Source organism: Bos indicus, chromosome 2 (genome assembly GCF_029378745.1).
Source record: "Bos indicus isolate NIAB-ARS_2022 breed Sahiwal x Tharparkar chromosome 2, NIAB-ARS_B.indTharparkar_mat_pri_1.0, whole genome shotgun sequence".
In the NCBI taxonomy this organism is placed as follows: Eukaryota; Metazoa; Chordata; class Mammalia; order Artiodactyla; family Bovidae; genus Bos; species Bos indicus.
The window spans coordinates 132,666,435-132,952,033 of NC_091761.1; the positions used below are offsets into that span (position 1 = coordinate 132,666,435).

Genomic DNA, 285,599 nt, shown 5'->3' on the forward strand with positions numbered 1-285,599 from the left:
GTCAGCGGAAGTAATCTTCCACAGTTTCCTACAGAGTTATTGTCTCCATTTTATCAAAATGAGAAACTGAGCTTCAGTGAAGTTGAGAAGACTTGTCAGAAGTCGTGCAGCTAGTAAAGTGATGGGAGCCAGATGCCTAACTATAAAACCGGTATAAATGGTTACTCCAAGGCGCCTTTATGAACTTTCACTTTCTACTTTATATATTTCTATAATACTTGAGTTATTATACTCAATATATGTTTTCTTCACAGTGGTTGCCCAACAACATCAGAGTTCTTCTTTAGACACTAACCCCAAATTACTTCCCTTGGTCTGAGTTGAACTTCACCCAGCTACCTTCCTGATTATTATTTGGCTTCCCAGTATTCTTGCTTGGAGAACTCCATGGACAGAGGAGCATGGCAGGCCACAGTCCATGGGGTCGCAAAGAGTCGGACAGAAGTGAGCTCCTATCTCTCACTCAGAGCTGGCTAGGGGCTTTCCAGGTGCTGCTAGTGGTAAAGAACCTCTCTGCCTGCCGATGCAAGAGCCGCAGGAGAAGCAGCTTCAATCCCTGGGTCGGGAAGATCCCCTGGAGGAGGGCATGGCAACCACTCCAGTATTTTTGCCTGGAGATCCCATGGACACGGGAGCCTGGTGGCTACAGTCCATGGGGCCACAAAGAGTTGGACATGACTGAAGCGACTTAGCCCATACACAGGGCTGGCTAGCAGAGAGGGGCATCACCGGCCAGGCTGGCTGAACTGTGCTGTCCACCTGATTTTCTATTTCTTATTACAAATGAAAGCAGCTCAACAGATTTCTTTCTTCTCCTATCTCAACCCTCCCTAGGGTCTAGCAAACAGAAAGGAGCTTTATATAATGCAGGTCAAAGCAGTGAAGAGACACAAAGTCTTTTCTGGCACAGTAACCCACAGGCCTTAGTTCTCTCTTGGCCGTGTACACTTTGTTGTCCGTGTCAGAAAGCAATTGAAGGCCTCTTTTCTTCATCTGTTGCTATGTTACTCAAATGACTTGCCCTTCCTTACAAGGGACAAAAAAAATCCAACTCAAGCTGACTTAAGAATAAACATCCAGGTGGATTTTATTGGTTATTATAACAAAACAAAACAAAAAACCCGAAGAGTTCTGGCTTCAGGTATGGCTAGGTCTAGGCATTCAATGTCATCAGACCTTTTTCTGATGCTTTTCTCATCTTTCTTTTGTGCCACATGGTGTGGTCCTGGAAACTAAGGGTTCTGTCCTCTAGCTTGGAAAGAGAAACTTGTCAGTCATTCCAACAGAAGTCCCAGAGTTGAGTCTCATTGCTTTGGCTTAGCTCACACTCTGAAGTCTGAACCACTTCTTTTAGCCAGTAGGGTGAATATGTTGATTGGCCTGCCCTGAATTACATCACCTCCCCACTCCTGCAGAGGGGCAAATCACACAGAATGAGAGTGGAGAGCAGCAGTTACCCCCAAAAAAAGGCCACTGTGGAAGGAGAAATGGATGTTGGGCCTGGGGAGGAGACATGCTAGATCTGAGCCACCCTTCAGCTTGATCTGGGGGACAGTAGAGTAGAAAGATGGAGAAGGCAATGGCACCCCACTCCAGCACTCTTGCCTGGAAAATCCCATGGACAGAGGAGCCTGGTAGGCTGCAGTCCATGGGGTCGTTAAGAGTAGGGCACGACTGAGCGACTTCACTTTCACTCTTCACTTTCACGCATTGGAGAAGGAAATGGCAACCCACTCCAGTGTTCTTGCCTGGAGAATCCCAGGGATGGGGGAGCCTGGTGGGCTGCTGTCTATGGGGTCACACAGAGTCGGACACAACTGAAGCGCCTTAGCAGCAGCAGCAGAGTAGAAAGAAATAACTGTCACGTCAAAGGTGAAAGAGAAGAGATGTGATGACAGGGGGTAGAGAGTGGAGAAGTGGATTTCAGAAACAGAGGGCCTGGGGGAGCCTGAGGCAGGAGAGCAGGGCCTGCCCCATGGGGTGGGGACAGCGCTGAGTCAGAGGAGCTGGACCCTGTGGACCTCGGCAGGCGGCAGGAACAGCGGGCCAGGTTCATGCTTCTGGATTCAGCACGGCCTCGGTGAGATTCCTTTGAGGAAGTGGATCATGTCACCCCACTCTCTGATATTCGGGGCAAAGCAACAGAATCACATTTTTCCCCTAGCTTTTAACTTGTTTGTTACAGTTGGTTTACAATGTCTTGTTAGCTTCTGTTGTATAGCAAAGTGATACGGTTATACATACATATAATTTTTTTCTTTTTCATATTCTTTCCCACTATGGGAATCATGGCAGGGGATGGGGGAGAAGTTGAGAGTTTTTGTTGTTTGCTTTTGAACTGTGGTGCTGGAGAAGACTTTTGAGAGTCCCTTGGACAGCAAGGAGATCAAACAAATCAATCCTAAAAGCCATCAACCCTGAATAGTCTTTAGAAGGACTGATGCTGAAGCTGAAGCTCCAATACTTTGGCCACCTGATGCAAAGAGATGACTCATTGGAAAAGACCCTGATGCTGGGAAAGGTTGAAGGCAAAAGGAGAAGAGGGAGGCAGAGAATGAGATGGTTAGATAGTATCACTGACTCAATGGACATGAATTTGAGCAAACTCTGGGAGACAGTGAAGAACAAGAGAGCCTGGCATGCTGCAGTCCATGGGGTCACAAAGAGTCAGATGCAACTTAGTGACTGAACAACAACAACAATTTGCTTGTTTTTACAGCACCGAGCAGCATGTGGGATCTTCATTCCCCAACCAGGGATCCAACCAGCACCCCCGGCATTGGGAGGATGGAGTCCTAACCACTGGACACCAGGGAAGTCCCAGGAATCAGGATTTCTTAACCTCCACACAGTGTGTATCTGTCAGTCCCACATGAGTCCTGTTAACTGGAGTCAGCTGCCTGAAGGCCAGTTGCCTCCACACCAACAGATGAGATTGAATTCCTGGACCCAAGAAGCTGGGAACCCGACCTGCATGCTGGTAGATCCCCAGGGTTCTGGCCCCACGGAAGGCCCCTTGGCGGGCGGCCAGCAGGCTTGCCCTGACCACACCCTGCCTTTGCTTCCAGGCCTCCGCAACGCCGTCCTTCCAGGGCTGTGCCAAGCTGCAGGGTGATCATAGGTGAGGACTCTGTCACGAGGCTCAGCTCCAAGGAGGCTCAAATAAACAGCAGCTGTTCGTGTTACTCCTGGGTCTGCAGTGTGTCTGGCACACAGCAAACACACCTATTGTTAGGTCTGTGACGTGCACAGCTCAGGAATCAGGAACGGTTAATACAACTGCTGTGACAGTAAAGGAACGGATGGCCTTGACAGGTGATAAATACCAATGAGCTGTTGGGGTTTTACTGGGTTTGGCTGGGCTTTCTCCCCCCGACACTCAGAATACTTTTCCCATCACTTCTCTCTTCTTCCCAAGGCGGCCTGCTTGCAAATAGGCTCAAAGTGCAAACTTTTTCCCATTGATCCTGACATCCAAAACCTTTCATGGAGATCCACCCATAGCAATGTTTCTCAAATTGGGGGTCCCCGCAATCCACCTGGGTTATAATCATGATGACGTTTATAAATGGGGCAAATTCTGAGATTTCCATCCAGACCTTGCTGAATCTCTGGGTCTGGGGACCTGGAAACCTGTATTTTGAAAGGTTCCTGGGAGGACCTCCCTGGTGGTCTAAGAATCTGCCTTCCACCGCAGCGGACTCAGCTTCAATACCCGGTTGGCAAACTAAGATCCTACATATTGTGGGACAACTAAACCCAAGCACTGCAACGAGAGAGAAAACCCACACACCACAGCTCAGACCTGACGCCGTTTCGTCACTGAGCTGTGTGTCTGACTCTTTGCGACCCCACGGACTGTAGCCCACCAGACTCCTCTGTCCATGGGATTCTCCAGGCGAGAGTACTGGAGTGGGTTGCCATTTCCTTCTCCAGGGGATCTTCCTGACCCAGGGATCAAACCCATGTCTCCTACACGGCAGGGGGATTCTTAACTGCTGAGCCACCAGGGAAGTCCAAGACCTGACTTAGCCCTAAATAAATTTTTTTCTAAAAAAAGAGATTCCTGGGATGGGGTGGTGGTGGTGGTGATTCTAATATATCCTGAAGCTCACAAGCGGTAGTCCCGAGGGCAATCATGACGCACGGGCCCCAACAGGAAAATCCTGATTCCCTCACTGGCCCTCCCTGCCCCCATGGCCCTTCTATCAGGCAATTCAAAGTCTCCGGGCGGAGAGTTACTGATTAACCCTAGGTTTCAAGGAAAGAAATAATAATAACTGAAGGGACAACGTGAGCCAAGAAACAAGCTGAGCAGCCCTGGGAGAGTGGTGGCAGACGGCTCAAGACTAGAAGGAGGAGAAGGAGACTCGAGCCAGCCAGCCTGCGGCCAGACAGCCTTCAGGTCCCAGCAACACCCACCGATTTCTGCCTGTCGATGCCCAGGCGGTGAGCTGCCACGTCCTGGGGGCTCCGGGTGCCCAGAATGGCCTGCCTCGAGATCCCGCAGCAGCCCCAGCTGGTCTGCCAAAAGGCCACCCCCTCCGACCCCGCGGGCTGCGATGGAGGTCCTGGCAGCCCCACAGACGGTGACCTGGAGTGCCTGGTGTGCCGGGAGCCCTACAGCGGTGTCCGGCCGCCCAAGTTGCTGGGCTGCCAGCACGCCTTCTGCGCCGTCTGCCTGAAGCTGCTGCTGTGCGTGCAGGACGACGCCTGGTCCATCCCCTGCCCTCTGTGCCGCAAGGTCACGGCCGTCCCCGGGGGCCTCGTCTGCACCCTGCGCGACCAGGAGAAAGTGCTGGAGTGGTTAGCCCGGCCGGGCCTGGAGGTGCCGCTCCGCCCTCAGGGGCTGGCGAACCCTGCCACCCTGACAGCAGGGCAGCCCAGGGAAGCCGGAGAGGAGGAGCAGGACGCGGTGACCACCAACCGCGCGGCGGCCCGGCGCCTGGCCGCGCACCTGCTCCTGCTGGTCCTGCTCATCGTCCTCATCCTGCCCTTCATCTACCCCGGCGTCATCCGGTGGGTTCTCAGCTTCCTCGTCACCCTGGCCCTGCTGCTGGCTCTGCTTTTCTGCTCTCACCCCGGCCAGCAGGACGGCTGCATGCCCACCCCCAGGACTCTCTTCTGCAGAGAGCGGAAACCCAGTGAGATCGCCTCCATCTCCTGAGTGAGCTCTGACCGGGCGGAGTCGGGGGTCCCTTCTGCCGCTGCGGCCCGCTTACCATCACGGTGAACAGAGGAAGCAATTATGCAGCGGACCGGCTCCCTTGGGAGAATAACTGCCCGCTGGACTTGCCAGCCAACGCCAGAACGGCTGTCTTGGGTCAAGAACTGTGCTTTTGGACAATAGACTCACCCCTGCCGTGGATATAGCATAGCTATTAATAAACTCTTTGGGGCTGGGGAACGAACTACTTGAATGGGACAAAGGAAGGGGGTCTCCTGTTCCTTTTAGTCCAATGCCCCTGACTTTTCTTTCTATACCTGGATGAGAGTATTGCAAATATTATTGGTATTGTAGAACAAATAGAACTGGAACTCCTTTTTTTTTTTTTTTTTGCAATTTCTCTGAGTTTTTTCTTTCTGTCTTTCTTTCGGTTTGATTTTGTGTGTTTGGGTAGTTTGTTTCTGTTTCAGGCTGTGCCATATCTTCCCTCCTGGGAAGTCAGAGCCCACAGGAAATCTTCCTGTGCTCTCCCTGATGCTGTCTGTCTGATGCCCATCTCACCTCTCCAAAGGTCCTGGTAGCTCAGGTCTCCCACTGACCTGCTCCCAGGGATGGAGAGGGAGAAACTGTGCAGAGCAGTGATAGTCCTGCTGCAGCCGGGGGATGCCCACATTTGGCTGGCTGAGTTGGGGAGGAGTGGGGAGGACCCTGGTGGGTCTGGGAATTGCTCCCAGCAGCTCCACCAGGATTTCTCAGCTGCATGTCATCAGGCCCTAACACAACAGAGAATCTCAGGGTTAAAAGGACTCCCCTCCATCGGTGGGTCCAGCTGCCCATCTGAGGCGCTCAATCCCACACTCTGGAACCAAATCTTTACAGTTGTTGTTTTCTTTCTTATTGCATCTCGACGCCCAGTTGAGATTTTGTCGTAAAGATAAGAGGCCCCATAAATACAATGGTCCTCTCCAATAACCCCGTCTTTCCCACCTCACCCAGGGAGCCACAGTCATCTGAAAGGCCCTCACGTCTTCTATTGGCCATTTCTGCTCCATAACAGAGAGGAGACTTCTGCGGGAGGGAATGACCTTCCGTGGCTTCTGGAATCAGGCACCAGCCAGGGGGACCCATCAGGGTGCAGGGGGGTGAAAGATTGGAGATGTCGCATGATATCCTTCCAAAGACCCCACAGTTGAGAGGCAGACTTGAAACCTCAGAAGGGCACGTTGAGTCCAATCCATCATCCCTCCCGGGCCCCCTTTCCTGACAGTTGCTGCATTTGTGTTCTTGAACTGGGCCTTCTGGCTCTCTGAGCTTCATTTCCCGCAAAACGAGCTAGTAGGACTGGACTATTCCTAAGTCTCCTGAAACCCAGAAGCTGAGGGCACTGCTGGGCTCCCGAACAATGAACAAGGGCCACAGCCTCTCTGGAGTCACATACAGAAAAGTCAGGGTATAAGTCTGTATGCAATTAGCTCTTGCAATCTGCAAACAAAATCTTCCTTTTTTGGTATAAGGTGCTTTCAGGGCAACTCTGTGACACCCACGCTATTGGCTTTGTTAACTCCAGGTACTGGGAGGGGGCATGAGTGAGGGTGTGTGGGTGTCCCCATCCTTTTAAGCCAAGGCCAAGTGGGCCTGGAGAACACCTTGTCTCCCCAGGATGAATAAATGACAAGAATTGTTCGGCATTTCCAGAACTGGCCTGGGGCATGTGCAGCTTGGGAGGGTAGTCAGTAGGTTAGGGAAAGAACGTTCTTTCCTCATTCACCTCTACTCCCATTCCACCTTGATCTTGGACCCTCCACCAAGGTTTCCATCACTAATAACAACACCATTTCTACCAAAGTAATGGTGAGCTCAAGTTTACCGAGCGCTTACCATGTGCCAAGCACTACATTAAGTGCTCTGTGTCCGTTATCTAGTTGAATCTTCACGACAACTTTACTAAGGAGAGACCACCATGCCGAAGAGAAGACTGAGGATCAGAGAAGTCAATTCATCTGCCTAAGGTTGCTCAGCCAGCCACTGCCAGAGCTCCCTAGGAAATGAACCCAGGGTTCCTTCTGCTCCAGTATACTGCCTCCTTTGCACGCAGTTCCAAAGCAGCCAGGAAGCTGGTCACTGCTAGCAGGCTTGCGGGGCGGACAGGAAACTACCCTCTGGAGTCTTCAGGGAGGCCAGGGAATTCTAGCATCTATTGTCTATGCTAAAGAGAAAGAACAGAAATGAAAAATGGGCTGGACTTCCTTACTCTTGCCACCCAGTGCCAGCCTCCCCTGAAGGAGCCATGCTGGCACAAAGACCCCACCAGTGTGTCCTCTGTCCTGACATTTCTGTGCCTTCGTCCTGAAGCCCACCTGGTCCTTGAGTACCTTTCGGCTCCTGGCAGTGTGAGGAGAGATAGCACAAGAAGCTGATGTCAGCCCAGGCTGCCCTGGAGAGAAACAGAGGAGACAGGCGGTGCTGCGAAAGGATGTGAGTGGAAGGAACCAGAGAGGCGGGCCGGGGCTCAAAGCCAGGCTCAGACCCAGGGTGTGGCCAGCCAGACTCACAGAACTTTTCTGAGCCGTGTTTTACTTCCCTTTCATTTTTCACTTTCATGCACTGGAGAAGGAAATGGCAACCCAATTCAGTATTCTTGCTTGGAGAATCCCAGGGACGGGGGGAGCCTGGTGGGCTGCCGTCTATGGGGTCGCATAGAGTCGGACACGACTGAAGTGACTTAGCAGCAGCAGTAGGGAAGGGTGCCACCCACCTGCCAGGGGCTCCTTGGGCATTTAAAGTGCTGCTGGATGGACTTCTGTGGTGGTCTGGTGGTCTGCATTCCCAATGCCAGGGGCCTGGGTTCACTCCCTGGTCAGGGAGCTAACACCCACATGCCACAGATAAGAGTTCACATGCCTCACCTGAGATCTGGTGCAGCTAAATAAATAAATGAACATTGAAAAACAGAAAACAAAAAGCTCGTGATGGCCTGGATGGGAGGGGCGCTTGGGGGAGAATGGATACACATATATGTATGGTGAATACCTTCTCTGTCCACTTGAAACTATCTCAACATTGTAGTTACTTGTTTTTTTTTTTTTTTTTAAGTGCTACTGAATGAGAATCCCATGTCCCAACAGCCTGGCTTTCTCATCAGTCATTGAACCCCTTGGGTTCCATGGGGCCTGTTCAGTGTGACAGAGAGCAGGGGCCCAGCTTTGGTAATGGGGTGGAGAAGCCCGTCCAGGGTAGGAGAGTCGTCCAGAACAGGCCAATCTGGTGGCTGACTGTATGCTTACGTCCTCAGGTTGGACAGGAATTGCAGGGAGAAGCCAAATTCCACCCCCTTTAGCCCCATCTCCCTATTCTGTGGCCTTAAAGTCAGACATAACCTAGCTTGAATTCTAGCTTTCTCACTCAGAAGTCACCGCACCTCGCAGCATCTCAGATTCCTTATCCATGAAACAGGTTTCATAGAGTTGTCTGGAAATTAGTTTTTTAAAAAAAAAATCCATGGTTGAGCATTTAGGATTGTAAGAAAGTAAAGAAGAAAGAGGGAAGACAAAGAGAAATGGATTGAGTTCTAGAAAGCCCTAACAGGAATGATGAGTACAGACTCTATTTTATTCAATCTTATTAATAAGGACATGGATTAAAACCTGGACATTAGAGACTTCCCTGATGGTGCAGTGACTGAGACTCCTCACTCCCAGTGCAAGGAACCTGCATTCAATCCCTGGTCAAGGAATTGGATCCCACGTGCTGCAACTGAGACCTGGCTGCTATGTAAAATAAATAAATGTTAAAAGAAAAAAGAACCTGGACACTAGAATTTACCTCCTCCACTAACCAGCCTCAACATCAGCAATGTCTTCAGTAATATAAGAAAACAATCACCCCTAACATGGTCTGTATGCACTGAGAGAAGTGTATTACATATGATATCACATCTGCTACAAGGTTCGCTTCAGTTCATTCACTCAGTCGTCTTCAGTTATTTGCGACCCCACGGACTGCAACATGCCAGGCTTCCCTGTCCATCACCAACTCCCAGAGCTTACTCAAACTCATGTCCATTGAGTCGGTGATGCCATCCAACCATCTCATCTTCTATTGTCCCCTTGTCCTCCTGCCCTCAATCTTTCCCAGCATCAGGGTCTCTTCCAATGAGTTGGCTCTTTTCCTCAGGTGGCCAAACTATTGAAGCCTTAGCTTCAGCATCAGTCCTTCCAATAAATATTCAGGACTGATTTCCTTTATGATTGATTGATTTGATCTCCTTGTATTCCAAGGGACTCTCAAGAGTCTTCTCCAGTACCATGGTTCAAAAGCATCAATTCTTCAGTACTCTGCAATAAGGTAGGTGCTATTATTAATTAACTCCAAATTACCAATAGGGATGCTGAGGCACAGAGAGAGGTTCAGTAACTTGCTCGAGATCACACAGTAAGGTGGTGGTGGAGCCAAGGCCAGACAGCAGAAGTCCAATTCCAGAGTTTAGACTTTGAGTCACTTTACTGTATCCAGATGAAACACTCCTGGTCACGTTGTAAGCACAACAACGTATGTGAGCCCATGGGCTGAAGGGTGAAAAATTAAGAAGAGGTGGCATTCCCCCTTTGGCTGGGGAACTCAGGGGTGCCAGGGCTAGACGCCTGTGGAAGGTCGCCTGTCCCATTTCCTACAGCCGGGTTCCCATCTCAGCCTACAGCACCCGTTCATCACTGGAAGCTCTCTCAAATGACCGGAAGGAGCGTTGCGGTCTTTGCTGGAACAATGAATTCTTTGCAGCAATGGAAAATATTTCCAGGAATAAAGGACCTTCCTGCCGTCTCTCAGGCTATGGGGAGAACATGGAGCACATTCAAAGAGAAATTAGATCTGTGCTCTTGAATCTGCCTGGAGCTGTTCACATGAACTTTATATTCTTGCCTTGGGACCTTGAAGTCACTTTCTTAAAGGAGACTATTTCTTGAGTCAGTAGGGAACTCTCTGAGAATTCAGGACACCATGAAATCTAAGATCCATCAGTGCATTTACACAACAAATATTTATCGAAGGTCTGCTCTGTGCCAGGTACTGAACAAGGTATTTAATCGTATTTGATAAGGAACTTTGATGAAAAAGGGAAACCAATGGGTACAAAGTTGAAATGTGTCTCCCTTCCCCCCAAAATATAGGCTGAAGCCCTAATCTCTACTACTTCAGAATGTAAACTTATTTGTTTTTTGCTTTATTAATAACTTAAGTTTTATTGGAGTATAGTTGCTTTACAATGCTGTGTTAGTTTCTACTATATAGCAAAACAAATCAGATATATATATATACATACCCTCTGTTTTGGACTTCCTTTCCATTCAGGAGAATGTGACCTTATTTGGAAATAGATTTTTACGAAAATAATCAAATTAAAATGAGTGTCATCCACATGGGTCCTAATCCAATACGACCGGTGTCCTTATAAAAATGGGGAAACTGGTCACGGAGACAGACACGCTTAGAAGAAAGACACCATGAAGATTCATCAGAAGATCAGCCATGCGAAGGTGAAGGCAGAAAGGGGTTATGTTTCTACAAGCCAAGGAATGCCAAAGATGGCCAGAAAGTGACCAGAAGCTCGGAGAGAGGCCTGGAATAGACTTTCTCTCAGGGCTTTCAGCGGGAACCAGCCTTGCTGAGATCTTGATCTTGGACTTGTAGCCTCCAGAACGGTATGAGACAAGAAGTTTCTAGTACTGTGACAGGGAAGAACAGAATCTGATTCCGTGTCGGATGTGTTTCTTTAACCTTTGCTTTCTGGTGCTTCTGTCACTGCAGCCACTGCAAGCGTGCAGTCTCTAGCCATGAGCATACATGGCAGCCTGCCTCCGGAACCCGGCCCCTCTGCCTCTGTTCAGCTCACAAGGAAACACCCTGACCTTGCCCATCTGGGACTGGCCACAGGAAAGGAGAAATTAGTACATCCCCTTCCTGAGGCTGGCCAAATCAGGAGATATTTTGCAAGACTTCTGGCCTTTGGGGACTTCCCTGGTGGTTCAGTGGGTCGAGAATCCAGCTGCAATGCAGGAAACTGCCTACCATGCAGGACACCAAGGTTCGCTCTCTGGGTCAGGAAGATCCCCTGGAGGAGGAAATGGCAACCCACTCCAGTATTCTTCCCTGGAGACTCCCATGGACAGAGGAGCCTGGCGGGCTACAGTCCATGGTAGCAACTAACACCACCACCGTGGCCTTTTTACTTTACTTCCTCACTCCATCTCCCTCTTGTTCTAGAAGAGAAACTAGCATCCAGACCCCAATAAGAGGGCACCTTAAGACTCTAGCAAGCCATCTTCTTGGACACTGGCTTTCCAAATAAAGCTGCTATTCTTGCCTCAACACTTCATTTCCTGATTTATTGGCCTGTCGTGGAGGGAGCAGACCAGACTTGGACTCCGCGTGCTGTGCTGTACTTAGTCGCTCAGTCGTGCCCAACTCTTTGTGACCCCATGGACTGTAGCCAGCCAGGCTCCTCTGTCCATGGGATTCTCCAGGCAAGAATACTCTAGTGGGTTGCCATGACCTCCTCCAGGGGATCTTCCCAAGCCTGGGATCGAACCCAGGTCTCACGCATTACAGGCGGATTCTTTACTGTCTGAGCCATGAGAGTTGTTTAAGGAACAAGGGATTGTGGCTCCTTGGTACAGCAGCCCTTGGAACCGACACAGCATCCATCCTGTGCCTGGGCTTGCACCAGACCCCTTAGCTCGGCTGCTTCAAGTTCAGCAAAATAACTTGCCCAGAGCCTTGTAGCAACACACGTAGAAATGTCAGGTTCAAAATCAAGTCTGATTGATAACCAAAGATTAAGTTCTCACTCCCATTTCGTGCATGGCAAATTGAGGCTCAGAAAATCCCTGTGATTTCCCCCTCAAACAGAGCCCAATATGTCAGAGATGAAGTGGTAATCAGAGCCCACAGTTCCTAAATTATCCTTAATCTTAGAAACAACCATATGGGAACTACTGAATAATTATCCCCGTTTCACAGGTTAAAGAGTTAAAACCCAAGTCCTTAAGACGCCTGACCAACCTTAAGGTCACAAGTGAGTGAGTGAGGTGCCAGAAGTTGAACCTACAGTTTGACTTTAAAGCTACGCTTCTCACTGTCTCACAGTTTCTTAGCAGCCTGTCTGCATGGACAAGCAGGAAAGCCTATCTTTCAAGGTGCTTGAGGAACTCACCATCAGAGCCTCTTTGCTCAGAGAGGACAGGACTGTCTGTCTTGTTTCCTCTGACTTTGTTACATTCAATGGCCCCTCCTGTGGATCCCTCATCTCTCTTGCTGGGGAAACTGCTCTGTGGTTAACCTCAGCCAAGGAAGGGTCCCACCAGCAACCACTACACCAGTTGGGGTGCTTGGTCCTTCTTCCACATACCTCCCGTTTCAGCTGAAGCAGTCACACGATACAGATCATACGATCTTTTCCAGAACTGCAATCTGGAGTTAGTGATGAAGGAGAGATGAGTGTTTAAAGTGGTAGCAACAAAGCAGATGGTCCCCGTAGCTCTGACCCTTGAGCTACTAGTTCTTCAGTGAGCTCTGTTTCCTTCCCTACAATTGTTTTTTTTTTTTTTTTTTTCTTTAGATAGCCAGAGTCAGTTTCTGTTGCTTGCAACCAAAGTTCATGACCTAATACAGGAGCCGTCCAGGCTCCTGGTTGCTGAAAAATCCCACCATCAACTTCAGCCCCTCCAAAACCTGGAAAATGAAGCAATGCCACAGGCCAAGGAGTGGAGGACCTCTTGCACTCCTGCCCCAGCCCTCCTGAGAGCCAGCCTGAATCTGTGGTGAGGCTGCCCAGATGTCAGGACCAGGGAAATGGTGGCCAGGTTGCCTCTGCTCAAATGTGGGATTGGACAGGAAAACATGGAATTGGATCTCAGGCCAGCCACTGTTGGAGGAGACTGGTTTCCAGTTCCTTGGCTTCAGAATCCCCAGAAGAAACAAAGTCTCATTCTTACATCAGTTCAGTGAAGTCACTCAGTCATGTCTGACTCTTTGCAACCCCATAGACTGTAGCCTACCAGGCTCCTCTGTCCGTGGGATTTTCCAGGCAATAGTACTGGAGTGGATTGCCATTTCCTTCTCCGGGGATCTTCCCAACCCAGGGCTCGAAGCCGGGTCTCCTGCATTGTAGACAGACGCTTTACTGTCTGAGCCACCTGTATGCATGTATGTATAATTTTTTTTTGAGGGGGCTGCACTAGGTTGTCGCTGATGAATGTAGATTCTCTCCAGCTGGAACGAGTAGGGGCTACTCTCTGGTGTGGGGCGTAGGCTCCTCGTCACAGTGGCTTCTCTTGTTGCAGAGCATGAGCTGTGGACACGTGGACTCACTAGCGGTGGCACACAGCCTTAGCTGTTCCGCCGCATGTGGGATCTTCCCAGACCAGAGATCAAACCCATGTCCCCTGCATTAGCATAACCACTGGACTGCCAGGGAAGTCCACAAACTCTAGGTCTGTGTAGACAACTAGCCCAAGGTCCTTCACTGGAGTCAGTTTGCAAAACAGAGCAGCCTGCAAAGTAGCAGTGGCTGCAGCAGTTCCAAAACCACAGCAGCCATCATCTTGGCTAATGTTTAGCAAGAGCCTCCTACATTCGGGCTACTGTTCTCAGAGCTTCCTTAGAGCTTTCTTCCTCAAAGCTAACTCTTTTGTTCTTCACAACAATCCTATTATTCTTTCTGTTGGACATTTGACACCGTCATCTCAACGAATCAACACAGAGCCCCTATTCAGGAAGGCAGCTGAGACATGGATAAGATAAGGAACTTGCCTGAGTGGTTGCACTGAGTTTGAAGCAGGGGGGTCTAACCCCGGTCCAGCCCTTCCCAGTCACCGCACTTAAAACCGCTTCCTACTCCCACCTCTCTCCCTTCCTTCCTCATCTTCCTTGCCTCCATCAAAATGAACCAGACCTGGCCATGCCTGAAAATCAACTTTCCTCTAGACTTTTCAATAGTTTCTTGAGTCAACAAATTCCCTTTCTTTGCTTAAACCATTTGGACTGTGTTGTTTCATTTGTAGGCAAAGGAGCCCTGAATCCAGTCTCATCCTACTGGTCCACAAGGCCACCTGTCATATCCTTTAATATCCCTCCTTTAAATAAGCCAGATACCCAGAGGATTCTGGTAACTCCTCAGCCCTTCCCCCAAGACCCAGTGCTCTGTGAGGCCTAGTTTATGGTGAACAGTGTTGGATTCGTGATAGCCAAAGAAGAGATTTTAGCTTCAGGACTAGAGATAAGGCTTTCAGGCACTTGGAGCTTTATGTGACACGTTTTATTACAGTGAAAAAGGGATGGAGAAAGCGTCTGTGATGACATGGACATCAGAAGGGGGCAGAGAGTGCCCCACTCACTAGTCTGGGTGGGGCTTGATACACTTTGTCAATTGGTTACTCACAATAAAAAGGTCTTACCAGACACACACCCACAGTTTAGTTCAGTTCAGTCACTCAGTCGTGTCCGACTCTTTGCGATCCCATGAATCGCAGCACGCCAGGCCTCCCTGTCCATCACCAACTCCTAGAGTTTACTCAAACTCATGTCCATCGAATCTGTGATGCCATCCAGCCATCTCATTCTCTGTCATCCCCTTCTCCTCCTGCCCTCAATCTTTCCCAGCATCAGGGTCTTTTCCAATAAGTCAGCTCTTCGCATCAGGTGGCCAAAGTATTGGAGTTTTAGCTTCAGCATCAGTCCTTCCAATGAACACCCAGGACTGATCTCCTTTAGGATGGACTGATTGGATCTCCTTGCTGTCCAAAGGACTCTCAAGAGTCTTCTCCAACACCACAGTTCAAAAGCATCAATTCTTCAGCGCTCAGCTTTCTTTACAGTCCAACTCTTACCTCCATACATGACCACTGGAAAACCATAGCTTTGACTAGACGGACCTTTGATGGCAAAGTAATGTCTCTGCTTTTTAATATGCTCTTTAGGTTGGTCATAGCTTTTCTTCCAAGGAGCAAGCATCTTTTAATTTCATGGCTGCAGTCACCATGTGCAGTGGTTTTGGAGCCCAGAAAAACAGTCTCTCACTACTTCCATTGTTTCCCCATCTATTTCCCATGAAGTGATGGGACCAGATGCCATGATCTTAGTTTTCTGAATGTTGAGTTTTAACCCAGCTTTTTTACTCTCTTCTTTCACTTTCATCAAGAAGCTCTTTAGTTCTTCTTCACTTTCTGCCATGACAGTGGTGTCATCTGCATATCTGAGATTATTGATATTCCTCCCGGAAATCTTGATTCCAGCTTGTGCATCCTCCAGCCCAGCGTTTCTCATGATGTACTCTGCATAGAAGTTAAATAAGCAGAGCAACAATATACAGCCTTGACGTACTCCTTTTCCTATTTGGAACCAGTCTGTTGTTCCATGTCCAGTTCTAACTGTTGCTTCCTGACCTGCATGCAGGTTTCTCAAGAGGCAGGTCAGGTGGTCTGGTATTCCCATCTCCTGAAGAGTTTTCCACACTTTGTTGTGATCCACACAGTCAAACAGTCAAGTAGATCAGTCAAAGTAGATACAGTCAAAGTAGATCCATTGTATCTACTACTGCGGGCAGGAATCCCTCAGAAGAAATGGAGTAGCCATCATGGTCAACAAAAGAGTCCGAAATGCAGTACTTGGATGCAATCTCAAAAATGACAGAATGATCTCTGTTCGTTTCCAAGGCAAACCAATCAATATCACGGTAATCCAAGTCTATGCCCCAACCAGTAATGCTGAAGAAGCTGAAGTTGAACGGTTCTATGAAGACTTACAAGACCTTCTAGAACTAACACCCAAAAAAGATGTCCTTTTCATTATAGGGGACTGGAATGCAAAAGTAGGAAGTCAAGAGACACCTGGAGTAACAGGCAAATTTGGCCTTGGAATATGGAATGAAGCAGGGCAAAGACTAATAGAGTTTTGCCAAGAAAATGCACTGGTCATAACAAACACCCTCTTCCAACAACACAAGAGAAGACTCTATACATGGACATCACCAGATGGTCAACACCGAAATCAGACTGATTATATTCTTTGCAGCCAAAGACGGAGAAGCTCTATACAGTCAGCAAAAACAAGACCAGGAGCCGACTGTGGCTCAGATCATGAACTCCTTGTTGCCAAATTAAGACTTAAATTGAAGAAAGTAGGGAAAACCACTAGACCATTCAGGTATGACCTAAATCAAATCCCTTATGATTATACAGTGGAAGTGAGTAATAGATTTAAGGGGCTAGATCTGATAGATGGAGTGCCTGATGAACTATGGACTGAGGTTCGTGACATTGTACAGGAGACAGTGATCAAGACCATCCCCATGGAAAAGAAATGCAAACAAGGAAAATGGCTGTCTGGGGAGGCCTTACAAATAACTGTGAAAAGAAGAGAAGCGAAAAGCAAAGGAGAAAAGGAAAGATATAAGCATCTGAATGCAGAGTTCCAAAGAATAGCAAGAAGAGATAAGAAAGCCTTCCTCAGCGATCAATGCAAAGAATTAGAGGAAAACAACAGAATGGGAAAGACTAGAGATCTCTTCAAGAAAATTAGAGATACCAAGGGAACATTTCATGCAAAGATGGGCTCGATAAAGGACAGAAATTGTATGGACCTAACAGAAGCAGAAGATATTAAGAAGAGGTGAAAAGAATACACAGAAGAACTGTACAAAAAAGATCTTCATGACCCAGATAATCACAATGGTGTGATCACTGACCTAGAGCCAGACATCCTGGAATGTGAAGTCAGGTGGGCCTTAGAAAGCATCACTACGAACAAAGCTAGTGGAGATGATGGAATTCCAGTTGAGCTATTTCAAATCCTGAAAGATGATGCTGTGAAAGTGCTGCACTCAATAAGCCAGCAAATTTGGAAAACTCAGAAGTGGCCACAGGACTGGAAAAGATCAGTTTTCATTCCAATCCCAAACAAAAGCAATGCCAAAGAATGCTCAAACTACCGCACAATTGCACTCATCTCACATGCTAGTGGCACCCCACTCCGGTACTCTTGCCTGGAAAATCCCATGGACAGAAGAGCGTGGTGGGCTGCAGTCCATGGGGTCACTAAGAGTTGGACACGACTGAGCGACTTCACTTTCACTTTCATGCATTGGAGAAGGAAATGGCAACCCACTCCAGTATTCTTGCCTGGAGAATCCCAGGGATGGAGGACCCCGGTGGGCTGCCATCTATGGGGTCGCACAGAGTCGGACACGACTGAAGCGACGTAGCAGCAGCAGTAGCACATGCTAGTAAAGTAATGCTCAAAATTCTCCAAGCCAGGCTTCAGCAATACGTGAACGATGAACTTCCTGATGTTCAAGCTTGTTTTAGAGAAGGCAGAGGAATCAGAGATCAAATTGCCAACATCCGCTGGATCATGGAAAAAACAAGAGAGTTCCAGAAAAACATCTATTTCTGCTTTATTGACTACACCAAAGCCTTTGACTGTGTGGATCACAATCAACTGTGGAAAATTCTGAAAGAGATGGAAATACCAGACCACCTGACCTGCCTCTTGAGAAATCTGTATGCAGGTCAGGAAGCAACAGTTAGAACTGGACATGGAACAACAGACTGGTTCCAAATAGGAAAAGGAGTACATCAAGGCTGTATATTGTCACCCTGCTTATTTAACTTATATGCAGAGTATATCATGAGAAACGCTGAACTGGAAGCAACACAAGCTGGAATCAAGATTTCCGGGAGAAATATCAATAATCTCAGATATGCAGATGACACCACCCTTATGGCAGAAAGTGAAGAGGAACTACAAAGCCTCTTGATGAAAGTGAAAGTGGAGAGAGAAAAAGTTCGCTTAAAGCTCAATATTCAGAAAACGAAGATCATGGCATCCGGTCCCATCACTTCATGGCAAATAGATGGGGAAACAGTGGAAACAGTGTCAGACTTTATTTTTCTGGGCTCCAAAATCACTGCAGATGGTGACTGCAGCCATGAAATTAAAAGACTCTTACTCCTTGGAAGGAAAGTTATGACCAACCTAGATAGCATATTGAAAAGCAGAGACATTACTTTGCCAACAAATGTCCGTCTAGTCAAGGCTATGGTTGTTCCTGTGGTCATGTATGGATGTGAGAGTTGGACTGTGAAGAAGGCTGAGCGCCGAAGAATTGATGCTTTTGAAGTGTGGTGTTTGAGAAGACTCTTGAGAGTCCCTTGGACTGCAAGGAGATCCAACCAGTCCATTCTGAAGGAGATCAGCCCTGGGATTTCTTTGGAAGGAATGATGCTAAAGCTGAAACTCCAGTACTTTGTCCACCTGATGCAAAGAGTTGACTCATTGGAAAAGACTCTGATGCTGGGAGGGATTGGGGGCAGGAGGAGAAGGGGACGACAGAGGATGAGATGGCTGGATGGCATCACTGACTCAATGGACGTGAGTCTGAGAGCTGGTGATAGACAGGGGAGCCTGGCGTGCTGCAATTCATGGGGTTGCAAAGAGTCAGACACGACTGAGCAACTGAACTGAACTGAACTGAACTGAACACAGTCAAACGCTTCAGCATAGTCAATAAAGCAGAAGTAGATGTTTTTCTGGAACTCTTTTGCTTTTTCATTGATCCAACATGTTGACAATTTGATCTCTGGTTCCTCTGTCTTTTCTAAATCCAGCTTGAACATCTGGAAGTTCACGGTTCATGTACTGTTGAAGCCTGGCTTGGAGAATTTTGAGCATTACTTTACTAGCATGTGAGATGAGTGCAATAGTGCGGTAGTTTGAGCATTCTTTGGCATTGCTTTTCTTTGGGATTGGAATGAAAACTGACCTTTTTCAGTCCTGTGGCCACTGCTGAGTTTTCCAAATTTGCTGGCATATTGAGTGCAGCACTTTCACAGCATCATCTTTCAGGATTTGAAATAGCTCAACTGGAATTCCATCACCTCCACTAGCTTTGTTCGTAGTGATGCTTCCTAAGGCCCACTTGACTTCACATTCCAAGATATCTGGCTCTAGGTGAGTGATTACACCATCATGATTATCTGGGTCATGAAGATCTTTTTTGTACAGTTCTTCTGTGTATTCTTGCCAGCTCTTCTTAATATCTTCTGCTTCTGTTAGGTCCATACCATTTCTGTCCTTTATTGAGCCATCTTTGCATGAAATGTTCCCTTGGTATCTCTCATTTTCTTGAAGAGATCTCTAATCTTTCCCATTCTATTGCTTTCCTCTGTTTCTTTGCATTGATCGCTGAGGAAGGCTTTCTTATCTCTCCTTGCTCTTTTTTGGAACTCTGCATTCAAAAGGGTATATATTTCCTTTTCTCCTTTGCCTTTAGCTTCTCTTCTTTTCTCAGCTATTTGTAAGGCCTCCTCAGACAACCATTTTGCCTTTTTGCATTTCTTTTTCTTGGGGATGGTTTTGATCACTGCCTCCTGTACAATGTCACGAACCTTCGTCTATAGTTCTTCAGGTACTCCATTTATCAAATGTAATCCCTTGAATCTATTTGTCACTTCCACTGTATAATCCTAAGAGAGTTGATTTAGGTCATACCTGAATGGTCTAGTGGTTTTCCCCACTTTCTTCAATTTCAGTCTGAATTTGGCAATAAGGAGTTCATGATGTGAGCCACAGTCAGCTCCCAGTCTTGTTTTTGCTGACTGTATCAAGCTTTTCCATCTTTAGCTTCAAAAAATATAATCAATCTGATTTTGGTATTGATCATCTGGTGATGTCCATTTGTAGAGTCTTCTCTTGTGTTGTTAGAAGAGGGCGTTTGCTATGACCAGTGTGTTCTTTTGGCAAAACTCTTTAGCCTTTGACCTGCTTCGTTTTGTACTCCAAGGCCAAATTTGCCTGTTACTCCAGGTATCTCTTGACTTCCTACTTTTGCATTCCAGTCCCCTATGATGAAAAGGACATCTTTTTTGGGTGTTAGTTCTAGAAGGTCTTGTAGGTCTTCATAGAACCGTTCAACTTCAGCTTCTTCAGCATTACTGGGCAGGGCATAGACTTGCATTACCGTGATATTGAATGGCTTGCCTTGGAAACAAACAAATGAAACACACCCACTTCCACAACATACATTTTAAGATAACAGAATTAGAACTAACAGTAGAAACATTTTACCAGATCCACTCCCACAACATACATTCTCTCCTACCATCTCTGTTGAACAGTAAATGGAAGAGCACCCCAGGACAGGACATGGCGTACATGAACTCTTAGGAGAGTCGTGAGGAAGGAGGTTTGGGTGGCCATGGCAAGCCTCAGGAAGGATGTGGGAACTGGCTGGATCTTGAAGCAAAGGTTTGATTTGAATAGCCAGAAAGAGTGGGGTGAAAGACAGCATTGCAAGGAACAGTGTGAGAAAATCATGCTGCTGCTGCTGCTGCTAAGTCACTTCAGTCGTGTCCAACTCTGTGTGACCCCAGAGACAGCAGCCCACCAGGCTCCCCCGTCCCTGGGATTCTCCAGGCAAGAACACTGGAGTGGGTTATCATTTCCTTCTCCAATGCATAAAAATGAAAAGTGAAAGGGAAGTCACTCGGTCGTGTCTGACTCTTTGCGACCCCATGGACTGCAGCCTACCAGGCTCCTCTGCCCATGGGATTTGCCAGGCAAGAGTACTGGAGTGGGGTGACATTGCCTTCTCCAGAGAAAAGCGTAGAAGCCGCCAAATGCACAGCATACTCAGGGGCAGAGAGTAGACCTGCCTAGGTCAGGAATCAGCCAGGAACAGGGAAGAGGGCTGCGCCTAGCGGCAGACGGTCCTGCGTGCCAGGCTCTGGGCCCACTTGTGCACGTGAGCGTGCGGGCACAGACATGCTCAGAGTCAGCCCCGCCCTGAGACTCTGAACTAGCAGCACAGACTCTTGTTGGCAGCCCGTGACAGGGGAGCCCGTGCCTGTGTGCATGAAACGATGTGTCCACTGGAGGTGAGCGTGGTGGGGAGGAGGGGGTACGAAAGGATGCAGTGAAGAGTTCTGGGCTTTGCTCCACTACTACAGAGCCTAAATAAACTTCTTTGGCCTTCAACAGCACCCAACCCTGTGTGAGGGGACATGGGGCAGTTTCAAGTGGTACTAACAGATATTCACTCGCTCACTCACTCATTCATCCAATAATATCACACAGTAAGCATTACCAGGCCTCCTGGTGGCACAGGTGGTGAGGAATCTGCCTGCAAGGCAGTTCAATCCCAGGGTCAGGAAGATCCCCTGGAGAAGGAAATGATGACCCACTCCAGTGTTCTTGCCTGGGAAATCCCATGGATAAAGGAGCCTGGCGAGCTTCAGTCCACAGGGTCACAATGAGTCGGACACGACTTAGTGATTAACACTAACACGAGGGTTAGCTTAGGTCCTAGGGACACAAGAGTCAGTGAGATACAAGACTGCTGGCCCCCCTGAACTTACCCTGGGGCACTGAGGGCCGCCTGCTCAACAGCCATCCCACCTTCTGCCTTCAGAGAAACCTGATTTTGTCCATGCAGCAATGTGCTCAATCAAGGCTGGCAAGAGTAGTCTCGGCTCAGTGCCCCATCCTTCACAAGGCCCCATCTGGCCTCTCCCAGCCATACCCCTCCTGACAGAGAGAGGAGTCTACAAGGCCAAGAGGATGTGCCCACCGAGCCCACACTGTGGGTACCTGGCACCTCAATATTCCCTGTCCAAACAGCCCAAGCCCACTTCCAGCCTGCTGGAGTGAGTCCCTCCCCGACCCACTCTCCTAAGAGTGCAGCCACTGCCCACATCTCTAGGCTTGATGAGTGGCGAAAGGGCAGCTGTTTGCAGGAGGGAGGCAGACAGGGCTTGGGTGTGTGGGAGTCCTCGTGTGGGACGGGAAGGAACCAGGGCTGGCAAAAGAAGGAAGAGGGGCAGTGAGCCAGGAGCCACATCCTGGCTTGAAACTCTGAGAAGCTGGAGGATTCTAAATTCACACCTGATCTTCCACATTGTTTGAAGGTGTGTCTGTTTGGAAGGTTAGGACATGTTTTTTTATCATTCTATGTTCTTGCCCTAAGCTCCACAAATGTTCAAACTGGCCTGTTCCTTGTGCGGGGATCTGAGTCACTAGCCCTTGCCAGATTCCTTGCTTTCCCAGACTCCTTTGCCGCCAGGAATGATCAAGTGATCCAGACATGTGATCCCAGCAAAGGGATTCTGGAAAATCATTTCTCCCTTGATCATGGAAGAGAAACCTATGAGGAAAGGCTCATGAGGAGAGCTTCCTTTTTCTCTTTTCTGTTTTTGAACACAACTGCTTAAGAACCATCTCTGGGGCACAGGATGACAGAGTGTGCAGCAGCCAGCATGCGAGGATGAAGAAAGACGTAGAGACCTCGGGTCTTGTCGTGCATGCTAAGCTGCTTGTGTCACGTCTGACTCTTTGCAACCCTGTGGACTGTAGCCTTCTAGCCTCCTCTGTCTGTGGGCTGCTCTAGGCAAGCATACTGGAGCAGGTTGCCAGGCCCTCCTCCGGGGGATCTTCCTGACTGCGCTCAAGTCTGTCTCCTGCCAGGCCCTCCTCCAGGGGATCTTCCTGACTGCGCTCAAGTCTTATGTCTCCTGCGTTGGCACTAGCACCACCGAGGTCATGGAGCTTAGGGCCAGCTCTGGAGCCATCTGCCTCTGGATTTTATGCTCCACAAGTCATCAGTGTCGTCATGGTCTTGGCCACACTTTGAGCAGTGAGTGATACAGCAGTGGCCAGCCATCCAAACAAAAACTTTGTGGTTTTTAATTTGTTTTTTGTATTTTTGTGTCTCCTGCGTTGGCACTAGCACCACCGAGGTCATGGAGCTTAGGGCCAGCTCTGGAGCCATCTGCCTCTGGATTTTATGCTCCACAAGTCATCAGTGTCGTCATGGTCTTGGCCACACTGTGAGCAGTGAGTGATACAGCAGTGGCCAGCCATCCAAACAAAAACTTTGTGGTTTTTAATTTGTTTTTTGTATTTTTGTCCATGCTGCATAGCTTGCAGGATATTAGTTTCCCAAACAGAGATCAAACTCGGCCCCTGGCAGTCAAAGTGCAGACTCCTAACCACTGGACCACCAGGGAATTCCCAGAAACATGCTTTCCAAAGACTAGTGACAGAAATCAGTCTGGCTAGAAGATCAGCAGTCTGGCTGGTGACATCTTGCCAGTCTGTGGGGAGGATTCCCCATCAATTCAGTTCAGTTGCTCAGTTGTGTCTGACTCTTTCCGACCCCATGAATTACAGCACGCCAGACCTCCCTGTCCATCACCAACTCCCGGAGTTCACTCAGACTCATGTCCATTGAGTCGGTGATGCCATCCAGCCATCCCATCCTCTGTCATCCCCTTCTCCTCCTGCCCCAATCCCTCCCAGCATCAGGGTCTTTTCCAGTGAGTCAACTCTTCGTATCAGCTGGACAAAGTATTGGAGTTTCAGCTTTAGCATCATTCCTTCCAATGAACACCCAGGACTGATTTTCTTTAGAATGGACTGGTTGGATCTTGCAGTCCAAGGGACTCTCAAGAGTCTTCTCCAACACCACAGTTCAAAAGCATCAATTCTTCAGCTCTCAGCTTTCTTCACAGTCCAACTCTCACATCCATACATGACCACTGGAAAAACCATAGCCTTGACTAGACGGACATTTGTTGGCAAAGTAATGTCTCTGATTTTTAATATGCTGTCTAGGTTGGTCATAACTTTCCTTCCAAGGAGTAAGCGTCTTTTAATTTCATGGCTGCAATCACCATCTGCAGTGATTTTGGAGCCCAAAAAAATAAAGTCTGACACTGTTTCCACTGTTTCCCCATCTATTTCCCATGAAGTGAGGGGATCAGATGCCATGATCTTCGTTTTCTGAATGTTGAGCTTTAAGCCAACTTTTTCACTCTCCTCTTTCACTTTCATCAAGAGGCTTTTTAGTTCCTCTTCACTTTCTGCCATAAGGGTGGTGTCATCTGCATATCTGAGGTTATTGATATTTCTCCCAGCAAAGACTAGTGACAGAAATCAGTCTGGCTGGAAGATCATCAGTCTGGCTGGTGACATCTTGCCAGTCTGTGGGGAGGATTCCCCATGGGTGAAGTTAAACCAGAGGAAATAGAGAATTCTTTGCTATACCTGCATGCTACTTTTACTATTATTGTCTTTAAAAAATAATCTCATTTTGCCTAATGGTTTAAAATGAACTACATCACTATTTAGGGCTTCCCTGGTGACTCAGTGGTAAAGAATCCACCTGCCAAGGCAGGAGAGCTGGGTTTGATCTCTGGGTCAGGAAGATCCCCTGGAGAAGGGAATGACATCCTACTCAAGTATTCTTGCCTGGAAAATTCCATGGACAGAGAAGACTGGTGGGCTACAGTCCATGGGGTCACAAAAGAGTCAGACATGACCTAGCTACTGAACAACAACATATTACTACTATAAATGAAAAGCCAAGATGATTTGCTATTATAGAAAGTAATAAAAAGATTTTTTAAGTGAAATCCATGCTGAAAATAAAAAACTCTAAGTGCCTGTGGGATCCCACATTGGATCCTGGGACTGTAAAAGGACATTAGTAGAATAACCAATGGGACTTCCCTGGTGGTCCGGTGGTTAAGAACCCTCCTTCCAATGCAGGGGACATGGATTCAATCTCTGGTCTGGGAGCAACTGAGCCCATGTGCCCCAACTACTGAAGCCCAAACACCCTAGAGGCTGTGCTCCAGAACAAGAGAAGTCACCGCAGTCAGAAGCCTGAGCATCAGAACAGGAGAGTAACCCCTAGTCATTGCAACTAGAGAAAGCCCATGCACAGCAATGGAGGCCCAGTACAACCAAACACAAATAAATAAGGAAATATTAAAAAAGAAAGTGGAAGTCGCTAGTCGTGTCCAATTCTTTGTGACCCCATGGACTATACAGTCCATGGAATTCTCCACGCCAGAATACTGGAGTGGGTAGCCTTTCCCTTCTCCAGAGTATCTTTCCAACCACAGGATCGAACCCAGGTCTCCCGCATTGCAGGCGGATTCTTTACCAGCTGAGCCACAAGGGAAGCCCAGGGGGAAGAAAAGAAAAACCAATAAAGTCTATACTTTAGTTAGTGGTAATATACCAACACTGTTGTCAAGTCCAAACTCGTACTGCTTACCACACAACACGTCAATAAACCGAGCAACAAGCTGTTGGGGCAAGGAATCGTGACTTTATTCAGAAAGCCAGCAGATCAAGAAGACGGTGAACCAGTGTCCCAAAGAACCATCCTCCCCGAGTTAGAACTCAGGCTTCCTTTACACTTAAAGGGGAGAGGGTGTGGTCGGGTGATGCCAGCTTCTTGGTGTCAAAATCCTTTACTCTTGAAGCTGTCCACACAGGTCAGGTCAGGATGTTCTTGTAAACCTCCAACAGGGCAAATGCTATTCTCTGCTCTGCAACTTTTTATCTCTATGTGAATGGAAAAGTGTTGTATCTTTAAAGATCAGAGCCTTGAGAATGGGCTAGCCTGCGCATTTCAGGCCATAGGCAACATTCTTAACTGGAAGAAAGAGCAAAAGAATACAAAGGTTAAAGTAAAAGAAACAGGTCCAATACAGTCAGATTTGTTCTTCCTATTACAATACTGGTTTCTCTGTCTTAAAAAAAAATGTGGCATGGTTATATAAGATGTTAACACTGAGGAAACAAGGTGAAGGATTATATGGTTCTCAGGTAAGAATTCTGTACTGTCTTTGGAACATTTCTGTCAATCTAAACTCCTTTCCTTCCAAAATAAAAAGGTTATTAAATAAATAATCCAGTGCTTAAATCCTAACTCAGTATTCTGGAGAGCCAATGGCTCTGAGCTGAGGCCTGTTCTCCCTTCATTAAACAAAGATTAGCAGATGTTATAGGAGTACAATGGTATACTATTCTGTCTTAAAAAAGGAGAAGATAATCCCACTTGTGACAACATGTATGTACCTGGAAGACACTGCTCAATGAAATAAGCTAGACGCAGAAAGACAAGTATTGTATGATCTCACGTGGGTGTACCATCGAAAACAGTCAAATTCACAGAAGCAGGGAGTTAGAATGGTAGTTTCCAGGGGCTGGGGGGAAGGGGGAGGGAGATACGAGGACACGTCGGTCAAAGGGTACAAAGTCTCAGTTATACAAGATGAATGACTGTAAGCTCTGAAGATCGAACACACAGCACGGTGACCACAGGCAACAACGTGAAAGGTGGTCGCTCGGTCGTGTCCGATTCTCTGCAGCCCCATAGACTGTGGCCGGCCAGGCTTCTCTGTCCCTGGAATTCTCCAGGCAAGACTACTGGAGTGGGTTGCCATTTCCTTCTCCAGGGGACCTTCCCGACCCAGGGACCGAACCCAGCTCTTCCACATTTCAGGCAGATTTTTTACCGGCTGAGCCACCAGGGGAGCCCATATAGGCAACAATATTGTATTGTATCCTTAAAATTTGCTAAGGGGATAGATATTAAACCAAATCTTCTCAGCACACACAGAAACTATGTAGGCATGATGGATTAAATTATTCAGCTTGATTGATCTTTTCACAAGGTATACATATATCAAAACACCAAATCGTATACCTTAAATATATATAATTGTATATGTCCAATAAAGTTTTTTTTTTAAAAGAAATATACAAACCTTTTGTTTATGAACCTGTAAGTCACAAAGAAAAATGGTTTAAATAACGGCCTTGATTATTAGTTTATGAGAAACAAATAAAAATTGTACCTCAACAACAACAAAAAGATTCAATAGTATCAAACTGTGTTCTCAGTAGAATAAGGATTGAAGGGAATAACTTTCTTATATAGGACTCAAGGTGATTTAACACAAGTTCACGTACCAGCTGAAGATACCTCGTGTATCACCAGTGATAAGAGTCTCATGCACTAGAAAATATTAGATCAGGGGCAAATACAAACATTCTTAGATGAGAAGCAAGTAGGGGTCAGCACTCATGCCTCCGTGTAAGAGATAAAGCAGAGAACTACAAACGTGTTACCTAACACACAAGAACAGTGGGGGAAAATATTAACCCAAGTGACTTTGACCCTAAATGACTGCCATTCAGCTTAGCCAATTCTAGTTGATGGACCCATCAACAGAAAGATGTTTAGTTCTTTGGGTCAAAGACACCTTAGAAACGCAAACAAGAGATAAGTCTGCAACACAGCAGTATCCATGGTAACGAGAAACCACCCACAGTACCCTCCACCCTGACTCTCCTCTGCAGGCGTGTCCAGTCCTTCCCCATGGTACCCCTGTTTATTTCTGAGTGTCATTAGGAAAGAAGTGACCATAAACGATCTTCTGTGTCATTCAGTCTCAAGTTCAACATGACAGCATCATACGGATATTCTACAGGAAGGGATACGGGGCTGCTTTCAGCGACGTCACCCCCAGAATTCAGTACCATCCAACAAACACTCATGCCAGGCCAGCCCCCACCCACATCCTGGAAGGACAGACATCAGTGGAACATAGTGAAGGAGTCTCGTTCTGCTGGGGAGCCATTCTCTAAAACTCATCTAAATATCTTTGAACCTGTATTGATGTTTGACCCTATGGGATGGCAAGACAGCAGAACAAATCAGATGTGGGATCAAATCCTGGCTCTGTGATCGTGGAGCTTGATGGCCCTGCCCAAGTTATTAAACACCCACCCCACCAAGCTTCAGTTCCTTCCCCTGTGAAGTGGGGCGAATAACAGTATAAACTGCATAGGATTAAATCACAGAAAGCGTACACGGGACATGAAGAGCTAGCCGCAAGAATAATGGTCTCTGAACAACATCCATGGCAATTTCTATAATTTCTTGGAGAAGCAAATCCAATGATCTGGTTGCTGCAAACCTAACTGATCACCCAGGGAACTTTTTAAAATATAAATTCCTCGGCTTCCACACACCTGAGAAATTCTAAATTGGGCCAGTCTGGGGCAGTACCCAGGAACCTAGGCTCCATGATATACATTTACAGTGTTTCACAGTGCCTAGTCTGCAGTGGGCCCTCAATAAATGCAGGCCTCATCCCTGGCCTGGACCATTGCACCAGTCTCCTAACCACTCACCTGTGTCCACTCTTATCCATGTGTCCACCTCCGGAAGCCAGCGGAATCCTTTGGAAACGTGAAATCATGGCACATCACTGCCCCCAAACCCTCTACAACTCCCCATTTCTTACCGAATAAAATTCATGAACAAGGCCATACATCAGCAGCTCCTGGGCACACATTAGAAATACCTAGTGAGCTTGTGAACAATACATAGGCCTGGCCTAACCCCAGACCAGCAGAATCAGAATCTCTAGGGGTAGGGCGCAAGCAGGGCCGTTACCCCACATAGAGGACACCCAGTTACAATGCGATTTCAGGTACCCAGTGAATAACTTTGTGGTATAAGTACGTCCTGGGGAATATGGGGACATATTTATACTGAAAAAGTATCTATTTCTTGTATATCTAAAATTCCAGTGTAACCGAGTATCCTGTATTTTCATTTGCTAAACCTGGAAACCCTAGGCCACACATTAGCCTTTCTAAAAAGCTCACAGTGGGGCTTCCCTGGTGGCTCAGTGGTAAAGAATCTGCCTGCCAATGCAGGAGACATGGGTCCGATCCCGGTCAGGAGGATCCCACATGCTGCAGGATCGCTCCGCCTGTGAGCCACAGCTACTGAGCCTGTGCTCTGGAGCCCGGGATCACGACTGCTGAGCCCACATGCTGCAGCTACTAAAGTCCGGGTGCCCTGGAGCCCGTGATCTGCAAGAGGAGAGGCCGCTGCAGCAGGAAGCCAACCCACCACGACTACAGAGTGGCCCCCACTCAGCACAGGGAGGAGCGCGTGCAGCAACCAAGACCCAGCACAGCCAAGGCTAAAGAAACAAATTAAATTATATTTAAAGAAAGCTCACAGTGAAACGGCCCCCATCACCTCTCATCTATTCCTCTCCCTCAAATCCCACCACTCCATCCTTCTCCTTTAAAGAGTCAGCCGCCTTGCCTGTCTCTACAGCTTGCGGTTGCTGTCTGCCTGGGATGCCCTGTCTGTGTCAGACACCAGCAAGCCTCCCTGACCTCTGCAAGAGCACCTTTTCCCAGGGTTCCCCTCGCCCTGCCTTACTGTGTCACTGTAGCAACCACACGACATGATGTATCATTTGTTTGGCTGTCCATCTCCCTTCCCCCACAAACTAGACTGTCAGCTCCATGACTTGTTGGAGACACTTTGGTTCTTTCCTCACTGTCTGTACAATGCCTAGAACCCTGCCAGCTACTCAGTAAATTCTGGCTGAATTAGTTAATGGGGGATGAAAAGACCCTTCCTTCCAGCACAACTCCCTAAGCATTCCCGTGGGAGGAGCTGATAGATATCTTGGCTGAACTGGGTCTTACTTGTGGCATGCGGGATCTTTAGTTGCAGCATGCGAACTCTCAGTTGTGGCCATGTGGGATCCAGTTCCCTGACCGGGGATCAAACCCGGGCTCCCCCTGCACTGGGAGTGTGGAGTTTCAGCCCCCGGAACACCAGGCACGTCCCAGCCCCAGCAGAGGTATCTTTTACTGAGATGAGAGCAGCTAACGTTTACTGAGCTTGTCCTGTGTGCCAGGCAGCATTCAAAGCACTTCACCTGCATATGCTCATTTCATTCTCATGACAACCCTTGTAGGAACCATAACGATCCTCATTTTAAGAGGAGGAAAGTAAATTTTTCAACAGCAGACCTCAAAAACCTCCAGTGCCTACACCAGAGGGACAAATGTACTTTCTCTACGTTTCCTTCCTGTACCCTGGATTCTGGGTCAGGTCCCATGTGCTGCTCATTGCTGGGGTGAGGAGGAAACTGGGGTCAGGGGTGAGCACCGCGCAAAGCTGTAACTGCTCCAATGTCTGCAGTCAAGAGCGTTTGACACAGGGTCTCTCTTGAACTACACACAGGGCAGGGCTGTTGGGCAGAGTGGTGCCTGGAACCATAAAGCCAGTCTGGCTAAAAGAGACACTGAGCCCAGGAGGGCTGGCTGGAGGTTTTCTGTCCATGTTCGCGTCCATGTAGTTATTAATTCTGCAACTGATAAGGCTCGCGTGCTCAGAGATAGACCTCCCATGTGCACACCCATTTGACCCTCACAGTGGCCTCACAGGAAAGGAGAGCTGCTACTCTTTGTCCTGAGTGGCCAGTGAGATGAGGAGACACAAGCCTAGAACATTCCACAAGATGCATGAGTCACAGACTTCTTGGAAGCTGGTCTCTGACCCTGATCGGTGCCTTTCCCGTTCACAGCACTGGGCTGTCTTCACCTGGAGTAACAGCGACAAGCTTGTGGCCGCAGTGACTCACCCTGGCTCACCACTACTGCTTTGGGGGCAGGAGAGAGATGGGCCCTAGGCAGCACAGCTTCTCCCTGTGGACAGAAGCTCCGTAACAGTGGGATGACGAAGGAGGCTGGGCCCTGCCCAGATAAAGAGATAAAAGACCATATATTCCTCATTCTCAAAGTCAAGAACTCCCTGACCACACATGCACAGAAAGGCTCCTTGGAGGTCAAAAAGGGAGGAGGGATCACCTCATAGTAAGTGATATCAAGTACTCATAAGCCTCTTCACCAGAATCCACCTTGGCTGAGAGACGAGCACTGACACATGGGGGGATCCTGAAAGTGAAAGCGATACTTGCTCAGTCAGGCCTAACCCCAGGGACGGTAGCCCGGTAGCCCGCCAGGTTCCTCGGTCCATGGGATTTCCCAGGCGAGAATTCTGGAAGGGGGTAGCCATTCCCTTCTCCAGGGGGTCTTCTCAATCCAAGGATGGAACCCACATCTCTCACACTGCAGGCAGATTCTTTACCATCCGAGCCACCAGCAAAGCCTCAGAGAGGATCCTGAAACACACCAAATACGGACTCAGAATCAGGCAAATCAAAATGATTGGCCAGAGAAAACCTGGAAAAAATGCCATAAAAGTAATTCAAACTACCACAAGGATGCAACTTAGCAACTCTGAGTACTGTACTCTTGTTTTCCTCCTAATGAACACCTCACTTGTTTAACTACTTTCTGTCTTTGTGGGAATTCTTTTCTGCACAGCCAAAGGGCCAGGGCCTGGTCACTGGCCACTGGCTGACCTAGTGGCCAGGATCTGGTGCTCTCACTACAGGAACCTGGCCTCAGTCTCTGCTCTGGGAACCCAAGCTCCACTCCAAGCCACTGCAGGCCGAGACCACCTGAGATCACTGTGGCTTCTGCACAACCTTGACCTGAGCCTCAGTTTCCTTTCCTATAGAATACATGTGATGAGAATTCACAGGATTGCTAGAGGAATGCGGTCCATTTACACGTTTATGGACTCCAAAATCACTGCAGATGGTGATTGCGGCCATGAAATTAAAAGACGCTTACTCCTTGGAAGGAAAGTTATGACCAACCTAGACAGCATATTAAAAAGCAGAGACATTACTTTGCCGACAAAGGTCCGTCTAGTCAAGGCTATGGTTTTTCCAGTGGCCATGTATGGATGTGAGAGTTGGACTGTGAAGAAGGCTGAGCACCAAAAAATTGATGCTTTTGAACTGTGGTGTTGGAGAAGACTCTTGAGATTCCCTTGGACTGCAAGGAGATCCAACCAGTCCATCCTAAAGGAGATCAGTCCTGGGTGTTCTTTGGAAGGACTGATGTTGAGGCTGAAACTCCAATACTTTGGCCACCTGATGCAAAAAACTGACTCACTGGAAAAGACTCTGATGCTGGGAAAGATTGAGGGCAGGAGGAGAAGGGGATGACAGAGGATGAGATGGTTGGATGGCACCATCGACTTGATGCACGTGGGTTTGGGTAGACTCCGGGAGTCGGTGATGGACAGGGAGGCCTGGTGTGCTGCGGTTCATGGGGTCGCAGAGTCGGACATGACTGAGTGACTGAACTGCACTGAACTGAACACATTCATTATATCATTCTGAACCAAGTACTGGGTTCAGAATCATTCTCAGTCCCTGGGGCTGGGCACACGGCAGAGGACTGACTCTCCTGGCTTTTAAACTCTAGTGGGGACCGCAGGCAATAAACAGAAACGGGAAGATAAACCAGAACAATTTCACAGAGTGAGAAGCACTACAATTGACATAGAACAGGACGCAAAGCCTGGAGTGGGATTCCCCAGGCACTTAAACAGTACCTGGCACACCGTAGGTGTTCAGAACTATTTTTTCTCTGACTGGACATGCTGGGTGGATGGGGAAGACTCACAGATGCCACCCTAGGGTGGTGGCGGGGAGGGTGGGGGGGAGGAGGGGTGGGCGAGGTGGGGCACCGGCAGGGAGAGCCAGGGTTGCAGCACCAGGCAGTTCAGTTCAGTCGCTCAGTCATGTCCAACTCTTTGCGACCCCATGGACTGCAGCATGCCAGGCCTCCCTGTCCATCACCAACTCCCGGAGCTTGCTCAAACTCATGTCCATCGAGTCGGTGATGCCATCCAACCATCTCATTCTCTGTCGTCCCCCTCTCCTCCCGCCTGCAGTCTTTGCAGCGCCAGGCAGGGGAAACCTCAAAGGCAAAGAAACGGAAGGGAAACTTGACGGCATGGATAGATCTCAACGCTCTGTGAACTTCACGGGGCTGTCTACCTAGGCGGGAAGGCTGTGTCTGTGGCCTGCTCTTTGATTTCACATCATTTGCTTTTGACGATTTCCCCCGGATGGTCGCGCGGCTCTCGGCGTTGGGGGACCGAGTCCGGCGAGCACTTTCCGCAGAGCCGAACCCGCTAGGGCGCCGCGCGGCGTCCCCGAGGGCGCACGGGCCCACGGAGCGAGTTTCGCGCGGGGCTGCCGGGCCCCTGTCTGAGCCGGGCACCCCGGGACACGCTCCGGGGCCCGGAGCCCGGAAGCACCGGGAGCGCGCGGGGCGGGGCGCTGGGCGGCGGGGCGGGGCCGGAGCAGCCCGGCGCCCTGGCCTCCGGCGCGCCGCCACCGTCAGGTAAGGGGCGCGCGCCCCGCCGCGGGAGCCCCCGCCCCGCGCCGCCCGGCCCGCGGGCCCCTTGCCCCCTCCCCCGACCCCGGGTGCCAAGTGCGCGGCGGCGGCCCGGCGCCGACCGGCCGGGAGTCGAGGCCGCCGGGCGGCATCTTGCTTTCCGTCCGAGCCGGAAGTGCGCTTAGAGCCACACGCCCTGGCCGCAGATGGGGAAACTGAGGCCGGGCCTCCCCTGGTAAATGAGGACTCTGGTCCGGGCCAGGGAGAGGACGGTGCTTGCCCAACCCAAGGTTACCCGGGGTCGCCGGGCTTCCCCGTGGCTCACGGGGCCCCTCGGGCGCTCCTCACCCCGCCTTCTTTGGCCCCTGTAGCCCTCTGAGCTCTCAGGAGACACTTAAACTGGGAGGGAGGAGAAGGTGTTGGGAATAACCTCTGGAGAAAAGGCCCCAGGGTCACAGGGAGCCCAGGTGGCCGCCTCCTGACTCCTATTGTTAGAGGAAGGATGAATTTCTGCTACCGATTTACTAACTTTGGGGGAGGGATTTTACACCTGGGTAAGCTGAGGCTCAGAGAGAGGAGGGAACTTCCCCAAGACCACTCGGCTGGGAAGGAGGTCAGAATAAGAACCTGGATTCTCCGACTCCAGAGCCTGACCCAGCACCTGGCACAGAGGAGGGCTACACACACACACACAGACACACACACACACACACACACACACACACACCCCTCCAGTCTCCTCTCTGCCCTGCTCAGGGTGGCGCAGGAAGGCAGGACCACAGCGGGGCTAGACTCCAGGCCTTGGTCTGGACACCACTGCCTAACGCGGCGTAGGAGTCAACAGTGAGTTCTCTGTTCATTAACAGCGTTCATTTCAGGGCAGAAACATGAAGCCCTTTAAGCTTTGGGGGCGTCTACCAAATACTTATTGAACGCCTACTGTGTGCGGTTTAGGCACTGAGAATACAGCAGTCATCGAGACAAGAGCTGCGGGGGGTGGGGGGGGGACGGGGGAGCGGGGGGAGGGGGTGGGGGAGCGGGGGGTGGGGCGGGGGGGCGGTGCGGGTGAGCAGTAGCTGGGTGGGGTACATTGCAATTGCAGAGAGTGGAGTAAACCCTGCCCTTCAGCCTGAGCGGGAGGAGGGATGAGGAGGAGCACTGGAATCTTCTCCCCCTGAAGTCGGAGAAGAGGGCAGGAAGGGATGAAAGCTCACAGCTCCAAGTCCTACCGGGCCTTGTTTGGGATGTTTTGCCAGCCTGAGCTCCCCCAACCCCACCCCCAGGGATTTGGGGAGGAGGGGCCGGGTGGGTAGAGGGCATCCCTGAACTGACCTCAGAGTCTGGAAAGCTAGCTGTGTGATCTCGGGTGCGTCATTCTACCTCTCTTGGCCTCTTTTCTCGTCATAAGGTGGGAGTCACGATACTTCACAGCGTTGGTGGTGCTGTGCTGAAAGGCTTCGGAAATCGGAAGCAGGGTCCAGGCTGTGGCTCACATCAGAGGCCTTGCCGACTCAGGCGTGAGCCAGGGTGTAGTGTTTATTTAGAGGCTCTAGTGACCCTGTCAGAGAAGGCAATGGCACCCTACTCCAGTACTCTTGCCTGGCAAATCCCATGGACGGAGGAGTCTGGTAGGCTGCAGTCCACGAGGTCGCGAAGAGTTGGACACGACTGAGCAGCTTCACTTTCACTTTTCACTTTCATGCATTGGAGAAGGAAATGGCAACCCACTCCAGTGTTCTTGCCTGGAGAATCCCAGGGACAGGGGAGCCTGGTGGGCTGCCGTCTATGGGGTCGCACAGAGTCAGACACGACTGAAGCGACTTAGCAGCAGCAGCAGCAGTGACCCTGTGGATAACCCGTGAGTGCTCTCCGTAAAGAAATATAAGAGGCAGAGGGAGGCTGAAGGCTGGGAGCCTGAGCTTCCCTGCTCTGCTGTCTCAGAAAATAGAGCGTGTGTCGCGGTCTGCGTTTCAGCTCTCAGAACCCTTGCGGTCACATGTACTGCATCACACAGAGGTGGCTCAGGCCGTCAGTCCACAGCTCCCGGAGTCATCCTGAACAAGCTAAGTGACCTGTCTGTGCCTCGGTTGCCTCACCTGTAAAATACCTGTCCCCAGGGTTGTCACTGGGACGAAAGAGGCCAAAGCCACAAAGGGCCCTGTGTAGAGCTGCCACCCTCAGAGCCTTTCCAAGACCTGGGAGTGGTTGGATGGCACAGTTGGCTGCCTTGGTTGCCGTGGCCGAGCATGTACCAGAATGGCACCGTTTAGACACTGGGGTACAGCGGTCAACAAGACGCATGCTGCCCTGGTTGGGGTGGTGGGGAGGGAAGTTCATCAACGTCACAGCCTGGAGAGTTTCTCATGAGCCTGAGATCATCTTTCCCTGCACTAGTACCACGAGGCTGCAAGTGGCTGGATCAGCCTCCCGGGCCCTCACGTGGGACCTGAGAAATGTCATTAGGTGGTTTATCCTCACTCTGTCCTTTATGACCTGATGGTTTTGTGACCATTGCTGTACATTTTAAACTGCGGTAGCAGATGAAATGGGGGAGGGGGGGCCCTCGCTGCCTTGAATATGTTACAACGAGCAGAAGGGGGCTAGAAAGGGTATCGAACCCACTTGCCACTTTGCCACCCTCCTCTTGACAACCAGACCCATCCGATTGTACCACCCTCTGCTCAAAACCCTTCTGTGGCTTCCTACTTTCTTAGGGTAAAGAACAAAAACCTCAGCATGGCCCTTAAAGTCCTGCCACCTGGGCCCCACCTACACCTGGCCTCCTCCTCCAGCTGTGTCTCAGACCACTTTATCAGTAGCCCTCTGTACTCAAGCAGGCTGCTGCCTCCTGCCTCAAGGCCTTTGCACGGGCTCTTATAGACTGCTTCTCCTCCCTCAGCTCCCTTTTTCCAGGGTAACAACTCATCTGTCAGATCTGATCCCAACCTCGACTGGCATTCCAAGTTCCCCAGGCCACAGGACTTCCCCAGGTATGTGGGAGGTTTTTGTCAAAGTGTAATTATACTTGTGTATAATTGTGTAAGATATCACTGGGATTAATCTCAGCTTCCACCCGGTCACACACCCCCACCTCCAACTGTAACCCTCATGATTTCTGGGACTGCTCGGAGTTTGCTCTGAGATGCTCAGTAATGAAATCTCTTTGGGAGCAGCTCTTGAGTGCACCTGTGGACTTGCTTTATCTAAAATTCTATTGTCCTTCATCAAAAAAGAAAAATTGCACACGTCACTTCTTAGCTGTGAGGGTAGGTGTTCATTCCTTCTTTCACCTGCTCTGCCAGGCACTGTTCTAGGAGACATCAGGGAACGTGACACAGTAGCCACTGCCCTCATGGAGCTTTCTCTAATGAGGGAGACAGACCACAGATAGACAAACCTATCCTCACTGCCAGGTGGTGGCACACTGGATTACGAAAAGCCACACCGGGCAGTGGTGGCACCTGATATCTTACACCTGCATAAGGAGGCGCTCTGCTGAGGAGGTGGGAAAGCACAGGTGTCCTGGGCATCACCCACTGCCCCCCGCCCATCCTGCTTGGGGAGACAGGCACGTAGGCAACCAGCCTTCATGCCCAAGAGGAGGTGAGGTCCCCCAGAGAAAGCATACGCAGCGCTTCAGAGGTGGCAGGCTGAACAAATCCAAGAAGTCTCACGGCAGCCCCTGAGGCCCCTTAGTAAAACGGAGCTGGATTGGGGTCTCAAGTCACGTGCACCTGGGGAGATGGGTATCCTGGTCCTGCCATTTGCCACCGGTGTGGCCCTCCCCTCTATGAGCCTCAGTTTTCTCGTCTGTAAGATGGGGACAGTGTTAGTCTCTTCCTCGCAAGGTAGTGGTGAGGCTGAGCTGGGATCAGGAGAGTAAGTCTGCCGGAGCTCTTCACTGACTTTTCATTTTAATTTATGCTTGCACCGGGTCTTCATCACCGCCGGCGGGCTCTCCCCGGTTGCAGCGCGCAGGGGCTGCTCCCCAGTTGTGTGTGGGCTTCTCGTTGCGGTGGCTTCTCTGGTTGCCTAGCATGGGCTCCAAGTGCACGGGCTTCAGTACTTGTGTGCGGGCTCAATAGCTGTGGCACGCAGGCTCAGTTGCTCCTCAGCGTGTGGGGTCTTCCTGGACAAGGGTCAAACCTGTGTCTCCTGCGTTGGCAGGTGGACTCCCAACCACCAGACCACCAGGGAAGTCCTGATTTTATTTGTAAGCTGTGGTTTTGAAGAAGGGGGCTCCTCTGGTAGCTCAGATGGTAAAGAATCTGCCTGCAATGCTGGAGACCCGGGTTTGACCCCTGGGTGGGGAATATCCCCTGGAAGAGGGCATGGCAACCCACTCCTGTATTCCTGCCTGAAGAATTCCGTGGACAGGGGAGCCTGGTAGGCTACAGTCCATGAGGTCACAAAGAGTCAGACACGAGTGAGCGACTAAGGTTTTCACTTTCACTTTGAAGAAGGGCATTATTTGGAGATGAGGATCCGCTCCAAGAAAAAAAACAGCTTGAGCTTCGTCCTGAGGTGGGAAACCCAGCATAGGCTGAAAGGAGCAGCGGCTCAGCTTGGGGGAAAGCTGCCTAGAAGGGGAGTGGGGAAAATAAAGTTGAAAAGTGGGGTCGTTACTGAACCAAACTTGCGTCTGTTCACTCGCACAGACCAATCTACTGTCCAGCTACTGAGACCTGTTGTGGTGAAGGAAAAAGTGCAGCATTTATTATACAGGGCAGATCAGGAGGTCAGGGCAGCCATTCCCAAAAAAACCCAAACTCCCTGATGGGTTTCAGGGAAGCGTTTGTTTTTGTTTCGATGCATAGTTGATCGACAGTGGTGTTAGTTGCTGGTGTATAGCAGAGTGATTCAGCCATGCGTATATATACATAATTCTTTTTCACATTCCTTTCCATTATGGCTTGCTGCAGGATATTGAATGTAGTTCCCTGTTTTATACAGTCGGACCTTGTTTATCTACATCTGGGAGTCTTTCTGTTTCATAGAGAATTTCACTTGTGTCATATTTCAGATTCTACATACAAGTGATGTCAGATAGTATTTGTCTTTCTCTGGCTGACTGGCTTCACCTCGTACGGCAGTCTCTAGGCTTTCCACGTTGCTGTGAATGGCATTATTTCATTCTTTTTTATGGCTCAGTAGCATTCCATTGTGTATATTTAACGCAGCTTCTTTATCGATTCATCTGTTGTGGGGCATTTAGGTTGCTTCCTTGTCTAGGCTATTGTAAACAGTGCTGATATAGCATTGGGATGCATGTATCTTTTGAAATCATAGCTTATTCTGGATACACACCTGTGAATGAGATTGCTGGATCATATGGCAACTCTATTTGTGGTTTTAAGGAACCTCCATACGGTTTTCCATAGTGGCCGCGTCAGTTTACAGGGAAGCGTTTTCTTTTTCAGGGAAGCAGTTTTAAAGACCAGCTGAAGGAGGGGAGTCACAGAGTGTGTGATCAGCTTGTGCACAAGTCTCTGACTGGTTGATGGTGAGGTAACAGGGTGGTATCACAGGAGTTAGCATTAGCAATCCTCAGGCTCCAGGAGGTCTGGGGGCTGTGTTCTCGTGGTCATGGAGTAATTGCATCCTTCCATTTGATAGTGGTTTTATCATCTGTAAAACAACTCAGGGACTGTGTATCAGACACTGTTATCTAAGGACTTCAGGGAAGAACTAAAGATTCTTTGACTGCCATATGACTGTTTAAATTGTTACCGGTTCTCCTGGCCAAACTGCTGCTTTTGTCATGACGCAGTCCTTTCAATCATTAATTCTTGGCTCCGGGGAGGCCTGGAAGACTATAGCTTTTCCATAAACAATTGGCAGGCAGAGGACATGGGGGAGAGGGTCTGTCACATAAAGGCCCCCTAGGTGCTGCTCGGTTCAAGATGGAGCTAGTGAGATTCTAATTTGGCAGTTTTCAGATTGTGTTTGAAGTCTTTTGGGCCACCTCGGTGTATAAAGTAGACCAAAGAGGAGCAGTGTAGGCCCTCCTTGAGCTAAGACCCAGGTGCTCATTGAAATCCCACATCACTTATGCAGTGGCCTTTCCATTTATTTGTCAGGGCCTCTTTCTCCATCCATGAAACAGAGATAATAGCACCGACCTTATAGAATCATTGGGAGGAAATGAGATGGAAAAGAGTGGCATATGGCTAATATTTACGAAGTACTAATATTTATAATTTTTTAATTTAAAAAATTAATTGTGATGGAATACACAGAACATAAAATTCACCATCCTAACCATTTTTAGCTGTGCAGTTCAGTACCATTACGTATAATCACGTTCTTCTGCAATCAATCTCCAGACCATTTCAATTTGCTAATCTGAAACTCTGTACCCACTAAACAACAACTTCCCCACCCCCTCCGCAACCCCTGGCGACCCCTACTTTACATTCTATCTCTACGATGTTGGTTACTCTAAATAGCTCATATAAATGGAGCTATACAGTGTTTGTCTTTCTGGGACTAGTCGATTTCATTCAGCATAATGTCCTTGCAAGGGTTATCCATGTTGCAGCGTGTTAGAACTTCCTTCTTTTAAGGCTGAAAAATGTTCCATTGTATGTATATAACACATTTTGTTTATCCTTTCATCCACCAATGGCCACTTGGCTTGCCTCCCCCTTTTTTTGTTGTTGTTCAGTCACTGAGTCATGTCCGACTCTTTGAGACCCCATGGACTGTATCATGCCAGGTACCTCTGTCCTTCAGTATCTCCAGGAGTTTGCTCAAATTCTTGTCCATTGAGTCGGTGATGCCATCCAACCATCTCACCCTCCGTTGCCCCCTTCTCCTGCCTTTAATCTTTCCCAGCATCAGGGTCTTCTCCAGTGAGTTAGCTCTTTGCATCAGGTGGCCAGAGTATTGGAATTTTAGCTTCAGCATCAGTCCTTCCAATGAATATTCAGGGTTGATTTCTTTAGGATTGGCTGGTCTGATCTCCTTGCAGTCCAAGAGACTCTCAAGAGTCTTCTCCAGCACCACAGTTTGAAAGCAGCAATTCTTTGGTGCTCAGCCTTCTTTATGGTCCAACTGTCACATCCATGAGTGGAAAAACCACGGCTCTGACTATACTGATTTTTGTCAGCAAAGTGATGTCTCTGCTTTCTAATACATTGTCTAGGTTTGTCAAAGCTTTCTTTCCAAGGAACAGGAGTCTTTTAATATCATGGCTGCAATCGCCGTCCATAGTGATTCTGGAGCTCAGGAAAATAAAATCTGTCACTGCTTCCACTTTTTCCCCTTCTATTTATGATGAAATAATGGGACCAGATGCTGTGATCTTAGGTTTTTTAATCTTGAGTTTCAAACCAGCTTTTTCACTCTCCTCTTTAGTTCCTCTAAAGCCTCTTTAGTTCTTCTTTGCTTTCTGCCATTAGAGTGGTATCATCTGCATATCTAAGGTTGCTCTTTCTCCTGGCAGTCTTGATTCCATCCAGCTTGTGCTTCATCCAGCCTGGCATTTTGCCGGATGTACTCTGCTCCACCTTTTAGCTGTTGTGAAAAATGCTGCTGTGAATATGGGTGTGCAAATACCTTTTTGAGACTGTGCTTTTGGTGCTTTTGGGTATGTAAGCAGAAGCAGCATTGTTAGATCATTGACTGTTACAATTTGAAGGTGGGCATGGATGGCTGCCTCCGTGTCTTCTCTTGCCCGTCAGAGTAGGAGAGGTCCCTGGGACCCTGTGGACCAATTTGAAAACCAGTCAGTCAAATGAACCATTGCAGACTTTGCCATTTCTCCCCCTTCCTTGCCAGGCAGATCTGCCTCTTAAATTATACTTTAGTTATCCCCAGTGGAAACCGCCCTTCGTTCAGCAAATGTTTATCGGTTCCTACTATGTTCCGTGTGGGCAGAAGGAGATAGACGGTAAGCAGTAAACATAAACAAGGAAAGGGTATGGTGTGTCAGAGTGAGGCCTGCTTTGGCCCAGGCGGAGGAGCCAGTTGACAGGGATTGGGAGGAGAGGCTGGGGGTGCCATGGTTTCCCTGAGCTGTGAGATTTAAGCAAAGACCAGAAGGAGAGAAGGGAGTTGACCATGTGGTTACCTAGGGGAAGAGCATTTCCGGCAAAGGGAACAGCCCATGCAAAGGCGGGAGCACGCCTGATGGGACCCTCTGGCAGCCAAAAGGAGGGCGTGTCTGGAGCCAAATGAGTGGAGGACCCGGCAGGAGAAGGGCAGGGTGCACGTGGCCCGGCGGCCACTGTGAGGAGGCTCTGGGTGAGAAGGCAGTGGCTGGAGGTTTGGAGCAGGGAAGGGACGTGATCTGACTCTCGTTTGAGTGGAGCTTTCTAGATGCTGTGGGGTGGATAGCTAGGGGTAAGGGCGGAAAGAGGTGGGAGAGGAGGCTCCTGCCAGAGAGATGATGGCAGCTTGTACTCTGCTGGGAGTCAGGGAAGAAGGGCGTGATGATAAATGAGGACAAAACACCCGAGAACCTGGGCGTCCACCCTGGAGCACACTGTTGCCTTCCCACCCTGCCCCAGCACCCCGCCCCTCCTCCAGGCTCCCGAAGCCAGGGTGGGCTGGGAGCTTGCCCTCCATGCCAACGCCCTCTTTTTTCTTTCCAGTCTGTGCTGGGATTGTCCAAAACCCTCTGGGTTCTTCTGTGTTGAAACTGCTGCCGGGACACCTCCTGAGATGGTGCAGTTACCGCCGACCTCCAGCTTAACTTCCCCATAGAGGTATAAAATGAATGGGTTTGTCTCCTAAAATGCTGAGAGTGGGGAGTAAGCTGGGCCTGCCTAGGAGCCCCGCTTCTAGGACCATGTCAGGATTGTCTTGGGGTGTGTGTGTGTGTGTGTGTGTGTGTGTGTCCGCGTTAAACTACAGTCTTCAGAATTTCTGGCTTAACAGCAGTGCTGTAGCTCTGTTTATTACAAAAAGATTTCTTTGGCCCAATGCTTTTCCTTCTCCTTGGGTCATCAGCCTTCCTCTGACACTGTAGTTATCTCTCTAGTAATGGTTGTTTTTAAAACAGATGTATATATTATTCATTTATTTTTTAATTTGGCTGCATGGGGTTTTAGTTGCAGCATGCAGGATCTTTTGTTGCAGCATGCAAATTCTTAGCTGTGGCATAGAACATTGGCTCTTAGTTCCCCAGTCCAGGATGGAACCTGGCCCCCCTGCATTGGAAGTATGGAGTTTCAGCCACTGGAACACCGGGGAAACCCTACTGATGGTTATTTCACTGAAGTACTGCAGACTCATTTAAAAATTCACCTGTGGCCACTTAACTCTGAAAAAGAGGAAGAGAGAGAGAAAAAGAACATCACACCCCAGATGCACCGGGCTCCCCTACCCCGCAATCCCCTCGCCAACACACAAACACACATACACACACACACCAAAATTTAAAAAAAAAAAAAAAAAGTTGGCTCGCTTTTAAGAAAAACAAAAGAAGTTCATTCTTGCATGACATCTTTTAAAGACTAGGTCCTGCAGAACTTCCCCAACCAGGGATTGAACTTGCGCCCCCAGCTGTGGAAGTGCAGTCTTAACCAGTGGACCACCAGGGAAGTCGAAAGGCCTTGGAGTTTTAATGATGATTTAAAGGACTTTCAGGGCTTCCCTGGTGGCTCAGTGGTAAGGAATCCACCCGCCAGTGCCCGAGATTCAGGTTTGATCCCTGGGTCAGAAAGATCTCCTGGAGAAGGAAATGGCAACCCACTCCAGTATTCTTCCCTGGAGAATCCCATGGACAGAGGAGCCTGGCGGGATACAGTCCGTGGGGTCGCAAAGAGTCAGACACGACTTAGCGACTAAATGACAACAACAGAGGACTTTCAGGGATGATGTTGACCACATCTGATTTTCTCCTCGGTGCTAACTTTGGGATTTTTGCCGCTACAAGAAGGAATCCCACTGCATTGTTTATGGCATCCATCAAGAAATGTGGGTCGAGCACCTCCGTGGGTGCCTGTAGAACCCAGGACAGATGTTTGGGAATGACCAACTCCCCCTACTACTGACAAAAATAACCCAGCCTGTGTTTTCTTTGGTGACTGAGAATATGACCTGTAAGACAAAAGTCATGTTCCCGTTTCAGACTGGCCGCCTGCATCCCGCCTCTGGGCCATGAGTCCAGCCGTGGACCGGTGTCCCCCCAGGCACCTCCCCGTGTGCGTGTCGTTTCCCTGAGCGGCGGGGCTCTCCTGGGGCAGAGGTGGACCTTTCTCAGCGTTCCTTGGGATCTTCGTGTCACCTGGGCAGGGACAAGATTCCCAGGGAGTCGGGACTACTCCCCGCATCAGTGATGTGCTGGACGGCCCTGTGCACGTGAGGTGGCCCCGGGCACAGAGGCACCTCCAGCCCTGACCAGCAGGGTCTTTTTCTCACCGCAGGAATCCAGCACCCTTTCGCCGTCTCTCTCAGAATCAGTCCAGCTTCTCAGACATACTTGAGACTCTCGGTTCAGCTTTGGACTGGATCCTGATCCCTATCCAGACCAAGGAGTGGAGGCCACTGAGGGCCAGTGTACACGGTCCAGGTGGCGCCCCCCGCCTCCAACCTCAGCCGCCACCACACTCCCGCGATTGAAAGAGTTTAGGGCCCACCCCATCCGACGGGCCAGTCTGTGGAGTTGGAACCCTGGGCTCCTCCATTCTACCATCACGGATGGCTGAGAGTTGCCCTTGTCCATCTTGTTGATTACAAGACCTGCTGGTCAAAGGAATGCGGCTTAATCGTGACTTCACCCACTTCACCACACTGGCTCAGCTGGGCCACATGAGGCCAGGGCTTTGTGAGATAAAGCACTCCCCTTCTAGTGATCAAAAACACAACAAATTTTAATTAAAAAGATTTTTTTTAATTATTAAAGCTCTAATAAAGACTTCCCTGATGGCCCAGTGGTAAAGAATCTACCTTGGATGCAAAGGACTTGGATTCAGTCCCCGGTCAGGACGACCTAGCATCCCACAAGCCACAGAGTGAGTAGGCCCACCTGCCACAGCCCATGTGCTCTGGCACCTCTGCCCCACAAGCAGAGAGTCCACACGCCACAGCGGAAGATCCTGTGTGCCGCGGCTAAGACCTGACTCAGCCAGATAAATGGGTAAATGTTCTTTTAAAAAAGCTCTAATAAGCTTGCGACAGAAAAATGTTAGAAATCCAGAAAAAAAAGAATAAAAACCGATTACTTCTAGGCCCACAGCCCTGCCACCGAATGAAAAGGATCATTAACTTTTTTTTAAAACTGGAGGATAGTTGCTTTACAATGTTACGTTGGCTTCTGCCATACAACAACTCGAATCAGCCGTAAGTATGTGTGTGTATATATATATCCCCTCCCTCTCAAGCCTCCCTCCCACCCCTCTAGGTCATCAGAGAGGGCCAGGCTGGGCTCCCTGTGTTACATAGCAGCTTCCCATTGGCTGTCTGTTTCACATATGGTAGTGTGTATGTTGGTAAAGAAGCAAGGTCTGATGCTGTAAAAAGCAATATTGCACAGGAACCTGGAATATCAGGTCCATGAATCAAGGCAAATTGGAAGTGGTCAAACAGGAGGTGGCAAGAGTGAACGTCGACATTCTAGGAATCAGCAAACTAAAATGGACTGGAATGGGTGAATTTAACTCAGATGACCATTATATCTTCTATTGTGGGCAGGAATCCCTTAGAAGAAATGGAGTAGCCATCATGGTCAACAAAAGCGTCCGAAATGCAGTACTTGGATGCAGTCTCAAAAATGACAGAATGATCTCTGTTCATTTCCAAGGCAAACCATTCAGCATTACGGTGATCCAGGCCTATGCCCCAACCAGTAATGCTGAAGAAGCTGAAGTTGAACGGTTCTATGAAGATCTACAAGACCTTTTAGAACTAACACCCAAAAAAGATGTCCTTTTCATTATAGGGGACTGGAATGCAAAAGTAGGAAGTCCAGAAACACCTGGAGTAACAGGCAAATTTGGCCTTGGAATATGGAATGAAGCAGGGCAAAGGCTAATAGAGTTTTGCCAAGAGAACACACTGGTCATAGCAAACACCCTCTTCCAACAACACAAGAGAAGACTCTACACATGGACATCACCAGATGGTCAACACCGAAATCAGATTGATTATATTCTTTGCAGCCAAAGATGGAGACGCTCTATACAGTCAGCAAAAACAAGACCAGGAGCTGACTGTGGCTCAGATCATGAACTCCTTATTGCCAAACTCAGACTTAAATTGAAGAAAGTAGGGAAAACCACTAGACCATTCAGATATGGCCTAAATCAAATCCCTTATGATTATACAATGGAAGTGAGAAATAGATTTAAGGGACTAGATCTGATAGACAGAGTGCCTGATGAACTATGGATGGAGGTTTGTGACATTGTACAGGAGACAGGGATCAAGACCATCCCCATGGAAAAGAAATGCAAAAAAACAAAATGGCTGTCTGAGGAGGCCTTACAAATAGCTGTGAAAAGAAGAGAAGCGAAAAACAAAGGAGAAAAGGAAAGATATTCTCATTTGAATGCAGGGTTCCAAAGAATAGCAAGAAGAGATAAGAAAGCCTCCCGCAGCAATCAATGCAAAGAAATAGAGGGAAACAGCAGAATGGGAAAGACTAGACATCTCTTCAAGAAAATTAGAGATACCAAGGGAACATTTCATGCAAAGATGGGCTCGATAAAGGACAGAAATGGTATGGACCTAAGAGAAGCAGAAGCTACTAAGAAGAGGTGGCAAGAATACGCAGAAGAACTGTACAAAAAAGATCTTCATGACCCAGATAATCACGATGGTGTGATCACTGACCTAGAGCCAGACATCCTGGACTGTGAAGTCAAGTGGGCCTTAGAAAGCATCACTACGAACAAAGCTAGTGGAGATGATGGAATTCCAGTGGAGCTATTTCAAACCTGAAAGATGATGCTGTGAGAGTGCTGCACTCAATATGCCAGAAAATTTGGAAAACTCAGCAGTGGCCACAGGACTGGAAAAGGTCAGTTTTCATTCCAATCCCAAAGAAAGGCAATGCCAAAGAATGCTCAAACTACCACACAATTGCACTCATCTCACACGCTAGTAAAGTAATGCTCAAAATTCTCCAAGCCAGGCTTCAGCAATATGTGAACCGTGAACTTCCAGATGTTCAAGCTGGATTTAGAAAAGACAGAGGAACCAGAGATCAAATTGCCAACATCTGCTGGATCATCAAAAAAGCAAGTGAGTTATAGAAAAACATCTATTTCTGCTTTATTGACTATGTCAAAGCCTTTGACTGTGTGGATCACAATAAACTGTGGAAAATTCTTAAAGAGATGGGAATATCAGACCATCTGACATGTCTCTTGAGAAACCTGTATGCAGGTCAGGAAGCAACAGTTAGAACTGGACATGGAACAACAGACTGGTTTCAAATAGGAAAAGGAGTACGTCAAGGCTGTATATCATCACCCTGCTTATTTAACTTATATGCAGAGTGCATCACGAGAAACACTGGGCTGGAAGAAGCACAAGCTGGAATCAAGATTGCTGGGAGAAATAGCAATAAACTCAGATATGCAGATGACACCACCCTTATGGCAGAAAGTGAAGAGGAACTAAGAAGCCTCTTGATGAAAGTGAAGGAGGAGAGTGAAAAAGTTGGCTTAAACCTCAACATTCAGAAAACGAAGATCATGGCATCTGGTCCCATCACTTCATGGGAAATAGATGGGGAAACAGTGGCTGACTTTATTTTGGGGGGCTCAAAAATCACTGCAGATGGTGATTGCAGCCATGAAATTAAAAGATGTTTTCTGCTTAGAAGGAAAGTTATGACCAACCTAGATAGCATATTTAAAAGCAGAGACATTACTTTGCCAACAAAGGTCCGTCTAGTCAAGGTGATGGTTTTTCCAGTGGTCATGTATGGATGTGAGAGTTGGACGGTGAAGAAAGCTGAGCGCCGAAGAATTGATGCTTTTGAACTGTGGTGTTGGAGAAGACTCTTGAGAGTCCCTTGGACTGCAAGAAGATCCAACCACTCCATCCTAAAGGAGATCAGTCCTGGGTGTTTATTGGGAGGACTGACGCTAAAGCTGAAACTCCAATCCTTTGGCCACCTCATGCAAAGAGTTGACTCATTGGAAAAGACTCTGCTGCTGGGAGGGATTGGGGGCAGGAGGAGAAGGGGACGGCAGAGGAAGAGATGGCTGGATGGCATCACTGACTTGATGGACATGGGTTTGGGTAGACTCTGGGAGTTGTTGATGGACAAAGAGGCCTGGTGTACTGCAATTTATGGGGTCGCAGAGTTGGACATGACTGAGCAACTGAACTGAACTGAACTGATGTTGGTAAAGAATCTGCCTGCAATGCAGGAGACCCCGGTTCGATTCCTGGGTCAGGAAGATCCACTGGAGAAGGGATAGGCCACCCACTCCTGCATTCTTGAGCTTCCCTTATGGCTCAGATGGTAAAGAATGTGCTTGCAAGGTGGGAGACCTGGGTTTGATCCCTGGGTTGGGAAGATCCCCTGGAGAAGAGATAGGCTGCCCACTCCAGGATTCTGGCCTGGAGAATGCCATGGACGGTTCAGAGCTGAACTCGACTCAGCGACTTTCACTTGCACACGGTAGTGTGTGCGTCAGGACCATTAGCGTTTGATGCATCGCCTTGTGTTCTGTGTGCTCTGTGATTGCCTTGTGGTCCGTACGCTCTGTGATTGCCTTGTGGTCCTTATGCTCTGTGATCGCCTTGTGGTCCTTATGCTCTGTGATCGCCTTGTGGTCCTTATGCTCTGTGATTGCCTTGTGGTCCGTATGCTCTGTGATCGCCTTGTGGTCCTTATGCTCTGTGATCGCCTTGTGGTCCTTATGCTCTGTGATCGCCTTGTGGTCCGTATGCTCTGTGATCGCCTTGTGGTCCTTATGCTCTGTGATCGCCTTGTGGTCTGTGTGCTCTGTGCTCTGTGAGGCGTTTTTTAGAAACACAGCTGCATCGTATTGTGTATCCCGCGATGTACTGTTAACCACCTCCCTGGAAAAGAGATTCCCTTCGTCCGTGGCACTTGCCAGTTTCTGTGATGGAAATAACCCCTCTGTGGCCCGTTTCAGGCTCCCAGCATCACTGAACGCAGATCTGGGAGAGGTGCCAGTCTGAGCTGACATCAGCACACCATATTATGATTTAAAATCATAATCCATCAGGGACTTCCCTGGCAGTCCAGTGGTTAAGACCTCTACTTCCCATGCAGGGGGTGTGGGTTCGATCCCTGGCTGGGGAGCTAAGATTCCACATGCCTCCAGGCCAAAAAACCATAACATAAAACAGAAGCAGTATTGTAACAAATTCATAGACTTTAAAATGGTCCCCATCAAAAAAAAAATTTTTTTTAAATCTCTTCATTCTGATCTTATAGTCAATACACAGTCATTATTGAAAATTCATAAAATTTAAACATAGAAAAGATTAAAATCGTACAGAATCTGTAGCCACCAACCCCCACCCGCCCCACTCCACCCCAGTGTACAGACAGTCAGTGTCAGCCACCCTGCTGTAAGTCCAACCATCCCCTCCATGCAGGTCGAGACATGAAATAACTGTCTTAAGAGTTTAAAAGCAATACAGCTCTGTGGCACTGGGGAAATCCAGAAGAGTCTCTGGTATCCCACCATCCAGAGATCCCCGTGATGACTGTTCTTCCAGGCATTTTACTTGTCTATCTTTTTAATATGGTTGGACTTGTGGCTTGAATCTCCTGGTTTACAGTCATACTACATGCTCGTGCCTCGTAGGAAGGTAACATCCAGGGGAAGGATGTTACCAATGGTAATTGATTAAAAACCCTTTGGAGGGTTAAGAGTCTGCACTTCCACTGCAGGGGCCTTGGGTTCGAGTCCTGGTCTGGGAACTAAGGTTCTACAGGCCACACGGCATGGCCAAAAAGAGACCTGAAGAGGCAGAAAGTATTCTGGCTCCTTGAACATAGAAAATGGCCTGTTAGGATGAAGCTCAGATTATTTGAAGTTTGGGTCGCTGAGCATCTTTGGGCATCCTTGGGCTGAGCGTTATTGGGTCGCTGAGCATCTTTTTGGTTCTTCAGAAACACCTTCTCTCCGCTCCCGCTGGGCTCTGGGGCGTCTCTGGGTAATTCAGGTGCTGGGCCCTTGTTCCATCTGCCTTCCTCATCTGATGCTCGAGGGGAGGGTGAGGAGTGCCTTTCCAGAGAGAATAACCAGGAAAATCTAGCTTTTGTTGACACCTCAAAACTCGTTCATTCACTTGCTCACGTCACAGGCGATTTCTGAGCACTCACTGCATGGCACGCAAATGGCTGGGCCCCGGAATACTGGTGTGGAGGAGATCCAGTGCCAGCCCTCTGCTGCCAGGCTAGCCAAGCAGCGGGTGCAGCACCCATGGCTCAGGGTATGAAGACTTGGAATGGACAATTCATGCCAAGAGCCAGGCTGCTCTCGATGAATGATCGATGCCTACAGACCTGGGGGACAAAGGTCAGAAGTAGGGTCAGGGCTCCCCTGGGCCCTGGGGCTAACCTCCCTCTTTCCCACAGGCCCCCTCCCAGTCCCACACCCTATGGACCTGCGGGCTGGTTTTTCTGGTTTGTTCCTCCAAGGCAATTTGCGTATTTCTCCAGGAACTTCCAAGAAGCTGAACAGCCTGTTTTCAGACTTAGAGAGAAGGGAGGCCCAAGGTTGTTTCTTGAAATCTGGATAAGCATTATATAAGGTTTCTTTCTCTTCAGAACTTTCGTCATTGTTTAAAATGATCTTTCTTTTTCAGTGTTCTCTTTCTATTTTCTTTCCAACTCCTTGTGTGGAATAGAATGATCTTAATTTAAATGTTTTGAGTTTACCTGTCGTCTGTCTCCCTGCTACAGTGTATCTGCATGGTGGAAGGTGCTTGTCCGTGTGTCTTAGTCACTGCTGGCTCCCCAGCATGTAAGACAGTACCTGTAATATTTATTGTACTCATCTGGTACGTGTTTGGTAAATTAACTGATTGATTTGAAGTGGAGGTGAACTTTTAATTTGGGTTTATTTTAAGTTGAGGTTCTCAAATTCTATAGCAATGCCGCACTGCTTGTTTCTTTTTAATTGATTATGGACTCACGGGCAGTTGCAGAAATAGCGCTGAGAGGCCCAGTGCACCCTCCCTCAGCTCTGCACGCGGCCCTGGCCTGCACAGTCGGGTTGGACTCCTCAGCTAGGCGCACTTGGTCCCCTCAGGGTGTAGCCCCTGGCAGCTTCCCCTGCAACCTCATTTCTTCCCTCCCCGCCTCTACACCCACCCATTGCCCAAGCCCTGGCTACGCTGAGCATCCTTTTGGTTCTTCAAAAGCATCTTCTGTCTTCTCCGTTTGGGACTGACACGTTGTCTCCTCTGCCGGAACACTCTCTTCCCACTGACCCCGCTCCATCTGAGGTCGCCTTCTCCGGGAAGCCAGTGCCGGGCTCTCCTCTGCGTGTCTGGCTGTCTGGGTTTCCTCTGCCGCAGCACTTGCCCCACTGCTTTGCCGTCGTCTGGTACCTGTCTGTGTCTGCCACCGTCCTGTTTCTCCTCCTAGATCGCCTTCTCCGGCCCGTCTTAGCTCCTGCAGGCGTCTGCTGGAACGGCCCCTTTCGCCTGATGCCACTGCCACCCCCTCCTTCCTCATCACTGCGTACTCCACTCTCCCTGGTTGCTCTTCCCTGGCCGTCACCGAGTACTTGACTGAATATTTACCTGTTTATCTGCTTACTTACTCATCACTTGCCTCCTGGTGACTCAGATGGTAAAGAATCCACCTGCCGTGCAGGAGACCCCAGGCTCTCAGTGCAGGTGCAGTCTTCAGGTGGGGAAGAGCCCCTGGAGGAGGGCATGGCCGCCCACTCCAGTATTCCTGCCTGGAGAATCCCATGGACAGAGGAGCCTGGCGGGCTACAGTCCATAGGGTTGCAAAGAGTCGGGCATGACTGAGCGACTAACACTTTCACTCATTACTTATTTATTTAGTGACTGTTCAGAGCATGGATCATGCATTCAGTTCCTCTGAGTGAAAAAAATCTCAGGTCCACCTCTTAGTAGATGTGTGATTATGGGCAAGTTACTTAAATTATTATGATTATGACGTATCAGTATAGTAATGCCTGTCTCCCTCCTGAATGTGAGCCCCTTGAGGGCAGGGAATTTGTCAGTTTTGTCCCGTGATCTGCCCCAAGGCTGCCCAGAACAGGGCATCCTGCATCATATATCCTTCATTCATCCAGCAAGTAGTGTTTGAACAGCAACCATATTCCACGGCTGGCTCAGAAAGCTCTGGGTACAGCAGTGAAAAAACACCCAGGGCCTGCCTCGGGGAGTTAGCATTCTCCTTATGCACACAAGTAAACAAATACTCTAAAAATATATTACTTAAGACGGAAGTAAGTATTACAAAAATAGAACAGGGTACTGGGTTAGAGAAGCAGAGTAGCTTGGCCTAGAGGAGGTGACATTCGGGCTGAAGCCAGAATGATGTGAAGGACGAATGCAAAGTGTCCCGGGCTGGGAGGACAGCAGGTGCAGAGGCCCAGGGGGAGGACCAGCTTGCGTATTGAAGAGCGAAAAGACAGTCAGTGTGGCTCTAGTGCAGCGAGCGCGGTGGGCAGGGGGTGTACAGGCTGGGATTTAGAGGCAGGCAGAGGCCAGACCAGGACTGTGTAGACCACCATGAAAGGACTGGTCTTCATCCTGGGGCGATGGGAGGCCTCTGGAGGACTTTAAGCAGCGGAGTGACATGACCGCTATGTGTGACAACAAGGCCGCTCGGGCTGCTGTGCAGAGAATGGATTTATAGGGGCGTCACGAGTGTGTTTTGTTGAATGGATGAATGAACGGATGAATGGATGAATTTGGCCTGAGCTGAGTTCTTCGGGCACTCAGCACACCCTCTTCCCCGCTGTGGTTAGAGGCAGGCCAGCTTAGGATTCTCTGATTAGAAGGCTGTGTCTTCTCGAGCTGAGACCTAACATAGGGTCAATAAACTACCACCGTGGGCTCCTCTGGATAGGAGCAGCAGTTACTCCAGTCTCCAAGTGGCACGTGGTGGTGCTGATTAAAGGTAGTAGGAATCGCCGAGTCTGCTGACATCAAGGCCACGCACTGCCCCCGGTCATCATCTTAGTTCATGGTTTGTTGCTGTGCCCTTTGTTCACAGCCATGGTCTGTGCTGATTATCTGAGCCAGGGAGTTCAGTTCAGTTGCTCAGTTATGTCTGACTCTTTGTGACCCCATGGACTACAGCACACCAGGCCTCCCTGTCCATCACCAGCTCCCGGATCTTGCTCAAACTCATGTCCAGCAAATCGGTGATGCCATCCAACCATCTCATCCTCTGTCATCCGCTTTTCCTCCCGCCTTCAATTTTTCCCAGCATCAGGGTCTTTGCCAGTGAGTCAGTTCTTCGCATCAGGTGGCCAAAGTATTGGAATTTAAGCTTCAGCATCAGTCCAGCCAGTGAATATTAAGAATTGATTTCCTTTAGGATGGACTGATTTGATCTCCTTGAAAAGCTATGACCAACCTAGAGAGCATATTGAAAAGCAGAGACATTACTTTGCTGACAAAGGTCCGTCTAGTCAAGGCTATAGTTTTTCCAGTGGTCATGTATGGATGTGCGAGTTGGACTGTGAAGAAAGCTGAGCGCCGAAGAATTGATGCTTTTGAACTGTGATATTGGAGAAGACTCTTGAGAATCCCTTGGACAGCAAGGAGCTAGGGAAATCCACTCCAAAAGATCTTGAACCTGGGTTCCTGGAGCAACCGTTGGAGGCCAGTCTTGCTGGGTGACATTGGGCAAGGTCTTAACCTGTCTGGCCCTCAGTTTCTCCATCTGAAATGAGGGGAGGAGAATCCCTGTGCCTGATGCAGAGGAGAGAACATGGGGTTTGGAACCAAAGTCTGGTTTGATTTTCATCACGTACTTACTGTGTGACCTTGGGGAAATCACTTGACCTCTCTGAGCTTGTAGTTACAGGAGAGAGTCATAATGCCTCACATGCTACTTAACCTTACCTGGCAATTGTAAGAATTAAATGGATTTACAGTGCTTTGTGAGCTGTTAGCCTGCTGTCCAGATGTTGGCTTGTGGCTTTAACTAGCTCAGAGTTATTTTGAAAAACAGATGCCATGTTAGCTGCCAACAAACTTTTAAATAATCCCTCCATAGATGAAATATTTTGAGAACAAAAGATTTTATTGCTCAGCTGGATGAGAATGAATTGTGAGCCAAAGTCAGTGTGGCATATGGGTATTAAACTAGAAATCTCTGGGCAATAAGACGAATGTTTAAAACGGAGATGGTGCAAAACAAACAAACAAAAAAAACAAGAGATGGTGGGTGAGATGCCTGGCTAAGAGGTCTAGCTTTGGGTTCTATTGTGCTGTTCTCTGGCATATGACCCGGGCCCAGATCCTCCTCCTCTGAGCCTGTTCCCCCAGGAACAGGGAGAAAGTGTTAGTGTGTTAGTACCTGGCTGGTAGAGCCAGCTGAGACAGTGTGTGTTAAAACTGCAGCCTGGGGGCCTGGCATCCAGCGACGGGTCCCTTTGGTTGCCTCTTACTCTTATTTATGCCCCTTTGCTGCATGCCAGGCACAGTGCTGAGCACTTGTTTGTTGATAATTTTATTAATTTATTTCTTTAACATTAATGTAGTGTGAGCCCAGTGCCAAGTTCTGTCTTTTCAGTGCTTTATAAATACTGACTTGCACGGCAGTGTTCCTCGTTGCTTGCACAGATCTTCCAGACACATACTATTATAGTTCATTTGTAGGTGAAGGAATCTCAGTGCAGCGAGGTTGAGCTTCCCAAAGTCCCACACCTTCTTCTCATCACACTGTCTGCCTGGTCCTGAGCCTGCATTTGTATCTGCAGTGCCTGTGGTCACGGCTGGCTACCCTTCCTGGTCCCCCCTCCCAGGGCCCTTGGAGGCCTGGCTTGGCGTGGTTTGTCCCTACGCCTGCCTTCCCTCCGTCCACTTCAGCCGCCGGCAAAGAAGGACAGAGTAGAGGGAGGGGCAGAGGGAGGGCAGGGAGGCCTTACTCGCTCCCTGCCCCTCTTCTGTGGCTGCGCTGGGCTTCTCTGCGGCATGCCATGCCGGCTTCTCTCGTGTGCCGCATGGACTCCAGAGAGCTCGGGCTCAGTTGTTGCGGTGGGGCTTAGTTGCCCCTCAGAATGTGGGATCTTGGTTTCCCAATCAGGGATCGAACTCACGTCTCCTGCATCGGAAAGCAGATTCTTAACCACTGGACCACCAGGGAAGTCCCCCAAATACACAAATCTTAAGTATACAGTTCAGTGGATTTTAAAATCACCACCTGGGTCAAGATATAGAACGTTTTCTTCACCTAGAAGCCTTTCTGTATCCCTTCTGGGCCAATATTCCTCCATGGCAACCCCTCTTCTGACCCTTCTCGCTATAGATTGGTTTGACCTATTCTTCAAGTTCATATAAACATAATTCTACAGTATATGCTCTAGCGAATGACTGTCTGCTTATCATTAAGATTCACTCGTGTTGAAGCCTGTGCGTCAGGCTTTGTTCTTTTTCATTGCTGTGTACATTCCATGGCATGACTAGACATAGGACGTCCGATCCACCCGTGGGTGAACGTGTGGGTGGTTTCATTTAGGACTGTTACGAATGAAGTTTCTCTGAGCATTCATGTACATGTCTTTTGGGGGACATAAGCCCTCATTTCTCAGGAGTGGAATTGCTGGGGTGTAGGGAAGACATTTGGAGAAGGCAATGGCACCCCACTCCAGTACTCTTGCCTGGAAAGTCCCATGGATGGAGGAGCCTGGTAGGCTGCAGTCCATGGGGTTGCTAAGAGTTGGACACAACTGAGCGACTTCACTTTCACTTTTCACTTTCATGCATTGGAGAAGGAAATGGCAACCCACTCCAGTGTTCTTGCCTGGAGGATCCCAGGGACGGGGGAGCCTGGTGGGCTGCCGTCTATGGGGTCACACAGAGTCGGACACGACTGAAGCGACTTAGCAGCAGCAGCAGCAGGGAAGACATTTGTTTAACTTTACTGGATAAAGTGAGACCATTTTGCCTATGGTTATACCAAGTTACATTTTCCCCAGCTGCATATGAAAGTTCTATTTGCTGCTTATTCTGTTAGTATTATAGGTCTTTTTTAGTTTTAACCATTCTGATAGGCGAATGGACTTGGGCTTTTTTCCTTTTAAAATTTGTTTGCTGGGTCAGGTGTTAGTTGCAAGATCTTTAGTCTTCGGCATTCGAGCCCTTGGTTGCAGCATGTGGGATCTAGTTCCCCAACCAGGGATTGAACCCAGGCCCCCTGCACTAGGGGAGTGGAGTCCGAGCTGCTGACCACCAGGGACATCCCTCACTGGAGGTTTTCATTTCCGTGTCCTTAGTGGGTGATTCACACTCCGCCAGTATGTTTGCAAGTTCTGTCTTTTTTCTTCGTCAGCACTTGGTGTTGTCAGGTTTTCAAGTTTAGCCATTCTGATGGGTGAGTAGCCGTGTCTTACTGGGTTTTTATTTTTGTTTCTCTGACTCATGATGATGTTGAACATCTCCGCACGTGCTTATAGACCACTTTTGTAAAGATACGTGATATCTTTTGTGAAGTACCTACTCAGGTCTTTTGCTGGCAAAACTAATACAATTATGTAAAGTTTAAAAATTAAATAAAATTTTTAAAAAAAAGAAAAAAAATTTGCTTTGTTTCTTTTTCTCAGTGACTTGTAAGAGTTGTTATCCTTCTGGGGATACTCAGCCTTTGTGATAAACACATTTGAAAATATCTCCCCCTCCCCCACCACCCAGCCTCTTAAAGATGATAACTAGAAGTTTTTCATTTGAATGAGGGCTGATTCATCCGTTTTTTCTTTTATGATGGGTAGTTTGTGTCCTGTTGAAGGAGGCTTTGCCAACCTGCTGAAAGCAGCCTTTCACTGGGATTTTTCCCTGCAGGACTGGAAATGGCCGCAAGGGACAGGTCGGGCCCGAGGCTGCCCCGGGTGGCTGAGCCAGGTGTGGAGGGGGAGCCGCGTCTGCCCACGGGCCGGGAGCTGACCGAGGCCAACCGCTTCACCTACGCCGCCCTCTGCGGCATCTCCTTGTCCCAGCTCTTTCCAGAGCCCGAGCAAAGGTGAGTGCTTCTATCTCACAGAGAGAGATATTTCAAGTCCTGCTATTTCAAGGAGATGATTTCTGGCAGCCAGGCAGCCTTCCAGGTGCTACCAGACGGTACAAAGAGGACAAAGCCGTTGTCCTCGCCTTTAGGGAACTCACCTCGTAGGGGGACAGCGATCCCTCATTCGGTACCCACTCCTTTATACCTTCACAAGGCATTTAAGGGGCACCTGCTGTTTGACCAGGCACCGCTTGAAGCACATGGAAAGTGTTCGTGAGTAAGATCAACAGGGCCACCTCTGCCCCTACACTCAAGGAGGACACCCCCTAATGCAGGACAAGATGTCTGTGCATTCAGTGAGCACCTACTGTATACTGAGGATTGTGAAAGGCCCTGTGGAGAACGCAAAGAAAAGCAAGGCCTGGCTCCTGTTCTCCTGGTGCTTACAATCAGGGGGCTAAACCAGGTGTCTGGGTTTGTGTGTTTTGTTTTGTTTTCATTTTTATTCACTTATTTATATATTTATGACCGTGCCGGGTCTCCATTACTGCGCTTGGGCTTGCTCTAGTTGCAGCGAGCAGGGCTTCTCCCTGACTGCAGTGCGCATTGCCTCACTTCTCCTATTGCTGGGCGCGGGCTCTAGGGTGTGCCGTTTTCAGCAGTTGCAGTGTGTGGGCTCCATTCTCCAAAGTGAAAGGGAAAGTCGCTCAGTCATGTCTGACTCTTTGTGACCCCGTGGACTATACAGTCCATGGAATCCGCCAGGCCAGAATACTAGAGTGGGTAGCCTATCCCTTCTCCAGGGGATCTTCCCAACCCAGGAATCGAACCAGGGTCTCCTGCATTGCAAGCGGATTCTTTACCAACTGAGCTATAAGGGAAGCCCTGGCATGTGGAATATTCCAGGACTAGGGGTCAAACTGTGTCCCCTGCATTGGAAGGCGGATTCTTAACCACTGAACCACCAGGGAGGTCCCCGGTTGACTGGTTTAAGAGTGGATGGATGGGCTAAGTGCTGCGATGGGGGTAGGTTCAGTGAGTGTTAGGATCGGAATAGTAGAGTGGCTAGGAGCGTGGGCTTGGCCTTCAGGGATGTGCAGGGGAAAGTTTGGAGGGCCGGAGAGGGTTGTTGGAAAGCTGGTGAAGCTGTTTGGAGAAACCAGGACAGTGATCCGGAGGTGGAGGAACAAAGATGAGGCAGCCTTTCTCTGGGGCTGGGGACAGCTTGGGTGCTGTGCAGGGGCAGGCGGAGCCCCCAGACTGGCACGGAGGGCCTCGGAGCACACAGATAGTGTTGCTGAGGCCGGAAGTGGTGGGTTTTGGGGACAGGAAGTAGAAGAAGGTTTTGCTTCTGCATTATTTCCAGGAGCCGCGCCCCCTCAGTCCCAGCATGGGCCCCTTGAGTAAACTCCTCTCTGCCTTGAGTCTTAGCTGGGCTTTTTTTTTTTTATATATATTTGTCATCCTCACCAGACCAAATACTGCGCGTATTCATCTCCTTGGGGGTCACCTCCAGGAAGCCTTCCCAGACCCTCCTCACCTCCCGGACAGGATGCGTCTCCACCTGTCTGTCCAGTGACCTGCCCCCATGACCCCCGGCACACTGCACTGCAGCTCTTCCCATACCTGCCGCCCCACTCCTGTCCCTGGAGGGCAGGAACTGCCCTGCTCATCGCTTGAGCGCCCAGTGCCTTGCACACAGCTTGGTGTAGTGAAGACAGTAAAGATTTGTGAAAGGAAGGAGTGGATACATACTGACTCTGTTAGCACAGGAGACAAACCATGGGATTTGGACTCAGATCTGGGTTCAAATCCTATCCCTGCCACTTTGCGATGACATGTGACCCCTGGCAGGTTATTTGGCTCCCCTAAGCATCAGTGTCTTCAGCTGTAAAGTGGGGCTAGCGATGCCCACCCTGCAGGGTAGTTCCCAGAGTCAGATGAGATAATGTAGGTAAAGCATGTAGCGCAGTGTCTGGCCCACAGTAGGCACTCGATAAATGTTAATGCTTACTAACTCTGTGACTTGCTTCATTTGTTCAGTTTCCTTATCTATAAAATGAACTGGAACTGACCCCTACCAGTCAGGGAGCTTTGGGCTGTAAGTAACAGGACACTGTACCAAAAGAGATTTAAATAATAAGAGGTTTTTCTCACTTGATAAGAAATCAAAAGGAAGAGAGTTCCAGGGTTGATAGAGCGCCTCAAAAAGCCTTTGGGTTGGCTTCTCTGTAGCTCTCCTGACCTTCCTCTCCTGATCACAGAATGGCTGCTGCAGTGCCGTACATCACACCCTCACAGAATAAGACTCGAGGCGAGAAGGGGAGGACGAGGATGCTCTGCAAGTCTCTCTCATTAGGGAGGAACTCTTTCCCAGGATACCCTGCAGAGGCTTCCCCTTTTATGTCATTGGTTAGAGCCAGTCAGATACACTAGCCTTGCCTGGAAGGGAGGCATGGAAAAACTAAAGACACTTGTCATTCTCTGTCTCCATCATGGGAGGGGGTTCTACTGGCCCAGAAGAAGGGGCTGGGGAATCACTGCTGCTGAAAAGCAGCCATCCATCAGAGAGGGTGGTCCTGGGGAAGGAATGTGTGGATGGCCGCTGCAGAGCCTGGCACAGAAAGTAAAGAAAGTGAAGTTGCTCAGTCGTGTCCAGCTCTTTGCAACCCCATGGACTGTGTAGCCTGCCAGGTTCCTCCATCCATGGGATTTTCTAGGCCAGAGTACTGGAGTGTGTTGCCATTTCCTTCTTCAGGAGATCTTCCAAACCCAGGGATTGAACTCTGGTCTCCCGCATTGTAAGCAGACCTTTACTGTCTGAGCCACCAGGGAAGTCCTGGTTTCTTTCTTTCTTTCCTTCTTTCTGGAGATTAGAATTTATCTCGTTGGGTGTTCTGTTCCTGAGCAAGCAAGGGTCCAACTCCTGCAAGGGTCCAACTCTCTCCCTGCTCCAACCCATACCTGTGCCATACTTCAGTTCAGTTCAGTTCAGTCGCTCAGTCATGTCCAACTCTTTGAGACCCCATGAATCGCAGCACGCCAGGCCTCCCTGTCCATCACCAACTCCCGGAGTCCACCCAAACCCACGTCCATCGAGTCAGTGATGCCATCCAGCCATCTCATCCTCTGTCGTCCCCTTCTCCTCCTGCCCCCAATCCCTCCCAGCATCAGAGTCTTTTCCAATGAGTCAACTCTTCGCATGAGGTGGACAAAGTACTGGAGTTTCAGCTTTAGCATCATTCCTTCCAAAGAAATCCCAGGGCTGATCTCCTTCAGAATGGACTGGTTGGATCTCCTTGCAGTCCAAGGGACTCTCAAGAGTCTTCTCCAACACCACAGTTCAAAAGCATCAATTCTTCGGCACTCAGCTTTCTTCACAGTCCAACTCTCACATCCATACATGACCACTGGACAAACCATAGCCTTGAGTAGACGGACCTTTGTTGGCAAAGTAATGTCTCTGCTTTTAAATATGCTATCTAGGTTGGTCATAACTTTCCTTCCAAGGAGTAAGCGTCTTTTAATTTCATGGCTGCAATCACCATCTGCAGTGATTTTGGAGCCCCCCGAAATAAAGTCTGACACTGTTTCCACTGTTTCCCCATCTATTTCCCATGAAGTGGTGGGACCGGATGCCATGATCTTCGTTTTCTGAATGTTGAGCTTTAAGCCAACTTCTTCACTCTCCTCTTTCACTTTCATCAAGAGGCTTTTTAGTTCCTCTTCACTTTCTGCCGTAAGGGTGGTGTCATCTGCATATCTGAGGTTATTGATATTTCTCCCAGCAATCTTGATTCCATACTTAGGAAGCTCTTATCTTTCCAGAAGCTGCCCCAATCTGGTAAATCCCTACCTGATAAGCCGGTAGATATGCGGGGGAAGAGCTTTGCTCACTTTGTCCACATAAAGAAATGTTTATGAACCTGAACTGTGTGCCAGGCCTGTGCTGGGCACCACCTCCACCTGGGGGGGCGCAGGGAGAAGCCATTGTTCTGTGTGCCCCCCCCCAAATCCACATCTGGTCGTGAGCACCCGTGGCTGTGGCTGAGCCCGAAGCATTTGCCTTGGGGGTGTTTCCTTCCTGAAAGTTGAGTGTGTGTGCGTGTTAAGTCACTTGGGTCCTGTCCAGCTCTTTATGATCCTGCGTAGCCCGCCAGGCTCCTCTGTCCCTGGGTTCTCCAGGCAGGAACACTGGAGTGGGCTTCTGTGCTGCAGCGCAGCATGAGCAGCCCTTTCCACGTGGTTGATCTCGGTCGTCTTAAGACCCAAAACATGCTTGGGAAGGGGGCGGTCTCTGCAGTGGTTCAGCATGGCCTCTGGAATCCGAGACTTGGGGGCTTGGACCCTGGAGCTGTCACATAACCTCTGTGGGTCTGAGTATCATCCTTGTTTCTCGAATGGAGGTAAAAATAGTGCTTCCCGCCCTTGTGGGGCTGTATCCAGAAGTCAGCGAGCCCATGGGTATGGAGCAGCTAGCACAGGGGCTGGTGGCTAGTTGCTCTGCGGTCGCCATGGATTCTCATTGCCATTGACTGTCATATGTTTTGACTGGGGCTTCCCTGGTGGCTCAGATGGTAAAGAGTCTGCCTGAAATGCAGGAGACCCGAGTTCAGTCCCTGGGTCAGAAAGATCCTCTGGAGAAGGGAATGACTACCCACCCCAGTATTCTTCACCAACCACATCAGAAGCATTACCAAGACCCCGCCATTCTGCAGTGCTGTTTCCTCGTTTAATAGATTGCCACACTGGCCCTTTATATATGTTCTCATTCATTTGTTTATCCAAAGAAACACCTGTATAGGGCTTTACACCTGCCAGTTTGGTTCTGAGCACGTGACACCTGTTAACTTGGCTAATCCTTTCGACAACCCTATGAAGTAGGTTTCATTCTTCTTGCTGGTGTTTCCAAGGCACAGAGAGGCTGAGTAACTTGCCCAAGATCACACAGCTCACAGCAAAGCTGGATTTGATCAGAGTTCATGCTCTTCACCCTTCCACGCGTGAGATGCAGCGCTTCTCTGCATCCGTGGACGTAGGGCCCGGCCACGCCGCTGCCCTCAGCCCCGAGCCCTTTCTGCATACATGTTGACACAGAAATGACACTGGATCCACTTAGTCATCCCTGCCCCCCACTCACACCCACACGTCACCCCAGGGTAATTCCAGTAATTCCAGCGGGGCAAATCATAGTAACTGTAACAGCGGTAGCTAACATTTATGGAGGGTTATCGTGTGCCGGGTGCTTTTATCTTGTGATTTAATCTTTCTGGCCAATCTCTGAAGCAGCCCTGTTATCATCTTCACTTTACAACAGAGGAAAATGAAGCTGAGAGAAGTGAGGGAGGCTGTGAAGCCAGGCACCGAGGGGCCAGCACTCTCCCAGGGGTCAGGTTTCAGAGCCCAGCTCAGCCCTCTTCACTACCTCCCTTGGTCACCTTGTAAATAAAATGGTGATGCTGGGACTTCCCTGGTGGTCCAGGGCTAAGACTCTGCGCTCCCAATGCAGGGGGCTCAGGTTCAACCCCTGGTCAGGGAGCTAGATCCCACACGCTGCAGCTAAGACCCAGTGCAGCCAAATGAACAAATATGTTTAAAAAAATGTAAATAGTGATGCTAACCAACATTAATTATCTACCGCGTGCCAAGCCTTGCTTGGGGTGCTTCATATGTAGCTTCTCATTTAATCCTCAAGCAGTTCTATGAAGTCGGTCTCTTACACCCGTTTTCAGGTAAGGAAACCGAGACACAGAGAGGTCAAGGTACTTTCACAGCCTCGCTCAGCAGTGAAGGACGTTTCCACCAACCGCGGAGGGGGCCACCCACGTGGGCTGGGCCTGCCTCAGCTGCAGAGAGCCACCCTCCCCAGGATTCTGCCCCCTTCCTGGGGCCTCTGTTGTCCGATGACTCTCTGATGTGAGGGTATGAAGGCCCAGCCCTCTCGCCCCACTAGGGGACATCTCTCAGGGGTCACCCCATCTTCAGATCTCCCCACAGGATCAGCTGAGACTTCTGTTGAGACTGGATCTCAGCTCCCTCCCGCCCACCAAGTTCTTCATCCTCCCTGCCCATCCACAGGTGTTGACCCCGAGGGACTCCCAGTAATCATTTCAGAGCTACTTCCTGGAGACCTGGACCAAATCGGTGGTGTTCCCAGGATTTGAACCCGAGTCCTGCACCCACTGCACGGGCCCAGCCTGCAGAGATCTCTCTGCTTGGGCTTTGGCAGCAGCGGCTCTGAGGAATGGGTTGGGTGCGCTGCCTGGGATCCGTGGAGACCGGAGCCAAGCGATGCCAGCGGAGAGCCTCCTAAGGTCACCCCCATGACCAGGAAGCTCACCTTGTTTCTGGGAAACCTTTTCTCGGAACTTGCCTAATCACCTCCCGGCTGACTCTCCTGCTTCACATCCCAGTGGTAGCTTTGAATCAAAGCCTGATGTGGGCTCTGCCAGGGTCCCCAAGATGCCACGAAAGTGCAAAAGTGTCAGTCACTCAGTTGTGTCCAACTCTTTGTGACCCCACGGACTGTAGCCTGCCAGGCTCCTCTGTCCGTGGAATTCTCCAGGCAAGAATACTGGAATGGATTGCCATTCCCTTCTCCAGGGAATCTTCCCCACCCAGGGATCAAACCTGGGTCTCCTGCATTGGAAGCAGATTCTTTACCATCTGAGTCACCAGAGAAGTCCCCCCAAGATGCCATGGGCTTCCTGCATCTCCTGGGGTCCCTTCTGCCCTGGAGTACCCCATCCATCCCCCACCCAGGGACCCCTGTGGGACTCAGCTCAGATACTCACTATGGACAGAGACCCCACGGTAATGGTTGCATAACTTCCTCCATATTTTGTCCACTTCTGCGGCGGCCAGCGTGTTTCTAGAAAGCATGTCCGTGGCTGTTTCCAATAGCAGGAGGTCACCACATCTGCAGGAAGCCTTTTCTGGTCGCCACCCCTCGCCTTCCAGGTGGATTCGGGGCCCCCTCTCTGGACTCATCAGGGCTGGATTCCTGCCTCTGTCCTAGTGTGTCCCACGGCGCTAGACTAGTTAGTTCCGTCTGGGTCTCTACCCCTCGATGAGCTTCTTATCCAAGATCCGTCTTGCTCATTTTTTATTTCACAGCCCTCAGGGCAGGCTGGGCTCAGGGTGTTTGTCAGTAACTAACTGCTCATTGCCCTCATTCCTATGGTTTATCAGCTCCTTGTGGTTAAAGTTTTGGTGGAGTAAGCTCAGATCCGCTCTCCTGAAATCAGGTTTGGCTCTCTCGCTATATTCCATGGGCCACAGTTGCCATGGTTTTTTGTAGATGCCAGCTCTTCACATCCCTTAACGTGTCTCGTCTTGTGAGTTGCATGGTCCAGGGTCTCAGCTGTGTTTGTCTTTCAGATCCTTCTGCACAGACTTTGTGGCTGGCCTGGTGAAGTGGCTGGACCTGTCTGAAGCCGTCTTGCCTACCATGACTGCTTTTGCCAGTGGTCTGGGAGGCGAAGGAGCAGACGTGTTTGCTGAGGTTTTGTTGAAGGACCCCATCTTGAAGGATGACCCACTGGTGATCATTCAGGTACACCCACTGCCCAGGTAGCAGCTGCTGGGGAAAGCAGACAGCTTCCTCTCAAAGTCAGCCTGAATATCACTTCTAGCTGTGTGGGGGGAGTTCAAAGGTTAAATATTGCATCATAATATCTGATGATATGATGATTGTAGCTAGTGTTGAATTATCATTATCGAATATTTACTATTGATTTATTACTTAAACATTGCTTCTTATATGCCAGCATCTTTACTCATATGAACTCATTTAATTCTCAGAGCATTTTTATGAGGTAGGTAAAGTGATCATCCCCATTTTATAGATGAGAACACTGAGGCACAGAGAGGTTTAGTAACTTGTTCGAGGTCACACAGCGGATTTGAAGCTTGCCATCTGACTCAGAAGCCCATGTTCCTAGCCGTTAAGCTGCGGTGCCTCTTTTTGGAAGCATCAGCTTTGCTGTGTGCCGTTGGGTGTGTCACTCACCTGCTCCGTGTGCATTTGAAGCAGGCAGACGCTTGACCCGGGCTCTCGGTGCCAGCAGAGCAGATTTAAAACAGCCCTTGCCCTCCTTCATCTGATTCCCTGAAGTTCTCACGCATTTGTTTGGTTATGTGCTGGCTTGTTGGTCTGCCTTGCCACTCAAATGCAGGGCAAAGGTATTTTGTCTGCCTTGTTTTCTCACTTATTGTTAAGAGTCAGTAAATGTATGTCCAGTGAGCAGGCTGGTTACATATCAACCTATCTCTAATTCCTGTTACTTTTCCCTCAGGATCTTCTGAGCTTCTCACTCAAGGATGGTGAGTTGATAGTTCCTAAGTTCTGTAAATTGTGGGCACGTGTCTCCCCCTCAGCCAGGGAAGCCAGGGTTAGGTGTTGCCTCTGTGGTCCCATGCTCGTGGCCTTTTCAGAGCAAGAAAGGGAAGGGAAGCCAGTAGCGCTGGGGGGCTGGGGAGCTCTCCATTCACACCAAGCGCCAGCGGCGTGATGCTCCTTGCGGTTTTACTGATTCCTTACCGCACCCCCCAGTCTAACCTTCTCAGTAGCTCTGGAGCCTGGCTCTTGCCCTCCAAGGTCTGTTCTGCTGACATCAGGGAGAAGGAACACAGAATTGAAAATGACATTCCAACAGCCTCTGTACCGTGTAATAAAGGGAAGTTTCAGGGACTTCCCTGGTGGTCCAGGGGTTAAGAATCGGCCTTGCAATGCAGGTGACACGTGTTCAATCCCCGGTCAGGGAACTAAGATCCCACAGCCCACTCGCCATAGCTAGCGAGCCTGCACACCACAAGGAAAGATCCCACGTACCACAGCTAAGACCAACTCAGCCAAATAAATAAACACTTTTTATAAACAGAAGTTTCCCCGAGTCTCCACCGAACCTCTGGCTCGTGGGGGATTGGAGGGGTAAGAAGAGGAGGAAGAAGAACAGGATTTCACGAGTAGGCATAGCACACGGAGGAGCGTTGGCAGGAGAGAGCGCTCAGAGGAGGGTCACGGGGGCCGGAGCCCAGTGAGCTCTGCACGTTCACAGGGTCCCAGGCGGTTCCCGTGGAGTTTACAGTCTGAGAAGCGCAGCTCTGAGGCTCAAACCCCAGCGTGGCCCTTTTCCAGCCACGCAAAAATTTTAATTCTGTATCTCAGAGCTGAATGCGGATCACGCAAGGGTGATCTGGCCCAGCCCCTGCTTTTAGGCGGGCACAGCCTGAAGTAACACTTCTTCCTTTAAAAAAAAAAGATTGTTTATTTATTTTGGCTGCACTGGGAGACGTGGGTTCAATTCTTGGGTCGCGAAGATCCCCTAGAGGAGGGTATGGCAACCCACTCCAGTATCCCTGCCTGGAGAATCCCCAGGAACAGAGGAGCCTGGCGGTCGCAAAGAGTCAGACACGACTGAGCACAGCACAGCACTGGGTCTTACTTGGGGCTCTCAGGATCTTCGCTGCACGAGGGCTTCTTAGTTGCAGCATACAGGATCTAGTTCCCCAACCAAGGATGGAACGCGGGCCCCCTGTGTTGGGAGTGCAGGTTTAGCCGATGAGGCCACGTGGCTGAGCTGTGGTCTGAGGATGTGGTGGAGCTGGTCTGAGAATCCTCGGCAGAATCCCTTTTATTTCTGCAAACTGAAATGAGGGAATATTCAATCGTCCTGGATGGTCTTAGAATGAGAGGTGGTTTGCCCGGAGGTCTGGGGCACGGGTTTCGGGAGAGCAGGGTAGCCGGTCAGCACACACACACTCTCACGTGATCGTCATGGTAATGACAAAGCGCTGGGTCCGGGCACTTGCTGGGAGGCCAGACGGCTGCCGGGGGCTGTGCAGACTTGGAGTCCTCCCTGCCCCCTGAGGGGTGCTGGCGGGCTTTGTTCCCATCTTGCAGGTCAGGGTCCTCTTGGGTGAGACTCATATTTCCAGGAGGAGCGACTGGGGCCCAGAGAGGGGAAGGGGCTCTCCCGGCAGCACACGGTGGCAGGTGGCCTTCTGGTAGGAACCAGGTCTCCGGCCTCCTGGGCCAGCCCTCTGTCCCATGGCCTTATCACGGGGGAAGCAGCTCCTGTGTGTGCCAGACTCTCCCTTCTGTCTCCCAGAGCCATGTGTATCCTAGCCCGCCACCTGCCCGCACCTGCCAATCACAACCCTTCTGAGCGCCCATGAGCACCCCAGGACACCTTAACTTACCACCCTTTGCTGTGGTGGGTGTGGGTGTGGGTGCCCTTGGCCTGGCTCTCACACAATAGTTAGAGTGGGTTTGAAATGACCTGTGTGTAATATCACCGTCTGGTACTTCATGTCCTCCCGGGGGCGTTCTCGTAGGCAGCCTCTAAACTGGCATTCAGTTCAGTTCAGTCGCTCAGTCGTGTCCAACTCTTTGTGACCTCATGGACTGCAGCATGCCAGGCCTCCCTGTCCATCACCAACTCCCAGAGTTTACTCAGACTCATGTCCATTGAGTCGGTGATGCCATCTAGCCATCTCATTCTCTGTTGTCCCCTTCTCCTCCTGCCTTCAATCTTTCCCAGCATCAAGGTCTTTTCAAATGAGTCATTTCTTTGCATCAGGTGGCCAAAGTATTGGGGTTTCAGACTGGCATTGCCTGTTAAATTTCTCTGGAGAATCCCCCCACTTGCTAAGCACCTGCTCATGCTGGTGACTGCCCCTGGCCCTTGTCAAACACAGCATCCTCATCTCCATCCTTTCATGTAGACAGTCCCACTTCACAGATCAGCAAACTGAGGCTCAGAGAGGTAAAGGAACAGGTCTAAGCTGTTAAGTGGCAGAGCCGACATTCTAAAATAAGTGCTGTTAACAAAAACCTTCTCAGATTTTACCCGTGGGAGTTGGAGGGATGCAGAGGCATCCCCACAGGAATATAATAATCCCTCATGTCTAAGCCGGCTTCCCAGGTGGCGCAGCAGTAGAGAATCTGCCTGCGAAGGCAGGAGACTCAGGAGATGCAGATTCAATCCCTGGGTCAGGAAGGTCCCCTGGAGGAGGAAATGGCAACCCACTCCAGTATTCTTACCTGGAAAATCCCATGGACAGAGAGGTCCGTGGGGTCACAAAGAGTCAGACACGATTCAGTGACTGAGCATGCATGTCTAAAGAATACCAGTCTCTGGCAGCATCTGAGGGGTCCCTTTGGTTTGTCTCAAAGCCCCTCCAGATGCTGGCATCTACAAATAGGAGCACGGTCAGTGACACACCAGGACCCCCAGTGGGAGCTGGTGGAAGGGCTCGAAAGTTCCCCAGAAGGCAGAGGTAGGTAGCCCCTCAAGCCATCCAGATGGCCCTCGTCGGACACAGGTGGGCCCCGGAGAGATGGCAGGTTCCGTTCCAGCCCCCACAGTAAAGCAAGTCACGTGACCATGTGTGGTTTTTCAGTGCATCTAAAGTTATATTTACACTACGCTGTAGTCCGTTATGTGTATAATAACACCATGTCTAAAAGGGGGTCACAAAGAACCAGACACGACTGAGCGACTGAACTGAACTGAAAAATCCAGGGGACAAACTTGAATTTTAAAATGCTGTTGGAAAAAAATGGCACTGATAGACGCGGGATGCAGGGTTGCCATAGACCTTCAATGTGTGAAGAACAAACAAACGAAACAACACATTGTCTGCAAAGTGCCATCAGGGTACAGCGGAAGCCTGTAGTTGAGAAGATGATGCCCAGAGTGGGAGCAGCTACTGTTGTCACGTCCAACTCTGTCCTTATTAATGAAGAACCAAGGACCAAGACGGCAGAGGATGAGATGGCTGGATGGCATCACGACTCAATGGACATGAGTTTGAGTAAGCTCCGGGAGGTGGTGATGGACAGGGAGGCCTGGCGTGCTGCAGTCCATGGGGTCGCAAAGGGTTGGACACGACTGAGCGACTGAACTGAACCGAAGGACCAAGAACTGGGAGCACTGGGGGATCTGCCTGCCTGGTGTTAAAATTCATCGGCAAGTTGCTGAACGTCTCTGCCTCCGTTTCCTTGGGCATCAAATGGGAGCCACAGTACTCTTTACCTCGAAGGGCGGCGGTGAGGACTGAGTGGAATAACCCAGGTCAAGTGCTGAGAACAGAGCTGGTGCTCAGGACGCAGCCCCTGAGTGCTGCAGGGCCGCGGTGGCCGTGGGGAAAAGGGAAACTCCTGGGAATCAGGAAACCTGGACTCTCATCCTGTCTCCGAGACACTTGTGATGTCCAGTCACTTCTCTGAACTTCAGTTTCAAGTACGAAGAGGCAAGAGCTCAATGCTACTTCAAAGCAAAACAAAGCTGTCTTTGGTCCTAAGAACACAGTCAAGGGTCTTGTAAGGAGAAGGTCGGTGTCATAGCTGGGCCAGTGGTTCGAGGCCTATCTCGTAAGCTCCGTGAGGGCAGGGCTCCTGTCTGGCTTCTTCACTGTTTTTTCCCAGGGTCTGCAACGCTGGAGGACAGATGGTGGGCATTTAGTGTTTGTTGGATGGATGGAGGGATGGTTGAATGGATGGACAGAAGGAAGAATGGATGGTCTTTCCCTAGAGTGCAAGCGTAGGCGCTAGCAAGGCGGTTTGTCTGGACTGTAGGGTTAAGCCATCTTTTTCTGCAGAGACTGAGCGGGTAGGTCGCACAGCACAGAAGAAAGCTGTCTGTCTGTGTGGCTGCGTTTCTCTGGGTGTGAGGCATGGTGGTTAGTCCTGGAATCAGCCCAGGAAATCAACATGAAGGGCTGCAGGTCTCAGAACTTCCTGGAAGGTTGACCTTTTACTGACGATGTTGGGATCTTAGTCACGGAACGATGGCCGTCTTGGCAGCAGTAGGGTGGAATTTCTTTGCACACCAACCATTTTCTTCTCCTCACCCATTAACAACCCACGAAGCCTCTGGCCTGCCTAGCTGGAAAAATAAGCCTTTCATATGTTGACGGTTAAACTGAACCTGAGCTCCCTAAACCGGGTGTACACAGTGGCGGCACTGCAGACATTGGGGACGGGATCATTCTTTGTGGGGGGGCCCCGCGGTGCCTTCTGGGAGATTTAGCCACCTCCCTGGCCTCTTCTCACCAGACGCCAGTAGCCCTCCCTGACTTGGGACAACCAGAAATGCTTCCATACTTTACCAGATGTTCTTGGGATGGGGCTGCAGAGCACAAAAACGTCCCCAGTGGAGAACCATTGGTCCAGGACCCACAGTGTGGCCAGGTGGGGCTGGGTTACTAGCAGTTGGTGGTCTTCATAAGTGACCTAGGAACTTCCCTGGTGGTCCAGTGGTGAAGAACCTGCCTTGCAATGGAGGACACGTGGGTCCAATCCCTAGTCTGGGAACTAAGATCCTGCATGCTGCAGGGCGACCGAGCCCACACACCGCAACTGGAGAGACCATGTGATGCCTCAGAGACCCTGATTGCCACAACTAAGGTGAGACGCAGCCTACACAAATAAATAGATAAAAGTTACCCAGTTGCTCTGGGTCATGTAGCACAGATGGTGAATGACTGTGTAATAATATATAATCCTTAGATCAACTGCTAGAATAGATAACTGTTATCTCCACTGGGAGGAAATTAGGCTCAGGAGGTTAGGTAACCAGAGGTGAAATTTCAAAATAAGTTTCAAATTCCATTTAAGGCAGTGAGTCTCATGGTGAATTATGAGCCAGAGACGTAGCTGAATCATGGTTCTCGCCCTCTGTACCCTGAATCCAAAGATAGCTTTGGCTCCGGGCGATGGGACCCAAGGAGGTGCAGCTGCAGGAGACAGAACCACCTTCACTGCAAGCCCGGCTCTGCTTTCTGACCCGGTCTTTATGACTAAATTGCAAAGCCTACCTCGCCGATGAATCAGAAAAGCCTGAGAGGTCGTCTTCGATCGTGGTGGAACGCACACATTGTCACCTGGTGGCCTGAGTCTCCATCAGGATCCTTAAGACTCGGCAAGCTTGTTATCGGTATTGAACTGATTGACGCATTCAGCCAGTAAGAACTGAGCCCCACTGCGTGTGCCAGGCCCTCTGCTGGGCGCCGGGAGGAATCCTCCCTGGGGCAGATGCTCATGGAGTGCCTACTGTGTGCCAGCCCTGAGCAGAGTGCTTTTATGATTTGTTTCAGCCCCTCAACAGCACTGGGAGGTTGATGCTGGCCCCTGTCCCCTCGTTGTGCTGACGAGGCCACGGTGGCCCAGCAAGGGAAATCAGCTGCCTGAGGTCACACCACTGGGGAGAAGGAGGGCAGGAGTTGAGCCCAGGCATCATGGTTCCAGAGTCTACTCTTATCTTCGACCATGCGGCATGTGGGATCTTAGTTCCCCAACCCAGGATCAAACCCATGCCCCCAGCAGTGGGACCTTGGAGTCTTAACCACTGGACCCGCCAGGGAAGTTCCCCACCATGCACTCTTGACTGGTGTTCTCCTTCCAACGAGGAGATGAAATGATAGAACCCTCATCGTTACAGCTGCCTTTAAGGGGATTTGATGAGGCCAGAACTAAGAGCGAGCACCCCGAGAGGCAGGGTCCTGAGGAGCGGCCAGACAGGGTGGCATCTAAGAAGGTAGAGCTGGAGGAGGGTTTCGGAAGAGGCCCCTTGGCTCCCATGACCACTGGCCTTGAACTACGCTTGTTACCACCTGAGTGTCCTTCATTGTCCCCCCAGAACAAGCCGCAAAAGGCAGGAGTCATACCCGGAGCCATCTGAGGTCAAGTCCTGCCCTGAGTCGGGGTGCATCTTAGAAGTCCCACCCCTCCAGCCATGCTCTCCCCACCAGTGTGAACACCCTGACTTGTAAGTCAGTCCAGCACCCAGTGTGGGGGCCCTGGGGGGCATGGGACTGGAGGTAGGTGTGCTTTCTTTGTATGAAAAAGAATTCACTGAGGGTGAAACTGGGTATTAATATTTCAAATGCTATATAACATGTACAATTAGAAAAGTTAGGGGGAGGCCTTCCCTGGTCGTCCAGTGGCTAGGACTCCACACTCCCAATGTAGGGGGACCGGGTTCGATCCCTGATCAAGGAAACTCCTATATGCCGGATGCCACAGCTAAGACTCAGCCCAGCCAAGTAAATAAATAAATAGAAAAGAAGAAGAGAAGAGTTGGGGGAATTCCCTGGCAGTTCAGTGGTTAGGACTCAGCACTTTCATTGCTGGGACCCAGGTTCAATCCCTGGTTGGAGAACTAAGATCCCTCGAGCCACATGGCACAACCCAAAAGAAAAAAGAAAAATTGGCCCATTGAGGGATGGCAGTGCAGTGGGCTGGGTAAGTGGTTGTATGAACGTGGCCTGAGAGTGCCCTCGGACCCTAAGGGAGTGGTGAGACAGGTCCCCAGGCTGACTCAGCAGCTCACAGCCTCACCCCAGCAGTCCTTGCTTCCTAGCATCTAAGGATCTAGGAAACATGACAATTTATCATAAAAAGGGTACTATCAGCCACCCTTTCTCAACCACAGTCCATGGGGTGGCAAAGAGTTGAACAAGACTTAAGTGACTAACACTTTCACTTTCCAGCCACCTTTATCTGAGGACTAATTTGTAGAGTCACGCTGTGGCTCAGACGGTGAAGAATCCACCTGCAGTGCAGGAGACCCATGTTTGATCCCTGGATTGGAAAGATCCCCTGGAGAAGGGAAGGGCAACCCACCCCAGTACTCTTGCCTGAAGAATCCCATGGACAGAGGAGCCTGGCGGGTTAAAATCTATGGGGTCGCAGAGTCAGACACGACTGAGCGACTGACACTTTCACACTTGACCACTTACTGCATCCTAGGTGCTGGCCAGGTCCATCACATGTGTCTTCTCATTGCATCTCAACAAAAGCCAGGTTAAAAAGATATTCTTGCCCCCATTGTACAGACGAGGAAACTGAGGCTTAGATCAAGAAACTTGTCCGAAGCCGTTCAGCTATAAAGATAATCAGATGAAAATTCAAACACCAGTCTGTGTGGCAACTGCCTGAGTTTCTGCCTGAGTTCCTTTCCTTTAGTCTTGAGGGCAGCCCCCCTGCCCCCAAGGGAAGGGCTTGGCAGTGATCTCTTCCCAAATGTCTGGGATGCTGCTGCTCTCCATGGAGAGGCGAGGTCAACCCCAGGCTGGTCACCCCGGCTCCCGAACTCAGAGCCGTACTGAGTGCAGAGGCTGGTTCAGTGCCTGGCAATGGAGGTTGTACTGCTGAGGTTGTACCCCCAAGGAGGTGCATGTGGCTGTGTAGGGAAGGTGGGGCTTATCATGGTGCCTGGGGTGCACCTGGCATGTAGTGCCAGGCTTCATGGGTGCTGTTCATCCTTTAATGCACAGCACAGTGTTAGACGGTGAAGTTCAAAGTGCAGTAGCTGCTCTGTTGAGATAAAGGTGAGAGAAGGAGCCCAGGGGTGTGAGTTCTAACCCTGGGTCTGTCCAAACACACTGGGTGACTTTGGACTTGTCCCTTGCTGTATCTAGGCCAGAGGGACCCGTTGGACTCCAAGGGTGGAGACTGGGGTGGGTACTGGGGCTGCCAGCAGTTGAAGGCTGGTGTTAACTCCGGCTCCACTCAGGGCAGAGTTCGTGTTCCCCTCCAAGATTTTCCAAAGAATAGACTGCCTGGGTGTTGGGTCATTTGTATGTGTGCCTGTGGCCCATATCCTAGGGCTACGTGTGGGATGGTGTGGTGGTTGTTACTCAGTCGCTAAGTCACGTCTGACTCTGCAGCCCCATGGACTGCAACACGCCAGGCTTCCCTGTCCTTCACTATCTCCTGAAGTTTACTCAGATTCATGTCCATCGAGTCGGTGATGCCATCCAGCCATCTCTTCCTCTACCACCCCCTTCCCCTTTTGCCTTCAGACTTTACCCAGCATCAGGGTCTTTTCCAAGGAGTCAGTTCTTCGCATCAGGTGGACAAAGTACTGGAGCTTCAGCTTCAGCCTCAGTCCTTCTAATGAATATTCAGGACTGATTTCCTTTAGGATGGACTGGTTTGATGTCCTTGCAGTCCAAGGGACTCTCAAGAGTCTTCTCCAACACCGCAGTTCAAAAGCATCAGTTCTTCAGTGCTTATAGCTTTCATTCTGGTCCAACTCTCACATCCACACATGACTACGTAAAAACCCTTGCCTTGACTAGACGGACCTTTGTCGGTACAGTTGTGTCTCTGCTTTTTAATATGCTGTCTACGTTTGTCGTAGCTTTCCTTCCAAGGAGCAGGTGTCTCTTAATTCCATAACTGGGAGGATTAGCAGCCCCGATTGCAAGCCTGTCCGGTGGCTCCCGGCCTTTTTAGGAGCGCCGTGGATGCTGGTTTCCTCCCCTACAGAGGTCACAGGAGGAGTCTTCATCATGTGGCTGCTTCTAGGCATGAGTGCCCCAGACCTTCTGAGATCGGGGGTTTGCTAGTTAGAACAAGTGCAGAGGCCCTGGGGCAGGAATGAGCTTGGCTTCTTGGTGGGACAAACCCTGGTGCGTGAAATAGGGATCAGTAGAAAGTGAGGTGGGAGAGGGTGGTGGGAAGCGGTCAGATGGTGTACAGCCGTGCAGACCGTGGGGGAAAACGTGGGTTTTATTCCAAGTGCATTGTGGAGTTTCAAGCTGGGGAAGAGAAGCTCCCACATTTGTGACTATCTTTCAAGCTGCTCTGTGGCAAGCAAAGTGTGGGGGCAAGGGTGAAAGATGAGAAAGCGAGGAGATGGCTGGTGAAGCGCTGTGGCTGTCGTGGTGGCCATGACAACAGAGATGGGGAGCTGTGCTCAGACTCAGGATATGCTTTGGAGGGGCAGCTGTCAGTATTAGCTGGTAGATTGGGTGTCAGGGGAAGGGCAACAAGAAAAATCAAGAACATTGCCCAGGCTTTTGGCCTGAGCCCCAGGTCAGGCTCTTTATTGAGATGGGATGGATTGGCCCTTGAGGAGTCAGTTAGTTGCCTGGCAAGTTGTCCTGGGTAGCCCAGGATTCCTCCGCACCTCCTCCACCACTCACCACCTGCGTGAAGTAGAGCCTCAGCTCCAAGCCCAACAGTCTGGCTGTCAAGGTCCTTGAAATGACCCTTCCACGAGGCTGACATTCCAGAATCCCTTGCCCAGGAATACCTTGGAAGGTTTTAATCACCTGGCACCTGGCACTCTATATTCCAGAAACTAAATCATGGCAACCTTGACAAATGGAGTATGAATTAGTAGCTGATTATCATCGCCAGCAATTAATCACCATGGCCAAGGCTTATTAATTCCCACAGCTCGATTATGACCTACGTTCAATGATCTGTGACCCTAGGAGGGAGCAGGGAGCTCCCTTATTCTTGGAACATCAGCGGATCAATAACCCCAAGACGTGATCTGCCAGCGTCCGTCTCCCAGCGCGCAGCCAGATCCGCATCCAGGGAGGCAGCTGAGGGCAGTGGGACACGTGCTGCCAGACCACAGCTCGCTCCGAGGCCCCTCGCTCCAGGGAGGACTGCAGAATTACCATGCAGCATTGCAGACGCCCAGCAGAGGAGGCCGGTTCTGCAGTGTTCATAGAGGGCTCCTCGTGGGCCCGGAGTCCTCTGCTTGAAACTTTGTGAGATGACTCTCGCAACTTCTACCTGAGTGAAGGCAAATGACCCCTACCTGGGTCATTAATCGAACATTTATTCTTTATGCCGGGTGCTCTCCTAGGGACTAGCAAACACACAGAGTTTATACATATAGGCTCTATACTTCTTGGGGAGAGAAAAACAAAAGTAAGTGTCCATGATGTCAGACTTGGGCAAGCTCCATGTGGAATGAAATACAAGGCAGAAGGGTCGAGGGATGTGTGTCAGGGTCAGGGGGGCCACTCTGGACAGGAGGCATTGGAACAGAGACTTGAAGGAGGAGGAGGCACCCCACAAGATCAGGGGAACGAGCCTCCCAAGTGGTGGAAACAGCCTAAGAGCAAAGGCCCTGTAGCAGGAACATTCTAGAAGGTGAGGTCGTGGAGTGGGCCAGGGGCCTTGTAGTCAGTGTGGGATGGGATTTGGTTTTCATCACGAAAACCTCCTTAAACAGCTTTGGGATGTGAAAATTGGAATCTTTGCTAATTTGACTGCTGAAAAACGCCACCTTGCTTCTGATTCAGGGTCGTGAGTTACCTACTGCTCTGCCCCGGAAGCTGTGCTCCTGTTAAATGCACCAGCTGGGGGCCGAGTCTGGGACGTGTCTCGGGTTCGGGTCTCATGCATCGCACTGCGGTGAGCATCTCTGTGCTTGGGAGCTGAACTGACTCCTCCTCTTTCTCTCTCTCTCGAGGCCACTACGATGCTCGGGCCCGCGTCCTCATCTACCACATGGCCTCCCTCCTCCGAGCGCCCTTGGAGGAGCTTGACCTCCTGGAAGAGACCTTCCTCGAGAGCCTGAAGGAAAGCAAAGAGGAGGACTCTGAGTAAGGGACCCCTGGCCCTGGCCCCGCCTATCGGGAATAGAGGCCTCCCACTTCTCAGATAACACAGTCCAGTCTGCCCCTCCTCCCGCCTACCTGGAATCTGGGATTTCCACTCCAGTGGACTTCTGAGATGTCTACCACTTCCACCCATTAGGAGACCCTGAATGGAGAATCCCGGTGCAGCCCTGACTGGCTGTGTTACACTTTAGCAAGTCACTTTCCCTCTCTGGCCTCCACCCTCATTTATAGGAGACAGGGATTGAGCGGATGATTGCTCGAAGCCCTGAGTTTGTGACTTTAACAGCCTGTGGTCTTGACACCCCCCTGCACTTCAGTTCATATGGCACCTTGTCCGTGGGTCAGAGTGGCCTGGGTTCTGACCCCTGTTTACTTTTGACCTTGGGCAGGTCGGCCCCCCTTTCTCTAAGCCATAGTATTCTTATCTGTAGTATAGGAATGAGAATAACATCTTAAGGTTGTTGTGGGAAACAGATGCAACTGTATTATCAAGTGCTTGGCCCAGGGCTGGCACACAGCAACGGTTCCGTACCCAGGAGTCCTTACCTTCCCCACATGTCCCCATGCCTGCCAAGGCTGATGGGCTTTGCTCTCGCTGTATGGTCAGGTGTATGTCGAGGGAAATTTTCCTGGCAAACTTGGCCAGAGCTCAGCTCTTTGTCGAACACCCTACAGAGGATCTAATCCCAGAGTAACAGATCAGTCCCAGTCACAGCCTAACTGCATGCTCCTTGCAGCCAGGCACATCTCCCAGCCTTGAGTTTTGTTCAGCCACGAAGAGTTTCTTTGAGCAGCCAGACTGTGCCAGTTCAACCGAACTGAGAATTTAGCTTTGAAGCCAAGCTCAGAACTGCATCCACCCTCCCCCCACCCAAGTTTGTAGGGCAAAGGGAGGGGGTTGTTTCCTTGAGAAAAAAGGAAAGTTAATCTGTCAAAATAACCCCAAATAGCCTTGTTTTGACTCGCAGAGCTGTGTCAGTACAGAAAAACCTGGACCGAGCCCCGTGACCACAGTCACAAGGGCTGCCCAGCACCTTTGGGTATACTGGACGTTTGTACCACTTCAAGTATGCCTTGAAGTGAAAGAAACTCTTGAGTATTGTTTGGAAATCTGTTGTCAGAAAGAAACATATTACCCAGAGGTTCTGTTCCGAGAATACCAGTCATGCCAGATCAGGGACGGTGAAACAGAGCCCACCTCTGCCACTTACCAGCCGTGTGATCCTGGCCAAGTTACTTAACTTCTCTGAGCCTCAGTTTCCTCACATGCAAATGGGGATAATAATAGCACCCTCTTCAAAGCTTCATGTGGGGCTTAAATGAAGTTTCTATACCTAAAGTGCTTCGAGCAGGCCTTGCAGAGCTGTGTGTGTGTGTGTTCAGTTGCCAAGTCATGTCTGACTCTTTGTGACCCCATGGACTGTAGCCCGCCAGGCTCCTCTGTCCATAGGGGTTCTTCTGGCAAGAATATTAGAGTAGGTTGCCATGCCCTCCTCCTCCAGGGGATCTTCATGACCCAGGGACTGAACCCATGTCTCCTACGTCTCCTGCACTGGCAGGCAGGCTCTTTACCACTGGCACCACCTGGGAAGCTCTGCACAGACTTACTAGGTGATAAATATCAGCATTTGCTATCGTACCAAAAGATTGATGCTTTTGAACTGTGGTGTTGAAGAAGACTCTTGGGAGTCCCTTGGACTATAAGGAGATCAAACCAGTCAATCCTAAAGGAAATCAACCCTGAATATTCATTGGAAGGACAGATGCTGAAGCTGAAGCTCCAATATTTTGTCCACCTGATGTGAAGAGCTGACTCATTGGAAAAGACCCTGATGCTGGGAAAAATTGAAGGCAGGAGGAGAAGGGGACAACAGAGCATGAGATGGCATCTCATCTCATTGGATGGCATCACCAACTCAATGGACATGAGTTTGAGCAAGCTCTGGGAGATAGTGAAAGACAGGGAAGCCTGGCGTGCTGTAGTCTGTGGGGTTGCAAAGAGTCGGACACAACTTAGAGACCAAGCAGCAACATTGCTGTTATTTCATTGTGGGGCCATTTCCTTGGGAAAATACTCCATAGGTGTCATTTTTGAAACTAAATCTTAGGGACTTTGGTGACCTCTGGGTTCCATCTGTGGTCTGTGGAAGAATCTGGGACCCAGGGAAAGCCTAGGGACTGGTCAGCCAAGCAGCCTGGTCCTCTGACTCTGCTGCTAAGTCTGTGTGGCCCTGGGCCCTGGCTTTCCCTCTCTGGCATCAGCACCCATGTTCTCACCTGTCCAAGAAGAGGATCGAATTGCGTGTAGGTGTCTTTTAACCCTGAGGTTTTGTGTTTCTGTAAGGTGAGCTTCCTGGCACCCCGGGGTGATCCTTTGCAGCTGGGGTTCAGGGTGCAATGTCCCACCTCTGTTCTTGGGGCCTCTTTGAGCCCTGTGGCCATCCGAGCTTCCCCTCCTGGTTGGGTGACTTCACTTCCCTATGCCTTAGCTTCCTTGTCTCTAGCACAGGGATAGTGATCGTATCTCCATCATAGGGCTGTCCAGAGGATTAAATAAATTCATTTTATCAAAAGCTTGGAACAGTCCCTGGCACATAGTAAACAGCGAATGCCAGGCTGGAGGTTGATACTGAGCCCATCATAATAACATGGTCAACATCTAACCTTTACTGAGTGCTCTCTAGATGCCGGTACAAGATACCGTCTCATTGGATTTTCACCGCAGTCCCCTGAGGCTTTGGCAGAGGAAGAAACAGAAGGTCAGAGGGTGACGTCACTCGCCCAGGGTTGCCCAGGTGATTGGATTCAGCTTCCTTATCCAGTCTGAACGTCACTCACTGCATCCCCTTCGGGCGTGGCTGGGAACCCCCAGTTTCCTCCTTAGTTCTGAAGAAGGCAGCAAAGATCATTCTTCTATGGGTTGTCTGAGCTTTTACTCGGAATGTGTCTCTAGACTCCCCAGAGATAAGCACCCCCTCTCTATTGACTGGAGAAAGTGATTTAAAAAAAAAGACAGAAAAGGGTGGACTTCCCTCGTCGTCCGGTGGATAAGAATCCACATGCCAACGTAGGGGACACGGGTTCTGTCCTCAGTGTGGGAAGAGAAGACTCCACGGTGGATAAGAATCCATGTGCCACCACAGGGGACACGGGTTCTGTCCTCGGTGTGGGAAGACCCCACGTGCAGCGGAGCAGCTAAGCCCGTGTGCCTCACTGAGCCCCCTCCAGGGCCCGAGAGCTACAAGCACTGAGCCCACGGGCCGGAGCTACTGAAGCCAGTGCCCCTAGAACCTCGCACCTGGGGTCCCCAGCAGGGAAAACCACTGCAGTGAGAAGCCGTGCCCCGCATCTGGAGAGTAGCCCCCCACTCTCCAAAACTAGAGAAAGCCTGCTCGCAGCGACGAAGACCCAGCACAGTCATGAATAATTCTGGGAAAAACGAGAAGGGTGATGATGAGGACAGAAGAGGGGAAGGCACCCCCTCTCACGGGAGATAAAGCGGCCGTGAGGGAAATTTCTCTGTGGAGCCGAGAGATGAGCAGTATGGTTGTCTGCTCCTCACAAGGTAGCCGTGACTTCAGCCTGGGATTTAGCCCTGATCTGCATTTTGGCTTCAGCCTCTGATAGCTCAGCTGGTAAAGAATCCGCTGGCAGTGCGGGAGAGCTGGGATCCCCTGGCAAAGGGAAGGGCTCCCCACTCCTGTATTCTGGCCTGGAGTATCCCATGGACTGTATAGCGCATGGGGTTGCAAAGAGTCAGACACGACTGAGCAACTTTCACTTCTGTCTTTGGGAGGCTGACCTGAAGTCCAGCTCAAGGTCACTTCCAGCATCCCAGGTCGTGAGTGTGGCCAGGGGCTCTGTGATGGCAGAGGTGGCCATGGTGCCTCAACAGCAGGCAAAGTCAGGAAGAGGAGCAAGGCTTCGTATGGATTTAGTGTCGTGCTCTGAATTCTCACTTCCCAGTATAGGAAGCCTCGCAGATATGACTCACAGCCAGTGTCTCCTCTTGTTTAAATTCAGTCCGGCAGGGACCTCCCTGGGATTTGTTCTAATATCCCGGAAGCTTCATTCTTGATGGTGAGTGGCCTGAACTCTGGCTAAATATTTTCTTTAGCCAAAATGTATGTGCCCTCTGGTTTTCATAGACGTGGACAGTGAGCAGGAGAATAGATCACTGCACTGAGATGTTCACCTCCAAATCTTTCTTTCTGAGGAACATCTTCTGAGCTGCATCCAGGTGCCAGTCCCAGAGCCGGCTACTGAGGGTGGAGGCAGGAAAGGTTTGATCTATGTCCTAAAGGCTCACCCCGGCGGTTCTCAAACTTGACATAACCAGAGAGCTTGTTACAAGTAGTTTTCTCACCCAGGAAGTCATGCTTTTTAACACCTCCCCGCTGGGGCTCCTGATGTGGTTCATCCAGAGCCTAGCCTTTGAAAATCAACGGTCCAGAATTCCAGGCTAATACAGCACAGAGGGTTAGGAAGGTCTGGGGTAGGGGCAGTCAGGCAACCTTGAGGCTCAGGGTGTGCTTCCTGGAGGAGACGACTCTGGAATGGACAGTGATGTTTAGCCAGACAGAGGAAGGTGAGAAGGTCCTTGGCAGCCAAGGGGCAGCAGGAACACAGGACTGAGGCTTAGGAGGTGTGCCTGCAGGCACTTTAGTGTTTCTGGAGGGTAAAGTGTAAATTCGGAATTAATGAACCATGAGGCTGTGAAGGAGGCAGGGGCCAGGTCACAGGGGGCCTGAGTGTCCTGCTGGAGAAGTGACCCCATCCTCAAGGCAGAGGAGGAACTGGGAGGGAGGGAGAAACAGGGGCAGACCGTCACGGTTCTTATTCTCCTGCTTGGCGTTGGTCACCTTCTGGGGCTCCATCATCATTTCCAGTCCCGAAGTGAGAAAACTGAAGGTCAGAACAGTCGGGTGAGCCAGTGAGCTTGTGGCAGAGCTGGGCTGAGACCTTTCTGCCCCCAGTTTGCAGAGTGTTTCCACACTCTGCAGCGTTTGTTGAACCAGATACTACTGGTCGGTCCGCAGAGCCAGTTGCTCGTGGCCCCTGGGTGTTCCTCACATATGTTCCCCCAGCAGCTGGAATTCCTCCTCAGGCCTTGAACTCTGCTGAAAGCAGCTCATTTCCAGCCTTCCCTTTTGCCCCAAATGGTGCTAGCAGTTCAAGGCCAAAGTATATCTGCAGCCTGTGTTGAGGAAGTTATCACAACCATGGAAAGAATGATGGGAGCAATAAACACACGGAATGATTACAGCGTGCTAGTCACCTGTGTGCACTCTCGTTTCGCCCTCCCAGTACCCCTGGGAATTCAAGGCTATTATCATCCCCTCTTCATGAATGAGGAGACTCAGACAGGACAAGTTATTTGTACCTAATCCCGAGGTTAGTAAGTGGCTCTGTCCACCAGGATAGGCTAGGTTTTGCTGCAGTAACAAATGACCTCCGTGTCTCAACGGCTTACAGCAAGAAAAAGGTGCATTTCTTTCAGGTTGGCTGTGGCTTTAGTCCACTCTGTCTTGGTCCCAGGGTGACAGAGTGGTCTTGGTCCAACAGGGTTGCTGGTCTCGGGGCAGAGCAGAAGGGGTCTTAGCAGGAGGTGACACAGATCCCTTCCCCCTCCTGGCCAAAGCGGGTCATGGGGCCACTCAGCTCAACAGGGCAGAGAAGGATCATTTTTCCTTAGGGGGACCAGCTCAGGGCATAACTGGACACCTGGAGAACGCTGGTGGCCCACCACAGCAGAGGCAGGATCCAAGCCTAGTTTACAGGGTTTGAAACCTGACTGCACAACCCAGGCCCTTCATCACCATCGTGTGACGATCGATGCGTGTGGTTCAACCTCTTCCCGCACGTCTGAGGGCGTGCGTTTCAATCACGGGAAACCAGCACCTGTGATCACGGAGAGCTGGTTTCCGCTCAGTAGTGAAGCAACCAAGAAGTTGCTCCTGGGCTGTACCCCCAGGAGGATAAGAACGTCTCCCTCCTGAGGCTGTTGGTTTTAAAGATTAGATTTGTTAAGGAATCCATCAAGGAATTGAAGACAGTTGGTTGAGGTGAGTGGGCCGACAACCAAAATGCTTAGCAGGTCTCTAGGTGCCCATCTCAAATCCCACTCCTCCTCAGTGACTGGAGAATGAACGGTTTCTCACTATCACATGTGGTTCAGGAGGCGAGAGATGGGAAGGGAACAGTTCTGATTGAGGACTGCGTGGTCCTGTTTGCCAGCACACAAAAGTGCCCGCCCGCTGTCCACGCTCCATGAAAGTCTGTCGATCGAAGGCGTGAATTAAATTAAGTCCACACTGTCTTGGTTCTGGGTCCCAGGATGACTAGAGTGATCTTGGTCAACAGTGTTGCTGGTCTTGGGGCAGAGCAGGAGGAGGCGCAGCAGGAGGAGGCGCAGCAGGAGGAGGCGCAGCAGGAGACTTAAATTCCTTAATGAATTGAATCCTTACAAACCAACAGCCTCAGGAGGGAGACGTTCCTATCCCCCTTTTTACAAAAGGGGGGACTAAATTTCGGGGAGATGGAGCTTCGTGGGAGCGGCCTCCATCTGGGGCCCCACGTGCAGGGCCGGCTGTCGGGCTCTGTGTCCGAGATTCCCTGCACTGCTCCCCACTGCCACTCAGAAGCTGGGTACGCTCATCCCCGAACGCGGCTGTGATACGCGGACAATAAAAAGGAAAACTGCTTCTGGGATAAGATAAGCCATTCGAAGTGCAAAGCACAGTGGCAGTCGTGTTAAAAGTCCTCAATAAATATTAACCCTTCTTTCATTATTGCCGTCATCTGCCATCGCTCCAGCACTGAGTTGTTGTCCAAACTCCAGGTTCAGTGCAGAGTTCACGCTGGTAATGACTGCACCCTCCCCCGTCTCCCGTCCTGCACCTTATTGCCCCGAAGCACCACGGGCCGAGTGTCAGACAGGACAGTTGGCCTTAGTGACGGGAGGGATTCTCAGGATTCTCCTGACCCGAGTTTCCAACACTGGTTCCCTTTTGCTACGTTCGGTCAGGCTCAGATCTCAAGTCCGGATGGTTCTAGTTGTTGCCCCAAAGCCAAGGTCTCCAGCACAGACATTTCTCTAACCCATGTCTGAAAGGGTTATTCTCAAGGGAAATTGGTTTCCAAAAGCAGATGGCAGAGCGTGGGCTGGGGAAGGAGAGAGTGAGGTGATGGAGTCTGTAACTGTCGAGTGCTCGTTCCAAGTCCGTCTGTGTAAAGATACCTTTGTGCTTCTTTTGCTGTTACTGTTATTATTTCTTTGTCTTTTCATTATTCAAATTGCAACCCTGTTAGGATGGATCGACTGGGTGAGTAGCATATCCCACATACTGGGTTTTTAGAACATTTTCAGCTTTTTAAGACCATCGATGATGGACGGGCCCAGGGTAACTTTGGTACCTCGCTCTGCATGATAGAGCCTGCGGCACGGAGGCTAGTTTGGGGGGTTGGGGAGGAGGGGTGGCATCAAGGTTGCCCAGGCACCACCGGCCCTAGAGGGCAACCTCTTCTCCCGCAGGTCTGCCGAGGCATCCCGGAAGAAGAAGGAGAACAAGAGGAAGTGGAAGCGCTATCTGCTGATAGGCCTGGCGACCGTGGGAGGCGGGACGGTGATCGGTAAGATGAGATGGGACACGTGGCCAGGCCGGGTGGGATGACCCCAGGGACTGGCTTCAGGGCACAGTCACGATGGACTGCTTGCTCACTTGCGTGTTGAAGGTGCTTTGCTCTCTCCCTCTTGCTCTGGGGAGAAATTCAGACTGCTTGCCGCAGCTCGCGTGCTCCTGTGCGGTCTGCCACCCCCCTGAACACTGTCTGCCAGCTCCCTGCTCGAGCCACCCCGTGCTGGCACCGCTAGGCCTTCCCCTGTGTCCCCCCGCTTGGTGTCCACTGCAGGGGGATCAGCTGGAGGGCTGCCTCCCTCCGCGTGCAGAGGCAGTGTGTTCACACGTATGTCGGGGGGCCGCGTGCTCACGCCCTCCTGTCCCCCGCATGGGCGGCTGTCCTTGCAGGCGTCACCGGGGGCCTGGCCGCTCCTCTCGTCGCTGCCGGGGCCGCCACTGTCATCGGCAGCGCCGGGGCCGCAGCTCTGGGCTCAGCGGCAGGCATCGCCATCATGACCTCGCTGTTCGGCGCCGCTGGAGCCGGCCTGACAGGTAAGGCTCCAGAGCAGCGGCGGTCGTGAGGGGTCTGCGGCCCCGGGTGGCCCAGCCCCGTAAGGGTCATGCCCAGATTCTCACCAGGGGAACTCCCTGGGAGATGGAGGAGGAGGAGGACGTGGCTTTCCTCTTCTCTGAGTTCCAGAACCTGCGGCAGGCTTCAGCACGGGTCTGGGGAAGGGCCAAGGTTGTGAAACTGCCCCAGTGTAGACGCTTCAGGGAGGGTCTTACTGGACTTGTTGTCGCCACCCGGGAAGTTTCCAGGCGGGATGCCTCAGAGACGCTTGAGCTTCCCCGTGTAAGAGACACTTACACGAGAAACTTACACTTACACTTTACAAGAGAAAAGAGCTACTTTTCATTCACCAGCATCCCCTGGGTGGGGGTGGGAGGGAGTCTCCCCAAGCCACCTGTGTCATAGGCCCCTCATCACACAGTTTCCTGTTCCTCTCTCCAGGTGGCCTGTAGCTTCCCACGTTAAGAATCTTGCTCATGGGAACTTCCCTGCTGCTCCGGTGGTTAAGAACTTTGCCTTCCAGTGCAGGGGGTAAGGGCTTGATGCCTGGTCCAGGAGCAGAGATCCCACGTGCCTTGCGGCCAAAAACACCAAAATAAAACAGAAGCAGTATTGTAACAAATTCAATAAAGACTTTAAAGATGGTCCACATTTTTAAAAATCTTGGTCTACTAAGATGGGTGTGTTACGCTCCTGAGGTTCGTGGGCAGGAAAACGATATAGTACCCACTGAATCAGGACAGAGCAGTGGTTTATAAACTTGGATTCTGAGTTTCAACCCCAGCTCTGCCACTCGCGGGGCTCACTGGACTTTGGAATCTTCTTACTCTCATCTGTAATTAGGGACAATCATGGCACCAACATTAATGAGTTCAAAAATGAGACGTTTGTTGAGGAACAGGGCACAGAGTGTGTGAGTACACAGAGCCACGCTGACAACATTCCCCAGGGGCCCCAGGCACCCCCATCCTCATTTTTGTGTCTGATCTTTAGGATACAAGATGAAGAAGCGTGTTGGGGCCATTGAGGAGTTCACATTTCTGCCCCTGACGGAAGGCAGGCAGCTGCACATCACCATCGCCATCACGGGATGGCTGGCATCCGGAAAATACCGTGAGGACCGGGGGCAGAAAAGGATGCTGAGCGGGCGGGCATTGGCTGAGCTGGGTCTGCTGCTGTGGGCCAGACGCTGCCTAGGCTTTTGGTCAGTGTATGTCTGTAGGGCTGGGGTAGGAGAGCCCCATTTTTGAGAGAAGACTGAGGCTCAGATTGGCGAGATAACTTCATCCCATAGTCTTCCCATCCATCCATCCATCATCCATTCATCATCTGTTTGTCTACCCATCCATCTACCCACCCACCCACATCCATCTGTCCATCTAACCATCCGTCTATCCATCCATCATCCATCTGTCCATCTACACATCCATCATCCATCCATCCATTTGTCTATCTGTCCATCCATCCACCATCCATATAACCATCCATCCATCCATCCATCCATCCATCATCTGTTTGTCTACCCATCCATCTACCCACTCACCCATATCCATCTGTCCATCTAACCATCCATCCATCTACCCATCCATCATCCATATAACCATCCATCCATCCATCCATCATCCATCCATCATCCATATATCCGTCCATCCGTTCATTTATCCGTCCATCCACCCACACATCCACCCATCAGTCCATCCTTTCAGCAGGCTTTACAGAGCACTGAGCACACTCTGCCAGACACTGAGCCAGGCCCTAGGAATCCAGTGGTGAGCAGCACAGTCGTGGCCTCTGCTCCCATGGAACATATGGTCCAAGGCAGGAGACAGATCACTGAGCAGAGAATCACAGGGACGCAGTATGCGCGGCACAATAGGGGAAGCACAGTGTTCTGGGGAGTGAGGGGAAAGTCACCAGAGGAAACTTTTTAGGCTAAGGACTAGCTGGGGATTAGCCAGGTAAAGAAGAGAAAGCAACGAATACCAAGTTAAAGGGCAGCGTGTCGAAAGGCCTGTGGTGCCAAAGAAGCACAGGATGGCTGGAGCAGGGGGCTGGGAGACAGGAGTTTGGGGAGGCCACATCATGTAGGAGCGTGTGAGCTGTGGCCAGGGGTTTGGACTTCTCCTCAGAACAAATGGAGGTTAGCAGGGGACTTTTTAGCACGAAAGTGAGAAATCGGTGCACTGGCTGTGTGACCTCAGGCCATTTCCTTAACCTCTCTGTGCCTTGGCTGTTTCATTTGCAAGGCAAAGCAGATTATCCTTGCCTTTCAGGGCACTCACAAAGATTAAACAAGGTGACCTGTAGAAGATTTTTAGTGACATTCCACAAGCATTACTTAGTTCCCTTTGCTGCTGTAATTTGAACATGTGTGAGTTGGGGGACTTCCAGCCAGGGTGGCCCTGAGGAATAAAAGTCAAGGTCTGCTTCCTGCTGGCTCACTGTTGCAAGTGCCCACGTGAGGCTCAACAGACAGGATGAGCCAGGTCATCAGCCCAGGGAGAGAGCAGGGTGAGCCCGGGAGGCTGGAGCATCCCAACCAGATACCCACGCTCAGAGCCTGGTGGGTTCCTGGGGGGAAGCCACAGTTCTTCTGAGTGACATAGCAGGAAGCAGGCGAGAAAATGCCCAGGCTCTGTTGAGAGGCTTTACTGGGCCCCAGAGTATTACTGGTGAGGCTCACCCCAGCCAGTCCCTGCACAGCAGTCGCTGGCATTGACTGAGCACCTAGCACCCTGAGTCAGGCATTTCACCCACACGCTAGGGGCCTGATGTACATGACCTCACGTGACCCTTTTAAGTAGAGCTGTTCTTTCCCTGATCTGGATGAAGAGGAAAGCTAGAGGGGTCCCATGGCAGACAGGCGGCACAACAGGATTCCACCCCAGGTCTCCTGAGCCAGGGGTCACGGGTTCCTCTTCATTTGTTTCATGGCACGGTCTGTGCTACGGAAGGACCAAGATAGGAAGTAAGGACGAAGGGTCTCGAGTGAAGCAGTTGGCAGCTCTGAGCAGTGTGGAAAGAGAATCCTTTATGGTTGTTCTACCCCCTGGCTGAGTTGGCTCCAGATCAAAGTCAAGTTCGTCTGGGGGGTGGGGAGGAGGAGATTGTCTTCAGCAGCGCTCTCCTCCAGCAGCCTAGTGCAGTATGCGCCCCAGGCAGAGGGGGGCGGTTATAAGAAATGCAGCCGAGCTAGACGAAGTTCTGGAGGAAAGTATCACCTGCCTCCTCGACGCCAGGAAAGTCTCTTATCCTCACAGGCCTGCTTCCGCCTGTGACGGGGACAGATGGACTCTCACAGGCCTGCTTCTGCCTGTGACGGGACAGATGGACTTTCTTGGCTCTGTCCCTTTATTAAGTAGCATTGCACATAATCATGAGAGTGGCCTAGTAGCTCGCTGCTGAGCCAGGCATCCTGCATGCACTGGCTCACGTAGGCCCTCACGTCGAGCCACAAAGACGGGCATCGTTATCACCCCCATTTTACAGATGAGGAAACCGAGGCTGATGAGGGCTGCCCAGAGTCACCTTCTAGTCAGGGAACAGGGCACGGCTCACCCGCTTTCTGTCTGGCTCCATGGCCCATGTTCTTGGCCGCGGGGTGATAGAAGGCAGGAGAGCGCTTATAGTTTACATAATGCTTTTCACGCAGCCTATCAGGCGGTCCCCATGACCCCGGTGAGTCAGATGCCCTCTTTCCATTCTGGCACCTGCAGAAACCGAGGCTCAGAGGGCAGTGTGCCCTGCTGCGAGCCTTGGGACCAGGAAGCTGCCCGGCTGGGTGCAGAGCCTGGGCCAGCATCACAGCCCACCACGCACACACATACATGCATGTACACACTTGCACACATGCATGTACATACACTTACATGCGCACACATACACACATGTACACACATGCATGTGTGAACATTCATATACTTGTTTACACACATGCACATGCACGCATATGTGTACAGTACATACACATGCAGCCTTACATACCTGCGCACGTGTGTGTCACACACACACAATCTGCCCACATCCTCTCTCAGAGCTGGCTGTCTTCTCCTCCATAACTAAAGACAGTTAACCCCTGAGCTGCTGCAGAGCTCTGCCTGGGTCCCTGCAGAGAGGGGGAGCAGCCCCTCAGGGGTCTTTGTCAGCAAAACTCCCATCGAGGCACCTGGCTGAGCCGGAACCCAGAGGCAGTGGGAAGCTGTCTCCTCCCTCCCTTCACTCATCCTGCTTTCATGAGGCTTTGCAAATCGAGCGCTTGGCAGACAGGCTGCGGGAGAGATGGGCATCAGACGAAGCAAAAATAAATGGACAGTCATGGGCCGTGATGAGAACTCAGGGCAGGAAAGCGCAGGATGTGTGAGACCCATCAGAGGGCCAGAGGGGATTCCCTGGAGATAAGGCAAGCAGGCTGGAAGCTCATAGAAAGGTAAGGATGGAAGGTCGCTTGGGCCACAGGCAGAGATGCACAGGGCTTCTCTGTGCTCCCACAGTCTGCAAACCAGCGACTCCATGAGGTTTGCACGGTCCTCTCCCTCCCTGGGCTGAGGGCTTCTTATCTGGGTGGCTCAGCCTCCTGCATTGTAAAATGATATAACATTATCCCTTGTAATTGTGGGGCTCCATTTCCGAATCTATGTCGAGGGTTAAATCAGAGAGTCCATGAGAAAACCCTCAGTGCAGAGCTGCCCAGTGCTTGGTACCTGCTCACTGCACATTCCTGCAGTGACCAGGGTCTGCATCTTCAGGGTCAGGCTCCGGGCCTGGTGTGGTCTAGGTCCCCGGTTAACATCTGTATAGGAATGAAACAGTGAACAAAGAGATGGAATCAAAAGCATGTGTTTCCAAAGGGCAACATGATGAACAATGAGGCTGTAAGGAAGGCAAGGGCCAGGTCATGGGGGGTCCTGAGTGTCCTGCTGGAGAGGGGCCGCTACCCTCACGTCTGAGGGCGGACTGGGAGGGAGGACGGGGCCAGCGTCGTGGTTCTCTTCTCCTGCTTGGCGCCGGGCACATGGCGCTACTGGCATCACCCTCCCATTTCCAGTCCCTCGGTGAGAAAATTTAGGCTCAGAAAAGTCAGGGGAGCCAGCGAGCTCACGGCAGAGCTGGCCTCAGAGCCCTCCGCCCCCAGTTTGCAGACTGTCCCCCAGGTGGTGTGAATGAGGTGCGGCTGGTTCAGGGAGCGAGCCCGTGTGTTCCTCTCGTGGGCCCTCAGCGGCTTGATGCCAGAACTACTGCAGAGGGCGAGGCAAGAGCCCTTTACATACGTGGTCATTGGAATGCTTAATTCTTACGGCTACTCGGTGACAGGAGATGAGTAGTAATCTCCCCAAGGGGATGAGTAGTAACCTCCCCACTGGACAGCTCGGCAGAGTGAGCTCAGCAGGGGATAGTGGCCCCTGGTGCTCCAGGTCACTAACGACCTTGCTAAGGAACGCAGGAGCTGGGTCCTGAAGCCCAGCCCGCCCACTCAGGCAGCCCCGTGCTCCATGTGGGAGCACACCCGCTCCGCTGCCTGTGCTGCCCGTGGGCAGGCTGGTCCTCCCGCCTCCCCCACGAGGGTGAGTGGGCCTCGGTCCCGCTGCCCGCTGCTGCCCGTGGGCAGGCTGGTCCTCCCGCCTCCCCCGTGAGGGTGAGTGGGCCTCGGTCCCGCTGCCCGCTGCTGCCCGTGGGCAGGCTGGTCCTCCCGCCTCCCCCGCGAGGGTGAGTGGGCCTCGGTCCCGCTGCCCGCTGCTGCCCGTGGGCAGGCTGGTCCTCCCATCTCCCCCACGAGGGTGAGTGGGCCTCGGTCCCGCTGCCCGCTGCTGCCCGTGGGCAGGGCTGGTCCTCCTGTCTCCCCCACGAGGGTGAGTGGGCCTCGGTCCCTGCCTGTCGGGGACAGTGGGGGCCCCCTCCAGCCCAGACAGGAGAGACCCCACCCGCCCGCACTCTCCCCAGGCACGTTCAGCGCCCCTTGGGCTGCCCTGGCCTGCAGCCGTGAGCAGTACTGCCTGGCCTGGGAGGCCAAGTACCTGATGGAGCTCGGCAACGCCCTGGAGACCATCCTCAGCGGTCTTGCCAACATGGTGGCCCAGGAGGCCCTGAAGTACACGGTGTTGTCTGGTGAGCCTCCCCTCCCCCGACCAGCGGCATGCCCACCACTCCCAGGCCACACTGGTTCTGTGCCTTTGCCTGCCTGAGGCCCCCAGGGAGTCAGGCACTGTGCTGTTCCCTCGGTGCCCCTGTCTGTGACATGGTTATTATGGTCTTCATGGGGAGGAAATAGACAAACAGCCCATCACGTTATCACCTAGTGTATCAGTTAGTAAGTGCTGTGTAACAAGCCACTCCACACCCCAGTGACTTAAAATAGCAGTCATTTATCACAGTAGCTCAGGAGCGTTGGCTTCCTTTGGCTGACTTTTGCTGGGTCTGCTCATGCATCTGTGTGTCAGCTGGCCAGCCAGGTGTCGGCCAGCTTTGTCTGGGGTGACCAGGGTGACCGGGCTCTGCTCCATTCGTCTCTCCTCCGCTCCTGGAGTCGCAGGCTAGCCCACACCCCCGGGAGAAGTGCGTCAAAGGCACAAGTCCATTTCACGCCTCTCATCCAGCAGCATCTCATTGGCCAAAGTGGGTCGGGTGATGGAGCCTAGCGTGGACGGGCAGGGTGCGGGGCCGGGGGCGCTGCAGGGTTACGGGCAAAGTGGGCGGGATACAGGGTGGCGTGATCGATTGGGCCAGCTCTGGAATCCCCCCCGTGGCAGATGCCTGAACCTGAGATCTAGTCCACGTATCAGAAACGTGTGAGCTTCCCTTTTCTTCCGGGCTAGTGAGCGGTTTGGCAGCACTTGGGAAACTTACAGACCCCAAGTTAGAGACTGCGGGCACTCACTCAGCATCCAGTAGCCAGCCAGTCACTTCTCTAGGAGGACCCCCCACCCTCACCCCCACTGCCTTCATCACCTGTTCCCCTCCTCCCCAGGCCTCGTGGCCGCCCTCACCTGGCCAGCCTCACTCCTCAGTGTCGCCAACGTCATTGACAACCCCTGGGGCGTGTGCCTCCATCGATCGGCGGAGGTTGGCAAGCACCTGGCCCACATTCTGCTCTCCCGGCAGCAGGTACCCAGGACTGGCTGGAGCGGAGGTGGGAGGGAGCAGGGGAGCTGACTGGTGGGCGGATGTCATACCTCAGACGAGCCCACCTCGGGGTAGCCCAGTGGCTTTAAAGGGTCCGCACTGCTCCACCAGCTCAAGTCACAAAAGTGTCCTAGGAGAACTTGTCTGGCTTAAGACTGCACTTCACTGCAGGGGGCCCAGGTTCCATCCCTGGTTGGGCAGCTAAGGTCCCAAATGATGTGTGGTGGGCCCACGCCCTGCAAAAATATATCCTAGGATGGACCAGTAAGAATTACTGACTGTGCCTCCCTAGCAAGTAATCAAGTGAGGACTGAGTGTCAGAGGCCTCTGCAGGTGTGGTCAGGGTCAGCTCTTCCTTCGCAGATGTCTACAGAGCTACACTCTGAGCACGTCTCCAGCGGTCCAGATACCACATAAAACCATCAGGGTTCCGTCCACATTCCAGACAGTCAGAGGCAAGAAGGTACAAGTGAAAGCCCAGGAAGATCCCACATGCCCTGGGGTGGCTGAGCCCGTCGCATCCCTTGGCCAGGACTCAGTCCTGAGGCTGTCCCTGGCTACAGGGAAGTTGGAGAAACTTAGTTTTTGGCTGGGTAGCTGTAGGGGGTGGGGGTGGGGACAGAAAAGCTCAGGAGTTTTGCTACCAAGGATGAAGGGAGAGTAGCTGTTGGGCAGTGACTGGCAGCCTTGACTGCAAATTTCCTGTGGAATTGGAATATGATTCAGTGGAGGGACTTCTGTGGAAGTAAATGGAGGTGGAACAGCAAGGAGCGGATGCAAGTATTGGCCCAAAAAGCAAGGGAAAAGCGTAGAGTGCTGAGCCCTGCTGGTCCAACGAAACTCGCCTGCTCTGCCGTCTGCTTCCGTGTCTGTAGACCCTGTACTCAGACCCCTCTCCTGACCTTCTTTTCCAGGTTGCCCTTCTGCAAGTTCTTTAGTCAGAAAGTTCCTCTGTGCATCTAACTTGGAACCCCCCATTTCTCTCTTTATGTGTTTTTTGTTATTTGGCTGCCTCGGGTCTTCACTGCATCATGTGGGATCCCTCATCGAGGCACGCAGACTCTCGTTGCGGTGCGCAGGCTCAGCAGTTGCGTTGCACAGGCTTAGTTGCTCTGAGACATGTGGGATCTTAGTTCTCCAACCAGGGATCAAAGCTATGCTCGCTGCATTGGAAAGGATTCTTAACCACTGGACCACCAGGGGACCCCATGGACCATAACCTACCAGGCTCCTCTGTCCCTGGGATTTTCCAGGCAAGAATACTGGAGTGGGTTGCCATTTCCTTCCTCCAGGGAATCTTCCCGTCCCAGGGATCGAAACCGGGTCTCCCCCCATTGCAGGCAGATGTTGTACCATCTGAGCCACCAGGGAAGCCTTACCAGGGGAATCCCTTTTTATATTTTTATTATTATTATTATTGTGGTGAAAGTCACATAACGCAGAACATACTGCTTTAACCGTATTTAACTGTCCAGTTCAGAGGCGCTAGTACATTCGCATTCTTGTGTAACTCTCACCATCATCCATCTCCCGAATTTTTCACCTTCCTAGACTGAAACTCTGACCCCATGAAACACTGAGTCCCGTCCCCCCCCTCCGCCCCCCACGGCCCCTGGATCTACCGGGGTCCTTTCTGACTCTATGGATCCGACTCTTCCAGGCCCCTTGTATAAGGAGACTCAAACAGCATTTGTCTGCACCTCCTGTACGTTGGAATGCATCGTTCAGTTCAGCTCAGTCACTCAGTTGTGCCCAACTCTTTGCGACCCCATGAACCACGGCACGCCAGGCCTCCCTGTCCACCACCAACTCCCAGAGTTTACTCAAACCCATGTCCATCGAGTCAGTGAGGCCATCCAACCATCTCATCCTCTGTCGTCCCCTTCTCCTCCCACCTTCAATCTTTCCCAGCATCAGGGTCTTTTCAAATGAGTCAGCTCTTCGCATGAGGTGGCCAAAGTATTGGAGCTTCAGCTTCAACATCAGTCCTTCCAGTGAACACCCAGGACTGATCTCCTTTAGGATGGCCTGGTTGGATCTCCTTGCAGTCCAAGGACTCTCAATGCATTGTTAAGGTTAACTGAATACACGTCCTACAACAGACGGTACCTCCCCCCCGGCCCCGTGCTATACAGTAGGTCCCCTCATCAGCCTTCTATTCCAGACACAGCAGTCTAACGTACTGTCTCCTCTTCTAGTCTAAGGCCAGCATTTCATACCCCGCTTTCCTCTCTAGGGACAGAGCAGTCCCCCTGCTCCACGTCACCCTTTGCCCTCTTCTCCATCGCATCTGGGGGTACCTCCCGCCCCCTCTTCCAGCTCCAGAAGGGCCCCCTTCACTGCGGTCATTTGCCGCACACAGGTAGACGGGGAAGGAGAGATGGCTGCTGGGCAATGGTGTGAGATAAAAGGGAATTAACCCAGTGAAACACTGCCTGTCAGCCTCAGAGGAAGCCGGTTCCCGAGCAGGTGCCCTCCTGCATAAACGCCTCTCCTGATGGAGACATCAGAGCCCGGGGTCAGGAATGGCACAGCCACCATGCATGAAGCGCAGAGCAGCCGCTGACAGGTGTGCAAGGGCCGCCGTCATCAGGGCAGCCTTTCTGGAGCCGCTGTGCACACCTGTGTCCCTTCTTCCGCAGGGCCGGCGGCCTGTCACCCTGATCGGCTTCAGCCTGGGAGCCAGAGTCATCTACTTCTGTCTGCAGGAAATGGCTCAGGAGAAAGGTAAGGCTGGCTTGTTACAGGTGAAAACCCTTCCTGAGTCTGTCCCCAGGCCGGAGGCTCCACACCGGGGACCTCAAGTCTTGTGACTGTGTTCCCAGATCTTCGTTAAAAGCTTAAAATGGTTTGAAAAAGAGAAAATAGTTACTTAGAAAATTGTATATTTCTTCCATATGTAAATTAGAGTGGATGTGAGATAGTCCTATAATAATGGCCTTAGTTTTCTGATGTGGTTTTTTTTAATTTACTTATTTGTTGATTTTGGCCGCGCTGGCCCTCGTTACTGCACGCGGGCTTTCTCTGGTTGTGGCTTCACTGACGGGCGTGGGCTTCTCCCTGGGCGGCTTCTCCTGTTGCAGAGCACGGCCTCTACAACATAGGCTCAGTAGTTGTGGCGACGGGCTTAGGTGCCCCGAGGCATGTGGGGTCTTCCCAGAACAGGAATCCAACCCGTGTCCTCTGTGTTGGCAGGCAGATTGCTAACCCCTGGACCGCCTGGGAAATCCCGATGTGGGTTCTAGAGTGGGAGAGGAGGAGGGGGAGGGCTCTGAAGTTGGGGTGTTGGCAGGGCCGCGTTCCCTCGGAAGGCTCTGGGGGCACCTCCCCTCTTCCGGCTTCCAGTGCTGTTCGTACTCCCCGGCTCGTAGACGCGACGTTGCACTCATGCCTCATCCTCGTCACCTTCTGCTTTACGTCTCCTCTTCTGCCCTAAGGACAGTTTTGGTGCCTTCAGGGCTACCCGCTCAAATCCAGGATGACCTCGTCTCACGTGCAGGCACGTGTGTGCTCAGGCGTGTCTGACTCTTTGCGACCCCATGGACTGCAGCCCGCCAGGCTCTTCTGTCCTTGGGATTCTCCAGGCAAGAATACTGGAGTGGGTTGCCCTTTCCTCCTCCAGGGGGTTTTCTTGACCCAGGGAATGAACCCACATCACCTGCATCTCCTGCATTGGCGGGTAGATTCTTTACCACTGAGCCACCTGGTACCAATTACCCGTGTGTGATTTAATTTCTTCTGCAAAGACACTTTGTCCAAGTCAGGTCCCGCTCACAGGTTCTGAGCGCGTATCTCATTGGGGGACGGGGCGCTGTTCCACCCACTACAGACACCTGTGGGAGCGTGGCATGCCGTTCAGTGATGTGCTTTCAGCGTGGAGGCAGTGGAAAGCCTGGATGCCTCTGCCCCAGCCTCAGGTGGGTGAGGCCTCCAGGACTGAATGCTGGCTTGTGACAGATCTGTCAGCCGGGGCTGCCGCCCTGGGGGTGGTTACGGAGGGTGAGGTGCAGAGCTCGGGGCACTTGGGGTGGTCCGCTGCTCTGCAGAAAGGGTTCCTTCTCTGGATGGGGCGAGTGACAGAGAACTGTCAACGATCTTTAATCTCACACGCACTCTGTTGGTCAGAGCAAGTGACGGTCAAACCATACAAGCAGGACTTGAGTGTTAGTTGCTCAGTCCTGTTTGAGTCTTTGCGATCCCAAAACAAATTGGATTCATTTCCATTGACCACTCTGTCCATGGGATTCTCCAGGCAAGAATACTGGAGTGGCCTGAGCATTCCCTTCTCTGGGGGTTCTTCCTGACCCAGGAATAGAACTTGGGTCTCCCCCATTGCAGGAGGATTCTTTACCCTTTGAGCCACTGGGGAAGCTCAGATCAGCAGGGTGGAGCAGTGCATTCTGTCCACAGTGGAGGGGGAAGGGAGCCAAATGGTGGACTCTGACTCTGGGGTTAGGAGGGCCTGGGCTTTGCCAGCCTGAGACCTGGGTCTGCAAAGACCATCCTCTGCCCAGCTGAGGAACCTGGGTTGGGTAAGGATGCAGCCTCCCTATGCGTCCATCCCTCCATTTGCAACAGGAGGTTCACGTCACCTCTGGGCAGCGGCAAAGGGCAGAGAGACCATGGCAGTCAGGCCACCGGCCAAGTGCTGGCTCCTGACCCTCCCCTGGCCTTCAGGCTGAGGTGTCCCTGCCGGCGCAGGGGGACCTTGCACCCACCCCTGCTCTCTGTAGTTGCTACCCCCACCCCGGGAGGTTATCCTCCTCTGCGCCATCATCATCTTGCTCCTTTCCTGGTCATCCATCCCCAACCCATGCAGCAGACCATCTGCCAGGCTCCTCAGTACCTGGATGTACTCAGTACTCAGTACTCAACAGTTGTTGAGTCACTCACTTGTGTCGGACTCTGCGCCCCCGTGGACTGCCGCACGCCAGGCTCCTCTGTGCTCCGCTGTTTCCTGGAGTTTGCTCAAATCCATGTCCATTGAGCCTGTGATACTACCTAACCATCTTATCCTCTGCCACCCCCTTCTCCTCCTGCCCTTAATCTTTCCCAGCATCAGGGTCTTTTCCAGTGAGTCGACTCTTTGCATCAGGTGGTCAAAGAACAAGGCCACCTGGATGACACGGTCTTATTAACAGGACCGATTCTCAATTCAGAGGAGAAAGGCATACCTTTGGCTCCAGTGAGCATAAATTACTTGTTAGCTTCAGAACATTAATACAAGCCAACTCTTCAATTCCCCTGCTGAACAAATTGGATTCATTTCCATTGACCACTTGGCTGAGGCCATCAGAAGTGAGATCGATCGTCAGCAGCCTTTGTCAAGTGAGGCTGGAGACTGGGGCGAGGATGATGTCCTGCCTCTCCACCTTTGCAGGACTGGTTCCCAGAGCAGCTTCCTTCCGGCCCCTTTCTGGTCACTGCTTCCCCCCTGAACCTTTGCTGCCGACCGATAAGAACTGGGGCTCTGGTATTAGGCGGACCTGGATCCGGGTCCCAGGTCTGTCACCGACGAGCTGTGGGACCTCGGGAAAATCACTCAACTCCTCTGAGCCTCAGCTTCCTCATCTGACGTGGGGTTTGGTACACTCATCTTGGAGGCTCCTGGAGAGATTAAAACGAGACCGTGAATGTGGAAGTACCTTCCACAGGTTCAGTTCAGTTCAGTCACTCGGTCGTGTCAGACTCTTTGCAACCCCATGGACTATACAGTCCATGAAATTCTCCAGGCCAGAATACTGGAGTGGGTAGCCTTTCTCTTCTCCACGGGATCTTCCCAACCCAGGGATCGAACCCAGGTCTCCCGCACCGCGGGCGGATTCTTTACCAGCTGAGCCACCAGAGGAGCCCACGGTGCTTGTCATTTTACATCTACTTTCTGGCACACGTATTAGATCCTGAACTCCAGGTGGACAGGGTCTGCCTGTGCCCCACCATCTCCCTGGCACCCAGCACGTTTGAGAGCTCAGGGAAGGGCGGGGAACTTGACTCTCAGTGAGGGAATCAAGCGTGGGCTGATGTACTCAAGAGCCAGGTGCAGACTCCCCCTGCGCCAGGGGCTCAGTCTCCCCATAGCCCCTGGGGGAAAACTGCATGAGGCCACACAGAGGAGCCACTCAGGTGCTGAGAGCTGGAGCCAGGATCTGACCCCAGGGCGCCGGGCTTTAGTCCTAACACTGCTGTACTTGGCCAGGGGAGTATGGGTGGGAGTCCTCCAGAGGCCCAAGGGGGGAGGGCATTCCCGAGGCCCAGGCCGGCAGGACAAAGGAAGGGCTCTCAGCGTGTCTGGAAACGTTGAGTGCGGTGTTCTTGCAGCCTGTGAGAGGGGCATTGAGCTGGAGGCGGGTCACGGTTAGGACAGGAGCCCCGCACAGGCTCAGGTGTTGGAGCTGATGCTTAGGCGCTCGGCCTCTGAACTGTGGGGCGAATGAAGAGCTGAGCAGGTCCTGCAGAGGGAGGTACTGGGGGCAGGGCGGGGGGTCAGCCCCGGACAGCCCGCGGTTCACACCCACACACTCCCATGCACATATTCCCATGTGCTCACACACATTAACACATAGAGCAGCAACTCAGCCAGCCCCAAGGACCTCTGCCGCCCCCATTGTTCTCTGTCCAGGGAGGATTTTAAAAATAGAAGGAACTAGGATGGGAAGCTTCCCAAATAACAAGAGTTTGATCGAATCTGAATAGAAGCCCTGTGCTCAAAAGCACAGCTGGTTTTGTCCCCACCTGATCACCTCCTAAAGGAAAAACTTGAAGCCAGAATGCTCTGAACGAGAATGGAGAATCGTCTCCGTCAGCCTGGGGGTTTTCCCTCTGGCAACATCCCGTCCCAGCGTGTCCGGACGGGAGGGGAGGCGAGAGAGCACCCCAGTCGCCCTTTGCCTCGCCCTTGGTTAAGAGCTCTCCGAGAAGGGGTCTGCCCGTGGTGGCAGAGGCTTATTCCAGACGTGGGCTGCACTCCCGTGGTGAGAGGTGGGACACATTGGCGGGGTGGTGGGGGGGCAAGCCATGCCCTTTGACCCCATCCACCCTGCCGGCCCCCTCGGCGCCTCCAGGTAGACGGTGAGCCCCTGATACCAGGCCTCAGAGTCCTGTATTTGCCCCGTTTCTCTCTGCCTTTCCAGAGAGCAAGAAGGGAACTCCTGAGGGTTCATAGAAATAGGAAGTCAGAAACAACACACACCCACCTGCAGAGCGGTGCAGAGGGTCCTGAACCCGAGAGCCAGTTGCTGCTGCGCAGCCTCCCTGGGGGCCTGGGCCCAAGGCCAGCGGGGCCACGGAGTAACTTGAATGAAAACGTGGACAGACATTCACAAAAATAGGCTCAGGCGCCTGCGTGTTGAGTGGAGCCCTCTTCTTCCTGTGTCCTCTTTCCCCCTTACTGCCCACGTTCTCTCTCCAGCCATCCACGGAGCCTCTGGTCTGCAGGACTTCACCGCTTACCACCCACTCCCAGGTTCCATCCCTGGGTCGGGAAGATCCCCTGGAGAAGGGAAAAGGCTGCCCACTCCAGTGTTCTTGCCTGGAAAATTCCATGGACTACACAGTCCGTGGGGTCGCAGGGTCGGACATGACTGAGCGCCCTTCACTTTCACCCAGTCCCCACCCATCAGATGAGAGGCGGACAGAGCCGGAAGGACTGCACAGATGCAGGCCTCAGACGGGGCCACAGACTCTTCCCCACCGAGAGACCCAGCTCAGCTGCTGCAGATATGCAGGCTCTGGAGTCTGGGCATCCCCTATGAATCCTACACCCACTACGAGGCAAGCCTCACCTTTCTGAGCTCCAGGGGACTGGGGCAACACCCTGAGTAATAATAGTATTGTCGTCAAGGCTGTAAGTGTTACATGCAATAGTGCACACAGATGCTGGTATGTGAGAGCCTGAGGATTCTTATTGAGCACTTATTTTATGCTAAGATCTGTCTTAAGCTGTATAAGAGGGAGCTGGCTTGAAATTCCCTGAAGGTCCCGTGGTTAGGACTGTACGCTTTCACTGCCGAGGACTCAGGTTCGAGCCCCGGTCAGAAACAAAGAGCCCACAGGCTGCACAGTGAGGCCAAAAAAAAAAAAAAAAAAGGCAACGGGGGGGCTCATAGGATTAGAACACCACACACAGGTGACCTTAACCGAGGCCCCAGTTGGGAAAAATCAGCCTCCCATCAGAGTGGGGGCCCCCAGGTTCTGTTCCTCTCTGTTCCTGCACTCGCCTTCCCCCACCACCCTGTCTTTCTTGACAACCCCTCCCAAGCGCTGGCCTGGGTTACTGGTGGGGCACCTTCAAGTCTGCAGCTGACTGTGGTCATGAATGAATTATTCACCCTTTGCCCGGAGCTGCTGTTTCACATCTAATTCATTCCAGCTCAGCTGTCTGGTTTCAGGCAGCCCTGCTCATTTAACACCCAATTAATCTTTACACAGAGAAGACCCTCTCCTAATTGCAGGAAAGCTGTCATTATCTGAGTTGGGGGAAATGTGAGAAAGGAATTACTCTAATACAATTGAATGTACTAATTGTCTTCTGGACTCCCTGGAGACCGAGTAATGCGATGTAGCGATAAATGAATCGCCCAGAGCACAGCACCCTTCAGCCAGCCTCCCCGGCCCTCTGGTCCCACCCAGCCTCCCCAGCCCTCTGCTCCCACCCAGCCTCCCCTGGCCCTCTGCTCCCACCCAGCCTCCCCTGGCCCTCTGGTCCCACCCAGCCTCCCCGGCCCTCTGCTCCCACCCAGCCACAGCCCATCCTTTTTCCCCTCCCCCAGGAAAAGCTGCCTATGGCATTAACCACCTCACAGCTTCATTTCCGTCCTGAGTGATGTTGCAGACAGCAGGGGGTTACTGCTTAGGGGATATGCAGCCATCCCCAAGGTACCCCTCGTCTGGTCCTGCTCCTCCCTCCAGCTCAGGGTGGGCAGCCTACTTTCAAATAGGTGTCTGGACCACGAACCCCTTGAGGGCAGGAATTGCGTGTGAGCAGCCTCTGTGCCTCGTGTATCTGGGATGAAGCCAACAGAGCGTGCACGCCCTGTAAGTGATGTGTCTAACATAAACAGTCACGCTGTATCAGTCAGGACAGGTGAGGTTACGCTGCAGTGACAAACACCCCCGCATCCTTAGAGGTGTAGCCCAGCAGAGGGCTTCACTGTGCTTCCGATCCACTGTGGGTAGGCGGGGCTCTGGTCTCTGTAGTCACTCAGCCATCCAGCCCAGTGGAAGCTCCCTCAGTAGGAGGTCGAGATTGTGGTGAATTACACACTAGCTCTTCAGTTTCACCTGGAACTAACACGTGACTTTCACTCATGTTTCGTCAGCTAGAGCAAGGCAAATCGACGTTTCTAACATCCGGGAAAGGCCAGTGAGTACTCCCACCAGGGGCTCCAGCTGGAAGACTTTACTTGGATTCTAGCCTCTAATTCTCAGTTGAAACATTAGTTTCTTTATCTACAAAATAGGGACTTTCCTCTCTTCCCTTACCCTGCCTCATAGCTTGCAGGATAGAAGAACCCCTTGATGGGAAGCCAGAGTGTGGCAGGTCCTGAGGATGCTGGGATGAGAGTGACAGAGGTTGATGGTACCCAGGAGCTCCAGCCACGGGACCCCCGACACAGACAGAAGCAGGGATGGTCCCCAGAAGGTTACCCACCAGGGGACCAGAGATGAGGCCAGTGTAGAGCTGGGTCCAGTCCGGCAGGGAGCAGGCTCCAGGCAGACAAAACTCTGAGCTGTGGTGATGGTGACTGGTTCCAGCCCAGGGCCCAGACAATCAGACATGACCTATGCCCTGGAGATGTAGAGCGAGTGTGCTCAGTCGCTGAGTTGTGTTCGATTCCTTGCGAGGCCGTGGGCTGTAGCCCACCAGGCTCCTCTGTCCATGGGATTTCCCAGGCAAGAATACTAGAGTGGGCTGCCGTTTCCTTCTCCAGGAGGTCTTCCTGATTCAGGGATTGAACCCGAGTCTCCTGCGACTCCTGAATTGGCCGGCAGGTTCTTTACCACTGAGCCACCTGGGAAGCCCTGACGGCGGAGTGAGTGAGTGAGTGGGTGAAAGTCGCTCAGTCGTGTCTGACTCTTTGCAACCCCCCTGAACTGTACAGTCCATGGAATTCTCCAGGCCAGAATACTACAGTGCGTAGCCTTTCCCTTCTCCAGGGTATCTTCCCAACGCAGGGATCGAACCCAGGTCTCCCACATTGCGGCGGATTCTTCACCACTGGGCCACCAGGGAAGTCCCTGCTCTTGTCTCTGGTGTCTGTCACCACAGATGGGACAGATGTCTGTGCCAACGCTTGATATTGTCAGTTTTGTTAACTCGGATCCTCGCAGCCTCCTCATGGGCCGGCATCTGACTCACCATATTCTATAGAGAGTGGACAAGGACTTTGAGACTCAGAGAGTTGAAGGGTTTCCCCAGAGTGGGAGCTGGGAGGTGGCAGAGCTGAGGCTGCCCCCCCATGCCTGGCCCTGGCCCTCGGTCCGGATCCCTCTCCTGCGGCCGCGTCCTGCTCCCTCCCTCTCCCCTTGCTCTGCACTCAGGACTCTGGGTCAGGCCCTGTGTGTGTTGCTCACCTTGTGTCACCAGCTCCTGGCAGAGGCCCTGGCACGTACGAGGTACCCGGTAGCTGTCAGTGGCTGATTACCTGTCGGTTGATGAGGAACGTGAAACCTGTGTTTCATGTTCTCCATGAGTGCCACCTGCAGAGAACGGTGCCAAGGCCTTTGGTGGTGAAAGGCTGGAGCTGCATGAGCACGTGGACCCCACCGGCCCCGAGACCTCGGCCAGGGGTCACCCACGGCTCCTGGTGACCCAGGCCACTCCGCTTCTGTACCTCTCGGCAGGCGTGGTCAGCCAGCACGTGCTCGGCGTGTGCATGATCCGCCGGCTCAGATCCGGGACAGAACGTGCGTCTGCCAAACTTCGGGCAGGAGAGGAACATAGCCAGGATTCCCAGGTCCATCTGCCCGCCGACAGGAGGAATTTGCTTTGGAAGTGACTGATCCTCTGACCAAGGGTATTTCTGGCCCCAGCAGGTGGCCGGGGGTGGAGTGCGGGGCCTGATGCCAAGAAAGGCCACCATCCAAGCACGAGAGACCCTAGGCCCCAGATCCAGTGGATTTTTCCTATGCATTCACTTTCAAAGGCCTCAAAAAAGTGGAAAGAGAGCTCAATTCAGACTGACTCATGGAAGCGGAGCCAGGAAGTGGCCACGTGAACCGAGAAATCAGTTCTGCTTCAGCTGTTTATGCACTGATGCTTCTCTTCATTCTCAAAAGATGTGAAGGGAATTCATTAGTGACCCTGCACATTGTCTCTGGCCAGCGGCCCTGTCCACGCTGTTGGCAAGATGTGCTGGGATATGCTGGCTCGCCTGTTCATATTTTCACTCAGCCAATAAGAGCCCGCAGGGCCTGCCACACTCTGGGCACCCGAACCCGTCCATGGCGTCAGCCCTGGCTCCCCCTTCCATCCTGCATCTGTAAGTTGGCTCCATCCAACTGCTTCTCCTGGAGACTTCAAGGTACACGAGACCGTGACCTGAGCGCAAAGCCAGGCCCTGCTCATCACTGTCCAGGTGCCCTTAGGCGAAACCACTTTGCCTCTGAGCTTCAGGCTGAGGAGTTAAAGGGGACACGGGGGCCTCCTGGGCTTGCTCGGGGCTTAACCACGAGCTCTGTACCTAAGGCTTCCCTGGTGACTCAGACAGTTAAGAATCCGCCTGCAGTGCAGAGACCCGGGTTTGATCCCTGGATCGGGAAGATCCCCTGGAGAAGGGAAAGGCTACCCACTCCAGGATTCTGGCCTGGAGACTCCCCTGGACAGAGGAACCTGGCGGGCGACAGTCCACGGGGTCACAGAGTCAGAAACGGCTGAGCGACTTCCACCCGGCCTGTACCAGGCACCCGCACTAAGAGCTTTGCGCGTTTTCTCTTCTTTATTTTTTTAACTTTTTTTTTTTTTTAATGTGGACCATTTTTAAAGTCTTTACTGAATTTGTTACAATATCGCTTCTGTGTTGTGTTCTGGATTTTTGGCCAGGAGGATTGTGGAATCTTAGCTCCCTGACCAGATATAGAACCCACAGCTCCTGCGTTGGAAGGCAAAGTCTTAACCACTGGGCTGCCAGGGAAGTCCCGTGAGTTTTCCCTTAATGTGCAAACAAACCTAAGATGCGGGTAGAGATCCTTCTCTTTTGCCAGTGAAGAGGCTGGGGGCGGGGACAAGAATGAAATGGATGACTTGGCACGGGGGAGAGGCACACTAGTGTGCACGGGGACGGCCCGGGACCCAGTCTGACGGCTCAGCCTCTCAGGGCGGTGGGTGAGACCACACAGCGCTTGCTGTTACTGTTCAGCCGCTCAGTCGTGTCCGACTCTTTGTGACCCCGTGGACCGCAGCACGCCAGGCCTCCCCGTCCTTCACCAACTCCCAGAGCTTGCTCAAACCCATGTCCATGGAGTCCGTGATGCCATCCAACCATCTCCTCTATCGCCCCCTTCTCCTCCCACCTTCAATCTTTCCCAGCATCAGGGTCTTTCCAAATGAGTCAGCTCTTCACATCAGGTGGCCAAAGTGTTGGAGCTTCAGCTTCAGCATCAGTCCTTCCAATGAATATTCAGGGTTGATTTCCTCGAGGACTGACTGGTTTGATCTCCTTGCAGTCCAAGGGACTCTCAAGAGTCTTCTCCAACACCACAGTTCAAAAGCATCAATTCTTCGGTGCTCATTTTATCCCACAAACATCAGAAATTATGGACTCCTATACTCAGGGTTCCAACAGACAATTTGGAGTCATCTGGTTCAGACCCCTCACATATAGGATCCCCTTGACATCATCCATCAGAAGTCTCTACTAGCATCTGCTTACTTGCTCCCAGTGATGGGAAGCTTACTACTCTGCCCAGGTTGGTTAGGAACTTAGGAAGGGATCAGTTTAACCTGGAAGTCGATGGCTTGTGGGCTGTGGAACATTAGGCCCTGCTCAAAGAGTCTGTCAAGGCTGCTCGTGTTCACGTATTTCCAGGGAGGCTCTGGCACCACAACAGAGCCCCGAGGGCTTCAGAGCCTGGGTGGCCAGCGTGCCCCCAGGTCTGCTCTCAGGCTTTTCAGAAACAAGATTTTACCTATTTTGAACCCGGAGCTGATCAGAGCCCCTATTAAGCACATTCACAAGAGACAGCATTAGGAACTGAACACTGATTCACTTTGGTCCACCAGTAATTGTCAATTTCCTGCAAATGGAGCAGATGTCCATGCTCTCTGTCCGAGCTCCTGGGAAACAGATTATCTACCAAAGCTTCTCTCTGCAGGGCGAGGGAGGGGTAGCCTCCAGGAATTATTTTCCTGGCCATGGTGAGCCCTGGTGCCCCCCCAGCCTCACGAGCATGCCCCCACCAAGGGACCTTTCTCAGTTTCCCTCCCTCCTGGGCCTCCCCCTCACTGAGAATGTTGTATAAATGAGTCCCTTGCATGAGTCTGGTTGATAATAACTGAAGAATCCAGACCTCTGCAGTGAAGGAGCAGCCCTCTGGGGGTTTGGGGGTCCCAGCAGGGGAAGGAAGCACCTCAGTTCAGTTCAGTTCAGTCCCGTCCCTCAGTTGTGTCCAACTCTTTTCAACCCCATGGACTGTAGCCTACCAGGCTCCTCCCTCCATTGATTCTCCAGGCAAGAGTACTGGAGTGGGTTGCCATTTCCTTCTCCAGGGGATCTTCCCGACCCAGGGATCGAACCCAGGTCTTCTGCATTCCAGGCAGACGCTTTAACCTCTGAGCCACCAGGGAAGCCCCAATATATGTAAAGCACTTAGCAAAAATGGCTGGCAAGTCGCAGGCGTTCAGTAACTGCTATCTTTGTCCCTGTTACTGCTATGGTTGTACTTTCTCCTGTTATCACCCAGCTGCTATAACTGAGCTGTGGCTTCAACTACTCACTTCCTAGCCATCAGAGCAAAAGCAGAAAGCATTGATCCTATTTCTCACTTCCATAAGGGGACTTGGAGATACCAGCTCTGCTGGTAGTAAGACCTTCCTTTTCAACCTGTCTCACTCTGAGAGTTTCACGCTCTCCTGTGAGGAGCTAAGTGCTCAGGTTCAGGTTTAATTAGCCATCAGAGCCTCAAACAGCTCTGCCTTCTGCTCGCTGGAAAGGTTTACAGACCCAGTACCACGAAGACCACACCATGGCTGGGAATGACCTCTCCAGGGTGCTGCCTAATTGTCTGGAGGGTGGTAGCAGGGCTGTCTGCAGAAACTCAGGCAGGGAGATAATTTCTTCAGCTTTGAGCACCTGGGTACTTGAAAGAATGTTAATTGGGCGGCAAGTCCCAAGTTGGGCTCTCATTGGTGTAATTTTACATTTAGTAATTTAGCAGTTGCTGGGGGGAGAGGCTTCAGGGGACTGTTGTTGAACATGGCTCACAGCTTAGTCAGTTTAGTTGCTCAGTCGTGTCTGACTCTTTGCAACCCCATGGACCCCAGCACGCCAGGCCTCCCTGTCCATCACCAACTCTCAAAGCTTGCCCAAACTCATGTCCATCGAGTCAGTGATGCCATCTAACCATCTCATCCTCTGTCGTCCCCTTCTCCTCCTGCCCTCAATCTTTCCCAGCATCAGGGTCTTTTCCAATGAGTCAGTTCTTCGCATCAGGTGGCCAAAGTGTTGGAGCTTCAGTGTCAGCGTCAGTCCTTCCAATGAACATTCAGGACTGATTTCCTTTAGGATGGCCTGGTTGGATCTCCTTGCAGTCCAAGGGACTCTCAAGAGTCTTCTCCAACCTTGGCCCAGCCTTAGATACCCCATAAGAGGGCTGTGGGGTTTTTTTGTTTGTTTGTTTTTTAATATGTATTTATTTATCTATTTGGCTATGCTGGGTCTTAGTTGCAGCACATGAGATCTAGTTCCCTGATCAGGGATCGAACGTAAGCCCCCTGCATTGGGAGCTCAGAGTCTCAGCTGCTGGACCCAAGGGAAGTCCTGTGAGGGCTTGCTGAACCGCACTCAGTGAAGCCAGCTGACTGAGTCACCGTTCCTGCCAGGTTCTTCCCATGAAGTGTCTCTTTGATGGTCCCAGCCAACCCGGGTGCGCCTAGGCCCCGTGGCCCATGGCAAGGCCCACTGCACTGCCCGGGGACCCTGGACCTGTCTCTTGAATGGTGCCACTGAGTGCTTACCCAGCTTGTCCAGGCTGCACAGCCAGTAAAAGGCAGGGTCGGGTCTGGAGCCTTCCTGGGGCTCGTCTCAGGGACCCTGGGGCGTGGCGGGTGCTCTGGGGTGTGGTCAGCCCAACGCTAGCAGGTGGCTTTCCTGGAAGGTCCTGGCCGAGTTTCCCGGGACACCTGGAGCATCTGTGGCTGCCACAGCACCATCTGGCGGTGACTTGTGGAGCACGCACCTCACGAGCCCAGCTCAGAGCGGGCTTCCAACAGGCGCCGGCAGCCCGGCCTTCCCTTGAGGGTTTGTGCAGAACTGAGTACCTCCTCCCTCTGTCTGAGAGATTTCCGTGTCAGCCAGCCACATCCTCCCTGTCTGTATTTATTAGACATCAGAGATACAAAGCAGCGGGGTAGTTCCCTGGCAGTCCAGTAGTTAGGACTCCATGCTTTCACCGCTGGAGGCCTGGATTTGATCCCTGGTCGAGGAACTAAGATCCCACAAGCTGCAAGGTGTGGCCAAAATAAAAGACGGGGCGGGAGCGGGGGATGGAGATACAAAGAGGGGGAGGATCTAGTATTTACCGAGCTCCTGCTGGGAAAGGTGTTTCCTGGCATCATCTCTTAGAGTCTTCCCAACAGCCCTGCAAGTCAGCAATTCTCCAGCCCTTTCTGGATGAGGAGATGGACAGGCGTGGCCTGGCCCGGCTCCCGTGGCCCTATCGGACCCCTGCTCATGTCATCAAAGCAGAAGGTCTGCCCTCCTAAGCGTCACTGGGCTTTCCTGGCAACAGCTACCCAACGTGTGCTGTCGTTTCCGTGAACTTTTTCCCCTCCCCAGATGAAAATCAGGAGGAAATATTCTGAAAAAGAAGTTCTCTTAAGAAAAGAAAGAAAAACCAAATCCCATGAGTACATTAGCGATGTCCCCTTTTTCTTTAATGACCAAAAACTATACAAGATGAGGTTCCCATGGCACTTATTTTAAAAGATGGAAGGGAACTCAGATGGGATTGGTTTTGAGGATTCCACAGCATCGCAGAGGTCACTGGGAGGCCCCTGCCCTGTGCCAACCCATGTGGAGAAAGTCATTGGCAGAGAAGAGAAAGAGCAATGACCAGGTTTCTGATATGCCTCCAGTTACCCCACCAGGAACTTGAACTCAGGCCCATAGACATGCGTTCATGCTCACTGGGTCGTTCAAAGAGGCGAGCGGCTGCCAGAACTGGGCCCATGCCGGGGTCTGAGGCTCCCAGTTTGGCAGGGCTGTTCATGCAGGGATATGGCAGCGTTAGTCATAAAGACATTACTACCAGCAGCCTTATCAGTGATCTCTGCCCTGACTGTTCCTGACCGGCAATCACTGTACCATCTGTTTCAGAAATGGAATAAACAGTTATAAAGCTTGAGAGCGGGTAAGAGGAAGCAACCACGGGGAAATCTTACTTTGAACCCAGATCTAGGCACTTTAAGTAAAATTACCCAGTGGAAACATGACCACTGCTGTCAGAATGGGAGCCTGACATTGGAGTCCAGAGCACCTCAGTGTAGTGGACTCAGACTTGCTAAACTGTAAGCAGCGCTGTGGACCCCAGGTTATAAGCACTAGCAGAATGGGAATAACCGCTGCGGACTTTCAGCCAGGTTCCCAGCCACAGGCATTACCATACAGGTCCTCAGTCCAAACTACACAGATTCGCATGTAAGAGCAGCTTTAAAGATGAGGTCTTATTCCATAAAGTTTATAAAAACACATGGAAAAAAAAAAAAAAAAAACACGAAAAACACCATATGGGAAAAGCGCAAAGAAGCAAACATCAAGATTAGATCCTTAATTTAATAGAATGGCCTAAAGGAGTGCCCCCCTCAAAAAACTAAGCATGATTACAATAATTAAGGACATAAAACATTGAAGGATAAGTGGAAAGAGTAAAATGTTGGGGGAAAAAAAAGTACAGGGAGATTTTTAAATGAAACCAGTGGAACTTTTAGAAATGAAAAAAATAGTCATTGAAATTAAAACTTTGGTGGGAAAGTTAAACAGATGAGACAAAGCTAGCGAGAAATCTTTCCCAAAGGAAAGATCTTTGGGGTACGTATTAGGTATGTTAAGGTCAGAAGAGCAATGGCTCCTGAATGGCTCACAATTCAACAATCTGGCAGTCAGAAGCACTTTACAAAGGAGAGGATCACTCTGATAATGAACATACCAGGGGGCTCCCTTGGACTTGAGACATACCATTCTAATTTCCCCTACAGGAGCCCCGGAGAAGGAAATGGCAACCCACTCCATTATTCTTGCCTGGAGAATTTCATGGACTGAGGAGCCTGGTGGGCTCCTCTGGGATCGCCATGGGATTGCCAAAAGTCGGACACGACTGAGTGACCAACACTTGCTTACACTTAAAGAGGGAAATAATGAATTGGAAGATTGGTTTGAAGAAATTACTCGCAATGCATTGTGGAGAGATAAAGAGATAGAAGATAGGAAAGAGAAGGTAATGTTCAACAGTTGCCTAATTCCAACTCCAAAAAGGAGAGACTAGGAGAGAGATCCACTTTACTGACTGAGATTGACCGACAGGCGTGACTCCTAAGGTTCAGGGAACATGAGTCTTGAGCAGAATAAATGTGTTACACCTACAGAGATCAGAGTGAACTCCAGAGATAAAAAGGAATTATTTAATTACTTTTTAAATGAATTCTTAATACTTACAAAGAAACCTCAACTAGACCGATGCTATGCTATGCTATGCTAAGTCACTTCAGTCGTGTCCGACTCTGTGTGACCCCAGAGACAGCAGCCCACCAGGCTCTCCCGTCCCTGGGATTCTCCAGGCAAGAACACTGGAGTGGGTTGCCATTTCCTTCTCCAATGCATGAAAGTGAAAAGGGAAAGTGAAGTCGCTCATTCGTGTCTGACTCTTAGCGACCCCATGGACTGCAGCCCACCAGGCTCCTCCATCCATGGGATTTTCCAGGCAAGAGTACTGGAGTGGGGTGCCATTGCCTTCTCTGACTAGACCGATGAGACTTCTCAAAACAATAGAAATCAGAAAAGGAAAAAAAAATTGTCAATCTAAAATTGTATATCCATCCAGCTAAACTATCATTTGAGGTGGAAGCCAAAAGATATTTTCAAAGACTGAGCAAGTTTACCTTGAAGAGACCCTTGCTGCAGTAACTACTCAAGGAACTCTACTTCAAAAAACAGTGAATATTACTGTGATAATATAGACAGAACATCTAGCACTGTTCCCGGAATCCAGGACCATGCTCGTAACCACTAGCTGCCTTTATCATACTTGGATAAAAGCCTCCAGACCCCGCTCTGCAGCTCTGACCACTGGCCCTCTGGACCTGGTTGCTTGATCTTGCACTTGATTAAATCAGTGCTTGATCTTGCCCAAAGGATTCTGCTTTGGCCTATTTTCCAGTTCTCTAGGAGGATCCTGCCTTCATTCAGGGTCCCAAAACCACATCCCTGAAAACAGCCACTTGCCAACATCCTGGCTGGGCCACTTCAGTGCCCAGGCGACATTCCCACCCAGTGTTCCTCCCACTCCTCTTCTCACTGGGTGAGAATTCAAAGAAACATTTCCCTAGTACTGGTACCACCAGGGGTTTTTAACCCATTGCTTACTGCACACGAGCTCTCACTACTTTGCAGTGTTTCAGATGTATTGTGTATATCTGTGGTAGACTGATTGCAAAAAAAAAAAAATGGCCCTACTTCTCCACCCCTCCCTGTTTTCACATCTTTTCCAATATGACCTTGAAGCTCTTCCCATCAAGTGCAGTCTGCTTCTCCAGGCTTTGAATCTGGGCTGGCCTTGTGACTTGTATTCACTAAAAAAAAAGTAAGTAAAGGAAATGACATCGTATCCATTTCAAACTTAAGCTTCAGAAGGCCTTGCACATGGGTTTCACCCTCGCCTTAAGAACAAGTCAAGACTAGCCCCCTGGAGGATGGAAGACACGTGAGGCAAAGCCACGTAATCTCAGCCAGCCCCCAGCCTACCCACCAGCTGGTCATAGACACGTGAGTGAACCCAGTGGGATCAAGCATGCCGGGATAATCTCAGCAGAACTGCATAGCCCATTGGTAGGCTCATGAGAAATAACAGATGGTTACCTCAAGTCACTGAGTGTGGGGGTTATTTGTCACACAGCAGTAGCTACCCAATAGAAAGACGCTTTACTTGTGTATATGCGTATAATGAAACTGCTGGTGTTACGCTGGCTCACAGCCTGAAGCTGACCAGCAGCTGTGCTTCTATTCATGTCATCTTGCTCAGTTTAACCTTTCTGGTGGGGAATTGAGTGCCCATGCTAAGGTGGATGGCACCCCACTCCAGTACTCTTGCCTGGAAAATCCTATGGACGGAGGAGCCTGGTAGGCTGAAGTCCATGGGGTCACGAAGAGTCAGACACGACTGAGCAACTTCACTTTGACTTTTCGCTTTCATGCATTGGAGAAGGAAATGGCAACCCACTCCAGTGTTCTTGCCTGGAGGATCCCAGGGACAGGGGAGCCTGGTGGGCTGCCGTCTATGGGGTCGCACAGAGTCGGACACGACTGAAGCGACTTAGCAGCAGCAGCAGCAGGGTGTGGACCGACAGCCGTAACTGCCCATCAGAAACTGCGCAGTGTGACATGTCTCACGCAAACCCCTCTTTCTTTGCGTGATCTTTCCACCCACTTGGTTTGACAGGTGTTCCCAAGAGTAGCAAAGCAAAAGGTCGTGTGCCTTTGGCATGGTGCCCACATCAGGATGTCAGTCTTCCAGCAAACTCCAGCCTGCTGGTGTGTGTCTTGAGTCAACCGAGTAAGAACTGTTTATCTTGGCAAGTTGTGTTGTTCTATTTTTAATATTCGATTTTAGAAGATGTCACCGTTATCAAAAGACATGTTTTGGTTCAAGATTAGGGAAGTAGAGTAGGAGAGAAAATGTAGGGATCACTGAATTCCACTCTGCCCCTTATTGTGTGACTTTGGGCAAATTACTTTGTGTCTCTGAGGCAAGTTTTTCCCACCATAAAATGGGAGTAGTCCTGCTTACCTCCTAGGGTTGTTACAAGAAGAAAATGAAACAGTATATGTATAAAGCACTTAGCCTAGGTAAGCTGTGATGATGATAAGAAAAGAAGGGAGGTTAAGAAATAGAATACCAGACCTTCCTTCAAAAACAAACAACAAAGGAACGACCTCTGCAGCAAGGTCTCTCTCTCCAGCTTCTCTCCCAGCTCCTCTGAAGTTCGACCAGCTTTACTGCCTGTGATACTTGAAGGATAAAACCAAGGCAAAGAGTTCCTCAGTGAGCTCAGACACACTTAAACATCCTGACCTTGAATTCCTAAACTCTCACTTAGCTGAAAACTGCGTCTGGGGTGTCACTAGATACCAGTTGAAATGCAAAGCAGACTGTCATTCAGTCAACTTTCATCTCCAGCAGACATCGCCTTTGATGTGATTTCTTTCCCTTCTACGGAATCGCATCTCCCAGTTGCTTTGTCTGCAGCCAGACCCCGCTTTAGCCTCCCCTGGAGAGGCGGGTGGACAGCCACGAGAGGTCAGGCATGCAGATTAATTTTTCGGGCCCCCGGATGCCAGTAACAGCCTTACCACTTTGCCGAATGGAAGAGAAGGGAATCAAAAGGGAGAGATGAAGGCTTACTCCTTCCATGAAAAAATCATCCCAAATCCCTATAATCCATCAACGGGCTCCCTTAAACGGTTCTTTCTAGTGTGAACGTCATTCCACTGAAGGGTTGGGAGGAGGGGGACAGTCAAAGCTTGCCTTCATCTCCCTTCCCTCCAGCTCCTGGACCTCTCCCTCTCCCCTCCGCTGCGTCTGTGGGTTTATCTTGTGTGTACGTGTGTCTTTGGCATGGATTTCATTTGTGTTAGATGCAGTTCACAGCATTTTCTTCAAGGTCTGTTTTCTGGACCCGCCATCAGGAGATAACTTCCTCCTTCGTTTCCCACCTTATCACTCCCTGCACACACGACCCCCTGCCAGGAGGAAGAACATCCTTCTTTTTCGCTTCTCAAACTATGGTCTTTGCAGCGCGGGAGAATCTCATTACTGACAGTGTGATAGGCCTGTGGGAGCGTGTGATGTGGCCTTTCCTGCCATGTGATGAGATTTCTGTGTAGCTCCTAGAGGAGGCTGGTGGGAGAGACCTGGCAGGCACTGCCAGGGCCTGCCTCACGTTCCGAAAGCACGTGGTCTGGAGAGGACAGAATGACAGAGGCGAAGCTGGGAGTGGCCATTCCCAGTGACACAGGGCCCCCCTCATTGTACAAAAAGGATGCTCTGTGGGACTCTGAAAGAGCTAGCCCTACTTGGTACATTTTAAGAATGTTTAGTTTGACAGAAACAATTTATCAACAACCTCAGATATGCAGGTGCTACTACTCTAATGGCAGAAAGTGAAGGGGAACTGAAGAGCGTCTTTTTGAGGGTGAAAGAGGGGAGTGAAAAAGCTGGCCTAAAATTCAGCATTCAGAAAACTAAGATCGTGGCATCTGGTCTCATCACTTCATGGTGAATAGAAGGGGGAAAAGTGGAAGCAATGGCAGGTTGTATTTTCTTGGGCCTCAGAATCACTGCGGATGGCGACTGCAGCCATGAGACTGAAAGACGCTTGCTCCTTGGAAGGAAGGCTATGAGAAACCTAGACGGCACATTAAAAAGCAGAGACATCACTTTGCCAACAAAGGTCCATGTAGTCAAAGCTATGGTTTTTCCACTAGTCATGTAGAGATGTGAGAGTTGGACCTTAAAGAAGGCTGAGTGCCAAAGAGCTGATCTTTCAAACTGTGGTGCTGGAGAAGACTCGTGGGAGTCCCTTGGACAGCCAGGAGATCAAACCAGTCAATCCTAGAGGAAATCAACCCTGAATATTCATTGGAAGGACTGATGCTGACTCCAAAGCTCCAATACTTAGGCCTCCTGATGCAAAGAGCTGACTCATTGGAAAAGACCCTGATGCTGGGAAAGATTGAAGGCAGGACGAGAAGGGGACAACAGAGGATGAGATGGTTGGATGGCATCACCGACTCGATGGACATGAGTTTGAGCAAACTCGGGGAGATAATGAAGGATAGGGAGGTCTGGTGTGCTGCAGTCCAGGGGGTCGCAAAGGGTCAGACACAACTTGGTGACCAAACCACAACATAGAGGATTTTAAAGACCAAGGGTCCAGAGTGAAAGAATTCTTGCTGTTGTGAAGAACTAGCCATTCTCAGCTCTTGGGGGTTTTTTTGTGATTTGTTTTGTTTTTTTTTTGAAAAGCTAAGACAATCTCCAGACTGCCAGGAGCACCCCAGTGGTAAAAGTGTCATATCAGGAATCTGGCATGATAAGAGCAGTTGACAAGATAGAAATTGATTTATCTAAATCCTGAGTGATAAAAAGCAAGGTGTTTGCATAACAGTGTGACTGTACTTAATGCCACTGAACTGCACTCTTAAAAACGTTATGGAACTTCCCTGGAGGACCAGTGGGAAGACGGAGCCTTCCAGTGCGGGGGCTGGGACCCCTACTCAGGAAACTAAGATCCCACAAGCCTCAGAGCTCAAAAATAAAAATAAAAAATAAAACAGAAGCAATATTGTAACAAATTCAATAAAGACTTTTTTAAAGGTCCACATCAAAAACATTTTTTTAAATGGTTAAGATGAAAAGTCATGTTACGAGTATTTTACTATAATTTTTTTTTTTTTTTTAAATTTGGGGACTTTCCTTGCGGTCCAGTGGTTAGGACTGTCTGCTTTCCCTGCCAGGGGTGCAGTTTCAATCCTTGGTTGGGTAACTGAGATCCCACAAGCTGAGTGGCGGGGCCAAAAAAAAAATGTTTTTCAGTAAATGAGGACGTGTTTAGCCGTAGTTCACAGCTCTACAGCTGCTTCCCTCCAGGCTTCGTCCTCCGACCAGGCGCCCGGTGTCACCACTCCCCACCACTGACTCCTCACATAGTACCTGCAGTTAGCAGCTGGCTAGGAACAGGCACGGAGAAGGCAATGGCACCCCACTCCAGTACTCTTGCCTGGAAAATCCCATGGACAGAGGAGCCTGGTGGGCTGCAGTCCACGGGGTCGCTGGAGTCAGACACGACTGAGCAACTTTGCTTTCAGTTTTCACTTTCATGCATTGGGGAAGGAAATGGCACCCCACTCCAGTGTTCTTGCCTGGAGAATCCCAGGGACGGGGGAGCCTGGTGGGCTGCTGTCTATGGGGTCGCAGAGTCAGACACGACTGAAGCGGCTTAGCAGCAGCAGCAGAAACAGGCGTGGTGCTGTAATGGCGAAGCCATCTCCAAAGACAGTGCGTCCTGCCCACCATTTCTACCTCACTGCCAACTTGACTGTCTGCATGGGAAAAACAGTGGATCCCACTGACCGGGCGTGTGCCAGGCACCACCCTGAGCATATAACAACCTCACTCCAGCCCTGGGAAATCAACGTTATTGTATTATCTCCATTTTACACGAGGAAGCTAAGGCTCCAAGTTACTAAATAACTGACTTCAATTCACACAAAACCAGCATTTGAAGATTTCTTTTGTGCTCAAGGTCAAGCAACTTCTCCCAGACTGGCGATTCCCAGCGTTTCTGTGCCCCTGGGCGCTTTCTGCTGGCAAACATTTCCCAGCCCTGCCTGTGGCACTTGTCACTCTTTCAGCATCTCCTGGTGGAGAAAGTATGTAATGACAAAAAAAAAAGCTACCTGAATCCAGAAATTCTGTGAGTTTCAACAGCCATCCGATAGTTCTAATCATGGCACCTGCCATGCGAGACAGGTGGCGTTTAATTGGCTGGCGGTGGTTTGCCCTTACGCAGGCCCTCAAATTCGCTCCGGATCTTTGCCCCCAGAGATGGAGCACCTTGAGCTACACCACGAAGCTCCTGAAGGGTCTGGAGATCCCGAGCCTTCCGTATCATGTAGGCCAAGCCCAAGGGATTCTGTGAATATGGCTGATGTTAGGTGCTTCTTGGGAGGGTCACCATGAGCCTCTGGCTCACACTGTCAGAAGCCAGGGGAGGGTCGGCTCAGTCAGGTCAGGGTCAGAAGGACCAGCTGCATCAGGGCAGGGTCAGAAGGACCGTTCATGTTCTTGCCCGCTGCAGACCGTAGCTAGCCACAGTAGCAGCCGTTGCCCTGGAGCAGAACCCTGGAAACCAGCAGTTAAAGAGCTGAGTGGGTGCTTGAGTGTTCAGTTGCTTCAGTCCTGTCCAACTCCTTGTGACCCTGTGGACTGTAGCTCACCAGGCTCCTCCGTCCATGGGATTCTCCAGGCAACAATACTGGAGTGGGTTGCCATGCCCTCCTCTGGGGGATCTTCCCACCCAGGGATGAAACTCATGTCTCCTGTGTTGCAGGGGCATTCTTTACTGACTGAGCCACCAGGAAAGCCCGAAAAGCTGAGAGCAGTGGTTAAATACTCACATTTACTTTCAGCAGAGTCAGCACTTGCTCTTCATTATCCAGTCTACAGAGATCCTCGACTGGCACCTCTCAATTAAAAAAAAATTTTTTTTGCATGTATTCTCACCACAAAGGGTTCATACTGCCGAGTCCTGTGGCTTGCTTTCATTCATCCCACAAGTACTTACTGAGCACAGCACCTCTGCCAGGTGCTGTTTGCTGAGGGCACTGGGGATTCCCTGTTGTTGTCCAGTTGCTCAGTCGTGTCCAACTCTTTGCAACCCCAAGGACTGCAGCACACCAGGCTTCCCTGTCCTTCACCAACTCCCAGAGCTTGCTCAAACTCAGGTCCATTGAGTCAGCAATACCATCCCACCATCTCATCCTCTGTCATCCCCTTCTCCTCCCGCCTTCAATCTTTCCCAGCACCAGGGTCTTTTCCAGTGAGTCGGCTCTGCATCAGGTGGCCAAAGTATTGGAATTTTAGCTTTAGCATCAGTCCTTCCAATGAATATTCAGGACTGATTTCCTTTAGAATTGGCTGTTTTGATCTCCTTGCTGTCTAAGAGACTCTCGAGAGTCTTCTCCAACACCACAGTTCAAAAGCATCAATTCTTCAGCACTCAGCCTTCTTTATGGTCCAACTCTCACATCCATACATGACTCCTGGAAAAACCACAGCCTTGACTAGACAGGCCTCCCTGGGGAACTTGAGAAAGAACAGTCTCAGCCTCGGGAAGCTCCCATGTAGTGGCCGGCAGACCGAAAAGAGATTTTAAAAGACAACTAGGTCATGAGTCAGATGGTCTCAAGTGCTGTGGAGAAAAGGAAATCAGAGAAGAGATGGGACTCCTGGTCGGGGTGGGAGGTTGAATCCTCCTCCCTTTGGAGGGTGACAGTTAAGCAGAGAGGTGCCAGGGGAAGGCGTGTGGATGTCAGGGGGAAAGGCATTGGGAGGAGGGGTCAGCGAGGGAAAGGCCTGGCATGTTCTGGAACAGTGAGGCCAGTCTGGCTGGAGCAGAGCGAGTGAGGGGATGCGTGGGGGAGGTGTCGGTGGGCTTCAGGAGCTGCTGAAGATGACTTACCCCAGGAGAGATGGACCCCATGAGAGGGTCTTGAGCATGAGAGTGAAATGATCTGACTCTCCCTCCAGTGTAATTTACATACTACACAATCCCCCCGTCTTCAGTATATAAGTCAGTGATTTTCAGCAAACGTACAGTCCAAAGCATTCCACGACTCAGTTGTCGAAAATTTCCATCACCCCCAGAAGGTGCCTACCTCGTGCCTATGACCTGACTTTTAAAGGGATCACTTTGGCTCCCGTGTTAAGAATAAAAATAAGAGATAGAAGTCAAAGACAGTTTGGAAAAGTAGTGTTTCTCATAGCACACGTGAGTGACCAAAAGCACCGAAAGTGGAGAGAAGGCAGGACCGATGAACACTTCCTGGTGCTTCAGTGGCCAAGACTCCTCACTCCCCGTGCAGGGGGCCTGGGTTCAATCCCTGCTCGGGGGACTAGATCCCACCTGCCCCAGCGAAAGATCCCACGTGCCTCGACTCCAGTCCAGTGCAGCTAAATAAATAAATACATAACTAAAAAGTTAAAAAAAAAAAAAACACAGGACAGATAGAGCATTTCTTCTCCACTGCTGGAGGGATGGCTCTGCCTTAATTCCAAAGTCCTAACAGGCTGAAGGGCCTCCACCTTCGCAGTAAAAGCATTGTATTGGAAACATACACAGGATTGCTTAAAAAATAAGAAATCCACGCCTAAAAGCTGGACATGCCTGTGTCCTCTACTCGAAGGTGACCAATGCTTGTTGGACCCCTGACTGTTTATAAAGCTATGGGACTATCTTCACACCTTAAAAATTCACAGGAAGAAAAGCTGATGGTAGCAACTGGAATAAATCTCACACATTTCAGAAAACATTTATGGTCCCTGCAGTTAAACGGCGGTAAGGTGGTCTTATGTTCATTATCATTGTTAAAATATTAAATCCCAGTTTCTTTTTTAAAACATTTATTCAGCTGTGCTGGGTCTTAGTTGCGGCACGTGGGGTCTAGTCCCCTGACCAGGGGTTGAACCCAGACACCCTGCATTTGGAGTGTGGAGTCTTAGCCACTGGACCACGAGGGAACTCCACGGTGACATGAAGGCTCACATGTGCCCACGGAAGGGCCCTTCTTGACTCTAAAAGTGGTACCTGAGTGAGGGTTTTCTGTGTTTTACCTGGAAGACTGGAATTTTCTGGTATTATAAAGTTTTGGACCAAACAATGAATTTTGACATTTTTTTTCCCCTGGCATCTAATTCAGTGGCCAGTTTTCTTAACTCAGACTTTCCCTCCTGGACTGTATCATTCTGGGAACAAGACATAGAGTTCTCCCTTGGGTAGGTCTAAAATGAGGCAATGGCACCCCACTCCAGTACTCTTGCCTGGAAAATCCCATGGACAGAGGAGCCTGGTGGGCTGCAGTCTATGGGGTCGCTAAGAGTCGGACACGACTGAGCAACTTCACTTTGACTTTTCACTTTCATGCATTGGAGATGGAAATGGCAACCCGCTCCAGTGTTCTTGCCTGGAAAATCCCAGAGGCGATGGAGCCTGATGGGTTGCCGTCTATGGGGTCACACAGAGTCGGACACGACTGAAGCGACTTAGCAGCAGTAGCAGCAGCAAGTTTTTTTGGCTAACACCTGTGTGTCACAGACAGTCTGCTTCGTGGCTTATCTCCAGGTTTGCCTTTTGTTCCAGAGAACAAATCATGTTTTAAAATGTAAGGAGAGCACCTACGACTGTGTAACCGTCAGAAGGGGAGGAGGTCTCGTTAAGTCAGTTTTCAACCAGGCTTCAGTAAACATGTTTCCAGCTCGCTGCCCACCCTGGCTGGATTTGACGGTTCTGGACTGTTTTATGAGTTTCAGCTGCTAGTCTCAGTTCAGCAAAAGGCAGCTATCTCTTTGCTGTTCATCACAGCTGTCTGATGGGAATCACGGCATCCTGGTGGTCGCCCTAGGCGACCTGGTGGGGAATGCCGCAATCCCACTGCTGGCCACAAGGGGTCCCAGCCCGCCAGGTGATGGCCCCTGGGGCAGCGGAGCTCCTGAGATAGATTCATCCGGCAGGTGCCACGGCAGGTGCCCTGAGTGGCCGGCATCCAGAGAGAGCGCAAAGCTCCATCATTGGCCTTGGCCCACAGCCGTTGGCACTGTGGGGTGATGATAACCCCTCCATGATCGCTGCGCTCTGAGTTGCTGCTGCTGGAGGGATGCCCAGGACCTGGCAGCTACCCAAGTGACCTTCGGCACGCCCCCTCCCCTCTGAGACCCCGTGTTTCCTCATCCGCCAAGAGCAGGGTTCAGAATAAAATCTACAGCCTCGCTGGAAGCACAAGCACCTGAAGTAGCCCTTACGTGGAAGAGCATCTGAGTCATCTTTACCATTCAACACGAACCACCAGCTTCCCGAGGCTTCACATCTTTCTGCCAGATTATCCTCTCCCTGGAAGCCAAGGAGTAACGTCAGGATTCTGTGCCAGGGAATCTGATCTGTCAGAGCCAGAGGAGCACAGGGGTTCTCAGACTCCCGTTAGCCCAGAACCCTTTACTCAAAGTCTGACATGCAGCTCAAATGGAAACCAAATGCGCTCTGGTTAGAAACCGGAGCCCAGGAAGAGGAAGCCAGCTGCCCTGTGTCTCTCAGCAGGAGACGGGCAGGGCTGGCTGAGTTGTCCCTGTAGGGCCCACTCCCCAAGAATAACACGGAGCAGGTAACTCCCCAAGTGTAGGGGCGCTCAGGACTCTAAGAAGGAGCTACGTGCTGGGAGGTGGGAGAGCAAGGCAGGCAGGGGGTCCGCCAGCTTCCTCTGTGCGTTCACCACCCTGGGTTTTCCCCACCATGACTTCATCCCCACAAAGACCCTCAGTTCAGTTCAGTCACTCAGTCGTGTCCGACTCTTTGCAACCCCATGGACTGCAGCATGCCAGGCCTCCCTGTCCGTCGCCAGCTCCCAGAGCTTGCTCAAACTGATATCCATCAAATGGGTGAAGCCATCCAACCATCTCATCCTCTGTTGTCCCCTTCTCCTCCTGCCTTCAATCTTTCCCAGCATCAGGGACTTTTCCAATGAGTCAGTTCTTCGCATCAAGTAGCCAAAGTATTGGAGTTTCAGCTTCAGCATCAGTCCTTCCAGTGAATATTCCGGACAGATTTCCTTTAGGATGGACTGGTTGGATCCCCATGCAGTCCAGAGGCCCTCAAGGCAGTACCATAGCCACTTGTAGGCTCAGAGAAGTGACTTAGCTCAGAAGTCACTAAGCTGGGATTTGAACCCAGAGCTTTGCAGCTACAAAGTGCAGATACTGGCTGTCCCGGGGGATGGCCGCGTATTTACTCACCCATTCATTCACACCCTTCTTGAACCCCAAGGATAGACCAGGCAGCTGTGACCATGGCAAGCCGGAGCCCCGCCCTCCCTGAACCCAGAGGTGAGAGGAGGAGACAGATGTAAACAAGTGAGACGAGGCCAGAGCAAACAGAGCTGGCTCGGGGGTGGACAGCGGCTGGGGGTGGGGCGCGCGTGTGCACCCCGGCAGGCTGAGAGCAGCACTTCTCAAAGTGCGTGTGAGCTGTGGGTTTCCAGTCTGCAGGGACATCAAAGAGACACTGCTGCTCTGATCTATACTGAGAGGACGGACACCCCACGGGCCAGCGCTCATCCACGAGCTGCAGTGTGAGGAGCCCTTGCCTGAAATACCCTGAACCGCTAGGTCAGCGCCGATGCGTCCACTCCATGCCCTTTCGCCCCCCTCTCCTCTGCACTCCCGCCTTACCGCCAGGCCATACAGGCCCCCAGGGACTGTTGCCAGAGGAAGGCTGTGGTATCTCCTGCCTGGCACATGCAACATGCCAGGGACCATGAGTCCCTTCTAAAGGGAAACACTCCATCTGAGTGTACGGTCAGTCGTGAGCTTCACGGATGGTGGAAATAGATGTGGGTCCCCACTTGGACTGTGCTACCCACTGGCCATGTGATCCTGAAAATGTCTTTGGTTTTCCTAAACTCTGAAACGGGGATGATGTGTGCTTGGATTATTCATTCATTCCTTTTTGACTGCGCTGGGTCTTGCTGTGGCCGTCTTCTCTAGTTGTGGGGCACAGGCTCGGTGTGCGGGCTTTGTAGGAATGGATCAGGCACCAGAGGGCTTGACCCAGGGCCTGAGCCTCTGTGAACAGAAGCCGCAGTACGGTGTGCGTTTGCATGAATGTGTGCACGAATGTGTTTGCGCCTGCAAGGACAGGGAAGCCTGGCGTGCTGCAGCCTGTGGAGTCGTAATTGTCAGACGTGACTGAGCGACTGAACAATAGTGAGTGCATATGTGCCTTCTCGTGGGTCTCATATCCATTTCTTCCACGGCTGTTGGACGGTCCCTCGCAGGACCCACTGTGGCCAGGGGCGCTGACGATCTTTTCTGGGGCCTCTCTCCAGATTGCCAAGGGATCATTGAGGACGTCGTCCTGCTGGGCGCACCTGTGGACGGAGAAGCCAAGCACTGGGAGCCTTTCCGGAAGGTGGTCTCTGGAAGGATCGTCAATGGCTACTGCAGGTCTGTCCAGACCTCGTGCTGCTGGGGAGCTGACAACCCTAACTGAGCGCCTAGTGACCTAGTGACCTAGGTGTCGCCTGGGGACACAGATGTTTGAGGCCAGGCCCTCGTCCCGGAGGATCTCAGGGAGCAGTGGGGCACCAGCCCTGGAAGGAGCAAGGCCCAGGCCAGGGATCCTGAAGTGGGCAGCGTCCGTGTCCATGGGACGATGCACGAGAGGGACAGGTCCTGGGGAGGACTTCCTAGGTCAGGCCCGAGACCAGATTATAGGATGACTCGAGAGGCCAGGCTGGTCACCGTGATCTGGGGCAAGAGGGACACGGGTGAGTGGCTGAGACAGAGGCAAAGAGCGAGCCCCAAATGGGAGGTCTTTAAGCGATGACTAACGAGCCCTGGTGTGCTGTGTTCGTTTATTGTTTTTTGGCTGCGCTGGGTCTCTGCTGCGGCCTGCAGTCTTCTCTAGGCACGGTGTGCAAGCTCAGTAGTTAGAGCACGCAGGCTTAGTTGCCCCGTGGCATGTGGGATCTTCTCTCTGACCAGGAATCGAACCCATGTCCCCTGCATTGAAAGGCGGATTCTTAACCCACCAGACCACCAGGGAAGTCCCTCGTGTGCATTATTTGGTAGGAAGGGAGTGGGGATTGTCCAGGCTTTCAGAGCAATGTCTCGGGGTGGGGATGACAGCCCTGGGGGGCCCAGCACCCACAGCATATGACAGATCCTCCAGCAGGAGCTGAGGGCTACGGAGGCTGATGGCTGTGGGGCTAGAAAGGAGGCATCCTGGCTGGGGATTTGAGAAGGACTTGGGGGCTTCAGCCAAGGTGGCGCCCTAGACACAGGGGAGGAAGGGAAGATCCTACCCCCAAACCCTAAGGGGTTCATATTGTTGATCCCATTTCACAAGTGAGAAAGCTGAGGCTCAGAGAAGTTGAGTCGCAAGGCCGGTTAACTTTAGTTTTGATCTAAGCCCAACCATCCCAAGTGGAACCTGCACCTGAATAGAACAGATTTGGAAAGTCTTCATCATTTTGATAACTTAGCCCACGTCCAGAGCTAAAGATAAAGATGATCTTTAGCCATGGATAGAGGGCATTAACCAGGACACCAGAGTTCAACCAATTAGTATGGCTTTATCGTTCATATTCTTTTTTCTTTTCAAACTTTAAACTTTTTACTTTGTACTGGGGTATAGCCGACGAGCAATGCTGTGGTGGTTTCAGGTAAACAGCGAAGGGACTCAGCCAGATATGTACATGTGTCCATTCTCCCCAAACCCTGTCCCTCATATTCTCAGCTGAGTTCTTAGAATCAGAATATGGTAGAGAGAACAAAGAAACAATGATAAAGAGCCATAATATATAAAGAGCTCAATCAAATCAATTTTAAAAATCCAATAAGAAAATGGCCAGAGACTTCTCTGGCCATCCAGTGGTAAGACTACACACTCCCAATGCGGGGGGCGTGGGTTCACTCCCTGACTGGGAAACTGAAAATCCCACATGCCGCATGGTGTGGCCTAAAAAAATTTAAGAGATAAAAGAGAAAATGGCCAAAAGATGTCTACACATAAGCATGGAATAAATGCAGTGAATAAACTGTTGAAAAGATATCCAACCTCATTATTAATGAAATAGATGCAAAGTAAAGTAAGTAAAATACTGTTTATCATCCGTCACATCGTCGAACATCTGAAATGTGAATAGCATTCAGTGTCGGTGACGATGTGGTGAAATGGGCATTGTTATACTCTTGGTGGTAGTTGAATTTAGTGAATCCTTTTTGGGGGTAATTGGCAATATCTATCCAAATTATTAATGTGCCAGTCTTCTGACACCACAGACTCTGGCTCCTGTGATCCTACATAAATAGATACTCACATGCACAGAGATGGATGCACAGAGGGGATCCTTGCAGCTTCGTTTATAAAAATTGAAAGCAGCCCAGTGACCTAAATGACCACAAAGAGGGGAATCATGTTTTTAAAAAAGCAAGGGCAGCAATCCGTTCTATGGGCCCGTTTACAGAAGAAGTTCCTGTGTGTGCATACATGTATCTGTGTGTCTGGAAATGAACAGGGAGGTCCAGAGGGACCATGAGACTCGGATAACAGTGAAACCCATGAAGAGTAGATAGGGATTGCAAGGAGGGCTTGGAAGGGTTTTTTCCCCATTGATACATAGTTGATGTCCAGTATTGCTTTAGTTCCACGTATATACCAAAGTGGTCAGTTACGTGTGTGTATATATGTACTTCTTTTTTAATAAAAGAGACTTTTAAGTAAGGGCAGTTTAAGAAATAAGAAAAAGAATGGACACAACATTGACATCAAACAGTCCTTGGTTAAAATCTTGGCTCCACGCTTTATCTCTCGGATGCCTTTGGACAAGCAAATCTGAAGCTCAGTATTCCTACCTGTGCAATGGGAATAAGAGGCCGTCCTGCACAGGAGGTCTGGGAAGATTCAAGGAGATTATGTGGGGTGGGAATGGCAGTTTGTGGGTGCCCAGTAAGCAACATGGGCATATTCACAGCACAGGATGTTTTTGGTGTGTTTCATAAACAGCAAAGGGAAGGAATTAAAAGTGCATGTGTGCAATATCAAAGCAGCAAAATCCGATTAAAGCCACCTGTTCTGTTGAGAACCTGAGGCTAATAAGCTTGGTTTCCATTATTTTGTGAGATCCTGAGCCATCTCTCCAGAGAGGAAAAAGAAGGAGAAGGAGGAAGGAGAGAAGAGGGGAGGAATGTGCAGACCAAAACAGTAACTGTCGTTTCTTGATTAAATTAAGCAGCAGCCAGGAATTCACATTCTTGGCCCCCAAACACTCTTTGGTTGCCGTGAACTTACTTAAGATGGAGAGTGAGTGAGGGGGTAAGGGAGCTTCAGGCCAAAGCTACCAAACTATATCCATTTATACATTTATAATGTGCATTAATAAAACTCGCAAGCTCTTCGCCTGCTTTCACACACTCCCTGGGAGCCAGCCGGGCTGAGTGGAGCTGTTCCCTGTTGTACTGCAAGGACACTGAAGCGCAGACAGGGTCAAAGGCCAAGGTCACACAGCAGAGCCAGGATGTGAACTCGGGTGAGCCTGTCTCCTGACCCCTGGGGCATCTGCAGTGAGAGGGTTTCATTCTGAGCTCCAGGGGACCCTGAGTGGTGTCTGCTCCAGTGCCATGTGGGGAGGGGCTGATGTTAGAAGGAGTGGGCGGTGGGAGGGCGGACCCCTGCCCACAAGCGGCTCCAGGCCTGAGAGGACCCAGGGCACAGCCTTCTGCAGGTCCCACGGTGCTGGTCAAGGGCCAGCTTGATTCGTGCATCCGCCTGGCCTGGAGCACTGAGGCCTGGCTTGCTGGGCACCCCACCCACCAAGGGGTTTCACGACTCCACTTGGGAGGCAGGATGCAGGTCTAGGGCACGGTTCTACCCTCAACGAGCTCTCTGCCCAGGAAAGGAAAATACCCAGGGACGGACCCACAGAGGACATGTAACAAACACCGAAAGGGGAGCACACGGCAGGCGCCAGAGGGACAGGGGTTATTAATGTCAGGGGGAGGGGCTCAGGGCCACTCCTGGAGGGGGCACGTGCAAGCTCGATGGTGAAGGAGGGGATAGGAGCCCGGCAGAGCCGGGAAGAGTAGGCCTGGCAAGAGCGGCCACGGAGCCCGTGAAGGCCCCGAGCTAGGGCTGTCATCGCAGCAGTGCCTCCCGGGCTCGCGGGTGTGAGTGCTGGGCGCACAGGATGCCCTCTCTGGGCGTGCTCCTGCCCTCCCCGCACGGTGACTCACAGTGACCAGCCTGAGGCTCAGAGGGGTCAAGCAACTCGCCCGAGGTCACACAGCCGGCGACTGACAGGGCAGGACTAGCGCCGTGCGGTCCAGGCGGGGGCTGTGGCCCACCCGCCGTGAGGGGGTCTGGCAGCCTCTACAAAAGCGCTGGGCTCCTTCAGCAGTTTCGAGGCTCTGGAACCTTCTAACACGCGATCTCGCCTTGTCTGTCGTCACCGTTCTGTCGCCTAGTCACGTCCAGCTCCTGCGACCCCGTGGACTGTAGCCCGCCAGGCTCCTCTGTCCTTGGAAGTTCATCCGTACGTGTGTATAAACGAGTGCAGTTAGCGTCGTTAAGTAGAGGGTGGTCAGAGTTCAGATGGACCGTGGGCAGGAACGACGCTGGCCTTGCCCGTTGATGACCTTCTTCCTGTCTTATCTTTTGGGTTGTTCTGGGTCTTTGTTGCCAGGCGTGGGCTTTCTCCAGTTGCGCTGAGCGGGGGGACCACTCTCGAGTTGCGAGGCACAGGCTTCTGGTTGCACTGGCCTCTCTTGTTGGGGAGCACGGCTCCAGGCGCCCGGACTCAGTACTTGTGGTACTCGGGCTTAGTTGCCCCACAGCATGTGGGATCTCCCCAAGCAGCGGTCACACCCGTGTCCCCGCACTGGCCGGTGGATTCTCACCCACCGTACCCCAGGCACGTCTCTCATTTACAACTTTCCGTGTCAGAACCATCTCGGGGGCCTCCCTCACACCCTGTGTTTGATGCACGAGTCTCACGATGACTTGATAGAACAGCTCGGATCAGTCTCCCTTCTCCCCTTAGCCATCATTCTGAGGGACACTCTCCTGGGCCTTCAGTATGAGGCTAACCATTGGGGTGTGCAAGCATTGCTGTCTGGACGGAGTTAAGGAATTTTCTAGAAAAGAACGCTTGTGGGCAGTGGGGAGTCTCGGTCAGCTACTGAGAGGACAGGGGTCGGGTGAGAGTTTAAGGAAGGGGAGGGGCTGGGGGAGGGGCTGCCTGATTTCAGAGCTGGAGCAGAAGGTCCAGGGGGAGCAGGGCAGGCGGATTCAGTGATCAGTGGCCTTCCAAGGGGGGAAGGGGGACCTGGGACATGGTCCTGCCGGCTTCTGTTTGAGGGACCTGGTGGGTGATTCACACGGTGGAGTCGGCGGGGACACAGCAGGTGGGTCTGTTGCCTGCGTACGAGTGTACTAAGTCGCTTCAGTCGTATCCAACTCTCTGTGACCCCATGGACTGCAGCCCACCAGGCCCCTCTGTCCTTGGGGTTCTCCAGGCACTAATACCAGAGTGGGTTGCCATGCCCTCCTCCAGGGGATCTTCCTGACCCAGGGATCGATCCCACATCTCTTTATGTCTCCTGCACTGGGAGGTGGGTTCTTTACCACTAGCGCCGCCTGGGAAGCCCAAGGGTCTGTTGAGAGCCCCTCAACTCTGGACCCCGGTCCTTCCAGGGGTGTCCAGGGTGGTACCACACAGACACCCATGTGGTCAGAGACCCTGAAGGGTCAAAGCTACCAGGGAGCCTAGGGAGCCCGCCACACCATGGGTCCCAGACAGCTCGGGGGCCTCGCCTGTGGTCAGACAGGCAGGGCAGGGAGCCCTGACTCTCAGCCGATCCCCCCCACACGGCAGGGAGGGAGAGCCCTGCTTTCAAACAAGCGCAGAAGAGTAATGGACTCAGGGGACCCTGCAAACCAGAGTCAGACTCGGCCTAAACGAAGGACAGCCTGATGTGCCGAGTAGAGTTCCAGTCCTGGAGACTGAGAGGGAACAGAAGTGTCCACGCGCACGGACCTGCTGGAGAACAGGGCCAGCGTCACCCCGGGCAGGGCGCAGGGGCTCGAGGGGGAACACTGCCCCATGGACCCTGTAGACCAGGCCTTCTGTGGACACAGCTCGGTGTACCTGAAGAATCAGGCTGCAGAGGGTCCGGGGTTATCCTCTCTCTGGAGTGCAGGGCGGATGTCTGGCTAGGAGTGACGGGGTACAGAGCATGGGGTTCACAGCACCCCTGAGAGCGGAGGAGGACTGTTGCAGGGCTGTGACCCACCTGGGGGTCACCCTGGCCTCCTAGTGAGGGCAGGAGGCTGCAGGCTGGGCCTGTCTCAGTCCCTCCCGTTCACAGTCAGATGGGGGGCCCCAAACCCAGAGTCCCAGCCTGCAGAGATGTGTCCTGGACCCCCGTGGTCCTCTCCCCAAGACAGATGTCCTGCTGCCTCTCTTTGATCTCCCAGGAGCCCTGGCCCAGACACCCCGGGGAACTGGAAGCCCACAATCAGCGGAGAGCGTCCCTCCCAGCCTCATGCTGATTTCTGGAGAATGGCATGCGGTTCCCTCAGTCATCCACTCAGCAGAGACTGTCTGTTGCTCTCAGCACTGTTTTCTGCCCCAGGGAGCCGGCAGGGAACCAAGCGGCTTCCCCGGAGCTGCCAGGCCCAGCGGTGCTCCCAAAGCATCGGCACCTGCAGCTGCCCCCGCCATCCCGGGGCACAGCGAGCCCCAGTTTCCCACAGAAGCGCCCATCCCACCAGGCTCGCTGGAGCCGGGCCAGGCCCTCCTGAGCTGGCGTCCACCCCTTCTCACTGCGTCCTCTCCCCGCAGGGCGGACTGGCTGCTGAGCTTCGTCTACCGCACGTCGTCCGTGCGGCTCCACGTGGCCGGCCTGCAGCCTGTGCTGCTGCAAGACAGGAGGGTGGAGAACGTGGACCTGTCCTCCGTGGTGAGCGCCCCCGGGCCCCCTGGGGCCGACTTTGAGGGGTGGGGATGGCGCACGTCTTACTCCAGCCCAGCGACCCATGTGCCAGGGACGCGCCCCGGCCCGGTCCACCCCAGACGAGAGGATTGTAAGAACTCACTGGGGAACCAGTAAGTCCTGTTCACAGGCACCATCCCTGTGCCAGGGCAATGCCCCCAGGCCCTTGGCACACGTCCTCTCTAACCTGCACATGGTCTCAGGGCCAGGCATCATTATCCCCATTCCGCAGATTAGGAAACTGAGGCTTAGGAATGTTCCCATCATGCAATGCTCGACTGATAACCTGGATTTGAACCTCCAAAGCCCATGTTCTCGCCCCTACATTACTGCCCTCTTTCCACTCCTTCCCCAGCCCTCACTCACTCCCCGAGCCCAGATTACTAGTCAGGACAGTCTGTTTCTCCGGAGAGTAACCGGAACAACCAGAGGATACACGTGGAAGCGTTCAGGCTGGACCGGAAGAGAAGCACCTGACCGCCAGGCTGTGAAACGGAGTGGGCTTCCCGGGTGGTACTAGTGGTAAAGAGCCGCCTGCCAGTGCGAGAGAAGTAAGATGTGTGGGCTCAATCCCTGGGTGGGGAAGATCCTCTGGAGGAGGCCGTGGCAGCCCACCCCAGGATTCCTGTCTGGAGAATCCCGTGGACAGAGGAGCCTGGCAGGCTACACAGTGCTGCACAGAGTCAGCACAGCTGAGGTGATTTAGCACACACGCCCAAAACCTTGGAATAGGGAGCAAGGAGGGTGTTTAATTTATGACAGTGTTGCTTCTGTTTGATGTGTTTGGTTTTTTGGCTGCAAGGCATGTGGGATCTTGGCTCTCCCACCAGATATTGAACCCACACCCCCTGCATCGGAAGGCAAAGCGTGTTCCAAGGTCCCTGACCTTTGACGCATCTGGAGAGTTTACTTAAAATGCAGATCCCAGAGCCCCGCTGCCCAGACCTCCTCCATCAATCTCTAGAAGTGGAGCCTGCTCGTCTGCATATTAAACATACTCCCCAAGGACTCTTCCACATCTCAGACTACTCAGGGCAGACGGTCCAAAGCATTCTTACTGGGAAATCGGGGGGACCCACCCCAGCAGCCACACAAACCTAATTTGGGTTTCTAGATCCATTTTCCAGGCTTACAGGAACCTCGTCCCCCCACTACATGTCTGTCCTAGAGAGTTAATAATAGCTTCATGTACCAACGCGATGTCCAGCTCTGCCCTGAGCCTTTTTCAGTGTCCGTATCCCCACTGTATGGATGTAACTGCAGCCCACGACCTCTGAGGTTTTGAGAGGCTAAGGGACTTGCCCAGGGTCACTCAGCGGGAGCATGGCAGAGCAGGACTCAAGCCCAGGTCTGAAGCCAGTGGGCATCGCCCCTGGTTGGGTAGATGTGGGAACCAGTGGCAAAGGCACCAGCTGCCAGGAAGGGGTGGGTCGTGGGCTGCAGTTACATCCTCAAGCAAACTCCGCCAGGGGAAGTCGCTGCGATGAAAGTCCCCCGGGAACAGGAGCTTCAGTTTCCAGTTACTACACTACCAGCTGCCATGTGTCAAGTGCCAAACATTTCCCAAGCATAAACCAGTTGCCCCAGGTACCGCATACGCGTGGTTTGAGCCAGCCACGCCGTCCTGTCTGAAAGCAGGCAGACCAGGCCCCTCCCTGGGCATCTGAAAACTCCCCTGGGGGTGGGTAGCCAGGACAGCCTTGGCTCCTCCCTTCAGCTTCAACATCAGCCTGGCCCAGCAACACCCCCCAATACACACACACACACACACACACGCACTGCACTCGTGGTGGGGGAAGCTGGGCACCCTGACCCCCACCAGCACAGCTAACGCCAGGTTGCGTGAGGTTTTAGGGGTTTTCTGATTTGCTTTTTAAAGATTTTTTTTTTTGACAGTGTTGCTTATGTTTTACGCTTTTGGTTTTTTGGCTGCAAGGCATGTGGGGTCTTGGCTCCCCGACCAGGGATCGAACCCACATCCACTGCACTGGAAGGTGGCGTCCTAACCACTGGACGTGGCAGGGAAGTCGCCGGTTGCATGTTTGCTAAACTGAGGCCTGAAGAGAGCACGGGGGTTTCTAGCACAAAAATGTAAAACTGGAACATTATCAGGCACTGCCAGCCCCGGAGCTCAGGGGCCGTGACCTTGCCCTGAGGACCCCTGGGTCTCTCACCCGGCCTGCCACCATCTCGCGGGGGCCAACTTGTCCTGGCTCATATCTTTACTCCCCCAGACTCCCAGGGCCCTGGCTCACAAGTTCTGACCCACCAGAGGAAGGCAAGTGAGGAAGGGGAGCTTCAACCCCTAGAGTCATCTCTCTAGATCATCTTTACCCCTGAGAGACTTGCTTCATGCGATATCAACCTCACAGCAACCCTGTTGAGTAGGCTGTGGGCATCCCCAAGTCATAGACTAGAACACTGAGGCTTGAGACAATGGGTTTCCCTGGTGGCTCAGACAGTAAAGAATCTGCCAGCAATGCAGGAGACCCAGGTTCATTTCCTGGATTGGGAATATTCCCCAGAGTCAGGAATGACAACCCACTCCAGTATTCTTGCCTGAAGAATTCCATGGACACAGGAGCCTGCAGGCTACGCTAAGAGTCAGACATGACTGAGCGAGGCTTGAGACGATAGACTCACAGAACCAGAGTCGTAGATCCGATCTCTGAAACCAGGTCCGGAGTCTGTGCGGTCCGCCTACCTGTGGGAATGAGGAGAGCTTGGCTAACAAGACTAGGAGACCACCAGACTCTGATGCCCCCTGGCCCGTGTCCAGGGGTCTCTGTCCTGTTTGACTTGATGCCCCACCATGCCACGGGTCTCCCTCTGCCACAGGAATCAAATGTGAAAAAGTGTGGCTGAAATTTCCTTTTCAATGAAAATTTCCTTGAAATGCTACAGAGCCCTTGAAAGATGCCGATTCTGCCCTGGGAAGCCTCTGAATGGGATGTAGTGGGAAGAGCACAGCGGTTGATGCCAGGGAGGCCTGGCTTGGAACCCGCCTCTGCTGCTGCTGTGCTGGCTGTGTGACCTCAGGCCAGCGGCTTAACCTCTCTGTGCCTCGGGTACCGCATCCTAGAAACAAGGCTACCACCTACCTTCCAGGGCACATGCGTGATGCTTGGTGCGCAGGAGGCCCACCTTTAACGCTAGGCCCCGCCTCCCCTGCCCCCGTCTCCACCTTCAGTTCTGCCCCCGAGACCAGCAGCTGCAGAGATTCCTCTCCGGGCTCAGATGCCTTCATGGCAGCCTCCCAGCTCCTGCCTAATAATAGCTCTTTATCGCATTAGGATGCAGCACAGAAAGCAGTGCTTTCCTTTTCTGGGTAATTAGAGGTAATTAGCATTGCCTTCGTGCCGCCCTCCTATTTTCCTTGAAAATTCTTGCTGGAGGAGACGTTGCTGGCAACAAAGTCCTCATGACTGCTGTTGGCAAGCAGTACCTGCCCCGTGCTCAGGGCTGAGACCTAAGGACATGCCTTCTCCTGGCCGGGCCCACGTGGGCAGAGCCCTCTGCGTTAGCCCAGAGGCAGTCACGTGACACAGACCTGGTCTGCAGAGGCTCCTGACCTCAGGACAAGCCTGAGCAGGGGTGAGCCGGGGTCAAGCTCTGACACAGACAGAGGGCATCTCCAGGGAATGAAGCAGACAAAGGCCAGGCTGCCTGACACTCTTTCAGCCTCTCCCGTGTGGGGACTGGTTTGCAGCAGATGGGGTTTCTGCCTCCCCAGAGACCACCTCTTGAGGCTTCTTAGGCGGCAGAGACCCAGTCAAGGGTCTCTGGAATCTTGGTGTTCCAGAAGAAATGCCAGCTGACATCTAGGACTTAGCCAGGGCTCGGCACACAATGGTGGTGGTTTAGTTGTTCAGTCATGTCCGACTCTTTGCAACCCCTGGACTGCAGCCCGCCAGGCTCCTCTGTCCATAGCATTTCCCAGGCAAGAATACTGGAGAGGGTTGCCATTTCATTCTCCAGCGGATCTTCCAAACCCAGGGATTGAAGCCAGGTCTCCAGCTTTGCAGGCATATTCTTTACCAACTGAGCCACCAGGGCACAAGATAGACACTCAATAATAGTAACAGTAGCCAACACACCAGACACTGCTCTGCACGGGTTACAGACCTTATGTCACTTGATCCCCATAGCTGTCCCGTGAAGCAGGAATGGTAACCCCATTGTACAGGCATCAGTGCAAAGAAATAGAGGAAAACAACAGAATGGGAAAGACTAGAAATCTCTTCAAGAAAATTAGAGCTACCAAAGGAACATTTCATGCAAAGATGGGCTCGATAAAGGACAGAAATGGTATGGACCTAACAGAAGCAGAAGATATTAAGAAGAGGTGGCAAGAATATGCAGAAGAACTGTACAAAAAAGATCTTCATGATCCAGATAATCACAACGGTGTGATCACTCACCTAGAGCCAGACATCCTGGAATGTGAAGTCAAATGGGCCTTAGAAAGCATCACTACGAACAAAGCTAGTGGAGGTGATGGAATTCCAGTTGAGCTATTTCAAATCCTAAAAGATGATGCTGTTAAAGAACTGCACTCAGTATGCCAGCAAATTTGAAAACGCAGCAATGGCCACAAGACTGGAAAAGGTCGGTTTTCATTACAATCCCAAAGAAGGGCAATGCCAAAGAATTCTCAAACTACCGCACAATTGCACTCATCTCACATGCTAGTAAAGTAATGCTCAATATTCTCCAAGCCAGGCTTCAGCAATACATGAACTGTGAACTTCCAGATGTTCAAGCTGGTTTTAGAAAAGGCAGAGGAACCAGAGATCAAATTGCCAACATCCGATGCATCATGGAAAAAACAAGAGAGTTCCAGAAAAACATCTATTTCTGCTTTATTGACTATGCCAAAGCCTTTGACTGTGTGGATCACAAGAAACTGTGGAAAATTCTTCAAGAGATGGGAATACCAGACCACCTGACCTGCCTCCTGAGAAATCTGTATGCAGGTCAGGAAGCCACCATTAGAACCGGACATGAACAACAGACTGTTTTCAAATCAGGGAAGGAGTACATCAAAGCTGTATACTGTCACCCTGCTTATTTAACTTATATGCAGAGTGCATCATGCGAAATGCTGGACTAGATGAAGCACAAGCTGGAATCAAGATTGCCAGGAGAAATATCAATAACCTCAGATACGCAGATAACACCACCCTTATGGCAGAAAGCAAAGAAGAACTAAAAAGCCTCTTGATGAAAGTGAAAGAGGAGAGTGAAAAAGCTGGCTTAAAACTCGATATTCAGAAAAGTAAGATCATGGCATCCAGTCCCATCACTTCATGGCAAATAGATGGGGAAACAAGGGAAACGGTGATCGACTTTATTCTGGGGGGCTCCAAAATCACTGCAGGTGGTGACTGCAGCCATGAAATTAAAAGAGGCTTGCTCCTTGGAAGAAAAGCTATGACCAACCTAGACAGCATATTAAAAAGCAGAGACATTACTTTGCCGACAAAGGTCCATCTAGTCAAAGCTATGGTTTTTCCAGTAGTCATGTATGGATGTGAGAGTTAGACCATAAAGAAAGCTAAGCGCCAAAAAATTGATGGTTTTGAACTGTAGTGCTAAAGAAGACTCTTGAGAGTCCCTTGGACTGTAAGGAGATCCAACCATCCATCCTAAAGGAAATCAGTCCTGAATATTCATTGGAAGGACTGATGCTGAAGCTGAAACTCCAGTACTTTGGCCACCTGATGCAAAGAACTGACTCCTTGGAAAAGACCCTGATGCTGGGAAAAATTGAAGGCAGGAGGAGAAGGGGTTGACAGAAGATGAGATGGTTGGATGGCATCACTGACTTGATGGACGTGAGTTTGAGCCAGCTCCAGGAGTTGGTGATGGACAGGGAGGCCTGGCGTGCTGCAGTCCATGGGGTCACAGAGTCGGCCACGACTGAGCGGCTGAGCTGGGCCAGACGGGCATAGAAACTGGGGCTGCAGTAGGGCACACTGCATGTGGGCGGCAGAACCGGGTGAACCCAGAACCTCCCTGAGCTGGGACTCTTCACCACTGCGTTCACGCTGCCTGTGTCCACACATTTCTGTGGCTTCTTGTCAGTGACATCCGGCCCTCAGCCATTAAGCCTGTGACATGTATTATCTCACTGAAGCCTCACAACCAGCCCACGTGGTGTACGTATCTTTATTAGCCCCATTTTACAGAAGAGGAAACCGAGGCCTGAGAGGTAAAGGCACCCCCAAGGGGTCCGATAGTCTTGGAAACGGTTGGGCAGATGGCAGCAGCTTTGGGTTGGGAAGTCGAGGTGTCTTTCAAGGCAGGAAGCAGGAAGCCCTGAGGCCCCCTCACCCCACATTGATAAGCCTGAGCATCTGCAAGGTTCAGGGCTGGGTGTGGGGGGTCGGGTCCTGCCCTCCCCCACACAGTCTATCAGAACAGAGACCGAAGCTAGCAGATGAAAATGGTGGCGTGTTGTGAGTGTGGTCACAGGGGAGCCCCCGAGAGGGTCCCTAACCAGCGTGGGAACGCCAGGGAGGCTTTGCGACCCCAGGGAGATTCAGCGTGTCTCCCCGCAGGAGGAAGCCCTCCGTCGAGGCAGCCAGGGAGACGGTCCTGGACTGCAACCTTTTCTTTTGCTGCTCCGGGTCTTAGTTGCGCACTCAGCGTCTTCCATCTCGGTTGCAGAATGCTGGATGTTTCAGTTGCGGCGTGTGGGATCTATTTCTCTGACCAGGGATTGAACCCGGGCCCCCCTGCATTGGGAGTGTGGAGTCTCGGCCTCTGGACTACCAGAAGTCCTAGAAACTTTATCCAGCGTCAGCCACAGCAGAATGCTCCTCTGCACAGAAGAGATTCTTTTCCCACCCACCTCACTCCTGCTCTCCTGTTCCCCCAGCTCCCTGTAAAATTAGAACTTTGCCAGCCAGTTCTTTCTCCCTCTCCATCTTTGCAGAATAGCAGCTCAGGGGCCAGGGTTGGCTGAGGCCTGGACCAACCTGTGGCCAAGAAAGGCCAGAGCTGTACATTCTGGGGCAGTTGCACAGTGCAATTTCCATCTGGCATCGGCTGTGGCCACAAATACCTCCCTTCCTTCCTGTCCTGCCTGCCTGCACCCAGCCCTAGTATCAGCCCTTTGCCAACATTGAAAAAGTATAAGGAGGCCATCCTTGTTTATCTCTCTGGGTCTAGGTTTCTGCTGGCTGGAATTCACATGTGATGGCTTGAGCTTCAGCAGCCATTTTGGGTTCCCAAATGGATCAGCCCAACTAACTCCCTACCTTCTATCTCTCCTTCCAAGAAAACTAAAGTAAAGGAACTCATATGCATGGCGTACCTACTGTGCACCAGGAGCTGTGCCTTGTGGTTTGTATTATTTCTTCCCACCACTCCTGTGAGACGGGTATGACTAACTCTAACTGGGTAATGTCCCTTTTTTAAAAGAGGTTTGGGTCATATATGGAGCAGAATAGTTCCTGCAAAGTCCCAGGCTGTTGAACTCTTTTAGCAGATATTCAAGGTATGCAGTATGGAGGAGCTGGTGTTCAGGACATTGTAGACTCACCTCGTTACTAGTGAGAGACAGAGCCAAGTCTAGAACCCCGATTTCTCTGATTCAAACTTAGGTGCTTTCTAGCACCACGCAGCCACTGATGTCCACCCTCTAGGAAAGGATGCCTCCCTTCCTTGACCTCCACCCTGAACCCAGGGATCTGAAAAGCCTCTTCTGTGTATATGCACGTGCGTGTTTCACTGAACGGTCTTCGAAAGCAGTTGTACAGAAAACAGCAAGAAGTAGGCAGGTTCTGGTTATTATGAGAAAATAACAGAGCTGTGCAGGGAGCTGTCTTTTGAGTTCTGGCGTGGTCGCCGGGCTGGCCCAGTGTGGTTTGTGGCCCGAATGGGAGTGACGGTGTTGCTGGCTGGGCCTTCATGCCACCTCCTCGGGTCCCAGCAAGCCTCCCCTCTGTTCCCTGTCTTCTTTTTAAACAAAAACCTTCCTCTCCAGCCTTGAGGGACTGTCCAGTCTTGTGTTTGCCTTTGGCACTAAAGCAGGCCCCCTAAGCTGGCTGGGGAGAGCGTGAGGCTCCATTTCAGGGAGGAGATTTGCGCGGAGCAGCTTCCAGAGTCAACCTCTGAAATGCCGCACATGGCTGCGCCCTTCACAGGCTGCGTGTCATTAGGCAAATCACCACCCTTCTCTGGGCTTCTCTTTTCTCATCTGTAAAACGAGTATGATTTTTAAGGTCTTCCCCACCACACACTTGACTTTCCACGAAGAGAGAAGGTCTGGATTCAGAGCCCAGCTCTGACATCTGTGTGACCCTGGGCGGGTCCCTTTACCTCTCTGCCTTAATTGCTTCATCTGCAGTTAGCACCCAATACCTGTCAAAGGAGTATAGCCAATAAATGTATTTCCTCCAATGTATTAAGGACCCGCTGTGTATCAGGCATTGTCCATTATCACAATTAGGCGTCGGCACTCCAGTTACACCCCTATTTTTCACTCACTGACAAATATCCCAACACAAAAATAGAGAAGTCTCTTTTCTCTCAGAAACGGAGCAGGCGCTTCATGACCCTTGTGTTAGTGAAGATTCTGTTCATAACAGAGGCCCAGATTAAGTGGCTTAAACACACAAGAGGTGATGCTGCCACATAGGAAAAGGCCAGAAGAGGCATTTCAGGGCTGGTGTAGAGGCTCCACAGCCTTCAGGGGCCAAAATTCTCTGTCTTGCCACTCCGCCATCCTTACTTGGCTCACGATGGCTGCTGAAGCCCTGGCCATCCCGTCTGCATTCCAGCCAGCAGGAAAGAGGAAATAGGGAGAAAGCAGAAGCATTCCTCCTTTTAAAGAGACTTCCAAGGAGCACCGAATAACGCTGTGCTTCATCTCATAGGCCCGAGCGCATCCCCATAGTACACTCACCGGCCAGGGAGGCTGGAGAGTATGTCCAGTGATCGCTTGTTCTTATGACTAAGGGGAAGGAGGAGAGTGAACTGTGGAAAGTACCTTGCAGTCGTTCTAGCCATAGCTCTGTTTTCGATTTCAGAAATTCCTGGGGGAACCTTCAGAGCAACCCTCTGAGCTACTCACTCTTCCTGCCCCCATTTTACAGCTGAGGCAAGTGGAGGTCAGGGGGATACAGGGCTTGCCCTGGTCCCTCAGCTGGTGAGCCACAGAGCCCTTCCACTGTAACCTAAAGCTGCAGACAGAGAACGGGAACTGCCCCTCCAGGCTTCTGTCAGGAGGATCTTTCCTGCCCCACAGGACCCAGACTCTGTAGAGAAGCTTCCTTTTGTTGTTCAGTCACGCGGTCATTTCTCTTTGTGGACTGCAGCACACCAGGCCTCCCTGTCCATCACCAACTCCTGGAGCTTGCTCAAACTCATGTCCATTGAATCAGTGATGCCATCCAACCATCTTATCCTCTGTCGTCCCCTTCTGCCCTCAGTCTTTTCCAGCATCAGGGTCTTTTCCAACAAGTCAGTTCTTCACATCAGGTGGCCAAAGTATTGGAGCTTAAGCATCAGTCCTTCCAGTGAATATTCAGTGTTGGTTTCCTTTAGGATGGACTGGTTTGATCTCCCTGCTATCCAAGGGACTCTCTAGAGTCTTCTCAAGCTTTCTTTATCTTTATTCAATAAATTCTAGAGCAGCCTTGAACCCAGAGGCTTCCCACTCATTCTGGATTGGAGAATCATTGAGGGTTGGAGTGATGGTGTTGGTTGACGACACAGGGAGAGGCCCAGGGGTCCTGGGAGGACTGGGCTCTGCGGTGCTCACTTTCCACCCTCCTGCAGGTCAGCGGCCATTTGGACTATGCCAGGCAGATGGACGTCATCCTGAAAGCCGTGGGCATCCGCACCAAGCCCAGCTGGGACGAGAAGGGACTCTTGCTGGCCCCAGGCAGCCTGCCCCAAGAGGAATCCCGCCAGGCGGCAGCCACCTCTTCATCAGATCAGACCACCAACCAGGATGGGCAAACCCAGGGTCCTACATCCAGAGACATCCCCAAAGCAGCCATACCCCCTGATCTCCACCAAGCCCAGGTGCCAGCAGGACTGGACCAGTCTGAAAGGGCCTCCCTTCCTGCTGCTACCAGGCCTGCTGAGAGCCCCCCTCTCTGCAGCCATGGCCTGGGCGCCAACCCACTGGGCTGCCTTTCCTGTGCCCGTGAGACACAGGGGCCCTGCCCAGGGCTGGACTGACCCGAGGAGAGTCACCTTCCCAGACGGCTACACGGAGCACCCTCTTACTCCGCTTCACCGGCTCCCCCGCCACGAGCTCTGGAGATGGAGAATCTCTACCACTGCCTTTGCTAAATTGAAGACGTCAGTACTGGAAGGACAGGGGCTTGTAAGGAGACACTGTCCCCTCCCCGAGGAATGGAAGCCAGAGCTCCACAGAGTCAAGCCAGCACAGTATGGATCCCTGGGGCTGAACCGGCCAGGCACCTCCTGTGCTTTGGGTCAGCGCTGGGGGTCTGATTGCCCGTCCAGAGCTCTCTGGAGCCACCCTGCCAAGCTCTCCAGCCTCAAGAGCCTGGTGTCCGCCCGCTCCTCCAACCACTGTCCAGGGCTGTGCTCCAGCCCACAGGCACCATGGAAACACCTGCAGAGCAGGTCCAGTGGGGAGCGGACAGCTTACCCTCTCTGCCCTTGGGAGATCCGATGAGATTTGCCGCATGCAGCCATCGGGCTGAGCCCTGCAGAACCACAGGGGCAGCCATCAGAAACATGTGACGTGAAGGCCCCCCCCAAAGTTAGCCACAGGGGGGGCCTGAAGATAATTGTTACAGAGCAGGGTGCACAGACGCCGGATCAGCAGGCCGTATGGACGCTGGATCAGCAGGCAGTGTGGATGCTGGAGCAGCAGGCCGTGTGGATGCTGGATCGGCAGGCAGTGTGGACAGGAGCTGGGCCTGGGACAAGAATGAAGTGTGTGGGGGCAGAATTTCCTACGGCAGGAACAGAGGTGTGACAATCATAGTAGTAGATAATAATACTCGCTACCGTTTATTAAGTATTTATCGTGTGCTCTTTGTACGGATTGTCTCAGTTGACCCTCACAACACGCCAATGAGGTAGGTACTGTTGTCTTCATTGTCATGTCAGGCCCAGAGCGTTTCGGGAACCTGCCCGAGGTCACGCAGGTGATCAGTCTCAAAACCCAGTCAGTTAACCTCCAGAGCCCGAGCTCTTGGTCACTGTAGCTGCATCCCTGAAACCTTCCTCCTCGGTCCTCCCACTGGCTCTGAGTGACAGAGCCAGAGATGATCCCTGTCCCGCACTGTGCATTTGGGGAAACTGAAGCCCAGGCAGAGAAAATTTTGACAAACCCGGGAGGAGGCAGCTGGGGTTGGAGAGAATCGGGGGAATTAGAGTATTGGAGCTGAATCGGTCCTCGGGGGGGATGTGTATCTGTTCCTTCAGCAGATATTCACAGAGCCCCTGCTGCTCTTGGTCCAAACCGCTCATGTCACCCATGGAAGACTGAGCCCCAAGAGAGGAAAGGACGTTGCTGAGGTCCCAGAGCAGGCTTGGGCAGACTCTGGACCAGAACACAGGGCACCGGCACCCAGAGTCTCTTCCCGCTTCACCAGCGGCTTCTCCAGCCCAAGTGGCCCTTCAAGCAGATTCAGTCCACACCACAGTCACTCAGCTAGGGCTTATTGAGAGTCCACTGGGGCAAGCCTGGGGTAGAGGGGGAGCCCGACAAGCACCGTGGCCCCTGTAGAGTCAGTGGCATGGCCAGAATGGAGTCTGCTCAGTACCACGGAGAGCGCCAGGCCGCCTGTGGAGGCCCCTGGGATCGGGCTTGGTAGAACTTGGTGGGAAGATGGGAGGGAGGTGGGCAATGGAGGAAGAAAAACCTCAGACTGAAAGGGAACCTAAAGCAGATAAACTTTGGGAACCAAGAGTTCCCCATCAGAAAAACAAAAACAAGTCCTGTGCGGGAGTCCACCTGCCTCCCCCAGGGCACCTGCCCGTACCAGGGATGGGTTCTCTACAACTCTGCTGACCCAGTGCCCATGCCTGCTTCCCTCACTGACCCCAGGGAAGGCCAGAAGGCAGCGGGAGAGGGACTGGCTCTGTCCTCATCAGATGGTTCCCTTCTAGGCCCAAGGAAGCCCACGGTAGGGAACACCCATCCTTGATCTTGAGCAAGAACCCAGCAGCTACCCATGTGCCCCCAGGAGGAGCAGGGCAGCAGCCTAGCCAGGAGTTAGGGAGACAGAGTCAGATCGCGGGCTGCGGGCCGGGGCTGAGGAGAAGGAGGAAGGCGGGGGTGAAAAAGTGGGAACAGTGGCCCTTCCTGGCCCTCCACCAGGAGCCAGGGGATTGGATGGCCAGGAGTTATAACAGCAGCAGGGACCACCCACTAACCACCTGCCGAGTGCTGGGTGTTCTGTGCCCTTAACGCCCTAGGAGGCAGGCATCATTTCCCCATTTGCATGTGGAATACCAGGCTCAGAGAGGTTAAGTAACTTTCCAAGGGCTGGAAAGCAGTGAAGTGGAGGTTCAAACTTTGCCTGCCTGACTCCCAGGCTCAGATATTTACTATGCAGCATGTGTATCCTGAGAGCCTAGCTGGTCTGAAAACTGTCTAGCCAGACATCTTCAGGTTAAAGATCCCTGAGCCAGCACATCTCAAACCATAATGTGCAACGATTCACCTGGCGACCAGCAGGTCTAGGGTGGGGCGGGGACGTGCACTTCTAACAGACTCCTGGGAGCTGATGCTGATGATCATGACCCGCAGAGCAAGGGATCTGGCCCAGTGCTGAGCCACCTTTGCAGACAGAGGCATGGCTCCCACGCAGGCTGATGGGATGTGCAAGGGAGATGGTTGCCTGCATCCTAAGCTGGGCCAAGAGGGCCTTGCCCCACTCCCGGGAGCCCTCCAACCCTGCTCTACACACACCCACCAGTCACACTCAGTGGTGAGGCATCCTGGATAAAACTGTCCTAAAGCCAGCAACCAGGCGTCCAGGTTGGAGGCCCATGGTGGGCAGAGGGTGCTGACTCAGTACATCCACTGGAGCTCAGAATGGCTCCCCGGAGGACCTGTAGCCTCCTGGTTTTAGCCAAGAGCTTGTCCAAGGCCTCGGGGGACCTGGTCCCATCCAGTCCAGCTCTCCAAGCCTGCATCAGTTCGTGGGGGTCCCAGGCGGACGCGGCCGCAGCTCGGGCTCTGCGCGATCGATGCTGAAGAAGTTGACTGTAGTAGTGGCCCTGGCAGGCGGCGGGGGATCCCGGGTGGCCTCGCCAGGCAGCAGCAGCTGGGCCGTGAGCCGCGGGCCAGAGAAGCCCCCGGAGCCCGAGCCCGAGTCCGAGTCCGAGTCCGGCGGCAGGGGCAGGGGCAGCACGTGCTGCAGGCTCAGGCCGGGCCGCGCACCGCTGTGAGAGGTCCGCACGGAGGGCGAGGCGAGGCCCGGCTGCTGCTCCCGGGGGCCGCGGGGACACGGCAGGAGCCTGCCCAGGGCCCGCTTGAAGTCCCGCATGAAGAGTGGGTAGATGATGGGGTTCATGGTGCTGTTGCAGTAGCCCAGCCACGTGAGGGTGTCAAAGAGCCCCAGGGAGATGCAGTCGCACACGGCCTGGAGGGGGTGGGGGGACATCCTGGAGCCGGGACGCAGGGCACCCCGCCCAGCGTGGGTGGGACAGACCCGCAAACACGTTTGCTCTGAGTGGCTGCCTGCCCCCCTCCCTCCCCAGCTCTGGGGGTGCGGGGTCGGGGGTGGTGGGATTCGGGGCCTCCCCATCAAGGCGGGGACTCACCCACCTCCAGCGGTGGCATTACCTGGACTATGTTGGCCACAAAGAAAGGTAGCCAGGTCACAAAGAACATGCCCAGCAGGATGCCCAGCGTTAGGCTGGCCTTCAAGGCCTTCCTGCTATGCTTGGTGGCTAGACGCCTGCTGTCAGCTGACTCCACCCCTGGGCGTGGGGTCCTGGGCACCTGCAGAGAGGAAGGCCGCGTGACTTGGTCTGAACCTATTCCTGGCCCCAGACTGAGCCTTAATCCCAATTCTAGACCGAGCCCTTAATACACTGAGCCTTGACCCGTGAATGGGCTCCAGTTGTAGTCCTAGACTGAGCCCTGACCCTGACTCCAGGCTGAACCTTGACCCTGGCTTCAGAGTGAGCCCTTCAGCAATAAACTAAGCTCTGCTCACGGCCCTGACCACTGATACCTACCATAGATTGAGCCCTACATAACCACAGTCTCAAAGTGAGCCTCCTCCCTGGACCAGACTGAGCCCAACTTTAGCCCCAGACTGAGCCTTGATCCCAGAAATAGACTGAGCCTTTGTCCTGGTCCTGCACCAAGCCCCGACCCTGACTAGCAGTGCACAAGGAGCTCTAGGAAGGGCGGGGAGATTTCCTAGGGGCTCAGGTTCGGGCTTGTTGGACAGTGTCGAGCGCTGTGCTTTGCAGGAAGTGTGGCTTCCTGAACTGCTAGCTTTGTGTCTGGGCACAGTGTTGTCCTGCACTGCACTTGGGCACTTCAAGGATTAGCTGTGATGGAACAGTACTTGACGAAAGAGGACAGCTGCTGTCCGAGGCCTGACAATCTCTCTGCCTGTGAATTGATTCTCTTCGTATTTTGGAGTGACAGTTCTGCACCACTGTTTTCATGATCCACAAAATAAAGTTTATTTTGAAAACATGTGCCCCAAACAAATGTGTGCAATTAAATATCTTATAAGTCACTAGGGACGGGAGTGACCTTGGTATTTTAAACTTGGATTTCGCTGTGGACTTACAGACATCTTCATTCCCACACATGGACTTCATGAGCAGGAGCTGGGAGAAGAGGAAAAAGGAGGGGCTCCACGGGAGACAAGGCATGAGGGGCTCGAATGCGACTTTTATAAACTGGAGACCAGGAGTCCCAAAACATAAAAGGCTCTCTGTACCAGATGACCAATTGGCCCAGCAGTTCTCTTAACTTTTTCAACTTTATGAGCCCACTGAAATTCAAATGAAATCTACACAACTTACTCCCCAGAAAACAGCTTGTAAATGTTTACAAACACACACACACACACAGAAGAAAAAGTTTCCCACATAGCCAGAGGGTTCAGAGGCCACTGCAAAGTCCATCCCTGGAACCCCTAGGAATCTACAAAAGCTGCAACATGAAGCCCTCCTCTAAACCATGTGTTGTAATCAACTTGGATTTTCATATATCCACTTGACAAAGTGAAAGCCACCTATGTTGACAGCTTATGTAGATACTGGGGTGAGCATAATTCACTGGACTAGGAAAGGGTATGTGTGCTGCCTGGGAATACTCCTGGGCTTTAAAGGCCAGAGATTCCCCCCAACACTTCCTAAACTGTGCAAGAGCCCAGCTTAGCTCTTGAGGCAACCAGAGACAGGTTGGGTACGGGAGGATGAAAGAGTCAGGAGGAGGCAGGAAGGAAGGAGCCAGGTTCCCAGGCAACCTTCACAGATGGAAAGGGGTGAAGGCAAAGCCAAGATGCGTGAGCCCCAGGGAGCATTAAAGATGCCCACACACACACCGCACCACCCCCACCCCCACCCCCCCCACCCCCGCCACATGCAGGAACTCCCCCTCCCAGCCTTATTCTCACTGGTCTCTTCAGGGTACCCAGGCTTGGTTCCTGTCCAAGGTGCTGAAACCCCAACTGCATGCTGTCCTTCTGTAGGATCTGGAATGGCAGTGGGCAGGAGAGGGGAGACAGGCACCCTGTAACTCCTGCTTTTCGATGTATTTGTCCAGGTGAAATCTGGTTAGACAAATATCAAGGCTCACACAGGGAAGCCTAAAAGAGGCCCTTGATTCTTCCCACTTTCTTGGTGGGGCACAGAGGCGAGAGCTGGGCTTTTAAAACAAGTGATCAGGCTTCCAGTTATGCCTCTACCACTCACTCACTTGTGATCTTGAGAGAATCCGCTTCCACATTTGTCAAATGGGAGAAAACCCTCAGCTTATGGAGTTGCTGTGGAGCTGCGGATAATGCACGTACGCCCTGTGCTGGACACGGAGTTAATGCAAGCACAGCAGCCCTGATATCGTTCAGTGGTGTGTGGATGAGGCTGGGGAAGTTGTAGCGCCCTTGGGAGCCTTGTCCTCCTGCCAACAGCTCAGGCTTTCCAAAGCAGCGCAGACCTCAGGACAAAGGCTCTGACTCACTGTGCGGCAACCAGGGAGAAAAAGAGGGTCTGCTTTTCCCTCCCCTCTCATTTTCTCTTCTCCAGAGTGGACTCTATGGCTTCTGTGGCCCCATTGGTCAGCCTGGAGGGAGAGACTCCTGATTCCCCAAAAGAATCTCCCAAGAGCTGCTCTGACTTTGGATTGCTGCCGTCAATGGGAACAGACAAGGGGAGGAGGGAGACACCGTCTCCCGCAAGCCCCAGCCACACAGGTACCCCCTCACCCCTGGAAGCCTGGTGAAGAGGCAAGAGACAGCCATGGCTCTTGGGCACTGGGGAACCAAGGCATTCAGGGAGATAAGATAGGGGCCGTCATCAGGGGAGGCTGACCCAAAGGGGTCAATCATGATATGAGGGTCCCTCTCCAGTCTTCCTGGGAAGAAACCTGCATTTTCCTGCCTCTTCTTCTCCCCAAAGAATTGACTCAAGAAAGCAGGCAAAAGGGAAGAAATTGAGGCTCAGAGAAAGTAGGGGACCTTCCCAAGGTCACACTGTGCTCAAACCAAAGCACCACATACCCCCCGCGTTGTTATCCCCGCTTACTGAGTGCTTACAATACATCTGCACCTGATATTCATTCTGTCATTTGGTCTTTCTGGGAGGAAGGTATTATAATCTTCATCTTGCAGATGAGGCTGAGAGAGCCAGGAGTCACACAGCAGACAAGAGTTGAGTCAGGGAATTAAAGTCACCTCCAGCTCCAGACGCTGAGCCTTTCCCACTCTACCATGCTGCTCCCATTCTGGAGGATGACAGCCCCAAGCAAAAGCCCACCACTCTCACCAAGAGGCCCTCGTGGAGCAGAAGCCGAGGGCCACCACCAGCCCATGCCCTGGGGTCTGGGTGACGCCATCCTTCTCGCTTCTCTCTGCCCTAAAGCCAGCTCACAACCCCTCATGGCACCTCTGTTGTCCGCATGTCCCTTATATCAGCACACGCCTGTGGCATTTGCCACTGTCAGAGGGGACGACTTGGCAGGGCCCTGCAGGGCCCGATGTCCATAAACACCCATACACCTGTCCACTCAGCACAAAAAGGATGTATACTGCAGCTCCATTCGTGACAGAAAAAAACTGGAAACAGCTCACAAGTCCATCAGAAGAGAGTGGTTAAATAAACCCTGGTTTAGAATACTATAGTGAAAGTCACTCAGTCGTGTCTGACTCTTTGTGACCCCATGGACTGTACACAGTCCATGGGATTCTCCAGGCCACAATACTGGAGTGGGTTGCCATTCTCTTCTCCAGGGGGTCTTCCCAACCCAAGGATCAAACCCAGGTCTCCCACATTGCAGGTAGATTCTTTACCCGCTGAGCCACCAGGGAAGCCTTAGAATACTATACAAATGTTTAAAAGGATAAGTCAATCACACGGAAAGATCTCCACGACACATGATCAAGTGCTAACAAGAAGTTTCAAAACAAGAGAGACGCATGATTACCTTTGTTTAAAAAAAGATGCAAGGCATAAGCTTCTTTAGGCACATAAACAAATTCACAAACACAGAGAAAAGGAGCTGGAAAGACGTGGAGAGACAGGAGTGGGAGGTGACTGATGAGGTCAGGGGGGCCTTTTACTTTATCACTACCGATGAATTTTCATTTTAAAGTGGACTTACATATTCCCTCATGTAATTTCAAATTTGTATGACCAGCTAACCATGTGTGTGCTCAGTCACCTCGTGTCCAACTCTTTTGAGACCCCACAGACTGTGGCCCACCAGGCTCCTCTGTCCATGGGATTTTCCAGGCAAGAATACTGGAACAGATTGCCATTTCCTCCTCCAGGGGATCTTCCTGACCCAGAGTTCCAACCCACATCTCTTGCATCTCCTGCACTGGCAAGAGGAATCTTTACCACTGTGCCCCTGGGAAGCCCAGCCATCTAATCACAGTGTGAGGGTGATAAGATAAACCTTGGAGCCAGACTGCCCGGCTCAAATTGTGACTCTGTTACTAACCAGCTGAGCAACCTTAAGCAATGTACTTTACCTCTCTGAGCCTCAGCTTTCTCATCTGTAAAATGGCAATTCTCATGACATCCACCTTGTAGGATTGTAGTAAGGATTAAATAGGATTAAATAGGATAATAGAAAGTTACTTGAACAGTGCCTGGTACAAAGTACTGTGTGAGTACTGTTAGTTACTAAGTTAGTGATCATGGTTGGTGTTTATTGTTATTTGTATTCACCTCAGCTCCTTGATAATGATGATGAGGCTGCTGGTGGCAGCCATGGTTATTTTTGCCCCTAGGAACACTCAAAGGGGTGAACTTCCCAGCACCATGCATTTCACCATCAAGAGGAAAGGACAGAGCTAACATTTGTCAAGCAACAAGCAACTGCTGTGCACCAGGCATATTTAAATCACCTCACTGATGCTTCAAACAGCCTCAGATGATAACTGGGAGAGAGGGAGGTGAGCAACTCACCCAGAGTCATCCCGCTGCAGTGAGAGAGAGGCAGGATTTGAACCTGGGCCCAGACAGACGGACAAGCCCCCCGCCCCGTCCCGGCTGCAGCAGGCTGCCTCGTTCAGAGCGGCGGCCCAGCCTGTCACGCTCAGCTCCGCTCCTGCTCTCCCCCTCCTCCCCCTCTGAGATATTTCTGGGATCACAGCCTCCTCTGAGGGGGAGGAGGCAGAGATGGAAGGGAAGACGGATTGCTGGGACAGAATGATGCATAGCTGGGTGCTGGAGGGTGAAGAGAGCTGGGGGAGGAGGACCAGGAGGAGAATCGGAGGGAGGGAAGGAAGAGGAGGATACAGGGTGCACGGGAGAGGGGCTGAGACTGAGCTGAGGGGGAGGAGGAAGGGGGACGATGGGGCGGAGAGGAGGGCGGTGGGGAGAGCGTGTGGCCAGAGACACAAGAGAGAAAAAAGGGTGCAGGACACAGGGACGCCCAGCCGGGCTGCCTGCTGCTCCCCAGGAGGCTGAGCGCCCACAGCAGTCCCACAACAGTCCCTCTGGAACCCCCAGGGGTGAGCACCATCACCACAGGGGTGCCCACCTTTCACACACACGCAAGCACACACTTGCCCTGGCTGCATCTCATGGGCACCCTCACCACCTCTCACGCCCCTCCTGCACCCCCAGACACAGCCCCTGCCTGACCTCTAGGCAGGACTCCTTTCCCAGAGCCCCTGGGGCTGAAACCACTGAGCCAACCGGCGGCTTTCTAAGAGCTCATTCGCATCAACAGGCAGACAGAGGCAGAGGAAGCCACTCCAGCCAGCTCGGCAACCACGTCCGAAACTCCGAAAAGGCCAGGACTTCAGGGACTGGGAGCCAGCCCCCGTCCCTCTGTGGGAAAGCAAGAGACTGGATCGAGGGAGCAGCCAATGGTTCAGTGGAGCCGGGACGGGGAGGAAGGGGGCCTAACACCCCCCCAAGTTCTGTTCCTTCTCATCAGTTCCGCTGGGTCCAGGCAATGAAAACACCTCCACCCCCAGGCCGGATGCGCCACCTCAGGTGATGAAAGAGGGTCACAACCCAGGAGGCCAGAGTAAGGCGGCCTCCCAGAAGCCACGTCCCCAAACACAGGCACTTCTCCAGGTGGTACGGAAACTAGCCAGCACAAAGCTTGCTTAGGATCTGGGTGGTTTGGGAAGCAAGCCGAGTGACTTCAAGCTAGGCACTTGCTGGATGGTGGAGTCTGACACGTCCTTACTCAAATCAAGAGAAAAGGCGTTCCAGAAAGCGGGAGATATTCGCACAGACATATTTCAGGCCTGAGAGGCCGAGAGTCATTCTGCCTCAGAGGCAGTGCGTGTGTGGGCTAAGTCGCTCAGTCGTGTCCAACTCTTCGTGACCCTATGGACCGTAGCCCGCCGGGCTCCTCTGTTCATGTCATTCTCCAGGCAAGAATACTGGAGTGGGTTGCCATGCCCTCCTCCAGGGGATGGTCCAAACCCAGAGATCGAACCCACATCTCTTATGTCTCCTGCACTAGTAGGCAGATTCTTTACTGCTAGCTCCACCTGGGAAGCCCCGAGACTAAATGACCCATGAAGACACCTCTCAGCCTTCCGTTTTGTGACTTCCTTGATTTTGCAAACATACGCACAGGGAGTGATAGATTTTTGACGTTTGCTAGAAGAGACACCCTTCTTATAAGCTCCAGAACCCTCATCATGATAGGGTTTTGTGACTACCATCTCTCTCTCCAACTAGAACGTAGATTTCAAGAGGGCAAGACCTTCTCAGACCCACTCATGCCCGCACTCACAGCCCAGGACAGCTCCTGCACAAGACAGGTCCTCGACAGAGTTCCCTGGTGGTCCTGTGGCTGAGACTCTGTGATCGCAACGTAGGGGGCCCAGGTTCCATCCCTGGTCAGGGAACTGTATCCCACATGCCACAATGAAGACTGGAGATCCCATATGCTGCAACTAAGGCCCAGGACTTCCCTGGTAGGTCAGCTGGTACAGAATCCGCCTGCCATGCGGGAGACCTGGGTTCGATCCTTGGTTTGGGAAGATCCCCTGGAGAAGGGAAAGGCTGCCCACTCCAGTATTCTGGCCTGGAGAATTCCATGGACTGTATAGTCCATGGGATCGCAGAGTCAGACACGACTGAGTGACTTTCACTTTCAAGACCCAGAGCAGTAAATAAATAAATAAAAGAAGTACTCAACACAGCACCAAGGAAGTGAATGAACGTACTGAAAAGCGCAGGATTCGTCAGCTACAAGAACTGCTTCTACACGTGGAAGAGAAGGGAGAAGCGTGAGCTGGGGTTGAATCCTGGGCTCTGTGGGGCACTGTGTCCATTTCGTTCCTTCCATCATTGTGCAATGAACACTCACGACACTCCTTCAGATGCTGAGAATCCAGCGGTCAAGACAGGTCCTCAGCCTCATAGAACTTACATTCTAGTAGGAGGAAGCAAACACGCCAATGATAAATGGAAAGTATGCAATTTGTGCCATTTGCTGCTGAGAACAACTTAGGAAATGAGGGCTGGAGGGGATCTGCGCAAGTGTGACCTCGTTACTAACCAAGCAGTTAGTAAGACAGCCAAGCAAAGGCCAGAGGAAAGGGACAGAAGTTCGGGGCAGATCTGTGTGGTGACGTGAGGTTCCCCAGGCAGAGGCAACAGCAGGTGCAAGGGTCCTGAGGCAGGAGCGTGCCTGGCACTCAAGGAACAACAAGGAGCCCAGTGTGGCTGAAACAGAAAGCGTGAGGGGATGGAGGGAGCAAAGGAGACCAGACAAGGGGCAAGGAATAACACGACAGGGCCTGCACTTTTCTTTTTTTTTGGCTACACCTCCCGGCTTGTGGGATCTTAATTCCCTGACCAGGGATCGAACTCAGGCTCACAGCAGGGAAAGTGCCAAGTCCTAGCCAGTGGACCACCAGGGAATTCCCAGGGATCGCTATGGCTGCAGTGTAAGTCGAAAGGAAGCAAGAATGGGCTCAGGAAGCCAGTGGAAGATCAATGCGATAACCTGGGCACCAGCTGAAGGGCTCAGCCATTGAGGGGGGGCAGCAGTTTACATATGAGAAGTGGTCAGGGCCTACATGCGCTTTGAACATAGAAAGCACGCAGGGTGTGCAGCAAGAGGAAAAGAGGCTGCCTCCAAGGTTCCTGGCCTGAGCCACTCGCGTCAATTAGTCAACGTAAGGAACACAAGTCAAGGACTACATCTGGAGCCCGGAAAAAAAATCCCAGATTCTGTTGGGGACGAGGTAAGTGAGTGATCCAGGCTGGAAGTCATCAGTATGTACGTGGTACTTCTGGTCACAGGATGAGATGAGCTCACTAAGGAAGTGAACGTGGAAAAAAGCAAGAAGGTACAAGAACCGAGGCCGGGGAGTGCCTCGGATGGTGGCAGAGCAGGAGGGCCCGGCAGAGGCGACTGAGAGGCACATCCAGTGCAGCAGAGCACGGGACCCAGGGTGGTGACCCTGGAGCCAGGTTTCAAGGGCACGTCACCGCCGGCTGGCAGCACGAGGCTCAGACCCGGGCTCTGCGCTTGAAACTCCCTGACTAGACGTGCAACCGTGGGCAAGTCGCCTCCCCTCATCGACCCTTAGTCCTCCAGCTGTCCAACAGGGACGGGGATTATTGGCCCCTTTGGGTGTCCGGGGACTACCCCAGTAGCTCAGTGGTAAAGAATCCGCCTGACAATGCAGAAGACACGGGTTCGATCCCTGACCCAGGAAGATCCCACAAGCCACGGAGCAACTAAGCCCGTGAGCCACAACTAGAGAAAATCTTGCACAGCAAGGAAGACCCAGCACCGCCAAAAATAAATAAATAAAATCATTTTTTAAAAAACCCAAGTGCCAGCTGGTTAGCTTCACGGAAAGAAAATCTGTGTGTCACAGGCTCTGCTGTAACCAAGAATCTAGATCTCTCCACTCCAACCCCACCAAGACCAGCCAACTCCACACCTCCTTAGTCATTAGGGCAGAGTGAGACGGGGAGATGACCTTGGATGGTGAATGAACACCCAGCAAAATAACTGAGTCACAGAGTAAGAACAGAGGCCTTTAGAGCGCCCTCCCAGCTCCTCTGGTTATGTCAAGAGAAAGTCTCATGCTGATGCTACTGTATCTTTAACGTCCCTCCAACATCTAACAAGGAGAAAGCAGGCCTTGGGCTCAAGCATCTCCAGCCATCCAAGCTGGACTTCAGCAACACTGCTGGGGCTTCTGCGGCCCCAGTGAAGTTATGGTTCTGATCACCTTCTATTTCTGGCAAGGATACTGATCTTCCGTTACTGAAAGAGATAAGAAGTTTTCTTGCTAAATAAATTCATGGAAGTAAAAAGATGAGATGACTCCAAGAAATCGCTTAGTACATATGGCTGCAGAGACTCGCAGACTGTGTGAAGCTGGGAGGCAGGGTAGCAAGGCAGATGCCACGAGGCAGTTCCCCAAAGCTTGAAGTTTGGGAAACGCTGCTTTACAAGAACCCAGGGAGAGGGTGTGGATAGCCCATGGCAGCCACCCTGAAGTTCGAGAACCAAGTCAGGGTCACAGCCACCTGCAGAGACTGGAGAAGTTTCTCCAGTGAGTATAGATCAGGAGAGAGCTGGCTGCAGCCAAGGCCTCCTGTCCACCCAGGACGCCATCATCCTAGCTGATGGGCCTCACTGCAGGGGTGACATGGATGAGCCACTTGGGGGCTGCCAACCAGGATGTCAGCCTCTCAGCTCCGTCTATCCAGTAACCCCCACCCCGCAAGGGACCTGCCATCCTGCAGACACCTCCCACACCTGAGGCCACACCTAGAGGACGCTGGAGAGCCCCGCTGGGACCTTCCTGGGGGCCTGTGGTCTAATTCTCTGGGGCTCAGGCCCGGCAGTCTGAACACCCATCCCTGGGCAGTAGAGTGCTAGGACTCAGATGCTACGCAACCCGCTCCACTCTAGACACCGCAGGGCCTGCACCTAAGAGCACCCGCCCCATTCAAAGGAATCAGGGACACCTACTACCCGCTCCACTCTAGACACCGCAGGGCCTGCACCTAAGAGCACCCGCCCCATTCAAAGGAATCAGGGACACCTACTACCCGCTCCACTCTAGACACCGCAGGGCCTGCACCTAAGAGCACCCGCCCCATTCACAAGGATTCAGGGACACCTACTAGGGGCAGTGGAGATCGAAACCCACCCAGATGAGCCCAGCCCTCGTGGGAGCTTACACGCCAGTGAGGGACACAGGCAATGAACAAACAGCCAACAAACTGGGGGTCAAGATGGAGAATAACAGGGTGGCGGGCGGTGGGACGGTCTGCAGACAGGGTGGGCAGGGTGGGCCCCTGGGAAGGAGTAACCTGTGAACTAAAGACTCAGGCAAGGACAGCCCCAGGGGAAGAAAATTCCAGAGGGCACAGCCAGCGCAAAGACCTAGGCACACAGTCTGGCGCCTTCTGGGAGCGTCAGAAGGACACACGGGGCTGGTGCAGAGAAGCGGGGAGTGGGGAGGGGAGGGAGTGCAGCTGGAGAGGCTGGCAGGACCAGGTCCCAGGCCAGAGCCTGGCCCGGGTCTCCTCTGCATCTTGAGAGCCACAGAGAGCCGCTGAAGGGCTTGGAGCCAAGGAGTGAGGGGACTGCCTTTTGTTTCTCTTTGTGCAGAAAATGGACAGGGCGGGTCTAGGGTGGAGGCAGCGGGAGACTATCAAAGGCTCCCGGGTAAGGGCCTTCCCTGGTGGTCCGGAGGCTAAGAATCCGTCTTCCAATGCAGAGGACACAGGTTCAGTCGCTGGTTGGGGAAAGAAGATCTCATGTGCTGTGGGGCAACTAAGCCCCAGTGCTCCTGAGCACCTCACTGAAGACCCAGCAGGGGAAGGAAAGAAAAAGGCTCCAAAGTAAGAAGCAATGGTGGCTTGGATCAGGAGATCAGGAAGGTGTCCTCAGGGATGACACAGGCACAGAGGGGCTTGCAAATGCAGCCCGTGAGTACGAGAGGGAAATTATTCCCAAGCTTCTGGGCCATGATGCCATGATGGCACCATTGGCCGTGATGGGGAAGACGGGCGAGGAGCAAGTGCAGAGAGTTGGGACCCCCTGAATGCCCTGTTGCACTTGTTACCCTTGAGAAACCTGCCCGCATGCTGGCAGGTCCTGTGGACAGTTGGGCATTGAGTCTGGAGTTCAGAAGGGAGATGGGTGCTGGGAATGACCACTTGGAAGTGCCAGCAGTTGTATACTGAGCCGTGGATGCCCAGTGGGCACCCAATGACTGCTCATTCCTCTCCGTCCCCCACGCCCGGGTCTCCCTGCACGCCCCGCGCCATACCTGCAGCGTCTCCAAGGCCTGGCCGGCAGTGCCGGTGGTGAGGGACGCCACCTGGATGGCCTGCTTGCGGGCAGCCAGCAAGATCCTGCTGTAGGTGAAGCAGATGGCGCCGGAGGGCAGGAAGAAGGTGAGGCCCGACGCCACGAGGACAAAGGGCAGGCTGGCCAGCAAGCGGCACTGACCCGGCGCGGGTGCCCGCGCGCGGCCCGGCTCGTGCCAGCCCAGCAGCAGGGGCAGGAAGGAGGCGAGCGCGGCCAGGCTCCAGGCGCCGAGGACCAGCGCCAGGGCGCGCGCGGGCGTCATGCGCAGCTTGTAGCGCAGCGGCGAGAGGATGAGCAGGTAGCGGTCCAGGCTGATCAGGCAGAGGTTGAGGATGGAGGCGCTGCAGCACATCACGTCGAAGGCGGCCCAGAGCAGGCAGAGGCCCCGCGCCAGCACCCAGCGGCCGTACAGCACGTTCAGCATGGCCGGCGGCATCACCACCAGCCCCACCATCAGGTCCGACGTGAAGAGCGACACGAGGAAGAAATTGGACGTGTTGCGCAGCGCGGGCTGCGCGCATATGAGCGCGATGAGCAGCGAGTTGGCCGCGGCCGTCAGCGCGATGACCACACACAGCGCGGCGGCCACCCAGCCGCTGCCCCCGGGTGCCCACGGCGGCCCCGAGCCCCAGTCCGGGGTGCTGTAATTGGCGGGGCCTTGCTCTGGGACCATGGGGGCTCTGGGGTCCGGAGGACGAGGCAGGGTGGGCGTGGAGGCTGGCTGGTGGGAAGGCGGGGACGGGCGGGGATGGGCGGGGGAGGGCGGCCCTCTGGGTCAAGGGTCAGCACCCTGAAGGGGATGGAGAGGGGGTCTGGGGGCGTCCGTGGGTGGGATGCAGAAACACCTGGAGCAAACACCTGGGTAGGAAGTTTGGGAGGGGGCACCTGAGGAGCAGGGTCCTCTAGCAGGAGCGAGTGGCAAGTCAGGAGGACAGGAACGCAGAGCCCCTGGAAGGGGCGGGCGGTAAGATGAGTCGAGGGCAGAGACCCGGGGGGTGAGAGCCCGGGGCCACTGGGCGCTCTCCAGGCCGGGGCAAGCCCCTCTCGGCGAATGGACATAGAGAGGTGCCAAGAAGGACCCGGGGTGCTGGGAGTCTCAGGGTGGGGGCCCCCGGAGGGGAGCGCAGGTCTCGGACCCAGCGCAGAGGCACCCCGGGCTCGGGCGGACGCGGTCCCCGCGGCGAGCTGGAGGATACCGGCCGGCCCGCCGGGAGAGAAAGACCCCCTCCCGACCCGGCCGCGGGTCTCCGGCCCCGCTCCCGCCCGGGCTCGGTACCTGGAGCGCTGCTCCGCGGCCGGCGACTGCGGCAGGAGCCGTGGGCCCGGGAGAGGCAGCGGCGGCCGCGGGCCGGGCTGGCGCCCAGGGACCCGGGAGACGCCGCGAGGGCCCGGCGCGCGCGGAGGCGCGGTGGCTGCTTCCAGGAGCGCGCGGTCCCCGCGCCGCGGAGCCTGCGTCCCGCCCCGCGGTGGGCGGGCAGAGCCGAGCCCTGGCCCAGCAGGCGGGCGGGGTCCCCGGCACCCCTGGGCCTGCGGAGGGATGATCCGAGAGCCGGGCCGTGCCAGGTCGCCTCCCAGCTCTAGCGGCCTCTACCCGCGCCCCCCAGGCCTGCCCCTCCCCACTCACACTTGGCGCAGGAGGAACTCGGAGAAGGGGGTTGTGGGCCACCTTCATCCAGGACTGCTTCCAATAGGGGGCTGCCCACCGCTACCAGGGCGAGCCGGTTGGGAGATATTGGGCAGATCGCTTGACATATGTGTACATATATGTTACAATATGTTGTTGTTGTTTAGTCGCTAAGTCATTTCCCACTCTTGCAACCGCATGGACTCTAGCCGGCCAGCCTCCTCTGTCCATAGGATTTCCTAGGCAGGAATACTGGAGTGGGTTGTCATTTCCTTCTCCAAGGGATCTTCCCCACCCAGGGATAGAACCTGCATCTCCTGCATTGATAGGCAGATTCTTTACCACTGAGCCACCTGGGGAGCCCTATATAATATATAATTTGTTGCGCTTCCTTCAAATCTTTAATTTAAATAGATGGCAACCTCCTCCTGGAAGTCCTTCCCGGCGCTAAGGGTGAAGGACCAAGCTGTCGGCACTCTCAGTCTACTGAAGAGTGGGAACAGGGAATCCCCAGGCCAGGTGGGGCGGAGTCACTGCAGGTAGATAGGCTGGCACACCGTGTGTAAGGCTGCTACGTGTATCCTTGCCTCCTCCCGCCCCTCACAACCGGAGCTAAGAGTCTCTACTGGACACGTCACAGGTTAATATCATGGATTCAGTCAGTCAGTTCAGTCGCTCTGTCGTGTCCGACTCTTTACGACCCCATGGACCGCAGCACGCCAGGCCTCCCTGTCCATCACCAACTCCCGGAGTTCACTCACACTCCTGTCCATCGAGTCGGTGATGCCATCCAGCCATCTCATCCTCTGGCGTCCCCTTCTCCTCCTGCCCCCAATCCCTCCCAGCATCAGAGTCTTTTCCAATGAGTCAGCTTTTCGCATCAGGTGGCCAAAGTGTTGGAGTTTCAGCTTCAGCATCATTTCTTCCAATGAACACCCAGGTCTGATCTCCTTTAGCACGGACTGGTTGGATCTCCTTGCAGTCCAAGGGACTCTCAAGAGTCTTCTCCAACACCACAGTTCAAAACCATCAATTCTTCGGCGCTCAGACTTCTTTATAGTCCAACGCTCACATCCATACATGGCCACCGGAAAAACCATAGCCTTGACTAGACAGACCTTTGTTGGCAAAGTAACATCTCTGCTTTTTATTGTTCTGTATTGTTTTCCTCTATTTCTTTGCATTGATCACTGAGGAAGGCTTTCTTATCTCTCCTTGCCATTCTTTGGAACTCTGCATTCAGATGAGTATATCTTTCCCTTTCTCCCTTGCCTTTAGCTTCTCTTCTTTTCTCAGCTATTTGTAAGGCTCCTTAAACAACCATTTTGCCTTTTTGCATCTCTTTTTCTTGGGGATGGTCTTGATCATGGATTCAACAAACATTTATAAGGAGCACCCACTAGGTGTCAGACACTGCTCCATCCAATTGGGACACTGCAGAAACCAAAGCAAAGATCCAACTTCATAGAGTTTACTAAGCATAAAGAAACGTTTAAAGTGGTCGTAGGGCAATAATTGTGTGTGTGGTCAGTCATGTCCGATTCTTTGTGACCCTATGCGTTGTAGCCCGCCAGGCTCCTCTGTCCATGGGATTCTCCAGGGAAGAATATTGGACTGGGTTGCCATTTCCTCCTCCAGGGGATCTTCGCAACTAGGATCAAACCCATGTCTCCTGCATCTCCCACAGTATAAGGTGGATTCTTTACCACTGAGCCACCTAGGAAACCCAGAATGATAATTGCTATAGAAAAAAAGGAAATGGGGAAGAATGTAAAGAAAATCTCAGGTGGCTGGGGTCTTTTTCCTTCCACAGAAACAGGAAAATAATGCTGTGCCAGGGGCTTTATTTTATTATTCCTACCCCCAGACCAATGCTAAGAGGTAACTATTAAACTGGGCTAGGAAAGGCCAAAGGCCTCTCTCAAGTCACCATCCACAAGAGATCAAGTGGAACTGAAACTCAGGTCTGCCCAACACCCAGAGAAACTTCAAGACCCTGCATACCCTGCCCCGACTTGCTGTGTGGCACCCAGAGTCCCATCCCTGCCCACAGCCAGGTCCATGTGGCAAAGGGAGGCTTGCCTTCCCTCCCAACACCACCTGCAGCATCATGACAATTTCTGTCCTGCCTCAGGGAACAGGATACCAAGCTCTGGGCAGAGAGACAGAAAGAGGAGACTTGGAATCCCAGCTCCACTGCTAACCAGCTCTGTGGACTCAGAACCAGTGACTCTATGTCCTTGGGCCACTGTTTACTCCTGTGCAGTAACTAGCAGAACAATACAGCACCCACCTCTCAGGGTTGTTGGTATCATCAGTAAACTTTATGGTGCTGTGTCAGTGTTAGCTACTAGCCTCAGTGTTCCCATCTGTAAAATGGGAATGCATTCAGCTCTGCAGTAACTTCTTCAGCCCAGGGATTTTTTTTAATTTTTTATTTTATATTGGAATATAGCCAGTTAACAATGTTGTGATGGTTTCAGGTGGACAGCAAAGGGACTCAGCCATACACATACATGTATCCATTCTCCCCCTAACTCCCCTCCCATCCAGGCTGCCCCATAAATTGAGCAGAGCTCCCCGGCCCAGGGATTTCTGATGTGAGCAACAGCAAAGCTGAGAAGTCCTGTGTAGAATACACTTTGGAGCCAAGTGTTGGTGTGGTTCAGTCACTCAGTCGTACCTGACCCTTTGTGACCCAATGGGCTGCATCACGACAGGATCCCCTGTCCTCCACTGTCTCCAGGAGTTTGCTCCAGTTCATGGCCACTGAGTCTGATGCTTCCTGGGTTCATAATCCCGATTCGGTTACTTGCTCTGTGACCTTGGCCAAGCGTTTTTGTGTCTCTGCAGCTATGAAACTGGGGTACTGGACATACACCTGGGTTGAGCCTTGAAACCATTTGGCATGGAGAATGTGCTTGGTACATTTTAGCTTTGAGAAAATTAAAAGTATATGGTGAAGACTTCCCCAGTGGTCCAGTGGTTAAGAATCTGCCTGCCAGTGTAGGGGACACATGTTCGATCCCTTGTCCAGGAGGATTCCACATGTGGGGCAACTGAGCCCATGCACCGCAACTACTGAGCCCATGCTCCAGAGCCCACGCTCCAGAGCCCACGTGCCAGCTGCTGAAGCCTCAAACTCTAAAATCCGTGCTCCACGGCAAGAGCAGCCACCGCAATGCGAGGCCGTGCTCTGCATCAACGAGGAGACTCAGACTGTAGAGAAAGCCCACGGGCGGCAACAAAGACCCAATGCAGCCAAAACTAAATCAATTAAATACATTTTAAGATGCTTAAGTATATAGTGAAATTGAATATTATTATTCCCTCTGCTTCGGCCTTCCCAGGTGGTGCCAGTGGTAAAGAACCTGCCTGCCAGTGTAGGAGACATAAGAGCCTCCGGTTCGATCCCTGGGTGGGGAAGATTCCCTGGAGGAGGAAATGGCAACCCACTCCAGTATTCTTGCTTGGAGAATCCCATGGACAGAGGAGCATGGTGGGCTACAGTCCATGGGGTTGCAGAGTCAGACACGACTGTAGCGACTTAGCATGCAGGCACCCTCTGCTTTAACTCTTTCAGTTTGATTCCTTTATTAAAATTAAGAAAATCTGGGGGGGAAAGGGAGGGATGGACTGGGAGTTTGGGTTTGGTAGATGCCAACTATTACATTTAGAATGGATAAGCAACCAGGTCCTAATGCACAGGGAACTCTCTTCAATATTCTGTAATGCCACAATGGAAAATACTTTTTAAAAAAAGAATGTATACATGTATAAATTGAGTCGCTTTGCTGTACAGAAGAGATTGGCACAACATGGTAAATCAACTGTACTTCTTTTAAAAAATAAAATATTTTTAAAATCTAGGGAATTCCCTGGCTGTCCAGTGGTTAGAACTTGATATTTCACTTCTGCAGCTGAGTTCCATCCCTGCTTAGGGAACTAAGATTCCAGCAAGCCTCATGGTGTGGCTGGAAAAAAAATAATATGAAAACATGACCAAAAATGTTAGCATTTGTTTGTTCTGGGTGATAGATTCACAGATGCTTGTCACATTATAAACTGTACTTTGCTATACTCAAAAAAACAGTTTTTCAAGACTGGGCCTGGGTAGTGGTGCCACCCTGTGGCCACAGTTATTATCTTGAATTTAGGACCTTTTCAGAAGTTTGTGCACTTAAATTTGTCATTTCGGTCATGGAATCTTAGGCGTCCTTAACATTTCAGGGTAGAGAGGGACCGTCAAGGACGCTGTTTTTCTTGATTACTTCTAGCCACAGGGTGCTCCCTCCCTCGAGAGAGAAGGCTTGTGCCATAATGGGGCCGAGTCTTAGGGAGTCTTCTGTCCCAAGCCTCCATGCCTGAATGTTCCAAGAAGAGCATTTCATGGCAGAGATGGAGAAACCAGGCTCCAGGGGGACTGGGAGGCCTGCTCAGAGCTGCTCTCACAGGAGCCATTAACCAACTGGTTAACTGAGAGCGGGGATTTGTCTCTTTTGTTCACTGTTGTATCCTCAGCACATATTGTTGCTCCTATTGAATCGCTCAGACTCTTTGCAACCCCATGGACTGCAGCCCGCCAGGCTCCTTTGTCCATGGGATTTCCCAGGCAAGAGTACTGGAGTGGGTTGCCATTTCCTCCTCCAGGGGATCTTCCCCACCCAGGCATCAAGCCCGCACCTTCTGCACTGGCAGGCGGATTCTTTACCAGGAGCCGCCTTTGCTTCACTGCTGTGTCCTCAGCATGTACTAGATTGCCGTAAATACGTTCAGTGAACGAATGAACAAAACTCTCAGCCCAACCATCAGCAGTCACTTATTCTCAATAATTATGTTTTTTAAAGATTTTCGACGTGGACCCTTTTTAAAGTCTTTATTGAATTTATGACAATACTGCTTGTTTTAGGTTTTGGTTTTTTTGGCTGTGAGGCATGTGGGGTGTTGGCTCCCTAAGCAGGGATCAAACCTGCACCCCGTCAACTGGAAGGTGAAGTCCTAACCACTGGATCCCCAGGGAAGCCCCATGAAGAAGAATTATTATAATGACTGACATTCGTGGAGGCCCCACTCTATGTCAGGCACTGCTCCAAGCTCTACAGGCACAGTGATTCATACAAACCTCACCACGACCCTGGGAGGGAAGTGGGTGCGATCAATATTCCCCAACTTGCTGAGGGAAAACTCAGATCTTCAGTGAGTGGCTCAAGAAACAGCCCAGCCAGGATTTGAATCTGGGAATTCTGGATTTTCCCAGAGGCTCAGAGCAGGGGAGGAAAACTAGACGGGAGTTACTGGCTCTGTACAGGTAAAACCAAGGCAGGGAGCCGGTGCTCATCACACGCCCATCTGGAGAAAGGCCAGCGTGGCAGTGCTGCGTTAAGGCTTATCCCTTGTCAAGATTTCCAATTCCTCCACCTTTGCGGGGTTTGGGGGTGAACGGTGGCGGGGGGACCTGCAATTTTTCTTCTGAGTCCTCTTAGTGGTTCAGTTTGAGGTTGGCCAAGGAAAACGTCAGCAGGTAGTAATTCGCATCTCACTCCCACCGGCAGACGGGCACAGCCAGCGACGTGTCTCTGCCCTCGAAGTCTGGCTCTCTCCGCTGGCTGCTCGCAGGGCCCGTCAGCAGCGCCTCTCCTGTGTGGCCCCGCTTCCCTAGCCCTCGTCCACCCCCACCCAGTCCTGGCCTCCACCACCTCCTGCTTGGACTCCTGCAGTTCCCAGCTGGTCCCCACCACCCTCCTCCCCAGCAAACCTCATCCTCCCACGAGGCTGCTTTTCATCTCGCTGAAACCCAGTTCTGTGCAGACACTCTTCCTGCAGAGAGAGCGAAGCCTGAGCCCCGCGGCTGCTCCAGGCCTGCCACCTGCAGGCCACTCCTTGGCATTGCCGCCCGGCTTCCTGCCGCCTTTCCAACCAGCCTCTTCTCAATCTCTTTATGTAGCTATCCGTTTATGCTCCGCCTTGTTTCACGCACGGGATGAAGCCGGCTGCTGATCAAGACTCATTCTGCCAAGAGGATGCTGGAGTCTCAGAGCCCAGTGCCAAGGACGCCACCCCAGGAAGCCCTCCATTTGCGCCCGGTCCCTCAGCGCTTCCTCTGTGCCCTCCAGCCCACCCCCACCTCCAGCTGTGTAAACTGACGTCGTCAGTCGTGTCCGACTCTTTGCGACCCCCTGGACTGTAGCCTACCAGGCTCCTCCGTCCATGGAATTTTCCAGGCAAGAGTACTGGAGTGGGTTGCCATTTCCTTCTCCAGGGGATCTTCCCGACTCAGGCATCAAACCCGCGTCTCCCACATTGCAGGCAGACGCTTTACCATCTGAGCCACCAGGGAAGCAAAGGACTTACTAATATGGCCAGAGATTGTCCCTGCCTGACTGGGGTTACTGAGGCTGCGTGCACATGCAGATACATACTTTTCTCCAAGCCAATTCCACGACAAGGGACAAAGGACCGCCCAGGATCGTTGTGTCCTGCACAATTGCAAGGAGCGCCGTTCTGTAGTTGGGAAGTCCACAACCTGCACAGCAGTCATGAGCAGCCATGCAGGGAAAGCTCGGCATCCGGGAGAAACCGGGTGTGCACACACAACTGCCATGGCCAGAAGGCGCTAGATTGGAATCTGGGCGCCACTGTCTGCCAGCCTGGGGAAAGCACTCCCAGAGCAAAAAGGCGCTCATTTCACATTTGCAAAATGAAGATCCTCCACGGATGAGAAATGATATAGCCTCCTGGGTGGCGCTAATGGTAAAGAATTTGCCTGCCAATGCAGGAGGCATAAGAACCAGGGATTCGATCCCTGGGTTGGGAAGATCCCCTGGAGAAGGAAATGGCAAGCCGCTCCAGTGTTCTTGCCTAGAGAAGCCCATGGACGGAGGAGTCTGGCGGGCCACAGTCTATAGGGCCACAAAGAGTCGGCCACGACTGAAGCAACTTAGCAGGCGTCTACAGGCTGCCTAGTATTGGTGGTTACAGCAATGCATGTGCAGAAGAAAGGATCGGAGAGTTCTCCCACCGCCTGCCTGGTCTCAGTGGAGAGTCTGGGAGCCCCAGCTTCAGCCACAGGCAGGTAATGATGCCAAGCCCATAGGGTCATTTTGAGGGGAAAAGGACGCCGAGCATTGTCCAGCATCCAGCCCGGCACATAGTAGGTGATCGACAAATGGAAAGACTGAAGGCAGGAGGAGAAGGGGACGACAGAGGATGAGATGGTTGGATGGCATCACTGACTCAATGGACATGAGTTTGAGTAAACTCTGGGCGTTGGTGATGGACAGGGAGGCCTGGCGTGCTGCAGTCCATGGGGTCACAAAGAGTCAGACACGAGTGAGCAACTGAACTGAACTGAACCAACAGCAGTTCCTAAGATTATACCGAGGATGATTCAGACAGACTGCCTGGGTTCAAGTCCTGTTGGAGACTTTTCTCAACCCCTAGGCAAGTTACTTAATTCCTCTGCACTTCTGAGGCCTATTCTATGAAATGAGGGCAGTTACTGCATCGCTAGGGAGTGGCGAGGGTGCAGTGAGTCAATTCACATAAAGTACTTAGCAAAGCACCCCACTTTGCATATCAGTCTGTAACCACTGCTTCTGTCTGTTTCCCCTTCTCCTGAGGCCAAGCCAGGCTGGGGCGCCGGGAAGGGCTGCACTGGGTCACTCCGGGGAGAGATGTCATGGGCCCAGGGGGTCAAAGGTTAGATTCAGAAGTGGGGTTCTTGAGGCCCACCCAAGTTACATGTGAGGCCAGAAACAGCCTCCGCAGGAAGGAGGTGGGGATCCAGGAGCCGGGAGGGGCTGCAAGGAAGTGGGGACCCCTACGATGTGGGGGGTGCTGCAGACCACGCTTGCCTTGGGGGTCCTCCCAGGGCTCGATGCGCAGCCTGAGGCCCCTCGGGGCACCCTGAGACAGCAGAGCCTCCCAGCGAGGACGAGAACACGGGCATTGAAGGAATTTATTCACGAGAAAACTCAGGGTCCCTCAGGGAGACAGTCTACTGGTTACAAGCTCCAGAAGCTCTTGTCGGGTCAGCCGTGAGGGCCGGGGCTCCCCCTGGCAGGGGGCTGGGGGGCCGGCAGAGGCCCTGGGACAGAAGAGCGGATGCAGGCAGCTGTGGGTGCTGAGGGGGGGCTCCTCCCTTCCCGCCTGCCCGCACCCCCCCGGGGACCCCCGCCCCCTCTGGGGCTAAAGTGCAGCTGGGAGGTGGGGGCAGGGCCGGGCTGCTGGAGCACCTCAGGGTCACGGGACTCCCCATGAGCCCTCGTGGCTCCTCTCCCTCGCTTCTTGAGGCTCACCCCGAGTCCACGACCCACCACATCCCTTCTGGGAACCCTCTAGGTAAGGGAGACCCCTCCCCAGCATCAGATGTGTAGACAGGGTTCCCCAAGAGGGTGAGGCTGGCTCCATCAACTTTGAGGGGCCTGGAGCATGTGGGGGACACTGAGATCTGGGCGGGCGGGAGGGAGGCAGTGGGGAGGAAGGGGCGCTGTCTGATGGAGAGGGTCATCCCCTCCCCCCGCCCAGAAGGTCCCACCACCCCCAGGGAAGCCGAGGAAGCCAGTGAGCCTGGCTCCCCACTCCAGGGCCAGGAGTCAGCAGGGGCCTGCCCAGGCCTGACTCCCAACCATGGGAGGGCCACCTCAGTGCCACCAGGAAATGCTGCTCTGGGGACGGGGGGCGGTGGGCCTTGGCACAGTTTGGAATGCCTCGCCAACTCAGCAGCCTAGCCAGAGACCCCTCTCCCCCCCACAAACAAGGGCACACATCTCAGAGGCAGTCAGGAAGAGAGCACCTCTCGCCCTGAACAAGAGCCCTGAAGATCTCCGCCCCTGCCCCCAACTCTGGAATATATTAAATTGTGCAGCTTGGCCCCAGCCCCACCCCCTTCAGATCTCCGTGGCAACCGGGAAGCGTTCCAAGTCCAAGTCTGAATCCAAGTCCATCCAGTGCCAAAGGGGGGCTTCAGCCTCTCTCCCCAACTCTTCCCCAGGAGGGCGAGACCCCCACATTCCACAGGGAGCGGGAGGGGAGGAAGACTCGGGGGCCTCAGTCCTCAGCCCCCTCTTCCTCGGCGTGGGGGGCCCCAGGGGGGTCCTCGGGCTCAGGGGTCTGCCCACCGGGATGGGGGTGGGGGTGGGCGCCGGGCTGGGCCCCCTGCGCGTCCTCGCCCTGCACATAGACGCTCAGCCCCTCGTGGCTGGGCTCCTTGCCGCACGCCTGGCAGCTGCAGTGCAGAATCTTCTCCACCAGCTTGTCCACCCGGGGCACCTCCTCGTGGCCGGGGCACTCCAAGGTCACCTGGGCAGGGCAGACGGAAGAGGAGCGGTGTTTCCAAGGGCCGGGGCCAGGCAGGGAGGCCCCAAGGGCAACCCGCATCACAGGACCGAGAATCACCCGAGATCCCGGAAGCCTGAGCCCCCCAGGGCACCTGGGCACAGTCGGGGGAAACGAGGGGGTGAGTCCCTGCAGGAGCCTCCTGGCCTGTCTTCCCACATCCTGCCACCTTCCTCCCCAGCCCCAGGCAGCCAGGAGACCCCTGAACGGCCCGCCCTGCCTGAAACTGGCCCCCAGGGCTCCCACTGCCCTCGCCCAGAGCCCCTGACTCCTCACAGGCCGCCTGCCGCAGACGCCCCGCTCCCGCCCTGGACCTTGCCTCCTCCTGCCAGCTCCCTGCTGCCTCATCTGCCTGAGATTTTGCAGATGCCGTTCCCTCTGCCTGGGAGGGCCTCAGCCACCCACCCTGCTCTCTGCTGCCCCAGACTTTCCCCACTTAACTTCCCCTGAACCTCTGGTCTAAGCCCAGATACTGTTTCCTGGACGCAAAGGGCAGGTGCAAAAGCCCTGCGGCGACCGCAAGCCAAGTAGGTATGAGAGACCGAAGGCGGTGGGTTGGTGTCAGGCTCAAGCTGGTACAGAGGCGAGAGAGCCAGGAGGAAGCTTGGAGGACTGGTGAGCCAGAGCACGGCTTGTGGACGGGCCTTAGGGGCACGCGGAGATCTGGGTCTCATTCTCTAACAGCAGGACGCCCCCGAGAGGATGTCAACAAGCGGCTGATGTCAGAAGCAAGCTTCAGAAAGAGCTCCTCTCCTGCAGGTGCTGTCATCAGACGTGTGAACCCCCAGGTGGCAAGGACCATGCGAGTGCCCCCAGCAGCAGCCCCGAGCCCCGCACCCACGGGGCCCGGGCTCGGGGGAGGCCAGGCCGGCCGGGCTGTACTCACGATCTCCCACATGGACTGGGCCGGCATGCAGGAGTCACAGTGCACCAGGGCCTCGGTCGACTGCGGGAAGGTGTTGGGGACGCTGTAGCTGAAGCACTGTCCCAGGCAGGCCCTGCGAGAGGAGACCGCTGTCCGTGTCGCTGCAGCGGCGTCAGGCGTGGGCAGCCCGTCCCTTCCTCCCCTCTGGGCCCCTGTGTGGACCCCGCCTAGCCGCTGCCCCCACCCCAGGATCCCACCTGTTCTGGATGGACTTCGCCTCACAGCCGCTGTGGCCCACGATCTGGGTGATGTTCTTCGCCTCACACCACGCGCTCTTATCTGGGAACAGGGCCAGCTTATTGATGGGCGGAGGAGCAGCCAGGACCATGACGGGCAGGACAGCCCCCACCAGGACCCGCAGCATCATGCCCGTGGCCTCTGGAGCCCTAGGACTGAGCACAGACCGCAGGTGAGGCCGGCAGGGCCCAGGAGGCTGGGCAGAGGGTGGCAGCAGTGGTGGTACAAGTGTGCCCGCCGACCCCGACTCCCTGGGTTCAAGCCCTATCGCTACCGCTTCCTAGCCAAGCACGACCTTGGACAAGTTATTTCTCCTGTAGGAACCTCAGACCTGGGGCTGCTAACACTGCGAGCATCAGATACGTATCGTGGAGATTAAATAAGGCATTTTATGGAAAGCTCTGAGCGGAGAGACCAGCGGATAATACGCACTGCATACGTGTTAGTCATCTTTATAACTTGCTTTGTATCTTTAAAGTAAGTTACTTTTCAGTCAATTCGGTTCAGTCGCTCAGTCGTGTCCAACTCTTTGCAACCCCATGGACCACAGCACGCCAGGCCTCCCTGTCCATCGCCAACTCCCAGAGTTTACTCAAACTTGTGTCCATTGAGTCGATGATGCCATCCAACCATCTCATCCTCTGTCGTCCCCTTCTCCTCCTGCCCTCAATGTTTCCCAGCATCAGGGTCTTTTCAAATGAGTCAGATTTTCACAATCATGAGGCCAAAGTATTGAAGTTTCAGCTTCAGCGTCAGTCCTTCCGATGAGCACCCAGGACTGCTATCCTTTAGGATGGACTGGCTGGATCTCCTTGCAGTCCAAGGGGCTCTCAAGAGCTACTTTTCACCTTCATGTATTTATCTGCTGCACCTGGCTGAGTTGGGGCATGCAGGATCTTCGGTCATTGCAGCAGCACATGGGATCTAACCCTGCCCACTGCATTAGCAGTGCAGAGGCCCAGCCACTGGGCCGTGAGGGAAGTCCCGAGCAGATTACTTTCTAACTCTGGACCTCACTTTCTTCGACTAAAAAGGGGGCTGAAAGGTGGTGGTGCTGCCGTGTGACAGTGGACTGTGGCTCATACGAGACCCGGCTGCTTGCAAGCCCCCGGCTGAGCCCTGAGCAGTGCCTGGCTCCCTCCTCACTGCGCTGCTGTGGGTCGTCCAGGGCCACGTCTCCTGTCACCGTGGCTGTCAGCTTTCCGGCATCAGGAAAACTAAGCGTCTCCACGTCACTGTGAAATCTTGGGCCGCTTTGGCTGGCTGAACCTCGGGTAAAAAAAAAAAAAAAAAAAAAAAACCCGAACTAGACTGTATTTCTCTTCTGGATGCTCCAAGTCCAGAGTCGACACACACATCATTCTACCCTCTGAGGCAAGCAAGAAACAATCCAAGCCAAGGGCCCGACCCTCTGAATTGCCTGGAGCGAGGCACCAAGGCGATAATAGAATCTGCCAGCAGAGGGCGCTGCAGGGCAGCGCGTGTGTCCAAAGGGCGGGCTCAGGGGGGTTTTCCCAGTGTCCCCCAGCTTCATCTTCTGCAGGTTTCACCCACACCCCCACTGCAAAAACCGTGGAGGAGCGAAGCTTCAGAGACATTCGGAAATGAGGGCAATGCTTACAAGGCGGTCCTCTGGGGGGCAGGACACTGGGGAAAGGGCACGTGTGCCGTGAGACCCTGGACACTCCAGCCTCAAGGTCCCCACCTGTAAAACGAGTGAGGTGCTCTGGACTGCCGATTTTCAAACCTGGTAGTGCATCAGAATTCCCTGGGGACTCCTGGAGTGGAAGTTCCTGGGTGGGGTGTGCCTTTTTTTTTTTTTTCAACAAGCTTCCATGGTGGTTCTGATACGCAGGGTGGGCTTAAGAAGTGGTCTGGCTCAGTCAAACTGGGGTTCTGTGCCTCGGGACAGTCCCCAGAGGGGCCTGGGTGGGGCTGAACTGGGAGCAAGGGCCAAGTACGGTCCCTTCGGCCCCATGGACGCCCGGTACTAGTCAGGCTAGCCAAGGGCTAGACGCCTCCTTCAGAACCACCGTTACCCTTGGCCCACTTTCTGCTGAAAGGGGCAGGTACTTGGTGAAAAGCCGGGAAGTGAGAGGTGCTCGGGGATCTTGCTGGCTCCTGCAGGCTGACCCTCTGGGCGGGCTCCACGGAGCTTCCAGGGAGGGCCCCTGCAGGGCTGCGACCACCTCCACAGGGCTCTGAGCAAGTTCAGCTCAGATCCTGCCCCCTATCCCTGCACGTGGTCCCCGGAAGCAGAGACAAGTCCCATCTCGCTGGATCCCAGTGCCCGGGGGACCCCTGCTCCCAGCCCAGCAGGGAGGGGTGCAGCGGGCAGAGCGGTGGGAGGCGAGCCCAGACAGTCTGCCCCATCCCGGGGAGTCTGCGTCCTGACCCAGGCCCTCGCCCACACATTTCCGGTCTCACTCCCTAGACCGACAGCAAAGCCCGTGTTTTCAGGGCAACCACGACCTGAGAAAATAGAATGGACGTGTTCCTAACTGGTGGCCCCATTTCCCAGCACGCTGAGCACCCAGGAGGCTCCGTCACCCCACCAACTCCCTTTCCATCCCCAGGGACCTAGGCTCTGAGTCAGGGCCTGAGCCTAGCACGCCGGCGGAGGCCTACCTAAGGGGATCCCTGAGGCTCCCCGGCGAGACCTCAGAGAGGTCCAGGGACTTTTGTCCAATGCCTGACCCCTGCAGGGCTCCTCAGCAAGGCCAGGTCAGGCGGGCAGGGAATGATGGTAGGCTCCCTTAGATAGGAGTGAAGCCTGAGAACAGAAGCCGTGCGGAGGTGAGCACGGGGCTGGTTTGGGGCTGGGATGGGGAGATGCTGGAACTGGGGCTGGGGGCCAGGACCCCACTAAGGGATTGAGATGGGCATGAGGTTCATAACAAGGTACAGCGAAAGTGGGATAACGATGCTTCAGGAGACCCGCCACCCTGGAGGGTGAGGACTGGTCTCTTGGGTCAGGTTGGAGCAGATGCCCAGAAGGCAGGAGAAACGCTGAGGAAGAAGCCGCCTCCCTTAGCTCCCCCACCCCATCTCGGGCACAGCTGGGCCCACAAAGGGGTGCTCCAAGCCAGTCCACCCGGCCCGGCCTCTCCCCAAGCCCCGGCCCGGCCACGCTCGGCCTCCCTGAGCCAGCAGCCCTAAGCTCCAGCAGAAGCCCGGCCCGGGAGCCTCCTAAGCTCCAGCCCCAGGGCCCCCCACCAGGAGCCGCGCAATTCCAGGGCTACGGTTCACCTCTCTGCCCAGCAACCTCAGCCCCACGACAGGAGCGGAGCCCGGTCCTTGAAAACCACGGCCAGGATGCGATGAGAGCAGCCAGCAGGCACCCCACTCAGGATAGTGCCCTTCCCCCGGGGGCTGACAAGGAGGCTGGGCTGGGCTGGGCTGGGCTGGGCCAGGAGACAGGGAGCCTGCCCTCCCACCCAGCCCCCAAGAACGCCTGCTGCCCGCCCCCCCCCGCCCCACTTCGCGCTGGGGTCAGCTCTTGGCTAGCAGCTTTTTCCTTGGCTTGTGTTTTGTTTTTTTAAGCAGCAGCTCAGTTGTTTGGGTTTTTTTTGTTTTTTTTTTTGATACAACCGTCGGACCTTCCTTCCTGAAGACTTAAGAACCTCCCCCAGGGTCTCATCCCTTCCTCCTGCCCCGAGGCTCACACAACAAGTCATGGGTCGCCCAGAATGTCAGAGTGGGAAGGGGGTCCCCCAGGCCGACCCCCGTGCTTTGCAGAGGGGTGGTCCCAGGGCCCCCAGTAGTCAGGCCGAGGAGTGTCCTTCCTCTAGACCATGCAGTTCTCTGCAGTTGGACGCTGGTTTCCCAAGCACCGTCTAGGAGGGCAGAGAGGGCACTGAGGTTGGGGGCCCCCAGGGGTTCAGAGCCTGGAGGGGAGATTGAGGGAGGTGGGTGATGAGGAAGCAGCTGTTGAGAGCAGCAGTCAGACAGCTGGGGGGTGGGGGGACAGAGAGTCTCAATTCTGAACTGAACTCGGGAGTACAGTTACCAACACAGTAAGGCCAGGAGGGGTTTGTGGGTATTAGCCCAGCACACCCCTTCTTGTAGTTAGAGCTGCTCCTGACTGTGGGCCAGGCGCTGTTCTAAGGCTTACAGTGAGTGAAGCCACTCAGTTGTGTCCGACTCTTTGAGACACCATGGACTGTAGCCTACCAGGCTCCTCCATCCATGGAATTTTCCAGACAAGAGTACTGGAGTGGGTTACCATTTCCTTCTCCGGGGTATCTTCCCAACCCAGGGGTCAAACCCAGGTCTCCTGCCTTGCAACCAGAGGCTTTACCATCTGAGCCACCAGGGAAGCCCTCTAAGGCTTATATATACACATATATATATATATACATATATATACACATATTCATTTATTCGGTTCTAGGAAATAGATACTGTGTTTTCCCCATTTTACAGATGAAGAAACCCAGGCACTAGGAGATTACGAGTCGCTCAAGCTGACTGACACAACCAGTGTTGACTAAAGCTGAGGTATGAAGCAGACAGCAGGATAACCCGGAAAGGTTCACAAAAGAGGAAGACGAGGAACGGTCTGCAACACGCAAGAAGCCAGGGCCCCCCGCCCACCCCAGCGGCTGAGGCTGTGTCTCTTAGGCCGAGCGGCTCTCTGCGGTTCAGCCACGGCCAGGGCTGGAAGCTGGGCTGCCCCACAGGGCAGAGTTCAAATCCCACTCCGGACCCCCTGCAGACGAGCGTGTGGCCACGGTAGACCCCGGCTCCCTGGAGCTTCCAGCCTTCCTCGGAGCTGTTGGGGGGCCACAGTTAGGGCGTCCCCTCTCACCACCCCACCGTCCACTCCCAGATGCAAGCCCTCAGGATCCCCAGAGGCCTCATGCCAACCTCTGATACATCTGAGGCTGCCAGAAACACAGGGAGAGGTTCCCTGGGGGAGGGGAGGGGGCACAGGCTGCCCCAGGAGCATGGAAACTGAGGCACGGAGCAAGGAAGTGACAGCCTGTGTCTCCCACTCGGGGACAAGGGCAGTGAAGAGACACAGGGCGACTGCCTTGGCAGCTTCCTGGGGAAGATGGGGTTGGGGCAGCAAGGACGCCGGCTTCCAAGTCAGGCCTGCTGGTCCTTACACCCTCCAGAACCCAGCATCTTCCCCAAGATGCTTACCAGCAACTCAGGCATCCAGGGCCCAGCCCTGGATACGCTGACCCCACAGTCCAGACCAGGCACATGAGCCCGGTCGCACATGGAGCTGAGGCCCGGTCAGGTCAGGAGCCCCCAGCTCCCCAGGGAAGGGTCCCCAGAACAGCACGGCTGACAGCAGCCACCCACCCCCCTGCCTGGGCTGGTGCCTGCAATCAACCCTTAAATTCCCCAGAGGGACTCAGGTTTCAAGGAAGACCCCTGGCCTGCCCCTTCAATGTAGAGCACCCAGTGCAGAGCAGAGTCAGCTTCACAAAACAAGTGAGCCATCACCCTCTCCGTCTCCTCTCTTGGATAAATCTGAACATTCAGGGTCCTTAAGGCCAGGTAATCCAACACTGTACTGGTCCGATGGTCCACTCACCCCCAGACAGACACACACACGCGGGGCCAGCAAAGCCTTCCTTAGAAGGCAAGCCTTTCCCCAGCTCCAACTTCTGCTTTCTGGAACCTCCTCTGGAAACCTCTCCCACTTAAGGCTGGAAGTTCCTCCCTGTGGGCTCAGGTGACACTGGATTCGCACAGAAGGCAGGTGGGGTTTATGGGGACTTGTTTCTCCAATGGATCAAACCGGATGCCCCCAGTCTCTCTACCCCTCCCCGTTTCCTCCTCCCCCTGTGCCCCCCTCAACGCACACGAACAGGGTCTGGTCTCCTCCATTCACAGCTGAGGCTGTGACAGACCCTCGTTCAACCCCTGGCTCACCCACTTGAACCTTTTTTATTTTTTTGTCTTGGTCACTGCAGCTTGTGGGACCTCGGTTCCCTGAACTGGGATGGAACCCAGGCCCCTGGCGATCAAAGCACCAACCCCTAACGGCTGGACCACCAGGGAATTCCCTCACTTGGACCTTTCTGTGCCTCAGTTTCCTCATCTGCAAGATGGGGGCACCTCTTAGGGCAGCTGTGAGAGTTAATCGGCAGAGTGCACGGAAATTTCGGGAGAGGGCGCCCGTCACAGGCGGTGCTCAGCAGATGTCCCTGGGAGCACGGGCCTGGAGTCACTCTGGGCTGCTCACCCTCTCTGAACCCTGCCCACGCCCTTCTGCCTCCCTCCCCACCACCCGTCCCTCCTAGTAGATCCCTAGCGGGTCCCAGAATATCTAAATCCAGGGCTGTGTCTGCCTTGAAGGAACTGAATTTAGGGGAAGAAACTCAAGCAGAGGAGACGACGGCTGGGCGAGGGTTTTCTGCTTGCCAGGGTGGGAGCTGAGAGCAAGATCCCGCTCAGACTCTAATCCTTGCGCCCTTGGCTGAAGGGCCGGGGTCCCCGAGAGACCAGCAACTCGGTGAAAACAGGCGGGGCCCGGCTGCCAGGCCGCGCACGCTGCGGGTGCGGAGGGCGTGGCGTTCCCTGCCGCGGCCCTAGGCTGGGTGACCAGCAAGGGCGAGGCAACCACCGCAGGTCCTGGAAGGAGTGCCTGCCGGGACTTCCTCGAATGGGGCCACTGAAGGGCTCAGACCCCCCGCCCTGATCTGCTCAGCAGGCCCTCTCTGGCGTCCGGGAGAGAATCGGGCCCAAGCTCATCCTCTGCCTCACTGTGGGTGCCTGGGGGCAGGACAGGACCGCGGTTAGGGACCAGACCACGGTCGCTGGTTTCACCTGCCCCAGCCTCCCATTTGGTCCCGTGAAATGGGAAGCAGGGCCTGGCAGAGCCTATCTTAGCAGATGGTCTCAAGAGGAGTCCAGCTCCAGCACGCTGCTTAGAGCCACTGTGACTCCATGACCCCCGGCAGCGCAGCGGGGCTTCCTTCCTACCGTCAGCGCTGGCAGAGCACATTCGAAACCCCTCCTCCGGCGGGGAGCGGGGCACGAAGGGCCAGGCCCAGGCCCAGGAGGCCTGCCTGCCGCCGGGCAGCTCCACCTCCCTGGATACGCCCCCACCCCAACCCAGACCACGGCCCTCCTGCCCGCAGACCCTCCTGGCCACAAACTGTCTCCAAAACAAATCGATGCTAATGAGCGGCTGCAGGGCCCGCCTAGACATCTGCTCGGCAGAAGTCCCACTGCAGCGGGTACCGGCGTCCCCGCCCGCCCCACCGCCTGCGACCCCAGAGGCTGGGGGTGGGGAGAAGGCGCTAACTCACTTGGAAATTTCACTTTAAAAGGATGAAGATAGCTCCGCGGGCAAACGCACATCCTCCCGGCCCCCTCCTGCAGCACACAGGCCCAGCAGAAGGAGGTCCAGTTTAGGGGGTGCCGCGGTGGGGGGGGGGGGGGAGGTCACCGATGCTCCAGCCTCGCCTTTCCTTTGGCCCCAACTACCGGCAAACCACACCCAAGCAGCAGCCCCAGCATCTGGAGGAGTTTCAGGAGGCCGGTGGTTGCCACAGTAACAAAGGGTGAGGGGCTCCTTGTTGACAAATTGCTTCCCCACCCCCACTCCCCCGGCCAGCAGCCCAGCCTTTGGCCTCCGGCTCTGACCTCTGTTTTCCTGGGGTTCCCGGAGTTACAGGCTGCTGTCCTCCAGCTGGGTGAGGACCTCGGAAACGCTGAAAATGTGCCCTTGTCCCCGGGTACCGGCCACCACCACCCCCACACCCCGCCCCGCGCCCCAGGCCACGCCGAGGCGGCCAGCTGCCCCCTCTGCTGCGTCTTGTAAAAGATCCGAACCGCCCCGCCCAGGCAGCGGGGCGGGCAGGTGGCCGGCAGCACGGCCCAGTTGTCCAGGCCGCCTCGCGGGGGTGGAACTCAAGGAAACTGAGCCCCCGGGAACGCCGACTCCCCTGCCCCTGACTCAATTCCAGGGGGACGACCCCCAGCCCGGCCCCGGGGGGCAGGCAGAAGGCGGGGGGAGGCTTTCGCTCCTTTTCCCGGGTCTAGGAAACTGTTCCCGGACTCCGCTGGGGGCCCCGGGCCTCCGATCCGGTGGGGGGAATGTCTGAATTCGAGGGTGGGGGGCACCAGGGAGACGCACAGACACGGGGAGACAGAAAGAGCGAGCGAGAGACTCCAACAGCGGGGCAGGCGAAGGGCGGGGGGCAGACAGAAAGGCAGGCACCAGCCCAGGGAAACGGGCAACGGGCAGAAGGGGAGAAAAAGAGAGAAGGGGCAGATCCGGAGGGCGAGGGGAACGGAAATCGAAAGACGGGGACAGCCAGACGGGAAGACAGACGCCCGGAGACAGAAGGGAGGCAGCAACGTCCCGGAGAGGAGAGGCTCGCGGCGCGGCGAGGCCCCGGGACGGAGCCGGGGGACGCGCGGGCCCGGCGGCCGAGCTCCGGGCGCTGCCCCGGCGCCCGCGCGGGCCGACCCGGCCCTCCACCCGCCGCCCGGCTTCCTCTCGGCCGCGCACCGCCTCGCTCGGCCGCGGATCTCCGACCGAGCGATGGAAAACCCAGGCGAGTCGGGGGGACCGGCTCGGGGCGGCCGGGGCGCTCCGTAGCGACCCCGCGCCGCGCCCGCGTCCCCCCCGGCCCCGGCGTCTCAGAGCCGCCCGGGGCTCCGGGGCTCTGCGGCGGCGCCTCCGCACGCTGCCCGGGGGCGCGCGGCGCTGCGCCCGCGGCCGAAGCCTCTGGAAGCCGGGCGCTCGCGCGCCGGCCCGGGCGGGACTTACCGCGCGCGGCGGAGGGGAGCCCGGCGCGCCCGCCGGGTCCTGTGGGGCTGTCTGCGGGCCGCGGCGGGCGGGCGCGGAGCCCCCGGGGGGCTCGAGGAGGCGGCCGGCAGGGCTGGCGGCGGCCCCGCGAGGCTCGGCTGGGCTGCACTAGCGCCGTCTGCGGCCCCGGGCGGGCGCGCGGTGCGGGGGAGCGGCGAGCCGAGCGGCTCCGACGTCAGGGGTGTCTCCGCTCCAAATAGGGAGCGAGGGCGGGCGCCGCGGAGGGAGGGACGCGAGAAAGAAAGAGCGGGCGGGCGCCGGGGCCGCGCCCCTCCCGGCGCGCAGGAGGGGGCGCCTCGGCCGCCCGCGCCCCGGCCCCCTCTCCCCTCGCCGCCCTCGAGCCCCGGGCCGGGGTCGGACGCGGTCCGACGGCGCGGCGGAGCTACCGGGGGGCGCCCCAGAGGCGGGGCCGAGAGCCCGGCGCCCCCCGATCGTTCCTTTAAAGCACCCTCCACCGGATTTCTCCGCGCTCGGACTGCTCTCTGCCTCCCTTTCCCCGAGCCCGGGGCCACCGGGCCGCGCCGGGCCTCCGGGTGACAAAGATGGAGGGGCGCTCCTTTTTCTGGGAAGCAGGCGCTGCTGCTTTGCTCCGAGGGCGTGGCGCCCCAGCCCCGCGAGCCGCGCGCCCAGCCCGACCCGCTCCCGGCTGCGCGACCGGGGCCGGTCTGAGCTCTTTCGATTCCGGTGGCACCCGACCTCCGGCAGGCCTTGCCTCAGCTCCAGACACTTGGCTTACGTGTGCAGAGAAGGGTCTGAGAGTCCCGAGGAGGCCCATGCCGAACGCCAGCAAGTGGACGCACTTCCCTGGCTCCTGGGATGAGCACAGCGTCAGCTCCTGGGGGAGGAAGGGTACCCAATGAATCAGGCTGCACCTGGGCACTCGGGCGCGTTTCCGTCGTGCCCTCATTGTTACGTTCGCCAATAAAGTGGGGGAAAAAATAGCTTTGTTGCTGAAAAGTAGTAACTCAGGACACAGATCCAGTTGCAGGGCTTTGCGTTCTTTTGCAGTGGTTGGTGTGGGTGCGTTTCACCGTAGCCTGGCTGGAAGCTCCCAGATGGAAGCCGCCCAGCTCATTCGATGTCACAGGTTGCTGAGCATACTGGTGGCTTCCAGTGGGCTGCTGCTAACTCCGTGGTGCAGGCTGGCCTGTCCGCCTCTCCAAACTGGGCACTGCCTCTCCATGCCTCCAAGCTCTTGCTTATGCTGTTTCCTCTGCCTGGGCTTCCCTTCCCCTCCTTTCATCTCCTAGTAAAGACACTCTTCAAGACCCAGATTGGAAAGCCTTCCCAAGACCCAAGGAGCATAAACCCCTCCCTCCTCTGGTGTGATCCTGGAAGCACAGGATACACACCTCTGTTCCTGGTAATTTCCCTCTAGACCAGCTGAGTAGATCCCTTTCCTCTACTTGACCGTGGGCTCCTTGAAGGCAGGGATCACCTATGTTAGCGTCCCCAGGGCCTGGCAAACAGGGATACAATATATCTGGCTGAATTAAGGAAATGTTATCCCCCATAAGTGTTCCCAGGGATCACTGTAATAGCACTGGTAACAACTCAGGCGTATTGAGCACCTTCCTATACAAATGCCTGGTCCCATTCTAAGCACTTTCCACCCACACAATAAATCTATGAAATAAACACGATTGTCCCCATTTCATCAGTGAAAAGAGCCAAGACCAAGAGAGAGGTTAACAGACTGGCTTAAAGTCACTCGGTAAAGGGGATGCCAGTGACCTTCTGTTGGAGGAACACATCTCACGGGTTCTAGCCTAATCGCCGGGCACACAGTAGGCACTCAGGAGACTCTGGCCTTTGTGCTCACCACTGCCACTCTCCATGTGGACCCCTGGTGGGGCAGGGATTGGATGTCTACACTCTGCAAGTGAAAGTGTTAGTGGCTCAGTCATGTCTGACTTTGCGACACCATGGACTGTAGCCCACCAGGCTTCCCTGTCCATGGGATTCTCCAGGCAAGAATACCGGAGTGAGTAGCCATTCCCTTCTCCAGGGGATCTTCCCAACCCAAGGATCGAACCTGGGTCTCCTGCATTACAGGTAGATTCTTTACCGTCTGAGCCACCAGGGAAGCGCACTTTGTAAGAATCCACTGCAGGAAGCAAACTGGGTAGCCTAATGAGTTTGTCAAATGATACAGAGAGCCCTTGACAGTTCAGCCACCCAACCATCTAGTCAAGGACATGGGGTTTGAGATTAGGTAGCAGCCGTCTGGTAAAGACTGGCAAATTACAGGCAGGCTACTGCCGGAATCCAGCTCCAGCAGCCAGGGATTCAACCTGAAGGGAGTTACAGGGTACCCTGTGAACACAGGGTCACAGAGGCGACTTGCTAATACTGTCAACAGCTATCACTATGTGCCAGGCATTATGCTAAGCACCACGCCTGCTTTACTGTATGGAATCCTGACCACAATCCTACTATTACTCCCATTTTACAGATGAGAAAAATCAAGGCATCGAAAGCTTAGTTACAAAAAAGAAAGAAAGAAAGCCTCGTTACCCTCCCAAGGTCACACCACTAGTGATGGACAAAGTCCAGACTTGAACCCAGACCCACCAACCCCAAAGCCCATGCTCCTCTGTCCACCGCCCGCTCCTGACTGCCTCAGGCACCGCTAAGACCCAGGGTGGTGGGCCCACACCCACCAACCCCAAAGCCCACGCTCCTCTGTCCACCGCCCGCTCCTGACTGCCTCAGGCACCGCTAAGACCCAGGGTGGTGGGCCCACACCCACCAACCCCAAAGCCCACGCTCCTCTGTCCACCGCCCGCTCCTGACTGCCTCAGGCACCGCTAAGACCCAGGGTGGTGGGCCCACACCCACCAACCCCAAAGCCCACGCTCCTCTGTCCACCGCCCGCTCCTGACTGCCTCAGGCACCGCTAAGACCTAGGGTGGTGGGCCCACACCCACCAACCCCAAAGCCCATGCTCCTCTGTCCACCGCCCGCTCCTGACTGCCTCAGGCACCGCTAAGACCCAGGGTGGTGGGCCCAGACCCACCACACCAACCCCAAAGCCCACGCTCCTCTGTCCACCGCCCGCTCCTGACTGCCTCAGGCACCGCTAAGACCCAGGGTGGTGGGCCCACACCCACCAACCCCAAAGCCCACGCTCCTCTGTCCACCGCCCGCTCCTGACTGCCTCAGGCACCGCTAAGACCCAGGGTGGTGGGCCCAGACCCACCAACCCCAAAGCCCATGCTCCTCTGTCCACCGCCCGCTCCTGACTGCCTCAGGCACCGCTAAGACCCAGGGTGGTGGGCCCAGACCCACCAACCCCAAAGCCCATGCTCCTCTGTCCACCGCCCGCTCCTGACTGCCTCAGGCACCGCTAAGACCCAGGGTGGTGGGCCCACACCCACCAACCCCAAAGCCCATGCTCCTCTGTCCACCGCCCGCTCCTGACTGCCTCAGGCACCGCTAAGACCCAGGGTGGTGGGCCCAGACCCACCAACCCCAAAGCCCATGCTCCTCTGTCCACCGCCCCATCCTGACTGCCTCAGGCACCGCTAAGACCCAGGGTGGTGGGCCCCAGTGGGAAAGGCAGAACCTGTCACGTCAGAGTCTCCAAGCGCACGGAGATGCACCTGGTTGGCAGCCGCATGCCAGTTGCCTCAACAGGCCTGGCTGGCACCGGGCACAGGCCTGCAGCCAGAGCCTGCTGGCCCTGGGCCAGCCTCTTGGGGCCGAGGTAATGCGGGGCCCAGCTCTGGGGTAGAGGGCTGAAAGCCTCTCTCCCCAGCTCATTAGCAGACATCTGGGCTCAGGAAAATGACCGACCTGGAATGTGACTGGGCCACGGGGAGCTGCTCCCCTCCCGGAGTCCCGGGAATGTGAGCTCCCTCCCACAGGGCACGGGCTTGGGCCAGCTGTTTCCTCTAATCCCGTCAGCCTGGCCTCGACAGGGGTCCAAAGCCCTGCACTCTCCCGGAGAGAGAGGAAGAGCAAGCCAGGGCCCTCCTTCCCAGGCTGGCCCGCTGACTCAGAAGGTTGGTAGCGGGGCCCGAGAGAGCCATAGTCCTTCCGTCTCCTGCAAGATAAAGACCAAGGGTGTCCGCCTGTCCAAGTGTGTGGGTGGGAGGGGCCGTGGAGGGATCGTCATGGAAGGTCCTGGAGGCTTCCTGCTTGGGTTTGCATCCTTGCTCCATCACCCAGCAGCTCTGCAGGTTGTTTCCTGTCTGGGCCTCGATTTCCTTCCCTCCAACACGCAGCTGGTAACGGCGTGTCCTCTACAGCGCTGCTGGGACTCACTGATGTATTTAGCAAATACTTATGGTGCCGACTGTGTGCCAGACAGGCACAGAGGTGCCAGGGGCACAACGATGGGCTGGACCAATAAGGTCGCAGGCCTCAGGAGGCTTCAGTTCTGCCACCGGGAGCCAGAGCGGGTACGCATAAGCAGAAGAATGGGTTTCTCATAATCCAACTGTTACAGAGGAAATAACCAAGCCAGGGCGAGGGATGAGACTCAGAAGACATGGCAAAGAGGTGACGTTTGAGGTAGATTATGATGAGAAGGAGCCGGGACTCAAGGAGATAAATGGATACAAAGTACTCGGCATGGTTCCTGGAAAATAGCACACGCCCCAGAAAATGAAAGCTATTTTAGGGAGGTTTGTGCAGGGAGTCAGAGTCCCTGGATCAAACCCAGGCTGCAGCGCCAAGCTTTCTCTCACCTCACCCAGGGAACGCGTGCCCTGAGCCTCAGTTTCCTCATCTGGGAAACAGAAGTTTTAATAGTGCCCAGGTGCACATTGACAGGGAGAGTTTGCTGAGGGACGTGTATGTGGAGCCCAGAGCCTGGCCCCAGCTGGCCTGGAGGAAGGGAAAGCTGCTAGAGTCGCATTATCCCTTCCCACAGACACAGAGGATGTGCCGAGTTTCCCTGGGCGAGTCAGCAGCAGATCTGGCCTGCAGGCTCTGGCCTGCTCCTCCTCGTTGCTGGGGGTTCCGGAGGACTCTGGGCCCTGTCGTGGGCTCACAGAAAGCGGAAGGTGGTGATGGTGTGACGCCCTCTGGGGTCTGCCCCCGGAAAGCTGCTGGGGGCATGGGAGATGTGGACCTGGCCCTGGATGAGTGCAGAAATGCGGGGAGCGGGGCCCCGTGGGAGGATGTCAGACGCCCTTTGTAGGTAAGTTGGGAAACCGAAACTCAACAGGAGGGGCCGAGGGCTAAGAAAGGGGAGACAAGAAAAGAGGAGGATCAGAGAAGAGACCTCAGTTTTGGGAATTTCAAAGCGGAAATGGAAACTCACGTCGGTCTGACTCCAGGGAAGGTCCCTTTTCCACTCCAGTGCTGGTTACGGCTGTGTCCTCATCGTAATAATGAGGACACCGATGCCACCAGGAGTGTGGCCTAAATGCCAGCACCGGGGTGGCGAGGGTGACCCCCAACCTCTCACTTTGCTGCTTGTTTGCTTCCTCCGCCACCATATCCCCAGGCTCCCTCAGCTGGGGTTCCCGGACCCCTGGGGAACTCCCCCCACCCCACCCCACCCCGCCAACCTCCAACTGACAGCCCCAGAGCCGGGCTGTCCAGAAAGGGCCTCGTGCCTGGGATCTTCCACCCTGCCACTGTGGTCAGCGCGGAGAACCGGGCTGGGGTGCTGGGCAGTGTTAGGCAAGTCCATTCTTTTATAAAGTTCCTTCTCCATTCTTCCATTTCTCAGCTTCCAGCTGCCCACACATATCCACAGAGAGTAGGAGAAGAAATTTTCTCTCTCCTCGAGAGTTGGTCCTTCTGTGAGTATTTAACATCCCACAGAACAGTTGTTTTGTTTTGTTTTGTTTTCCCCTCAAGGTTTTTGTGCTCCAGATAAATTCACTGAAGAATCCTCCTGCTTAGGAACACGGATACTGGAGAAAGAGAAGGCGCAAAAGACCATCACGTGGGTATCTGTGCAGCCCCACTGCCAGGGACCCGGCTTCTGCCCACACCCGCAGACCAGCACAAAACGCCAGCAGCCAAGTGTGTTCCCCATGAGCCTATGTTCCTGGCTAGAGCGTGGGCCAGGGACACAGCCAACCCGGGCCAGGCCAGTCGAGTCCTCTCTCTCCAGAGTCTGAACTGGGAGGCGCAGGGACTGGGCTGGTGAGCTGAATCGCATTAGGGACAGGATTCTAGAGAACGCTGCCTGCTGAAGGAGCTGACGAGGGCTTGGTTCTCACCCCCCAAGATTCCCCTTCCTTGGACTCTCTGAACTTCTCCAGTGTCTTACAATCCTAAGCTGATTTGAAGGAGTTTGGTATTTATGTCCTTAAAAGTCTTGATTAAAACAATATATAAAAGGGTTTGGTCCTTGGAAGAAAAGCTATGACCCACCTAGACAGCATATTAAGAAGCAGAGACATTACTTTGCCAACAAAGGTCCGTCTAGTCAAGGCTATGGTTTTTCCAGTAGTCACGGATGGATGTGAGAGTTGGACTGTGAAGAAAGCTGAGCGCCGAAGAATTGATGCTTTTGAACTATGGTGTTGGAGAAGACTCTTGAGAGTCCCTTGGACTGCAAGGAGATCCAACCAGTCCATTCTAAAGGAAATCAGTCCTGAATGTTCATTGGAAGGACTGATGTTGAAGCTCCAATACTTTGGCCACCTGATGTGAAGAACTGACTCACTGGAAAAGACCCTGATGCTGGGAAAGACTGAAGGTCGGAGGAGAAGGGGTCGACAGAGGATGAGATGGTTGGATTGCATCACCAACTCGATGGACATGAGTTTGAGCAAGCTCTGGGAGTTGGTGATGGACAGGGAGGCCTGGCATGCTACAGTGCATGGGGTCACAAAGAGTCGGACACAACTGAGCAACTGAACTGAACTGATACATATTATTACACATATATATATTTGATCACCTACTAAGTGTCTAATACAGCACCAGGAACTGGAGACAGAGTAAAGCATAAGCCTGCCCTGGAAGGAAGAAGGGCAGACACACAGAGCTTGGAAGTAGAGGGCAGAGGAAAAGTTCTTTGACAAGGAAGCTGCCCCTCACAAGGCCAGAAGGTTCAGAGGAGGTGGTGGCCTCGGGGGGCTGGTCTGCCTGGGAAAGGCTTGGTGGAGGAGTGAGCTTATACAAGGGCTTCGAGGCATGAGCAGGACCTGGGCCGATTGAGAAAGTTCACACTCAGAAGGAAAGCACCTGGAAAGACTGATCCGCCCTGGATAAACACGGGACCCTCAGACCTCCAGAGCACCCCAGCAGAGGCCACTAACGCACGCTTTCTGGACTGGCCCAGAAACAGCCTCAGGATGCTTTTTCTTTTCTTTAAATATTTGTGTATCTGGCCATGTCAGGCCTTCGCTGAGGCACCCGGCATCTCCAGCTGTGGCATGCGGGATCTAGTTCCCTGACCAGGGATTGAACCTCGGCCCCCTGCATGGGAAGTGCAGAGTCTTAGCCACTGGACCCCCAGGGAAGTCCCAGCCTCAGAATCCTTCTTAACATAGCTCCTCTAGGAAGTCACCAAAAGGGATACTGATGGCTTGTGAAATAAATGTATTTTGTTTGAATGCATCTGTCACTCCTAGGAAAAATGTGTTTCAGGAATAGATAACAAGCACGACTGAAATAGAGGTAATAGACTAACATTCAGTTTTTCAATGAATATTCGTTGAGTGCCTACTATGTGCCAGGCTCTATTCAGGTACTAAGCATGTGGCAGTTAGAAAAAAGAAAAAAACAAAAACCCTCTGAGCAAACAAACAAAACAAAATCTCTCCAAAACGGTAAAGATATCTGCCCTCAGGGAGCTTGCATTTTGATGGGAGGAGACAGACAACCAACAAAATACGGAGGTCAAGATACAATCTGTGGGGTTGTGATAAAGGCCAGAGAGGAAAAGCGGAGAAGTGGGGTGGGGGTGGGGGCGGGGGCAGGAGGGAGGGAGGGTTACACAAACCAGAGCAGTCTGGGGGACCTCCCTGAGGAGGACCTGCTGAATAAAGCCCGGAAGGAGATGAGGCGGGTGAGTTGTGGGGACCCTGGGGAAAGAGCGGGAACAACCAGTGTGCTCACACACAGCGGGGACAGAAAGACTGCACAGAAAAACAGGCAGCCGGTGGACTGGCAGGTGAGGCTGGCACCAGGAGGGTGGCATCGGAAAGGGTCCCAGAGTCCATTTTGCTGACTCTGGCTTTTTATCCCAGTGGGGTGAGGACACCGGAAGGCTGTGAGTGGAGGACGGACATAATCCAGTTTGGCACTCACGCTGCCAGGTGGAGAATGGATGCAAAGGCGGCAACAGTAATAATAGAGTCTCAGACGACTCTCCACCAGGCACTGAGCAAAAGGAGCTTCGTACGTTCCCGCGGTAACTTTTGAGACAGGCATCAGCATGATTGCTCCCATTTACAGATGAGGAGACTGAGGCATGTGCGTGCTCAGTCGCTGCAGTCGTGTCTGACTCTGTGCGACCCCGTGGATTGTGTTCCACCGGGCTCTTATGTCCATGGGATTCTCCAGGCAAGAGTACAGGAGTGGGTTGCCGTGCCCTCCTCCAGGGGACCTTCCCAACCCAGGGATCGAACTGCGTCTTTTATGTCTCCTGCATTGCCAGGTGGATTCTACATGGTGAAGGACCTTCGATGCTAGGCTAAGAAATGTTGAACGATATTTTGCTCATTATTGGGAAACCACTGGAGACTTGTGAACAGGGAACAACATGCATTAGACTGAGTTAGGACTGACAGGAGGGGGAGAGGCTGAAGGCCGGCAGGCCCCTGGGAGCGTGGGCAGAGATCCTGGCAGGATGAGAACCATTCCCCAAGGGCCCCCTTCCTCAGCTGAACCGAGGCTTTCCAGGTCACAGATCTGGGCCAAAAAGAAGCACGGCTGCCTTCTGGGGCCAAGGGGAGGAGTCAAGAAACCTTAGATGTGGACACTGATGGACATGTTCTGTGTCCATCAAGAAGACATGCTCTTCAAGAAGGTGTCAGTATAGGTTAAGGGAAGATCTATAATTACCTCGCTACTCCTTGATAAGAGGACTTTTCCTGGTTTAAAAAAAAAAAAAGCAGAACTTGGGTTTTATCCATGAAGTCCACTATGGAGAGAAAAGTGAAAGTGAAAGTCGCGCAGCTGTGTCCAAGTCTTTGCGACTCCTTGGACTATACAGTCCATGGGATTTTCCAGGCCAGGATACTGGAGTGGGGAGCCTTTCCCTTCTCCAGGGGATCTTCCCAACCCAGATCTCCCGCATTGTAGGCGGATTCTTAACCAGCTGAGCCCCCAGGGAGCCCTCCGTGGAGAAGAGGGAGTCAAGCCTGGGCCTTCTAGTTTCTGTGAGAGTCTGCCAGTCGATATCACAATGGCCCGACCTCCAGGTTAAAGGGGGGTGATCCTTTTGATCATAATTTGTTAGACAATTGATTATATAAGAGAATCTCATTTCGCTATTTCACTTTTCTCCTCAGTAACAGAATGCCTGACCTCACATGCACACTGTGTGACAGGCAGGGGCCGTGACAACTGTCTCACAAGGAGGCCCAGAGCGATCACGTGGCTTGCTCATGATTACACAGCGACCCAGGGAGGCAGCTCGGGTGAGAACAGAGGATGCTCTGTGGTCAGAATTTGGGGAAGCCTTTCTTCCAATTGCAAGTCACTGACCCGTGGAAATGCCCACTGGGCCACCCACTTAAAAAGCCAGTTAATTTAGGGGTTTTAAGAATATGGGAAACATTAAACGCAACTTCCTAACTGAAACATACTAAGGACGAAACTATTCCATAAATACAGTGATAATGAAAACGTACTCTAGGTCTTGATAGACAAGCAACAGACAAGATATGGACAAGCAGAGTATGACAGATGCTGGAAGACGTGCAGACAGAGACCAGAAGAGGCAGGAGACCACGCACACGCCTGCTCCACAGCTCCACCTGCCGAGAGGCCCCAGAGCAGTGGCGCAGCGACCGCAACGAGCACGCTCGCCGATCCTGCTTTCCAACCTTCACTCTCCTCTAAAGGAATGAGGGCTGCCTGCAGAAATGGCCGACTCCTCGGCTGGGGTCAAGCAAATGAGAGAAGAGTCTGGGCTACCTCATACTTAAAGAACGGACTAGATGCCAAAAGATATAGGCCCCAGATTGAAAGAGCTCCTATTAGACAAATCTGGACAACCTGAATAACAGATATTGACAGTAATGGATTCTAATAATCAATTTAATGAGGACCCACAAGTCCACACTGATATAAGTTGACAATCAAATACATGAGGGAGAAAGGGAAGTTCTTTCCTCAGAGAATGTCAAATAATAAGGAATAGTGACTTTAGGAAACCATCAATGGATGCTAAAATTGATCGTTTGATAAGGAACAGCCTCACAACTTATTTATAAATTACCAAAGAGAAAAATAATAGATTTACAGGGAAGAAACCAGGCAAACACCACTGTAACCGAGTGCCCAAAGTTCACGTCACCGATGTTGAGACGAGCGGACAGCAGTGCCTCCTGGGGCGATGCACTGAAAAGGACTCAGAAGCGCCTCTGCCAGGACTGCAAGCCTGCCTCTGGTTACAAGGCAGCACAACACACCCAGACTGAGAAACACTCCACAGAATAACTGGCTTGCACTCTTCAAAAATGTCAAGATCAAGAGCAAAAGCTGATGAACTGTTCTGGATTAAAGAAAGGGACGGGACAACTGAGAACAATGCGCGGTGCCGGACCGGGTCCTGGACCGGGGAGGCAGGCAGACCACACGTTGTTTTGCCAACGGACAAAATCTGAACATGTGTTATGGATTAGATACTGTTGTACTGATGTTAGTCACCTGATTCTGATAACTGTGCCATGGTTATATGAGAATATCCTTATTCTTAGAAAACATACATTGAAGTATTTAGGGGTAAATGGGCATATCTCCAACTTCCTCTCAAATGGCTCAAAACAATACTCTGCATACACACATCAAGAGTTATAAAAGAAACAATGTGAGCAGCCGGTAAACAAGGGTGAAGGGTACAAAGGAATTCCTTGCATTATTTTCCCAACTTTTCTCTATATAAAACAGAATCAAAATCAAAACTTATAAAAAAAATTTAACCCCTTAAAAGTACACCATAAAGGCAGTGAATATCACCACTGCACATTATTAAAACGGTTTCCATCTTCTACCTGGTGATGGGGGTGCACGTTACTGTCTACGAATAATGTCTTTTAAAAAAATGAATTGAGGACTTCCTTGATGGTCCCATGGTTAAGAATCTGCCTGCCAGTGCAGGGGACATGGGTTTGATCCCTAGTCAGAGAAGATTCCACATGCCTTGGGGCAACTAAGTCCAGGCACCACAACCGCGGAGCCCACGAGCTGCAACCGCGGAGCCCGCGCCCTAGAGCCCACAAGCTGCAACCGCGGAGCCCGCGCCCTAGAGCCCACGAGCTGCAACCGCGGAGCCCGCGCCCTAGAGCCACGAGCTGCAACCGTGGAGCCCGCGCCCTAGAGCCCACGAGCTGCAACCGCTGAGCCTCCATGCCTAGAGCCCGCACTCTGCAACGAGAAGCCTACATAATGCAACTACAGAAAGCCCATGCGTAGCAACAAAGACCCAGCACAGCCAAAAATAAATAAGACGAATTCAAGTGTTTCTAGTTGTTAAGATGTATCAGGCAATAAAAGCATGATGCTTTATTATACATGCAAGGATTTAGCAAAACTCATCAATAATACTGACCTGAAGCTCTGATTAACAATTGCATTGTTTTTATTCTTTTAGGACTACCTCCTTTATTGACAATTGTATTTCTAATAAATATAGGAATTATTTTTAACAAATATAGGTAATTTCAAATTGGATCAACTTGTTCTTATCAGTTTAAACTCAATGACACTGACTCTGATTACTTTCAACTAATTCCATCAGGTTTGTATCAGATCATGTTTATTTATGTATGACCCTTTCCAGTTTAAACAGCTTTCAACCAGCATAGCAGAGCAGTTAAGTGTCTGGGTTCTGGAATCAGGTAAAAATCCTGCCTGTATCACCTCTTAGCTGTTTATCCTTGAACAAGTGAACTTATCCTTTCAAAACCTGTTTCTTCATCTATAAAATTAGTGTAATAGTATTTCTCTCACAGGATTGTTGTAAAAAGTAAGCATCACAATGTACATAAAGCCTTAGAATAATGACTAGCACAGAGCAGCTGCCCAATAAATACAAGCTATTATTATATATTCATTTGAAGTGATCAAATTACGTTCTGCCAGGCTCAAACTGGCTAGACCAGGAATAAAGATGACTGACAGCTGATAATGAGCTCCTTTTTCTAGTCCCAGTTTCTTCCCTATTAAGGACTCAGCTTCTGCCCACTCCTGAATTCCTCCAGGATTCTTGACATCGTCTTCCTCCACTTATGTCTATTGGCTCTGAGCGCCCTTAAGTGAGGATCACACAACTGAAGCCAATTACCTGGAATGCGGAATTAGGACCAATGTGGTCCTGTTTCCTACCGCACCAGAAGCTCCCAGAGCTCTCGGGTCCCACTGAATTTCTTCAGTGGCCTTTTCCCTCCTTCGCCTCTTGGTCTAGACTGAGGCCGAGTGCTCAGGGACTCTGGTCTTTGAGAAGCTCGGATGGAGTTTCAGGAGGCTTTTCTCGTTGGGCTCGTTCGGGTGTGTCTCGGTGGAGTAGAGCGATGAAGACACTGATACTGGTTCATGAAAATGCATTGTTTCCCAACAATTTTCAGCCTCTTTATTACCAGGAACTCATTGGAGATACCTGTTCTCTCCCTCAGATCTCACTAACTTAGAGTCTAAGAACCAACTCCCTGAGCCCAAGGATTAGGCCCTTTTCATTCTAGAACCGGAGAAGGCAATGGCACCCCACTCCAGTACTCTTGCCTGGAAAATCCCATGGACGGAGGACCCTTGTCGGCTGCAGTCCATGGGGTCGCTAGGAGTCGCACACGACTGAGCGACTTCACTTTCACTTTTCACTTGCATGCACTGGAGAAGGAAATGGCAACCCACTCCAGTATTCTTGCCTGGAGAATCCCAGGGACGGGGGAGCCTGGTGGACTGCCGTCTGTGGGGTCGCAGAGTCGGACACGACTGAAGTGCGTTAGCAGCAGCAGCAGCACTGTAGAACAGCACCCTGACTACCTACCAGGAACACCACGCACTCTGTACTGATTCAAATAGCAGCACCCCCTTTTGGATACTCCTGTTAGCGTATACATTTGACCTCCGGCGTCTATAAGGTAGAAATGACCTTTTCCTCTTTATTGAAGAGCAAACTTTAGTTTGAAGAGACTGAGGAACCACCCCCGCCCCCCGCCCCCCAGTCACATCCAGCTAAGTGGTGGAGCGCGAACTGGGAACCCGTCCGCTCTTCTCGTGTAAGCCCCGCCTCTTCCTCCCCGCTGCCCCGCCTCCGTGGCGCCTTACCACTTGAGCGGTCACCCTGACTCTCACACTCGCCCCGCACGAGGCTGCTCGGCGAACCCTGCCCCGCTCCTACCCAGGTCTGTTAAGCTTGACATCACCCCTGGTGGTGTCCGAGGGGAAATGGTGCTTGCGGCACACTTAAGAGAGAGTGGTGATGGCTTCCAGATGAGCTGGTGATTCTAAATTTAACATTCCTTTCGGTACTGAGAATTCCCACTTTCTCCCTTCCAGCCCTTGGCATTTCTGTAATCAGAAAGCACGCAACAGGAGATGGTCTGTCCCACCGCCACTCGGGGTGAAGGCTGCTCCAGCCCGGTTACATCCTTGTGGGGAGACTTGGCAGAGTTTATTTGGACAGGTTCAAAAATAGTCCTTCGACAATACAATCAGATTGAACCACGACAAGTAAAATGTAATTATGGCTTGGTTACAAAAAAAAAAGTGAACAGTGAGGTTTGGGAAAAGGAAAAGCAGAAGTACATAGATATTTCCTTCATTCTCAATGTCTGCATCTCCTGCAGGCGAGATTTCAAGACTGCATCCGCAGATCTTTTGAAATGGGCAAGGGGATGACAATCCAGGAGATAGCTCAAGAGAGTGTGTTCTGAGGCCACTTCTCAGAACAAAGACAGACTTCTGTACAAGGCCAATGCAGCCTGATAAAGGTTCCCCCAGTGGGTCCCCAAACACCAAAGACATTCACATAAATGAGTTCAAAATACATATTGCTCTGGGCCAAATCACACAGTGTCAAGTTCAGACCATGTGTGTTTGTGTGTGTTGGCAGGGCAGGCCGCTTCTGGGGCGCTGCAGCTTCCGCCTGGTGTCCTGGGCCCAGCGGGGTCCCCACCGCTCTCTCCCCTAACCCACGGGTTCCCGGGTATTTGGTTCCAGGAGGGCAGGCAGGAAACAGCTTCACAAGCCCACAGGGGAACAGGGCCCCAGAGGACATGAGTTTCTAATGAAACTTTACGTGGAATAGAAGGTGAGCCTTTGCCAGCGCACTGGGACTTTCTGCAGGCTGATGTGAGATGGGGGCAGGGAGATGGGACGAGATGGAGCAGTGTGCATGGGGCCCGTCTCTGCTCAGAGCCACAGGGCGGGAAGACAGTGCTCTGAGGGAGAGCAGCCAGCCAGTGCGCTCCCTGCCCGGAACTACTGCCCCCCAGAGCTGTTTCTCAAAACACACGGGTGGTGCTTCCAAGATGCCGGGCAAAGGGATCCATGCAAATAAATGCCTAAAACCTAACAAGTAATAAGACAGAGCGAGAAGTCGGACTCCAGCGTCCACTTCCACTCCGTTTCCTCCTGGCGTATCTGGAGAATTAGTGGGCATGTTGTTTTCTGCTTTTGTCTTTTTTGGAAAGGGGACCTGTTATTCTCTCTGCCTGAATAAAGATGGGAAGATTGGGGGGACAGGGGAAATAGTAACTTTTAAAGCAAGTATGGAGATGACAAGTCTAAGAGATGAAAGAATCCGCCTGCAACACAGGAGACCCAAGTTTGATCCCTGGGTCGGGAGGATCCCCTGGAGGAGGGCACCCCACTGCAGTATTCTTGCCAGGAAAATGCCAGGGACAGAGGAGCCTAGAGGGCAACGGTCCAGAGGATCACAGAGAGTCAGACACAACTGAAGCGACTGAGCACGCTCGATCATGGAATGAAGAGGGCGAAGCGAGAAACAGCAGAATGGCTGTGGAAGGTGGTAGCCGTGATCTCACAGTCCTGGGGTCCAGCCCACCTGTGGGCGTCAGCTGATCCACAGAAATGAAAACCCGCTGAGAGCAGGGGAGCCTGGACAGCTGGTGGGCCCTCTGCTGCCTGCTGTGGTCCAGAGCGCAGCACACCTTTCTGGGAAGGGAGCTGGGGTGAAGGCTGAGGAAGGAAGGAGGGAGAAGGTGGTTCTGCCTTGAATCTGCTCACTGCAATACCCGCAAGAACTGTCTAATCGACATTCCCCATTGGTAGAGACCCCAAGTCTACCCTGACGCTCACCCCGCGCCCCCCACCTCTCCAGACCCTGCACACTGACGAAACTGACTTCCTGGTAGCTCCCCAACAAAAAAACACACTGCCGTGATTCTGAGCCTTTGCAAAAGCTACCTTCCCTCTCTTCTGTCTGGAAGGTCCAATCAACTTTACATGCCCTCCTCCTCTGCCAGGCCATCCAAGGATCTCCTTCGCTCTGGCTGCCCTTTGTCTACACCCCTCCTCATCCAACGTCAGAGCAGTCTGTCTGTCTGTGCATCAGATTCTCAGCTCCTCAAAGGGGCCTGAGTCTTGTCTCTCACCCATTTATCTCCCCTGCCTGTAACGGTACTCAGCTCACCGTAAACGGCCAGTAAAGGGACGAGTGGGATCGAGTCCTGCCCATCTTCATTTCATTAATAGAAGATAGGAAAGCCTGACTCCTGAGGCTCTGCATGCTCTCAGAACAATCTGCTACAGTACACGCTTTGTGTCTAGCCTCCCTGATTGCGGTGAAACCAAAGGGACAAACTCAGAGGGCCAGCAGCAGTGGCCCTTCTGTCCTCGGACTTCTGGCGCTACACGAAGATGAAATCAACGCCAAACGCAGCCTTCCGGCCAGCCATGCAAACCAAGACCTCTCCCCAGTCCCCGGGCCAAAGCCCCCAGTGCCGAGGCCCGGCCGGTGGGCGCCAAGCCCCTTGAAGTTAAGAGGAACCGTGACATCGATGGGGTGAGCCACCAGCACAGTGAGGCTCCCTACCTGCCAAGACGGCCGGCTGCCTGACCTCAGCCCAGCAGACATGGCCGAGATGGGCCGGCCAGGTCCAATGGTCAGGACGACAGGCCGGCTTTACAGACTAACAGCCAGAGCAAGCGCAGCTCCTCTGGATGTTCATCATCTTCACACACTGCACTCTCCAAGCTCCGATTTGTGAGGTGGAAGCAGTTCTGAAAAATACACTTCACGGGGCGAGCGGGGAGGAACACACCACGGCTGTGCTTCCAGGAAGGCTGAGAGAGAGGCTGCGACCAGGCGGTTACAGCTGCTGGCAGTTCACACAGACACCTCCTGCTCACAGACCGAAGGCAAAGAAACGCAGGCCACGCGCTGGGCTGCCGAGTTTAGTTTATTTATTTTAAGACCACCGCCCTGCAATTTCCAGAGAGAAAATACAAAACAAGAAACGGACTTGGTTTCAAACACGTGCACAGTGTGCTGGAGTTGAGCATTACTGGCGACGCTCACGGAGAGTGCGGCTCACTCGGGCGCTTCAGCGTTCCTGAGGAATGAACGTGGTTTCTCCTGCCCTCCCCCTGGGGTGCTCTCAGGCGTGAGTCACTGCTCCTGCTCCTGGAAAGGAAGGACACTCCGTTAGCAGGCGCGCATGGCCTCCTGACGAGCCCCTCCAACCTGCCGCCGCAGGGCAGGCGCACAGGGCCCTACCAGCATCTGCTTGAAACCTGTCTCACTCTCAAGAGGACCGTCTCCAGCACACCAGGTTAACACCCAGCAGAGGGCGGCTCCCAGGTGGGTGGAGAGAGTGCAGCGCTGCAATCAAACGGCCTACTAACGCTGGGAGCTCTGGCAAGTTCCTAACCCCGGAAAAGTTCAGTTTTCTCATCTGCTGAACGAGGGTCATAAAACCTCCGTCGCAGATCTGCTGGGAGAGGTCTAGAGAAGGAACACAAAGATAAAGCACCCAGGATGGCCCACGGGGCGTAGCAGGCGCTCAGCAATCACCACCCCATATTACGACTACACTGGAAAAGCCCCAAGCCGCAGTCCTGCTCCTCTCCTCAGAGACTAGAGGCTGACAACATTGAGGCGCAGACTCGAGCTCAGATAAAGTTACAGGCCGCGCTGGAGCAGCATGCACGGGGCTGTAAAACCTCTAACAGCATTTTCCACAGTAACTCCCAGCCATTAAATATACACACATATAATCACCCCTGAGCCATTTATCCATGACAACTCAGTTTGGAACAATGAAAACATTTCAATTCAAAGACCTAAAGCTCCTCTCCCTGTTCCTTTGTATTCTCCTCCAGACTCAGCTGCGGGGCCACGAGGGGAGGAGCCGGGAGCAGGGAAACTGCCCGTGGTCAGCGCTGGTACCATGCAGCTGCCCTCCGCCCGTGCGGGCCCCCAGACACCCACCCTGGCCTTGGCGTAGGGGCAGGTCATGACGACTGAGGGCCTGCCTGCGCAAGGCTCTCCCGCCTCCCCTGCTCCCAGTCCCCTCTCCAGGGCTGCACAGGCTGGCCAGTGGGCAGCTGGCAGTCTACGCACCTTCTCAGATAGGGGCTTCCGAGCTGGGACGCTCGTTTGTACCCCATTCTCTGCCCTGCTTGTTAGTACGGTGGACAATGGACGAGTCAGCCACCCGTTCTTGGCTGGCCTCCTCTGTAATAACCAATATTTCTGTTTATATAGCACCTCAGAGCTTGAAGACATTTTCACATTTAATCTGCACAGCAATCCCATAGGCAGAAATTACCTCATAAGTGAGAAAAGAAGGGAAGAACTCCAGAGCACCCAGAAAGCACACAGGGGGGTGTCCTGGCTTCTGGGCTCTCTTCCCTGGGCCCCGCTGCGGCCCAGACCAGTGATTCTAGCTCGAGGTTAACCGAGAAGGCAGACGACTCTGCACATCCCGAGGAGGAGAAGTTCTTCATGAAGGTGGTGGTGTGTGACAGTGGTGCCTTAGTAAGCCTGACGCCCCGAGGCCACCAGCGCGTCTAGTGAGATACACAACTTACCTCATTCATTTATTTTACATTTATTTGAGCACCTACTTTGTTCCAAGCCCCGATACAAAAATAAACAGCACCTCCGTCTGGAGGCTGCTACGCACAGAAACTTTTAGGAAACGGGATACGTCCTTTCACTTGAGGCAAGTGTTAAACTTTTGCATCTTCTTTGCGTCATTAAAAACCCATCTGTAGACAAGACTGCAGCAGAATCGGGCGGGACTCACAGTCAAGAACGTGCCCTCTTCAGTAGAAAGCAGAAGCACGACTGAGTTCAGGAGTCTAGGTTTAGCCTGAATGTGTATGACATGTTTACCGGGCACTCTGATATCCTGAACAAGAGTGCTGCCTACAGAAAGGAGAATTTAATAGAATCTGCTTCACTGTGATGATTCAAGTCAATTCACTTACGAGCTCAGCGGTGCCACAAAGACCTCGGTTTATTTATCATTTATCGTATTTATTATTACCTGCACTCTAAAGAATTCTCTGAGGAGGCAGGAGGAAGAAAGAGAAGTACCAGTTCTGTACGTACTTTGACGTATTTTCCGTGTAGAAGGTACGGAGCCTGGAAATCATGCTGACAATTGGAGTAGGCCATTCCAAATCCCATTCCAGAGCCAAAGGCTAATGGCCACATTCTTCCTGGTGAGCAGAAAAGGAAAACCCCAAGAGGGAACTGTGAGAAGAAAATAAAAGTTTTCCTCTGGCTTCAATACACTTGCTTAGGGTTCAGTGAACATTCAGCATGCACCACGCTGCTGACTGTTACATGCCACACGTCTCTGTCAGGGTCTCACCACCAGCCCAGGGGAGGCGCCGATTAAGTACCCGTGCTACCAGACCTGAAGTCTTAGGTGGTGCAGTATGAACACAGCAGACACAGTGGAGCCTGTTAACTTTTCTATGCCAGTTCTAACCATCTGCTCATTTCAACTAATTCTTAAAGCTTATCATAATAATACCAGTAAGGTCTTTGAATTTTTAAAGTAAGAACTTCACCAATATTTACATATTTTAATTCTACTAAGTCATGAGGTTTACTTAAGCTAATGCCATAGACGATTACTTCACACTAGCACTGGTTCACTGGGATTCTCCAGTTGTGTATTCCCCACCAGTTCCTCATGGAAGGAGGTCAAAGTGACCCTATGGCTTCTATTCAATAGCCAAACTTGAGAAGTTCTTCCACCGAATGAAAGGGACACTGCCTGCCCTTCGCTCAGGAGAATTTCTGGCCAAAAAGCCTATTTATTTCAGGTCCACTTCTTTTTATTACCAGCAGGACTTTTGTTTTCAAGCTGCTTTAGAAAAAACTGTAACTAATTAGAATTATTTGAGAGCGTAGATTTGGCCAAATGACTCACTGGCATAAAGTACAGGCTTTTTTTTAATGATATCAGGCACCCTGACTTAGTGCCCAGGGGAGTTCTGGAGATGCCCACCCGTTACCCTGACTTAGTGCCCGGGGGAGTTCTGGAGATGCCCACCCGTTCCGGCCTCACTTGCGCCTGTGGTCTCCGTCTAGCTCACTGTGCAGTGGCCTACCTAAACCCACACGTGGATGCTGGCAGCCGGGGGCTGTGCCTCCAGCAGCGTCCCTGCCGCGCACGTGGACCCTAGGACGTTATGCACACAGGCAGGAAGGCACACTTACTTTTAAAGAGGGTAAGTGAGAAAACAAGTCCTAATCCAAAGCCAGTACCTACAAAAGAGGGAGGAAAAACATGTTAAACACCTTAACGGTAACTTGACAAAAATAAAATGAACATTTCATAAATGTGAACATCTACAAGACAGATGTTTTTAACTTGGTAGAGAGACGAGCTTCTCGTTTCTAACTTCCTTCTTGTCGTCAGAGGCCGTGTCTACGCCTGCGGTCCCCTCTGCCCCACCAGGGGATAAGAACTTTCTCCCCCATTCTGTCTAGACGAGTCTCGGGGGTGGGGGGGAGAAGCCAGGAGACAGTTCTGAAAAGATGCTCTCGCATGGCTTGCAGACAGCCTCCAGCACCTCGGGCTCCCGCGCCACCTTCCCAGGCACGCCACGGCCGGCACGCCAGGTAAACACCCTCAGCGGGAAGCTCCCCTGGCTGTTTCGGCATTTTGAGTGATGGCGACGTTTTGAGGAAGATGGAAAGGAGCGATCCAGAGGAGCTGCTGCCACAAGTCAGACTGTCCAGACGGGGAAAGCACGTCCTCAAGCGTGGACATCAGGCCCCTCTCCTCGCTGACTCACGGGGCACTTTTAACCACCATCTTTCAAGATGAAAAAACAGATGCAACCCTGTTTTAATGATCTGGTAGGAAAAAAAAAACTTTAAATACCTAATTTTAAATCAAACTTCACAGGAACCTTAAGCTTGGAGCCAAAAAAACAAGCTAAATCCTCATTTTGACCAATCTTTCTCAACCTTGGTCATTCTGTTGATATGGTCATAATTTATTTTCTTTAAAAAAGAAGAAAAACATTAATGAATGTATTTAATTATATAAACTCAACTTCAACTTAAATAGTATCTATAATCACAGATTCGAGTGCCAGCTGTACTTTTTTAATAAGGCACGTTTTAAATGAATGCAGAATAATTAAAATAAAAATTTACTTGTGGTACCACTTTAGGAAAAAAATCATCTCACATACTGTAGAGACACATGTCCCAAACTTTGAGATAAACTTATTTTTCCATTATCAAAAAAGTAAAGTTACACATGCCAAGGAAGAGAGCCAAGCCCTGATTTCTCCTCAGACTTGACAGTTAATTGTTTTCAGACTTTTCAGAGTATCCTGATGTTCTTTACTAAGCGTCTGCCCCACGGTCCAACAGAGCCCTGACCAACTTCTCCACGATTAAGCACCACATAAAGGTCCGATTCTCACTGGCCTTAACGGTTTTCAAATACACGCTGTTGGAATTCCGAGAGCCTCCTCCCTGTCTAAGCATGAATGTAGGCTAGGCAGTGTGAACACTCAAAGCACTCCTCAGTCAGCAAACCTGACCCTTCTGCTCCAGACACAGACAGCTTCATCTGAAGCAAGTAAGCTAACCCACACCTGTTCTGCTTCACCTGTGCAACAATCCCGCTGATGCTGGCCTGATCGAGTGTTCATGCTACTACCCAGTGAGTTCTGATAAGCCTCTTACCCTCTACATGTGGCCATGATGCGCTTCCTTCCTATGACTGTACCCTACAGAAACATTTTAGTTACAAACCATGCCTTTGCACTGTCCGACAGGCCCTGCACTAGGTACTGTTGCCCAGCTTTAAAATGCAGCATCTGAAGATCTCTCGCGTCATCCCGATTTCCATGCAGTTTAATGAAGTGATGGAAAACCTGTCAGTTTACAGGCCACAATGGTTAACCTATTCCAGGCTGACATAAAGAGAAGGGAAAGGAACAAACATCAGTATCTCCCATGAGTACCCAACATTCCCTCCCTACTCCACCAAAAATTCTTGTAAACCAAACAGCAGCCTGACACGGTACTATCCCCAGTTTCCAGATGCAGAAAATAACCTGCTCAAGGACATGTTCAGTCGGTGAAGAGCAGTGACCTAGGCCCGAGTCTGCCAGACTGCAAAGCCCAGATCCCCCCAGCGCCAACCCCTGAACAACTGATGCCTCCCAAGGGAAACTGGAGGATCGAGATTCCTACTGCCAGCGAAGCAGGATTCAGCCAAAACCCAAGTGTGCCTCCCGTGCGACAGCCCAGGACGCTAGGCAACCAGGGCAGCAACAAGCCCGCACAGGGCCAGCTGGGCTTGTTCAGATCCGTCCCCAGGCTCGCCTGCCGCCCCTGTCACAGACACGAGTCTACCTGGAGGGTGTGCTGCAAGGGCTTCAGAGACGCAGCCATCGCGACTGCCGCTCCCCAGCAGGGGTCTGCTGCTGCCTGGCTTTCTAAAATGGCATGGGCTTCCATTTCAAAGTAACCTGCCTCACCCCCTTGCAGCTGGAAGATGAGTAAGACAGTAAATTGGTCCTAGAAAATGAGGTAAAGAATTTGGACTGGCCCACAGATTTCAAACCAGGCAGTGGGATGGGGATGTAGGCCAGTACAAACACAATGGCTCACAATCAGAGCGTTTGGTCTTCTCCATCTGGAAGGCAATTTTTTGGCAAACAAATCAAAAGCCCAAAAGGAAAATATTTCAGCACTTTCCTTGTCCCTCTGATTCCATGCCTGTCTCTATTTTCCCCCAAGGAAAGAAAGCTCTCTGACGCTCAACTTTTCCTAACAGTAGATTAAGAGTGGTGCTAAAGCCAGTGCTACCGGTTATCACTCAGCCACAAAGAGGAGAAAGGCTTCACATCAACCAGGACAAAGCCGAAAATCTTTCCTCTCTACACTTCATTCAAGTTGAGGTATATGCCTGACCACTTCAATTCCGCTACTATTGAAGGCGTGTGTGTGTGTGTGTGTGTGTGTGTGTGTGTGTGTGTGTGTGTGTGTGTGTGTGTGTGTGTGTGTGTGTGTGTGTGTGTGTGTGTGTGTGTGTGTGTGTGTGTGTGTGTGTGTGTGTGTGTGTGTGTGTGTGTGTGTGCGCGCGCGCGCCCCACTCAGTCGTGTCCGACTCTCTGCGACCCCAGGCTCCTCTGTCCATGGAATTCTCCAGGCAAGGCTACCAGGGTGGGTGGCCATGTCCTTTTCCAGGGGATCTTCCTGACCCAGGGATTGAACCCAGGTCTCCAGCATTTCAGGCAGATTCTTTACCATCTGAGCCACCAGGGAAGCCCTATTAAAGGCATTTACTTGCAAGTATAAACTGGGATCAAAATCACAGTTCAGACTAGTCTGAAGCAGAAGTATATACTCTATGCTCTTAAGTTCAGCTGCGACATCTTCGATTCTTAAGAGTGATTTTTTTCCCTCCATTTCTATATTTTTAAGACACAAAATACCAAGTCTGGTCCCTTCAGAAAAAATGACGCAGAAGCTGATGTTTAAATGCCAACACTTTCAGTCGGCTATCTCGGTTATTTCAGAGATAAACAATGGTGGAACTGCTGACGAGTTTCACAGGTTCAAGTTCTCACATGCTCAATTTTCTTTTAAAAGGCAACATGTTGCTTCAAAGAAAGTCCCACCTGATCAGGGGACACCAACTCCGCAGCTGTTCCCACTAAAGACTGGCACCTCTAGGCCAGGTTTAAACTTCCTAACAATAAAACATGAAAGGTTTGTCTTACAATAAAAACAAACCAACATGGAAAAAGAGGAGAGTTCTCTCAGCCTTTGGCCACTTCTTCTTTGTTGTTGCATTTCAAGTTCTCTTAGAAGAAAAAAGCCAGAGGAAAAAGTACAAAGCATTTTTCACCTTCCCTGGAAGCAAATATTTAACTATGAATAAAATTTATATAACTCTGCCTCCCCTTTTAAGCCTGTTCTTTTGGCCCATGCTGTCTGGAATGACAAATAACTCTAAAGTAAAGAAATGCCTGATTGTAGGTACACATCTTCCGAATGGCAAAGTCCACCAAGGGGAAGGCAGGGAACAAGGCAAAAAGAAAAACCACCCCGAGAGAGCAGCCTTATGGAATCGACATTAGGCAAGGAGCCATGCTCTGAAACCATTCCTTCTGGAGAGGAAAAAGAATTGGCACAAATTCTTTCAAAAAGAAATTGCTCCGAATCAATCTAACCGGCCCTTTAATGCATGTTTAGTGCCCAAAAGGACATCATAAAATGGGCCAGTAGATAAACACACGTTTTTCAGTTCATCTGATACTATTTTAGTAACAAACAACAGAGAACTCACTCCACTAACTACATAAAAAAATACTGCCTCATCGTATGCCCAAGTGGATTTTATAACAAATTTAAAAGAATACCAACTACCAGCAGTGTACCAGTGTACACCCCAAGCCACATGTGTGTGTGGTGGGGGGATCTATGTTGACGGCCATTACTGTGACACATGGACAAGTCACCATGCCACATATTACGAAGCTCGACTTTACTGAAATACTGAGAAAGCAAACATAACCAGCAAGAATTAAGCAGCAGGCCACATAATCTGACTGCAGTCCTGAGGTACAAATGTTTGGGTTTTTTGGCTATCCTACAAGGCATGCAGGGCCTAAGCTCCCTGACCAGGGACTGAACCCAGGCCCCCGGCAGTGGAGCATGGAGTCTAAACCACTGGACCGCCAGGAAGTCCCAGAAATGTACTTTGGATGTCAGTCCCTAAGCAGAACAAGTTGGAGAAATAAAGGTTCCTATGGAATCAACTTTGTAGAAGTAATTGTCAACGAACATTCAACTGAGGAATAACTCACTGCTGGGGGAAGCATTAAAAAAAAATCCTCAGAAAGTCACTTAAAAAACATGTCCATGAAAAACTGATCATAGGGGAAAGAAGACCACAGACCTTTTATTTATCAATAATTGATTATATAACTAAGATCTCACTCCAGCTTATTAACATTTTAAACAAAGCTCCTAAAGTCCTAAGTGCAATGTGTGGTTTATCAATGCTAAATCTTGATCTACATCTACCATTTTACTTTGTATAATAACATATCAAGATGGAACAGCACACACTTAAGTACCACACTCAATGGCAGGTTATGAGAAACTACAGCAATTACAAGCAAGTTTAAGAGTCTAGGAGCCATATGCCAAACAACTTTATTCTTAAATGACAGAAAGAAAAGACACAGCTTCCAAAATACGAGACTTACCTTCCCACTGCGTGTGACGCAAGAGCACGGATGCTGTCGGGACACAGGCCCAGTTCAGAGCCCTCTGACCTCAAGGCGAGTGCTTTAGCCTCACCTGCCCTCAGCACGCTCATCTACGAGCATCGCTGTGTTAGGAAAGTATAAGGATCTGCAGTCTGACACAGACTTCAATAAATGGTGGTTAGGTCTGCTACCTCTCTAAAAACACACTCAAAAGATGTCAGAAGTGTAACATAACTGTTTTTCTCAGCGCAGTTTTGTTTTGTGTGTCCACTGGATTTTAAAAAATACAAAACAAACAAACAAACAAAACAAAACAAAAAGTTAATCCCTCCATTAAAACACAACTCCACAGGAGGATCGCACTGTCAGTGAACCACAGCTGAAGACTGGAATCTTTGTTACTCACTCTGCATAGCTGACTTTTTTCCCACAGGCAATAGCAACTGTTCATAGAAATACATTTTTTTAAAAACAAAATAGGGGATTCCTTCAGATTCATTGCTGAAGTAGAACATGTTGCTTTAAAATACAACATTTTCCTAGAGGTGCCTTGTGTTTAATAAAGCTGTATTTATGCTTCGCACATGGATTAATGTCAAACTGACCTATTTATAATGGGTGTTCTTTCCTGTTCAATCATGTTTCTATAACACTATTACCATCATCAAATGCATTTGTCAGAACAAACAAGAATGTGCTTTTATAGAAAAGTACCCTTGGGACTGAATTTAGTGAGAATTACATTTCCAAGAAACATTCCTGATTTATGAAAGATGCTCAGGGCCCAATTTATGAGGGGAAAAAAAATAGTTTTAAGTCAATTCCAAACTGTGTTACTTAATCCTTTGAGGCAAAGACAGATTGTCCCAGGTGTCCATGTGTAAATGCCAAGTCATGTGAAGCAACCCAGAAAGTGTGCCAGACAACGGCCCAGAGATGGCAAATGCGGTCAGTGTTAATCAGCTTCTCACAAGTCAACACTGCCGCAGGCTAAGAAGGTGGCTATTGCACAAGACCTCGCCCTTCCTGTGCCTCCCGTATACAGAGGCTGAACGTCTGTAGGAATGTCTAGGGTGCACATCAATTACCAGGACTCTGGTCAGAACAAGTAAAGCAGTCGGCCAAAAGGAGTCAAGACAAGGAAGGTAAATGTGGAAGCCATTACAGTACTGGTGTGCTGCTTCCAGAAAAGTCACCTCTCAACCAGGGTCCTTTCAGATGAAAGCACACAGCACAAGATCCAGCCTTCAGAATGCCGACAGCTGTATGGCTTTTCAAGAACGCACAAAAGAAACGTGGCTGTATACATTTTACTTAAATATAGTTTATTCACATGTGGGCAGAGGATGTGGGAAAATAAGCAGCTCTGATGACTATTAAAGGGACACTGAAGAAAATGCAGAATTACTAAGTTTCAAAAAACACAACCAAAGAAGCCTCTGCCGCTGTTGAGTCACTAAGTCGTGTCTGACTCTTCGGTGACCAACCCCATGGACTGTAGGTGCCATGCACTGGATTTATTGGGGAGAAGTGGTGCTTTGGGATTCCCTGGTGGCTCAGACGGTTAAGAATCTGCCTGCAGGCAAAGCGGCGGCGCGCTCCACGGCGTTTGGGAGCCGGGGGAGGGGAGAAAAAAAAAAAAAAAAGAATCTGCCTGCAATGCAGGAGACCCAAGTTCAATCCCTGGGTAAGGAAGTTCCCCTGGAGGGCATGGCAACCCACTCCAGTACTCTTGCCTGGAGAACTGCATGGACAGAGGAGCCTGGTGGGCTACAGTGCACGGGGCTGCCAAGAGTGGGACACAACTGAGTGACTAACACTTCTGAGGTACTAACATTTATAGAGTGGCAGACACTGACGATGGAGAAGGAAATGGCAACCCACTCCAGTGTTCTTGCCTAGAGAATCCTGTGGACAGAGGAGCCCAGTGGGCTGCTGTCCACAGGGTCGCACAGAGTCAGACACGACTGAAGCGACTTAGCAGCAGCAGGCATTGATGTACCAACGTTTCCATATATTATTGCCAGGAGCCAGCCTGCGGAACTCCACCCGTGGCAAAGGTCATGAGGGAGGAGGCTCGGCATACGCAAAGGCGGGATCGAGCCTCAGGAGTCCCCCTGGAAATTCTCGAGCATCTACCCCCAAAACCAGAGTCTGCCTACTTTCTGCTTTGTGCTCTCACCTACACCTCTGACTTTACGGGGGGCTGTCCCCCACTACCTCTCTCTGAAAAAAGAGTTAGCTTACAGCTCCAGTTAATAATTCCTGGGTGTGACAGTGTTTCAACCTACAAACTCCTTTGGAAATCCTCTAGCCTGCCTGAATAGGTTTTTCCGGCCACATGTGATTGTTCAGAGCCTCCCAACTGTGAGAGGCAGGAGATGTTCTAAACTGTCTAAACACAGATTCCTTTGAGTAGTTAAGAGATTCATTAGAAATTGTATTGGTGAAGGGTTTTTCACTTGTTGGGCCAATGTTTGCTGCTAAGTCTCCATATCCCTTACCTACTGTGTCCTTGGCAGTGTATTGATTGATATAATGGGTGTATAGAAACGTAAGTAGTAGCCTCAATGTTTGTAACCTTGGACCCTTGAGTTAATTCTTTTCTTGATTGAGCCCACCTCACCTTTGCCCTATAGGAATGCAACTTTATCCAATGCCTTTTGGAGGCTGGCACCTGACTTTAGAATAATCACCTTTAGAGAAAAATAAGTCTCTTAAAATGTTAACAGGCCTCCTGGCCAGAAGATGATGTAAATCACCTAAACTTTTGCATATGATAAGTCTGAAAGCCTGGCTTCGATTAGGATCAGGAACTTCTGTCCTTGCATGACTCTACCCCTTCCCCCATTATCCTCTATGCACAACTTAAGGTATAAAACTACTTTGGAAAATAAAGTACGCCCTTTTTGTTCATCGAAATTTGGTCTCCCCATGTCGTTCTTTCTTTCACCTTCTGGCTGAATTTTTCCTCTGAGGTGGGGAAGCTCATCCTACTAATTTTGCTTGGGCTTCTAAGATCTGACCGGGGAGGCCTTAGTGTCTCCTCTCCTTCGGGAGAACGGGAGGACGCCTGCAGCCTTCGTAGGTGACGTAAATTCCCTGCTTTGGAATTTTATTCAGGCTCTTTTCTTCACTGAATTTCTTCGCTGAGCTATCCTTATTTCACCACTCTTTATATCCTTAATAAACATTTAATTAAGCAGTTGTTTCCTGATCTCGCCGACGCCGTCCCCGCTTCGAATTCCCTGGATCCACCGGGGCTGGACCCCGGCATATTATTTCATTTGAACCACAGAACCACCTCTGAGGTGTATTATGATCCTGACTTACGGAAGAGGAAACAATGTAAAGAAAGGGGTTAGGTGAGTTACCCAAGAACACACAACTACGAAAGAGAACACAAACCCACGCTGTTTGACTCCAGGTCATGGCTCTTTTCTACTGGCAGAGAAAACGCTCAGGGAGAGGTCAGTCAGAAGAGCTGCAGGAGAGCAGTCTATTGTTACACAGCACAACAAAGTGTTTTTCTGGATGTTCTGGATGGTAGTGCTTTGCATGGGTAATTTATGACTGCGTGACTCTTTAATCCCTCAAGAAAACAACAGAAACCACAGATGTCCGATTTATCAAGGATGACAACAACCCCCGCCCCAAATTACTTAGCATCAAGGAGACACAGGCACCAAGCCAAGCTGGGAGGCGCTTCCTTCTGGACACTGGCTGGAGAGAGAAGTGCCTTCCCTCCCTACCCCCCCCCCCCCCGCCCATCAACATCAGCGCCTGCAGTCTCCTCCCTGGGACGTCAAGAGGCAACTCAGGGCCGCACTGTGCCCTCGTGTGCATCACAAGGGCTGTCGTGTGGTTTCCTTCTTGGTCCAAATGAAAAATCAACAGGGAAACAAGACCGACAGTTTCTTTTCCTTACACATTTCCTTAACCTACATTTATTAGCATTTATTAAGTAGGAAGCACTAAGGATAAATTTCTTTTCTCTTGGGGTATGTAGTGCTTATTTTTAAAAAGTGGGTAGTGGATACACAGTGGTTACATTTCAGCTACAGTGTTATGTAGATTTGGGGGTAAAACAGGTTAAACAGGATTGAGAATACTGGTTACCTACTAGTGGTCTGTCCCTTCCTTGGACAATTTATATACCCTCTCTAGGCAACAGCTTCTTTGTACTGAAAATAGGAATACTAACAGTGCCTATCTCTAACTGGGGAAGAAGAGCAAGGATGAAACAACATAACATGTAAAAAGCCTGGAAGAACAGTGCATTGCACACAGTAATTATAAATGTATTCTTCTCCCACAAAAAGCATTTCAAGAACAAATACTTACTGAGCACTGAAGGGCAAGAACACTGGGTCCATAATCAAAAAATGGGCCAAAGAACTAAACAGACATTTCGCCAAAGAAGACATACAGATGGCTAACACACACATGAAAAGATGCTCAACATCACTCATTATCAGAGAAATGCAAATCAAAACCACAATGAGGTACCATCTCACGCCGGTCAGAAGGGCTGCTATGAAAAAGTCTACAATCAATCAATGCTGGAGAGGGTGAGGAGAAAAGGGAACTCTCTTATACTGTTGGTGGGAATGCAAACCTGTACAGCCACTATGGAGAACGGTGTGGAGATTCTTTAAAAAACTGGAAATAGAACTGCCATCAGTTCAGTTCAGTTGCTCAGTCATGTCCGACTCTTTATGACCACATGAATTGCAGTACGCCAGGCCTCCCTGTCCATCACCAACTCCCGAAGTTCACTCAAACTCACATCCATCAAGTCGGTGATGCCATTCAGCCATCTCATCCTCTGTCGTCCCCTTCTCCTCCTGCCCCCAATCCCTCCCAGCATCAGAGTCTTTTCCAATGAGTCAACTCTTCCCATGAGGTGGCCAAAGTACTGGAGTTTCAGCTTTAACATCATTCCTTCCAAAGAACACCCAGGACTGATCTCCTTTAGAATGGATGGGCTGGATCTCCTTGCAGTCCAAGGGACTCTCAAGAGTCTTCTCCAACACCACAGTTCAAAAGCATCAATTCTTTGGCGCTCAGCTTTCTTCACAGTCCAACTCTCACATCCATACATGACCACTGGAAAAACCATAGTCTTGACTAGACGAACCTTTGTTGACAAAGTAATGTCTCTGCTTTTGAATATGCTATCTAGGTTGGTCATAACTTTCCTTCCAAGGAGTAAGCATCTTTTAATTTCATGGCTGCAGTCACCATCTGCAGTGATTTTGGCACCCCCAAAAAGAAAGTCAGCCACTGTTTCCACTGTTTCCCCATCTATTTCCCATGAAGTGATGGGATCAGATGCCATGATCTTCGTTTTCTGAATGTTGACCTTTAAGCCAACTTTTTCACTCTCCTCTTTCACTTTCATCAATTATGACCCAGCAATCCCACTGCTGGGCATATACATGGAGGAAACCATAATTGAAAGAGACACGTGTACCCCAATGTTCATTGCAGCACTGTTTAGAACAGCCAAGACATGGAAGCAACCTAGATGTCCACTGGCAGATGAATGGATAAGAAACCTGTGGTACATATACACAATGGAATATTACTCAGCTATTAAAAAGAATGCATTTGAATCAGTTCTAATGAGGTGGATGAAACTGGAACCTATTATACAGAGCAAAGTAAACTAGAAAGAAAAACACCAATACAGTATATTAACACATATATGGAATTTAGAAAGATGGTAACAATGACCCTATATACGAGACAGCAAAAGAGTCACAGATGTATAGAACAGTCTTTTGGACTCCGTGGGAGAAGGCAAGGGTGGGATGATCTGAAAGAATAGCACTGAAACATGTATATTACCATATGTGAAACAGATCGCCAGTCCAGGTTCGATGCATGAGACAGGGTGCTCGGGGCCAGTGCACTGGGATGACCCTAAGGATGGGATGGGCAGGGACGTGGGAGGGGGGTTCAGGATGGGGACACACGTACACCCATGGCTGATTCACGTCAATGTATAAAAAAACCACCACAATATTGTAAACTAATTAGCCTCCAATTAAAATAAATAATAAATAAATAAACTTGGCAAAAAATAAAAAGAATACTGGGTTCAACAAGAATAAGAAATAAGACAGTCTCTTCCATGGCAAGCTTGGGCTCAGGAAGGAGTAACAAGTTAGGTATCCAGAAAACTGAACAAAAGCGAATCTTGTCTTTCAGAGAGGAAGAGCGCTGCCCGTCCACAGGAAGGCGGGCGCACGTGTAGCTGAGAAGCTGCTGTTGTGTTTTTAATCTTCAAGAAGAAGGTGGCATTTCAGTTGCCTTAAATGGTAGACTTTCAACAGCCAGAGCTGAGGCGGGGGGGATACACCCCCCACCCAGTGGCTGCAGAAAAGCAGGGCTCGAGCCGGGAAACGGGGGAGGGTGGCCACGCCGAAGCTCAAGGCGGGCCGCTGGGAGCAGGAGACAAGGCTGGAGAGGGCCGGAGCCTCTGAAGAACCAGGAGGTGGGCCAAGGAGTCTGCACGGCACTTAATCCAACAGGCTGGGCTTCCCTGAAGAGTTTTTAAAAAGGCAAAACACGACTGACGCTATGCTTTAGAAGAGTCATCCGACTAAGGTGTGCAGGATTACTTGGAAAGGAAGAGACATTTTGTTGGCAAAATTTACAGGATTTAACAACTGATTAAGTGTGTGTATGTGTATCTGGGGTTTTGGGGGAGTGCAGTGGGGAAGGCTGTCAAAGAAATTGCAGAGAACTTCTACCTGGATAATTATAAAAACATTGGTGCTATTTAAAAGTTATCAAATAACCTTTTAATACAAAATTCCCTTAATAAAGCTAGAATATAACTTGATTTATACAAACGCAATATCGACAATGTTTTCATGAACACCAAACCATATCAAATAAAGTGAAGAGTATTCGCTAAGCACTTAGACGCCACGATTCAATTATCTCATTTAACCTTCACATTTAACAAGCTTCTCTTATTAGCCCCATTTTACAGACTTGGAAACTGAGACACAGATTGGTGAAGTAACGTGCCTCGGGTCACATGTCTGGGACTGGAAACCAGACCATCCAACTCCAGAGACCTGGTCTTCAGTTGCCACATTCCTCTGCCACCAGTATGGCCTCCTCGGAGACATGAAAACCATTATAATCATCATGACTTACCAAAGGAAATGAAACAACCTTCCAAAATTCATCCGAGCCAACATTCTGTGTCGGCTTTTCCTTCACGACACGACCTGAGCACCCACTGTGTGCCAGCCACTATGCCAGGCCCCAGGAAACAAGTTTCCACTCTAAGTTCACGGTCTAGCGCTGGAATCAACTGATAATTAGAAACCCAAGGTAGAAGGTACAATGAGGAAACAGGAAGTGCTGTTTCTGCTCAGCATGGAATACACAAAGGGGAGACGGGTGTTGAGGAGAGACCAAAGTATGTAGGGTCCTATTTTTCATGCAGATGGTGGAGAAGAGAGAATCTGAAGTCTGGACCTAGCCAGAGGCACTGAGAAGGGCACCCAAGCCCCCCGGAGGGTTAGAGAAGGGAGTGGGAGAGAAGGCGACAAGAGAAAGACTTCAAGGAGCTCTTGGTTGCCAAATGACCACGCGTGAGTTAGGAGATACAGAAAGACAGTCTTTGACAGCAAACTAAGGATCTTGAATATAAAGAAGGCTGAGCGCCGAAGAATTGATGCTTTTGAACTGTGACGTTGGAGAAGACTCTTGAGAGTCCCTTGGACTGCAAGGAGATCCAACCAGTCCATCTTAAAGGAAATCAGTCCTGAATATTCACTGGGAGGACTCATGCTGAAGCTGAGACTCCAATACTTTGGCCACCTGATGTGAAGAACTGACTCATTTGAAAAGACCCTGATGCTGGGAAAGACTGAAGGCGGGAGGAGAAGGGGAGGACAGAGGATGAGATGGTTGGATGGCATCACCAACTTAATGGACATGAGTCTGAGTAAACTCCGGGAGTTGGTGATGGACAGGGAAGCCTGGCGGGCTGCAGTTCATGGGGTCACACAGAGTCGGACACGACTGAGCGACTGAACTGGAGTGAAGGATCTTGGTCTCTATTACAAGTCACAGAGAAGCAATGACAGAAACCAAGCAGGGAAACAACATATCAGATGTGTGCTTTACAGCAGCCCACTCACAGCAATGAGGACAGATTTGAAAAAGCCCCATCAAAGACAGAGACAGTAACCCAGGCGGGAGCTAGGTCCAGACTTCAGATTCTCTCTTCTCTGCCATCCGCCTGAAAACCGTGATCTTACATACTTTGGTCTCTCCTCAACAGCCCTCTCTCCTCTGTGTATTCCATGCTTAGCAGAAATGAAAGAGACAGTACTAAAGGTAAGCAGGACAGGTTAAGGCAGGACTCTGACCAGGGCTTAGGAACTTCTGGGAAGTGGGAGTGACCACACTTAATGATGATTCTTAGCTAAGGAATCCTTAGCTAAGTCATGGACAGAGATACATAGAGATGGAAACGGGGGTCAAATATGTTTTAAACATACCAATGGTTTTGCATTTAACATACTGTTGGTGCCAATGGTGACTACTATCCCAGATCAGCATTCACAAAAGTGTGGCAATGACTTGCCTGAATGCGGGGGTCTTCCATGAGCAAACAACTTCTTTGCTGTTCAATTTGGTTCTCTCAGGGTGGCCAAGACTATGAGGTTTAGGAAGCAGCACCCAGCTGACTTTCTATTGCAGTAGTATTCTACACCTGATGTGAAGAGCTGACTCACCGGCAAAGACCTTGAGGCTGGCAAAGACTAACAGCAAGAGGAGAAGGGGATGACAGAGGATGAGATGGTTGGATGGCATCACCCACTCGATGGACATGAGTTTGAGTAAGCTCCAGGAGATAGTGAAGGACAGGGAAGCCTGGCGTGCTGCAGTCCATGGGGTTGCAAAGAGTCGGACATGACTCAGTGACTGAACACCACCACCCGTCTTTCTTAAAGACATCAGTAATCTTCAAAACTCCATAAATAAACCTCTCCAAATCACTGGACTTGCATACATTAAGAAATAAAAGTTTTAGTTTTCATATACTGAGTGAAGAAGAAAAGTCTTCCAAAAGATATGAGCTGAAATAAAATGAAGTTCAAGTTGCAGTTGAACAGGGGAAAAACATTGGGGTTTTTTTCAATGGTCACAGCCAATCTCCTCTGGGAAAGCTTATGATTAGTAGCATTTATTCTAATGCCAGGACAAGTGAGATTAGAGCGGCAACGTATTGCGTTTTTACTTCTAATTAGAGAGGGATATTGTGAGCTCACATACAGGCTTATGCGGAAATGGTTAAAACAAAAATTCCTACAACTCGTTAACTTCAATTTAGTCACCTGAAATGATGCCAAGAAACTAGCAACTTTCTTAGGACTACTTTCCTAGTAAAAAGTGAATTATGCTGCTCAAATCATATGCTTCAGTTAATCATTTAAAATCTATCTATCAAACAGGAATTTTGAGTACTTTATATGTGCAGGTTCTGACAACCAGAAACATTTGTTCTAACTCATAAACATTTGCCAAAGTAAAGTAGATCTACAAATCCATCAACAATTATGTCAGTGTTACAATAATTATAAATTATCCGAAGCAACCTAATACAGGTTTAGGTTGGATAAAGAAAATTGAAGTAAAAAGTGATGAGATGCATTTCAATTCCTCCCACATACACTGCTAACTACTAACAGAAAGCTTTAAACTTCTACCTGAAGATCCACAGTTGGAGCAACCTGATGGAGGCCCTCCCTTTAGACAGCGCCTGGCACACTGTGACCCGCCCGCCCGCCCTCGCCCCAGACCCAGCTCGCTCCCCGTCATCCATTAAGGCTGACCATACTTTCATATCCCATATTCTTCTCCAGTTTTTCTAATTTGTACCTCCCCCTTTTAAAACATGGAGCGCTTCGTGGATCTGTGTGCCATCCTTACTCAGGGGCCATGCTAATCTTCTCTGCATCATTAGTGAATGTGCTGCCAAAATGATTACACTCTTTTCCTTTATTTGTTTCTTTATCCTTTATTTCTTATTTCTATCCCGCTATCTAAAAAGCACTTCACTTTCTCAGGACTTCCCCAGCGGTCCAGTGGTTAAGAATCCGCCTGGTGACACAGGGGCTGCGGGTTCACTTGATGGTCGGGGGAACAAAGATCCCACACGTCCTGGACGTGCACAGCTAAGCCCGGGTGCCACCGCTATCGAGCACGCGCCCCAGAGTCCAGGAGCCGCAACTGCGGAGGCCCTGGCGCCCTGGAACCCCCGCACCACGACAAGAGGAGCCCGCGCCTTGAGAGGCCCGGCGCTGCCACAGGGAAAAAGCCCTCACAGCAACAAAGGTCCAAAATAAATAAATAAAATATTTACTTATTTAAAATAAAAATTAATAAATAAAATAAACAAATAAAAATTAAATAAAAAACAACACTAGACCAAATAAACTGCTAAAGTTCCTACCAGCTCTAATAATGGATAGTTCTATAAGTCTAAGGATTTACTGAAGTTATTCAAGTGGGGCCAACCAAGGAAAGCCAACAATGGTGTATCACATCCAACAAGAGCAAAGCCCATTAACCTGTCAATCAAGGAGAAACGTCACTGACAGGCACGGTTGCATGGCATCACCAACACAACGGACATGAGTCTGAGTAGGCTCTGGGAGTTGGTGATGGACAGGGAAGCCTGGCATGCAGCACTCCATGGGGGCGCAAAGAGTCAGACATGACTGAGTGACTGAACTGAACTGAATGTAATTTCAAAGTTAGTGAAAAGCTTAGAGAGATTTTCACTTTAAACTACTCTATTAAATACAAAACTAGACTTAAGATATTTATTTAAAGATTACTGAATATTCACTGGAAGGACTGATGCTGGAGCTGAAACTCCAACACTTTGGCCACCCGATGCAAAGGGCTGACTCATTTGAAAAGACCCGGATGCTGGGAAAGACTAAAAGTGGGAGGAGAAGGGGACAACAGAGGATGAGATGGTTGGATGGCATCACCGACTTGATGGACATCAGTTTGAGGAAGCTCTGGGAGACAGTGAAGGACTGGGAAGCCTGGTGTGCTATGGTTCATGAGGTCGCAAAGAGTCAGAGGCACGAGTGGGCAACTGAACAACAAATTCATAATCCTCAACTACAGGAACCAACTCAGCTCAATAAATAAATGTTTTGAACAGAAACTGTTCTCATTGTTTCTTTGCTTACATTATGATTCCCTGGAAGAGGGCATGGCAACCCACTCCAGTATTCTTGCCTGCAGAATCCCAACCACAGAAGCCTGGCAGGCCATGATGCATAGGGTCACAAAGAGACACGACTGAAGCAACTTAGGGTAACTACAACAAAGTTAATGGTTCTCCGCACCAAGCATCATTATTACTCCCAAGAGGGAATCTGGATTAAGTTTACTGCTCATCATTCCATTTATATAAGCGGGATCATTTATCACACAAGATGTTCTAAAATTTACGTTTCTCACTTTATGATTATCAGGACACCTTTCTGTGACAGTACATGTCTGTTTAAAACTTTTCATGAACTATAACATATATACATAAAGCTGCGCAATTAAGTGTGCCACTCAATGAGTTTTCATAGACTAAACACACCCATGTTACCAGAACCAGAGCAAGAAACAAAGGATACCCAACACCCCCAGAAGTCTGCCTTGGGCTCTCCTAGTCAAAACTTTCCATCTGAGGGTAACCAGATTCTGACTTCTCAAAGCACAGTGTAGTTTTGCCTGGTTTTAAACCTACATAAACAGAGTCTCAGAGCATGTGCTTTGGCCCACCACTGGCTATGGATAGATACAGTCTGTTCATTATCACTGCTCTACAGTATTCAATTACATCGTGTCACAATTTGCTAACCCATTCTGTTGCTGGGCATTTGGGTAGCTTCCAGTGGGCGCTATTATGCCTAGGTAAGTTCTACAAACGTTCTAGTACAAGTTACTTGGTGAACACATGTACACACGCCTGCCGGGCACACACCGAGGCACGGAGCTGCTCTGTCATGAGATGCGCACACAGTCTGCGTCAGGAGACATCGCCAGCTTCCCAGTATTCACACCGATTCATGCTCCCACAAGCTGAGTCTGAAGGTTCTGGTTGCTTATATCTGCACAAACACTGGGTATATTTCACCTTTTTGCTTTCATTTCACTTTTCTTTTTTGGTTCTAAATAACTTTTTGGTGTATAATTTACGTGGAATAAACTGCACCCTTTTAAAGTGTAAAACTCAGTGAGTTTGGAAGCTGCACACACGCACGTGCGCGCGCGCGCACACACACACACACACACACACACACACACACACGGGAAACTGCCACCACAATCAGGAAACAGTACTGTTACCACCCCCGTTCCCTTGTGACCCTCTGCAGTCCAGCCTTCTCTCTACCCTTTTCCTCTTATCTACTTTGTCATTACAGACTGGTTTGTATCTTCTAGAATTTTACATAGAAATGGAATCATGCAGTACATACTCTTTTGTGTGATTTCACTCAACATAATGATTTTGAAATGTATACATGTTGCTGTATACATGGTTTTGTATGTATGTTCCTTTTTATTAGTGACTAGTCCACTCTATGGATGGTTCACATTTGCTAATCCATTCGCCTGTTGATGGAGATCTGGGTTCTTTCCACTTGGGGGTATGGTGAATAAAGCTGCTATGAACATTCATATACAAGACTTTTTGTGAACTTGTTTTCATTTCTCCTGAGTAAATAAATACCCAGGAGTAGAATGAGTGGATGGTATGTTTAACTTTATAAGAAACTACCAGTTTTACAAAATGGCTTTGCCATTGCACCTTCCCATCAAGAGTACACAAGAATTCCAGTTGCTCCGTATCTTAGTCAACCCTTAATGTTATCAGTCTTTTAAACTATTTTAATCGGTATATAGTGGTATCTCATTATGATTTTAATTTGCACATCCCCACACCTTAATGTTAATTTCTTTTCTTTTTTTTTTGCCATTAGTATAACTTATTTTGTGAAGAATCTTTTCAAACATTTTACCAATTTTCTTAAATGAATTATCTCCTTACTGCTATGATGAAATTTAAGAATTCTTTATTTATTCTTGAAACAAGCAATTTTTTTGTTCTCTTAATGGTGTCTTTCAAAGAGCAAGTTTAAAATTTTGATCAGTCAGCATATAATTTTTTTCTTTGTGATTTTGCTTTCTGTGATCTAAGAAAATTTTTTTGAATTCAAGGTCACAAAACTTTTTCTCCTAAGCTTTCTTTTAGAATTATCTAGTTTTAGCTTTGTGATCTTTAAGTTAATTTTTATGTATGATAATGAGGTATATTTTTTCCCTGTACATGGATACAGTTACTCTAGCACAATCTGTTGAAAAGATTTTACTTTCCCCATTAAACTGCCTTGGCATCTTTGTCAAGAATGAAATTGACTGGCTTCCCTGGTGGCTCAGTGGTGAAGAATCCGCCAGTCCAGGAAGATTTCACATGCCCTGGAGCACCTAAGCCCACGCGCCACAACTAGAGAAAGCCCATGTGCAGCAACAAAGACCCAGCACGACCGAAAGTAAATACACAGTGAACGCCCCACACACTCAGGGTCTACTCCTAGACACCAGCTGACCCCGCTGGTGTCCACGTGCATCCCTCTCTCTGACACCACACCGTCCAGTTTACTCAAGATTCACAGTAAGTCTTGACATCAGGTAACGTTAGTCTTCCAAATGTTTCTCTTTTAAAAATCCCTTTGGGAACTTCCCTGGCTATCCAGTGGTTAAGACTCCACATGTTCTCTGCAGGGGGCACAGGTTCAATCCCTGACCTCCCACGCCACCTGACATGGCCAAAAATAAAAAACCTCTCTGCTTTGTTTTGGGTTGTTTACATTTTCATATGGATTTTTTGAATGAATCTCTCAATTTCTACAAGTACCTCTGAGCATTATTTTTGTTGCTGGAACAAGAGATAAATAAGCTTCCTCATTGAACTGCTCGGAGAGTAGAAACAGGAGAGTATGACAGCGGGCCAAGTCTGATGGCATAACAGGCACTCGGTTAGTGTCAGCTTCCTCTCTTCTCCCCTCTCTTGGCCTTTAAATAAACAGGACCCAATCTAGTAATGCCCTAACATTTCACTAGTGGGTCAATGGCCATGGTAAAATTATTACCACACCAAACGACTTTTGTAAGTAAATATTTGTATTTTTACTTGGATTCGATACTGAAATGCACTTGCCAGAAAAAGCAATTCAGCATATTTACTAATAAACTGTTTCAGGCCACATTTTAGGAAAGCATAAAACCACAGCCAGAACAAAAATTCAAATCTGTTTTCGAGTTCCATATAGGGCCTAATTACATTATTCTACAATACTAACAGAAAATCCTCCTCTAGCAAGATCACAGCGTTCCATTGTTCACAATCCTGCCGCAAGTGGAAAAAGGATTCCTGCTTCCAAACATTGTTTAGAAATACATATAACAAACAAAATATGACTACTAATTCAACAACTAACATGTACTAATTTGAAACCAAACCTATAAACAATCAGAAGCCTTTGAAGTATTTCAGTTTAGCCTAACTGATACCACTCCATGCCATGGAGAGGGATCAGTCTGCAAACACAGGCTACCAAAGGGCACTTTCTGGTGGGCCACCAACACTTCGTGGTAACCCACATTTATCAGATGAACTGATACTTAAAGAAAAACAATAATTTGCTTTCTTTTTCCATGACTATCCAATTGCTTCTTTCAGTATATTTTTTAACATTAAAATGGTCTTAAACAATCAACTTAACTACATACACTTTTACTTGATTACCAGATGAACACACAAAACTGCTGATTAATTCTAAGGTAGCTCAGCTGCTAAACCATTTACTGTCCTAAATACTCTCTTAGCATGGAAGGAACAAGGCCAAAACCTTTCTTTTCATGAAGATGAACGATGACACGGCAGTAACTTCCATCTCTGTTGACTGAGCTGCATACAACCAGAGGCAAACCTAAGACATACCAGGAATAAATTAACTGCAAAATGTTACTTGGGCTCGCTCCCCTCCTGCCTCTCCTGATTGTCAACCGCAGCTCCATTCTCCACTTACACGGGTCTGACGTCAGCCCTGGTGACTCCGGCTCGTGAACTGCCACATCAGGTTCTGTAAACATTGCTGCCGCCATCGCCTCTGTCTCCCTCCACTACTCCTGCCCTCATCTTGGATCTGAGTTCCGCTAACCTCTCATCATGTCGCTTCTGACATGACTTTGCAATAGTATACTAACCCATCCCCTGCCCTCTCTCTGGCCCTTCCCAATTCATTCTCCTCGTGCTACTGCAGGGCTCTTTCTGAAATCAAACGTTCAACATTTTCTACAGAAACAGAAAACCTATCCTAAAATTCATATGGAATCTCAAGGGACCCTGAATAACCAAAATAATCTTGAAAAAGAACAAACCAGGAGACATAATTTCTGATTTCAAAGCTTACTACGAAGCTGCGTTGTGTTGTACTTAGACACTCAGTCGTGTCCGACTCTTGCGACCCGGTGGACTGCAGCCTGCCAGGCTCCTCTGTCCATGGGGATTCTCCAGGCAAGAATACTGGAGTGGGTTGCCATGGCCTCCTCCAGGGGATCTTCCCAACCCAGGGATCGAACCCAGGCATCCTGCATTGCAGGCAGATTCTTTACCGTCTGAGCCATCAGAGAAGCCCAAGAATACTGGAATGGGTAGCCTATCCTTTCTCCAGGGGAAATTCCTGACCCAGGATTTGACCTGGGGTCTCCTGCATTGCAGGCGGATTCCTTACCAGCTGAGCTACCCGGGAAGCCCTACTACAAAGCTACAGTTATAAGAACAGCACAGTCCTGGCCCTAGAAGTCCAGTGCTTAGGATTTAGCACTTTCCCTGATGGGCCTGGGTTCAACCTCTGGACGAGGAACTAAGATCCCAGAAGTCAAACAGCACAGTAAAAAAACAAAACGACCAACCCAGTGTAGTACTGGCATAAAGACAGATCAATGGACTAGAAAGCCTAGAGATAAACCCCTGCAGGTATGGCCAAGGTTTCCCAGGTGATCCCGTGGTAAAAGAATCCGTCTGCCTACAATGCAAGAGATTCAGGAGACGTGGGTTTGATCCCTGGGTCAGGAAGACGCCCTGAGCAGGAAATGGGAACACATTCCAGTATACCTGCCTGGAAAAGTCCATGGACAGAGAAGCCTGAAGGGCTACAGATCACAACAAGAACATAAATGGTCAAATGATTTTTGACAAGGGTGCCAAAACCATTCAGTGAGGAAAGGCCTGTCTTTTCAACACACGGTCCTGGGAAAACTGGATATCCGCACGCAAAAAAAGACATAGGACAAAAGTGTCACAACACTGGGTGTGGCAACGATTTCTTGGATATGAAATCATAGAAAAAATATATAAATACACTGGTCTGTGCCTCCAGTTTCTGGCAGAGCTCCTAAATTGCTCAGAACTTCCTGGGTGATAGACACGTCCTTTCCTATAATGAGGCAACTCTTGATGGGCTTCTGCATAGCTTCAAGATGAGGGCTGACCACCAGCAAGTGCAGGCCACCCTTGGAATTTTCAGCCCCACCCCTCAGCCTCCAAGAAGGGGAGAGGGGTTAGAGACTGAGTTAACGATTAATCATGGCTCCGTGATGAAGCGTCTGAAAAACCCGAAAAGTATGGGGTTCTAAAAGCTTCCAGGATGGTGAATACATCTAGGAGGGAGGCACACCCAACTCGACAGAAACAGAAACTCTTGTGCACGGGACTCTTCGGGACCTCTCTTCACCTGGCTGTGCGTTCCTATTCTTTAGTATCCTGGTAATCTGGTGGTGGTGGTTTAGCCGCTAAGTCGTGTCCGACTCTTGTGACCCCATGGACTGTAGCCCTCCAGGCTCCTCTGTCCTTGGCATTTTCCAGGCAAGAATACTGGAGTGGGTTGCCATTTCCTTCTCCAGGGGAGCTTCCTGACCCAGGAATCAAACCCGGCTCTCCTGCATTGCAGGCAGATTTTTTACCACCTGAGTTATGAGGGAAGCCTAGTAAGTAAGTGGTTTTCCCGAGTTCTGTGAGCCATTCTTAACAAGTTATTGATGACTAGGAGGTAAGCACGGGAACCTCTGATTCACAGCCGGTCAAAAGCACCGGTAACAATCTGGACTTGTGACTGGCATCTGAAGCGAGACTCTCAGGGGACGTAAGCCTTGAGCCCGGAGGCTCTGTGCGGTCTTGTTAGTGTCAAAACTGAATTGTGTTATCGAACACCCAGCTAGTGTCAGAGAACAGCCTGGTGTGGAATACCCATACAGCCGACATTAGAAGAACCATGAGTACGAGAGTAGAGGAGAAATAGAGGCGTTTTTTTGCTGCTCAGACACCAAAAGCAGTCAACAAAAACTGACAAACTGGACATCATAAAAACTTTAAAATTTTGTATACCAAAAGGTAAGAGCAGAGCCAAAAGGCATCCCACATACACAGGAGAAAATATGTGCCAATCACAGATCTGATGAGGGATTAATATAAGAATATACAGAGAAATCCTAAATGCAGTAACAACAATTCAAAGATGGACAAAGGACTCAAACAGACATTTCTCCAAAGATACACAAGTGGCCAATAACCACATGAAAAGATGCACTTGTCATCACTAATTATTAGAGAAACGCAAATCAAAGTTACAGTAAGATACTACACTAAACTGATCATGATGGCTACTATAAAAACTTTTTTAAGGAAAACAAGTATTGCTGAGGATGTGAAGAAACTGGGACTCATGGGCAGTGTTGCTAAGAATACAAAATGGTACAGTCACTGTGGAAAATAGAATGGCAGGTCCTCAAACAATTCAAAATAGAACCGCCACTGCTGTTCAGTCAGAGTTGTGTCCCACACTTGGAGACCTCAGGGACTTCTCCATCTGCTACCGTCTAGAGTTTGCTCGGATTCACGTTCACTGAGTTGGTGGTGCCACCCAACCATCTCACCCTCTGCTGTCCCTTTCTTCTTTTGCCTTCCATCTTTCCCAGCATGAGGGTCTTTTCCAACGCAACAGCTCTTTGCATCAGGTGGCCAAAGAACTGGAGCTTCAGCTTCAGCATCAGCCCTTCTAATGAATATTCAGGGTTGATTTCCTTTACTAAATGACTGGTTGGATCTCCTTGCAGTCCAAGGGACTCTCAAGAGTCTTCTCCAACATCACAGTTCAAAAGCATCAATTCTTTGGTGCTCAGCCTTCTTTATGGTTCAATTCTCATATCCATATATGTCTACTGGAAAAACCATAGCTGTGACTAGACAGACCTTTGTAGGCAAAGTGATGTCTCTGCTTTTTAATATGCTGTCTACGTTTGTCATTGCTTTCCTTCCAAGGAGCAAGGGTCTTTTAATTTCGTGGCTGCAATCATCATCTGCAGTGATTCTGGAGCCCAAGAAAATAAAATCTACCACTGTTTCCATTTTTTCCCCCCTATCTATTTGCCATGAAGTGATGGAACTGAATTCCATGATCTTAGTTTTCTGAATATTGAGCTTTAAGCCAGCTTTTCCACTCTTTTCTCTCACCCTCATTAGGAGGCTCTTTAGTTCCTCTTTCTGCCTTTAGAGTGGTATCATCTGCATATCTGAGGTTATTGATACTTCTCCCGGCAATCTTGATTCCAGCTTGTGATTCATCCAGCCTGGCATTTCACATGATGTACGCTGTATAGATGTTAAATAAGCAGGGTCACAATACACAGCCTTGTCATTCTCCTTTCCCAATTTAGAATCAGACAGTTGTTCTATGTCTGGTTCCAACTGTTGCTTCTTGATCTGCATACAGGTTTTTCAGGAGACAAGCAAGGTGGTTTGGTACTCCCATCTCTTTAAGAAGTTTCCAGTTGTGATCCACATAGTCAAAGGCTTTAGCATAGTCAATGAAGTAGATGTTTTTCTGGAACTTCCTTGCTTTCTCCACGATCCAACAAATGTTGGCAATTCGATCTCTGGTTTCTCTGCCCCTTCAAAACCCGATTTGTACGTGTGCAAGTTCTTGGCTCATGTACTGCTGAATCCTGTCTTGGATGGACTCTGAGCATAGCCTTGCTAGCACGTGAAATGAGTGTGACTGTACACTAGTTTGAACATCCTTTGGCACTGCCCTTCTTTGGGACTGGAATGAAAACTGACCTTTTCCAGTCCTGTGGCCACTGCTGAGCTTTCCAAATTGGCTGACATGTTGAGTGCAGCACTTTAAAGTGAAATGGTCAAAGTGTGAGTCGCTCAGTCGTGTCCAACTCTTTGCGACCCCATGGACTGTAGCCTGCCAGGCTCCTCTCTTTCCATGGAATTCTCCCGACAAGAATACTGAGAGGGTAGAAGACATTCCCTTCTCCAGGGGATTTTCCTAACCCAGGGATTGAACCTGGGTCTCTCACACTGCAGGCAGATTCTTTACCATTTGAGCCACCAGGCAAGCCCTTAACAAAATAAGCCAATCTCAAAAAGACAAATGCTGTAGGATTCTAGTTACACGAGGTAGTTAAGAGTAGTCAAGATCACAGAGACAGAAAATAGAGTGGTGGTTGCCAGGGGCTGGGCCTGAGAGTGGAGAGTTACTGTTAACTGGGCGGAGTTCCAGTTTCACAAGACGAAGCATTATGGAGACAGATGATGGTGTCGGCTGCACAGCACCGTGAGCGTGTTTAACGCCATCTAATGGTGCACTTACAGATGCTTCAGATGGGAAGCTTCATGTTTTCTCTTTAAATTAAAAGTTTTTATTGAAGGGTAGTTGTGTTAGTTTCAGGTGTACAGCAAAGTGATTCCATTTTATACACGTGTGTGTGTTCAGCTTCTTTTCCATTACAGTTATTACAAGACACTGAATATACTTCCCTGTGCCACAGTAGGATCTCGCTGCTCATACTGTACATAGTGATACGTATATGTGTTAATCTCAAACTCCTAATTTACCTGTCCCATTAGACGGTAAATCTCATTATATGCATTTTGTCACAATAAAAAAATGAGGGGAAAACACCTCGCAACATTACGAAGATTAAATGAGATAATGTTACAAGCTTACCACAGTGTGTGGCACACACTAAGTGCTCAGTAAATGGTAGGCATTATCATCATTCCCGGAAGGAGCCAAAGTCTCTCTCTCCTCTGGGGCTTTTCCTGGACAGTTTCTGAGGCCTGAAATACAGACCTCCACCCATTCCGCCCACTGAACACCTCCATAGTATGTAAGACTGAACTCCAATGTCACCACCTGCTTTTCATTTTCCTCAGGAAGGGTGGGACTTTCCACTGGGGACATCTACATTAATAATTACTATTATGTATATAAACTGAAATACCGATTGTCAGACTTCCACGCCACCCGCAGTGTTCACATTCAGAGCAAATGTGTTCCCTATTTTAAGTTACGATTGCTACCCTTCACTCAATGCCTGCAGCAAGTATTTACCAAGTACAGGTAATGTACCAACCGCTCTGCAAAGGCTACCTCACTTTATCCCTGCTGTAACAACTGCCACTTTATAACTGAGAAAACTAAGACACAGAGAGGTCCTCAATGGTACTTTTCTTTCTAATGCAAAAAATCAAGAAAAAGAAAAGGAAAAGTATGTGAAGGCTATCACAGTCCATTAACGGGAAGACATTCTAGGGGCTGCTTATAAATGTCCACAGCTCGCATTTTTCCTTATGCTTAACACACCCGGCCTCCAAGGCCAGCCTTTTTCAGGAAAGTCAGGGTGCTGGGAAACCCCTTTCACAGGCAAGATGTCTCTTTCCTCTCTTGCAGATTTCCCAGCCCACATGTGGACTAGGTACTAGATATTCCTTACTCTGGTCTCACAGTGGGGTGAAATGGTGGGGGAGGAGGAACTACAACCAACGAGACAGCTTTTCAAGACAGGTTAAGGATTCCGCAGGCCTCCAAATGGCCTTCCCCGGTGCCTCAGATGGTAAAGAATCTGCCCGTAATGCAGAAGACCCAGGTTCAATCCCTGGGTCAGGAAGATCCCCTGGAGGAGGAAATGGCAACCCACTCCAGTATTCTTGCCTGGGAAATTCCATGGACAGAGGAGCCTGGCCTCCAAATGCATCATGAAGTGCCGGAAGACTTTCCTCAGAGCTTCCCCCAGCGAATCTGGGGCCCTGGCCCCTGTCATACGGACATCAACGTGGTCACGAGGTCACAGGCTGCCGGCTCAGGGCTTATGTGCTCAAGAGTGAGTTGTAACAGGACTCTGAGGGCAATGACAACGCTTCCATGACTTACACTTTCAGGGCTTAGAAATTCTCAACTTGCAAGGAAGGACCTCCGTAAGTCTCACAACCCTGATTTTTCTCATCTCCTGGAATCTCACTTTCACTGGGCAAGAGAAAATAGACCCTCCTGTCCAGTCCAGAGTGACAAGCACAAAGTGAGGGCGTCAGCCCCGTGCCAGAACTGCTAAGACTCTGATGTAAGCACTATGCATGCCTGCCAGTCTCACCAGCAGAACGGGTATCCATTCATGAGGGCGCACACAAGACTTAACTACTCAGAATGTACAAGAAAAACAAACGGCGCAGCCCGAGAGCCAAGTGCGGAAGAAAACCAGAGCATTCAATAAACCTGGTAAAACTTAAATCCATAAAATTAGCAAAAACTATTGACAACGCATTCACATAAAACCAACGGAACATGCTATTCATAAAACGTAATATTTAATACTCTTCACTCGCTTTTCACTTCCTGCAATGAGGCTCTGGCACTACCGCTTAAACCAACACCACCCTCTCCTTGTTTAAATAAAAAAGTGCTCTCTGGTTTACGTTTCTGCGTTGACTAGTCCCAAATATTTCTAATACTACTTCATTATTACTGACACTAATTTACATGCCCATATGAAATTTAAAAAGTTGGCAAAAGTTCCAAGAGTACAAGCACATGTGATCCAAGTGTGAACTGGCAGAAATTCGTATGAAATCGACTTTACTTGGACTTTCAAAATTTAAGAGCTGATTCATTCAATTAATAAACATACTGGGTAGCAAGTATGGGCAGAGAATAGAGTCTACAAAATTTTCAGCAATCCATGTCATTCATTTAGCAATAATTATTGTATGTCTCCTGTATGCCAGGGGCTGGGGGTCAACAGTGAACAAAACAGTCTGACTCTCATGAAGCTTACATTCTAGGGTGGGGGGACAATCAAGTAAAGAAGCAGACTGCAAATTTCAGATGGTGATATGAGTTATTAAAAATTAGTGATGCGATGGATAACTAGACAGTGCATATGGGTGGCAGCAGCAGGAGTAAGAATGGAGGCCAAAGGGAAAAGTAAATGTGAGCGGGAGCGAGGGAAAGAAAGGAGTGGGAAAGAAGACAGAAACAGACGTGCCACGAGCAACGCCTGCCGCGCCGGGTACAGGCAGGCGTGCGCTTTGTTTCCGTGATTCAACAGGCTCAATACACCAGGTCAACCATATTAGGAATCTTCTACCCCACACACTCCTATTACACGCAAATAAATAGGTATTTGAAATCCAGAATATGGGAGAAATAAAATTGCTTTCCCTATGATAGGAAAGGGAGGGGGTATTTATAAAAAAAAGTAGCTCTTACTATAGGACAATTTATATGAGAACATCACTCAAGCTTCAGAGTAAATCCCTGAAGAACAGTTTTCTTAAAAAACCTGTGCCTAAAGTACGATCAGTGCAAAGAAACAGAGGAAAATAATAGAAGGGGAAAGACTAGAGAATCTTCAAGAAAACCAGAAATACCAAGAGGACATTTCATGCAAAGATGGGCTCCATAAAGGACAGAAATGGTATGGACCTAACAGAAGCAGAAGATATTAAGAGGTGGCAGGAATACGCAGAAGAACTATACAAAAAAGATCTTCACGACCCAGATGATCATGATGGTGTGATCACTCACCTAGAGCCAGACATCCTGGAATGTGAAGTCAAGTGGGCCTTAGAAAGCATCACTAGGAACAAAGCTAGTGGAGGTGATGGAATTCCAGTGGAGCTATTTCAAATCCTGAAAGATGATGCTGTGAAAGTGCTACACTCAATATGCCAACAAATTTGGAAAACTCAGCAGTGGCCACAGGACTGGAAAAGGTCAGTTTTCATTCCAATCCCAAAGAAAGGCAATGCCAAAGAATGCTCAAACTACTGCACAATTACACTCATCTCACACACTAGTAAGGTAACGCTAATAAAATAATGCTAGTAAAGTAATGCTCAATATTCTCCAAGCCAGGCTTCAGCAATACGTGAACCGTGAACTTCCTGACGTTCAAGCTGGTTTTAGAAAAGGCAGAGGAACCAGAGATCAAATTGCCAACAACCGCTGGATCATGGAAAAAGCAAGAGAGTTCCAAAAAAACATCTATTTCTGCTTTATTGACTATGCCAAAGCCTTTGACTGTGTGGATCACAATCAACTGTGGAAAATTCTGAAAGAGATGGGAATACCAGACCACCTGACCTGCCTCTTGAGAAACCTATATGCAGGTCAGGAAGCAACAGTTAGAACTGGACATGGAACAACAGACTGGTTCCAAATAGGAAAAGGAGTATGTCAAGGCTCTATATTGTCACCCTGCTTATTTAACTTATATGCAGAGTACATCATGAGAAACCCTGGGCTGGAAGAAGCATAAGCTGAAATCAAGATTGCAGGGAGAAATATCAATAACCTCAGATATCCAGATGACACCACCCCTATGGCACAAAGTGAAGAGGAACTAAAAAGCCTCTTGATGAAAGTGAAAGTGAAAAGTGAGAAAGTTGGCTTAAAGCTCAACATTCAGAAAACGAAGATCATGGCATCCGGTCCCATCACTTCATGGGAAATAGATGAGGAAACAGTGGAAACAGTGTCAGACTTTATTTCGGGGGGCTCCAAAATCACTGCAGATGGTGACTGCAGCCATGAAATTAAAAGACGCTTACTCCTTGGAAGGAAGGTTGTGACCAACCTAGATAGCATATTCAAAAGCAGAGACATTACTTTGCCAACAAAGGTCCGTCTAGTCAAGGCTATGGTTTTTCCTGTGGTCATGTATGGATGTGAGAGTTGGACTGTGAAGAAGGCTGAGTGCCAAAGAATTGATGCTTTTGAACTGTGGTGTTGGAGAAGACTCTTGAGAGTCCCTTGGACTGCAAGGAGATCCAACCAGTCCATTCTGAAGGAGATCAGCCCTGGGATTTCTTTGGAAGGAATGATGCTGAAGCTGAAACTCCAGTACTTTGGCCACCTTATGCGAACAGTTGACTCACTGGAAAAGACTCTGATGCTGGGAGGGATTGGGGGCAGGAGGAGAAGGGGACGACAGAGGATGAGATGGCTGGATGGCATCACTGACTCGATGGACGTGAGTCTGAGTGAACTTTGGGAGTTGGTGATGGACAGAGAGGCCTGGTGTGCTGCAATTCATGGGGTTGCAAAGAGTCAGACACGACTGAGCGACTGAACTGAACTGAAAGTACATGCTTACAAAAGCTCTTTAACTCAGCTGTACAATATCTAGGCTACACATGAGCAATGGAAACAGTCATTTTTCACTCTGCTGCTGCTAAGTCGCTTCAGTCCTGTCCGACTCTGTGCGACCCCATAGACGGCAGCCCACCAGGCTCCCCCGTCCCTGGGATTCTCCAGGCAAGAACACTGGAGTGGGTTGCCACTGCCTTCTCCAATGCATGAAAGTGAAAAGTCAAAGTGAAGTTGCTCAGTCCTGTTCAACTCCTAGTGACCCCATGGACTGCAGCCCACCAGGCTCCTCCGTCCATGGGATTCTCCAGGCAAGTGTACTGGAGTAGTGTGTCATTACCTTCTCCGATTTTTCACTCTACCCTGTGTAAACAGCTGGTGGGAACCTGCAGCACAGCACAGGGAGCTCGCTGGGGGCTCTGTGGGGACCCGGCGGTGGGGCTGGGGGAAGGGAGGGGCAGGAGGGCGGGGATACAAGCACATGTACAGCTGATGAGCTTTGCTGTAAAGCAGACACGAATGCAACACTGTAAAGCAATTATACTCCAATTAAAAACAGATAAAAGCAACAACAGTTCATGGCAAAAATAAATAAATAAATAAAACATTCATTTTTCAGCAAACCAGTGGGAAAAGACTGAAAACACTTAGGTAGAAGGAGCCAAACAGAGCAGTGCTCACCAAGGGAGCTGTCCTTCACCGTGACCTCCCTTCAGGCCCTTTCAAGGCAGAAAATACGAAAGTATCCACATGCAGCTGAGAGCCTGCCTTGGCCCTTCTTCCCTACCTACGTCTTCCACCAAACCTCTATCTTATGGCAGGCTGCCATTCCCTGAGTCTCCATCTCCATTTTGAAGTATCAGAAAAGCAGGCAGCCAAAGAGGTTTCAAGAGTTCTATAATCTCACTGCCTATAGGAATAAAAACTAAAACACTCACGACAGAAGAGCGTTCATCCCCCAGTCTCAATCCTCTTAGACGGAAGCCTCCCAGAATTACACTTCCACTCTGCATTTCTCATATACCCTTACTTGAAGTCCATTACTTAAGGGATAGCTCCTCAAAATCTGAACTCAGCTTCTCCCTCAAAATTAAAAACCTCTTCAAGGGGCTTCCCTGGTGGCTCAGTGGTAAAGAGTCCGTCCGCCAGCGCAGGAGACGTGGGTTCGACCCCTGATCCAGGAAGGCTCCACCTGCCGCAAAGCAACTCAGGGCGCGCGCCACAACTACTGCGCCTGCGCTCTAGAGCCTGAGCCCACGTGCCGAAACTGACGCCTGCACGCCCTAGAGCCCGGCTCAGCAGGAGGAACCACTGCAGGAGACCCGCACACCTCAGCTAGAGAGCAGCCCCTGCTCACCGCAACCAGGGAGAAGCCTACGTAGCAATAAAACCCTGCGCAGCCAAAAACACACAAGTAAAATCTTTAAAAAAAAAAAAAAAAAGAAAGAAAGAAAAACCCCTCTCAACCTCATCATTCTCAAACAAATCCAACCATGTAAGCAGAAAAACCCCCAAAATCATGAGCTTTTCTTCCCCCTCCAGTCTCTCTCCTGCCATCTCACACGGTCAGTTACTAAGACCCAGATGTAACTGAGTGGAATGAGGTGCACATGCACCCCTCCTGCTTTTCTTCCAATTTCTGATCAATGACATCAACCAAGTTCTAACCTTGGAGTCATCCTTATTATAAGAAACAGAATGTGACAAAGTTAACCCAGTTGGAGAGAAGATAAAGAAAACAGCATTTATTAAGTTCCTGGTATGTACCTGGCACTGTGATGGCCTAGGAGGTGGGTATTACTATCTCCATTCCATAAATGGAGGGAAAAGTTCGTGAAGTTTCTCAAATACACCCACTCCTTTCTGGTCTAACAGTTCAGACTTTTCACTTCACATTCGCAGCCTTTTCTACTCCTGATTTGCTCTGTATAAAACACTGCCAGAACAATCATAGCAAAATTCCATTCACATCACATCAGTTCCCTGTTAAGGGCAGTGAAATGCCTTCTGCTTCTCTGCTTGCCCACTGGCTGGCCCGCAGCTCAGCATGTATGTGTTAACTAGCTCACAGTCCCCCACCAGCCTCACCTTACTGAGCCCTGGGAGCAGAAAGTAACAGATTTTAAAGACAGAGGTGGTGAATATGCAGAATGCATGTGAAAAAGCCAAAGGCAACTCAAAACACTTCAAGAAAAAGTAGAATCTCCCTAAGATATTTCACAGTTCTGACTCCACTCAAGCCAGCCTTCTTTAGGGAGGAGTGGGTGCTAAAATCGGAACACCAGGGTGCTAACCCCAGCTCCTCACTTCTAGCCACTTAACCTCTCCCTGCCTCAGTTTCCTCCTCCATAAAAGTTTAACCAGCCTTTGCTCAAGTTCTTCCACTCTCCCTAACTATCCAAGTTATTATCCAAAGCTCTGCTAAAGGCCCATTTCTCCCAACCTACCACTGCACTTACCTGATTCATAATAACAGCTCTACAGCAAAGAATTGGAATAATTCATTTTAATCTTCATCTGTAATTACATATCACCATGCTTCACTTGGGCTTCCCTTGTGGCTCAGCTGGTAAAGGATCCGCCTGCAATGCGGGAGACCTGGGTTCGATCCCTGGGTTGGGAAGATCCCCTTGAGAAGGGAAAGGCTCCCTACTCCAGTGTTCTGGCCTGGAGAATTCCACGAACTGTATAGTACACGGGGTCGAAAAGACTCAGACACAGCTGAGCGTCACTTCATGCTTCATTTAATTATTCCACCTGTGTGCCCCACCCCCACGTCCCACTCATGAATGACACACACTCCTCACCGCCTCAGGTGATCGTCAGTGTGTGTGCACGCTCAGTCAGGTCAACTCTGTGATCCCGTGGACCGTCGCCCGCCAGGCTCCTCTGTCCATGGGATTGTCCAGGCAAGAATACTGGAGTGGGCTGCCATTTCCTCCTCCAGGGGATCTCCCCAACCCAGTGATCAAACCCATGTCTCCTGCATCTCCTACGTCGGCAGGCAGATTCTTTACCACTGAGCCACCTGAGAAGCCTGATCATCAGTGGCATAATACTAACATCAACAATTATTACTATCGCTATTTACTGACTACATAGTAAGTGCCAGGCATTGTGCAAATATCTTGTATACTTTTCTGTCCTTCAACATTCAGCAACCTTTTAGGTAAATCTGTCTCTTAATCCCCATTTCACAGTTAAGCCTCTACATAAACTCACTCATTTAATTCTCAAAACAACTCTGTAAGACAGTAATAATATTATGGCCAATTTACTCAATACAAATTAGGAAGCAGGCACAGAGAGGTTAAATAACTTGCCCCAAATCACACAGCTGGTAAGTGGTGAACTGAAAGCTGTGATAAATTCACTTACTGACTCATTCTCAACATTTTTTATTAAGCACTCTTCTGGGGGCTGAAGCTACAACAGTGAATGAACCAGGAAACATCCCTGCTTACAGTTTTATTTCTTTTCCAATATTTTCATTCAATAGCACAATCCTAAATCCTCTTAAATACTCTTTTTAAGATTTTCATACAAAAATATCGAATTCAGGTAATAAAAGTATTGAAGAAAAGCATGGGACGTGAAGCCAAAATACCTCGGTTAAATTCCCAACTTTGCCATTGATTAGGCCCTGATCAATGGGCTTTCCTCATAGCTCAGTTGGTAAAGATTCTGCCTGCAATGCAGAAGACCCGGTTTCAATATCTCTGTCAGGAAAACCCCCTGGAGGAGGGCATGGCAACCCATTCCAGTGTTCTTGCCTGGGAAATCCCATGGACAGAGGAGCCTGGTGGGGTACAGTCCACGGGGTCACAAAGAGTCGGACACGACCGAGCAATTAAACCACCACCAGGCCCTGATCAAATTCCTTCACTTAAGCTGCACACTGAGCACAGAGTCTGGCACTTAGCAAAAGAGTTCTCCTCTCCCCTCCCAGCACTGACTTCACAGTCTGACTTTACAGTCTGTGTCGTCGTGGAGCACATGTTAAAAGGCTACACCAGGTGACAAGATGGGCTCAAAAGGGACCACTCGGCCTCTTAACTTTCCAAGTCAATTCTCCTTCCAGATGACCAGCACTAATGTCTCTGCTTTCAGGCCTCAAACTACTATGAGGCTGATAAATCAGGTTCCAAGTCCCAACCAGTCCATCCTAAAGGAAATTGGTCCTGAATATTCACTGGAAGGACTGATGCTGAAGCTGAAACTCCAATACTTTGGCCACCTGATGCAAAGAACTGACTCCTTATTCAGACCCTGATGCTGGGAAAGATTGAAGGCGGGAGAAGGGGACCACAGAGAATGAGATGGTTGGATGGCATCACCAACTCGATGGACATGCGTCTGAGTAAACTCCGGGAGTTGGCAATGGACAGGGAGGCCTGGCGTGCTGCAGTCCACGGGGTCGCGAAGAGTCGGACTGAACTGAACTCCCCTCCGAGCACTGACTTCACGGAGCGCATGTTAAAAGGCTACACGAGTTACACGTCGGGCTCACAAAGGACCAATCGGCTTCTTAATTTTCCAAGTCGATTCTCCTTCCAGATGAACAGCACCAATGTCCCCGCTTTCAGGCCTCAAACTACTCCGAGGCTGATAAATCAGGTTCCAAGTCGGGAATGGCAGCGACCCACGTGAGGCCTGGCAGAATCTATAAAAGGCTTGCAGATGACCTTCTCGGCAGGCACTTTTGATTCAGCAGGGGAGGAACGTGGCCTCAGAGAGCCATGACCCCAGGGAGAACCCCCAGCCCCTGGCCCCTGTGCCCCCTGCACACGCCGCTTCCACTCGCAGAGCCCGGCAACTCTCCGGCCGCCTGCCGACGCGACCCCCACTTCTTCGGGGCTGCTGCAGCTGCACCCCTCCCACTTCGGGCAGCGCCCCCAGGCTCCTATGGCCCGTGTCCCCCAGCCCGCTCAAGTGACCAGGGCCCCGGGGGCCCCGAGCCCCGGCCTGAGTGGCTGGAACAGGCCGCACGGCCTGACCTCTCACCCGCCGAGTGGACCTCTCACGGGGCTTCTCCTCCACCCTCCCAGTCAGCGGGCCCTAGAGCCGACGACTCGGCTCCCGGCGGCGCCCGCCGGACACGACGAGGAGCCCCTCACCTATCTTCACGACGGCGTCCGCCAAGCACCGGTCCCACTTCCGGCCGAGCTCTGACTCCGACATGTTCCCCCGCCAGCAGCAGCCGCTCCAGCTTTCCGGACCGTCGGGCCCCGCGCTCAGAGCCCCTCCCCCACCGCCCCCAGGCAAGTCTCGCGATAGCCAGCCGCCTGTCCCAAGTCCGGAAGGCCGACGGCGCCGGCGCACCAGATATCGCGAGATGATCTGACTACTTCCGTTCTTTCCTTTTTTTTTTTTTTCCAGTTGGTCGTCAAGGTGACGGGTGGCGGAGGCCTGAGGTGACCCTGACCTTGGAGCTGCGCCTACCTAAGGGTTGCGAGGCAGACAGGTTTCCTAGGCGGCATCCAGAGCCTGTCTGGGAAGGTTCCTTTCACTACACCAGCTCCCGACTCTGGCCTTGGAAATTCCAGAGGGCGAGTGAGGGCACCGCGCTAGGGTCTCTTCATTGGTCGCCTCACCTTGGCTTTTTTCTCCTCCCGCGTTCCCTCATTTATTGCCGTGGAGCTCCCGCCGTCACCTCTGACCGCAGAAATTGCCCAGGCAAAGGCCACTTATTGCCAAGCCACAGACGCCTGTGACCTCTGTACGGCATTGGACGCAGCCGCTTTCCCGTTCTTGATCCTCCTTGTCGCTGCCTTCTCTATTCATTTGGCTCCCAGGACACCAGTCTGCTAAATCTCCTCTGACTCTTAAGAGGACCGTTGCCGGTTGCTTCCTCTCCCAGCTGCTTGGAGTGTTGGTTCATTGGATTGCCGTCTATCCTCTTTACATATTCTCCCAAAGTAATTGCAAGCATTGCTAAATTCTGTCTCCTAATCAACCTTCCTATTCATAATTCAGCCTCTTCGCCGGGGTCCTTTAGTTTTCCCTTCCCGTTTCCTTCCTCTAGCCTACCAACAAATACAGATTTGATCCTTTTATTCCTCTTACGGGGCTTCCCTGGTGGTTCAGGTGGTAAAGAATCTGCCTGCAGTGGGAGAGACCCAGATTGGATCTCTGGGTCGAGAAGCCTTGCCTGGAGAATTCCATGGACAGAGGAGTCTGGCGGGCCACAGTCCATGGCATCGGAAAGAGTCAGACACGACCGAGCGACTAACACTTTTCATTTCATTCCTCTGATTAGAAGCTGTCAATGACCCCTATTCATCTACTGGTTATATTCAAGCTTCAGTGAGTTCACTTTAGGAAACCTGCACTAAGAACCTAGAGACCCCCTTCATTCACTAATGCAGCCCGGAGCCACTGTCCACCTCCCTCCTGCAGCAGGAGCGCACCTGACACATGGAGCCTCCACATTGCACTGGAACACCTGTTTATAGATATTTGTATCTGCCACTAAAACTGGAAGCTCCTTAAAGGCCTGAGTTGCCCCTTGCTCATCTGCACACTCCCAATTCAGAGCACAAGGCCTTGGACAGTAGGATCTTCTAAGAAATATTTTTTGAGCTGAATTGAATTCATTCACTCATTTCCTTATTCATTCGTTCTTGGCATCCTTAACAGCAGAACTGTTTTAGTAGTCCTTGCTGTGACAGGGCCCCTTCTTTCAGGAAGCCTCCTTCCATGACCTCTCTTCATCCAGTCCTCATCTGAGCAGCATATCAGATTGTGTGGTAATTGTTTGTGTGACTCGGATGTGACTGTGAGCTCCTTGAGAATGGGGCCTGTGTCGTTTCCTTATCCCTGATGACCAGCAGAGAGCCTAGTATATATTGATTTTCAATAACTGCTTTTTGAATGGATGCAAGAATGAATAGGTAAATGATTGATTGAGTTAGAGGAAACAAAGTCTCTGTTCTGGGGGAACTTTACAGTGCGGTATTTGTGTTGAGAAAGAAAAGGAAAATTAACTTCACCGCATCCCTATGATGTGTCACAGATGGCACCAGGCAACGCATGTAATTTCATTTATCCTCACAGCAAGTGATTTTAGTATGTTAAGTTTCAAAGATTTGGAAACTGAGTCTCAGAGACGTTAGGTAACGTGGAAGATGCACAAGGCTCTGCATTGTGTAGATTTAGAAACTGACAGACGCATTTATTGGATTCAAGAGGGTTGTAAACTTTTGTAGAAGGCAGAGAGCAAATTACGAAAGCAATCAGAGGCAGATGGTAGAGCGTGAATTCTGGAGCCAGGCTGTCTGGGTTCAGATTCCAGCTTTTTCCTGGTTTGTATCTGTTATCCTCTTTCCAGGTTCCTCTCCCAATATGATGCTTTGCTCACTGCCCTATCCGCAGCGCTAGAACCGTATGTGACACATTGTGTGTGTTTGATGAATAGATGTTGGTTGGATGAATAAAATAAATGAAGGCTCTGGAGTTTTTATAGTTTTTGGAGAAAAAAGATCAATACAAGTGGGGAAAAAATTTTTTTAGGAACATCACTACACAAAAACCTCAGCAATACACTCAATATAAATTTAGTTCTACTCAAAATGATTAAAAATAGATTTCTCAATGCTGGAGCAGGGAGTTACAAACATGGAAAAAGCTTGAAAAAATTTTTTTGCTGTTGGATTGGAACTAAGAGTCTCAGTATGAATTCACTGTATTGAATAGAGAGAGGGTGGTCTAGTGGTTAAGTATCGGTCTTGCAGTGCAAAGGTCCCTGGTTGGGGAACTAAGATCCCACTTGCCATGGAGCAGCTAAGCCCTTGTGCCATAACTAGAGCATCCTCGCCCCGCACTGAAGATCTCGTGTGCCACAGCCAAGACCAGACACAGCAGAATAAATATGTTTTTAAAATAGAGATAGATATAAAAGTGTGTGTTTCCTGATCCTGTGTGTTTCCCAACCCTGTCTGCTGAGAGGGCCTAAAAACAACGATACAGTAGTAGCAGTAAGCAAGCCTAGATCTTGGCTCTAAATACCATTCTCTATTTAAAGAACCCAGGTCACCTTGGAAAAATAACCAAGGCTTCAGGGTTCAAGCGGGAAAATTCCAGATGACCCTGGAATCTGTTCTTGTATCACAAAGTAAGGAAGTCCTCAAAGGATGTTAGTGTCATGTCCAAATAGTTTAGCAACTACAAACTGCCTAAAGAATTGCTTGGTTCCTAATTGGAACTCTTTGTACAAGCTATTACCATCATAGAACTTCTCCCAGTTGTGTGGGCCAAATTTCACAAAGATAGAAGTTTGCCTTTCAAATTGGTAAAGACAGTCTTGTCTTAGAGCAATTTCACAGTAAGAGAGCCAATTCCTTTTTACATTGAATAGAAAAAAACGTGGAAAAAAAGTTGGGTAGATTTTAACCTCAACTGTTTAATCAACTAAACATAAGCTCTTTGTTTGGTTTACTAGGTTGTAAATCCAGTTTCATTAACAACACAAACTAAAACATTTTATAGCACAGCACCTGGATAAATAAAAGTCTTTTATATTCCTGTATTTTTTTTTTCAGTTCCCCTTCAAGTAAAGACTAATTCCTCTCTTAAAGGGCGATTTGCATTTTTTGTTTCATATATTTCTTCTCTAAGAAGGGTCTTCCTGGAGAAGGAAATGGCAACCCACGCCAGTATTCTTGCCTGGAGAATCCCATGGACAGAGGAGCCTGGCGGGCTACAGTCCATGGGGTGCAAAGAGTCAAGCTACTTGGCAACTAAACCACCACCACCACCAAGAGGGCGCTTGTATCGTTTTGCCCCTTCTGTAATACCTTCAAAGTCAGAAAAGCTACTAAGTAGCTTCCTCATTGGGTTCCAAAGCCCAGGTGCTGTCCTCCCCACTTTCTCTTTTAAAACATATGTATGTGTGAAATATAACAAGCATACAGAAAAGCGCTGACAGCATAAATATACTGTAACACATTATTGTAAAAACAACTCTACTAGCAACCCACTGCAGTGTTCCTGCCTGGAGAATCCCAGGGACAGGGGAGTCTGGTGGGCTGCCATCTTTGGGGTCGCACAGAGTCGGACACGACTGAAGCGACTTAGCAGCAGCAGCAGCACCTCAGAGGCCCTCTCTCTGGTGTGTCTTTTGCCAGGTCATATCCCCTCCTTCTCAGCCAGCATAACTACTATTCTGACTTCTATGTTATTCTTCCCTGCCAACCACCCAGGCCCCACCAAGCATGTGGGATCTTAGTTCCCCAACCAGGGATTGAACCTATGACGCCTGCAGAGTCTTAACCACTGGACCACCAGGGAAGTACCTCCTTGCTTTTAAGTGATGTAGTCTGATTGCTGCTGCTGCTAAGTCACTTCAGTCGTGTCCAACTCTGTGTGACCCCATAGACGGCAGCCACCAGGCTCCCCCGTCCCTAGGATTCTCCAGGCAAGAACACTGGAGTGGGTTGCCATTTCCTTCTCCAATGCAGGAAAGTGAAAAGTGAAAGTGAAGTCGCTCAGTTGTGTCCGACCCTCAGCGACCCCATGGACTGCAGCCTTCCAGGCTTCTCCATCCATGGGATTTTCCAGGCAAAGTACTGGAGTGGGGTGCCATTGCCTTCTCCGTAGTCTGATTAGGCATCCTTAAACAATGTGATTTAATTTTGCCTAGTTTTGAACTTTACACAAATAAAATTATACAGTCTGTATTCTTTTGCTCATTATTTATCCATGTTATTGTATGTATAGCCCATTCTCAATTCATTGCTATATCAGTTCAGTTCAGTTCAGTCGCTCAGTCGTGTCCGACTCTTTGCGACCCCATGAATCACAGCACGCCAGGCCTCCCTGTCCATCACCAACTCCAGGAGTTCACTCAGACTCACGTCCATTGAGTCAGTGATGCCATCCAGCCATCTCATCCTCTGTCGTCCCCTTCTCCTCCTGCCCCCAATCCCTCCCAGCATCAGAGTCTTTTCCAGTGAGTCAACTGTTCGCATAAGGTGGCCAAAGTACTGGAGTTTCAGCTTCAGCATCATTCCTTCCAAAGAAATCCCAGGGCTGATCTTCAGAATGAACTGGTTGGATCTCCTTGCAGTCCAAGGGACTCTCAAGAGTCTTCTCCAACACCACAATTCAAAAGCATCAATTCTTGGCACTCAGCCTTCTTCACAGTCCAACTCTCACATCCATACATGACCACTGGAAAAACCACAGCCTTGACTAGACGGACCTTTGTTGGCAAAGTAGTGTCTCTGCTTTTCAATATGCTATCTAGGTTGGTCATAACTTTCCTTCCAAGGAGTAAGCGTCTTTTAATTTCATGGCTGCAGTCACCATCTGCAGTGATTTTGGAGCCCCAAAAAATAAAGTGTGACACTGTTTCCACTGTTTCCCCATCTGTTTGCCATGATCTTTGTTTTCTGAATGTTGAGCTTTAAGCCAACTTTTTCACTCTCCACTTTCACTTTCATCAAGAGGCTTTTTAGTTCATCTTCACTTTCTGCCATAAGGGTGGTGTCATCTGCATATCTGAGGTGATTGATATTTCTCCCGGCAATCTTGATTCCAGCTTGTGCTTCTTCCAGCCCAGCGTTTCTCATGATGTACTCTGCATAGAAGTTAAATAAGCAGGGTGACAATATACAGCCTTGACGAACTCCTTTTCCTATTTGGAACCAGTCTGTTGTTCCATGTCCAGTTCTAGTCTATCCATAATTCATTTTTTGTATTTTTTTCAATTGAAGTATGTTGGTTTACAGGTGTACAGCTAAGTGATCCAGGTACATATATGTACATATACACACACATAATATATACACATATATGCCTGCCTGCTCAGTTGCTTCAGTCATGTCCAACTCTTTGCAGCCCCATGGACCATTGCCTGCTAGGCTCCTCTGTCCATGGGATTTCCCAGACAAGAATACGGGAGTGGGTTGTCATGCCCTCCTCCTGGAGATCTTCCTGACCCAGTGATTGAAGCTGCATCTTCTGCATTGCAGGTGGATTCTTTACCACTGAGCCATGGGGAAGCATATATATATATATATATATATATATATATATATATATATATAAATTCAGTTCAGTTCAGTCGCTCAGTCATGTCCAACTCTTTGTGACCCCATGTACTGTAGCACACCAGGCCTCCCCATCCATCACCAACTACTGGAGCCTACTCAAACTCAAATCCATTGTGTCGGTGATGCCATCCAACCATCTCATCCTCTGTCGTCCCCTTCTCCTCCCGCCTTCAATTTTTCCCTGGAGTTATATGTATATAAATACCATGGGGCTTCCCTCATAGCTCAGTCGGTAAAGAGTCTGCCTGCAATGCAGGAGACCCAGGTTCAGTTCCTGGGTTGTGAAGATTCCCTGGAGAAGGAAATGGCAACCCACTCCAGTATTCTTGCCTGCAGAATCCCATGGACAGAGGAGCCTGGAGGGAAAAAGTCCATGGGATTGCAAGAGTCAGACACAACTTAGCAACTAAACCACCACAACTTTATACCCTGGAATTACATATATATATATAGAGAGAGAGAGATCAGTCCTGGGATTTCTTTGGAAAGAATGATGCTAAAGCAGAAACTCCAGTACTTTGGCCACCTCATGCGAACAGTTGACTCATTGGAAAAGACTCTGATGCTGGGAGGGATTGGGGTCAAGAGGAGAAGGGGACAACAGAGGATGAGATGGCTGGACGGCATCACTGACTCGATGGACATGAGTCTGAGTGAACTCCAGGAGTTGGTGATGGACAGAGAGGCCTGGTGTGCTGCAGTTCATGGGGTCACAAAGAGTTGGACATGACTGAGCAACTGATCTGATCTGATAGAAATTATTTTCAGATTATTTTGCCTTGTATGTTATTATAAGACGTTGACTATATTTCCCTATACTATATAGTAGGTCCTCGCTGTTCACCTGTTTTATACATAATAGTGTGTTTCTGTTAATCCCAAGTTCCCAGCTTATCCCTCCCCACTTTCCTCTTTGGTAACCATATGTTTGCTTTCTATATCTGTAAGTCTATGCTTTGTAAATAAGTTCATGTATATCATTTTTTAGATTCCACATATGAGTAATATATATTTGTCTTTATCTGGCTTGTTTCACTTAGTATGATCATCTCTAGGTTCATTCATGTTGCTGCAGACGGCATTATTTTGTTCTCCTGTTGGCTGAATAATATCCCATTGTACCTGTATACTAGATCTTCTCTCTCCATTCATCTGCTGATGGACATTTAGGTTGCTTCCACGTTTTGGCTATTGTGAATAGTGCTGTTATGAACATAGGTGTGCGTGTGTCTTTTTGAATTATAGTTTTGTTGGGATATGTGCCAAAGAGTGGGATTGCTGGGTTACAAGGCACAAGAATTGATTGTTTAGATTATACTCTAAAATACTTGCCAGTCTGGTAGATATGTGGTGACATGTCATGGGGGGAATCCTTGCTTTTCTAAGCGACTGAACTACCACAACATATGTTCTGAACACATAGCAGGAATGGGGATTCAAAGTAAATGAAAGGCTCCCTGGAGGAGAAGAGAAAATGACAGAGACACTTTGCAGATTTAACGTTTTCTACCTTTGAAGCAGGTGTACTGGGACGAATAGTCTCCCCCATCACATTCATGTCCTTCCTGGAACCTCAGAATATGACCTCATCTGCAAACAGGATCATTGCAGATGTTGTTAGTTAACATCAGATCACAATGGGATAAGGGGAACCCCAAATTTAAAATGACTAGTGTCCTTATAAGAAGAGGAAGAGATATATATAGCAACAGGTAGATACAGAAGGAAGATGGCTATGTGATGATGGAGGCCGAGATCAGAGTTCTCTGCTGCAAGCCAAGGAATGCCAAGGATTGCCAGCAAGCACCAGAAGCTAGGAGAGAGGCGTGGAACAGAGTCTACCTCTGCGTCTACAAGAAGAAACCAACCCTACTGACACTTAGAGTTAGTTCTAGCCCTCAGACCTAAGGGAGAATAAATTCCTGTTGTTTGGGGCCAGCCAGCCTACGGTTCTTTGTTATGGCAGCCCTAGGAATCTGAACTAGCAGGGAAATACACTAGATTGGAAATCATGAGAGCTGGATGCCAGGCTCCTCTGCCACTAACTGGAGACCATGTAGGCACAGCAGCTCCCAACACGCGCGCCTCCCTCCCCATCAGCTCTCTCCGGCTCTTACCATTCGGCCTAAGGTTCGCAGGGGCTCCCACTGCTGCTAACCCCAGGGTATTATACCACTCCTCTCGCTTAGTAAATAGTAACTTTACAAACTCTCCTCCACTTCCCAGCTGGAGTGGACCATGTGTTTTCTGCCAGGACCCTGATCCTAAACCTCTGAGTGGTCCTAACCCCGCCTCCATTCTCTAGCTAACCCTGCCCACCTCCTTTGCTTCCTTCCCGGCACACATCGCAATTCGCAATTATCTTGTTTATTTACTCCTCCCTGCTCCGCCTCCATCACCCAACCCCGCTTCTCCCAGCAGATAGTAAGTTCCGTGAAAGCAGCGCCTTCCCTCGTTCCTGATCGTTTATGTTCCCAGCGCCCTCGCGGTGTCCAGTGCCTTGTTGGTGAGTCGCTCAGTCGTGTCCGACACTTTGCAACCCCTCCTCCGTCCATGGGATTCTCTAGGCAAGGATGCTGGAGTGGGTTGCCATTCTCTTCTCCCGTCTCCTACATTAGAGCCATCTGATGACTATTTCTTGAGTGAATGAAGGCAGGAGGAGCAAGAATGATGCCTCCCCAACACCATCCACCCCAGTACTCAGTGGTACTCAGTTGATGCTCTATGTTCTCACATGGTCCTGCCTTAAAGGCCAGAGGCTCCCAGTCTGAAGCATGAGAATAACAACTAGGGCAGATTTAATCATAGCTTTGTGCTCATTATTTTTTTTTCAATTGACCTTAGAGTGAGCCTGCAGGAACATTTTAAAACGTGTGATTGAAGGTGCATTTTCTGCCATAACCTGCATTTGACATGAATGTGTAGGAGATCAGGAATTTAAGACAGATAGCATCACCGATTTCGTTTGGATTTAAGCATGTTGACTTAAATGAGTGACTGTTGGCACAGGTGAAATCAACATAGCTTGAATATTAATATTTCAAGGACCAACCAAAATCATTCCAACATCTTTCCACAACAGAGCTCCCCTGACCAATTCAATGTCAAGTTACTTTTGATTTTGACCTGGATTAAATGAACACAGCCATTATTGTGTAACTGGATATCACTTGTCTGTTTTATGGGTTAATAAAAAAAATTAGGGAGTGCATAAAGGCTTTCTTGATCAATGCAATCTCTTTGGTAGAGAAAATATTTCTAAACAAGGGGAGAAAGGGGCATTTTTGACAAAAAGTAGACTGGGTAGCCTCTAAATTTCTCTCCTGTTTCACAGCCAGAGTGTCTCAGCCCTAAACTGCTTCTTAGGTTCGGGCTTTCCAGGTGACACAGTGGTAAAGAACCTGTCTGCCAGTGCAGAAGACAACAAGAGACGCGAGTTCTATCTCTGGGTTGGGAAGATCCCCTGTAGGAGGAAATGGCAATCCACTCCAGTATTCTTGCCTGGAGAATTCCGTGGACAGAGCCTGGTAGGCTATAATCCATGGGGTCGCAAAGAGTCGGACACGACTAAGCTCACAGCATGCACTCCCGCTGTGTCTGCTTCTAAAGTCACAACTTTACCTGGGAGGTTGATGGATGTGTTTCACCAAAAGATCTTTCTATGAATCCCTGAAATTCTATGCAAACTTTATGTATGAGTACATTTTTTTTTCCTTTGAGTCTGTAGCTTTCTTCTGGTTCTCAAAGAAGGTTAAGAACTATTGACATGGAGCCAAATACAGGTCAGTATTTGGAGAAATACTGGGGATGAGGCCAGTCCCTCCAGCAAAGGGTGGTGGCTCCCACATTCACTGACCTCCTTGACCTCACAACATTCATTGTCAAGAGATGGGAGAGGCTGAGCCAGGTAGGGCTGACCCAAGAGCACCAAAAGAGAATGCCAGCTTTTCCCTGCTCTTCCTGTTGGGTTGGTTTTCAAATCCCATTTCCAACCCCAGCTACCACATCATGAAGCACAGAAGCTCTCAAGCAGAGTCTCTGGAGAAGACCACCTTCTCTCATCAACTTCCTGAAAGGGCCTAGAAGATTCTTCTCAAGGACACACGTTTTTCTAAGCTTTTCCGCTGCTTTGTCACAATGCTGGTTTCTGGGCCTTCCCTGGTGGTCCAGTGGCTAAGACTCTGTGCTCCCAATGCCGGGGGCCTGGGTTCAATCCCTGGTCAGGGAACTAGACCCCACACGCCACACCTAAGACTTCAAAGGCTGCAACAAAGACCCAACACCGACAAATAAATGTTTTTGTTTTTTTTTTAATGCTGGTTTTTCTTGCTCCCGTTGTGGACATATTTAGACCCCTTGAGCAAATGCTGATTCAGAGGTTCTGGTTGGAAGACATTTCTCAATGGAAACGTGACTTTGCTTCTTACTTGGACACCTTTGCCTATAGAATAAGCACTTAGCTCCTTGACTTTGCATTCAAAGCCCCTTGAGAATGGTTCTGTCCCCTTCACCTCTTTGCTCCTCCCCCAGGTAAGGCTGGAACAGAGCAGGACGTTGGGCCCTCCTGCGTACAAGTCCTTTTGGTGTCCCCAGTTTGTTGTTTGTAGGAAATAGGTTTCATTCTTGCTTCTTGACCTTCCCTGAGGTCCAAAGGGCAGACTCAAACAGTCTGCTACTCAAGGGTGGCGGTGGTTTCATCGCTCAGTTGCATCGGACTCTTGTGACCCCATGGACTGTAGCCCGCTAGGCTCCTCTATCCATGGGATTCTCCAGGCAAGAATACTGGAGTGGGTTGCCATTTCCATCTCCAGGGGAATCTTCCCGACCCAGGGGTCAAACCCAGGCCTCCTGCATTGCAGGCAGATTCTTTACCAACTAAGCTATGAGGAAAGCCCGAAATCAAGGGAAGAGCAGTCAAGAAATTATCTGAGGCAAAATTAAAGGAAGCAGAAAAGCTCACCAAGAAGATGATCTGAGGCCAGAGGAGAGGAGACCAGGCCCTGCACACGCCCTGATCTTGAACGGTTGCTATAGAGCTCCTCATCAAATCCTCCGGAGTTTGGACACACAGTTTCTGGGGGGCCGGAGCCTGCCGTGTCGCCCTTTGCCCCCTCTCCAAACCAATAAAGCTATTCTTTTCTACTTCATCCAAAGCTCTGCCCCTGAGATCCAATGTGGCACCAGTGTGTGGTGCTGAGTCTCCAGCATCGTTACAGACTCTGAAAGGCTGAGGAACCAAACCAGAAAGATAATTATGGGGAGACTTTTGCAGGCACAGAGAGGTGCACGTGCAAAGGCCCTGGGGTGGGGGACTGCTTGGCCCTTTAAGAGGCCCAGTGTGTCTGGAGAGTATGTGCAGACAGGAGATGGTATCAGAGGGGTGGAAGCAGGTGGCACAGAGCCTTGTAGGCTGTGGCAAGGACTTTGGTTTTCTCCTGAGTGAGCTGGGAGACATCAGAAGGTTTGAGGAGAGGAGTAACACCATCTCACTTGCGTCTGACAAAGACTACTCTGATCGTTGTGTTGAAAATAGAACACTGGGGGACTAGAATCCCACAAGGTGCATGGTGTGGCAAAAATAAAAAAAATTTTTTTTGTTTTTAAAATTAAGATCACCCAAGGAAAGAGTATGGACAGAGAGAAAGGAAGGCCAAGGGCTGAGCTTTGTGGGACTCTTAACACCTTTTCAGAATTAATTTTTATTGGAGTACATACAATATTTTATTGATTTACACTCTTGTGTTAGCTTCTGCTGTACGGCAAAGTGAGTCAGCTATACATATACACGTATTTGCTCTTTTTTAGATTCTCTTCCCATATGGACCATCACAGAGTACTGAGTAGACTTCCCTGTGCTATACAGTAGGTTCTTATTAGTTATGTATTTTGTATGTGGTAGTGTGTATGCCTCAATCCCAGTGTACCAATGTATCCCGCCCCCCCTACATTCTAACAGAGCCTGTGGATGAACCAGCAAAGAAGAATGAGGAGGAATAACTATCAGTGGGAGGAAAGCCAAAAAGAAGGGTATTCTGGAAGCCAATCAGAGGGAAATGTTTCAAGAAAAAGAACATGATTAACTGCGTCAAGTGGAGATGAAGAACTGGCCGTTGGATCTGGCATCAGGGACTTGCTTTGATGACGCTGACAAGGACAATTTCCTCGGAGGAGCCAGAGCCAAAGTGTGAAGACAGTGGATTTGAGAGAGAAAGGGGGAGGGTTGGAGGCAGTAAGGGCACGTTGTCTTTTCAAGGCGTCTCTCTCCAAGGAGGGACAAAGGAACAGAGCAACGGCTTGAGAAGGGGTGGAGTTGCTGGCGGGTGTCTTAGGTTGGGAGAGGTTACTCGTGTTTGTGTGTGGACAGGGATGATTCAGGAGAGCGGGTCAAACTGACAGTCCAAGAGGAGCGAGAGGAGACAGCTGCAGCCTGGGAGTTTTCATTAGAAATGCTAAGATTTTTAGATTCCAGGGGGCTGGAAGTAGGAGGTTTGATTCTGAGAAGAGAGAGAGGTTGCGAGACATCTGGAATTTCCTTTCCATGGATGCCTGTGTCTCTAGGGCTCAACTTTTAAACTTGAACATTTCCTTTTTTGATGTGGTTAGAATCCCTGAGCCCACAATGTGTTCCCAAGAGTATTTAATTAAATAGGAATCTAGTGTGCATCTGTGACTAATTAATACTGATCAGAAACAATTAACTATTAAATATCAGGGCTGTTACCTGGTTCCTAACGATTCCAACAGGGTGAATGCAGTGATCAAGTCCTGACCTCCATAGGAACCAAGTTCCTATGTCAAGATTATAAAAGACTAAAACTGAGCTGATGAAAGAGCAGATTTTATGAGTTTTGAAAAATATCTGAAGTAATGAAACGCTGAGCATCAAGACAAGGGAATTGCTTACAGTTCTTTTCCTTAATGTGTGGGTTTAGAAAAGCCCTCTGGCTAATAGAAATAATGGCAGTTAGCAATGCAGCAAACATTTCCTAACAGTTCCTTTTAGAGAAAAATATGCTTTCATATGCTGATAACTTTTATATGACATATATATGTGCTCAGTCAGTAAGTTCTGTCCGATTCTCTGCAACACCATGGACTGTATAGCCCACCAGTTTCCTCCATCCATGAAATTTTTCCAGGCAAGAATACTGGAGTGGGTTGCCATTTCCTTCTCCAGACCAGGGATTGAACCTGTGTCTCCTATGGAAAGCCCGTGATATATATACATATATATATATAATGATGTAATTCACTCAACAAGTGTTTCATGAGGACTTGATCTGGCCAGTCCTGGGCTAAGCTCTGGGAATAAACAGACGCATATGACAAACTCTCTGTCGTTAAGATCTAGCCTGATACTTCTCAGAGGGTGACCTGATGTCCACCGTGGTCAGAACCAGCTGGGGTGCTTTGCTTCTACTTCACCTCGTGTGGTTAGGGGTTGCTGTTGTCTCCTGGTTTCGTAAGCCGCACTTTCGTTTCATTTCTTGTTGAGTGATTTTTAGAAATGGGGTAGGGAGAAACACCTTTACTCCGCCGTCTTGAACCTGGCCGGCCCCCATGGCCCTCACGGTCCTGGTGAAAGTGGGGCCCATCCATCGTCCCATAGATGGGGGGCTTCCTACCCCTGGAGCAGGGCGGGAGAGGGAAAGGCCGAGGCCAAAAGCAACGGCTTGGGTTGGTGAGGTTGCCGAGGGCTGGGAGAGCGAGTCGAGCCTGGGGGGATATCTAGCAGAGGGCCGGGTGCAGGACAGGACGCAGCGCAAGGGGCCGGAACAGAGGGAGTCTGAACGAGGAGCGGCGGGGGAGAAGATGCGAGCAGGGGGTCTGGAAGGGTTCCCGGGGCAAAGCGGGGACGCTGTGGCGGCTCAGAGTCTCATCCCTGGGCCAGCTTGTGCGTACTGCCCAGGCCACCGAAAGCACCACGCTGGGACGGATTTCTCTGGCGGCCTAGCGACTGAGACGCCACGCTCGCAGTGCAGAGGGCCTGCGTTCAGTTCCTGGTCAGGGAGCAATATCCCGCAAACTGGAACCAAAGCTGCTGTGTGACCCAACTGACACCCAGTGCAGCCAAATAAATAAATTTATCTTTCTTAAAAGAAAGAAAGGCGTCACGGCGGATGAGTCCCGTTTGACATTTTTTCCCTCAGTCCTCATTTGAAAAGTGAAAACTGACCTCCCTTCATGAGAGTCTGAGTTCTGAGCTGTTGTCAACTGTTAAGTGCTCATTTGATGCCCTCAGGGTGGTACTTGACACTTCAGATTCTTAATTTGTAAAGAAGAACAATGGACAGGAGGTTCACAACATTGTATTGGAGGCGGTGATCAAAACCATCCCCAAGAAAAAGAAATGCAAAAAGGCAAAATGGCTGTCTGAGGAGGCCTTACAAATAGCTGAGAAAAGAAGAGAAGCCAAAGGCAAAGGAGAAAAGGAAAGATACAAGCATCTGAGTGCAGAGTTCCAAAGAATAGCAAGGAGAGATAAGAAAGACTTCCTCAGCGATCAGTGCAAAGAAATAGAGGAAAACAACAGAATGGGAAAGACTGGAGATCTCTTCAAGAAAATCAGAGATACCAAAGGAACATTTCATCCAAAGATGGGCTCAATAAAGGACGAAATGGTATGGACCTAGCAGAAGCTGAAGATATTAAGAAGAGATGGCAAGAATGCACAGAACTGTACAAAAAAGATCTTCACGACCCAGATAACCACGATGGTGTGATCACTCACCTAGAGCCAGACATCCTGGGATGTGAAGTCAAGTGGGCCTTGAAGCATCACTATGAACAAAGCTAGTGGAGGTGATGGAATTCCAGCTGAGCTATTCCAAATCCTAAAAGGTGTTGTGAAAGTGCTGCACTCAATATGCCAGCAAATTTGGAAAACTCAGCAGTGGCCACAGGACTGGGAAAGGTCAGTTTTCAATCCAATCTCAATGAAAGGCAATGCCAAAGAATGCTCAAACTACCACACAATTGCTCTCATCTCACATGCTAGTAACGGAGAAGGCAGTGGCACCCCACTCCAGTACTCTTGCCTAGAAAATCCCATGGACGGAGGAGCCTGGTAGGCTGTAGTCCACGGGGTCGCTAAGAGTCGGACATGACTGAGCGACTTCACTTTCACTTTTCACTTTCATGCACTGGAGAAGGAAATGGCAACCCACTCCAGTGTTCTTGCCTGGATAATCCCAGGGACCGGGGAGCCTGGTGGGCTGCTGTCTATGGGGTCGCATAGAGTCGGACATGACTGACGCGACTTCGCAGCAGCAGCAGCACACGATGGTAAAGTAATGCTCAAAATTCTCCAAACTAGGTCTCTACAGTATGTGAACTGAGAACTTCCAGATGTTCAAGCTGGATTTAGAAAAGCTAGAGGAACCAGAGATCAAATTGCCAGCATCTGTTGGATCATAGAAAAAGCAAGAGAATTCCAGAAAAACATGTACTTCTGCTTCATTGATTACACTAAAGCCTTTGACTGTGTGGATCGCAACAAACTGTGGAAAATTTTGAAAGATATGGAGACACCATACCACCCACCTGCATCCTGTGAAACCTGTAAGCAGGTCAGGAAGCAACAGTTAGAACTAGACATGGAACAACGGACTGGTTCCAAATTAGGAAAGGAGTACGTCAAGGTTGTATATTGTCACCCTGCCTATTTAACTTATATGCAGAGTACATCATGTGAAATGCCAAGCTGGATGAAGCACAAGCTGGAATCAAGATTGCTGGGAGAAATATCAATAACCTCAGATATGCAGATGACACCACCCTTATGGCAGAAAGCGGAGAGGAACTAAAGAGCCCCTTGATGAAGGGGAAAGAAGAGAGTGAAAAAGCTGGCTTAAAACTCAGAACTCAAAAAACTAAGATCATGGCATCTGGTCCTGTCACTTAATGGCAAATAGATGGGGAAAAATGAAAACAGTGTCAGACTTTATTTTCTTGGGCTCCAAAATCACTGTGGACAGTGACTGCAGTCATGAAATTAAAAGACGCTTGCTCCTTGGAAGAAAAGCTATGACCAACCTAGACAGCATATTAAAAAGCAGAGACATTACTTTGCCAACAAGGGTCCATCTAGTCAAAACCATGGTTTTTCCAGTAGTCATGTGCAGATGTGAGAGTTGGACCATAAAGAAAACTGAATGCCCAATAACTGATGCTTTTTTGAACTGTGGTGGAGAAGACTCTGGAGAGTCCCTTGGACCGAAAGTAGATCAAACCAGTCCATCCTAAAGGAAATCAATCCTGAATATTCAACGGAAGGACCGATGATGAAGCTGAAGCTCCAGTACTTTGGCCACTTGATGTGAAAAACCGATTCATTAGAAAAGACCCTGATGTTGGGAAAGATTGAGGGCGGGAGGCGAAGGGGACGACAGAGGATGAGATGGTTGGATGGCATCACTGACTCAATGGACATGAGTTTGAGCAAATTCAAGGAGATAGTGAAGGACAGGGAAGCCTGAGGTGCTACAGTCCATGAGGTCAGAAAGAGTTGGAATGTTGGACATGACTGAGCCACTGAACAACAACCCAAGGCAATCTACAGATTCAGTGCAATCCCTATCACAATACTGATGGCCTGTGCTCTGCAACAAGAGCAGCCACTGCACGGAGAAGCCTGTGCGCCCCAACTAGAGAGCAGCCCCTGCTCACCACATCAAGTGAAAGCCCTCGTGCAGCAAAGAAGATGAGGTACTGCCCAAAAATAAGTAAATAAAAAAGAAAAAGATAGGATGTGATCAACCAGGAGACAGCCACTCATGTCCCAAAGGAAGAGGATAAGCTGACTTGAGGCTGGGCTTTTCTCTGAAAGTTTATGTGACTCTGGTCTTTTGAACCATGTATAAAAATACTTAATTTTGACTTTTAATATGGCTGAACATGAGAGATCCTCTTATGCAGTGAATAAATACATGTTGAAGACCTAGTTTATGGAAGATACTGTGAGAGAATGTTGGAGGATTTGGAAGCATATAAAATATAGGCAAATCACATAAAATCACTTTCACGTTTAAGATTAATTTGAATTCAGATGGACTAAGAAATGTTCAATTTGCAGTTTGAAATTTGTCACTGGCATTCACAAGAGAGGTCAGGGCTGGATTTGCCAGTAGGAGACTCACCCACTTGAAGGTATTAAAATCTTGAAAATGGATGAATTTCTCAAAGAATGTGGCATTATAAGGGATAAACATAAAAACCAGGATAGAGCCTTAAATTGCACCAATTATACGGGGCTGCAAGAGGAAGTTAAATCAATGAAACCCTAGGGATGAATGAAGAGGAAGAGAGGAAGAAAAGATAAATAACAAGTTAGAAAGGGCACACACAGAGGGGCAAGAGGAGGAGGTGGTCCAAACCTCCTGGCCCTTCACAGAGGCCCGGTGAATGGGAACTTTGTAACAAACAAGAAGTATAAATGGCAAGAGGTCAGTGATTCCCTGCAGATGTTGCCTCTTGAGATGGTGGTGAAAGCAGAAACCTGAGAGCAGAGAGTTCAAGATGAGTGGGGAAAGCTGTCATTGTACAGAAGGAAAGGGGAGAAACCCAGATGCCGACACCCTGCTCAGCATGCACAGTGGGCTCTGGAAGGACTGAAGAGAATATCCTTTTAACCTGGGCAATAGGGACACATCCTTAAGGAGGGCAATCTGTTAGTTTGGTTATATCATAATTAAGGAATCCTGCTCAACAAATGACACTGAGACAGTTAACAGATGACAGACTGAAAGGAGGTATGTTTAGTATCTAAAAATAACAAGAGAGTAGTGGCGGGAGGAGACAAATGAGGAGTTGGAGACTAACATATACATACTACTATGTATGGGCTTCCCAGGTGGCACTACTGGTAAAGGACCCACCTCGTCAGTGCGGGAGACAGAAGAGACAAGCCTTCCATCCCTGGGTCGGGAAGATCCCCTGGAGGAGGGCATGGCAGCCCTCCAGTGTTCCCCTGGAGAATCCCACGGACAGAGGAGCCTGGGGGACTACAGTCCATGGGGTCACACAGAGTCAGACACGACTGAAGCGACTTAACAAGCACGCTCCAGTATGTATAAAATAGGTGGGACTTCCCTGATGGTGCAGCAGCTAAGACTCCTTGCTTCCAGTGCAGCGGTCAGGGGTTCAATTCCTGGTCAGGGAACTAGATCCCACAGGCCGGAAGTAAGTGTTCGCGTACCGCAACTAAAAGATCCCACTTGCTGAAATTAAGATCCACTGCTGGATCTTATAGTCAAGTAACGGAGGAGGAAATGCCAACCCACTCCAGTATTCTTGCCAGGAGAATTCCACGGACAGAGGAGCCTGGTGGGCTACAGTCCATGGGGTCGCAAAGAGTCAGACGACTGAGCGACTAAGCAGAGAGAGCAGTCAAGTAAATAAATAAAAATAAATATTAAAAACATTTTAACTAGGGAAATGACAAGGACCTACTGTATAGCACAGGGAATGATACTCAGTATCCTGTAATGACCTATAATGGAAAATCATCTGAAAAAGAATATACATGTATATATTCAGTAATATATAACTGAATCACTCTGCTGTACACTTGAAACTCAACACAACATTGTAAATGACCTATGCTTCAAATTTAAAAATAAATAAAAAGTAAAAAATAAGGTGTGCATGGAGCATGGGCACACGCGTATGGAAATGCAGGCTCTCCACAGAGGATGAAGTGGTGTTGGCTCAAATTCCCCAGTTCAGGACCACGCACATTAACAGACGGGGTGGTGCCTGGCCCAAGATCAAGCCCCCTTCCTAAAGGCATCTTACATCCAGTGACCGATCCAGGAAGGAGTGTAAATCCTGAGGCCCCTCACCTCAAGGCAGGGCCAGTGTGAAGGCGCAGTTGCGCCCCGGAGCGCCCCGCGGCTCTGCTGGAGCCCTGCGAGCAATTTCATCAGAGTGCAGCTTCTCCCTCTGCCTGGTTCTGTTCCTCTTACTCGTGGGTTTTGTTCCTGAGAGCCTCTCTCCTCAAAACTTCTTACATGCAAATATCAGACTCAGAATCCGCTTCACAGAGAACCCAGCCTAGGTCCGTTGATCCTGGAAGGGGTCTCAGGAAGCAAACGAAAATGAGACTTTAGAGCTGGAAGGCCCGCCAGTTGCCTGGCGACGAACACCCTGCCAGTGGTGGCTGTGGAGCAGCAGCAGCCTCTGGCGCGCACTTACGATGCGGTTTAAAAGTTTCTCACTGGTAGTGAACTGGAATGGGATATGAGGAGTCTTAAAGACTCTGGAGTTGGATCGCTGTTGCTGGAAGCTACCAACGCACTGGAGAATGACAAGGAAAAGCGGAGAGCGATTAATCACCAGTGATGGGCAAACTCACCAGTGTGTTCTCTACAAAACCCAGAGAGAGCCTGGAAGATGACTGTGGACTACTGCAGACTTCACCAAGGAGTACCACCAAATTGCAGCTCTTGTGCCAGATGTGGTGTTGCGGCTGCAGCCGATAAACACAGCCTCGGATGCATAGTCTGGGGTCACGAGTCTGGCAAATGTGTTCTTTTCCATCCTTCCCAGAAAGATAGGCCAGGGACCTCCCTGGTGGTCCAGTGGTTAAGAACCTGCCTTGCAATTCAGGGGATGCTAGTTTGATCCCTGGTTGGGGAACTAAGATCCCACATACCTCAGATCAACCCAGCCCATGAGCTGCAGCTGAGCCTCAGTGCAACCAAATAAATAAACATAAATAAAAGAAGGGCCACAAGCTGTTCACATTCACATAGAACAGACAAGAATCTATTGGCAGTCTCATCCCATGACCATGTCAACTGCCATTTGTCTGAAGGGATTTGGACCCCAGCTCATCTCATGAAAAATAACCTATCCTGGCCCTGGGTTATTTCATAGTGTAGGGTGAAAGACAGAAGGCAACTGAGAGATGAGAAAACAATCTACTCAGAGATTGCTTGTTCTAGACAGAAGTCTTGATTGCAAGAGACAGAAACCCAGTTTGAGCTGGCTTAAACAAAAAGTCCGGAGAAGGCAATGGCACCCCACTCCAGTACTCTTGCCTAGAAAATCCCATGGACCGAGGAGCTTGGTGGGCTGCAGTCCATGGGGTCGCTAAGAGTCGGACACGACTGAGCGACTTCCCTTTCACTTTTCACTTTCATGCATTGGAGAAGGAAATGGCAACCCACTCCAGTGTTCTTGCCTGGAGAGTCCCGGGGACGGGGCGGGGCGGGGGCGGGGGGGGGGGCGGCTAGTGGGCTGCGTCTACGGGGTCGCACAGAGTCGGACACGACTGAAGCGACTTAGCAGTAGCAGCAGCAGCAGACAAAAAGTCCCAGGCTTGAATCTCATTGGTCAGGCTTGGGTTACGTCCATCCTGAACCAATGACTGCGGCTAAGGGAATGGAGTACTCTGATTGGCTAGGCCTAATCACCTGCTCGGTCTTGGACTGAGGGGTGAGGTAGTGTTAAGATCAGCCCACTGGACTGAAAGCAAGGAGGGGATGACTCCCAAAAGGACGACTAAGACACTGAGGCTGATCAGTAAAATGAGCAGATGTCCCCTGGAGGGCTCGAGTCGAGTAGGCATCTACCATGGGGGAGTCTAAGGAGGCTTCGTGGAGGAAGTGGGCATATTTTTAACTGAAGTATAACCCATGTAGAATATTATATATATGTTACAAGTGCGGACTATGGTGATTCCCAATTTTTAAAGCTTATCCTCCATTTATAGTTATTATGAAATGTGGACTATATGCCCTGTGTTGCATAATAGGTCCTTATAGCCTATTTCATACCTAATCGTTTGTCCTCCTTACTGACCTCCTCTCCCCTCCTCCCACTGGTAACCCTAGTCTCTCCTCTATATCTGTGTCTGCCTCCTTATTGTTATATTCACTAGTCTGTTGTATTTTTTAGATTCCATATGTAAGTGATATACAGTATTCATCAGAAGTGAACATTTGACTCAGGCCTCAAAGAACAAATAGCAGTTTCTCAGGTGGAAAGGGGCGAGCGTGTGGAAAGCAGGGAACTGTGAGTGGGCACTGCCCATCGAGAGGAGATAGTTCTCAGGGGCGGGGGTGGGACTGGAGAGCTCCTAAGCCCACCTAGAGGGTCTTCTAGAGGAAGGCAGCATAGACTTATGTTCAATATGCTGATATGAAGTCAATATTGTCAAATATTAATTTGATTCTCTCTAGATCAGTAAAGGGGTCTTGTCTTCACTTTGGCTCAGATGGTAAAGCATCTACCTGGAATGCGGGAGACCGGTATTCGATCCCTGGTCAGGAAGATCCTCTGGAGAAGGAAATGGCAACCCACTCTGGTAGTCTTGCCTGGAAAATCTCACCAGCGGAGGAGCCTGGTAGGCTGCAGCCCATGGGGTCGCAAAGACACGACTGAGCAACTTCACTTTCTTTCAGATCAGTAAAGGGGACTTCATGTGAGGCAGCATGTCTAAACTCTCGAGTATTAGCTGCTGTGGGTAAAGACATTTGACTCTTGTTCAGTGATGTATCCATGTGCCTAGACACTTTTGGCACATGGTAATAGCTCAATAAATGTTTGTGTAATAAATGTCTGAATTTAGCTTAATAAATAGGTTGATTGTGTTAGACTCCATGAAATCCTTGAGTAAAGGAATGAGACTAGGAAATCTTAACAAAGACAAGAGTAAGGAGTGGGGGAATTGATGGGGTTGAAAAAGAAAATAGTAAAAATAATGTGAGCACTTACTGAGGATGTATCTATTAGAGATTGCTTGTAGTGATCAGTATCTAAATATCCTATGTTCATGATCTCATTTAATCCTTATATCTGCCCTATGAGGTAAATAATATGATCCCCACTTACACAACGAGGAAGTGAAGCTCAGAGAGGTTAAGTGAGTTGGCCAAGACCACACAGCTAGTTATGCTGATACTCAAACCCAATCTGTTTCTCTCTAGAGCCAGAGGTCTTAATAAAAATAAATTCTCGTAAAGCAAGCACCTTCTACATTCCAGGTACCGCTGGACATTTGCTACCCCACAACACATCTGTGCTGCTGGCATTGTTATCACCCTCAGGGCTTATGCTACAGACAGGGAAACCAAGGCCAGGAGAGGTTACGTATAATTTACCTGAAGTCCCATGTAAAACAAGCAGCACAGGCTGGATCTGAGCCCAGGAGCCTAGCCCCAGTCTCCAGACTCTGAACTAACGCCGCGCTGCGGCTTGACTGACACTGCTGATTCAGAGGGGCGTTTAGGCTGTAGCCTGTGCAGTTTGTTTTGAGGAAACTAACAGACTTTAGAAATAGTCCTGAGTTTGAATGCCTGATTTCCCGCTGACCCACTGGGTAACTTTAACCTCTTTGAACCTCAATTTCTTCAACTTTAAAATGGGATCAATAGCCACATCCTCCTTGCAACTGTAGGAACTAAACGAGGTAATGGCCAACAAGTTCCTGGCACAGGTCAGCATGGGTCAAGAAACTGTAGTGACTTATGTATTTGGTTTTTTTGCTTCCTGTCTTGTCAAGGATATTCAGCGTAGATCAGGGGTCTTAACTCTTTTATGCCCCGAACCGCTTTAGCAGTTCAGGGCAGCTGATGCAGGCTTTCTCAGAATGATTTGAGATACAAACAATGAAACGTGTAGGATGACACAGGAAACTAAATATATCGAAATATCATTATTAAAGACGTCTTAATTAGAGACGCAGATGCAGAGGACGGTCTTGTGGGCACAGCAGGGGAAGAAGAGGGTGGTGTTGACATACAGCATCACCGCGTGTAGACGAGCTACTGGGAAGCTGCGCACAACACAGGAGCCCGGCCAAGCCCACGGTGACGGCCTAGAGGGCGGGGTGCTGGGGAGGGTGGGAGAGAGGCTCGAGGGGGAGGGGGTGAGGCGGAGGGGGTACACATATGTGCTGTGCTCAGTCGCTCAGTCGTGCCCCACTCTTTGCAACCCCATGGACTGCAGCCTGCCAGGCTCCTCTGTCCATGGGATTCTCCGGGCAAGAATACTGGAGTACGCTGCCTTCCCTTCTCCAGGGGATTTTCCCAACCCAGGGATCAAACCCAGGTTTCCCACATTGCAGGCGGATTCTTTACTGTCTGAGCCACTAGGGAAGCTTTTATATATATATATACACACACACACGCACACACTTATATACAGCTGATTCTCATTGTACAGCAGAAACCAACATAACATTGTAAAACAATTATCCTCCAGTTTAGAAAAAAAAGATGTTTTAAATTTGCATTTGTATTATAGTAACATGGGAAGGACTGATGCTGAAGGTGAAGCTCCAATCCTTTGGCCACCTGATGCGGAGAGCCGACTCATTGGAAAAGACCCTGATGCTGTGAAAGATGGAAGGCAGGAGGAGAAGGGGACGACAGAGGATGAGGTGGTTGGATGGCGTCATCGGCATGATGGACATGCATTTGAGCAAACTCCAGGAGATAGTGAAGGACAGGGAAGCCTAGCGTGCTACAGTCCACGGGGTCGCAGAGAGTCAGACATGACTTAGCAACTGAACAACGACGGCATACATGCTTGTAACCGCAGTGAGTCATAAGTGCTGGTGGCAGGCTCTGTAATGACTATTAGTTCACAGTGATGAGTGTAAAAGACATTTGGGGATAATCTATAACACCTGTCATGTGGAATGACTATATCTATGATTCCTATTGGTGTCAGTTGCTGGTACTCTTGCCTGGAAAATCCCATGGATGGAGGAGCCTGGTGGGCTGCAGTCCATGGGGTCGCTAAGAGTCGGACACGACTGAGCGACTTCCCTCTCACTTTTCACTTTGATGCATTGGAGAAGGAAATGGCAACCCACTCCAGTGTTCTTGCCTGGAGAATCCCAGAGACAGGGGAGCCTGGTGGGCTGCCGTCTATGGGGTTGCACAGAGTTGGACACTACTGAAGCGACTTAGCAGCAGCAGCAGCAGCAGCTGGTCATGCTAAGACTATGCGATTTGTTGCCTACGCTCATAATTGAAGGAAGTGTTAAATTCGAGTAAGAGGTTAGTGAAAAAAAAGATGTAATTTTTTTTCCCATCCAAGTTCATGGACCCTTGGGTTCAAAACAGCTGGTTGAGAGGAGGGCGGTTGTGGGGAAACTCTGGAATTGGCTGGCTTGTTTGGAAGCTCCTCATAAATGGACCTCTCTGCTCACGCTTTTGGATGTTGTTTATTTGGCCCTGTATGGAGAGAAATCACACATCTCAAATTCGCTGTGGGCTCCCTGCTGCTCCTCCAATGTGCTAGACAAGCTCCAGCCTTAGAGGACTTTGCATTGACCTGACTGTTCCCTCTGACAGTAATAATCTTCCCTCAGACATCAGCCTCCTCCATATGACTCTCACATCTCTCTTTATTTTTTTTTGGCTGGGCCATGCACCTTGAGAGATCTTAATTCCCCAACCAGGGATGGAACCCTGGCCCCTGCTGTGGAAGTGTGAAGTCCTAACCATTGGACAGTCAGGGAAGTCCCTCTCATGTCTCTTCTGAGTCTTCAAACATCACCTCCTCCATGAGGCCTATCTTGATTGCATGTGCTCAGTTGTTCAGTCGTGTCCACCTCTTTGTAACCCCATGGACTATAGCCCACCAGGCTCCTCTGCCCATGGAATTCTCCAGGCAAGAATACTGGAGTGGGTTGTAGTTTCCTCCTCCAAGCACTGGGCAGGTGTTTCATAAATGCTAATTCCTAGCCCCTTTGGATCTGGAGGAAGCAACTCCGTCCTGTTGGCATAGGGTCCCGGGAACTCCCGTAAAAGGGCAGGCCGCTTTCGTCGTGTTCCCAAAAAAGGCTCAGAATAGAACCAAAGTCTCCTGGCTCCACTTGGAGTTGTAGCCAACAGACCACACGACCACTTTTTTCCTGTCCACGACTCCTCTTTTGAGGTGGAAAGTAGTCATTGGAATAACTCACCCAGGGGCAGGGAAAGGAAAAAACAGCAAAAATTGTTTTAAAAGGGAGTTATACAAGCATATGCAGGAAAACCCCATTGAGGGACATAAATGCTGATTCAAATAAGGAGGAAATATGAAGTTTGACAGTTTTCCAGGCCTTCCCTGCTCCTAAATTTCCTCTCTTCCATCACACTTTTTTTTTTCCTTGCCCACAAAATGGGCATTAAGGAAGATGACAGGTCAAAAAATAGACCAGGGAGCAAAGCAGAGGGAGTTGGAGGTTGCTGATCAGTGTAAGTATAAATGCTACTTGCTATTACCACCAACCTGTTCCCTAAGTCATGATGGGGAAAGGCAGGCTTGAGCAGAAGCCAATGTCCCCCCAGGGAAGGAGAATGAATTCTGGATCACTCGCAGAGACCATTTTCCAGAGCTGCTTTGATCTCCTGCCCGAACCAGGGCTGGGGACCAGCAAGCTGGGCCTCCAAGGAAAACCGGACTTCGCAACAGTCTCGAACAGCTGTCTGCCCACAAGGGCGTGTACCGGCCACGCATCTGGCCGGCTTGCGCCCTGCTCCCGGGCCCTTGCTCTTCGACCCCAAGGAGTCCTTTTCCTCCCCACCCAAAACAGAGCCAAGCTGGCATCTGAAAAGGAGTAAGTGAAGCGAGGCTGAACTTCGGTCGCTGTTGAGGATTTGTTTTTGCCAGGCAGCTTGGTGGAGAAGTTTGCATTTCTCGGTTATTTTTAAACCTGGATTTCTGGAATTTGATTTGGAAAAACACAACAACAAAAACCAGGAACCCAAGTCCTGGGAGCCCAGTGGCTCTGGGCGTCCTCTTTAGGTGACTTGCTACTCCCTGGAGTGGCCGGGAGCCCAAAGAGTGTCGGGCTGGCAGAGGACAGAGTGGCAGAGGGGTTCCGGCAGTTCCAGAAAGCATCCTGTTCTCCATTCCCAGTGGAGAAAATGCCACACCTAGGTGACACTCACTGCTGGCCCTTGCTGTGTGCCGGGCTCTGTGCTGGTTAGGGATGGAAAGTCCTGGTCCCTGGTCTTCTTTCAGATGAAATTAATGGTTGTAACATACTTATGATATGCGCTTGCTAGGGGAAGTTACAAGGTTGGAGGGGGTACTGCTCATCTAGCCCAGAAAGATCCAGAGAGACTCCAACTATGAAACTTGACTGGGAGTTAGCAAAGCCCAGCCAGAGAGGACGATGGGTAAGAGAGGCGTGTGGTGAGGGTGAGGACAAAAAGACAGAGGCTTTGAAGACATACAGACGGGACTTCTACTCTACCTCTGACAAGCAGTGCCATTCAAGCAAATGTGCTTACCTTCTCTGTACCTCATTCTCCCCATCTGTAAAATGGGGATAATCTGAATCCTTTACTTGCAAAAATTAACAATTACTAAGCCTGTACTGAGTGCCAGGAACTGTTTCAAACATCCAATACATATTAACTCGAAGATAATTTTCTCCAAAAAAGATAAAAATTTGACTCATACAGATATGAAATGAACCCATATCAAAGATTGTATGCGATCTGTTAAGTAATGAGGGAACCAGAAAGATGTTATGACTCATTCAGAGACGGAATCAAAGTACCCCACAATTGGGACTTTCCTGGTTCAGTGGTTAAGACACCATGTTTCCACTTCAGGGAGCACGGATTTCATCCCTGGCAGAGGGTCTAAGATCCATAGTCAAGAAAAAAAAATAGAATAAAAAAAACCTCCAACGTACTCCACAAATATAGTGAAATAAGGATCAATGAAATCAATTTATAAATAGATACAAAACTGGCAAAGTGGTCAATATCAACAAAACAGTAAATCATAAGTTGCATTTCACAGGACACAATGTGCGTTTCTATAGACAAGAATCATTTGTGTTACTGTTCGTTTTCTCTAACTTACAGAGCTAGAAAGTAGTTCAAAGATAATGAAAGGTAGAAATAGCCTTTCCCTGACTGCTGAGCCAGTCAGGACACCCAATACACTTTGGAGTTTTTCCTATTTGTCCCTATGGTCTCTCCGAACCCCTATGATCAGAGTCTCAAAGACAAATTATTCTTGACCACAAAGTGAAGCTGGTCTCGTTAGATTTGTCCTAATTGTTTATGTAGGTGCAGGGAGAGTATTAATTTGTCATACAAGTCTTGTAAATGTGCTTCACGAAATTTAAAGCCATACAAATTTAAATGATTGAAAATTAACTTTTTCTAGAATTTTTTACAAGGGATGTCCACTTTTTTTTTTTTTTTTTTTTTGAGGGGCGGAGCCGCGTGTCGGATCCTAGTTCCCTGACTGGGGATCAAACCTGCTCTTCCTGCAGTAGAAGGGTAGAGTTTTAACCCCTGGACTGCCAGGGAAGTTCTTCCGCTTGAGATTTCTAAAGGCTCTGTTATTTGTTATTTGTAGATTAAGAAAGCCAACCCAGGAAACTTTTTTTCAGCAGATTTCTCTCATCTGTTGTCCCTATAAATTTTGATGAATTCCTCTTTTTGAGGTCCCCCAAACATCCAAATTCCATTCCTTGGGCTTCCCAGGTGGCGCTAGTGGTGAAGAGTCCACCTGCCAAGGCAGGAGACTCAAGAGACGTGGTTCAATCCCTGGGTCAGGAAGATGCCCCGGGTTAGGAAATGGCAACCCGCTCCGGTGTACTTGCCTGGAAAACCCCATGGACAGAGGAGCCTGGTGAGCTACAGCCCATGGGGCTGCGAAGAGTCGGACACGACAGAGCAACTGAGCCAACACGCACACAAATATCCTTCCTTAGGATCTTTAAACCAGGTACCAGACCAATTTTCTTGGAGAGCTTTGTAAGGATTAGCTCTGTAAGTACAGCCAAATTTGAAAGTGAGTTCCTTAAAACTGAGTTCCCCTGTGGAGTTTGTGAGTAACCTTTGTATTCAAAACATGATTCCCTTTCTTGCCCCACCCTGTTCCCCTTAGGATTGAAGAGTATCAAAGGAAAGGAGAGGCTGAACAGGAGCAGGGCCCTGCAGAGCCCTCCCAGACACAAGAGCCCTTCCATGTCTGCTGTTTCTTGTTTGTCCAAACCGCTTTAGCCTCCTAGGTCTTCCAAAGAGCAGAGCCAAGCAGTTACTAGTTAGAGAAGAGACGGGATGCAGAAGCAAAGGAAAAGCAGTCCAGCAAGAAAAGTAACGATCCCTTCAACAATACTTTAGAGACAAAACAGAGTCCTAGGTCCGTCTCAAGGGATGTACTTAACAATCTTACACACAACTTTTGAGTTGTTCTGCAGAAACTAAGACCCCCCACCCAGGTCCGGGATGGTTACTCAGTGCTGACCACAAGCATGTAGACACCAGACTGATTGCAACCAGAAGGCTGATGATTAAGAATCCTGAGCCATCACCCTGCTACCTCACCACTAACCAATAGCAACAAAGTCCATGAGCTGATCACGCATCTCCCAGCCCTCACCCTTAATTTTGCCTTTAAAAATTCTTCCCTGAAAGTCACTGGGGAGTTTGCATCTTTTGGACACGAGCTGCCCATTCTCCTGGCCTGGGCCGCCAATAATGCTGTACGTTCCTTCACCACAACCCGGTGTTAGTAGGTTGGATTTGCTGCCCAAGGGCAAGCTGACCATGTTCAGTTCAGTATCAAATTTTATTCCCTGAAATATCTTGTTGCATCTGACTTGAAGAGCATCATTCTCAAAAATGACACTCCAGGCCCTGAAGTATGATCCGTTTATCCTGATCATATCCTGGTAAGAAGGAGGGCGTATACTTACTGTAACAATGCGATAACTTGCCATGACAAGCAGGGGAGCACTGAATTTCTGAATTCTGCAAAGTCAGTCGATGTTTAGCTCCACTGACAAAAGCAGAAGCTACTGAATTGTTATGGGTCACAGATGGCTTAAGAAGACAAAGGGCTTCCTTATAAATCTGGAAAACAGGGCACTAAAACAAGATCAACAATATTCCAAACAAATATTCCGGCGAGCAGGGGTGACTCTGCGTTTCGAAGTGCAGGTCGCTCCTTGCAGTAGCTTCTCTTGTGGCGCACAGGCTCCAGGGCTTGCAGGCTCAGCAGTCGTGGCTCACAGGCTTCCTTGCTCTGAGGCACGTGGAATCCTCCCAGACCAGGGACAGAACCCACGACCCCTGCACGGGCAGACGGAATCCCATCCACCACGCCACTAGGGATGTCCTCTGAGGACTCTCGAGTTGGTGTCTGAAAAAGCCATCTGCTTGATTAGGTTGCACTAGTGGTTAAGAACCTTCCTGCCAATACCAGGGACATAAGAGATGCAGGTTGGATCTCTGGGTCGGGAAGATCCCCTGGAGGAGGGCATGGCGACCCACTCCAGTATTCTTGCCTGGAGAATCCCATGGACAGAGGAGCCTGGCGGGCTACAGTCCATAGGGTTGCACAGAGTCAGACATGACTGAAGCAGCTTAGCAAGCATGCATACTTAGAGTCCTAGAAATCCTGACTCACTCCACTGGTAGAGCCTAAAAGTTGTCTAAGCCAGGTCAACTCAGCTTTGAATGTCAATAGTTTGAGGTATCTGGTGCAATCCTTTTCTATGAAGCTCTGAAATTGTCCTTTGTTGAGAACACAAACTCCAGTCGGTGGTTTACAGCAGGGCAAGCCTCAGAGATCTCACAGATAGCAATGACCAAAATGGATGTGGTTAACTTATTACTGATAATCTTCCGATGTGAGAGATCTGATGAGAGTTCATATTGCTGCTGCTGCTGCTAAGTCTCTTCAGTCGTGTCCGACTCTGTGCAACCCCAGAGACGGCAGCCTACCAGGCTCCCCGTCCCTGGGATTCTCCAGGCAAGAACACTGGAGTGGGTTGCCATTTCCTTCTCCAATGCATGAAAGTGAAAAGTGAAAGTGAAGTCGCTCGTGTCCGACTCCTAGCGACCCCATGGACTGCAGCCCACTAGGCTCCTCCATCCATGGGATTCTCCTGGCAAGAGTGCTGGAGTGGGGTGCCATTGCCTTCTCCGAGAGTTTATACTAAGAATCATGAAACACAAGGAAATTTTGTTGTTTCTGGCAAGTAAAACAAAGATAATCAGATGTTCCAAAAAGAAGAAAATTTAGGCAAAATATCTCTAAAGATAGTGATTAAGCCTACTTTCAAAGAAGTCAGTAAATGTTGCATCTGATTCATAAAAATGGATAAATATAATTTATAGAGAGGAATAAATCTTGAGAAAAGTGTCAAACTTTATTTTCCTGGGCTCCAAAATCACTGCAGATGGTGACTGCAGCCATGAAATTAAAAGACGCTTACTCCTTGGAAGGAAAGTTATGACCAACCTAGATAGCATATTGAAAAGCAGAGACATTACTTTGCCAACAAAGGTCCGTCTAGTCAAGGCTATGGTTTTTCCTGTGGTCATGTATGGATGTGAGAGTTGGACTGTGAAGAAGGCTGAGCGCCGAAGAATTGATGCTTTTGAACTGTGGTGTTGGAGAAGACTCTTGAGAGTCCCTTGGACTGCAAGGAGATCCAACCAGTCCATTCTGAAGGAGATCAGCCCTGGGATTTCTTTGGAAGGACTGATGCTGAAGCTGAAACTCCAGTACTTTGGCCACCTCATGCGAAGAGTTGACTCATTGGAAAAGACTCTGATGCTGGGAGGGATTGGGGGCAGGAGGAGAAGGGGACGACAGAGGATGAGATGGCTGGATGGCATCACTGACTCAATGGACGTGAGTCTGAGTGAACTCCGGGAGTTGGTGATGGACAGGGAGGCCTGGTGTGCTGCGATTCATGGGGTCACAAAGAGTCGGACACGACTGAGCGACTAAACTGAACTGAACTGAATCCTGAGACATATTGTTTTTTGTACCAAGAGTATGGAGTAAAGAGATTCAGTAAGTCTGGAGTGGGATCCAGATATTTCATGAATGTCTACAGATCTCCATTCCATTAAGTTTGATGTACATCCAGCCAGCCTAGACCATGCTGGATTCAATTAAAGGAGTCCTCAGGACGTCCTGGTGGCCCAGTGGTTGGGGCTTGGCCCCCTTACTGCCAGGGGCATTGGATTCCATCTCTGGTTGGGAAATGAAGATCTTGCAAGTCACGGTGGTGCAAAAAAGAAAAGAAGGAAGCCTTACCCAAGTATTGTAGCAGCAAGTAAATGTTTTAAACACTATCTGAGCTCGAGGCTGATACACTGTACTGGCGTGGCCGAGAGAGAAGGGACGCTCAGCAGAGCTGTTTCATAATGGCTCTGGCTCTTTCGAGAACTAGTTCAGGAAAGTGCTTTCCTCGAGGGCAAATACCTACTAAGGAGAGCAAGGACACAGTCCCAGGGACTTCCCATAAAATGCAATTTTAAAATGTTTGTATAAATCACATTTGATCTAGATATATTTAACCTAGAGAATGTTTAGCATTTCCTGTGATTTGATAACTCTATACATGCAAATTTTCAAGCAAATTGATTATATGTAGCATTTTTTTTAATAAAGTGAAAGAACAAATTTCTGTGATTTTCCAGAGACCCTGTGGGAACGCTCAAAGATAGTTTTAGATGTAGGGGATATCTTGAAATTTTTCTTTACTCTTTTCCATATTTAGGATCCAGTTCTGGGAAAGCAAAAATTCAAAAAAGCCATCAGAAGAGATTTGGATATTTGCTTAAGAGGGGATCTTGAGTGTCTGTATGTGATAATAAAGCATTTAAAAATAAACATAGAAGGTAACAAGATAGTAAAGAAAATCAGCTTTTTCATAATCAGCTTTCCCCCACCCTTAAATAATCAAGGATATAATAAAATACAAATAAATCACAGAAAATTATTAAGACATGGAAAGTTTGCTATCTAGGCAATTATACAGAAAGTAAAGAAAAGCCTTACATAAGCAGGTGAAAGCATTAATCAGTAAACCAAAGAAGCAAGTCTGTCAAAGTTGAGCAAACTTTGTTGTAATTTTGACATATTTCAAGCTTCCTTTCAGATTCAGGTATGGCAAACCAAAGGATGTAAAATTTACTTGTATATAAACACTCTTTTAAATTCTGAATCAAACTGACGCTTAAACTTAGCACATTGTTTCTCTTTCAGTGAGCCCACAAGGCCAGAACAATTTTCATGTTAATATTATGTTAACAAGCAATGAGTACATCATTTTTTACCTTCAAAGGAATCAATAAATATTTTAAGTTGTTAAAAAATTTTCCCAGTCTCAAATTCCAATATGGTAATCATTAGATTTAACTTTGCATGAACAAAATAAGATAGCATATATTAAAATATAAAATCTCTTTTTGGAAAAATAAATCTATATATTTGTTAAAATTGCACAACAAAAGTTGTTTAGGGTCCTTAATATGTGTCCAGAATATGAAGGGTGCTTCCCTGGTGGTCTAGTGGTTAAGAATCCGCCTGCCAAGGCAGGGGACACAGGCTTAATCCCCAATTAGGGAAATTCCCACTTGCCTCAGAACAAGGAAGCCCATGTGCCACTGCCTCTGAAGCCCACGTGCCTAGAGCCAGCGCTCTGCAACAACAGAAGCCGCGGCAGTGAGAAGCCTGCCTACTACAGTCAGAGAGGAGCCCCCGCCTGCCACAGCTAGAAAAGGCCCGTGCACAGAAATGAACACCAAGCACAGCCAGAAATCAATAAATATTAAAAAAAAAAAAAAAGAGAGAGAGAGAGAGACAATGTAAAGGGATCAGAAGGCAGGGTCCCCACCAAAAGCCTGAGAATCTCTGCTCACATACACATTATATTTCTGTTACTGCTAGTCCAATCTCAACCACTCTTAGAAGTTTTAACCAAAGTTTTACTTTTTACCAAAGTAACCAACTACTGATTCACAGATAACAGTAGGGTGTGTGTGTGGGGGGGGAGGGTAAGTTAATTAAAACCTGTCTGCCTTACCTAAGTATTTTAGCGGACAATCAAAACTTGCAATGCAACTTTCTACAACCACAGGTGTCTCTTTTACATATTTTAAAAATGCTCGTTAACAAAACTCGAAACATAATTTTTATATAGCACATATGCAGAATATATAAACTTAAAGGTATGCTTGGTTAATAATGTTTCAGTATTCTACCTTAGAAATTATTTAGGTATCAATGATTAAATTACTTGATTTAATATCATCTCAGGTGCTGATGGAAACTCATCTGCCTGCCAGTGCAGGACACGTAAGAGAAGCAGGTTCTGTCCTTGGATTGGGCAGTTGCTCTGGAGGAGGAAGTGGTCTTCCCACTCCAGGATGCTCGCCGGGAAGGTCCCGCTGGCGGAGGAGCCTGGCGGGCGACAGTCCATGAGGGCCACAGAGAGCCAGAAGACTGAGCGTCCGAGCACACGCACACACACACACACGCACACACGCACACACACAAGGCTTCCATCATCTGAAAATCTTGGATGTTATCTATTGCTAGCACACTATAAGACATGATCACTGTGAAGATTTGTCACAATAATGATTCAATTCACTTGAAATTTCTTCATTGTTATAAATGTTACACAGCAATAATGCTAACTTGCTTGATCAATTAACCTGAATAAGTTCAGGGTAAATAAACCCCAGTACAATAAAAAGAACACTGGAATTGTTGTTCAGTCACTAAGTTGTATCCGACTATTTGCAACACTATGCACGGCAGCACCCCATGCTTCCCTGTCCTTCACTATCTCCCGGAGCTTGCTCAAACTCATGTCCATGGAGTCAGTGATTCCATCCAACCATCTGTTCCTTCTGTCATCCCCTTCTCCTCCTGCCTTCAATCTTTCCCAACATCAGGATCTTTCCAAATGAGTCAGTTCTCCACATCAGGTGGCCAAAGTATTGGAACTTCAACTTCAGAATCACTCCTTCCAATGAATAAATATTCAGGACTGATTTCCTTTAGGATGAAGTGGTTTGATCTCCTAATCCCTTGAACCTATTTGTCACTTCTACTGTTTAATCATAAAGGATTTGATTTAGGTCAACCTGAATGGTCAATACCAAAATCAGATTGATTATATTCTTTGCAGCCAAAGATGGAGAAGCTCTATACAGCAAAAACAAGACTGGGAGCTGACTGTGGCTCAGGTCATGAACTCCTTATTGCCAAATTCAGACTTAAATTGAAGAAAGTAGGGAAAACAACTAGACCATTCAGCTATGGCCTAAATCAAATCCCTTACAATTATACAGTGGAAGTGACAAATAGATTAAATGGATTAGATCTGATAGATAGAGGGCCTGAAGGAGGTTCATGGAGGTTCATGACATTCTACAGGAGGCAGGGATCAGACCATCCCCAAGAAAAAGAAATGCAGAAAGGCAAAATGGTTGTCTAAGGAGACCTTACAAATAGCTGTGAAAAGAAGAGAAGCTAAAGGTAAAGGAGAAAAGGAAAGATATACCCATTTGAATGCCAAGTTCCAAAGAATAGCAAGGAGAGATAAGAAAGACTCCCTCAGTGATCAACGCCAAAAGTAGAGGAAAACAATAGAATGGGAAAGACTAGAGATTTCTTCAAGAAAATTAGAGATACCAAGGGAACATTTCGTATACAGATGGGTACAATAAAGGACATAAATGATATTGACCTAACAGAAGTGGAAGATATTGAGAATAGGTGGCAAGAATACACAGAAGAGCTATACAAAAAAGATCTTCATGACCCAAATAACCAGGATGGTGTGATCATTCACCTAGAGCCAGACGTTCTGGAATGCCAAGTCAAGTGGGCCTTAGGAAGCATCACTATGAACAAAGCTAGTGGAGGTGATGGAATTCCAGCTGCGCTCTTTCAAATCCTGAAAGATGATGCGTGAAAGTGCTGCCCTCAATATGCCAGCAAACTTGGAAGACTCAGCAGTGGCCACAAGACTGAAAAAGCTCCATTTTCATTCCAATCCCAAAGAAAGGCAGTGCCAAAGAATGCTCAAACTACCGCACAATTGCACTCATCTCACATGCTAGCAAAGTAATGCTCACAATTCTCTAAGCTAGGCTTAAACAGTACCCAAACTGAGAACTTCCAGATGTTCAAGCTGGATTTAGAAAAGCCAGAGGAACCAGAGATCAAATTGCTAACATCCGTTGGATCATGAACAATAGAGTTCCAGAAAAACATCTACTTCTGCTTCATTGACTATGCCAAAGCCTTTGACTGTGTAGCTCACAACAGACTGTGGAAAATTCTAAAAGAGATGGGAATACCAGACCACCTGACCTGCCTCCTGAGAAATCTGTATTCAGGTCAAGGAGCAACAGTTAGAACTGGACATGGAAAAACAGACTGGTTCCAAATAGGAAAAGGAGTACGTCAAGGCTGTATTTTATCACCCTGCTTATTTAACTTAAATGTAGAGTACATCATGAGAAATGCCAGGCTGGATGAAGCCCAAGCTGGAATCAAGATTGCCGGGAGAAATATCAATAACCTCAGATATGCAGATGACACCACCCTTATGGCAGAAAGCGAAAAGAACTAAAGAGCCTCTTGATGAAAGTGAAAATGGAAATGTTGGCTTAAAACTCAACATTCAAAAAACTAAGATCATGGCATCCAGTCCCATCACTTCATGGCAAATAGATGGGGAAACAATGGAAACAGTGGCTGACTTTATTTTCTTGGGCTCCGAAATCACTGCAGATGGTGACTGCAGCCATGAAATTAAAAGATGCTTGTTCCTTGGGAGAAAAACTATGTCCAACCTAGACAGTGTATTGAAAAGCAGAGACATTACTTTGCCTACAAAGGACTGTATAATCAAAGCTATGGTTTTTCCAGTAGTCATGTATGGATGTGAGAATTGGACTATAAAGAAAGCTGAGCACCAAATAACTGATGCTTTTGAACTGTGGTGTTAGAGAAGATTCTTGAGAGTCCCTTGGACTGCAAGGATATCAAGCCAGTTCATCCTAAAGGAAATCAGTCCTGAATATTCATCGGAAGGACTGATGCTGAAGCTGAAACTCCAGTACTTTGGCCACCTGATGCAAAGAACTGACTCATTAGAAAAGGCCCTGATGCCAGGAAAAACTGAGGGCAGGAGGAGAAGGGGACGACAGAGGATGAGATGGTTGGATGGCATCACCAACTCAATGGACATGAGTTTGAGTAAGCTCCAGGAGTTGGTGATGGACAGGGAAGCCTGGCGTGCTGCATTTCATGGGGTCGCAAAGAGTTGGACACTACTGAACAACTGAATTGAACTGAACTGAATAGTCTAGTGGTTTCCCCTACTTTCTTCAATTTAAGTCTGAATTTTGCAATAAGAAGTTCATGATCTGAGCCAGTCAGGTCCTGGTCTTGTTTTTGCTGACTGTATAGAGCTTCTCCATCTTTCGTGTGCTGGCATTCAAACCCAGCCAAAACCCTGCTTGGGACTTGAACTCACGTGGCTGGGACGAGAACCTAGCTAAAACCCATGGCATCCGGTTTCAGGACCTAATGAAGCTCAGGTTTTTGATGTCTCATCACAGAAACAATTCAGTGAGAGACAAAGTGATAGGCAAGTGGATTTATTCAGATTCAGAGAGAAGCACACTCCACGACAGAGTGTGGGTCGTTACAGAGGGCTAGTGTGGTGGCCAAATATGGCCTGGTTAGTTTCTATAGGCTGGGTAATTTTCATATGCTAATGAGTGAGAGGATTATCCCAAATTATTTTGGGGAGTATGAGTGTGTTAGTCGCTCAGTCGTGTCTGCCTCCTTGGGACCCGTGGCCTGTAGCCTGCCAGGCTCCTCTGTCCGTGGAATTTTCCAGGTAAGGATAGTGCAGTGCATTGCCATTTCCTTCTCCAAGAGATCTTCCTGACCCAGGGCTCAAACCTGGGTCTCCTGCTTTGCAGGCAGATGCTTTACTGTCTGAGCGAAGGGGTGGAGGTTTCCAGGAACCGGGCCGCCATCCACTCCTTGGTTTTGACAGCACCTGGGAACTATCATGATGTCTCTGCATCTGCGTCCATGCTCAGTCGTGTCCGACTCTCTGTGACCCCATGGACTGTAACCCGCCAGGCTCCTCTGTCCAAGCGGTTCTCCAGGCAAGAAGACTGGAGTGGGTTGCCATGCCCTCCTCCAGCGGGTCTCACTATGCCTCTAGCTGTGTCATTTAGCTTGCTGATTGAAGATCAAGGTCCAATCAAAGCCAACTTCTCTGCCATCTTGGACCCATTTGATTCTGATCAGTTGATGTTATGTCCTTGGCCTATGTCATTCTTTCAAAAGCTGTGCCGCTTTCCCTCCTTTACACCATGAACTATAGCCACCCAGGTTCCTCTGTCCACGGGATTTTCCAGGGAAGAATCCTGGAGTGGGTAGCCATTCCTTTCTCCAGGAGATCTTCCTGCCCCAGTGATTGAACTCAGGTCTCCTGCACTGCGGGCAGATTCATTACTATCTGAGGTATTATTATCTGTATTTATTATTATCCGTATTTTAGATAAAGAGAACTCAAGGCAGAGAGAGATTGAGTCCAAGGTCCCACACCTAGTAAGAGGCTGAGTTGTTGTGAAATGTACCTAAGATTTTATTTTAATCAGGTACTGAACGATGACAGACGTGGAGATATCTGTCTTTAATAGAAGCGTGTATTACTTACTTGGGCTTCCCTGGTGGTTCAGCTGGTAAGGAATCTGCCTGCGATGAAAGAGACCTGGGTTTGATCCCTGGGTTGGGAAGATCTCCTGGAGGAGGAAATGGCAGCCCACTCCAGTATTCCTGTCTGGAGAATCCCCATGGGCAGAGGAGCCTGGCAGGCTACAGTCTGTGGGGTTGCAAAGAGTCAGACACGACTGAGCGACTAAGCACAGCATTATTTACAATTCTCGAGAGGAGTGGAGCATGCCAGGCTACACAGGGTAGTATGGGAAAACACTAGGGTCAGTTAGATAGAAAAAAAAAAGAGCAAGAGGTTTTTTTGTAGTTTTCATGGGAAGGAAGGAAAGAGGCGGCGTAAATCAGGATTGGCTAGTTTGAATGATTTCAGCAGGCTCCAGCTTTAGGTCGGCCCCGAGTTATCTGGTACGCAGCCCTGGGCTGACTGATGGAAGAGACAATATTGACTTGGCTGTGAGAGTCGGATAGAGGAGGTGGTTGGGTGTTTGCCTTTGGACCGATCGGCTTGCAGAGAAACAGCTCTCAGGGTGCTTAGGCAAGTTGTTTACTATCTCTAGATATGAGCTGGCCCCGGGAGGGGCGGTTTCTCCAGGATTAGCAAGGGCCTGGAATGCCAAAGCATCATAAATACAGAAAATAAAAACACGATTAGTCCATGAGACTGACCTTCAGCAGGCCGTCTCGGGAGTGTGCTCACCTCGCACACCCTGCTGCTCTTCCTAGGTTGTCGTGAGGACGCGAGTGGAATATAAAGTACGCATATAATGCTTAGCACACTGCCTGGCACTTAGAGCAAGTTCTTTATAAATCACCACGACTATTATGCAAAGGCCAAGAAGTGGGAGAGAGAACAGGGTGTATTCAGACAGCTCAGCGATTCAACATGGCTTTACTGAGGAATGCTAGGGAGTGGGGGTGAGGAGCGATGCTGGGAAGAAATCTAGTTAGGCTGCGACTGCAAAGAGTCAGACATAACTGAGCACGCAGGCATCCAAAACTCTGGCTCTAGCTGGAGTGGTTAAGGAGAGGCCTGCCAGATCTCGGAGGCTTTGTTAAGGAGGATAAAATTTACCCCGAGGGCAAGGAAGGGCCACGGAAGAGTTTTTAAAAAGGCTCAGATCTGTTCCTTTTAGAGAACTTCTTTCCGGCTGCAGTACGCAATGAGTTTAGCTCAGAAAGACGCTGGAGTCAACAGTGACCAACAGAACTGAAGGAAGGCTTTATCTCCCCCTCAGCCATTCGGCACTCACAGATTTTCACCGAGGGCTCTGCCTTTCCCGGGGCTTCCTAGGTGGCTCAGATGGTAATGAATCTTCCTGCAATGTGGCAGACATAAGAGACCCAGGTTTGATCCCTGGGTTGGGAAGCTCCCCTGAAGAAGGAAATGGCAACCCACTCCAGTATTCTTGCCTGGAAAAATCCCAAGGACAGAGGAGCCTGGAGGGCTACAGTCCATGGGGTCGCAAAGAGTCCGACGCTGAGCGTTTGTCAGCAACTTCCTCTCCTACATTCACAGTCCCTGTGCTGGTGGTGATGGGGATTGCTTCTACCTCCCCCAATCCCCCAGGTGAGAACTTGACCACCCTAGACCCAGATGAATCACCTCTGTTCCTTGGGCCACTATGACTGGGTCAATGATATTTGCATCCAATCAGAGTGACTCTCAGGACTTTGACTTAGACTCTTGGGAAACAAACTTGCTTTTGTGTGCAGAACTCGACTCTGAGAGGGTAAGAAGGGTGGAGCTGCTGCAACCACCTTGTCACTAAAAGGAGAGAGCATGGAGATAACGGGGGCCACAACTTAGAACAGAAGAACAAGGCCAAGCCAGTGCGAAACAGAAAGTGAGCCCCCATGTCACTCAAGTGAAGTGAAAGTCACTCAGCTGAGTCTGACTCTGTGACCCCAGGGACTATACAGTCCATGAGATTCTCCAGGCCAGAATACTGGAGTGGGTAGCTTTTCCCTTCTCCAGGGGATCTTCCCAACCCAGGGATTGAACCCAGGTCTCCCTCATTGCAGGTGGATTCTTTACCAGCTGAACCACAAGAGAAGCCCAAGAAGACTGGAGTGGGTAGCCCATCCCTTCTCCAGCGGATCTTCGCAACCCAGGAATTGAACTGGGGTCTCCAGCATTGCAGGCGGGTTCTTTACCAACCGAGCTACCAGGGAAGCCCCAGCGTCACTATTTGAGCCCTAAATCCAATCACGCCTGAAACCGTTTACTTCACTGTTCAGTCCATTTTTTTGCCAAGCCACGTTGAGTTTGGCTTCTGGCTGATACAACAGAAATAAATGAAAGCAAATAGCTCATTGCAATACACTCCCTGTGCTCAACTGCTCAATCATGTCTGACTCTTTGCGACCCCTATGGGCTGTAACCTGCCAGGCTCCTCTGCCCATGGAATCTTCCAGGCAAGAATACTGGAGTGGGTTGCCATTTCCTACTCCCGGGGATCTTCCTGACCCAGGGATTGTACTGGCGTCTCCTACATCTCCTGCATTGGCAGGTGGTTCTTTACCACTGCCCCGCCTGGGAAGCCCAGTGATTAGATTTCAATATATGAATAAACACAAACATTCTAGACCCAAACATTCAGGATTGCACTTTCTTTATTTGACTATTTAGTCAGAATTAGGGAATGAATTGAGCTTCCCTGGTGGCTCAGTGGGAAAGAATCTGCCTGCCAATGCAGGAGATAGCAGGTTCGATCCCTGGGTTGGGAAGATCCCCTGGAGAAGGAAAAGGCCACCCACTCCAGTATTCTTGTCTGGGAAGTCCCGTGGACAGAGGAGCCTGGCGGGCTGTAGTCCAGGGGATCACAAAGAGTTGGACTTGACTCAGTGACTAAACTGCAGCAAACAGCACGGGGAGTGAATTACAGGCTTTCCCGACGGCTCAGCGGTAAAGAACTCATCCATCAACGCAGAAGACGCAGGAGAGGCAAGTTCGATCCCTGAGTCAGGAAGATCCCCTGGAGGAAGAAATGGCACCCACTCCAGAATTCTTGCCTGGAAAATTCCATAGGCAGAGGAGCCTGGTGGGCTACTGTCCGTAGGGGTCATAAAGAGTCTGACGCAACTGAGCTACAGCACAACCCACGATCCCCAGTGTGATGATCTTTGGAGGCGGCAGCTTTGGGAGATAACTAGGTCGTGAGAGTGGAGCCTTCAAGAATGGGATTAGTGACCTTATAAAAGAGACCCCAGAGAGCTGCCTTGTCCCTTCCACCTACAAGGACAGCAGAAAAGATGGGAGTATATGAACTAGGAACTGGGTTCTTGCCAAATACCAAACTTTGATCTTGGATTTCCCAGCCTCGGAATTTTGAGAGATAAATTTCCATTGTTTATAAGCCACTTAGTCCATGGTGGTTTATTATCTACCAATTATTTTTATTAATAACAGGGGAAAACATGTTCTCCATTCAAACACTCTCATGCACTAATGTTAAAACCTGATAAAAGTCTTCAGAGGAAAGATAGGTGCTAGTTATAAAAATCTGCATACTTGACCCAGCAATTCCACATTTAGAGATAATTCTACCTACTTGCACAAGCATGGAAAGATGTAAAGATAACATTATTTATTAGTGCAAACATTAGAAAGAACCCAAATGTCCATCAAAAGGAGAATGGAAAAAATAAATTATGGAATTTCTATACAATCAAAGCTATTACACCGTGGCAACTCACATAACACATACAGCCCTGCACACTGTGAAATATGATACTTCAGATTGTGATGGGTCTGCATAAAGACAGGGTGACTTGTCCACGATATATATAAAGTCACAAACAGTGATATATGGTATCATCTATGTGTCTAAGAAGGGGACGACAGAGGATGAGATGGCATCACCAACTCAATGGACATGCGTGAGTAAACTCCGGGAGCTGGTAAGACAGGGAAGCCTGGTGTGCTGCAGTCCACGGAGTCGCAAAGAGTTGGACACGCCTGAGCGGCTGAACTGAACTGATGTGTCTAAGAACGTTATTATTATTATTGTTTTGGCCCCACCACTTGGCTTGTGAGATCTTGGTTCTGTGGCTACGTACTGAATCTGGGCCTCAGCTGTGGGAGTGCAGAGCCCTAACCACTGAGCCTCCAGGAGTCCCAGAGCTTTATGCTTTAGTACATGCTGGGATATCCACCAGACCATCAATTGACATCTCGAGACAGCCCGAGACTGACATAGCCTCCTGATTTTCTTTCCTCTTTTGGCCGCGTGGGGTCTTCGTTGCTGTGTGTGGGCTTTCTCTGGTTGCGGAGAGCGGCAGCTCTAGCTGTGGCTCAGGGGCTCGGTTACCCTGCAGCCTGTGGATTCTTCCTGGACAGGGATGGAACCCACGTCTCCTGAGCTGGCAGGCGGATTCTTATCCACTCCACCACCAGGCTCTTTCACATATCCTCTTTAATATATTCCTATAATGTTTTATTCTTCTAAGACTTCAAATTGGAAAATGATCCAAGTTGGGGCATCCCTAGTGGCTCGGTGGTAAAGACTCCGCCTGCCAGTGGAGGAGCCCCGGGTTCCCTCCCTGGTCCAGGAAGATCCCACACTCTGTGGAGCAACTGAGCCCGTGCACCACTAGTACTGAGCCCGGGAGCTGCAACTGCTGAGGCCCAAGCGCCTAGAGCCAGTGCCCACAGGACAAGGCACCGCAGTGAGAAGCCACCACACCACAGCTGGACAGGAGCCCCCGCTCCCCTGCTGCAACGAGAGAAGTGCTCTTGCAGCCACGAAGACCCAGCACAGACCAAAATAAAGAAATAAAACTTTTTTAATTAAAGAAAAAAAGAAAAAGAAGCACCCAGACTGTCACCCTTAAAAAAAAAAACTAATAAAAAAATAATAGATGATTAAAATTAAATGTTTTTAAAGTATATATATGTATCTAATGCCATTTTTTAGCATTATAAGTAAAAAATAGCTCTAAATGCTTTAAAAACAATGACATCATTTTAATAGATTAATAGGAAGTTGTGCAAATATCTTGGCAAATGTATTCAGGGTCCTTCTGTCTCAACTCTGCACATTTGTAAGACTTCAGTCAAATTCTAATAAGTCTAATAAGTTCTAAGGAGAGCGTGAGAATTAGGCCCTTTGACATTAACAGAGCTCTGATATTAGCAGATCAAAAGTTAGAAGTTCTGTCTTCATGTTGACAACATCCAAATGTTTGGACACATGAGGAAAATAGACTGACCTTCCCCCTGCTGGATCCAATTGTTTTGGCTTTGAGCAGGAAGTGCTTTTGCATCCATTTCAGGGTTTAATATCTGACCTAGAGCTATAACTCCTATTAACAGAAGAGGAGTTAGAGGAAATTAATGAACAGTAAGTTGGGAGGGAAGACTGAATAAAAAAGTAAAGATCCTGTGGTTGCAAGTAACAGAATGTTCTACTTAACTGGATTAGGCAACGTGTATCTGAAAATTGTTCTAGCTTCAGGTATGGCTGGATCCAGGGGCTCAAATGTACCAAGATTAGTCTCTATCTCTTTATTGTGGAACTTTATGTAGGAAGAGTCCACCCACATTGTGGCACTTTCACCAGCAGCTCCAGGGTTACACCCTGTCCTGTCTTAAAACCCACAGGGAAGATGATGCTCTCTTTCCTTGACAGTCCCATTGACTTGAATTGGTCCCAATTTCCTTTTGTCTGAATGGGGTCACATTCAAAGCAGTCACTGTGGCCAGAGGGATGAAACAGACTGACCAGTGTAGGTCTAGTTAACATGCCTATTCCAGGAGCTGGGGTGACAGTTATGCCAATCAAGTCATATGGACCCAGAGTCGGGGAAAGGTGGTGTCCTCAAAGGAAAATCAGAAGAGAGGGAAAGTTTCAGAAAGAACAGATATAAAATGCAGGAATAGTCAAGTGACACGATGGGGCTTCAGGTCCGTTTCAAATAGTGGCAAATGCTATGAAGACAAGCAGAGCAGGGTCGCGGAGACAAGAGAAGGAAAACACCCTTTCCCTGCCCTTGGGCATTTTGGGGGTTAATAGGTCAATGCCATCAGCACTGTGCTCTGTAGTCTGGAGATTCCTTGGGTGTAAAGTGAGGCAATTCAGGATCAACATTCCGGGCGTGGTGAAAGAGGTTCATTTTCCCACGATAGGGGGCTCCTGGGTCCTGAGCTTCCCAGGGGCTTCAGTGAAGCCATATCCTGGGTCAGGATTCTTCCATTTCACATTATCCATCCAGTGCCTACTTGGCTTCAGGCAAAGCTCACAGTGATACCGCAGCCCTCACAGAGTTCACTCAATACGATGAGGCATAGACAAGGAATAAGTCAACAGACTTTAGAATATGTTTGGTGATGGAAAACGACAGACAATAAAGCCGGGTGGGGGAAAAAGAGGGTCACGAGGTGGTCAAGGAAGTGCTCTCTATTGAGAAGTCATTTGAACAGAGACAGAAGGACTTGATGGAGACAGCCATGCAACGCTCTGGGGGAGTAGAGTTCTGAGCAGAGGGAAGGGCAAGAGCAAAAGCTTTGAGGCCAGAGGATGCTTGTGTTATTGGAAAAACAGCCTGTAGGCTGGTGTGGCTGGAGCAAAGAGAGCAAAGGGAAGAATGGTAGGAGGTCAGATGAGAGAGGCAACGGAAGGACAGATCACACCCTGGGAGGCCATGGTGACAGCTTTGGATTCCACCCTGAGTTAGACAGGGAGCCACTGGACAGCGTGAGCAGAGGTGTAGCATGATCTGACTTCAGGTCTTAAAGAATCATCCCACCCACCAATCGACCCACAGCAGAAGGAGTACTCCGACAGCTATGTGGAGAACAGACTGCATTAAGGAAGGCTGGAAGCAGAGAGGGGGGTCAGGCATCTGCTGCAATAATGCAAGTAAGAGGCGATGCTGGCCTGGACTGAAGTAGCCACAGTGCCCATAGTGAAAAGTGGCCCCAGTCTGGATGTGGGCAAGAAAATGACTGAGCCAAGCAGGTGTACCTTGAAGGGCCATATGACAATGATGGGGATATTTGTAATTATTCAGGAGAATATTCATAGACTTTTGCCAAACGGTATCCAACTCCCACCTCCTCCTATTAATACACCAAGCCCCCTCTGTTGGAACTCACTTGGCATCTTACAGGAGGGGTTATTCCTGACAGCCTTACTCACACTTACAAATGAAGCTTAGAGGGCTGGATCCTTCCACCCTCTGTCCCTTAGGGGTGGGTCCATGACATAAGCTCAGCCAATGGACTCTCCAAACACAAAAAGAGTGGAGAAGGGGCTGGAAAGCCCAGGTTCATCACAGAGGCCGCACGGCCCGTCTGGAGCACAGCCTTTGCTGTTGGTTCTGTTGCCCAGCCTTCCTCAGACAAGGCCATAAGTGCATCACACAACTCCAGGGCAAGAGGCGCCATTTCTCGCTCTTCTATCTTAGTCTAGGGTAGGAGTCCGCAAACTTTACCCACAAATGTTTGAGGTTTTGTGAGCCATATCATCTCTATGACAGCTACTCAACTGTGCTGTCACAGAGCAAAGGGGGCCACAGACAACATGCAAAATGGTGAGCGTTCTGGGGGCAGTTGTTCTACCCGCCCTAAGGGAACAAACTAGCAATGTTGTAGAAAGAGGTCGCTCCCATAGAACTTTATTTGTAAGAACGTATGTTTGTCTCTCTGCTGCTGCTAAGTCGCTTCAGTCATGTCCAACTCTTTGCGACCACATGGACTGTAGCCCACCAGGCTCCTCTGTCCTGGGGATTCTCCAGGCAAGAATACTGGCGTGGGTTGCCATGCTCTCCTCCAGGGGATCTTCCCAACTCAGGGACTGAACCCAGGTCTCCCATATTACAGGCGGATTCTTTACCAGCTGAGCCACCAGGGAAGCCCAGGAATACTGGAGTGGGTAGCCTATCCCTTCTCCAGGGGGTCTTCCCGACCCAGGAAGCTAACTGGGGTCTGTTGTGTTGCAGGTGGATTCTTTCCCAGCTGAGCTACCCGGGGAGCCTATAAGAACATAAAGAAAGCGAGAATTCTGGCTGGTGGGTCACAGTTTGCTGACTCCTGGTCAAAGTGAGTGTCTTCCGCCCCAAGAATTGTACAAAGCTGACTGTTACGTCTTCAGAGGTCCTTTTGTTCCTGGCTTTCCAAGCTGGCCCCATAGCTTCCTTCTGATTCTATGAATCCCCATATCCCTGGTCTTAGTCAACTCAGGCTGCCATAGCAAAATATCATCATCTGGGTGGCTTGAACAACTGAGATTTATTTCCTCGCAGTTCTGGAGGCCACAGAGTCCAGTGTCAAGGTGCTTTCGAGATAGGGTTCATTCTTTTTTTTTAATAAGTGACCTTTTCTTTATTTCTGGCTGTGCTGGCCCTTGGTGGCTGCACACGAGCTTTCTCGAGTTGGAGTGGGCAGGGGCTACTCTTCGTCGCAGGGCACAGGCTTCTCGTTGCTGTGGCTTCTCTTGCTGCCGGGCATGGCTCTAGGGCACACAGGCTTCCGTAGTCGTGGTTCCCGGGCTCTAGAGCCCAGGCACATGGGCTTAGTGGCCCCACGGCACGTAGGATCGTCCTGGCTCAGGGACTGAACCTCTGTCTCCTGCACTGGCAGGCAGATCCTTTACCACGGAGCCACCAGGGAAGCCCGAGGTGAGGTTCCTTCTGAGGCCTCTTCTCTTGGCTTGTAGGTAGCCTCCATCCTGCTGTGGGCTCCCACGACCTCTTCCTGATGTGTGCTGAGGGCGAGGGGAGAGAGAGAGCTAGCTCTCTGGCGTCTCCCTTTATAAGGTCACTAATAAGGGCACTAATCCCACGGTGAGGGCCCCACCCTCAAGGCTCACCCTGTCCTAATTATCCCCCAAAGCCCCCAGCACCAAAATACCACCACACTGGGGAACAGGCCTTCAACATGTGGACTTAGGAGAGACATAAACATTCAGTCCATAACACCCTTGCTGTGTATTTTGGTTTTGCTCAAGGTAGAGTCATTTTCTGTAGCTTGCACCCAAGAACTTTAATTGATGCAACACTTATTCAATTTCATTTAATTCTATGTGGCTCTTAGGAAAGAAAAGAAGAAGGGATTGGGACTTCCCTGGTGATCCAATGGCTAAGACTCCACACTCCCAATTCAGGTGGTCTGGGTTTGATCCCTGGTCAGGGAGCTAGATCACCCATGCTCCAACTAAGATTGAAGATCCCCTGTGATGCAATTAAGACTTGGTGCAACCAAATAAATAGATGCTAAGGAAAAAAAAAGAAGGGAGCATGAGGACAACTCAAAGTCCCTCATTCCCACTTCTGGAGAAACAGCCCAAAGCAGATTACCACGAACAAAAGTCATTAGTGTCATTTTGATTTATGATGCATCCATGTGTTTAAGAGTTTCCTCACTGCATAGTTGTAACTTCTACCTCTTTCCTAGAAGGTTCAATCAGGCCTGCAGTGAACAATAACTGCCTCCGGAACTAGTTCATTCATGATCCCAGGCTTCCTCCCTCCTCCTCGCCTCATCAACTGCTTGGCTGTTAGAGCCGTATGTTTCCTGTTTACAAAGAGATATGAAATATATTAATTGAAGAGTCTGCCCCTAATGTTTCATTGCTTCCTTCTGCCTCACAAGATGAATTTCACTTGGCCCTGGAGCTGTATTTGTCTTTGGAAGTAATGGATTTGATGATGTTTAGAAATTCATGTCAGTAGACGACCAAATCTGTAAGGCATTCATTCATGTTACCCGTTTGTGTTTTCTTTTTTTAAATAGTCCGTCATGTTCCAAAGAGGATTGACTTGATTCGGGCTGTGCGGAGGACTTTTTTTTAAAGTAAGCAATGGGAACTTCCCTGGCCGTCCAGTCAAGACTTCACTTTCCAATGCAGGGGGTGAGGGTTTGATCCCTGGTTGAGAAGCTAAGATCCCACAGGCCTCGCAGCCAGAAAACCAAAACACACAACAGACGAAATACTGTAACAAACTCAATAAAGACTTTAAACACGGTCTACATTAAAAAATGTTAAAAAGTGAAGGGAGCGGAGAGGGGGACTCCCTTGGTGGCCCAGTGGTTAAGACTTCACCTTCCAAAGCAAAGCGTGCAGGTCTGATTCCTGTAGGGGAACTAAGATCCCACATGCTGTGTAGTGTGGCCAAACAGAAAATACAAGCAACAAAACGCAACGCCATTTACATTGGGACTTCCCTGTGGTTCAGATGGCAAAGAATCTGCCTGCCATGCAGGAGACTGGGGTTCGATCCCTGAGTGGGGAAGATTCTCTGGAGAAGAAAATAGCAACCCACTCCAGTATCCTCACCTGGAGAATTCTATGGACAGAGGAGCCTGGAGGGCTACAGTCTATGGGGTCACAAAGAGTCCGACATGACTAAGCAGCTAACACGTACTCATTTACATTAGGACTCCCTAAAATGAAATACTTAGGTATAAAATCTAACAAAATATGTAGAAGATTCCTATGAGGCAAACTACAAAACTCTGATGAAAGAAATCAAATAACAACAAAATAAAGGAATATTCTTTGTTCATGGATAGGAACACTTTTGTTAAGATCGGTTCTTCCCAACTCAATCTATAGATTCACTCCAATCCCAATAAAAATCCCAGCAAGTTATTTTGTGGATATTGACAAACTGAGTTTACATGGAGAAGCAAAAGTTCTAAACAGCCAGCGCAACATCAAAGAACAAAGTCAGAGGACTGACACGACCCAACTCCAAGATTTACTATAAAGATACAGTAATCAAGACGTGTGGCATTAAAGGAGTAGACTGATCAATGGAACAGAATAGAGAGCCCAGAATTAGACCCACACAAATATGGTCAAAGGGTCTTTTATAAAAGAACAAAGGCAATTCAATAACGAAACGATAGTCTTTTCAACATATGATGCTGAAACAGCTAGGCATCCACATGCAATAAACGTGAATCTAGCTACTGACCTTACACCTTTCACAAAGTGGATCATAGCTAAAAGGAAAACACAAACCATAACATTGCTGTGTACTTCCTGGGTGGTCCTAGGGGACTCTGTGCCCCCGACGTAGGGGGCCTGGATTTGATCCCTGACTGGGGAACTAGATCCCACACGCTGCAACTAAGACCCAGCACAAGCAAGTAAATAAAAAACTAAAACTAAAAAGCAAATTAAAAAAAAATCAATAAAATCATATTCAAAAAGACCCATACAATTCTAGAAAGGAAAATACAGGAGCAAAGCTAGCTGATTTTAGGTTTGCTGCTGCTGCTGCTGCTAAGTCGCTTCAGTCGTGTCCGACCCTGTTCGACCCCATAGACGGCAGCCCACCAGGCTCCCCCGTCCCTGGGATTCTCCAGGCAAGAACACTGGAGTGGGTTGCCATTTCCTTCTCCAATGCATGAAAGTGAAAAGTGAAAGTGAAGTCGCTCAGTTGTGTCCGACTCTTTGTGACCCCATGGACTGCAGCCCACCAGGCTCCTCCATCCTTGGGATTTTCCAGGCAAGAGTACTGGAGTGGGGTGCCATTGCCTTCTCCATTTTAGGTTTGCCAATAAGTTTTTTATTATTATTTAAATTGAAGTACAGTTGGTGTATAATATTATATAAGTTACAGGTGTACAATGTAGTAATTCACAATTTTTAAAGGCTATGCTCCAGTTATAGTTATTATAAAATACCAGCTATATTTTCCATGTTGTACAATATATCCTTATAGCTAATTTTGTACATAACAGTTTGTACCTGTTAATCCCTTGCCCTCATAGGACAATGAGTTTTTAGACACAATACTGAAAGCACGAACTGTGAAAGAAAAAATTGATAAGTTGATCTTAATTAAAACTAAAAATTTATCTGTGAAAGACACAGTTAAGACAATGAAAAGGGAAGCCACAGGCTGGGACAAAATTTTTGCAAAACACATATCTAAAGAAAGACTTGTATCCAAAACATACAAAGAACTTTTAAAATTCTACAGTCAGAAATCAAGCTTACCAGTTAAAAAGTAGGCAAAAGATCTAAACAGACATCTCACCAAAGAAGATACACACGTGGCAAATAAGCATATGAAAAGTTGTTCAATATCATAGGTCACTAAGGAATTGCAGACTAAGACCCCAATATGATACAACCACGATATTCGTCTATTAAAATGGCTAAAATCCAAAGCACTGATCACGTCGGATGCTGGCAAGGATATGCAACAAGAGGAAGTCCCATTCAGTGCTGGCAGGGATTCAAAATGGTGCAGCCACTTTGGAAGACAGTTTGATAATTTTTTTTTAAACAAAATTAAATAAAGTCTTACAGTAAGATTCAGTAATTTTCATCCCCGCAATTGTATTTGTATTCACTCAAAGGAAGTGAAAAATTATATCCATGCAAAACCCAGCACATGAGTATTTATAGCAGCTTTATTTATAATTGCCAAAAATTAGAAGGAACCAAGATGTTCTTCAGCAGATTGGGTGGATAAACATACGGTGATATATGCAGACAATGGAATATTATTCGGTGCTAAAAGGAAATGAGTTCATCCAGACATGAAAAGACACGGAGGAAACTTAACTGCGTATCACTGAACGAAAGAAGCCATTCGGAGAAGGCTGACTACTGCATGATTCCACCTCTGTGACCTTCTGGAAAAGGTAAAACCATAGAGATGGTGGGATTCCCAGGTGGTGCTAGTGATAAAGAACCCACTTGCCATTGAAGGAGACCTAAGAGACACAGGTTTGATCCCTGGGTCGGGAAGATCACCTGGAGGAGGGCATGGCAACCCACTGCAGTGTTCTTGCCTGGAGAATCTCATGGACAGAGGGGCCTGGCGGGTTACAGTCGATAGGGTCACAGAGAGTCGAGCATGAATGAAGTGACTTAGCACGCACATAGAGACAGTGAATCGATCAGAGGCTCAGGGAGCACGGATGGTGGGGAGGAACGAATAGGTGGAGCACCGGGGATTTTAAGGCCGTGAGACTATTGCATATGACACCATAATCATGGACACAGGACACTATGCACTTCTTAAAACGCAAGCGGTTGTGTGGGGGGAGTTTTTTGGTCTCACCTCACGGCTTTCGAGATTTTCATTTCCCTGACCAGGGATGGAACTCCATGCCCCCTGTAGAGGAGTCTTAATCGCTGGACCACCAAGACAGTCCCGCAAAGAATTAACACAAAAAGTGAACCCTACTGTAAACTATGGACTTTTGTTAACAGTAATGTATCAATTGATGATGAAAGTGAAAGAGGAGAGTGAAAAAGTTGGCTTAAAGCTCAACATTCAGAAAACGAAGATCATGGCATCCGGTTCCATCACTTCATGGGAAATAGATGGGGAAACAGTGGAAACAGTGTCAGACTTTATTTTTTGGGCTCCAAAATCACTGCAGATGGTGATTGCCGCCATGAAATTAAAAGACGCTTACTCCTTGGAAGGAAAGTTATGACCAACCTAGATAGCATATTCAAAAGTAGAGACATTACTTTGTCAACAAAGGTCCGTCTAGTCAAGGCTATGGTTTTTCCAGTGGTCAGGCATGGATGTGAGAGTTGGACTGTGAAGAAAGCTGAGCACCGAAGAATTGATGCTTTTGAACTGTGGTGTTGGAGAAGACTCCTGAGAGTCCCTTGAACTGCAAGGAGATCCAACTAGTCCATTCTGAAGGAGATCAGCCCTGGGTGTTCTTTGGAGGGAATGATGCTAAAGCTGAAGCTCCAGTACTTTGGCCACCTCATGCAAAGAATTGACTCATTGGAAAAGACTTTGATGCTGGGAGGGATTGGGGGCAGGAGGAGAAGGGGACGACAGAGGATGAGATGGCTGGATGGCATCACTGACTCGATGGACGTGAGTTTGAGTGAACTCTGGGAGTTGGTGATGGACAAGGAGGCCTGGCGTACTGCGATTCATGGGGTCGCAAAGAGTCGGACACGACTGAGGGACTGAACTGAACTGACTGAGTGGAGGGAGATGTGAAGTGTGAAGTGTTAGTCGCTCAGTTGTGTCCGACTCTTTGTGACCCCATGGACTGTAGCCCACCAGGTTCCTCTGTCCATGGAATTCTCCAGGCAAGAATACTGGAGTGGGTAGCGATTTTCTTATCCAGGGGATCTTCCTGACCCAGGGATCAAACCCAGGTCTCCTGAATCTTAGGCAAATTCTTTACTGTCTAAGCCACAAACGGGGAGATGGGGTATGTGAAAACTCTCCGTAGTTTCCGCCCAATTTTTCTGTCAACCTGAAACTGCTCTAAATGATCCCTGGTGACTCAGACAGTGAGGAATCTGCCTGCAATGTGGGAGACCTAGTTCAATCCCTGGTTTGGGAAGATCCCCTGGAGAAGGGCATGGCAACCCACTCCAGTGTTCTTGCCTGGAGAATCCCATGGACAGAGGAGCCTGGTGGGCCACAGTCCATGGGGTTGCAAAGAGTCGGACATGACTGAGCAGCTAAGTACAGCATCAATTTAAAAAATATTTATGTATTTACTTGTTTGGCTTTGCCGGTCTTCGTTGCAGCATGCGCGGGATCTTTAGTGGAAGCATTCAGACTCTTAGTTGTGACGTGTGATGTCCATCTATTATAGTTCTCTGAAGAGGAATAGCACCTGAGCCCCCTGCATTGGCAGCTTGGGGTCTTAGCCACCGGACCACTTGGGAAGTCCCTAAAGTCTATTAATCTTTAACAATGTGAAAGGTATTGTGGCTAAGACAATGCTATGTGTCTTCCTGAGAAGATCACATTTCCCAGCTCCGGTGGAGTTATGCTGGGCCCAGATGACTGCGGCCTGAGCAGAGGAGCGTGGGTACAAACGGTGGGAGTCATCTCCAGGCCTGGCCCTTCAGAATACCCCCTTCACCCTCCAGTGTGTCCTTCCTTTTGCAATGACCTTGATCTAGACGATGAGAAAACAAAGTTAAGAGGGCTGCCCAGCCCACATTGGATTCTGTATGAATGAGGGGAAAAATACAAAACAACTTGCTATTCTCATAAGCTGCTGAGATATCCAGGATTTATTTGTTAGCTCAGCATAGCACATGCGGCCTGATCAAAACAAGTACAGAAAGGCTCAGGACGAAAGCAGACAGAATGAAAAGGCAGTTTCCTCACCCGGGGCTGCCCTGCCGGCTGACGGTAAAGCATCTGCCTGCAGCGGGGAGGCCCAGGTTCGATCCCTGGGTTGGAAGATCCCCTGGAGGAGGCAATGGCAACCCACTCCAGTACTCTTGCCTGGAGAATCCCATGGACGGAGGAGCCGGGGAGGCTACGGTCCGTGGAGACGCAGAGTCAGACACGACTGAGCGACTTCACTTGCCTTCCCTTGCCTGACCTCTCTCACTTTCTAGTCTTATTCCCCAGAGGACCACTTTCAGTATTTTAGTAGCTTCTTTGGGCATTGATGTCTCTATTTCTACATATGATCTTTAAATTTTATTATTTATTTATTTGACTTATCCAGGTCTTTTTTGTGGCCTGTGAATACTCAGTTGTGTCAGGCGGGAGCTTGGTTCCTGGGCTGAGGATGGAACCCAGGCCCCCTGCATCGGGAATGTGGAGTTTTAGCCACTAGATCACCAGGGAAGTCCCTCTACGTACAATTCTACTTCTAATTTTTTGTGTATCAATTTTAGGCATTATCTATTGACGTCTCATTGCGGAAGATGATTTTTTTTTAGCATTCTTACACAACCCAAGTACCCTGATTCTGTTCCTTGCAGTGTCACCGGGTAATAAACATGAAATTCGGGGAACTAAATCCACACTCAGTCTTGATGTTGTTCAGAATATGCAAATGCAGAACCCTCATGAGCCAGAGTACACTACCCTTGTGTTTCCTTTCTGAACACTTTTTATTTTTAGTCTCTGTTTCTACTTGTTTTATTTTTTATTTCATATTGCTTAGTTTTTTGTGCTGTTTCCTTTTGTTTTAGTCTATGCATGACCATTTCTTTCCATACTTTGAGAGCGGATATTTGTCATTCTTCCTGGCTGCCCAGATCTTAAACCCTTCTGTATTTGAGAAATCGTCCCTAATGAGACTTTGTGGAACTTCCAGCACAGAAGAGGAAGATTCTAGAAGCTCACTTTCCCAGCCTGTTGCAGTTTAGGTCATGGGCACTTGGCTTGGGATCCACCCGTCCGATGCACACATTTCTTCTGACTTAGAATAGATAACTAACGACTGGAGAAGCAGAAAATTCAAGAAACCCTTTTTGGATAGAAGAAGTTGCCTCGGGGCTGCAGTGAGAGGCAATAGCATTGAACCATGCCCAGGGACCCAGCAGGATCAGATCTGCAAGATGCGGTGCCTGGTACTCGGGGAGAGCTCTGGCATCACCCTCACTGTACCACTTTAGAGACCACTTGGAGAAGCTTTTCTAGTAGGGTACATATTAACAGGGTTCTCTAACCCTCTTGGGATTTTATGGACCATCTGACATTCTTTGAATAAAGTCTCTTTCTCCGTAAGTCAACTGGAGATGGTTTCTCTTGGACTGCACGTAGGAACGGCTATCGTTATAGTTTTTCAGAAGGTCACATGCAAGGCCGACTTCCTGGGCTTTTACCATCTTGAAATTCTTTTCCGTGGGTCTGCCATACCACAAGGCATGAGGGATCCTAGCTCCTCAACCAGGGACCGAAGCTGCACACCCTGCCGTGGAAGCTTGGATTCTTAGCCGCTGGACCACCAGGGAAGTCCCACCATCCTGAAATTCTTAGTAATTTTCAAGCAAGAGGCCTTGCCTCTTCAGTTTGACTTTGCGCCAGGCTCTGCGAACGACAAGGCGATCCTGGGCGCCTGCAGCGGATGATGTGTGAATTTCCCTGTTTTTCAGGCGATCTCTGCCTTCCCGTACCCATCTGGACTGAGCTGTCTGCACGGCAGTCGTGCCGAGGCTTCCATTTACCATCAGTGTGGGAGTATCCCTCGCCTCTGGCCTGGGTCGGAGCCACTGTCTCCTGGATACTGGTCTTTGTCTTGTGTTTTTCTCTCTCTTACGGGTGGAGTTCATCATCAATCATTTGCTAAGGAAAAGGGCATTAGAGGTAAAAGTTTTGAGAGCTTGCGTGTCTGCAGCTATGTATTCTACCTCCCATCTGATTGACAGATTGGCTAGATGTAGAATTCTTTGTTAATAGCATTTTTCACTTAGTATTTTGAAGATTTTGTCCCTTTGCTTTCTAGCGCCTATGTAATTTATTATTTAGAAGTTGAAGGCCCTTCTAGTTTCCAAGTCCATAAATGTGGCATGTTTCTGGTTTTTCTTTCCTCAGTCTCTCTCCGTCTGAAAGCTTTTTGACCTCCAGGCTAATGCCCACAAGTCTCCTGGGGATGCTCTCCCAAGGTCAAAACGTATTTCCTCATATCCCATAGGGCTCAAACTGAGAATAATAATTACAGATTCTCCATTTCTTTCATTCAGCAAATGATTTCTTGAGCTCGCACTGGGTGCCGGACAGTCTGCTAAGTGTGGGTTTGCAGCGGTCAACAGGGCAACTAGAACTCTTGCCCTCGGTGGAGCTTGGGGACGGTGAACAGAGAAGGGTGTGGAACTGGATCGTACAATCGCATGTAATGAAGAAGAGAGGGTGTTGCAATGGTGACGAATGAGGGTGATCAAGGAAAGTCTCTCTGAGTTCTGAAAGATGGGAAGGGGCCAGCGTGTGAAGAGCTGTGGTGGAATGTTCCAGGCAGAGGTTTCCACAGATGATGAACTTCCTGTGCTAGCCTGTCAGACTTACTTGACCGGGATTCCTGTTTCTTCTTTCATTCTTTTTGACCGCGAAACAGCGTGTGGGATATTACTTCCCTGACCAGGGGTTGAACCTATGCCCCCCTACAATGGAAGTACACCGGGGAATTCCCACATCCTGGTTACTTCTTGAATCTCACCTCTGACTCTCATCTCTGGCATCCTTGCTGTTCTGTGAACATACGGGGCACGCCCCAGCTTCAGGGACTTGGAGCTCATCACTGCCTCAGCCCCACAATCCTGCCTGGATTGTTACCTCAAGCTGCTTCAAGTATCAAATGTCACCTTCTCATTGAGACCATCCTTGGCTGCCGTGTTGAAAATTGCAAACCCACTCCTCAGCCTCTCTGACTTCCTCTCAGCTTTATTGCTTTTCCCTTAATGCTGATTCTCATCCAGTTCACTTCAGTTCAGTTAGTGGCTCAGTCATGTCTTACTCTTTGTGACCCCATGGACTGCAGCATGCCAGGCCTCCGTGCCTGTCCATCACCAACTCCCGGAGTTTACTCAAACTTATGTCGATCGAGTTGGTGATCCCATCCAACAATCTCATTCTCTGTCATCCCCTGCTCCCCCCACCTTCAATCTTTCCCAGCATCAAGGTCTTTTCTAAGGAGTCAGTTCTTCTCATGAGGTAGTCAAAGTATTGAAGCTTCAGCTTCACCATCAGTCCTTCCAATGAATATTCAGGACTGATCTCCTTTAGGATGGACTGGGTGGACCTCCTTGCAGTCCAAGGGACTCTCAAGAGTCTTCTCCAACACCACAGTTCAAAAGCATCAATTCTTCAGTGCTCAGCTTTCTTTATAGTCCAACTCTCACATCCATACCTGACCACTGGAAAAACCATAGCTTTGACTAGATGGACCTTTGTTGGCAAAGTAATGTCTCTGCTTTTTAACATGCTGTCTAGGTTGGTCATAGCTATTCTTCCAAGGAGCAAGCCTCTTTTAATTTCATGGCTGCAGTCACCATCTGCAGTGATTTTGGAGCCCAAGAAAATAAAGTCTCTCACTGTTTGCATTGTTTCCCCATCTATTTGCCATGAAGTGGTGGGACCAAATGCCATGATCTTAGTTTTCTAAATGTTGAGTTTTAAGCCAGCTTTTTCATTTTTTCCTTTCACCTTCATCAAGAGGCTCTTTAGTTCCTCTTCACTTTCTGCCATAAAGGTGGTATCTTGACTCCAGCTTGTGCTTCATCCAGCCCAGCATTTCTCATGATGTACTCTGCATATAAGTCAAATAAACAGGGTGACAATATCCGTACGTCAAGAACCTTGACGTACTCTTTTCCCAATTTGGAACCAGTCTGCTGTCCCATGTCTGGTTCTAACTGTTGCTTCTTGACGTGCACACAGATTTTTCATGAGGCAGATCAGGTGGTCTGGTATTCCCATCTCTTGAAGAATTTTCCACAGTTTGTTGTGATCCACACAGTCAAAGGCTTTGGTATAGTCGATAAAGCAGAAGTAGATGTTTTTCTGGAACTCTGTTGCTTTTTCTATGATCCAACAGATGTTGGCAATTTGATCTCTGCTTCCTCTGCCTTTTCTAAATCCAGCTGGAACATCTGGAAGTTCTCGTTCACATACTGTTGAAGCCTGGCTTGGAGAATTTTGAGCATGACTTTGCTAGCATGTGAGATGAATGTAATTGTGCTGTAGTTTGAAAATTCTTTGAAGTGAAGTCGCTCAGTCGTGTCCGACTCTTTGTGACCCCATGGACTGTAGCCTACCAGGCTCCTCAGTCCATGGGAGTTTCCAGGCAAGAATACTGGAGTGGGTTGCCATTTCCTTCTCCGGGGGATCTTCCTGACCCAGGGATCAAACCCAGGTCTCCCACATAGTAGGCAGATGCTTTACCATCTGAGCTTTTGGCATTGCCTTTTTTGGGACTGAAATGAAAACTGACCTCTTCCAGTCCTGTGGCCACTGATGAATTCTCCAAATTTGCTGGCATACTGAGTGCAACACTTTCACAGCATCCTCTTTTAGGATTTGAAAGAACTCAGCTGGAATTCTATCACCTCCACTAGCTTTGTTCATAGTGATGCTTCCTAAGACCCACTTGACTTCACATTCCAGGATGTCTGGCTCTCGGTGAGTGATCACACCATCGTGATTATCTGGGTCATGAAGATCTTTTTTGTACAGTTCTTCTGTGTATTCTTGCCACCTCTTCTTAATATCCTCTGCTTCTGTTAGGTCCATACATTTCTGTCCTTTATTGAGCCCATCTTTACATGAAATGTTCCCTTGGTATCTCTAATTTTCTTGAAGAGGTTTCTAGTCTTTCCCATTCTATTGTTTTCCTCTATTTCTTTGCATTGGTCACTGAGGAAGGCTTTCTTATCTCTCCTTGCTATTCTTTGGAACTCTGCATTCAAATGGGTATATCTTTCCCTTTTCTCCTTTGCTTTTCGCTTCTCTTCTTTTCACAGCTATTTGTAAGGCCTCCTCA

At 50.3% G+C, this 285,599-nt stretch overlaps 5 protein-coding genes, 1 non-coding gene and 1 pseudogene across 16 annotated transcripts; 2 read left to right on the plus strand and 5 right to left on the minus strand.

The window, feature by feature from the left end:
• The first annotated feature begins 3,571 nt into the window (after positions 1-3,571).
• On the plus strand, positions 3,572-8,574 carry RNF186 (ring finger protein 186). Its single transcript, XM_070777702.1, has one exon. The coding sequence runs from the start codon at positions 4,487-4,489 to the stop codon at positions 5,165-5,167; it is 681 nt and encodes a 226-aa protein (XP_070633803.1). The 5' UTR covers positions 3,572-4,486; the 3' UTR covers positions 5,168-8,574.
• A 24,403-nt stretch (positions 8,575-32,977) lies between these two features.
• On the plus strand, positions 32,978-138,648 carry TMCO4 (transmembrane and coiled-coil domains 4). Of its 10 annotated transcripts, none has more exons than XM_070777721.1 (16): positions 33,029-33,103; positions 41,695-41,808; positions 56,039-56,216; positions 63,582-63,756; positions 64,499-64,526; positions 75,431-75,563; positions 83,116-83,213; positions 83,609-83,752; positions 84,765-84,884; positions 89,709-89,873; positions 90,733-90,869; positions 93,530-93,614; positions 120,968-121,085; positions 127,484-127,601; positions 134,920-134,984; positions 137,424-137,689. In XM_070777721.1, exons 3-16 carry the CDS (start codon positions 56,047-56,049, stop codon positions 137,467-137,469), a joined length of 1,602 nt encoding a protein of 533 aa, XP_070633822.1. In that variant the 5' UTR covers positions 33,029-33,103; positions 41,695-41,808; positions 56,039-56,046; the 3' UTR covers positions 137,470-137,689. The 10 variants fall into 10 exon arrangements, with proteins under 10 accessions (XP_070633816.1, XP_070633822.1, XP_070633819.1 ...); XM_070777718.1 differs by lacking the exon at positions 134,920-134,984 and adding an exon at positions 127,990-128,185 and having other exon boundaries at positions 137,424-137,553; XM_070777709.1 differs by lacking the exon at positions 134,920-134,984 and adding an exon at positions 35,997-36,087 and having other exon boundaries at positions 33,086-33,103; positions 137,424-138,648.
• Positions 104,599-104,670, minus strand: TRNAS-GGA (transfer RNA serine (anticodon GGA)). The gene has a single exon. It is a non-coding gene; the product is annotated as a tRNA-Ser (tRNA).
• A 150-nt stretch (positions 138,649-138,798) lies between the features above and the next one.
• On the minus strand, positions 138,799-153,841 carry HTR6 (5-hydroxytryptamine receptor 6). The gene is made up of 3 exons (XM_019982426.2): positions 152,558-153,841; positions 141,427-141,585; positions 138,799-141,223 (listed from the first exon to the last, which is right to left on the minus strand). The coding sequence occupies exons 1-3, from the start codon at positions 153,269-153,271 to the stop codon at positions 140,774-140,776; spliced, it is 1,323 nt and encodes a 440-aa protein (XP_019837985.2). The 5' UTR covers positions 153,272-153,841; the 3' UTR covers positions 138,799-140,773.
• Positions 153,842-162,165: 8,324 nt separating this feature from the next.
• NBL1 (NBL1, DAN family BMP antagonist) lies at positions 162,166-174,304 on the minus strand. Of its 2 annotated transcripts, none has more exons than XM_070777779.1 (4): positions 174,236-174,304; positions 164,681-164,875; positions 164,445-164,556; positions 162,166-163,522 (listed from the first exon to the last, which is right to left on the minus strand). In XM_070777779.1, the coding sequence occupies exons 2-4, from the start codon at positions 164,848-164,850 to the stop codon at positions 163,271-163,273; spliced, it is 534 nt and encodes a 177-aa protein (XP_070633880.1). In that variant the 5' UTR covers positions 164,851-164,875; positions 174,236-174,304; the 3' UTR covers positions 162,166-163,270. The 2 variants fall into 2 exon arrangements, with proteins under 2 accessions (XP_070633880.1, XP_070633870.1); XM_070777769.1 differs by lacking the exon at positions 174,236-174,304 and adding an exon at positions 173,461-173,618.
• A 15,685-nt stretch (positions 174,305-189,989) lies between these two features.
• Positions 189,990-228,141, minus strand: MICOS10 (mitochondrial contact site and cristae organizing system subunit 10). Its single transcript, XM_019982437.2, has 4 exons — positions 227,990-228,141; positions 193,289-193,336; positions 192,167-192,276; positions 189,990-190,231 (listed from the first exon to the last, which is right to left on the minus strand). The coding sequence occupies exons 1-4, from the start codon at positions 228,051-228,053 to the stop codon at positions 190,217-190,219; spliced, it is 237 nt and encodes a 78-aa protein (XP_019837996.1). The 5' UTR covers positions 228,054-228,141; the 3' UTR covers positions 189,990-190,216.
• On the minus strand, positions 208,250-208,348 carry LOC139179073 (U6 spliceosomal RNA; annotated as a pseudogene).
• Positions 228,142-285,599: the final 57,458 nt, after the last annotated feature.

Coding starts and splice junctions, on each gene's coding strand:
- TMCO4 (XM_070777715.1), top strand. CDS start 56,047: ATGGCCGCAAGGGACAGGTCGGGCCCGAGGCTGCCCCGGGTGGCTGAG. Junction 56,217..63,581: donor TTTCCAGAGCCCGAGCAAAG/GTGAGTGCTTCT, acceptor TTTGTCTTTCAG/ATCCTTCTGCACAGACTTTG. Junction 63,757..64,498: donor ACCCACTGGTGATCATTCAG/GTACACCCACTG, acceptor CTTTTCCCTCAG/GATCTTCTGAGCTTCTCACT.
- NBL1 (XM_070777779.1), bottom strand. CDS start 164,850: ATGATGCTGCGGGTCCTGGTGGGGGCTGTCCTGCCCGTCATGGTCCTG. Junction 164,557..164,680: donor GCGAAGTCCATCCAGAACAG/GTGGGATCCTGG, acceptor CTCCTCTCGCAG/GGCCTGCCTGGGACAGTGCT. Junction 163,523..164,444: donor CCCAGTCCATGTGGGAGATC/GTGAGTACAGCC, acceptor TGCCCTGCCCAG/GTGACCTTGGAGTGCCCCGG.
- MICOS10 (XM_019982437.2), bottom strand. CDS start 228,053: ATGTCGGAGTCAGAGCTCGGCCGGAAGTGGGACCGGTGCTTGGCGGAC. Junction 193,337..227,989: donor GGACGCCGTCGTGAAGATAG/GTGAGGGGCTCC, acceptor CCTCTTTTGTAG/GTACTGGCTTTGGATTAGGA. Junction 192,277..193,288: donor CTCACTTACCCTCTTTAAAA/GTAAGTGTGCCT, acceptor TCTGCTCACCAG/GAAGAATGTGGCCATTAGCC.
- HTR6 (XM_019982426.2), bottom strand. CDS start 153,271: ATGGTCCCAGAGCAAGGCCCCGCCAATTACAGCACCCCGGACTGGGGC. Junction 141,586..152,557: donor AGGCCTTGGAGACGCTGCAG/GTATGGCGCGGG, acceptor TCCTCTCTGCAG/GTGCCCAGGACCCCACGCCC. Junction 141,224..141,426: donor TTGTGGCCAACATAGTCCAG/GTAATGCCACCG, acceptor CACCCCCTCCAG/GCCGTGTGCGACTGCATCTC.
- RNF186 (XM_070777702.1), top strand. CDS start 4,487: ATGGCCTGCCTCGAGATCCCGCAGCAGCCCCAGCTGGTCTGCCAAAAG.